Below are 288,358 nucleotides of genomic sequence, written 5' to 3' on the forward strand. Positions count from 1 at the left end.
GTTGCAGGTTTCATAGAGGAAACTATCTCTGTGAGGGTGAGTAGACTGATGGGCTGAAAGCAGGTCAGTGTAGATGAGCAGACCAGAGGGACAGCTACATTACGTGTGGGGGGTGAGATGTTCCTTCTGATATTTTCAACTTTGGTGGTGAAAAAATTTGAGAATTCCTCACACTTAGCTGGGGACACATCCAGGCAGGTGCTGGGGGGGGGCTAATGAGAGAGTTGATGGTAGTGAACAGGGTCCTGGGGTTGTGGGAGTTGTTGATGAGGTCAGAAAAATATGTGATTCTCGCCGCTTTAACCGCTAGCTGGTAGTTAATGCGACTGTCCCTAAGCATTTCAAGTGAAACTTGAAGTTTGTCACATTTCCACTTCCGCTCTGCCTTCCTATACTCTTTTCTCTGGGCTCTGGTGTTATCATTGAGCCAGGGCTGCCCTTTAGGCTTAGGTTTTTTCTGTCTAAGGGGGGCTACAGAGTCTAGAGTGGAGAGAGAGACGTGCAGGGGGAAGGGGTTTGGGTGTGGGGAGTAACAGAGATAAGGTAAACATAACAGCAAGATGATCAGATGAGCATGCATTTGTTGTGATTAAACTGGACACTGGAAAACCAGATGTTAACACTAGATCTAGTGTATGGCCCAACCTGTGGGTAGAGTCAGTGACGAGCTGGGAGAGACCAAGCGAGTCAATCAGATGTAAAAAGTCTGACACCATAGGCTTGGAAGGGCAGCATACATGAATGTTAAAGTCTCCAAGGATCAAAACTTTGTCATGCTTTGACATAATAGTAGAGATAAAATCCGAAAATTGTAAAATAAAGTTCTTACTACTTGGCGGTCGATACACAAGAACAATTAGGAGGGGAGAGTCCAAGTCTAGCATAATCAACTGTACCTCGAAGCTGGAGAAATTATCACAGTTGAGAGCGCGGCAGTTGAAGGTTTTTTTAAACAGCACGGCCAGACCTCCTCCTCGTCCGGAGGATCTGGGTGCGCTGAAGAAATTGCAGTCATTGGGGCATAATTCAACGAGAGGCGCAAACTCGCCAACGGTTAGCCAGGTTTCAGTTAGCAGTAGGAAGTCCAGTCCGTTTTTGATCACAAAGTAATTTAAGACGAATGTTTTGTTGGAGATGTGATTCGCGTTGATCAGAGCCATTTTCACTTCAACTGGGTCGGGGGCAGCAGTGGTGGTATGATCCGATGACGGGGGTATCCACACCAGCGGGCGGAGGTTGTCAGAGACTACCCCCCCCCCGCGTTTCGCGCGCGGCCTGGGGGGAATCCCCGCCGTCGGCAGCCCATCCAGGTTTACGTTAAGTGTAATCGCGCGAAGTGAGATGTATCTCGGCTCCAGGGAACGTCTGTGGATGTAGGAGGAGGAGCGCTGATCGGGTCCATCGTCGTAGAGCTGGAGGAGATGGATGTAGTAGGAGGAGCGCTGGGCGGGTCCATCGTCGTAGAGCTGGAGGAGATGGCTCGGTGGAGAAGGAGAACGGGAACCGGCAAGGCTTCTCAGCTTAACCGAGTTACCTGCACGTTTACCCCCGCCTTCTGAATCGCTTCCTCCGGTAACAGGGGCAGCGCGGAGCCCATACTCCCTCAGGAAGACGCGAGAACAGGCAGCGGTGAGTATTCCCGCCATTGGCGTCCGGGGTGCATATAGAGGGTCGAATGTTCAGTAGAGTTTGCCGATCATAGACAATAATGCCGTGTACAACACACACATGCGACGGTACAAACAGAGCGAGGACAAACGAACAAATTAGGAGCAACAGCAAGCGATGACAAGCAGCCAACAACACTGGCGCGGCCATTTTGGAATGCTTGGAATGTGACAGCGTGAGAACTCAGCTGAAGTATTCAAATATTAAAGCAGACTATCCAGAATAAGAGGGCACACAATACGAACTGTAATACCTTGATACATGAATCTTTATGTTTAACATATTAATCCTACCTGTTTACATTGCCTGGTCCTGACACAGGTAACGCACTTGTTATTGTTTACAAAGAAACTCTTACAGAGTATTGCACAACCATTCCTAATTTCAATTTTGTTCATAGCTTATTAAGCTTTCTCTAAAAGAAGGAGGATGTAATATTCATGCTTTGAATATATCTTTACTATATTATTCATGCTGTAAATATATCATTTACGACAGGCACGCCAGGCGCACCTTGCTTACCTGACCAGGGGTCCTCACAGGCAGTTGGCTGCCAGCCGTGAATGGAGTTACACTCATGCTGAACGATGCTTACCTTTGAATAAACATATAAATGTTATCTCCTCGTCCTGAAGATTATTCTATTTAATCGAATACGACAGGGGGGGGGGGGCTTTTTATGCTTTTTGGGGGTTTTTGGTGATCAAATATTGAATATTGAACTATAATAATCTATGTCTATAATCTATAATCTAATCCAACAGTGAACACATAGTTAAGTACGACTGACAGATGCATTGCAACTATGTGTTCACTGTTGTGTTACTGCTTCTCGGCATAAGCCCCATAATAAGACCATCTCTGGCTTCGTCCAGCGGACACCATGATGAGCTCAGCGATGCCGCTCACGGCAGCATACTCTCCCCGCTGTTGAAAGCCTTATTGGAGCATGGAGGGTCGTGGACCCGCAACGCAGCCGCGAAGCCGAGGATGAAGCCCGAGTTGCGCGATTTTTTATTGGTTTGTCATGACAAACCAATTACATAATCCAACATATGTGTAAAGAAACAACATATTCCAGTTAACGGTATATTTTTTTAATGATTCGTTACGGTATAAATTAGGTTAATTGGAGCTTAGTATTCCTGCCTGGCTGAGGGCCGTGTCGCGGCTCATGCGCGCGTTCGGCCAATCAGAGCAACGCGGAAGGGCTTGTTGCTTGCCGAAAGTATTCACTCATCCCGATTTGTATTGAGCCTCGACAACCAACAAGGGAAAAGAGAAATAATAAGTAGTCACCAACCAAACATTCCAAGCAATTAGCAGTGACAGCAAATTGACAGCACAGTGACAGCAACAGTGGAGAGTACCAATCAGTGACAACACAGGAATGTGGGCATGACAACCAAAATGCAAATACCAACCACCAGGTGAAAACATTCCAGACTGACAGCTGGGTTCCCAGGAGAGGAAACCCAGAACGTTACAGTACCTCCCCCCGACGAACGGCACCAGACGTTCACCTAGGGGCCTCGGGATGCAGCCGCCGGAAATCATCTATCAGCCTGGGGTCTAAAATATCCCTTTGAGGCACCCAAGAAAGCTCTTCTACCCCGTACCCCTCCCAATCCACCAAGAACTGAAACCCCCTACCCCTCCGCCTACAACTCAGGATCCTCTGCACCGTATAGACAGGCTGACCATCAATAATGCAAGGCGGAGGAACCGCGGGGAGTGGCAGGGACAAGGGCGATGAGAGGAATGGCTTCAACAGGGACACATGAAACGTCGGATGAACCCTCATAGAGGCCGGGAGGTCGGGTTCACCCGACGAACCACTTTAAAGGGGCATATGAAGCGAGGAGCCAGCTTCCTGGACTCCACCTGGAGAGGCACGGGTGGAAAGCCAAAACCACTGCCCAGGACGGAAAACCGGAGCCGGACGCCGCTTACAGTTAGGCTTTTTATGCTTTTTGGGGGGTTTTGGTGATCAAATATTGAATATTGAACTATAATAATCTATGTCTATAATCTATAATCTAATCCAACAGTGAACACATAGTTAAGTACGACTGACAGATGCATTGCAACTATGTGTTCACTGTTGTGTTACTGCTTCTCGGCATAAGCCCCATAATAAGACCATCTCTGGCTTCGTCCAGCGGACACCATGATGAGCTCAGCGATGCCGCTCACGGCAGCATACTCTCCCCGCTGTTGAAAGCCTTATTGGAGCATGGAGGGTCGTGGACCCGCAACGCAGCCGCGAAGCCGAGGATGAAGCCCGAGTCGCGCGATTTTTTATTGGTTTGTCATGACAAACCAATTACATAATCCAACATATGTGTAAAGAAACAACATATTCCAGTTAACGGTATATTTTTTTAATGATTCGTTACGGTATAAATTAGGTTAACTGGAGCTTAGTATTCCTGCCTGGCTGAGGGCCGTGTCGCGGCTTATGCGCGCGTTCGGCCAATCAGAGCAACGCGGAAGGGCTTGTTGCTTGCCGAAAGTATTCACTCATCCCGATTTGTATTTGAGATTCCCAAATCCCATCGGACTTGACTTCTTCGTGTCCCTCAATGAGTGTAATACCAGCATTCAATTGTATGCGCCACAGCGGTTTCTATCATCATCATCATCACCACCCATGCTATGCATAAAATATATAGGTCCGCAGACTTTTTTTTTCCTTTTTTTTATGGCACTTTTTTATGAGGCTCAAAAGGGCAGGTGCTCAAGCACCCCTTGGGCTCTATGTGTGCACATGCCTGGAGTTCAGGTGTGCTGGAGCCATAGGAGCAGCTGATTGACATCTGCTGGCTGACTGCTCCATCGATATAGCCCCGCCTCAGATGTCATCATGCTGCCAGATCGTAACTTCATGTTTACCATCCGCTACCTCGCTCTGCTTCCTGTTCTCGTGCTCTTGGACTCCGTGTCTGACCCCCGCCTGTCGGACTACTCTTCTCCTCGCTACCCCACTAAACTGTCTGAGTACTTGTTACATTCTATGACCCCCGCCTGTACGACTACCCCTCTGCTTGCCTACCCCACTGAACTGTCTGAGTACCTGTTACGTTCTACGACCCATGCCTGTTTGACTACCCTGCCCCACGTACGCCCCCGGACCTTATGAGAACCCCCTCTGTGTATGAACGATACCTGCCTGGATACAAGACTATTCTTTACAATAAACACACCCGCTTTTTGGGTTTTACCGAGACCTCTCTGCTTGTCTGTGTTCTGCATATTGGGTTCAATACAGAGATTGACTATATAAAGGTTCAAGAATCAAGAGGTTTATTTGTCACATACATACCAGGGCATACAGTGAAATGCGGGTGGTCATGCCTGCATTGATTGTGCAAAATACAATAATAAAATAGGCATTAAAAAAAATTAAATAGGTAAGACACAAGATATGCATGATAAGAAAAGACATGCTAAGTTCCTGAGAAACACTACTATACAATATACAATTTACAATTTTAACTCTTAATGTATCTAAACTATACTATACAGTACCTCCTAACTTTAAAGTGACTTTCCATTTTTAAAGTGACATTTTGTTTAAATTGATTGTTTTAGCGGTTGCCGCATTAGTGTTAGTGTGTGTGTGTGTGTGTGTGTGTGTGTGTGTGTGTGTGTGTGTGTGTGTGTGTGTGTGTGTGTGTGTGTGTGTGTGTGTGTGTGTGTGTGTGTGTGTGTGTGTGTGTGTGTGTGTGTGTGTGTGTGTGTGTGTGTGTGTGTGTGTGTGTGTGTGCTCATGTGTACTTGTGAGTGGAGAGTTCAGTGTTCAGTGTTCTGATGGCCTGGGGAAAGAAGCTGAGCCGGAGTCTCTCTGTTCTCGCAGCGTGTGACCGTAGGCGCTTGCCTGACCGCAGCAGCTTGAACAGGCTGTTGTTCGGGTGGTGGGGGTCTTTCATTATTCTGCAGGCTCTGGATTTGCACCTCCTGTTATATAAGTCCTGTGCCGTGCTGTTTCCAAACCAGGCAGTGATGTGTCCAGTCAGGATGCTCTCTACAGCCCCGGAATAGAAGGAGTGGAGTATCTTCCCCGATACTCTGAACTTCCTTAGCTGTCTCATTTTTGAGTTTGAGGATGTGTCTTTATTAAAACACACAGAGCAGCGATAATCCAGGAAAGACGGCGGGCGTCAACAGAGAGAACAGGCAAAAGTAAAACATCGCGAGTGGCTCCGCAAACTCTGACCAGCTCCTTCCCACACAAACGGTTTTCTGAAGCCTCGACAACCAACAAGGGAACAGAGAAATAATAAGTAGTCACCAACCAAACATTCCAAGCAATTAGCAGTGACAGCAAATTGACAGCACAGTGACAGCAACAGTGGAGAGTACCAATCAGTGACAACACAGGAATGTGGGCATGACAACCAAAATGCAAATACCAACCACCAGGTGAAAACATTCCAGACTGACAGCTGGGTTCCCGGGAGAGGAAACCCAGAACGTTACAGTACCTCCCCCCGACGAACGGCACCAGACGTTCACCTAGGGGCCTCGGGATGCAGCCGCCGGAAATCATCTATCAGCCTGGGGTCTAAAATATCCCTTTGAGGCACCCAAGAAAGCTCTTCTACCCCGTACCCCTCCCAATCCACCAAGAACTGAAACCCCCTACCCCTCCGCCTACAACTCAGGATCCTCTGCACCGTATAGACAGGCTGACCATCAATAATGCGAGGCGGAGGAACCGCGGGGAGTGACAGGGACAAGGGCGATGAGAGGAATGGCTTCAACAGGGACACATGAAACGTCAGATGAACCCTCATAGAGGCCGGGAGGTCGGGTTCACCCGACGAACCACTTTAAAGGGGCATATGAAGCGAGGAGCCAGCTTCCTGGACTCCACCTGGAGAGGGAGATCACGGGTGGAAAGCCAAACCCACTGCCCAGGACGGAAAACCGGAGCCGGACGCCGCTTACAGTTAGCCTGCCGGTGAGCCTTAACAGAGGCCTTCTGCAGCGCCGTCCGCACCCTGTTCCACGTCCACATGTGCCACAACTGGCGAGACAGTGCGTCCGGTTTGACGTTCTTGGAACCGGGTCGATAGGAGATGGAAAATCGAAATCAAGTGAAGAATAACGCCCACCTGGCCTGGCGAGCGTTAAGGCGTGTAGCCCCTTGGATGTAAGCCAAGTTTTTATGATCAGTCCAAACAATGCCCCCTCTAACCAATGTCTCCATTCCTCCAGTGCCAATTTGATCGCCAATAACTTCTGATTACCCACGTCGTAGTTACGCTCGGCTGGAGACAGACGGCGTGAAAAAAAAGCGCAAGGATGCACTTTACCATCCTTTAAACATCTCTGAGAGATCACCCCTCCCGCCGCGATGTCAGAGGCATCCACCTCCACAATGAACGGAGTCTCTGCATCGTGGCGGATCAGTACAGGGGCGGAGGTAAATCGACGTTTGAGGTCGCAGAAGGCCGACTCTGCCCTAGGCGACCATTCAAAGCCAGGGAGAGAGGGCTTAGTGAGAGCTGTTAATGGATTGGCTAAGGCGCTAAAATTGCTAATAAAGCGCCTATAAAAATGTGCAAAGCCCAAAAACCGTTGTAACTCCTTGAGCGAGACTGCACTCACCTTGGCTGGATCCATGCGAAGATCACCCTTCATCAACACAAAGCCCAGGAAGGAAACGGTGTCAGTGTGAAACACACACTTCTCTGCCTTACCAAATAGTTTATGCTTAAGGAGACGTTGAAGCACCTCACGAACGTGCAGTTGGTGTTGCACCATATCGCGGGAAGAAATTAGGATGTCATCTAAGTACACAAAAACTGACACCCCAATTAATTCCTGCAGCACGTCGTTAACCAGGGCTTGGAAAACTGCCGGAGCGTTAGCTAAACCAAAAGGCATGACTAAATACTCATAATGCCCGTTAGGCGTGTTAAATGCAGTTTTCCACTCGTCCCCCTCCCTAATCCTGACCAAATTGTATGCATTACGTAAGTCAAGTTTAGAGAAAACCTGTGCCCCCTGTAAGTACTCAAAGGCGGTGTCCATGAGAGGCAACGGGTATCGGTTCTTGATGGAAACGTTGTTCAATCCCCTATAATCAATGCACGGCCGCTGACTCCCATCCTTTTTAGCAACAAAAAAGAAGCCAGCGCCTGCAGGAGATGTGGACGGACGAATATGCCCCGCGGACAGTGCCTCTCCAATATAAGTGTTCATGGACACTGTCTCAAGGCGAGAGAGAGAAAACATCCGCCCACGGGGTGGAGAAGTACCAGGTAGAAGATTAATGGGGCAGTCGTAAGGTCTATGAGGCGGTAGTGCGTAAGCACGCGTTTTACTAAAAACGTCCGCCAGGTCAAAATAGACCGCAGGCAGTCCTGCTAAATCGGGGTTGGGAGATACGAAGGAGTCTGCAACGCTCACCGTCAACCTGGAGAGAGATAAAAGAGGGGAGGGAGGGGGGGGCTGGTGAACTCTCGCCAGCATCAGCCTTGACGCCGCTTCCCATGGAGAGTTGACCCGTAGCCCAATTAATACAGGGGTTATGTAATGCGAGCCAGGGGTGGCCTAATACAATCAGAGAACAGGGCGACATGACAACAAAAAATCTCAACATTTCCCACCCATTACCCGCCACCTGCACCCGTAGCTTTCTACTCAGTCCACCATGAAAGCCTATGCCCTAATTATGAAGAAATATGGAATCCCAGAGAAGATTGTCCAGATAGTGAAAATATTCTATGAAGACTTCCAATGTGCAGTAGAAGACCAAGGAGAAATATGCGAGTGGTTTAACATCAACAGCGGTGTCAAACAAGGATGCAACATGTCAGGTTTTTTATTCTTAATGATCATGGATTGGATAATGAGAAGAACAGTTGGACAAGGCGAGAATGGAATCAGATGGAAGTTGACATCAAAACTCGACGATCTGGATTTTGCAGATGATGTAGCATTACTCTCCTCTACCAAACACCAAATCCAGGAAAAAACTACAAGAATGGAGAGGGAAGCCAGACGAGTGGGACTCAAGATTAACACCGGAAAGACAAAAACCATGAGAATGAATGCAAGAAATCATGACAAAGAAGATGACAAAAGATCTGGCACTCCAACAGCATCTCAAGAAGAACAAAGCTGAGATTGTACAAAACACTGGTTGTGCCAGTCCTACTGTATGGATGTGAAACATGGAAGATGAACAAGGGAGACAACAAATCAGTCGACGTGTTCCATAACAGATGCCTCAGAAGAATCCTCAGAATCCAGTGGCAAGACCGCATCAGCACCGTAGAGCTACTAGAAAGAGCCGACATGAAGTGGCGAAGATGGAAGATGATAGGACACATACTGAGGCAAGACCACAACAACGACTGCAACATATCAATGACTTGGGCACCAGAAAAGAAAAGAAGAAAAGGAAGACCAAAGACTACCTGGAGACGCACAGTAGAGAAAGAAAGAAAAGAGGCAGGGTGGAGCTCATGGCCTGAAGCAAGAACAATGGCAGCTGACCGGGAGAAGTGGAAACGCTCTGTGAAGGCCTTATGTGCCACTAGTCACGAAGTGGATAGGTAACAGGTAACAGCACCCGTAGCTGCCCGGTGCGTTGCGTAATGAGGCCACATCCCAGGGGTTGCCCATCCAAAGATTGGACGGGAAGGGGTACCTCTAAAGTTTCTAAGGGGACCCCCCACTCGATAGCCAACCCCTCGTGCATAAGGTTCCCCGCCGCCCCAGAATCCATCAAAGCCCTGGTGATTTTAACAACATCCCCCCACCCCACAGAAATGTCAAATACCGTGCGATTGTCCTCAATGACTGGGAAAAAATGCCCACCTGCTATAAGCTTCCCTAAGCCTAGCGGGCCCCCCCGTTTCCCGACTGTCCCCGACAGGCGGAGAATCGATGCCCCGTGCGGCCACAGCGAAAACACCGCTTCTCATCAATGTACTTGTGTCTGTCCGCCTCGGACAGGCTGAGGGCACTGAGTTGCATGGGTTCGCCACCCAGGCTCTCTCTAGGGTGGGGAAGTGCGGGGGTTCGACACCGAAAGAGGGGCGGAAGAGTGCCTGCGACGACGCTCCCCTCTCGCGCTCCCTCTCCCGATGTCGGATATCGACCTTGATGGCCAAGGAAATGAGGTGGTCCAGGCGCTCGGGTAGCTCACGAGTTGCCAGCTCGTCCCGCATGCGCGCTGAGAGCCCCTGCCCTGCCGGCAGGACAGGAGTCGACTGCCGGCCTCGTAAATGGAAATCCCCCGGGAGGTATCAAATACATGACGCATCTCCCGGGTGAAGGCATCCACATTGTTGCAGATCAGCAACCCATTCTCCCATTCCGCAGTAGCCCAGGAGAGGGCCCGACCAGTAAGCAACGTGATTATGTAAGCTACCCAAGACACATGAGAGGGGAAAGTGCGGGGTTGCAGTTGGAAAATAAGAGAGCACTGAGTGACAAACTCCGGTCTTCCTCCGTAGCGGTCAGGGGGTGGCAGCCTTGGCTCCCGGATGATGTCCTCTCTCTGGTCGGAAAGTCCCAGCTCTCCTCCCCTGCTGGCCTGCGGCGCTCCAGTAGCAAGTCCCCTGGCTGCCTCCGTCTCGACAGCATTGGAACAGGCGTTGTTGACCGCCGCCAGCGCCGAGTTAGCCGTCTCCCGGGAGGATACCGACAGGTCTCCTAGCCTGCCCAACTCCACGCTGACGGCCGACTGGCGGCCGAGAAGAATCCGTAGCTGGTCCCGCTGCGAAACCATCTCCTCTCGTATCTCCTCCATGGTACTCATCGTTGGTCGAGGCTACTGGGGTGAGTAGTAGTGAGTCCAATGGTGGAGGAGACAAGGAGAGACGGCGATAGGTAGCTATTTCTAAGGATGTGTCTTTATTAAAGGGGAACTATCTTATAAATGGAATTTTTCAGTGTTTAGCATTGTTTCCTAGTGAACTTATATTAATAGGATCTATGTCTCTAATTCTCATATTGGCGCATTCTTCCAATTCTCCTCTCACAATATTCACCCTCACTGAACTGAGTCAACTGAAAATGTGCATATCTGTGATGTCAGAGATTTCTCAGCTGCATAATAATGTGGCAGTTGGTGTGGCAGTTGGCACCAGGCCACACAGTGGTTGGAGCCCAGCCTCAAAAAGTCAGATTTTGAGACGGTACCCATACTTTCACTTAAGTATAATTTCTGGGTACTTTTTACACCCCTGACTACCACAGACAGCCAAACCACAGCCCACTACCACAGACAGCCAAACCACAGCCCACTACCACAGACAGCCAAACCACAGCCCACTACCACAGACAGCCAAACCACAGCCCACTACCACAGACAGTCCCACACTGTCCCACAGCTCACTACCACAGACAGTCCCACACTGTCCCACAGCTCACTACCACAGACAGTCCCACACTGTCCCACAGCTCACTACCACAGACAGTCCCACACTGTCCCACAGCTCACTACCACAGACAGTCCCACACTGTCCCACAGCTCACTACCACAGACAGTCCCACACTGTCCCACAGCTCACTACCACAGACAGTCCCACACTGTCCCACAGCTCACTACCACAGACAGTCCCACACTGTCCCACAGCCCATAGATAAAACATGTGACCAACATTATGGGAAATGTGCTTACCGTCTTCTCCAGAGTCGGACGAAGAACATTGATACTAATTTCCTCTCTGTGTGTTCAGCAGGGGTGTAAAAAGTACCCAGAAATTATACTTAAGTGAAAGTATGGGTACTGTCTCGAAATCTGACTCAAGTAAAAGTCAAAGTATCTGGCTAAAAACACACTTGAGTAAAAGTAAAAAAGTCCTACTTTTAAATGTACTTAAGTACTAAAAAGTAAAAGTAATTTCTTTTAAAGGGATAGACCAGGGGTCTCAAACTCATTCCATCGTGGGCCAAGTTTTCATTTGAACTACACATTGCACCAGGTGAGTTAGTTGAAGAGGTGAGCCAATTAGTGAAATCATCAGCTGGTGTTTAGGCAAGGCTGGAATGAAACCAAGCATACACTCTGCCCGGCACAATGGAATGTGTTCTGTGATAGACAATGCTGAAATGAAAGAACAGAGGACACTTTTTTTGCATAAAAATTATTTAATGCACTTCTCCATTGAAGGTAAACTAACATGGGCGGCATTCACATCACAGCATGGATAATATCACAATATTAAAGACAGAATCCTGTAGTATCCTGAATAATATGACAATATTAAAAACAGAATGGTGTATCCTGAATAATATCACAATATTAACCACAGCATACTGGATTATCCTGAATAATATGACAATATTAAAGACAGAATACTGGAGTACCCTGAATAATATCACAATATTAAAGACAGAATACTGGACCCTGAATAATATCACAATATTAAAGACAGAATACTGGATTATCCTGAATAATATCACAATATTAAAGACAGAATACTGGAGTACCCTGAATAATATCACAATATTAAAGACAGAATACTGGAGTACCCTGAATAATATCACAATATTAAAGACAGAATACTGGAGTATACCCTGAATAATATCACAATATTAAAGACAGAATACTGGAGTACCCTGAATAATATCACAATATTAAAGACAGAATACGGGAGTATACCCTGAATAATATCACAATATTAAAGACAGAATACTGAGTACCCTGTCAGTGCGGGTACAGTCAGACAGAGTCTGTCTATTCTTCTGATAACAGGTGTTTAATCAAAGATCCCCGCTTTCTAGTCTTGCACAAGGACCAATCAGCATGGGTATGGGCGGGTTCATTTTCCATTGATGGGGATTTGATTGGCTGTGGTCGCAGGATTAATAACGTTAACGTTAGTTTGGCCAGATAAACAATTCAAATATACTAATTAAAATCATTAGACCTGTGAGAGTTGTACTTTGTACTTTGTAGGTCTGCATTTTAAATGTAAGGAGTAAAAAGTATGTTTTTTTTCTCTGAAATGTAATGGAGTAAAAGTACAAAGTATACAAACCTAATAATACTTGAGTAAAGTACAAATCCCCCAAAACAGTACTTAAGTATTGTAACGAAGTACAATTACTCAAGTACTTTACACCCCTGGTGTTCAGTAGAAAGCTATCCGGCTGCGAGCTAGTCTAGCTTAGCTCTAATAATGGAAGCGGATGCGGACCACTTGCCTAGCTTAAAACTCCGGGATAAGTGTTTCTGGCCAACAGCAAGGCTAGTTTCATCCAGCACAGCCTTGTAAATTGCCGTGATTAGCTCCGGATAAACAGACAAACAGACAGACAGACAGACAGACAGACAGACAGACAGACAGACAGACAGACAGACAGACAGACAGACAGACAGACAGACAGACAGACAGACAGACAGACAGACAGACAGACAGACAGACAGACAGACAGACAGACAGACAGACGCACGCACACACACGCACACACACGCACACACGCGCACACACGCGCACACACACACAACCAAATGCATAATCCCGTAGGCCTACCGCCTGGTGGAGACTGTTGACTACCAAAAATTATGTGATTCTTTCCACATTTGGTATTGATGGTGACTGAAGTAGCCAATAGCGGCGGGGGTCAAAGGGCATAACGTCACAACTTCCCAGACCTTCTGACATCACTCCTCCCACTTGGCTGCTCGCGCGCTACTTCCTGGCCGGAAACCTGTCTGTCCCGATGTACCCGACACCACATGGACATGGTGTGAAGCTCAGACGTTGTTCCGTGAGGCAACTCTGAGTTGTTTGTGTTAAACGAAAAGCTGAGGTCAAATACCTGAATCCTGACACCTGAACTAAGAGGGTCCAGATGTCCCAGGACGAGGTGGAGAGACCCGTCTTGATCGTATCCTCCACTCACTGATCTGCCCTGTAGGCAAATTGCAGGGAGTCAAGTGGATCTGTGGGTAAATTTTTTTTATTTGTATCCACTTTTTTCTCCCCATTTTCTATTTTTTTTTATCCCATCCCAATTTCGTATTTCCAATTCTTCCCTCCCCTGTCTTGAACGTTGCTAGACTATGCCTCCCACTGGTCGGCTGTAGTGAGGATAGAAGCCTTGCATCACGTGTCCTCTCCGGTACACGAGGAGGCAGCCTGTCGCATCTTTTCACCGCAACAGCTCGAACTCTCAGTGGCGAGGAGTAACGCGTGGGAGGCTCACGCTGCCCCCGATACTTCCTGTTTCCGCCACACCAGCGTCACCCAACCGACCTGTAGGAGTCGCTGTCCACAACGTCCAATCCCCACCCACCGGCTTTCCCACCCTCTAACACTGCCAATTGTGTTAGTATGACGGCCGGCCAAGCCGGTAGCAACGCCGAGAGCTGGGCTCGATACCAGCATCTCCTGCGTTAGTGGCGAGCGCCTCAGCCGCCTCTGTGGGTCCATTTAAACAGCCAATCCCAATCCCCCCTTGGCCTATACCCCTCTGTGTGTCACACTGCGTGTGACTGCGTAGGGTGGGTGTAAATGGTAAATGGACTGCATGTTCCTCACATTCACCCATTCACTCACACATTCACACACCAACAGCGGAGGCGACCATGCAGCGTCAATACTTTTACCAACTAACTTGCATTTTTCCGCGATCTGATTGACCACTGACGTTTCTGGTCATGTAACATCTGCGCCAATCGTGTGACGCCTGTTTCTATCACTGGTTAAGCTTAGGCACTCTTTCGAAGTTGGTTAAGGTTAGAGTTTGTCTTAGAGCAGGGCGATAGAACACCAGCCCTGATTCCAAACTCTAACCTTAACCAACTTCTAAAGAGTCGCCTAAGCTTAACCAGTGATATAACTAGGCGCAGAAACAGGTGTCACGCGATTGGCGCACATGTCACATGACCAGAAACGTCAGTGGCCAATCAGATCGCAGAACGCGAACGCGGAACTGGAAGTTTGTTGGTAAAAGTATAGACGTGACCATGCAAGGTGCCAACCTGCTCATCGGGAGCGGTTAAGGGTTAAGTGTCTTGCTCAAGGACACTTCGAAACACTCGTGGAACCTTCCGATCACCAGACAACCACTCTACCTCCTGAGTAGTGATGTGTCGTTCGCAAACGTGCCAGCTCTAAGAGCCGATTCTTTGTTGCAAACAAGAAGAGCCGACTCCCGTCAGGGAGAGCCGAATCTTCAGCCGCTCCTGCTCACTGCTCAGCTCTGCTGAGAACTAACGAAAACTAAACACGAAAGTACTGCTGCAGCAGCTGGGCATGAGAATCCAATGCAGGTAGGGGTGGGACTTTATTTTGACACCATGCGGCCAATCACATGCGAGGACAGACTATAGGATCATACCATTATGTCTCCAAAGACACTTACACTACACACTACTCACTAGTACTGACACCACTCACTACTAACACTACTCACTACTGACACTAGTTACTATTAACACTACTCACTACTAACACTACTCACTACTGACACTAGTTACTACTATTAACACTACTTGTTGTGAAGGATCAGATTAAACCGAATATATATATTTATTTATGGATATATATTTAATAGTATTTGTATATCGTTTGATATCCCCTGTATATTCCTTGTACAATATGCACTGAATATCCCTTTAGTCTACTAACAGCCCATAATAGTTTCATTCTACCATTGGACGAGAACCTGGCGCCAGCAGCCATGCCCCTTGGTTCAAGTTCAATCGTGCCGACCAACATGTCGTGGCAAGCCCGGTTCCGCGTAGGAATACGTCTGGCGAAATACGAATGGTACTATTTGTTCACAGCGCATATATATATGGCGCAAGTAAAGTAGAACTTTCTTTTAGTCCATTAGTTCTTTACCCTCCAACCTAGTAACAGACGCAAAGCCTCACCCACGACGCACGTGTGGTGTAGTAAGGCCTACTTGGCCTCAGAATAGGCATTGAGACATCGTGTGGATTAATAGTTGAATTGTCATAGTTTGGCACTATACCGTCGAGTTGGACGTATTTCTATTAAGTTAATAATAGTCTATTATGTATGGTGCATCGTTCGGTTAGAATTATAAAGTGAGCAGTACCCCCATCGTTCCTGACGTTATCTGGAGTCTTAACCAGGCTGGGCAGACCACGTGTGGTGCTTGCATCCGAGGAGCTCCGGGCCAGGACGAGTGGACCTGTACATTGGATTACTTTACCCGGACGACGGCGAGCCTTCCACGGCTTGGATTATCTACATGCTTTGGGTGCTTTGATTATTCCATGGATAACGGCCAACACTGCTGAGTGTTGGAACTACCCCCCGGAGAGGAGTCCAGGTGAGACGGCGCTCTACACCAAGTGAGGTCGCCTCACGTCTCTTCATCTGTGGACCGGCAGCTACCGTCCACCAGAGGGTCCAGCTGTATTCATCTGCGGACCGAGGTTCTGTGGGCATCGTGTTCAGGACTCTGAATTCTCCCAAGAAATCGTCGGCCAGATGGGATACCACCAGCGGCTCTTCTAACCCCCCCCCCCCTACTGTCTTACAACCAGCGGGACCCCCCCCTTAGTGTATCCAGCTATAATCATTTAAGTACCATCGCTATAGTTCCCTAAAGAACCAGGTTGTATATTTGCTCCCTGCGTAACCAGAGATTGGACATTCAATGTTGATTTACCTACGAATACTCATTTGCCATACAAGTGCATTTCAAATCATAAATGTCATTAAGTGAACGTTGTATATACCCTTTGCTATATAAAATATTCGATTTATACATTTGTGTGGACTTCGTTTCATCAGGTGGGAAAGTGTTCATCATATCTATATCATGTACTGGATGGCCAGAAGTTAAAGTACAAGCGGTAGTGGTTTAATAATACCATACTTATCAATACAGTCAGGGAATTGTACCCCTCAGTTACACTACTCACTACTAACACTACTCACTACTAACACTATTCACTACTGACACTACTCACTACTGACACTACTCACTACTAAAGCAAAGAACCTGGGGGTTATTATTGATTCTGAATTGAATTTCAATACACACATTAATCATGTTACGAAGATTGCCTTCTTTCATCTTAGAAATATTGCGCAAATCTGTCCCTGGATGATGCAAAAACGCTGATCCACGCTTTTGTTTTCTCTCGGCTTGATTATTGTAATGCACTTTTTTCTGGCCTGCCAAAGAAAACAACTGACAGATTACAACTTGTCCAAAATGCAGCAGCCAGAGTTTTAACTAGAACTAATAATAATAATAATACATTTATTTTATATAGCGCCTTACATAAGGCATCTCAAAGCGCTTTACATACATGGCATTATAGCATACGGACAAACACAGTACATGGACAAACACAGTACATGGACTTTCACAATGACGACATGGTGGGGATAATACAGAGAGAGGGAGACAGCTTAGAAACAAGACAGAGAGAAATTTTTTTTATAAATAATAATACTAAAATATAGGTGTGTACAGATGATGGAAGATATTACTCCAGTTTTAGCTTCACTGCATTGGCTCCCGGTTGTTTTTAGGATTGATTTTAAAATGTTCTTGCTTGTTTTTAAAGCTCTTAATGGTCTGGCACCATCCTACCTCTGCGACTGCCTACATAGATATGTTCCAAACCGCCCCCTCGGGTCCTCTAGTGCGGACCTGCTCGAGGTGCCTACAATGAAATATAAAAAATACGGCGAAGATAGGGCGACTGGGTGGTGTAGCGGAGATTACGCTCGTCACCAATGCAAGAGACTCCGGTCTCGAATCCGGGTGTCAGCATTGCCTCCGGCTTGGGCCAGCCGTCATACTAACTCAATTGGCAGAGTTAGAGGGTGGAAGTCGATGGGTGGGGATTTGGACGTTGTGGACAGCGACTCTTACAGGTCGGTTGGGGGACGCCTGCACAGCAGAGACAGGAAGTAGCGGGGGTAGTGTGAGCCTCCCATGCGTTACACCTCGCCACTGAGAGTCCGCGCTGGCAGGTGAAAAGATGTGACAAGCTGCCTCATCGTGTACCGGAGGGGACACGTGATGCAAGGCTTCTATCCTCCCTACAACCGACCAGTGGGGGGCATAGTCGAGCAATGTTCAAGACAGGGGAGGGGAGAATTGGAAACTCGAAATTGGGATGGGAGAAGAATTGAAAAATAAGGAGAAAAAGTGGATACAAAATAAAAAATACGGCGAAGCAGCTTTTTGTTTCTATGGGCTGACAGCTTGGAATAATCTCCCACTACCTATAAAACAGGCAGCCTCTGTGGATAGCTTTAAAACACAGCTCAAGACCTACTTTTATACTGACACTACTCACTACTGACACTACTCATTACTAACACTACTCACTACTGACACTACTCACTACTAACACTACTCACTACTAATACTACTCACTACTGACATTACTAACACTACTCACTACTGAAACTACTGACTACTCACTACTGACACTACTCACTACTGACACCACTCACTACTAACATGACTTACTCTACTCACTACTGACATTACTAACATTACTGACTACTGACACTATTCACTACTAACACTACTCACTACTAACACTACTCACTACTAACACTATTCACTACTGACACCACTCACTACTAACATTACTTACTCCACTCACTACTAACACTACTGACACTACTCACTACTCACTACTAACACTACTCACTACTGACACTACTCACTACTGACACTACTGACTACTAACACTACTCACTACTGACACTACTGACACTACTCACTACTGACACTACTCACTACTAACACTACTCACTACTAACACTACTGACACTACTCACTACTAACACTACTCACTACTGACACTACTCACTACTAACACTATTCACTACTGACACTACTGACACTACTCACTACTAACAGTACTCACTACTAACACTACTCACTACTAACACTACTCACTACTGACACTACTGACACTACTCACTACTAACACTACTCACTACTAACACTACTCACTACTGACACTACTCACTACTAACACTATTCACTACTGACACTACTGACTACTGACACTACTCACTACTAACACTACTGACATTACTCACTACTAACACTACTGACACTACTCACTACTAACACTACTCACTACTAGCACTACTCACTACTAACACTACTCACTACTAACACTAATCACTACTGACACTACTGACTACTAACACTACTGACACTACTCACTACTAACACTACTGACACTACTCACTACTAACACTACTGACACTATTCACTACTAACACTACTCACTACTAACACTACTCACTACTAACACTACTCACTACTGACACTACTGACTACTAACACTACTGACACTACTCACTACTAACACTACTGACACTACTAACTACTAATACTACTCACTACTGACACTACTCACTACTAACACTACTCACTACTGACACTACTCACTACTAACACTACTCACTACTGACACTACTCACTACTGACACTACTCACTACTAACACTACTCACTACTGACACTACTCACTACTAACACTACTCACTACTAACACTACTCACTACTAACACTACACACTACTGACACTACTCACTACTAACACTACACACCACTGACACTACTCACTACTAACACTACTCACTACTAACACTACTGACACTACTCACTACTCACTACTGACACTACTCACTACTAACACTACTCACTACTAACACTACTCACTACTAACACTACTCACTACTGACACTACTCACTACTAACACTACTAACACTATTCACTACTGACTACTGACACTACTCACTACTAACACTACTCACAACTAACACTACTCACTACTAACACTACTCACTACTGACACTACTCACTACTAACACTACTCACTACTGACACTACTCACTACTAACACTACTAACACTATTCACTACTGACTACTGACACTACTCACTACTAACACTACTCACAACTAACACTACTCACTACTAACACTACTCACTACTGACACTACTCACTACTAACACTACTCACTACTGACACTACTAACACTATTCACTACCGACTACTGACACTACTCACTACTAACACTACTCACTACTGACACTACTAACACTATTCACTACTGACTACTGACACTACTCACTACTGAAACTACTGACTACTAACACTACTGACACTACTCACTACTAACACTACTCACTACTAACACTACTCACTACTAACACTACTCACTACTGACACTACTCACTACTGACACTACTGACTACTAACACTACTCACTACTGACACTACTCACTACTAACACTATTCACTACTGACTACTGACACTACTCACTACTGAAACTACTGACTACTAACACTACTGACACTACTCACTACTAACACTACTCACTACTAACACTACTCACTACTAACACTACTCACTACTGACACTACTCACTACTGACACTACTGACTACTAACACTACTCACTACTGACACTACTCACTACTGACACTGCTCACTACTGACACTACTCACTACTGACACTACTCACCACTAACACTACTCACTACTAACACTACTCACTACTGACACTACTGACTACTAACACTACTGACACTACTCACTACTAACACTACTCACTACTGACACTACTCACTACTGACACTACTGACACTACTCACTACTAACACTACTCACTACTGACACTACTCACTACTGACACTACTGACACTACTCACTACTAACACTACTCACTACTAACACTACTCACTACTGACACTACTCACTACTCACTACTGACCCTACTCACTACTAACACTACTCACTACTGACACTACTCACTACTAACACTACTCACTACTGACACTACTCACTACTCACTACTAACACTACTCACTACTAACACTACTCACTACTAACACTACTCACTACTAACACTACTCACTACTGACACTACTCACTACTCACTACTAACACTACTCACTACTAACACTACTCACTACTGACACTACTCACTACTCACTACTGACCCTACTCACTACTAACACTACTCACTACTGACACTACTCACTACTAACACTACTCACTACTAACACTACTCACTACTAACACTACACACTACTGACACTACTCACTACTAACACTACACACCACTGACACTACTCACTACTAACACTACTGACACTACTCACTACTCACTACTGACACTACTCACTACTAACACTACTCACTACTCACTACTGACACTACTCACTACTAACACTACTCACTACTGACACTACTCACTACTAACACTACTCACTACTAACACTACTCACTACTAACACTACTCACTACTAACACTACTGACTACTGACACTACTAACACTACTCACTACTGACACTACTCACTACTAACACTATTCACTACTGACTACTGACACTACTCACTACTGAAACTACTGACTACTAACACTACTGACACTACTCACTACTAACACTACTCACTACTAACACTACTCACTACTGACACTGCTCACTACTGACACTACTCACTACTGACACTACTGACTACTAACACTAAATCAAATCAAATAAAATTTATTTGTAAGGCCCGACAGCACACGTTAATGTCCGCAGGGGCCGGACATGTCTTCTTTAAACAAGTTAAGAAGAAACATAACAATAAGTCAAGAACAAAACAAGAACACCATAAGGTCCAACAAATTTAAAATAAATGCAAATAAATTAATGAATGCAAGCACTCCCAGACATACCCCACGCGAAGGTAAGGAAAAACTCACTAAAACCTAACAATAGGGGAAAATGCACCACAGGCAGTGTGGAGGAGAGAAACCTTAGAAGGGCCATTCAAGGGGGGATCTCCCTTCTTAGATGTCAAGTTCAAGTTCAAGTTCAAGTTCTTTAATAGTTTCATACAGAAGTACAGAATACTTTCATACAAAATGCGTCTTACTGTTACGCTCCAGAGACTGTGCTAGACAAGATAGTATCAAATAACATAATAACATAATATAGCATGAATTTAGAAGAAGAAAATGAGGTCACAGTGTTCGGTATAGACATATGTACAATGTTCTGAGTTACCATATAATATACAATACACAATACTATGCAGTGTACTAATGTACAGTACTATCTAGTGCAAAGCAGAAATGGGATGAGGTACAATTTTAGGTACAATTTACAGTAAGGTGTACGAGTTGTAGTGCAATCCTTCATCCATAAATATAAAGTGTGGGGAGTGGGTGCTACAGTGTGTTTGTTTAAAGTGGGTGTGTGCTATAAAGTGTGTGGAGTGGGTGCTACAGTGTGTTTGTTTAAAGTGAGTGTGTGCGTGTGGATGTGTGTGCTATGTGCGTTTGGTGGTTGTTGTTGTGTAGTGTTCATTCATTGTTCGTTTAGCAGCCTGATGGCCTGGGGATAGAAGCTACTTCTGAGTCTTTCTGTGCTCGCCTTGAGACTCCTGTATCGCTTGCCTGACCGCAGCAGTTCGAAGAGGCAGTTGTTCGGGTGACTGGAGTCTTTGTCGGTGATACTACTCACTACTCACTACTGACACTACTCACTACTAACACTACTCACTACTGACACTACTCACTACTAACACTACTCACTACTGACACTACTCACTACTGACACTACTCACTACTAACACTACTCACTACTGACACTACTCACTATTGACACTTTTCAATACTAACACTACTCACTATTGACACTACCCACTACTTACAATCAGGCTCCTACCCGCTCTTCCTCTAGCCTTCTTTCTCTGCACAGCATTATATGGTATCCTTGACTGGGTTTGGCCTGTAAGCCACACTAGGAAAGTTTTCAAGTGTCCCTCCAAGGCATCCCTATAAAGAAAAGTCCTTGTCCTGAAGGTGCGGCATTTACTGACAAAGAAGTGACCTACATACTAACCATTTGACTTCCCCTCGGCTCGTGACTTCAGCCCTAGAAGATTGGACAAACCTTTAGAAATGTTTGCTCCTTCAAAACACTTGTGTAACTTGTGTATTGAGTCCAAATCAAATACCTATTCAGTCCCTTAGAGGGGGAGCAGCAGAGATAAATTATTATTTAATAAATAAACAAAAAAGTTAGAAATTATTGATCCAAGAAATGTTCTTACAGGCTACACAGTAACTTTCAGTATCTGTCCCATGTGCTACAGTGTATGGTCTACCAGCTAAAGTTTTTTAAAAGATGGATGCCAGATTTGGAGCATCAGAACTAATAGGACTCAATTCATCTGGTTGTGTGGTTTTAGAGCAAAGCATAGCATCTCAGCCACTACTCTAGTTGTGAATGATATAGTATTTGCTCTAGACATGACCTGCTGATAGTGATATTATGTGTCCCCCGGGGCTTGGTCCTTGGATCCCTCCTCTTCTCGCTCTAGTCTACACCAAATCTCTGGGTAACATTATCACTTCTCCAGATTTAGATTTAGTCATTTACCTGACGCTTTTATCCAAAGCGACTTACAAGTTATACCACTGTCGATGACACTCAACTTTCCCTATACTTTCCTCCCTCAGATGTTTTACTATTATGTACTAGTAGTCTATACTACTATATCTACTATGTACTATACTACTATCCCTATACTACTACCTACAGTACTATGCTAATATGTTTATACTACTATCGACAATGTATTATGCTACTATGCCTATACTACTACCTACCATGCTAATATGTCTATACTACTCAAATTTAACACTGTTAGACAAACAATACCACTTACCCTTAGCTGCCAGAGGTGTACCCCTCCTGCTGACTTGTTCACAATTTGTACAGTAAGTCACTTTGGATAAAAGCATCAACTAAATTACTAAATGTAAATGTTTATCTTTAAAGTGGCAATTTGTAAGATCCTCATTTTTGTTTATTTTGGCGACATCTATTGGTGATAAGTACTGTGTTTTGCACTGTATTGACTTACTTTCCATCTTGAAGATGCATGCTAACTACTGAGTTTGTCTTCTGTTCATTCCAAACAAACTGCTGTTGCTGCTGGTGATGTAAAACACATCACTTCCTGTGCGCTGTTTGATTTTGCCGGGAATGTCCTACCAGACACCAGTGTTTAGAAGAGGAATGTCCTACCAGACACCAGTGTTTATGTAGCAGGGTGGATTATCCCTGCTTCGTGGGAACGGTTGCTGGCAGTCAGCAGGTAGCTGGACACAGTAGAACTCTGTCTGACTGCACCCTCGTCTTTGGGGTTGGGGTGTCGACTGGAGGCTGGTAGTGTGAGTGGATGAGGCCCGGGATTTACCAACCTGGTCTGGTACTCTGGTCTTCCTTCCCTGCCGCAGGGCGGTCAGCAGTACTCCCCAACACGCTCCCACTCCTCCCAGTTGCTCCTTAGACCCTCCCACACCTCGTGACTGAATTGTAATCAAATACTCTGAGTTCCCACCGCAAGCAGTACCCTCCCTCAATGACCCTAGAAACCTTACAATGAAGAGGGAAAGGTGGAATAGGAAAGGGTTAATTATATTAACGTTACCCACACCAAAAGAGTTAATGCTGGGCACAGGAATGGACACGCACACCAAACCGCATTTAAGTCTTTATATTAATTGTACTGTTCAGTTACAATTATTTAATACTAGTGGCCAATTGGGCTGAAGTCCTACTATAGCTCCTGTGTGTAACTCAATACCTCATAACCACATATATTATACACCCACCTCTGGGTTAATATCAGGGATAATATACTTCACTGTATTTGAGTCATCACCCACGTCTGGGCTTTCACCCTGTATAATACCTCAAAAGGCTTTAATTATACGGCAAGAATAATACCTCAAAAGGCTTTAATTATAATGCACCAGGTCTGTAACTTCCCCACAGGGAAAAGGTAACTTAGATGGGAAAATATTATTACACACACATGTTATCACGCTCAAAGGAAAGGAAAGAAACCAAAAGTGTGGGCCCACCATTACCAAAACAAAAGCCCTATGCTAATGCCGGCATGTAATGTTTGGGGTCTGTAGTTAGCAACGTTAACTTCGCCCGCAGGCCGCACCACACTGTGTAACGTGCAATAGATCCTGGGCACCGAAGCCCTAATGTACTCTACCAAAATGGCGGCCGCGCCGCTCCACCACCGTCCGGGTGGCAAGATGGCGTCGAACACTCTCGTCGCAGGTGCTAGCAAGCGGGGCTGGAGCAGAGAGGCAGTGTTGGCCGATGACGACCTCTGCTGGTGGGGAAGAACTCCCGTGTCCTGCAGGCAGCCAGGTGCAGGTCTGGTCATAGGCTGGCGTAGCAGACTGGTTGCAACTTGCAGGCAGCCGGAGCAGACTGGTTGTAGAGCTGGTGCTGGGTCGACACGCGGATCTAACGTTCCCCCACTCACACTGCAGCTAAACTCTGGGTCCCAAACAGCCCTTCTGCTGGACGAGATATATCCTAACGCAGGGTACTCCTAAGCACCGTTCCTCTTCGCGCCACACTGGCGGGACGCCTTACTAGAGGAAATAACTTTAACTTTAAGCCCAACTCGGCTATACCGTTCTTATTCTAGGATAACCCGTGGTATATCACTAGGGAATTCAGGGAGAAACATGCAACACGCTACTACGTTTGCTGATAGAGGATAACCCGTAATATACTCAAGTTCAATACGGGGCTCCCCGAGGCACGTCTGTTCACAACAAAGGTCCCGACTCGAAGAGGCTCTCTTCCCGGTTTCCCCTCCCATATATGTCCTCGCATCTCTCTCTGTCTGCTACTGCCCCCTGCTGGTCCCGCCTGCCAGTCACACAAGAGAAGGATGGTGAATATAATCCAGAGTTATAATCCATATTCCAGCGAGAGAGAAAGAGGCGCTTGTGTCATTGTTCGTGCGAATCTCAATGAAACTAATTAAAATGTCTTGGTGTAGAAAGGGGAGACAAAAAGGCAAGTCAGCAGCTCTGAATAATAAGCAATACTTCAGGCTGCTACATTTCCCCCTACTTTAAACTTGCTAAGTCCTCTGCAAGTTAACAACAAAACACCAACCAACGCATGCATGAAAACGGTCCTGAGACCAACAGTTTCCCGCATAGATCGACAATCACACATTATGCTAACAGTTTTACACACTCCTTCATGAGTTGGACACACTGTTGAACAAACACACTCTTGAGCACGTAGTCCTGGCGATACCGAGCGGGTAGCCGACCTCTGGTGCTCCTCTGGGGGCGAGCGTGCTCCACTCTGGGGGGTTCCACCTCTCCCACCTCCGACTCCGTGTCCGATTCTTCAGTGTCCGTCGGTGGGTCATGGACCACAGCCGCGCCCTCTGGGGCCATCGGTGGACCGCCCACGACCTCCTCTTCGACTCCGTCTCCGCCGCCTTCCCCCTCCTCTCCTTAGGGGGTCGACTCCACCTCTGACTCGGCACTCGCGACCTCCTCAGGGGCGTCCCGCAGGGGCCCGGGGTGGTTACACGCCCTAGGATGCGGTTCCCGCCGGTGTCCGAAAGCACCTCCGATGTCTGATTCGGACGAGCTCCGCGGTGCCACCGGGATCTGTCGAGGGGCCCTCCCCCGCACTTCCGGGTCAGAAGCCGGGAAAGGACAGGTCTTGAGCTGGTCTCGATGCACGGTCCTTTCTGGACCCCCTGCTTCGGGCCTGACCGTGAACACGGGCGTCCCTTCGTGGCTCTGCCTAACCACCACATACGGCGTAGGCTCCCACTTGTCCTGTATCTTATTACGGCCCCGGATTCGGTGTTCGTGTATCAGGACCCGGTCTCCGGCCTGCAGGAGTGCACCTCTGCTCTTCCTGTCGTAAATTATCTTGCGTCGATGGGACGCCTGCTTCGCCGTGGCCTCAGCGGCCTCCGCAGCGGCCTTTAGTTGCTCATGGTGACTCTGCACCCACTCGTCTAGGTCCGCCGCCCCCTCCTCGATGACGTCTCTGCCCCCCAGGACATCCCGGGGCATCCTAGCGTCCCTCCCGAAGAGCAGGTAGAAGGGAGAATATCCCGTGGAGGAGTGCACGTGGCAGTTGTACGTAAGTACCAACTCGGGTAGGTGCTCCTTCCAGTCTCGCTTCTTCTCCGCGGGCAGACTACGCAGCATGTCGTGCATTGTCCGATTGAACCTCTCGCATTGCCCATTCCCCTGGGGATGGTAAGGCGTGGTACGGCTCTTTGAAATCCCGTACAGTCGGCAGAGCTCCTTGATGACGCTCGACTCGAAATTTCACCCCTTGATCGGCATGGAGTCTGGCAGGGCAACCGTAGTACACAAACCAGTACTTGATGATGGCAGCGGCGGTGGTCTTCGCAGTCTGGTCTTTGGTCGGTGTAACTGAGGGGTTACAAATCCCTGACTGTATTAAAGATTGTGATAGATTAAACCACTACTACTTATTATTATTATTACTTGCCAGACAGTACAGTTAAATATGGCAGACACTCAGAATAGACGGCACGGTGACAAGGAGATATCATTTATAGTATTTATTATTATGCAGCAATATACAAAATGGGAATTACTTGATCGCTCTTTTATGGCGAATAATATGAGAAAGTCAGTGAGTAGCAAAGTCAGTGGGAATGAATCATTCCTAAGCTGGGTATACTAGACCAAACGCCGCCTGGCGTGGGATGGCAATATAGGGGGGCAAACGAGGGTACCACTGGAGACAGGTGATATCCTCCCAGAGTTGTAAGCTCCAGGAGAAGGAAGAAGGTTCGGATACTCAGTCTGTTCACTTGAAGAAAAGGGGTTCTCATACGGATCGGGTCCTTATAATCCAAACGCTCAGTAGCAAGGTAATAGCTGTAATCCAATGCTCGATAGCAATGATGATAGCCAGCCAGCTTCGGTCCTCGAAGCTAGCCCGAGGTAAGATCTTCAAGGTAGTTAAATCCAAACGACAGTGGGTATTAACGATGCTCTTCTCCACGGTAGTACGTTCCACAATCACTATAATCCAACCAATACTGGTTCTACAATATCGCCGCGGTAGGTTCCAATATGCACATGTCCAATAGTTCTGCGACTAGGCCCTCCTCGTGTGCTGGCACTAATTACTAAGTCCACACACACTTGCTAAGGTTTTACACTAGTTACTAAACGAACGAACTGCTTGTTAATGTTGCACACCGAACGAACTGCTGTAATACGATTCACACTAAATGACGACTCTTTACTTCACATTAAGTCGAACTTAATGTTACTTAATACAACTGCTACTTAGATGTACACTGCTTGCTTAGACGAACTTCACGTTACTGCATTAGATCTGACACACTACTGTTTGCGCCTTCCACGATATATATACTTAAGGGGCTTTCTAGTGCCCAGCCTCAGCTCTTGTCTGGAATCAATGCGCCGGCACCAGGCATGTCCCAACTTGTTCAGACTCGCCTTTGAACCTGACTCAGGGGCGCGGTCCTTGGCGCCGCGAACGTCAAGGGCATTATCCAATGAGGAAAGCGAATATTACTATGATTCAAACGGAGGCTTAAAGGGATATAGCTTATATATATAAATAATATACAAGTTATATAAAACAATAAAACGTAGATTCCCAGTGTTAATCTGGCCCTTCACAACAGCCGCCTCCTAATTAGTCCGCACCTAATTAGTAAAGGGAGACAGATTAATATTAGGGTCCAGTCAACTTCTCCATACTTGTTGTGAGGAGTAGGGCAATCTACAAAGTCAGTGGGTCATGGTCGTCATCAGGGGAGTCAGGGATCTCAGGCAGCTCTATCAACTTCGCCACAGGTCGGGTGTAAGTCCGCCCTTGGACTATGACTTCTGCCGCTCTGACCTTCCCATCGGCACCAGTAATCACTCTGCTCACGCGGCCGGCCAGCCACGTAGCGCGGGGTAGTGACTGGTCTATTATCATGACGACTGTGTCCACCTTCAGGTTGTCCCTGTCCTTTACCCACTTCTGACGGGCTGGAAGGGATGGTAGGTAGCTTAGGAGGAAGCGGGCCCAAGACTGGTCGATCTGTGCTTGGTTGTGTCTCCACATCCTCCGTCCGTTCCTCTCGTTCTGTCTGTACACCGTCTGAGGAGGGGCCGGGTCCGGCCGCCCCATCAAGAGGTAGTTTGGGGTGCTGGGTTCGAGGTCAGCTACGTCGCTTGGAGCGTAGCTGAGGGGGGTGGAGTTCGGAACTCCCTCTTCTTGAGCCCACGGTTCTCTCATGGTCATCTTCGTCCACTTCAAGAGTGGGGTTGCGTGTCGGAACACTCCGTCGACCTTGACTCTCGTAGTCTTTGGCTCTAGTAGAGCTATGGCGTACTTGTCCTCCTTGGAGCGAACTAGTTTGCATTCGGCCTTGAATGGCATCGAGTCTAATGTCCATAGTCTCTCGACGTGCTGCAAGAGGGTAGTGTCTGTGTCGCTCACCTTTGTGTAAAGGCAGCGTGTGGACGTTGGTTGGCTGGCAGGTCCGTAGAGTGGGCCCTGGAGTGTCCATCCCAGTCGGGTCTTAACCGCGGCTGGGCATCCTCTGGGTCCGATGTGGACCGCGTCTGTTGGGACGATGAGGTCTGCGTGGTCGGAGCCTATGAGCAGGGTCGGTGTGGCGCCGTCGATGAGCGGTATAGGTAGTCGCCGTAGGTGCGCGTACTTCTCCATCAGCTGTGGGATGGGGTAGTTATAGCGTGACAGACCTATGTCATGGCTTGTAAATGCCTTAGTGATGCTGTACTGCTTCTCGGGCTGCTCGACCGCTGCTATTGTGAATGAGACGTTTTCGCCCTTTATGGTCTTTAGGTCTCGCCGAATAGTACGGATTGTCATTGTTTCTTCGGTACCCCGCAGGCCCAACTGGGCTGCGGCGGAAACGAGGAGGAGAGTCCTTTCTGACCCATCGTCGAGGACGGCGTAAGTGTCCAGGACCTTGTCCTCTTAGCTCAGGAGCACTCGGACCACCTTGATGAGCACTCTGGGGCTCCCACTATACGCGGGGTCGATGTGGAGCACTTCTGTTGGTGAGTTGCCTTGTAGATCTAGTCTTCTCTTGTGGGCCTCGCGCAGTGTATCGCAGTAAGCGTGGTCCTGTGTGTTAGTCTTACTCCACTGATCCATTTCGGCGGGGGTCAATTTCTGGTATGCGTCACACCGTAACTTGGAGTGTCCGCTGCGGCAGTAAGTACACCAGGGGGAGGGCCAATGGATCTTCTGTAGTGGTGGGGGGTAAATATTCCCTTCCTCTGTGGCGGGGGAGTTGTGACTCGTCTGTGATGACACCGCCTCGGCCTGGTACATCACTGTGACGGGCCTACTTTGGTTTCCTGGTGGGCGTTTATTGCTCTCATGCAGGACTTCTAGGTGGGCGCCGTCACACTTGCCGCACCTTCTCTTGAGGCGGCACTCGGCTGCCATGTGGCCGCGCGCGCAGCGGAAGCAGCGGCGTTTTTATCCTTAAGCCACTGACCTATTTCGGCTGTAGTTAGTTCTTTGAAGGCGTCGCACTGTGACAGCTGGTGTTCACTGTCACAGTACTGACAGGCAGCCTTCCAGTTCTCCTTGGCGTGGGGGTTGTGGCTCGTCTGCCGTGACACAGCCTCGGCCTGGTGCATCATGGTCACGGACCGGCGGTTGTCGTTGAACCTTCTCAGTCCATCTTTAGGGTTAGAACCACCCCACGCGAACGTGTCTAGTCGTAGACTGCTGACCTCCCTGGCTAGGAAGTCAGCAAGGTCTAGGAGGGATGGTTCTGGGCCATGGGTGTCACGGTGGTCTCTCTGCCGCCGAAAGCGCTCTTGACGGGCTGAGGGGAGCTTCTCTAGTATCCGCTCCACGTTGGAATTGGCATATAGTTCATATCTCCCCTTCTCCTTCTGTGACCCGAGCATCCCTACAAGGGATTGCACCTTTATAGAGAGGTCATCTAGTGCTCTATTGTCTTTAGCTGGGGGGAGGCGGTCGATATCCCGTATTTCTTGAATTACGTAATCCCATATGCGTCCATAGCGCGCGTCGAGGGCCACCAGAGCATCAGAATAGGGGGTTCTTGAGTTTGAATATGCCAGCGCTATGTTATGCGCTCTGGGTACTTTAAGGTGCTTGAGGAGGATGGCATATTTATAGGACTCGTCATGTACCTCAGACATAATAGTCTCTAAACACATGCGTAGTTCAGTATACTGTGCTCTGTCCTCACGCGTAAAGTCTGGGAATGTGGGTGTTCCAAGGTAAGATGCCATGGATGGCTGGGACACCGATGCGCGTAGGGGGAGAGGCCTCCGGGCGAGTCTCCCCGTACGGGTGGTCGTGGGTTAGTGCTGGGTGGGAACCAGAGGCCGGGCCCCCAGGTACTGCTCCTCGGTGCTGACTGTGTATTAAACTCACCCCTGGGTTGGGTCGGGGGTTCGTAACGCAGCGGCTCGGGGCTGAGGTCGGGGCTGTACTGTGCCTCCTGGTCCGAAATAGGTTTGTGCTGGTGGGCTTGATGTCCTCCCTCGTCCTCCGTTAGGCCTTGAAGTCTCTTAGTTAGTTTCTCGGCGACATAGGCGGGATCTTCCCGTTGGCTGGGTCCCGTATAGACTGGTCGCGGAGGGGAAGGTGCCCTCGACCCGTGTAGTGATGATCTCCGAGAGCTCCGGGTGGAGGAGTGGGGGGTCGCCCTCTGGAGCAATTGCTCCATCATCTGCGCCTGCAGGCGGTCCCGCTCTGCTTCGCGCTGTGCATTGGCGGCGTCGCGCTGTGCATCGCGTTGCGCATTGGTGCGGTCTCGCTGAATGTTTTCTTCAGCCTGGAGGCGCCTCTCTTCCAGTCTGATGGTCATCGCTGCGTCAGCCTGGAGGCGACTCTCTTCCAGTCGGATGCGTTTGCACTCGTTCTGTTGTTGCGCTTGGAGACGTTCTCTTTCCACTGCAGAATGTTCGCGCTCACTCTGTTGTTGCGCTTGGAGACGTTCTCTTTCCACTGCAGAATGTTCGCGCTCACTCTGTTGTTGCGCTTGGAGACGGTCTCTTTCGGTTGAAGCTGTCAGCGTGGCGATCAGGGCTTGCGCTAGTCTCTGGTCAGCCTCGCTGGGGGATGACGCTGATGAGGGTGATCTGGCGTTGACAGGACTTGGTGGTGACCTGTTCTCTTTACGCGCTCCGAGGTCCATCTCGAGGGCGCTGCTTCTTATTTTCTCCCGCGCTCCGAGGTCCATCTCTGAGACGCGGTACTCTTCTCTTTGGTGCGCGCCGAGGTCTATCTCGGGTCCGCGCTCTTTGGTCTCTTGCGTTCCGAGGTCCATCTTGGTGGCGCTATCTTTATCCTCTGGCGCTCCGAGGTCCATCTCGGTGGCGCTGTGGTCTTTGGGTATAGTCACGTCATGTCCCGCTTGTCCCCCCCCGTGAGCTAAGTCAGTTTCGTTTGAACCCGCTGGGTTCTCTACTAGTGGGGCCGACAAGTCGATAGGATTGGGCATGCTTAAACTATTAGTTTTATCCGTGCTTAACGTCTTTTTAGATAAGCTAGGAGGTAAAACGAAAGCGTAGTCCTCCAATTGTGGAGGGGGCTGACATTGGCGCCTAGGGCGCGATAGTTTGGGAGAGCCGTTTGGAGAGTGTCCGCCGCTGGTCATATCACTATTAATATGATTAAGATTACTGATACCCTCCGGCTCGAAGGACCAATTGTAACTGAGGGGTTACAAATCCCTGACTGTATTAAAGATTGTGATAGATTAAACCACTACTACTTATTATTATTATTACTTGCCAGACAGTACAGTTAAATATGGCAGACACTCAGAATAGACGGCACGGTGACAAGGAGATATCATTTATAGTATTTATTATTATGCAGCAATATACAAAATGGGAATTACTTGATCGCTCTTTTATGGCGAATAATATGAGAAAGTCAGTGAGTAGCAAAGTCAGTGGGAATGAATAATTCCTAAGCTGGGTATACTAGACCAAACGCCGCCTGGCGTGGGATGGCAATATAGGGGGGCAAACGAGGGTACCGCTGGAGACAGGTGATATCCTCCCAGAGTTGTAAGCTCCAGGAGAAGGAAGAAGGTTCGGATACTCAGTCTGTTCACTTGAAGAAAAGGGGTTCTCATACGGATCCGGTCCTTATAATCCAAACGCTCAGTAGCAAGGTAATAGCTGTAATCCAATGCTCGATAGCAATGATGATAGCCAGCCAGCTTCGGTCCTTGAAGCTAGCCCGAGGTAAGATCTTCAAGGTAGTTAAATCCAAACGACAGTGGGTATTAATGATGCTCTTCTCCACGGTAGTACGTTCCACAATCACTATAATCACGTCAAGGGCATTATCCAATGAGGAAAGCGAATATTACTATGATTCAAACGGAGGCTTAAAGGGATATAGCTTATATATATAAATAATATACAAGTTATATAAAACAATAAAATGTAGATTCCCAGTGTTAATCTGGCCCTTCACAACAGTCGGTACGGCAATAGTGAATCTGGTGAACATATCGGTCAACACCAGTACGTTCTCGTAGCCACCCGCCGACCTCTCCAATACGGTGAAGTCCATGGCCAGGACCTCCATGGGTGCCGTCACGTTAGTGCAGGTCATCTGGGCCTGGGCTTTAGGGAACACATCGCGGGCTAATGCACATCGTTTGCATTGCTGCACCCAGTTCTTCACCTCTTCTGCCATTCCGATCCAGTAATAACCTCGCCTCATCAGGTCCACCGTCCCCCGTCCCCCGTAGTGTCCCGCATCTTCGTGCTGGGTCTCGTAGATCCGCCGTCGCAGGGTGGTGGGCACCACCAGCTGGAGAACCTCCTCCCCGTCGCGGGGATCGCTGACGCGCCGAAACAGTACTTGTTGGTGCAGACGGAACCGCTCCCACTGCCCGTATAACTTGCGGAGTTTTGGGTCTCCTTCCTTCAGCTGTACCTTAGTGGGGGGGACCCCCTGTGTCACTGCCCGCCACACCGGACCCAACTCGGGGTCGTCTGCCTGGAGCTGCCGCATTTCCGCCCAGTCATATCCGCTGTTCCCCTTCTGTGCCACTATCCGTCGTGCACCGACACTCGAGACCTCCCGCGTCTCGGTCGGTCTCCCGGGGCACAGCAGGGCCCGTACTTCCTCCGCTGGGACCACGACGTAGCCCTCGCGGGCGACTGGGGCGGGGACGGACAATGGAGCGGCCCGTTCCTGGAGACCCTAACGGGTGTGGGGCCCGGCCGCGGGTATCATTAGGAAGTCCTTCTCAGTGTCCTCCACTTCAGGTTCCGATCGCATCGGCATGCGAGACAGAGCGTCTGCGTTCTGGTTGAGTCGACCAGGTTTGTAGTGCACCACGAAGTCGTACTCCGCAAGCTGAGCGTTCCACCGCTGCTCCACTGCTCCCAGGTTGGCCGTGCCGAGGTGCCTCAGCGGGTTGTGGTCGGTGATCACGGTGAACTTGGCGTACATCAAGAGGTCTCTGAACTTCTCAGTGACTGCCCACTTCAGGGCGAGGAGTTCCAGCTTGAACGCACTATAATTTTGGTCATTCCTTTCGGACCCACGCAGGCCTCGGCTCGCAAAGGCGATGACTCGCTCCACGCCCTCTTGTTGCTGACTTAGTACCGCTCCCAGTCCCAAGTAACTCCCGTCTGTGGTCACTATGAAGGGGAGCTGGAGGTCGGGTAGGCCAGCACCGGGGGTGTCAAGAGGCACTGCCGCAGATGATCAAAGGCCGTCTGACACTGCGGAGTCCACTTGAAGGCCTCGGGCCGGCCTTTGGCAAACCCCTTTTTTTCTTTCCCCATCAGGGCGTGCAGTGGCTGAGCCACCTGGGCGAAGCGGGGCACGAACCGCCGATAATAGGACAGGAACCTGACCACCTGCCTCACTTCCTTCGCTGAGCGTGGCGCCGGCCAGTCTTCCAACGCCTTCACTTTGTCGGTGTCGACCTGTATGCCTGCCGCGGAGACGACGTGTCCCAGGAACTTGACTTCGGTCTTCAGAAGGAAACACTTCCAGGGCTTGAGTTTGAGCCCATGCTCCCGAAGCCGTCCAAACACCAGGTCCAACTTCTGACAGTGGCTCTCGAAGTCCCTGGCGAACACCAAGACGTCGTCTAGATAGACGAGTAGGACGTCGAAGGCCAGGTCTCCCAGCACGGCGGTCATCAACCGCTGGAATGTCGCTGGTGCGTTACACAGCCCAAAGGGCATACGGGTCCACTGGTAGAGGCCGAAGGGCGTCGTGACTGCCGTCTTCTCTTGGTCTTCTTCTTTCACCGCCACCTGGAAGTAGCCGGCGGTGAGATTGAGCGAAGAGAAGATCTTGGCCTGCCCCAAGGCGTCTAGGGACTCCTCGATACGAGGTAGGGGGTACGCGTCCCGGTGCGTCACGTGATTTAGGCGGCGGTAGTCGCAGCAGAACCGCACGGAGCCATCCTTCTTTATGACGATCACGGCTGGTGACGCCCACGGACTGCAGGACACCCTGGTTCACCAGGTCTTGTACGTGTCTCTTCACTTCTTGGAACACGTGGGGCGGTATTCGGCGGTGTCGTTGCTTGACCGGGTGTGCGTCACCAGTGGGAACGTAGTGCGTGACCGTGGTTGTGTAACCATAGTCCCCGTCGTCGACGGAGAACACCGCCTTGTGTTTCTCCAGCACTTGATTTAGCCGGCTCACTTGGGCCGGTGTGAGATCCTGCAGGTTCGCCTGCACGGCCACGGCGAGCCCGCGGGTCTTCCCGTCCGGCTCCGCCTCTGGCGGGCTGGCTCGAGTCTCAATCGCCGTCACTCGGACGCCTCCGTCTACTTCCTCCACGGTCACCCTCTCCTGAGGCCGTACCTGACGGGGGCAGTGGAGCTCCGCTAGCCTGGACCGGGGTCGGAGCACCATCTCGACGTTGGTCGGGTTCAACACCCGCACAGGCACTCTCCCCTGTCGGGCGTATGCCACCACGTTCGCCACCAATAGTCCGGGAGGCAGGTTGGCACTCGGCGTATTCTCTAGCATCACGGGACGCCGCATCCCCGCTGTCGTCTCGCAGCGGCCTGAGACGACCACTTCGCTGTGCGGGGGAATGACCACAGACTCTCTGCCGACCACCTTGACGTACCCCATCCTCCCCGGGGCGGTACACTCTCTGGCTTCTTGGGCCAGGACGGCGACCACACGGCGGATGGCGATGCTTCTAGCGTCGACACGTCTTCGGTTCACCGGCCGCATCCCCTTGATCCCTGCGAACAGGCCGTCTACCCCGCCGAGCACGTTCATGCCCAGATGTCCCTGGACGGCGTCTCCTGGGTCCCCTCGGCCGGGGTCGTCTTTTAGTATGAATATGCATTTCCCCGTAAATGTCATATCCAGGCACTTCACTTCGGCGTAGAGACACCCCACCACTGGGATCTCCAACCCGTTGGCGGCGATGAGAGTGATCCAGTTGGCGGGGGTCAACCTCGACTCCGGGAAGTGTCTTCGAAAGTGGCTTTCGTACATGGTGGTGACTTCGGCGCCGGTGTCGAAGAGGCAGCGGGTCTCGACCCTGTCGATCTGGACGTCTAGTGTGAGGCATCCCCCTTGCACGTCTTGCGTCTTGGTGCCCTCCGCGGCCGAGTCGGCGACTCCGGTTACGACGGCGTCGACTGTCCTTCGTGTTCCGGGTCGGTACCCTGACGAGCCCGGAGTTTCGGGGTTGGGAGTAGAGGCGGGGCGTGGCTCGTCGGCCGAGCGGGGGCAGTCTCTGCTGATGTGGCCCGGCTGATTGCAGGCATAGCAGATCAGCCGGCCGTCTTCGTCTTGGCGGGGCTCTCGTGTGGCGGCGGTCACGTCGTCTCGGCGTCGCCGTCCGGTGGCGCCTCTCCGGGGCGCGTCACGTTCCTATGAGAAGGTCTGAGCTAGTTGCTCCTGGCGCGCACCTAGCCGCTCCATTCCCGCCTGGATCTGCTTAATAGTGTCCCGCAGCGTGTCCACGCTCAGCGGGGCCTCTCGTCCCTCCCCGGTCGCGGCGTGGACCAAGCCCCGGGGGGGACCCTTGTCGGCGGGGAGGACCAGCTCGTCTTCCGTCCAATCGATTGCCGCCTGCAGTACCTGGGGGAACGGCCGCGTCCCGTCCTCCCTCATGTACTTCCGCATTTCTCTCCTCAGGGCCTCGTCTCGGAGGCCCACCACGAACCGCTCTTGTAGCAGGGCCGTGGCGTCGGCCACCAGCGCAGGCGCCCGCCGTCGTAGGCGACGGATCCTCTCCTGCAGGTCATAGGCGAACTGGCGTACGGTCTCGCCGGCGGCCTGTCTTTGGTCGAAGAACTCCCCCAGTCGAACTCTGACCGGGACCTTGTCCCCATAGGTTTCCTCGAGGAGCGAGAACAAGCCTTTCGTGTCTGGGATAGTTCCCTCCGTCCGGAAGCGTACCATCTGCTTCGCTTCGCCTTTGAGGTGTAGCTGTACGACCTCCGCTTGTTCCTCCGCGGGCACTCGACTGGCACGAAGATGGGTCCTCATTGCCTGGATCCAGTCTTCCACAGGCAGTTCCCCTCTCTCCTTTTCACCCCCAAATTCGCTGCACTTCCGCTCTCGTTGGACGTACACCACCGGGAGGGGCGCTGGAGGGAGCTGTAGGATCATGGCCTGTGCCGCTGCAAGCGATTCTTGGCGCCTGGCCCGTTCCAGTTGTTCGGCCTGGTGGTCCAGGACGCCCGCCTGGTCTTGGAGTTGACCCTTTAGGAACTCCACTTCTGCGGCCAAAGCCTGCACCGTCTCGGCTTTCCCTCCTTCCTCTTTGAGAGGGGCCGGCGGGTCATCTCGTCGCTCCGCCCGGGACGGCCCGGCTTTGACCTCCGGCTTCGGGGTGTCGCTGTCCGACATCTTAGGTCTCTTGGTCGTCACTTACGAGGGAGTGGAGTAGGATGTAGATCCTGTTCGTGACGCCAAATGTAGCAGGGTGGATTATCCCTGCTTCGTGGGAACGGTTGCTGGCAGTCAGGAGGTAGCTGGACACAGTAGAACTCTGTCTGACTGCACCCTCGTCTTTGGGGTTGGGGCGTCGACTGGAGGCTGGTAGTGTGAGTGGATGAGGCCCGGGATTTACCAACCTGGTCTGGTACTCTGGTCTTCCTTCCCTGCCGCAGGGCGGTCAGCAGTACTCCCCAACACGCTCCCACTCCTCCCAGTTGCTCCTTAGACCCTCCCACACCTCGTGACTGAATTGTAATCAAATACTCTGAGTTCCCCCCGCAAGCAGTACCCTCCCTCAATGACCCTAGAAACCTTACAATGAAGAGGGAAAGGTGGAATAGGAAAGGGTTAATTATATTAACGTTACCCACACCAAAAGAGTTAATGCTGGGCACAGGAATGGACACGCACACCAAACCCCATTTAAGTCTTTATATTAATTGTACTGTTCAGTTACAATTATTTAATACTAGTGGCCAATTGGGCTGAAGTCCTACTATAGCTCCTGTGTGTAACTCAATACCTCATAACCACGTATATTATACACCCACCTCTGGGTTAATATCAGGGATAATATACTTCACTGTATTTGAGTCATCACCCACGTCTGGGCCTTCACCCTGTATAATACCTCAAAAGGCTTTAATTATACGGCAAGAATAATACCTCAAAAGGCTTTAATTATAATGCACCAGGTCTGTAACTTCCCCACAGGGAAAAGGTAACTTAGATGGGAAAATATTATTACACACACATGTTATCACGCTCAAAGGAAAGGAAAGAAACCAAAAGTGTGGGCCCACCATTACCAAAACAAAAGCCCTATGCTAATGCCGGCATGTAATGTTTGGGGTCTGTAGTTAGCAACGTTAACTTCGCCCGCAGGCCGCACCACACTGTGTAACGTGCAATAGATCCTGGGCACCGAAGCCCTAATGTACTCTACCAAGATGGCGGCCGCGCCGCTCCACCACCGTCCGGGTGGCAAGATGGCGTCGAACACTCTCGTCGCAGGTGCTAGCAAGCGGGGCTGGAGCAGAGAGGCAGTGTTGGCCGATGACGACCTCTGCTGGTGGGGAAGAACTCCCGTGTCCTGCAGGCAGCCAGGTGCAGGTCTGGTCGTAGGCTGGCGTAGCAGACTGGTTGCAACTTGCAGGCAGCCGGAGCAGACTGGTTGTAGAGCTGGTGCTGGGTCGACACGCGGATCTAACGTTCCCCCACTCACACTGCAGCTAAACTCTGGGTCCCAAACAGCCCTTCTGCTGGACGAGATATATCCTAACGCAGGGTACTCCTAAGCACCGTTCCTCTTCACGCCACACTGGCGGGACGCCTTACTAGAGGAAATAACTTTAACTTTAAGCCCAACTCGGCTATACCGTTCTTATTCTAGGATAACCCGTGGTATATCACTAGGGAATTCAGGGAGAAACATGCAACACGCTACTACGTTTGCTGATAGAGGATAACCCGTAATATACTCAAGTTCAATACGGGGCTCCCTGAGACACGTCTGTTCACAACAAAGGTCCCGACTCGAAGAGGCTCTCTTCCCGGTTTCCCCTCCCATATATGTCCTCGCATCTCTCTCTGTCTGCTACTGCCCCCTGCTGGTCCCGCCTGCCAGTCACACAAGAGAAGGATGGTGAATATAATCCAGAGTTATAATCCATATTCCAGCGAGAGAGAAAGAGGCGCTTGTGTCATTGTTCGTGCGAATCTCAATGAAACTAATTAAAATGTCTTGGTGTAGAAAGGGGAGACAAAAAGGCAAGTCAGCAGCTCTTAATAATAAGCAATACTTCAGGCTGCTACATTTCCCCCTACTTTAAACTTGCTAAGTCCTCTGCAAGTTAACAACAAAACACCAACCAACGCATGCATGAAAACGGTCCTGAGACCAACAGTTTCCCGCATAGATCGACAATCACACATTATGCTAACAGTTTTACACACTCCTTCATGAGTTGGACACACTGTTGAACAAACACACTCTTGAGCACGTAGTCCTGGCGATACCGAGCGGGTAGCCGACCTCTGGTGCTCCTCTGGGGGCGAGCGTGCTCCACTCTGGGGGGTTCCACCTCTCCCACCTCCGACTCCGTGTCCGATTCTTCAGTGTCCGTCGGCGGGTCATGGACCACAGCCGCGCCCTCTGGGGCCATCGGTGGACCGCCCACGACCTCCTCTTCGACTCCGTCTCCGCCGCCTTCCCCCTCCTCTCCTGAGGGGGTCGACTCCACCTCTGACTCGGCACTCGCGACCTCCTCAGGGGCGTCCCGCAGGGGCCCGGGGTGGTTACACGCCCTAGGATGCGGTTCCCGCCGGTGTCCGAAAGCACCTCCGATGTCTGATTCGGACGAGCTCCGCGGTGCCACCGGGATCTGTCGAGGGGCCCTCCCCCGCACTTCCGGGTCAGAAGCCGGGAAGGGACAGGTCTTGAGCTGGTCTCGATGCACGGTCCTTTCTGGACCCCCTGCTTCGGGCCTGACCGTGAACACGGGCGTCCCTTCGTGGCTCTGCCTAACCACCACATACGGCGTAGGCTCCCACTTGTCCTGTATCTTATTACGGCCCCGGATTCGGTGTTCGCGTATCAGGACCCGGTCTCCGGCCTGCAGGAGTGCACCTCTGCTCTTCCTGTCGTAAATTATCTTGCGTCGATGGGACGCCTGCTTCGCCGTGGCCTCAGCGGCCTCCGCAGCGGCCTTTAGTCGCTCATGGTGACTCTGCACCCACTCGTCTAGGTCCGCCGCCCCCTCCTCGATGACGTCTCTGCCCCCCAGGACATCCCGGGGCATCCTAGCGTCCCTCCCGAAGAGCAGGTAGAAGGGAGAATATCCCGTGGAGGAGTGCACGTGGCAGTTGTACGTAAGTACCAACTCGGGTAGGTGCTCCTTCCAGTCTCGCTTCTTCTCCGCGGGCAGACTACGCAGCATGTCGTGCATTGTCCGATTGAACCTCTCGCATTGCCCATTCCCCTGGGGATGGTAAGGCGTGGTACGGCTCTTTGAAATCCCGTACAGTCGGCAGAGCTCCTTGATGACGCTCGACTCGAAATTTCACCCCTTGATCGGCATGGAGTCTGGCAGGGCAACCGTAGTACACAAACCAGTACTTGATGATGGCAGCGGCGGTGGTCTTCGCAGTCTGGTCTTTGGTCGGTGTAACTGAGGGGTTACAAATCCCTGACTGTATTAAAGATTGTGATAGATTAAACCACTACTACTTATTATTATTATTACTTGCCAGACAGTACAGTTAAATATGGCAGACACTCAGAATAGACGGCACGGTGACAAGGAGATATCATTTATAGTATTTATTATTATGCAGCAATATACAAAATGGGAATTACTTGATCGCTCTTTTATGGCGAATAATATGAGAAAGTCAGTGAGTAGCAAAGTCAGTGGGAATGAATCATTCCTAAGCTGGGTATACTAGACCAAACGCCGCCTGGCGTGGGATGGCAATATAGGGGGGCAAACGAGGGTACCACTGGAGACAGGTGATATCCTCCCAGAGTTGTAAGCTCCAGGAGAAGGAAGAAGGTTCGGATACTCAGTCTGTTCACTTGAAGAAAAGGGGTTCTCATACGGATCGGGTCCTTATAATCCAAACGCTCAGTAGCAAGGTAATAGCTGTAATCCAATGCTCGATAGCAATGATGATAGCCAGCCAGCTTCGGTCCTCGAAGCTAGCCCGAGGTAAGATCTTCAAGGTAGTTAAATCCAAACGACAGTGGGTATTAACGATGCTCTTCTCCACGGTAGTACGTTCCACAATCACTATAATCCAACCAATACTGGTTCTACAATATCGCCGCGGTAGGTTCCAATATGCACATGTCCAATAGTTCTGCGACTAGGCCCTCCTCGTGTGCTGGCACTAATTACTAAGTCCACACACACTTGCTAAGGTTTTACACTAGTTACTAAACGAACGAACTGCTTGTTAATGTTGCACACCGAACGAACTGCTGTAATACGATTCACACTAAATGACGACTCTTTACTTCACATTAAGTCGAACTTAATGTTACTTAATACAACTGCTACTTAGATGTACACTGCTTGCTTAGACGAACTTCACGTTACTGCATTAGATCTGACACACTACTGTTTGCGCCTTCCACGATATATATACTTAAGGGGCTTTCTAGTGCCCAGCCTCAGCTCTTGTCTGGAATCAATGCGCCGGCACCAGGCATGTCCCAACTTGTTCAGACTCGCCTTTGAACCTGACTCAGGGGCGCGGTCCTTGGCGCCGCGAACGTCAAGGGCATTATCCAATGAGGAAAGCGAATATTACTATGATTCAAACGGAGGCTTAAAGGGATATAGCTTATATATATAAATAATATACAAGTTATATAAAACAATAAAACGTAGATTCCCAGTGTTAATCTGGCCCTTCACAACAGCCGCCTCCTAATTAGTCCGCACCTAATTAGTAAAGGGAGACAGATTAATATTAGGGTCCAGTCAACTTCTCTATACTTGTTGTGAGGAGTAGGGCAATCTACAAAGTCAGTGGGTCATGGTCGTCATCAGGGGAGTCAGGGATCTCAGGCAGCTCTATCAACTTCGCCACAGGTCGGGTGTAAGTCCGCCCTTGGACTATGACTTCTGCCGCTCTGACCTTCCCATCGGCACCAGTAATCACTCTGCTCACGCGGCCGGCCAGCCACGTAGCGCGGGGTAGTGACTGGTCTATTATCATGACGACTGTGTCCACCTTCAGGTTGTCCCTGTCCTTTACCCACTTCTGACGGGCTGGAAGGGATGGTAGGTAGCTTAGGAGGAAGCGGGCCCAAGACTGGTCGATCTGTGCTTGGTTGTGTCTCCACATCCTCCGTCCGTTCCTCTCGTTCTGTCTGTACACCGTCTGAGGAGGGGCCGGGTCCGGCCGCCCCATCAAGAGGTAGTTTGGGGTGCTGGGTTCGAGGTCAGCTACGTCGCTTGGAGCGTAGCTGAGGGGGGTGGAGTTCGGAACTCCCTCTTCTTGAGCCCACGGTTCTCTCATGGTCATCTTCGTCCACTTCAAGAGTGGGGTTGCGTGTCGGAACACTCCGTCGACCTTGACTCTCGTAGTCTTTGGCTCTAGTAGAGCTATGGCGTACTTGTCCTCCTTGGAGCGAACTAGTTTGCATTCGGCCTTGAATGGCATCGAGTCTAATGTCCATAGTCTCTCGACGTGCTGCAAGAGGGTAGTGTCTGTGTCGCTCACCTTTGTGTAAAGGCAGCGTGTGGACGTTGGTTGGCTGGCAGGTCCGTAGAGTGGGCCCTGGAGTGTCCATCCCAGTCGGGTCTTAACCGCGGCTGGGCATCCTCTGGGTCCGATGTGGACCGCGTCTGTTGGGACGATGAGGTCTGCGTGGTCGGAGCCTATGAGCAGGGTCGGTGTGGTGCCGTCGATGAGCGGTATAGGTAGTCGCCGTAGGTGCGCGTACTTCTCCATCAGCTGTGGGATGGGGTAGTTATAGCGTGACAGACCTATGTCATGGCTTGTAAATGCCTTAGTGATGCTGTACTGCTTCTCGGGCTCCTCGACCGCTGCTATTGTGAATGAGACGTTTTCGCCCTTTATGGTCTTTAGGTCTCGCCGAATAGTACGGATTGTCATTGTTTCTTCGGTACCCCGCAGGCCCAACTGGGCTGCGGCGGAAACGAGGAGGAGAGTCCTTTCTGACCCATCGTCGAGGACGGCGTAAGTGTCCAGGACCTTGTCCTCGTAGCTCAGGAGCACTCGGACCACCTTGATGAGCACTCTGGGGCTCCCACTATACGCGGGGTCGATGTGGAGCACTTCTGTTGGTGAGTTGCCTTGTAGATCTAGTCTTCTCTTGTGGGCCTCGCGCAGTGTATCGCAGTAAGCGTGGTCCTGTGTGTTAGTCTTACTCCACTGATCCATTTCGGCGGGGGTCAATTTCTGGTATGCGTCACACCGTAACTTGGAGTGTCCGCTGCGGCAGTAAGTACACCAGGGGGAGGGCCAATGGATCTTCTGTAGTGGTGGGGGGTAAATATTCCCTTCCTCTGTGGCGGGGGAGTTGTGACTCGTCTGTGATGACACCGCCTCGGCCTGGTACATCACTGTGACGGGCCTACTTTGGTTTCCTGGTGGGCGTTTATTGCTCTCATGCAGGACTTCTAGGTGGGCGCCGTCACACTTGCCGCACCTTCTCTTGAGGCGGCACTCGGCTGCCATGTGGCCACGCGCGCAGCGGAATCAGCGGCGTTTTTATCCTTAAGCCACTGACCTATTTCGGCTGTAGTTAGTTCTTTGAAGGCGTCGCACTGTGACAGCTGGTGTTCACTGTCACAGTACTGACAGGCAGCCTTCCAGTTCTCCTTGGCGTGGGGGTTGTGGCTCGTCTGCCGTGACACAGCCTCGGCCTGGTGCATCATGGTCACGGACCGGCGGTTGTCGTTGAACCTTCTCAGTCCATCTTTAGGGTTAGAACCACCCCACGCGAACGTGTCTAGTCGTAGACTGCTGACCTCCCTGGCTAGGAAGTCAGCAAGGTCTAGGAGGGATGGTTCTGGGCCATGGGTGTCACGGTGGTCTCTCTGCCGCCGAAAGCGCTCTTGACGGGCTGAGGGGAGCTTCTCTAGTATCCGCTCCACGTTGGAATTGGCATATAGTTCATATCTCCCCTTCTCCTTCTGTGACCCGAGCATCCCTACAAGGGATTGCACCTTTATAGAGAGGTCATCTAGTGCTCTATTGTCTTTAGCTGGGGGGAGGCGGTCGATATCCCGTATTTCTTGAATTACGTAATCCCATATGCGTCCATAGCGCGCGTCGAGGGCCACCAGAGCATCAGAATAGGGGGTTCTTGAGTTCGAATATGCCAGCGCTATGTTATGCGCTCTGGGTACTTTAAGGTGCTTGAGGAGGATGGCATATTTATAGGACTCGTCATGTACCTCAGACATAATAGTCTCTAAACACATGCGTAGTTCAGTATACTGTGCTCTGTCCTCACGCGTAAAGTCTGGGAATGTGGGTGTTCCAAGGTAAGATGCCATGGATGGCTGGGACACCGATGCGCGTAGGGGGAGAGGCCTCCGGGCGAGTCTCCCCGTACGGGTGGTCGTGGGTTAGTGCTGGGTGGGAACCAGAGGCCGGGCCCCCAGGTACTGCTCCTCGGTGCTGACTGTGTATTAAACTCACCCCTGGGTTGGGTCGGGGGTTCGTAACGCAGCGGCTCGGGGCTGAGGTCGGGGCTGTACTGTGCCTCCTGGTCCGAAATAGGTTTGTGCTGGTGGGCTTGATGTCCTCCCTCGTCCTCCGTTAGGCCTTGAAGTCTCTTAGTTAGTTTCTCGGCGACATAGGCGGGATCTTCCCGTTGGCTGGGTCCCGTATAGACTGGTCGCGGAGGGGAAGGTGCCCTCGACCCGTGTAGTGATGATCTCCGAGAGCTCCGGGTGGAGGAGTGGGGGGTCACCCTCTGGAGCAATTGCTCCATCATCTGCGCCTGCAGGCGGTCCCGCTCCGCTTCGCGCTGTGCATTGGCGGCGTCGCGCTGTGCATCGCGTTGCGCATTGGTGCGGTCTCGCTGAATGTTTTCTTCAGCCTGGAGGCGCCTCTCTTCCAGTCTGATGGTCATCGCTGCGTCAGCCTGGAGGCGACTCTCTTCCAGTCGGATGCGTTTGCGCTCGTTCTGTTGTTGCGCTTGGAGACGTTCTCTTTCCACTGCAGAATGTTCGCGCTCACTCTGTTGTTGCGCTTGGAGACGTTCTCTTTCCACTGCAGAATGTTCGCGCTCACTCTGTTGTTGCGCTTGGAGACGGTCTCTTTCGGTTGAAGCTGTCAGCGTGGCGATCAGGGCTTGCGCTAGTCTCTGGTCAGCCTCGCTGGGGGATGACGCTGATGAGGGTGATCTGGCGTTGACAGGACTTGGTGGTGACCTGTTCTCTTTACGCGCTCCGAGGTCCATCTCGAGGGCGCTGCTTCTTATTTTCTCCCGCGCTCCGAGGTCCATCTCTGAGACGCGGTACTCTTCTCTTTGGTGCGCGCCGAGGTCTATCTCGGGTCCGCGCTCTTTGGTCTCTTGCGTTCCGAGGTCCATCTTGGTGGCGCTATCTTTATCCTCTGGCGCTCCGAGGTCCATCTCGGTGGCGCTGTGGTCTTTGGGTATAGTCACGTCATGTCCCGCTTGTCCCCCCCCGTGAGCTAAGTCAGTTTCGTTTGAACCCGCTGGGTTCTCTACTAGTGGGGCCGACAAGTCGATAGGATTGGGCATGCTTAAACTATTAGTTTTATCCGTGCTTAACGTCTTTTTAGATAAGCTAGGAGGTAAAACGAAAGCGTAGTCCTCCAATTGTGGAGGGGGCTGACATTGGCGCCTAGGGCGCGATAGTTTGGGAGAGCCGTTTGGAGAGTGTCCGCCGCTGGTCATATCACTATTAATATGATTAAGATTACTGATACCCTCCGGCTCGAAGGACCAATTGTAACTGAGGGGTTACAAATCCCTGACTGTATTAAAGATTGTGATAGATTAAACCACTACTACTTATTATTATTATTACTTGCCAGACAGTACAGTTAAATATGGCAGACACTCAGAATAGACGGCACGGTGACAAGGAGATATCATTTATAGTATTTATTATTATGCAGCAATATACAAAATGGGAATTACTTGATCGCTCTTTTATGGCGAATAATATGAGAAAGTCAGTGAGTAGCAAAGTCAGTGGGAATGAATAATTCCTAAGCTGGGTATACTAGACCAAACGCCGCCTGGCGTGGGATGGCAATATAGGGGGGCAAACGAGGGTACCGCTGGAGACAGGTGATATCCTCCCAGAGTTGTAAGCTCCAGGAGAAGGAAGAAGGTTCGGATACTCAGTCTGTTCACTTGAAGAAAAGGGGTTCTCATACGGATCCGGTCCTTATAATCCAAACGCTCAGTAGCAAGGTAATAGCTGTAATCCAATGCTCGATAGCAATGATGATAGCCAGCCAGCTTCGGTCCTTGAAGCTAGCCCGAGGTAAGATCTTCAAGGTAGTTAAATCCAAACGACAGTGGGTATTAACGATGCTCTTCTCCACGGTAGTACGTTCCACAATCACTATAATCACGTCAAGGGCATTATCCAATGAGGAAAGCGAATATTACTATGATTCAAACGGAGGCTTAAAGGGATATAGCTTATATATATAAATAATATACAAGTTATATAAAACAATAAAATGTAGATTCCCAGTGTTAATCTGGCCCTTCACAACAGTCGGTACGGCAATAGTGAATCTGGTGAACATATCGGTCAACACCAGTACGTTCTCGTAGCCACCCGCCGACCACTCCAATACGGTGAAGTCCATGGCCAGGACCTCCATGGGTGCCGTCACGTTAGTGCAGGTCATCTGGGCCTGGGCTTTAGGGAACACATCGCGGGCTAATGCACATCGTTTGCATTGCTGCACCCAGTTCTTCACCTCTTCTGCCATTCCGATCCAGTAATAACCTCGCCTCATCAGGTCCACCGTCCCCCGTCCCCCGTAGTGTCCCGCATCTTCGTGCTGGGTCTCGTAGATCCGCCGTCGCAGGGTGGTGGGCACCACCAGCTGGAGAACCTCCTCCCCGTCGCGGGGATCGCTGACGCGCCGAAACAGTACTTGTTGGTGCAGACGGAACCGCTCCCACTGCCCGTATAACTTGCGGAGTTTTGGGTCTCCTTCCTTCAGCTGTACCTTAGTGGGGGGGACCCCCTGTGTCACTGCCCGCCACACCGGACCCAACTCGGGGTCGTCTGCCTGGAGCTGCCGCATTTCCGCCCAGTCATATCCGCTGTTCCCCTTCTGTGCCACTATCCGTCGTGCACCGACACTCGAGACCTCCCGCGTCTCGGTCGGTCTCCCGGGGCACAGCAGGGCCCGTACTTCCTCCGCTGGGACCACGACGTAGCCCTCGCGGGCGACTGGGGCGGGGACGGACAATGGAGCGGCCCGTTCCTGGAGACCCTAACGGGTGTGGGGCCCGGCCGCGGGTATCATTAGGAAGTCCTTCTCAGTGTCCTCCACTTCAGGTTCCGATCGCATCGGCATGCGAGACAGAGCGTCTGCGTTCTGGTTGAGTCGACCAGGTTTGTAGTGCACCACGAAGTCGTACTCCGCAAGCTGAGCGTTCCACCGCTGCTCCACTGCTCCCAGGTTGGCCGTGCCGAGGTGCCTCAGCGGGTTGTGGTCGGTGATCACGGTGAACTTGGCGTACATCAAGAGGTCTCTGAACTTCTCAGTGACTGCCCACTTCAGGGCGAGGAGTTCCAGCTTGAACGCACTATAATTTTGGTCATTCCTTTCGGACCCACGCAGGCCTCGGCTCGCAAAGGCGATGACTCGCTCCACGCCCTCTTGTTGCTGACTTAGTACCGCTCCCAGTCCCAAGTAACTCCCGTCTGTGGTCACTATGAAGGGGAGCTGGAGGTCGGGTAGGCCAGCACCGGGGGTGTCAAGAGGCACTGCCGCAGATGATCAAAGGCCGTCTGACACTGCGGAGTCCACTTGAAGGCCTCGGGCCGGCCTTTGGCGAACCCCTTTTTTTCTTTCCCCATCAGGGCGTGCAGTGGCTGAGCCACCTGGGCGAAGCGGGGCACGAACCGCCGATAATAGGACAGGAACCTGACCACCTGCCTCACTTCCTTCGCTGAGCGTGGCGCCGGCCAGTCTTCCAACGCCTTCACTTTGTCGGTGTCGACCTGTATGCCTGCCGCGGAGACGACGTGTCCCAGGAACTTGACTTCGGTCTTCAGAAGGAAACACTTCCAGGGCTTGAGTTTGAGCCCATGCTCCCGAAGCCGTCCAAATACCAGGTCCAACTTCTGACAGTGGCTCTCGAAGTCCCTGGCGAACACCAAGACGTCGTCTAGATAGACGAGTAGGACGTCGAAGGCCAGGTCTCCCAGCACGGCGGTCATCAACCGCTGGAATGTCGCTGGTGCGTTACACAGCCCAAAGGGCATACGGGTCCACTGGTAGAGGCCGAAGGGCGTCGTGACTGCCGTCTTCTCTTGGTCTTCTTCTTTCACCGCCACCTGGAAGTAGCCGGCGGTGAGATCGAGCGAAGAGAAGATCTTGGCCTGCCCCAAGGCGTCTAGGGACTCCTCGATACGAGGTAGGGGGTACGCGTCCCGGTGCGTCACGTGATTTAGGCGGCGGTAGTCGCAGCAGAACCGCACGGAGCCATCCTTCTTTATGACGATCACGGCTGGTGACGCCCACGGACTGCAGGACACCCTGGTTCACCAGGTCTTGTACGTGTCTCTTCACTTCTTGGAACACGTGGGGCGGTATTCGGCGGTGTCGTTGCTTGACCGGGTGTGCGTCACCAGTGGGAACGTAGTGCGTGACCGTGGTTGTGTAACCATAGTCCCCGTCGTCGACGGAGAACACCGCCTTGTGTTTCTCCAGCACTTGATTTAGCCGGCTCACTTGGGCCGGTGTGAGATCCTGCAGGTTCGCCTGCACGGCCACGGCGAGCCCGCGGGTCTTCCCGTCCGGCTCCGCCTCTGGCGGGCTGGCTCGAGTCTCAATCGCCGTCACTCGGACGCCTCCGTCTACTTCCTCCACGGTCACCCTCTCCTGAGGCCGTACCTGACGGGGGCAGTGGAGCTCCGCTAGCCTGGACCGGGGTCGGAGCACCATCTCGACGTTGGTCGGGTTCAACACCCGCACAGGCACTCTCCCCTGTCGGGCGTATGCCACCACGTTCGCCACCAATAGTCCGGGAGGCAGGTTGGCACTCGGCGTATTCTCTAGCATCACGGGACGCCGCATCCCCGCTGTCGTCTCGCAGCGGCCTGAGACGACCACTTCGCTGTGCGGGGGAATGACCACAGACTCTCTGCCGACCACCTTGACGTACCCCATCCTCCCCGGGGCGGTACACTCTCTGGCTTCTTGGGCCAGGACGGCGACCACACGGCGGATGGCGATGCTTCTAGCGTCGACACGTCTTCGGTTCACCGGCCGCATCCCCTTGATCCCTGCGAACAGGCCGTCTACCCCGCCGAGCACGTTCATGCCCAGATGTCCCTGGACGGCGTCTCCTGGGTCCCCTCGGCCGGGGTCGTCTTTTAGTATGAATATGCATTTCCCCGTAAATGTCATATCCAGGCACTTCACTTCGGCGTAGAGACACCCCACCACTGGGATCTCCAACCCGTTGGCGGCGATGAGAGTGATCCAGTTGGCGGGGGTCAACCTCGACTCCGGGAAGTGTCTTCGAAAGTGGCTTTCGTACATGGTGGTGACTTCGGCGCCGGTGTCGAAGAGGCAGCGGGTCTCGACCCTGTCGATCTGGACGTCTAGTGTGAGGCATCCCCCTTGCACGTCTTGCGTCTCGGTGCCCTCCGCGGCCGAGTCGGCGACTCCGGTTACGACGGCGTCGACTGTCCTTCGTGTTCCGGGTCGGTACCCTGACGAGCCCGGAGTTTCGGGGTTGGGAGTAGAGGCGGGGCGTGGCTCGTCGGCCGAGCGGGGGCAGTCTCTGCTGATGTGGCCCGGCTGATTGCAGGCATAGCAGATCAGCCGGCCGTCTTCGTCTTGGCGGGGCTCTCGTGTGGCGGCGGTCACGTCGTCTCGGCGTCGCCGTCCGGTGGCGCCTCTCCGGGGCGCGTCACGTTCCTATGAGAAGGTCTGAGCTAGTTGCTCCTGGCACGCACCTAGCCGCTCCATTCCCGCCTGGATCTGCTTAATAGTGTCCCGCAGCGTGTCCACGCTCAGCGGGGCCTCTCGTCCCTCCCCGGTCGCGGCGTGGACCAAGCCCCGGGGGGGACCCTTGTCGGCGGGGAGGACCAGCTCGTCTTCCGTCCAATCGATTGCCGCCTGCAGTACCTGGGGGAACGGCCGCGTCCCGTCCTCCCTCATGTACTTCCGCATTTCTCTCCTCAGGGCCTCGTCTCGGAGGCCCACCACGAACCGCTCTTGTAGCAGGGCCGTGGCGTCGGCCACCAGCGCAGGCGCCCGCCGTCGTAGGCGACGGATCCTCTCCTGCAGGTCATAGGCGAACTGGCGTACGGTCTCGCCGGCGGCCTGTCTTTGGTCGAAGAACTCCCCCAGTCGAACGCTGACCGGGACCTTGTCCCCATAGGTTTCCTCGAGGAGCGAGAACAAGCCTTTCGTGTCTGGGATAGTTCCCTCCGTCCGGAAGCGTACCATCTGCTTCGCTTCGCCTTTGAGGTGAAGCTGTACGACCTCCGCTTGTTCCTCCGCGGGCACTCGACTGGCACGAAGATGGGTCCTCATTGCCTGGATCCAGTCTTCCACAGGCAGTTCCCCTCTCTCCTTTTCACCCCCAAATTCGCTGCACTTCCGCTCTCGTTGGACGTACACCACCGGGAGGGGCGCTGGAGGGAGCTGTAGGATCATGGCCTGTGCCGCTGCAAGCGATTCTTGGCGCCTGGCCCGTTCCAGTTGTTCGGCCTGGTGGTCCAGGACGCCCGCCTGGTCTTGGAGTTGACCCTTTAGGAACTCCACTTCTGCGGCCAAAGCCTGCACCGTCTCGGCTTTCCCTCCTTCCTCTTTGAGAGGGGCCGGCGGGTCATCTCGTCGCTCCGCCCGGGACGGCCCGGCTTTGACCTCCGGCTTCGGGGTGTCGCTGTCCGACATCTTAGGTCTCTTGGTCGTCACTTACGAGGGAGTGGAGTAGGATGTAGATCCTGTTCGTGACGCCAAATGTAGCAGGGTGGATTATCCCTGCTTCGTGGGAACGGTTGCTGGCAGTCAGGAGGTAGCTGGACACAGTAGAACTCTGTCTGACAGGAATGGACACGCACACCAAACCCCATTTAAGTCTTTATATTAATTGTACTGTTCAGTTACAATTATTTAATACTAGTGGCCAATTGGGCTGAAGTCCTACTATAGCTCCTGTGTGTAACTCAATACCTCATAACCACGTATATTATACACCCACCTCTGGGTTAATATCAGGGATATTGTACCTTAGTGGGGGGGACCCCCTGTGTCACTGCCCGCCACACCGGACCCAACTCGGGGTCGTCTGCCTGGAGCTGCCGCATTTCCGCCCAGTCATATCCGCTGTTCCCCTTCTGTGCCACTATCCGTCGTGCATACTTCACTGTATTTGAGTCATCACCCACGTCTGGGCCTTCACCCTGTATAATACCTCAAAAGGCTTTAATTATACGGCAAGAATAATACCTCAAAAGGCTTTAATTATAATGCACCAGGTCTGTAACTTCCCCACAGGGAAAAGGTAACTTAGATGGGAAAATATTATTACACACACATGTTATCACGCTCAAAGGAAAGGAAAGAAACCAAAAGTGTGGGCCCACCATTACCAAAACAAAAGCCCTATGCTAATGCCGGCATGTAATGTTTGGGGTCTGTAGTTAGCAACGTTAACTTCGCCCGCAGGCCGCACCACACTGTGTAACGTGCAATAGATCCTGGGCACCGAAGCCCTAATGTACTCTACCAAGATGGCGGCCGCGCCGCTCCACCACCGTCCGGGTGGCAAGATGGCGTCGAACACTCTCGTCGCAGGTGCTAGCAAGCGGGGCTGGAGCAGAGAGGCAGTGTTGGCCGATGACGACCTCTGCTGGTGGGGAAGAACTCCCGTGTCCTGCAGGCAGCCAGGTGCAGGTCTGGTCATAGGCTGGCGTAGCAGACTGGTTGCAACTTGCAGGCAGCCGGAGCAGACTGGTTGTAGAGCTGGTGCTGGGTCGACACGCGGATCTAACGTTCCCCCACTCACACTGCAGCTAAACTCTGGGTCCCAAACAGCCCTTCTGCTGGACGAGATATATCCTAACGCAGGGTACTCCTAAGCACCGTTCCTCTTCGCGCCACACTGGCGGGACGCCTCACTAGAGGAAATAACTTTAACTTTAAGCCCAACTCGGCTATACCGTTCTTATTCTAGGATAACCCGTGGTATATCACTAGGGAATTCAGGGAGAAACATGCAACACGCTACTACGTTTGCTGATAGAGGATAACCCGTAGTCTACTCAAGTTCAATACGGGGGGCTCCCCGAGACACGTCTGTTCACAACAAAGGTCCCGACTCGAAGAGGCTCTCTTCCCGGTTTCCCCTTCCATATATGTCCTCGCATCTCTCTCTGTCTGCTACTGCCCCCTGCTGGTCCCGCCTGCCAGTCACACAAGAGAAGGATGGTGAATATAATCCAGAGTTATAATCCATATTCCAGCGAGAGAGAAAGAGGCGCTTGTGTCATTGTTCGTGCGAATCTCAATGAAACTAATTAAAATGTCTTGGTGTAGAAAGGGGAGACAAAAAGGCAAGTCAGCAGCTCTGAATAATAAGCAATACTTCAGGCTGCTACATTTAGTACAGGAATGTTCTACCAGACACCAGTGTTTAGAAGAGGAATGTCCTACCAGACACCAGTGTTTAGAAGAGGAATGTCCTACCAGACACCAGTGTTTAGAACAAGAATGTCCTACCAGACACCAGTGTTTAGAACAGGAATGTCCTACCAGACACCAGTGTTTAGAAGAGGAATATCCCTCCAGACACCAGTGTTTAGAACAGGAATGTCCTACCAGACACCAGTGTTTAGAACAGGAATGTCCTACCAGACACCAGTGTTTAGAACAGAGATGTCCTACCAGACACCAGTGTTTAGAACAGAGATATCCTACCAGACACAAGTGTTTAGAACAGGAATGTCCTACCAGACACCAGTGTTTAGAACAGAGATGTCCTACCAGACACCAGTGTTTAGAACAGGAATATCCCTCCAGACACCAGTATTTAGAACAGGAATGTCCTACCAGACACCAGTGTTTAGAACAGGAATGTCCTACCAGACACCAGTGTTTAGAACAGGAATGTCCTACCAGACACTAGTGTTTAGAACAGGAATGTCCTACCAGACACTAGTGTTTAGAACAGGAATGTCCTACCAGACACCAGTGTTTAGAATAGGAATGTCCTACCAGACACCAGTGTTTAGAACAGGAATGTACTACCAGACACCAGTGTTTAGAACAGGAATATCCCTCCAGACACCAGTGTTTAGAACAGGAATGTACTACCAGACACTAGTGTTTAGAACAGGAATGTCCTACCAGACACTAGTGTTTAGAACAGGAATGTCCTACCAGACACAAGTGTTTAGAACAAGAATGTCCTACCAGACACAAGTGTTTAGAACAGGAATGTCCTACCAGACACAAGTGTTTAGAACAAGAATGTCCTACCAGACACCAGTGTTTAGAACAGGAATGTTCTACCATGGCTCGCCGACAACAAACTATCATTACACATGGGCAAAACAGAGTCCATTATCTTCGGTTCAAATAACAAACTCAGCAAGACCGACGGCTTCTCAGTTACAGTGGGTGACAATATTGTCACAATGAAAGATGAAATTACCTACCTGGGTTCCATCCTAGAGGCTAATCTTTCCTGTGACAAAATGGCATCCAATGTAATAAAAAAAAGTCAACCAACGAACTCGATTCTTGTACCGGATCTCCTCTCTGGTAAACAAGAATACCCTGAAGACTCTGGCAGGAGCACTCATTCAAGGGTACTACGACTATGCTTGCACCTCATGGTACCAAAGCACCTCAAAGGCACTAAAAACCAAATTACAAACATCTCAAAACAAACTAGTCAGACTACTGCTTGACCTGACTCCTAGAACCCACCTCACCCCTGCCCACTTTGACAACCTAGGATGGCTTAGAGTAGACGACAGAGTACAGCAACTTGCAATGGGCCTGGTCTACAAGATACACTACACGACCAAGGTACCCATGTACATGTCAAAATACTTCCCAAAGGTCAGTGAATACCACAATCACAACACCAGAGGGAGCTCCACAAATCATGTTAAACCCAGATTCGGCTCAAACAAGGGACTAAACACGTTTCGCAATTATGCCACATCAATGTGGAACGCCCTACCCAAAGCTGTAAAGGAATGTGAATCACTACCCACTTTCAAAAACGCTCTCAAAGAACACCTACGGGAGACTGCATTTCGAAACTGGCCCCTACAAATGTCCTAACCCAGTTGTACAGTAAATGACCAAGTATGGCTTTGTCAGTATTCCAATGTACAGTGTACAGTGTCCCCCCCCCCTACCCACCCCCCCCCTCCAATGTACAGCCCCCCCCCCCCAACCCCACCCCACCCCACCTACCCAACCTCCTCCAATGTACAGTTTCTACGTCAAATGTATATACACTCTTTTTCTGGACACTTTTTGTATCACAAACAGTACTGTATTTGCAAATCTGGTATGTCATAAATGTATAGATGTAGCATTACTGTCTATCTGTATGTCGTGTGTGTCATATATGTTATGATGAATTAAAAATGGGGGACCCTGATGTAAACAAGACGAAAGTCTTTCTCTGGTCTGCATCCCCTTAACAATTGTATGTATTGAGCTGTACTGTACTGTACCCATTCTGCAATCTGTTAATAAACTTTTCAATCAATAAATCAAAAACCAGACACTAGTGTTTAGAACAGGAATGTCCACCAGACACTAGTGTTTAGAACAGGAATATCCTTCCAGACACCAGTGTTTAGAACAGCCAAGAAAGATCAAATGTAAAAGCATTCTTGAACTCGTTATAGGTAAAATCACTCTTGTGTGTGTTATATCAGTTGAACTGGTTATGAGACACAATGTGACAACCATCAAATACACTGAGACACAATGTGTCAACCATCAAAGACACTGTGATAATGTATCAACCGTCAACAAATGTGTTACTTGAAAACTGCTTCAACAAAAATGTATCAACCATCAATGACACTGTGACACAATATGTCAACCATCAAAGACACTAAGACACAATGTGTCAACCATCAAAGACACTGAGACACAACGTGTCAACCATCAAAGACACTGGGACACAACCTTGAGCTCAATGCTCTAAAGACAGTGGAGATGGTAGTGGACTTCCGGAGGAAAGTAGCCCCACCCCCTCCCATCATACTGGGAGGCACCCAGGTGGCCTCTGTGGAGTCATGCCGCTTCCTAGGCATGACAATCTCCCGGGATTTGAAGTGGGAGCTAAACATCATGGCCCTGCTTAAAAAGGCCCAGGGGAGGATGTTCTTCCTCCGGCAGTTGAAGAAATTCAAACTGCAGAGGACTATGATGGCCCAATTTTACACGGCCAATTTTACACGGCCATCACATTTTACACGGCCTGGTTCCCCGCTGCAGCGGCAAAAGATCTTGCCAAGCTGCAGCAGGTGATTCGCTCCGCGGAGAGGGTGATCGGCTGTCCCCTGCCCTCCCTCAGGTCCCTGCACGACTCCAGGGCACTGAAGAGGGCAAGAAAGATCATGGCCGACCCCTCCCACCCCGGACACAGCCTCTTCACCCTGCTCCCCTCTGGGAGAAGGCTGCAGATCCCAAAGGCTGTGAAAGCTTGTCATAGACTAAGGCCCAGGCCACACGATCACTGGTATTTATGACACCAGTTATTTTTTTATTATTCAAAACAAATAAACTCTGTCCACACGACGTGGTTTAAACTCTGCACCGAGTGATTTATATACATGTAGTACAATGCCAAAGCAGTAGGTGGCGATGTAGTTCAAACATGAAGGCCATTTCAACCAATCAGAAGGGTTTAGAGTTAATACCAGAAACTGAACTGAGGCCTGGAACAATAACATCCCTCCTTGCTCACAGCCAAATTAGCTACAGCTAGCAACGAATAATTTAAGTGCAATAAACAAAAAATTATACATTCACTGTGTTCTGCCTCATTTGTTGATGAAACAAAACCAACATCAACACAATTTACCACCAAGAGCGGAGTTTCACAAAAAGATCGTCGATTTTGTTAGCTTACGTGCTAACGTAATAATAAAGTAGTAACGTTAACGCTATAGAATGAATGGATGAAAACGTTATTTAACAGATTGCAGAATAGGTACAATACAATACGGCTCAATACAAACAATTGTTAAGGGGATGCAGACGGTTATAGTTTGGACTGGGTTCCATATAACAATAACTTGACAACACATGAGCTTAGTTTAGCCGCAGCTACAGGTTTACTCAGCGTCAGGTCAGGAATGCGACAACAGACATTATCAGTCGATCACAACACTCTTCAACACAGACGATACGTTTCGAACAAAAGTTTGTTACAATCATTTTCATATAATGCTACTTGGGACAGCTCTGCTGTAAACACTGGAAATAACCTCGGTTTCTATGTCCACACCGTACGCAACCACTGCAACCGGGATGCGCGCAAAACTCCACCCTGGACTCCGGTTGTAAAAGAACACGGTTGCAGTGTTCCAAAACCCCGGTTGCGTGTGGGCGAACAGTGTTACCCCCCCCCCCCCTCAGCCCACCCCCCCCTCCGCCCCCAAGTGACACTGGCACAATAACAATAACAATGACACTGGCAAGAATTCTGCATGGGACTGACCTGGAACTCTGCACTGCACTGCACTTTACACTTTATACACTTTGTGTGGGAGCTTAGAGGACTGTATACAAATTTCACCTTTGGTCGGATGCCTTAACTGCTAAACTAATTGTACCAAATTACACAACTGAGTAAATAACTTAAAATGGAGTCACCTAGACTAGAAAGAGCAAGGAAACTGTTTGAATCATAATGCCATTTTTTATATAAACAAAGGGGGGGAAAACATACATACAAATATTATTTATTACTTTATACAATTCCTAATTAAATACTATAGCTAAATTTAGATGGGCGCCCAGATGGTTCTATTAAAGTGTTCTGGCCAACGTTGCCGCGGTTACCAATGCAGCAGAGGAACAATTCCCTCTGCAGGACGAGAGAAGTGGAGAGAGTTAGTAATCCTGGTGGTGAGAAAGAACCCGGATGGGTTCTGTAGCGAGGAGTAGTCGACCGCTGCGTGGTGATGAGGGCGGGAAGACGCTGCCCGGTCCGATTGGCGCTACCAGTCTGCTCCTGCAAACCAGATGCACCGCTGTGGGTATCCGAGTGTCTCCTCCGCTCCGTAGTGAGCACGCAGACAGCCACTAAAGACACGCTGGTCGCCTCTGTTCAACAGGCTACTGCTAGTGGCTACTGTACTAGCAAATGACTGGTTGTGTGCCTTTTACAGAGTCCCTTCGGCACAGACCCTATCTAAATCGTCTGATATGTCCAGTAGTGCAGCTAGCAACGCATGAGCATCAGGCTACGTTAGATATTAGCTCCGAGCTAGCTAGCTTATGCTAACGGCTAACGATAATGGGAAATACTATAGTTAGCTGTAATCCGCTAATCCCTGACGTTTACTAAACATCGAATTAGCTGATTACTAAAACTCACTCTCTCTTGGTGGAATAATGTCCGCTTGGTAAGCAACTTTACATCCCTGGTCAAACTATACGTGACTCTAACGCTGGATGCATTTCTCCGGTCTCTCTACAAGTCCAGGCAAGTTCAACCTCGTGAGTTCAAAGTCTCCTACAGGAAGTGACACACTTGCGCTAAAACACTTCCACCTCTGGCCCACTAGATGGCAGCACTGTCATATAACATGAGTTGCCAGCAGTAGGCAGACGGTGTAAACATTATGTGGTAAATAATAACTTAGCTCCCACATATTAAACAGGTTGGTGAACTTAAAGGGGGGTAATCTTAGGTCTATTTTTACCTAAATGCAGACCCTTCAGCACAGCCGCCCCCTGATTTGCGGCGCTAATCAGTACTGAGGTCTGCTGAATGTCTAGTAGTCACTCAGGCTGGTCAGAGTCAGAGTACGGGGGTAGTCGGATCAGTCGAGCCACGGATCTGTCAGCGATGGGAGATACTCGGTGGTGAACCTCTTCCAGAATTGGTCGGCTAAAGCTTGACTATACCTCCATTGTCTTCTGCCGATGATCTCGGTGGAGGCGTAGACCGCAAAGGGAAGGGCCGCGTCTCGCCGCCCCATCAGAAGGCTGTTGGGTGTTATGGGGTCGAGATCGGCCGCGTCGCTACTGACGTACCCCAGTGGCTTGGAATTCAGAATGGCTTCAATCTCCACCAGCACGGTGTTGAAGACCTCTGCCTTAGGAACCTGTCCTCTGAGCGCGGCACCTAGAGCAGCCTTTATTGACTTGACCTCTCTCTCCCACGTTCCACCGAAGTGGGGTGCATTTGGAGGGTTGTAGGAGAAGGTGACCTGTTGGGAGGCCAGCTCGTCCCTCAACTCCTCACTCATCTGGTGGTAACTCTTGATGAGTTCAGCTTCTCCTCCCTTGAAGTTCGTCCCGTGATCAGACCAGAGGGTATGGGGTCGCCCTCTCCTTCCAGTAAATCGACGGAATGACTGGAGGAAGCTGTCTGTTGTCATTTCAGCCAGCACCTCGAGATGGACTGCTCTTGTGGTGAGGCACTTGAAGATGATTCCCCATCTCTTAGCAGTTGCTCTCCCGATCTCCGCCTTGATGGTGAAGGGCCCGAAGCAGTCCATGCCCGTGTTGTGGAAGGGCGCTTCTTGGAGATGGAGGCGGCAGGATGGGAGGTCAGCCATTCGTGGCATGATGGGTTGGGCTCTGAGCTTCTGGCAGGCTGTGCATGACCGTTGGTAACGCCGCACAGCCTCCCGGCCGCGAAGTATCCAGAACCTTCTCCTGAGCTCCGCGAAGAGCCGCTCCGCTCCAGGGTGATACAATTTGGTGTCATAGTGACGAATCACCAAGTTAGTCACCGGATGCTTCGAGGGGAGTAGGATGGGGTGTTTGCTGTCCTCGGTGAGGCCCTGAGCCCGTCGTAGGCGGCCTCCGACACGTATGAGGTCTTTCTCGTCCAGTTCGGGGGCCAGTAGCCTCAGCTTGCTGTCTCTTGGTAGCTCCATCTTCCGTCCCTAGCACGCCATCTCGATCTGGAAGACCTCCCGCTGCACCCTCTGCAGCAACATGATCTCAGCTGCGGCGTAGTCGTCGGCGCTGAGGGGGGTCGGGTCTCCGGGACCGGGGTTCCGGTGGTGGAAGTTACGTACTTGGAGCTCTTCTAGGGTCTGGCAATCCTCAACCTTGGGACCGTCGGTGGTTGAAGGGTCTTGGAGTCCGGTGAGGCCGCAGAAGATGGACTTCTTAAGTTCCACCTCCACCTCTGCATTCTCCAAGTTTGGAGGAGAAGGCCACTCTTCTTCTGGCTTGCGTAGGTAGTCGGGTCCTCGTGGTAGAGGTTGGGACGTGCCAATTCCTCGAGGGTCGCACCTCTGGTGATCACGTCCGCCGGGTTGACATCTGTTGAAACGTATTGCCAGCAGCTGATCCCCACAAGCTCTTGGATCTCTGTCACCCTTGTTCCCACGAAGACTTTATATCTGCACAAGTCGACTGGATCCACTGGATGACTGTTGTGGAGTCGGACCACATCGACACTGCGTAAAGGGGGAGGTGCAGTTCTTCCTTCAGCATCTTTCCCAACTGGGCTCCACTTAGAGCAGCGCAGAGCTCCAGCCGGGGAATGGATTGCTGCTTCTTGGGTGCAACTCTTGAGCGTGCAAGAATGAAGGAAACGTGGACTGTGTCGTCGGGCTCTACCGCGCGCAGGTACGCTACTGCACCATATGCCTTCCCAGATAGCAAAAGGTGTTAATTCAATGTTGATTTATGGTCAAAATGCTTGATTTTTGGTTAAGGTCGACGATTGATGGTGAATCACCCATTAACCGATGAAGCAATTGACCAATGTTGAAAACATGTCATTGAATCAATATTGTTTTGTGGTTGCATTTTAATGATTGAAATGCCAATATCTAATAAATGTTGAATCAACGTATGCTGTTCAACGTATGCTGTTTGTCGTCATTAAGTTGGACCGATCCGAATTCCCCCCCCCCAATTTAAACAGATATGGTACGTCCCAGCCACATATCCTAGCTTCCACTATCTAATGCAGCACTCTCTCAATGTGAACTGCATGGCAACAGAACAGCAACGTCTGGATCCCCCGGATTTGATTCTACTGAGTGCTTTACAGTAAGTTTTGGCTATATTACTTTTATCTTAACTGTGTTCTGTGAAAAATAACGTTATTGTGAGTGTGACCGGTGTACTCTTGACGGCGTTGTGCATGTGCTTATGCTGCAGTTTGGTAGGTAAATATATATATATGTCAACTAAGATAAATATTCATGAATATTCGTTAGCGTGTGCTTAATATAACTCTGGAGAGTGTGCAAGTGGAATCGTACGGTTGTTTAAGACCAGTTATTTATTATTTCGATGTAAATATATTCTAGCGCCAAACGAACAGAAATTGCGTGCTCCAATTGCGTGCGTTGGTACTGAATGACGTTGTGCGACTCAGCCAATCAAAAGCATGCTTATTGGGTGAACAGGAAGTAGTCAAGGAAGCACGCGCTAGCTGGCCTAGTAAACACGTGGATCCGTAAATGCAACGTTGCCTACCAGACAACGGGAACGTGTTTCTTTTTGTATTGCTCCTGGCTGTTCAAACTAATTTTACAGTTCTGCTAGCTACATGCAGTATTTAGCGAGCTGGGTTAGCCGGCTAGTTGGCTTTGAATCCCGGCTGCGGCTAGGTAGCCAGCTAGCTAAATGCACCGCGACGGTGATGTCACCAAACAAAATGGCGGCGCCCATGTTGATAAAGCGCTTCACATAACAAATCGTTTTTTCTTAGAAACTGCTTATTTTTATAACGTGATTTTTTTCTGTGGCTTATCTAAATACTAATTTGATGCTATGACTATGTTTATATCGCTATATGCTTCATCTCCCCTTTAAGCTTAGGCACTCTTTCTAAGTTGGTTAAGGTTAGAGTTTGTCTTAGAGCATGGCGATAGAACGCCAGGTAGTTTGCAGGCTGTTTGGCGTGCCACTGGTCCTGCTAATGTTGAATGAATGAATGAAAACTTTATTTAACAGATTGCAGAAGGGGTACAATACAATATGGCTCAATACACACAATTGTTAAGGGGATGCAGACCAGAGAAAGAAGTTTTTGTCTCGTTTACATCAGGGTCCCCCATTTTCAATTCATAGTGACATTTATGACATACACATGATGACATTTATGGCATAGGGAGGGACATGCATGACATACAGATAGTATATAGTTAGACGTTTGGTTATATGCACGGTATTTTCTAATGAACAATATAACAATAATATAATAATGAACTCTCTTGATATTGATCAAAATGTAGAATTATGCAAGCGTTTCACCCTGCACATTGCAATGCAGCACATTAATCAGGACCCTCCCCCCTTTTTTCTTTCTTTTTCCAGAATCACGTACCAGTTTCAAGAAGCCGCATGTTGCAGCAATTGAAGCAAAGACTTAATTGTTCTAGCCAAGTAAATACCACAATTTATGTACCATTACATTGACTATATAGTTAGACGTTTGGTTATATGCATGGTATTTTCTAATGAACAATATAACAATAATATAATAATGGACTCTCTTGATATTGATCAAAATGTAGAATTATGCAAGCGTTTCACCCTGCACATTGCAATGCAGCACATTAATCAGGACCCTCCCCCCTTTTTTCTTTCTTTTTCCAGAATCACGTACCAGTTTCAAGAAGCCGCACGTTGCAGCAATTGAAGCAAAGACCTGTTCTAGCCAAGTAAATAGCACAATGTATGTACCATTACATTGACTACAGCACCTCATCACTATGTCATCTTATTCTCGGGCTAAAAGACGTAGAGTCAACAAATTAGTGAGATAGACAGAGCAGGCTATCCTCACTGATTATAAGTTAATTGTTGCTGCTAATTCAAGGACAAACCATCACTCTTTAGAGAACACAGATCCTGTCACAGCCTCTACTGAGTGCCTGCTAGATTTACCAAAGACAGACTTGCCACTAGATTTAACAACTAGATCAGACTTGCCACTAGATTTATCAACTTCAGACTTGCCACTAAACAGACCACTAACTATCAGTGATCAAAGTGAAAATATTGACTCACCAGGTGAGTCAAATGCACATTTTGAAAGTATAGCTGGGGATGACGAAATTGAACCTGAACATGTCTTTGACAGTGATGAGCATAATGAAGATTTCCTCGTGACAAGTTTAAAATATTGGGCAACATCCTATTCAGTCTCTCTGGTTGCACTATCATCTTTGCTGTCCATTTTGAAGATGTTTCACCCCACCCTTCCTAAAGATGGAAGAACATTGCTAGGAACACAAAAACATGTGCCTACCACTAAGATTGAAGGGGGAGAATACTATCATTTTGGTTTAGTCAAAGGGGTGCTTTCACGGTTGGCATGTTTGATTTTACCGGCAACTCTGACAACTCTTAATTTACAGTTTAATATAGATGGTTTACCTTTATTCAAAAGTTCTGAACTTCAGTTTTGGCCCATACTTGGAAGTCTCAAATGTGACTACACAAAGTCCCCATTTGTTGTTGGCATTTTTTGTGGTCTAAGCAAGCCAAAGAGTGTTTTTGAGTACCTAGAGCAGTTTGTCAAAGATCTTCAGAATGTACTGTCTAATGGCATTATTTATAATGACAAGCAATTTGATGTACAGATTTCTTCTTTCATTTGTGATGCCCCGGCTAGAGCTTATATTAAGCAGACCAAGGCATTTAATGGCTATTCTGGTTGTGACAAGTGTTTTCAGGAGGGTGTATGGAGAAATAAAATGACATATCCTGAAACAAAAGTCAGACTTAGGACAGACTCCAGTTTCTCAGACATGGTTGATGAGGCACATCACAATGGGACGAGCCCTTTAACAGGTTTAGTTAAGATGGTTTCTATGTTTCCAACTGATTACATGCATCTCTGTTGTCTCGGAGTTACAAGGAAACTGCTTAATATATGGTTAAAGGGGAAGAATTTGGCAACAAGGGTCCCTTCCAAAACTGTACAAGCCATTTCAGGTAAACTGCTAAAGCTACGTCCCTACATGCCTTGTGAATTTAACCGTAAACCAAGGGAACTGTCAGAGTTAGATCGCTGGAAAGCTACTGAGTTGCGATCCTTCATGTTGTATTGGGGTCCTGTTGTTTTGAAGGATTCCCTCCCCAGTGAGCTGTATGACAACTTCATGTTGTTTTCTGTTGGAATGTACTTGTTGCTGTCCCCTAGTATTTCTGAGGAAATGTTGGCCTTTGCGCACAAGTTGATGGTTTCTTTTGTTGAACACTTTGGGACAGTGTATGGAAGAGGTGAAATTGTGTACAATGTACACCAGCTTATTCATTTGGCTGAGGAATACAGGAAGTTTGGCACTCTAGATAATATCTCAGGATTCCCTTTTGAGAACTATCTTGGACAAATTAAGCATCTTCTACGCAAGCCACATCAGCCTCTACAACAAGTAGTGAAAAGGTTGTCTGAAATTCCACATGTTGGATCCCCATGTCCCACAGATGATCCAATTTTGCGTAATATTCACACTGATGGGCCTGTCCCCCCACAGTTTACTTCTTCACAACAGTACAGGAAGGTCTCCACTCATCGGTTTACTTTGTCCACAAAGAAAGGAGACAATTGTATTGAGGTTGGAGATGGATTTGCATTAGTAGAGAATATTCTTAAATCAGAGGAAGAGGTATATATAATTTACAGAAAGTACAGACACAAACAGCCATACTACATGTATCCCTGTGAATCATCATACATTGGTACATACAAGGTCAGTGGCTTGCAAGAAGATATAGGGATAGGTAAACTTCGCTATATCAAGCGCAAATGTCTTCTCTCTCCAGACGGAGATGGTGCCATTGCAATACCACTACTTCATTTAACAGCATAACCATACTGCCCTACAAAGCTAAAGTGCAGTAACTATATTGACACACTGACTCTAACGTCGGATTTCGGGGCATAACTTACCTCATTAATAAATACACAATTAGTACAATATTACATGTACACAGATAACATGTTTGGCTGGCCAATTGAAACGCTTAAAGGAAAACTCCAACATTTTGTGAAATTAGCTTATTTAACATCTTCCCTGGAGTTGGACAAGAAGATGCATACCTTTTTCGTCTCTCTGCATGCTTTGGGCTTAGGGAACGCCTGGACCGTTAGCCTAGCTTAACTTCATCACTGGAAGTGGGGCAGACATCTAGCCTAGTTCACTACAGTCAGGAAATATACTCCAAATACAACTCCCAAACGTTCCTGTAAACATGTTGTGACCTGTGTGTTTACCCCGTCTCCCAGTCACACAAGTCACACGAGTCTCCCAGTCACATGAGTCTCGTGTGACTGGGAGACTTGTGTGACTTGGAGACTTGTGTGACTTGTGTGACTTGGAGACTTGTGTGACTTGTGTGACTTGTGTGACTTGGACTTGTGTGACTTGTGTGACTTGTGTGACTTGGAGACTTGTGTGACTTGGAGACTTGTGTGACTCATGTGACTTCGAGACTTGTGTGACTCGTGTGACTTGGAGACTTGTGTGACTTGTGTGACTTGTGTGACTTGGACTTGTTTGACTTGGAGACTTGTGTGACTCGTGTGACTCGTGTGACTTGGACTTGTGTGACTTGTGTGACTTGTGTGACTTGGAGACTTGTGTGACTTGGAGACTTGGACTTGTGTGACTTGTGTGACTTGGAGACTTGTGTGACTTGGAGACTTGTGTGACTCATGTGACTTGGAGACTTGTGTGACTGGGAGACTTGTGTGACTTGGAGACTTGTGTGACTCGTGTGACTTGGAGACTTGTGTGACTCGTGTGACTCATGTGACTTGGACTTGTGTGACTTGTGTGACTTGTGTGACTTGGAGACTTGTGTGACTTGGAGACTTGGACTTGTGTGACTTGTGTGACTTGGAGACTTGTGTGACTCATGTGACTTGGAGACTTGTGTGACTGGGAGACTTGTGTGACTTGGAGACTTGTGTGACTCGTGTGACTTGGAGACTTGTGTGACTCGTGTGACTCGTGTGACTTGGACTTGTGTGACTTGTGCGACTTGTGTGACTTGGAGACTTGTGTGACTTGGAGACTTGGACTTGTGTGACTTGTGTGACTTGGAGACTTGTGTGACTTGGAGACTTGTGTGACTCATGTGACTTGGAGACTTGTGTGACTGGGAGACTTGTGTGACTTGGAGACTTGTGTGACTCGTGTGACTTGGAGACTCGTGTGACTCGTGTGACTCGTGTGACTTGGACTTGTGTGACTTGTGTGACTTGGAGACTTGTGTGACTCGTGTGACTTGGAGACTTGGACTTGTGTGACTTGTGTGACTTGGAGACTTGTGTGACTTGGAGACTTGTGTGACTTGTGTGACTGGGAGACTTGTGTGACTTGTGTGACTGGGAGACGTGGTAAATACACAGGTCACAACATGTTTACGGGAACGTTTGGGAGTTGTATTTTGATTGTATTTGGAGTATATTTCCTGACTGTAGTGAACTAAGTTAGATGTCTGCCCCACTTCCAGTGATGAAGTTAAGCTAGGCTAACTGTCCAGGCGTTCCCTAAGCCCAATGCATGCAGAGAGACGAAAAAGGTATGTATCTTCTTATAACTCCAGGGAAGATGTCAAATAAGCTAATTTCACAAAATGTTGGAGTTTTCCTTTAAATGCTTCAAAAATATAATGTGTGCGGACTAATTAGGAGGCGGCTGTTACAAAGGGTCAAATTAAACCGAATATATATATTTATTACTTGAGATATATTGTATAGTATTTGTATATCGTCTGATATCCCTTGTATATTCTTTGTACATATACACGGAATATCCCTTTACCTAGTACAGGCCAGACCATAATATTCGTTCTCCTATTGGACAGCGACCCCCCTAGGCGCCACGGCCATACCCCCAATGTCTAGTTCAAAGTCACCGCTAAGACATGTCTCAACATGCCCAGGTTTGCGCAGTAATACGAGACAGAAATAAGGCTGGTACTAGATTATTCACCTTACGTATAAATACGTTGCAGGTGGATACAGCAGTTAGTTACCCCAATAAGTTGAAGCCTTCACCACGATACAACGTGCTGTGAAGTGGGCCCGTTTTTCCCCAAAATAGAGCCTTGAGACCGCGTGCGAATTGATAGCTGAAGTGTCAGAGTTTAACGCTGTATCGTCGAGTTCGACCTATTCTATTATTAAGTATTAGTCTATTATGTATAGTGTATCGTGCGGCTACCGTTCTAGAGTGACCAGCATTACCAACGTTTCATCGTACCGAGCTAGTGTGCTTATCCAGGCTGGGCGGCCTAACCTTGTGCCGCCATCCGAGGAGCTCTAGACGAGAACCGTGTGGATATGTACACTGGATAACCTACACCGACGACTACAGAGCCCTTTTCGGCTGGATTATATTGCTTTGGTCCTGTGGCTGGTTTAGGACGGTATGGGAATGGCTTGTAAGGAGAGATCATTATGAGTACCGTAAATTCTCATTTCAGCCCTTTGAAGATGAATGGTGAGGTGGTGCTGTGGTCAGTTGTACAGTTCCCAAATGGTGGGACAGCAGTAGTTCTAGAGAGCTGGTTTAATGCTAAAGACCAGACTGTGTTATGGCCCCCTAAACACATAAAGCTCACAAAAGCCCTTCGAGATGGACTGCAACCAGATGATAAATGGATCACCTATAAGGATGTACGTGAGCTTACTACGTGTGGTGAGTATTTCGTGCAACACATACACAAAAAGTGAGGACGCAAATTGTGACGATGCACATATGATAAGAGGTACATATATTTTTTCGTTAAACACTGGACTGCAGATATGTTAATTGTCATTTTCTCTCTGCTCTTTCCAGAGACCCATGATGAGGCCAAAAAACGAGAGACCAAGTACACCTCAACTATGTGTCCAACCTCTGAAATTGAATCTGAGGACGAAGGAGATCTCCGCCAGAAAAGAAGATCCAGGTACAGTGTTCACTTTGTTAAAGGGACAACTCTCCCTAGGGTGTTGTGAATAATGGCACTGCTGTTGTAGTTGCAAGTAGTGCTAAAAGGATAACACACAGTGGCCTGAGGGCCTATGTATTCAGACTTTAGCCTTGACTAATAAACGTAGTATCATAACTACATTTATTACATGTGTGTATATATATACTTTTTTTTTAGGCCAAATCAGCAGTATGTGCACTCGGACTCTGATGACCACTCGAGTGGCGACGCCAAAAGAAAACGTTTTGCCAAAGCACCTGATGTGGGTTTCCCAGGTATTGATGCAATGCATTTATTTTATATAGGCACTTTGGAAATGATCACTGCTACAGTTAATAATAATAATAATAATAATAATAATAATAATAATAATAATAATAATAATAATAATAATAATAATAATAATAATAATAATAATAATAATAATAATAATAATAATAATAATAATAATAATAATAATAATAATAATAATAATAATAATAATAATAATAATAATAATAATAATAATAATAATAATAATAATAATAATAATAAACAGTTAAACAAATTAGTCTGACCATGTACCGACAAATTGAGCATTTTAATTTGATTGGACTTCTGCATGTCTTGCAGTTATTCTATAGTTGGCCCAAAATATATACATTGTGAATAACATGCCAACTAAAATATGTTGTAGGACAGACTCCAAAATCGAGCCGGTCTCGTAAGGCGCTAAGATCCGGCAACCCTCCAGTTGTTGGCCAAGAGCCTACAATGAATGGTATGTTGCTATGAATGTTAAAATGCCAACTAGATGACTGTTTAAACATGATTTGTAGCATCTTCAATTCTCACCCTGGCTTACCTTTTTTAGATTCTTTGGATGGTGGCATGATCTACAGCTATTTAGATTCGTTGCAGACTCCTGATCCAAATAACAGTAAGTGAACCCATATCTGTGTTCTTGTGAGGAGCTTGCTGGCAGGTCGCTGGCATCATGCATGCAACAGAATACATGTTTACAATGTGCATGCCAGCCCACTACAAAAATTCAAAGCCTTCACAACTTGCAAGCAATGTCACAATAAAAATGTGTAGTTGTACATAATGCTTTTATATTGAGCACAATTTCCACCATGTTTGAGTCGCAACTTATTTTACATTTCCCCTTTGTAGATCTGGTTACTAGCAACTACCGGCAATCGCTAACTCAACATAATGGTGAGTTATCAAGCAATCTCATAACATAATATTCTGGCATGTTTAAAATATCTGTATTGTCTCGCATTGTCTTTGATATTTTTATTAAAGTAGTATTTGGCAGTGCACGTGAAATCAGCTGAATGGAAATCAAACATTTTCTCACATGGGGGATTACAATAGCGTCATTTGCTAATAACTTTGTGTATTTCCTACTGTGTTTCAGCCGAGATGCCAGGATTTGATATTGTACAGTACCACCAGCTCCAGCAGCAGGCCTCACATGTCCAGCAGCTGCAAGATCGACAAAGTGCAAGTAGTGGTATGATACTGTACTCTTTCAGTAACAGTGTTTTGAGAGACGGGGATACAACTCCTTACACCCCTTCCTGACATAGAGCGACGCGAGCGAGCGAGAAAAAGTGATTAAAATGTATTTGTTTCAATCAGACTATCCTGACCTGCCGCGAGCGACAGTGAACTGAGCAGCGATGTCGTTCACCCCTCAAATATTCGCTCGCTGTGTCTCTAGTTGAGCGATTACGCGGCCGAGTCCCGCCCCTAAACACTTTTTATTGGTCGAGAATCCAGGTAACACACACTCGGACACGCGCTGCGTCATATCAGGACAGTGTCGTGTGCGATTTCGTCTCCAGTTCGCTCGCTTGCTGCCTGTCAGGAACCGGTGTTAGTGATTATGACATGTATGTTAGTTTGACTGACAAGTCAGATTTTGTATTTTTAAATATAATGATTTGTTTCTACAGGGATGTCGGGATGCAGCTCGGGGCAATACAACAGTCCCCCTGGTCTCTCACAACATGCACAAAATGGTATGCCATTTTAGAGGGAACTACCACCAGTTTGATCCAATGCAGTCAAACTATAGTGAAATATATAACTATGATTTTGTTTCTACAGCGATGTCAGGATACAGCTCAGGGCACAACACCCCATCTGGTGTTTCACAGCGTAGACAGATGGCCGGCGATGACGGGCAGCTTATGAAAGGCAAGTCTATTGGACATGGTGTAATTCCTCGTGTGATTTGCTGCTTATTTTTATTTCTCACTTAATGATTTTAACTCTTCTTCTGAAGACCTTACCATCCAGAAGATGAATTCAATGCTTGCTGAATCACTTGTCGTGGTGAAGGATCTGTCCAGAGATGTGCAGTTCATCAAGACCGAGTTGGCTGAGGGCAACATATCTGGTGGGACCAGGGGACACGGGGTGGCCACCACAACCACTATGCTCCCCTTCCAGCTGCCAATCGCCAGTGAACAAGACTTCAATGAGGCAGAATCATTACTGATGGAGCAATCAGTCCGTCAAAAGATGGTAATTTATTGAACTGCATTCATTTATCAAATGTAGATCGTTTCAGTGTGGTCTTGTTCAGGGGAAAAATGTGTTTAGCACTTTCTAGTTCAAAACGTGTTAGAGCTTGTATATCTGCTATTTATGAAACGTTTTGAAATTGTTCAAATATACCGTTTACATATGGACAGGAGGGTTAATGTGGTTAAACCTAATGACTGGCATGGGCTGGAATATCAGTGCATGCATAAAGTGTGTGTATAAACAAGTTGGTTGCTCTGTGTTCATAAAATAAATGTTATGCTGTTTCTAACGCAGGGCCTTCATTTTCTTCTCTCTGATTTAGATTTCTCGCCTGGCTTTGGTAGGAGGCACCAATTCAGAGAACCTGATCAGACTGATGTTGAAAACTGCTATGACCAACGCCCTGGCCAGTGGGTTCAACTGGGCTGGAAAGAAAGACAAGCGTTGTTCAGAAAGCAAGAAGCCATTCAAGCACACCACACTACAAGCCTGCATGTTTGGTGAGCTTCCTCCCCTGCAAACTACTTCATAGGTTAAGTTTAGGTAGTGAGGTGGTGATGCTGGTGATTCAGAATATAATTTAAAAAACTTTAAAAAAAAGTGTTATGTTGGAATAAAGTGATGAAAGTGCAACCTATAAGAAATGGACAATGTAATTGGTGAGCTTTAGAGGTGCATGGATACACATTGTATTGCCTAGATCAGGGGTGGGCAACTTTGTATATGGTGAGGGCCACAAAATGTCCACAATCAATCTGGGGGGCCGCATTGTTTATCGGCAGTCCCGCCAGTAGTACCCCATCACTCAAATAGCCCTAATAGTCACAAGGTATATAAACAATTATAATTTGTTGTAACTTTGTTTTTATTCCATTTCAAATGCATTTAGTAATGCAATTTCAACTTTATGAATTTATAAACAGCTGAATTTAAAAGTATTGCTGTGTAACCCCAAATATATACAAAAATTATCAATTATAATTAAGGCTTCTAATAAAATAAATGTATGAACTTAAAGCCCACTGCTCAACAAACACAAAGCAGCATTCCTGCTGCATTTCACTACAACAGTAAATCAAAAGTGCAATAATAAATGATTTTGTTAAATGTATAAACTTTTATCCTGCTACTAAACAAAACATTATAACACTGAAATGCATGTTATGGATATGAAGCACTCAGGAATGTTTTGTTTAGTAGCAGGATAAAAGTGTATACATTTAACAAAATCATTTATTATTGCACTTTTGATTTACTGTTGTAGTGAAATGCAGCAGGAATGCTGCTTTGTGTTTGTGTTATTAGTGTTATCTGAACACTACAAAAGTAAACAAGTAAAGTGCAAGTAAAGTAAAGTGCAATACTACATGCCTCCCATTGACCCTTTATCAAACTGGCATGACATTCACCCTCGCCCCACAGTGGGTCAATAATGGTTATAATAATAATAATAATAATAATAATAATAATAATAATAATAATAATAATAATAATAATAATAATAATAATAATAATAATAATAATAATAATAATAATAATAATAATAATAATAATAATAATAATAATAATAATAATAATAATAATAATAATAATAATAATAATAATAATAATAATAATAATAATAATAATAATAAAAATAATAATAATAATAATAATAATAATAATAATAATAATAATAATAATGGTCCCCTCTCTACACCTCTCCATCATCTCCCCCCCTCTCTACATCTCTTCATCATCTCTTCCCCCCTCTCTACACCTCTTCATCATCTCCTTCCCCCCCTCTACACCTCTTCATCATCTCCTCCTCCCCCCTGTCTTTAATGAGACACTTGTGGTCTCTCCATTTGGCGCACAATAGCAGGAATGTCAACTTCAATGTTTGTGCATGCAATCTGCATCAGATGAAATAATGTTTCATCCGACAGCCTGTTTCTCTACTTTGACTTGATGTGCTTCATGTTTGAGAAATTGCTCTCACATATGTATGTGCTCCCAAACATACTGGCCATAGAGAGGGCAAAGTCCCTGAGGAGTGGGAAGCGGGGCTCAGGTAGCAGTTTCCAAAACGAAATTCCCCTCTCATTTCTCTTTGCTTGAAAAAAAGGATCTGACTGTGCTCTGACACCGTAGCGGTGAGGGGGCCGGCAAACAGCGCTATCCGTGACTGCATGCCGTTGAAATCTTCAAACCGATCATTGAATTGCATTTGCAGTGTTTCAATGTCGCTCCTGTACTTTCCGACGGCTCAGCCATCGGATTTCTGTGTGTAGCTGCAAGTCGCCATAATCAGTGTCCATCTCTTCCAAAAAGGAGACAAACTTTCTATGGTTTAGTGACCTGTTGCCTCCACGAATTAGATTGGTAACCTTGGTAACCAAATCCATAACATGGCTGTAGTAGTCAAGCTTCTTGGCACAGAGAGCCTCCTATATCAGATAAAAAAAAAGAAAAACGATTTAACGACTCTCGCATATAATTTGACTACACTCGACTCGCATTGGTCATTATAGTGACCCACAATAGATGGAAATTATGTTAGCGAACTTACCTGATGTATAATGCAGTGCAGCATTGGACACTCAACGCCACTCTGCCTTAGAAGCCCGGCGAATCCTGTGCGTTTTCCTTTCATTGCCGGTGCTCCATCGGTAACAACAGCCGACAGTTTATCAAAACCCCCATATTGCTGCACGGCACTTTCAACAGCGTTTCATATGTCCACACTAGGGCTGACCCCTATTAGTCAAATAGTCGACTAATCGATCGAAAGGAGCCATAGTCGACTGCCAACTCTTCTTAGTCGAATACAATACAAAAAAATAAAAAAAATAAAAAAATAAAAAAATATTATAATTTTTTTTTTTTTTATATATTGGCCTGGGGCCGCATGGAACGTCGGTGAGGGCCGCATGCGGCCCGCGGGCCGCCAGTTGCCCCTCCCTGGCCTAGATGGTGTCAGGCTAGGCGATTGCTTCTCTTTCCTGTCCAGTCTAACTGGATGCTGACTGTAGCTTGTTACTGTAGACCTACAGAGTGAGTAATTGAGTGATTAAAAAAAATCGCACTCGTGTGAAGTGAGGGGTGCTCTTATCATCGTACATCATCTCACCTCTCTTCCTCACTTTTTTATTTTTGTGTCTATCAGCTGCTGCTCGACAGTTTGACCCCAAGCTGACCGACCAGGACTACAGCGAAACTGTCAAGAAGTGGCTTCGTTATGCGCCAGACCGGGAGGGAGGCATCTCAAGGAACCGAAGTGACCCAAACTTAAGTCAAGCGAACCAGAGTCAAACTTAGGGTACCCCAGCACACACTGTTTCCCTGGTTCATACAGTACAAGGAATTACCCTCATGGACACTGTTCTTCCATGGACGGCATCTACTTGAATGACTTGCTGCTTCAGCCTGTTCTTGGAACCGAAGTGACCCAAACTTAATTGTCAAGCGAACCAGAGTCAAACTTAGAGTACCCCAGCACACTGTTTCCCTGGTTCATACAGTACAAGGAATTACCCTCATGGACACTGTTCTTCCATGGACGGCATCTACTTGAATGACTTGCTGCTTCAGCCTGTTCTTGCAGTGTTTATTTTTTTTATTTTTTATTTTAACCTTTATTTACCCAGGGTAGGTTCGCTGAGCACGGATGCTCTTTTTCAGCTACGCCCTGCTTCACATTCACAGAGTTCCATTCACACCTGGGAGCTGCCCAGGCCTAACAAAATTAATAGTTGGTTTCAGGTTGCCGACCGACCCTGCCGATTTAGGTGCGACCCAATATATTTTATGAGTTTTTAGAAAAAATTATAAAAAAAAAAAAAATCCGTTTTTTTTTTTTTTTTTTTAAGTTTCATAGAAATCTTAGTCAAACATTTAGTATTATGGATATTAAACATGCTGGCAGAGTACATGCATCCATGTTGTTGTGAACATTTTAATTAAATAAAGAAATTCCCTATCCATAGTCGCCGTGGGAAAGAATAAAATAAAAAAATAAAATAAAATAAATTCCCTACCTACCCATGGCCAAACTGACAACCAACCTGAAACCAACTATTAATTTTGTTAGGCCCCAGTACAACCACAGTCTGACACTGTTGGCCACTGAGCAACTCCACTGGAGCAGTTGGGGGTTTAGTGCCTTGCTCAAGGGCACTTCAGCGGTTGGTGTTAAGGGTATGGGAGAGAGTTATATGGGAGAGAGTTATAGAAACATTAGGGGTGTAACGGTACACAAAATCCACGGTTCGGTACGTACCTCGGTTTTGAAGACACGGTTCGGTATTATTTTCGGTACAGTGGGGGGGGGGGGGGGGGGGGGGGGTCAAAAAAAATTGCTTTTCATTTATCTATTTATTTAACTGTATTAAACAATATAAAACGAATTGGCCATAATTGACTGAGCAAACTAATGCTTACTGCTGTAACCTACTAATAACACTTAAGTAAATCTGAAGATTATTATATAGCAGATGCCTTGGAGGATAAGTCGTGGACAACTGTAGATCATCTAAGCTCCACTGTGTTTAAATTCAAATCCTCTGCCATTGTTATTTAACCCTTGTGTCTGAAAACTAAAGTATTATACTCTTATTAGGGGACTAAATTGAAAAACTCCATAAAAAGATTATGTTGAAATAATTTCCCACTTTCTTTTCCATAAATATTTTATTCAACTTCAGCCCTGATCATAACCATTTTTTATATTATTTTTGTAATGAAATACTCCCACTTTTCTGAAAAGAGTTGTTAAATATGACAAAAAAAACAATATGTGGTGGTTATGATCGGGCTGAAGTTGAATAAACAATTTATGAAGAGTAAAAAAAAAAATACAAGATAATTAAAAGATTATGCCACATATTATGTTGGCTACAAACATAATCACTGAAAGTTATCAAACAAATACGAATCTGATCAGACACAAGGGTTACGTTGTTGTTCCCTTTCTAATTTCCTCAAAAACATCTAGTCTAGTTAATGTGATCAATATTATTTGACAATTGATGCTTTTTGTTGGACATTTCAGTCAGTGAGCTCATACTTTGAGTTCATAAATTTATAGTTAAAATGATTGAGACAACGCAATCTTGTCTTCGTTGTGCATGAATGCGTGTGCTCACCACACACAATACGCGTGTCACTATTCTGGCAGTGGCTATATAGTATTGTTAATGAAAGCCTGTTATAAGGTCTGTTATTTTTTTTTTTGTAAAAGGTATGGTCACTGGAAGTATGATGAGACCCTAGAAAAAAAAATTCATATTAAAGCCATGTTGTCATTTTTGTTCACACATTTTTGGAAATATGGTCATATAAGAATTTTATTATTATTTATTTAACAATAGTGTGTTTAACAGCAGGTAAAAAACATGTAATGTTATGATGTATACATATCAGCAGCAATATTTTAATGTAAAATGTACATTAATCAGTATTGATTCCTTAACTTTACAAGTTACAAGTAGATGTACAAGTTACAAATGTACAAGTAGAGTACCATTTAGATTATGGTTGAATAAACATTGATGTCTAACATTGATTCAATATAAAATCAACTAAAATGTGCATGTAGATTACCATTTAGATTATGGTTGAATAAACATTGATGTCTAACATTGATTCAATATAAAATCAACTAAAATGTGCATGTAGATTACCATTTAGATGATGGTTGAATCAACATTGATATAGTATCAGTTATGGTTGACACCTAACGTTGATTCAACATGTAAGTCATAGACAACGATTTGTATAATTTCGATGTCAGGCTTCAACATAGATTCAATATTTCTGCCTAACCCTATTTCAACGTTGATTCACAAATTTTTTGCTATCTGGGTTCTCAGACGCGTCACAGAATACATGAAGGGAGAGCCGGCTGCCGGTCAGACTGACGCTCGAGGGAAAGTAGCTCCTGGGGAACTCGATCTGTTGGAGGGTGGGGAGCTCTTCTTCCCACTTCTTCCACTTCGCCCCGAGTGTCTCTGGTAGGGGGTCATCCCATCCCTTCGCCTCAGTCCACAGCTCGCTGACCAGAGCCTTGGCACGAGTCATGTAGGGGTTGATGTAACCCAACGGGTCATATTGACTCGCCAGAGTACTGTAGATCGACCTCCTGGTTACATAATGGCGAGTTTCGATCTTCTTTTGCCGGTAACACAGGGTGTCAGACTTAAAACGCCAGAGGAGATCCAGAGTCATTTCCTGAGCGTCCTCACTTGACTGGGAGAGCCAGGTCTCGCTCCTGTCAGCCTTCGCTTCGTCTGGGAGGTCTCGGATGACCTCAGGGTCGTTGGTGGCACACTGGCGGACATCAAAGCCAGCGGTGGCCAGGAAGGTGCGTATATCATGCACCAGCTTGTAGGCCTCTTCCGCGGTCTCCACGCTGTGGAGGCAGTTGTCCACATAAAAACTGTGGTGGACAGCATCGGAGACTCCGGGGGTGCGGCGCTGTCGTCGACATGACGCTGCAGGGCGTAGGTGGCGCAACACGGGCTGCAGGTCGTCCTGAAGGGCAGCACCTCCCACTGATAGATGGACGGTTCCGGGTCGTCTGGGTTTTTTTCTCCACAAGAACCTCATGAGTGGCTTATCTTCGTCGAGCAAACACACCTGGTGGAACATGCGTTTTATGTCGCCACTGATGGCAGTCTTCTGTCGTCGGAAGCGCACCATGACTCCGAGGAGAGGAGGGGTCAGAGTCGGACCGGGCAGGAGATAGCGGTTGAGGTTCTGCTGGCGCACTTGAAAGCTGCAATTAAACACCACTCTGTTCTTTCCGTTGTGCTTAACGTTATAAATTCAACATCCATACCTTGGCAGGATTACTGCAGAAACATGTTGAAACAATTAATAAAACCGTGACGAGTCCCGGTATCCTCTATTTTGTAATGATATTGTATTAATATTGTATAGATATTATATTGATATTGTATTGAAATTGTATTGATATTTGTCACACTCCCAGGTCAGGTCAGACCTGGGAGAGAGAACACCACAGCACTCCCAGGTCAGGTCAGACCTGAGAGAGAGAACACCACAGCACTCCCAGGTCAGGTCAGACCTGGGAGAGAGAACACCACGGACATGAGGTGAACAATGGTCTCCTACCACCCTCTAGTGGTCACAAACAATTGAGGCACGCTGTGATGATAGATATCCTTAACAGTATGCTGTCATTGCATTTATTGTTGATATTACAATTGTTATCTGTTTAGGTTGTTCTCTGTGTTGTATCTCTGATTCTGTTTGTTGTATAGCCTAGTCCTAGTTCCTGTTGTGTTGATTGTTGTATTAGTTCTTATGCCTTTCTTCCCCCAGCTGTCGTCCATTACTAATTAGCGTTAATTAGGGTCTGTATTTATTGCCTGTGGTTGTTGAGATGTTTGTGGCGTAATTTCCTCCAAGTCCTCGGTGTTCCCCTGCCCGCCGTGTCTCCTGTCGTCTTCCTTGCTTTGTTGTTTTGTATGGAGAAGTGTTTTGTAAGTAGTTCTAGTATTTAGTTTGTATTGCTGTGGATCTCAAGTAAACATCAATTTTTCAAGCTTCGCTCCTCGTCTCTGCCTCCGTTCCCTCTCTGCAAACTGTGTTCTCACCTTCATTTAGCAACCCCATCGTAACAGATATTGTATTGATATTGTATTGATATTGCATTGATATTGTATTGATATTATATTGATATTGTATTGATATTATATTGTTATTGGATTGATATTGTATTGATATTGTATTAATATTATATTGATATTGTATTGATATTATATTGATATTGTATTGATATTGTATTGATATTATATTGTATTGATATTGTATTGATATTGATATAATTTTGTATTGATATTATATTGAAATTGTATTGATATTGTATTGATATTATATTGAAATTGTATTGATATTGTATTGATATTATATTGATATTGCATTGCTATTGTATTGATATTGTATTGATATTATATTGATATTGTATTGATATTATATTGATATTGTATTGATATTGTATTGATATTATATTGTATTGATATTGATATAATTTTGTATTGATATTATATTGAAATTGTATTGATATTGTATTGATATTATATTGTTATTGTATTGATATTATATTGATATTGTTGATATTGTATTGATATTATATTGATATTGTATTGATATTGTATTGATATTATATTGTATTGATATTGATATAATTTTGTATTGATATTATATTGAAATTGTATTGATATTGTATTGATATTATATTGAAATTGTATTGATATTGTATTGATATTATATTGTTATTGGATTGATATTGTATTGATATTGTATTAATATTATAATGATATTGTATTGATATTATATTGATATTGTATTGATATTGTATTGATATTATATTGTATTGATATTGTATTGATATTGATATAATTTTGTATTGATATTATATTGAAATTGTATTGATATTGTATTGATATTATATTGAAATTGTATTGATATTGTATTGATATTATATTGATATTGCATTGATATTGTATTGATATTGTATTGATATTGTATTGATATTATATTGATATTGTATTGATATTATTGTTGAGGTTATGTGTTATATACGAATGCATGTAACTGCTTAACTGTTTCCACAAGAGGGCGCTATAGGCGCAAGGGGACGTAGCTATTGATGCTGACGTCAGGTAAGAGGTATAAAAGGAGTTGTTACCTCCCCCTCGATCTCTTCCTCCGTCGCCTCTCACGAGAGAAGGTCTCATGTGCATAATGATGTGTGAATAATAAACCACGGCAAAGGCTAAAGAGAGGAACCTTGTCGTCATGGCCAAATTATTGTCGCTCCCCAGGTGACTCTATCAACAGGTTATGGGCCCAGATCACGCAGGAGCGAAATAAGCTAGGGTAGCAAGTTTAGCTGAAAGTATAGGCTAGTTTAGCACCGGGAGCACCGCGTGGCTAAAGCTAGGCTAACGGGAGCTAAAGGTATGCCTACCATCAAAAGAGGATGGCAACCAAAGGAAGGAGCAAATGGCCGTGCAAGCCCTGGACACCAAGCAAAATGCCGACGCATACTACGAGTTAGCACTACTGCTAGACGACACAAGCTTGGGACTGATATTCCGCGACACGAAGGACAAAGGCCGAGAGAGCCTGAAAGTGTTAAGAGAACACTACATCGGAAGGGGAAGACCCCGGATCGTATCCCTCTACATAACTCTGACCGCACTGAAGAAAGCGCACACCGAGACTGTGACCGAATACGTCATCAGAGCTGAACAGATCATTACGGCGCTTAAGAGTGCAGGAGAAGCACAGAGCGATGGACTAATGATGGCAATGGTTATGAGAGGACTACCGGAGATGTACAAACTGTTCACTGTCAGGAATGGAGGTAGGTGAGTTCCAATGGGTGAAGGCAATCACAGAGACGGAGAGTGTTTACTCTTGAACAGGTTCGACTTTAATAGTAAGAACACAAGAGTAATTTCTAAGAGAGATAAATGCTAAGTAGCACAGGCAGGAAATAAGGTAAATAGGAGCTTATTGGAGGTCCAGAGTTGAACCGTCCGCGTTTTCCTTGAACGCAATTAGTGAAGACCTGACAATGAACAAGCAGAAGACAGGTAGGTTACATAGACACCAAATACCAACATTCCACACACACCCCCGTGACAGCCAATCAGGAACCACCCCTAAGTGACAGCACTAATTGACAGGGAAAGGACAGGTGACAAGCCCAGTGACATATGACAGGAATGTGGATGGTCACCGACCTCAGTCGGTGTCCAGAACGTAACAGTACCCTCCCCCGACGAACGGCACCAGACGTTCACCTAGGGGCCTCGGGATTCAGCCGCCGGAAATCAACGATCAGGCTGGGATCTAAAATATCCCTTTGAGGCACCCAAGAACGCTCTTCTATCCCGTACCCCTCCCAATCCACCAAGAACTGAAACCCCCTACCCCTCCGCCTACAACCCAGTATCCTCCGCACCGTGTAAATGGGTTGACCGCCAATAAACCGGGGCGGAGGAACCACAGGCAGTGGCAGGGCCAAGGGGGATGAGAGGAATGGCTTCAACAGGGACACATGAAACGTCGGATGAACCCTCATAGAGCTCGGAAGTCGTAGCTTGTAAGCCACTGGATTAACCCGATGAATCACTTTAAATGGTCCTATAAAGCGAGGAGCCAGCTTCTTGGATTCCACCCGGAGAGGGAGATCCCGGGTGGAAAGCCAAACCCGCTGCCCTGGACGGTAAACTGGAGCCGGACGACGCTTACGGTTAGCTTGCCATTGGGTACTAACCGAAACCTTCTGTAGCGCCTTCCGAACCTGTTTCCACGTCCTGCGACAGCGAGCCACATGTGCCTGGGCCGAGGGCACCTCCGCCTCCTGCTCCTGCTCGGGAAACAGAGGAGGTTGAAAACCATACTGGCACTGAAAGGGAGACATACCGGTAGAAGAGGAGAGAAGGGTATTATGCGCGTACTCAGCCCAAGCCAACCTCCTACTCCACGTTGCCGGACTACCGGCAACGTAACATCTCAAGACCCCCTCCAAATCCTGGTTGACCCGCTCCGTCTGCCCGTTCGACTGCGGATGGAACCCAGACGACAGACTGACAGAGGCGCCGAGGCCGGCGGCAAACGCCTTCCAGAACCTGGAGGCAAACTGAGGACCCCGGTCCGACACGATATCCACTGGCAGCCCGTGGACCCGAAAGACATGCTGTATAACTAAATCAGCAGTCTCCCGGGCCGATGGAAGCTTGGGGAGAGGGACAAAGTGAGCCGCCTTAGAGAACCGATCCACCACCACCAAAATGGTGGTGAACCCGTCCGAAAGGGGAAGACCAGAAATAAAGTCCAGAGATATGTGTGACCAGGGTCGTTTAGGAATAGGAAGTGGTCGGAGGAGACCCGCCGGTGCCCGTCGAGAGGTCTTACTACGTGCGCACACCGGACAGGCCGCCACAAAGGAACGCGTATCCCCCTCCACTGTCGGCCACCAGAACCTCTTACGGATAAATTCCAGGGTCCTGGTTGCCCCTGGGTGGCTGGTGAGGGATGACGCATGTGCCCACTGTAGCAAGCGTGAGCGCGCCGCCTTGGGAACATACGACCGTCCCGGAGGACCCCCACCCGGATCGGGCTCCCGCGTTAGCGCCGACCTTACCACCCTCTCTATGCCCCAAGACACGGGTGCCAAAATCAAGGCCGGTGGAATAATGGGATGGGGCTGCTCCTCCCGACCAGGAAGATCAAACTGCCGCGACAAAGCGTCAGGTTTGATATTCTTGGAGCCGGGTCTATAGGAGATGGTAAATCGAAATCGTGTGAAGAACAACGTCCACCTGGCCTGGCGAGCGTTAAGGCGTTTAGCCCCTTGGATGTAAGCCAAGTTCTTATGATCAGTCCAAACAATGAAAGGATGTGTCGCCCCCTCTAACCAATGTCTCCACTCCTCCAGTGCCAATTTGATCGCCAATAACTCCCGATTACCCACGTCGTAATTACGCTCGGCTGGTGACAGACGGCGAGAGAAAAAAGCACACGGGTGCACTTTCCCATCCTTTAAGCATCTCTGAGAGAGCACCCCCTCCCCCCCACCGTGATGTCATAGGCATCCACCTCCACAATGAACGAAACCTCTGCGTCATGGCGGATCAATACAGGAGCGGATGTAAATCGACGTTTAAGATCGCAGAAGGCCGACTCTGCCCTAGGCGACCATTCAAAGCCAGGGAGAGAGGACTTAGTGAGAGCTGTTAATGGATTGGCTAAGGCGCTAAAGTTGCGAATAAAGCGCCTGTAAAAATGTGCAAAGCCCAAAAACCGTTGTAACCCCTTGAGCAACGAAGGCCGTGGCCAGTCCAAAACTGCACTCACCTTGGCTGGATCCATGCGCAGATCGCCCTTTGTCAACACAAAGCCCAGGAAGGACACGGTGTCAGTGTGAAACACACACTTCTCAGCCTTAACGAATAGTTGATGCTTGAGGAGACGGTCTAGCACCTCCCGAACGTGCAGTTGGTGTTGCACCATATCGCGAGAAAAAATCAGAATATCATCTAAGTAAACAAACACCGACACCCCAATCAAGTCTCGCAGCACGTCGTTAACTAGGGCTTGGAAGACTGCCGGAGCATTAGCCAAACCAAAAGGCATGACCAAATACTCATAGTGCCCATTGGGTGTGTTAAATGCAGTCTTCCACTCGTCTCCTTCTCTAATCCTGACCAGATTGTATGCATTACGTAAGTCAAGTTTAGAAAAGACCTGTGCCCCCTGTAAGCACTCAAAGGCCGTGTCCATGAGAGGTAAAGGATATCGGTTCTTGATGGAAACGTCATTCAATCCCCTATAATCAATGCACGGGCGCTGATCCCCATCTTTCTTATCAACAAAGAAGAAGCCAGCGCCGGCAGGGGAAGTGGACGGGCGTATGTGCCCCGCAAGCAATGCCTCCTCTATGTAGGTGTTCATGGCCAAGGTTTCGGGGCGTGAGAGAGAGAACATTCGCCCGCGAGGCGGGGAGGTACCGGGTAGAAGATTAATGGGACAGCCATATGATCTATGAGGCGGAAGTGCTTTAGCACGCGTTTTGCTAAAAACGTCCGCCAGGTCCCAATAGATCTCAGGCACCCCTATCAAATCGGGATTAGAGGGTAGATCAGAATCTGCCACGCTCCCCACTATCCTGGAGAAAGAGGGAGGAGACAAAAGGGAAGAGGGGGGGGAAGACAAGGGTTTGGGCAAACTCCCGCTGACGATCGACTTGACGTCGGCCGCCGTTGAGAGTTCGCCCGTGCTCCAATTAATAATATGAACACGTGACGACAACCAGGGATGACCCAACACCATGACAGAATAGGGGGAAAAAATGACAAAAAATTGAACCCATTCCCACTCCCCACCCGCCACCCGGATGTGTAATGGAACCGTGCGCTGGGTGACGCTCCCACTGCCCAGGGGCCGACCGTCCAGGGCGTAAACCGGTAAGGGAACCCCTAAATCCTCCACTGGGGTTCCCCACTCCTTCACCAATCCCACGTGAATAAAATTGCCCGCCGCCCCTGAGTCAATGAGAGCCTTAGTTCCCCTAATGTCACCCCCACAGTTGATCGCCACCTCAAAAAATGTACGTGAATCAGTGGGCTTGGCAGAAATGAGCCCACCTGCTGGCGCTTTCTCGAAGCCTGACGGCGCACCTTCTATTCCCGACTGGCGCCGAGCTGATACAGCCTGGACCCGACAGCTGCCGAAGCGGTGACCGGTGCGACCGCACCGGAAACAGCGTCGCTCTTTGATGAAGCGCTGCCTCTCGTCGTCCGAGAGCGACAGCGCTCCAAGTTGCATGGATTCATCACCCAGTGGCCCACTCGTATAATGCATGGATGTATCAACACCAGGAGAAGAAGGAAAACATACCTGGGTGTTGTTGACACGCTCCTTCTCCCTCTCCTGGTGCCGATTGTCCATCTTGATGGCGGTGTTGATCAGCACTTCCAGCTGCTCGGGGATCTCACGCGCGGAGAGCGCATCTCGCATCCGCACTGAGAGTCCCCTGACGAACAGAACCACGCAGATGTTCTCCGACCAAGCTGTCTCCCGAGCCAAGATCCGAAAATTGATAGTGTAAGCTGCGACCGTGCGGAGGCCCTGCCGGCAGTCGAGAAGACGACCGCCAGCCTCGAAGATCGAGAGTACCCGGGAAGTATCGAATACTCTTCTCAACTCCCGGGTAAAGGCGTCCAGACTGTCGCAGATTATCGCTCCCGCCTCTAATTCCGCCGTAGCCCAGGAGAGAGCTTGACCGGTGAGTAGCGTGATAATATACGCTACCTGTGCTATCTCCGATCTCCGTCGCCGACTGAACTCCAGCCACTCCTTCTTGGGCTTGTCGGGCTGTGGCCAACGCCGACTGCGCCACCGCTTGGGATGAGCCGACGATCCTGTTGAGTCGGACTAACTCGGCGCTGACCAGCTGTTGATGTTCTTCCATCCGCTCCTGGGCCGCCCTCTGCGCCTGGAGCATCTCCATGATTGCCTCCATGGAACTCTGATGGTCAGGTCTTCTGTCAGGAATGGAGGTAGGTGAGTTCCAATGGGTGAAGGCAATCACAGAGACGGAGAGTGTTTACTCTTGAACAGGTTCGACTTTAATAGTAAGAACACAAGAGTAATTTCTAAGAGAGATAAATGCTAAGTAGCACAGGCAGGAAATAAGGTAAATAGGAGCTTATTGGAGGTCCAGAGTTGAACCGTCCGCGTTTTCCCCGAACGCAATTAGTGAAGACCTGACAATGAACAAGCAGAAGACAGGTAGGTTACATAGACACCAAATACCAACATTCCACACACACCCCCGTGACAGCCAATCAGGAACCACCCCTAAGTGACAGCACTAATTGACAGGGAAAGGACAGGTGACAAGCCCAGTGACATATGCCAGGAATGTGGGTGGTCACCGACCTCAGTCGGTGTCCAGAACGTAACAGTTCACACTACTGGTGACACGGTTCAGCGGACATGTCGCTGGGGAAGTTCAAGGCCAAGTTGCGACACTTTGAGGCCTCAGAAGACACACACCCAGTCGCCGCGGAGGCGGGAGAGAGGGTGCTGAAGGCCCGGGCGGCACCGAGAGAGAAGACCAGACCCCCGACGGAGCTGGCGTGTTGGCGATGCGGAGAAAAAGGGCACCGGAAAGATAACTGCACAAAGACTGGTGTAGCTTCTGTAAATCCACGGGGCACACAGACAAAGTGTGCAAAAAGAAACGTGACCAGAGCGCTCGGTACGCGCATGGACAAGATGGCGGCTGTGGACAAGATGGCGGCAACGGTGGACGTGAGACAAGTCGAGACGACGCCCGGAGAGCAGCGGGACGAGAGGACTTCATCTTCGGGGGGGCAGACAACGTACATCACCCAGTCAACGCAGCAGCAGCAGGTCCAAAGGAAGGGACTGATCGTGGACACAGGTGCGTCGTCCCACATCATTAACGACAGGAATCGATTCAAGAACTTTGACAACACCTTCAAGCCGGAGAGACACAGCATGGAGCTGGCAGACGGGAAGCGCACTTTCGGGTTGGCGCAGGGGAGAGGAGACACACAGGTATGCCTCATAGACAGTGAGGGGCGCCGGTGTACAGTGACGTTAAAGAACGCTCTCTACATACCATCGTTCCCACAAGAACTATTCTCTGTAAAATCTGCTACTGCGAACGGTGCCAAAGTGTTCTTCAATGAAGGTAAAGATGTTCTTGTAGAGCCTAACGGTACGCGATTTAACATAGTGGTGTACAAGAGAATGTATTATCTACAAACAGAGTGTAATGATAACGATATGTGTAATGTGACTGTCAGTCATGATATCATCAATGAGATCATGGGTCATTGTAATTACGAGGATTTAAAACTGCAAGCAGTGACAGAAGGCATGCACATTAACGGTGAAAAGCATAGACCGAACAATTTTTTTTAAGTGTGCATAAAGGGGAAGTTCACTCAATCGAGGAACAGACGTCCCACGGAAAAAGTAAAGGTACCACTTGAGCTAGTTAACACAGATCTAGCCGGTCCAGTAAGCAACGAGTCCATAAGTGGCTTTAAATATGTACAGTCTTTTACAGATGTGTGTACAGGGGCAGTGTTTGTTTACTTTCTCAAAGCAAAGAGTGACACATTCCAGGCCACGGAGAAATTCCTTGTAGATGTAGCCCCTTATGGCAACATAAGATGCTTGAGGTCCGACAACGGAACCGAGTTCACAAATAGAGAGTTCCAATCACTGTTGAGAAGGAACAAGATACGACACGAGACGTCATGTCCTTACTCCCCACACCAGAACGGGGTGGCAGAGAGGGAAGGACGTACTCTTTTCGAAATGGCTAGGTGTAAGCTAATAGATGGTAACTTACCTAAGAGTCTATGGCATTATGCGGTACAAGAAGCCGTTTACACCAGAAACAGGTGTTTTAATAAGCACACGGGCACCACCCCGTATACAGCACTGACAGGAAAGAAGTGTAATCTAGCCAGAATGCACAAATTTGGATCAGTGTGTTATGCTTACCAGCAGGACAGAGGAAAGCTTGAGTCCAGGTGTGAAAAATGACTCTTTGTAGGGCACGACAAAGGAAGCCCCGCTTTTCTAGTCTATTATCCCGGTAAAGGGAAAGTGCAAGAACACAGGCTAGTCAAATTTGTCACAAAGACAACATGTGAGAACGAGACACAGACAGAGGAGCCAGAGCTGGACTCCAGAGTAAGGTGTGAAGAAAGAGAGACACCTCAGCCTAGTGTACTGAGCACAGTCGTACAGACAGACAGTCAACAGCCCCCAGAGGATGATGACGAGGAGCACCCGATGGTGACGTCACGTGCCTCATGCAGTGGGAGGTATCCCTCACGGGAACACAAACCCCCAAAGTATCTGAAAGACTATGCCCAGAGAGAAAGTGACGAGGATGACAGTACACTTACGAGCATTGATTACTGCTACAGTGCTACAGAGTAGTGAGTGGAGTACCTCAGACCTTTAAAGAGGCCATGGTGTCCCCTGAGTCAAGAAAATGGGAGAGAGCAATGGATGAGGAGATGAGGTCCCTAGAGGACAACCATACCTTTACTCTAACCAAGTTACCAGAGGGCAGACAGACAGTGGGAGGAAAATGGGTGTACTCAATCAAGGAGGGTATTGAAGGCCACGACAAGTACAAAGCCAGGTTTGTAGCTAAAGGTTACAGTCAGAGGGAAGGTATAGACTACGGTGAGACATTCTCACCTACAGCCAATCTGACCAGTGTACGGGTAGTGATGCAGAAAGCAGCTGAGGACAATTTGATTTGACACCAGATGGATGTGAAGACAGCCTACCTGCACGCACCCATAGATAGGGAGATATATATGGAACAACCTGAAGGTTACGAGAAGAAAGGAGAGAAGCTTGTGTGTAAGCTAGAAAAATCCATTTACGGCCTGAAACAGTCTGGGCGAAATTGGAACGAGATGCTTCATACATGTCTCAGTGAAGATCACTTCCTACAGAACCCAGTAGACCCCTGTGTTTACTCAAGGGAGTCAAGAGAGTCAGGAAAAGTGATAATTGTGATTTGGGTGGATGATTTAATCATCGCAGCGGACAACACTAGAAACCTAGAGCAGGTGAAAAGTATGCTCTCCACCAGATTCAAAATGAAAGACCTAGGTAGGTTAAAGCATTTTCTAGGCATGGACTTCGAACAGTCTGCCAGTTGTGTAAAAATATCCCAGAAGAGATATGTGGAAAAGATCCTGAAACGTTTTGACATGCAAGAATGTAGAACAAGGGAAACACCATGTGATCAAAAACTAGACTACCAAGAAGATGCTCAGAAATTGACAGATGTAAAAATGTACAGAGAAGCTGTAGGTAGCCTCATTTATTTGACAACATGTACTCGCCCTGACCTATGTTTTGTAGTGAGTAAATTGTCACAGCATTTTGCTGATCCCACAGAGGAGCACTGGATTACAGCAAAACATGTTTTTCGTTATCTCAAAGGTACAGCAGATAAACAGCTTTGTTTCAGAAAGAGCAGCGAGGGCTTAGGGCTTAAAGCCTACAGTGATGCAGATTGGGTGGCAGACGCCACAGACAGAAGAAGTACCACAGGGTATTGTGTGAGTTTGAACACAGACAGCTCACTGGTTTCATGGAAAACAAAGAAACAGCCCACAGTGGCACTGTCAACTTGTGAAGCCGAATACATGGCTCTAGCTATGACAATACAGGAATGTATTTATCTAGAACAACTGCTCGAAGGAATGGATACCTATGTATATAAGAAAACTGTTGTTTATGAAGACAACCAGGAAACCATTGCAATTGCTAGAAACCCTGTGTGCCGACAGAGGTGTTAACATGTGGATATAAAATATCACTTCATCAGATCTGTCATCAGAGAAGAAAGGATGACACTTGTTTATTGTCCTATAGACGACATGGTAGCAGATGCTATGACAAAGTCTGTCTCCAAACTGAAATTGAGAAGATTTGCAGAGGTCATGTTTGGTGTGTAAATATTGCCTGTTATGTAATATTGACTGCCATATTCTTTTTGATGTTCTGAACTGTATTCTTTTCTTTGATAGATGTTTTTGAAAAAGTTGTACAGTATACACGACAGCCGTAAGTGGGAGTGTTGAGGTTATGTGTTATATACGATTGCATGTAACTGCTTAACTGTTTCCACAAGAGGGTGCTATAGGCGCAAGGGGACGTAGCTATTGATGCTGACGTCAGGTAAGAGGTATAAAAGGAGTTGTTACCTCCCCCTCGATCTCTTCCTCTGTCGCCTCTCACGAGAGAAGGTCTCATGTGCATAATGATGTGTGAATAATAAACCACGCCAAAGGCTAAAGAGAGGAACCTTGTCGTCGTGGCCAAATTATTGTCGCTCCCCAGGTGACTCTGTCAACAATTATAATGATTGATTGTCGGATCAGATCTTATCATGAGAACAATGTTGCCTCATTTGACGATGATATATTTAGTTGATAATTCTCCTTGTAGCTGTAATGCTAGAGACACCAAACCATTAGAATGTGTTAAATAACTTTCTCAATTAAATTACTCAAATGATTACTGATATCATAAAGGTTTTTGCTATTGCATTATAAGACTCAATATCCTCAATGTAAATCATCAAGTTGTCATTAAAGCGGGACATTATTGCAAATAATTTTACAGAACAGTTTCTCACATCCTGGCAAAACACAAACATGAAGCCCCAAGAATCACATGTTCTTCAGAAAGTATGTACCAGTCAAGCTGTAGTGTGTACTCATGTATTATAATGTAGAGCTGTAGTATGTACTCATGTATTATATGTACCAGTAGAGCTGTAGTGTGTACTCATGTATTATATGTACCAGTAGAGCTGTAGTGTGTACTCATGTATTATATGTACCAGTAGAGCTGTAGTGTGTACTCATGTATTATATGTACCAGTAGAGCTGTAGTGTGTACTCATGTATTATATGTACCAGTAGAGCTGTAGTGTGTACTCTTGTATTATATGTACCAGTAGAGCCGTAGTGTGTACTCATGTATTATATGTACCAGTAGAGCTGTAGTGTGTACTCATGTATTATATGTACCAGTAGAGCTGTAGTGTGTACTCATGTATTATATGTACCAGTCGAGCTGTAGTGTGTACTCATGTATTATATGTACCAGTAGAGCTGTAGTGTGTACTCATGTATTATATGTACCAGTCGAGCTGTAGTGTGTACTCATGTATTATATGTACCAGTAGAGCTGTAGTGTGTTCAATTGAAATTAATATTCAGTTGAAATTCTGAAGTCTGAGCAGCTGAAACTGTAATGTAAGATGGTGTAATATGGATTATTATTATTAATGTGTTAATTAATTAATTAATTAATTAATTAATTAATTAATTAATTAATTAATTAATTATTAATTAAGACACACACCCATTCCTAAATCAAAATGACTGCAGAAGGCAGGTGTGGTTTGTGGGGCTCAACACCTATCCTTCCTTCAGGTGTGGTTTGTGGGGCTCAACACCTATCCTCCCTTCAGGTGTGGTTTGTGGGGCTCAACACCTATCCTCCCTTTTAAAAAATGTCTTGAGTTCTTAGCAGCATTAGCTGAAGTTTTTCAACTAAAATGTTTCAACCCAAAGAAAGATGGGATTCCGAAATTAACAGGTGTATGGTTTTATAACATCTTGCCAAAATGACTACAGCTGGCTAAAACTGGCACATGTACAGTAATGTTGGTGTACTGTCCTTTTTAAATAAACTGAAACTGAAACTGAATCCCATTGTGGGATTGGCCACTAGGTGGCATGACACAAAAGAAAATGCATTCATTCCTTCCTTCAGCATCAGGGTAACATACAGTCCTGTGGTTAATACAGTTGATCCCAATAAAGGCGACCATGGCTCAAATCTCGCTAAGGAGAGAATAATAACCCACATTCTTTAATTATTACATGTAATTTTATAATAATTATATCTGATCAAAAACTGCCTCTATGGCCAAGAAAGCCCTTGTTTCACAATCCACGCTAATGTACTTTTAATGGTCAATTTATATTTGAAATTATTTTAATGAGATGCACAATGAAGCTAAGATTATTATCATATCAACAATAATCATAGACAGAATGTATTTTCTGTTCCCATGTCTTACTGTTGCCCCCATATGGCTTACAATTGCCCACAGATTGCACTGCGTGCAGGAATAACTTGTAACTCATATAATAATAACCTAGTTATGTTGAGTGGTGATTGAGTGTGAAAACCAAACGGTGTTAGTCTCATCCCCGATCGACCCCACATGGGAGCAACAAGCATTTCTTGTTGTTGAGGAGATATTTAGAAAAACAGCCTTTTGCTGCAACTTTTGTTCAAACTCAATTTGAAATTGTCTGACCAAACAGTTTATCACACCAGACTACATTTAAGATAAGATAAGATATTCCTTTATTGGTCCCCTTGGGGGAAATTCGGGTGTCATAGCAGCATGGGGGGGGGGGGTACAGTTATGGGCAGTGTAATAGTAAAAATAATATAGGCAATACAATTAGATCTGAATATAAAAATATGACAAAAATAAACAGTGCAAACAATTGGTGCAGATGCATGCCATATGGTTATATTATATGTTACAATAAATATAGGCAATACAAATAATTTGTAAAAAAGTAAACAGTACACAAGGTGAAGGTGCAGTATACAAGGTACCCTAACTTGCATGATATACGTCGTATACGTTTATTACGTTGTGGTCCGTGCAGGTTTTGGTGGCTAAGAGACAAATGCGTTTTCCATAGTCTTTGATTAACAAGTCGTTTCCGTCACACGCGCAGCGTGACACTTGTGGAACAGTGAGAGTTTGATGGAGATACAGCTGTATTGTATGGCAATATAATGTGTTCATTATTTATTGTTATAAGCGATGTCCTACCGTGTGACAAAAGCAGTCCGTTGGCTACAACGTCCTTCCTCTTCTAATGGACTAATACTTCCCTAAGGCCAGTTTCAGATACTCCTGGCTTTGCACTTGTCTTCATAATAACATACAGCTGTAACCAACGTTCCGCTGAAGAGGTCGCGCTTGGACTTCTGAAAGAGTTGAGTCTGTGTGTGTGTGTGTGTGTGTGTGTGTGTGTGTGTGTGTGTGTGTGTGTGTGTGTGTGTGCGCGCGCGTGCGTGCGTGCGTGCGTGCGTGCGTGTGAGGGAGCTTGATGTTGTGTGTTGTACGTGTGAGTTTGTGTGTGTGTGTGCGTGTGCGTGTTTGTGTGTGTGTGTGTGTGTGTGAGAGAGAGAGAGAGAGAGAGAGGAGCTGGATATTATCTGTGTGTGTGTGTGTGTGTGTGTGTGTGTGTGTGTGTGTGTGTGTGTGTGTGTGTGTGTGTGTGTGTGTGTGTGTGTGTGCGTGCGTGTGTGTGTATGTGTGTGTGTGAGTGCGTGTGTGTGTGCGTGTGTGTGTGTGTGAGGGAGCTTAGGTGTATATGTTGTACGTGTGTGTGCGTGCGTGTGTGTGTGCGTGTGTGTGTGTGCGTGCAGGTGTGTGTGTGTGTGTGCGTGTGTGTGTGTGTGTGTGTGTGTGTTGATGTTATGTGCGTTTCATTCAATGAAATGTTACACCCCGCTCAGCCTCGCGCCGAAGCCCCTTCGGAAACAGGATTGATTATATTTAAAAGCCTTGACCCGGGAGAGAAACCCAAACAACTGTCTGTTCTAATATTAGTACGGCTGGAGGCTACTATGAAAGCTATTATTGTCTGTGTACAGATATGGCTCATTCCAATATAGGCGAGTCTCATCAAAAGATGAACACTTTTTCGTATCTGCATGCGGTGAGAAAATGATCAGTTATCACTAAATAACGCACTCTTAACTTGAGGGTTGGTTGTAATGCCAGTTTGGAGAGTTATCAACGGCCGATTAGAATGAAACGAAGGCCTCGAAATATTTAATAGCAAGGGGAAATATTATATATATATATATTATAATTATAATTAACTATTTGGATTGCCTTTATAGGCGTACCAGGCAGAACATGCGCAAAAACGAGTTCCATATTTCACACTCAAAACATCACGGTCGATATATACCTTAAAACATTTTAATCGGGTTATGCAGTTGTTTTTCACCTTGAAAACCCCGTGCTGGAATTATCCATTGAGCTTTGGTTTGATTAGTTATTCATGCTACTGTGTTCCATCATTACATAACTAGCCAGGGACCGGAGCCCCTCCTAAAGTTCATAGTGGGGGCTCGTTTAGAATAAAACCCATCCATTTTTCATATCAATTTATTGTGTCGAGAGAGAAAAAAACTGCGTCAAAAACGATGTCACCTGATTGGGGACTGAAAGAACTTTGTTTAAAAAAATATATATATATATATATCACTCCCCACCCCCAACAGAACGGGAGACCGCCCACCAGAGATAGTCAACCCGAGACCCCTTATAGATTTAAAAAGAGAGGCTGCATTCCCAGACTGACGCTCATTCAACACACCGCCACCTTAAGCAGATTACTTTTTGCGCCGCCCGTGTTCAATACGTTCGTCCACTTCGCCTCTTCTTCATCTTCATCATCATCATCATGCTAAGGATGCTGAAACATCACCTCCACCCTGGTTTTATTCTATTGTTTATATGGCTTTGTCACTTCATGGAAGATCAGAAAGTTCAAGGTAAGCTCTTCATCGTTTTCTCATCTTTTTAGCGTTTTGGGGAAAACTTCCCGACTTGCTGCCCTCAAACACCCCTCATGAGGTGTCGGTTTGAGGACCTGGTTGTTGTTGTTGTTGTTGTTGTTGTTGTTGTTGTTGGGACCGTGGTGATCCATTCGTCTGAATCAGACAATGCGCGCCTGAAGTGCCCATAAAACAGGTGCCCATATGGGACACTTCAAAGTGATAGGCAGGTTTTGCAGCCTATATAAATTCCCAAACCGGGGCTGATTGCGATATCTGGTGTCTATCCATAACAGGTTAAAATGCTTCAGTGAGATTAAAGATTAAAACATTTAATCTTCAGTGTTATCTCTATGTGTATGTGGTTCTAGTTCAAACCTGTGACTAACCTGTAGATAATGTGGGCGACTTTTATTTATAAATTACGCACTACTATTGTTGCTATATTTCAAAATTGTAAAGACGTTATTCACTACGAGGTGGCGACTGTTTTATTTTTTACCCGATATTATACATTAGAACTGCGATATTTGACATCAGAATTGGACTCATACAGCAAAGTGTATCAAAGCATGTTCTGAGTTTCTCGTCCATATCTGTGTCTGTGGTCGCGTAGATGCTGTGTTATTATAATGCTATGAGACGTTTATTTTATTTTTTTATTATGATTGTAATTATTTTGATCAAAGTTTTGCTTAGTGTGTTGATGAGCAGCGACTAATAGGTGTGTATTCTTAGGAAATTAAACAGTGCTATGTTCAGTCATATATCACCCAAACACCGAGAGGGGCTCGGATATATGCTATAATTCAACACTTGTCTTCTACAGACGCTTTACCAGTAACAATGGAAATATACCAAGACAAAAACACCCAGAGATGTTGTTTTTTGTGTCGGTTGAATGAATCGTGCGGATGGTCTGGACGGACGGGAGGGAGACGATATTGCAGACTGCACGTGTGTAGCGCATCTGCATGGGTCAGCAGCGCCGCTTTGCAGACGTCGAATAATAAGACTCGTTTTTGTTGTTGTTTGTTTGTTTGTTTGTTGGTTGGTTTACAGCGGGCAACTGCTGGCTGCAGCAGGGGAAGAACGGGAGGTGCCAGGTGCTCTACATGCCGGGCATGAGCCGGGAGGAGTGTTGTCGGAGCGGAAGGCTCGGAACGTCCTGGACGGAGGAGGACGTGCCCAACAGCACTCTCTTTAGGTGGATGATCTTCAACGGCGGAGCTCCCAACTGCATACCTTGCAAAGGTGGAGGTGCTCTCAGTTTACCCCCATCGTTTTCAGAATAACAGCGAATGTCGCCGTTGCATGTCGGTCGCCTCTCCCCCACCAGCATGCGTACATTGATCCGTTTTGTTGAAGTGTTTGTTTTCATCGGTGTGCGTTTTACATACCCAAACCAACCCATATTCTCATCACGCACAATTAAAAAAAAAATATATATATATAACACAAACGCCTTTATTTTAGAAACCTGCGACAATGTGGACTGTGGACCAGGAAAGAGGTGCAAGATGAACAGACGGAGCAAGCCGCGCTGCGTGTGTGCCCCAGACTGCTCCAACGTCACCTGGAAGGGCCCTGTCTGCGGCTCGGACGGCAAGACCTACAAAGACGAGTGCGCACTGCTAAAGTCGAAATGTAAAGGGCACCCGGACCTCGAGGTCCAGTACCAAGGAAAATGCAAGAGTAAGTGAATGACTTGGCTAAATACTTTTGACCGCCGGTGCACTTGGTGCTTGGTTAGATTGATATTTCTTTCCAAACCGGACAGACCCTAAATTTGTTTTCACTTTGACAGAGACCTGCCGTGACGTCTTGTGCCCCGGAAGCTCCACGTGCGTAGTGGACCAGACAAATAACGCGTATTGTGTGACGTGTAATCGGATTTGCCCCGAAGTGACGTCGCCCGAGCAGTACCTCTGTGGAAACGATGGGATCATCTATGCCAGTGCCTGTCACCTGAGGAGGGCCACCTGTCTGCTGGGCAGGTCCATCGGAGTGGCCTACGAGGGCAAATGCATCAGTAAGTCCCCGCTAACGGAGTGTCGGAACGAAACGGCACGGGTGAAAAACAACAGGCTTTATAGTCGGAGCGCATTCCTTCTTGCCAACATCATACTAGAGGTCATTTTTTGCCAACATTCCTCTAAGAGTGTTGGGTCTCTTATAGGAGCTGTGAGCTGTTCCTGTTGGTTCAAGGCATGATGGACAAATGATTGTTTCCTGATGTTGGCAGCACTGTTGCATGCACTCGCCTGTACGCGTCTAGTTTTTTACCAACGGATTTTCAGTTCCGCGTTCGCGTTCTGCGTTCTGATTGGCCACTGACGTTTCTGGTGCGATCTGATTGGCCACTGACGTTTCTGGTCATGTAAGCTTAGGCGACTCTTTCGAAGTTGGTTAAGGTTAGAGTTTGGAATCAGGGCTGGTGTTCTATCGCCATGCTCTAAGACAAACTCTAACCTTAACCAACTTCGAAAGAGTGCCTAAGCTTAACCAGTGATAGAAACAGGCGTCACACGATTGGCGCAGATGTCACACGCCCAGAAACGTCAGTGGCCAATCAGATTGCAGAACGCGAACGCGGAACTGGAAATCCGTTGGTAAAAGTAATCAGGCCGCCTGCGTCCACACACGCGCACACACACACACACACACACACACACACACGCACACACACACACACACACACACACACACACACACCTTATACATAAAATAATGAAGTTAAACCACATAATACAAGATCTAACCTTGTATACATGAAGGATGACGTTTTTAATCACATATACGGTATAATACTAGAACTAACCTTATACATAAAATAACGAAGTTAAACAATACAAGATCTAACCTTATACATAAAAGAATGAAGTTAAACCTCATAATACAATATCTAACCATATACATAAAATAATGAATAAACCACATATAATACAAGATCTAACCTTATACATAAAATAATGAAGTTAAACCACATTATGTAATACACGATCTAACCTTATACATAAACGAATGAAGTTAAACCACATATGTAATACAAGATCTAATCTTATACATAAAATAATGAAGTTAAACCACATATGTAATACAAGATCTAATCTTATACATAAAATAATGAAGTTAAACCACATACAAGATCTAACCTTATACATAAAATGATGAAGTTAAATCACATAATACATGCAAGAACTAACCTTATACATAAAATAATGAATGAAGTTAAATCACATATAATACAATATCTAACCATATACATAAAATAATGAATAAACCACATAATACAAGATCTAACCTTATAAAAGAATGAAGTTAAACCACATTATGTAATACAAGATCTAACCTTATGAAGTTAAACCACATATGTAATACAATATCTAATCGTATACATAAAATAATGAAGTTAAACCACATGTAATACAAGATCTAATTTTATACATTCAAGGATGAAGTTAAATCACATACAAGATCTAACCTTATACATAAAATAATGAAGTTAAACCACATGTAATACAAGATCTAACCTTATACATAAAATAATGAAGTTAAACCACATGTAATACAAGATCTAATCTTATACATAAAATAATTAAGTTAAACCACATGTAATACAAGATCTAATCTTATACATAAAATAATTAAGTTAAACCACATGTAATACAAGATCTAACCTTATACATAAAATAATGAAGTTAAACCACATGTAATACAAGATCTAATCTTATACATAAAATAATGAAGTTAAACCACATGTAATACAAGATCTAATCTTATACATAAAAGGATGAAGTTAAATCACATACAAGATCTAACCTTATACATAAAATAATGAAGTTAAACCACATAATACAAGATCTAACCTTATACATAAAAGGATGAAGTTAAATCACATATATAATACAAGAACTAACCTTATACATAAAAGAATGAAGTTAAATCACATATATAATACAATATCTAATCATATACATAAAATAATGAATAAACCACATATATAATACAAGATCTAATCTTATACATAAAATAATGAAGTTAAACCACATTATGTAATACAAGATCTAACCTAATACATAAAAGGATGAAGTTAAATCACGTATATAATACAAGAACTAACCTTATACATAAACGAATGAAGTTAAACCGCATATGTAATACAATATCTAATCTTATACATAAAAATAATGAAGTTAAACCGCATATGTAATACAATATCTAATCTTATACATAAAAGAATGAAGTTAAACCGCATATGTAATACAAGATCTAATCTTATACATAAAAGAATGAAGTTAAACCACATATGTAATACAATATCTAATCTTATACATAAAATAATGAAGTTAAACCACATATTCAATACAATATCTAATCTTATACATAAAATAATGAAGTTAAACCACATATGTAATACAATATCTAATCTTATACATAAAATAATGAAGTTAAACCACATATGTAATACAATATCTAATCTTATACATAAAAGAATGAAGTTAAACCACATATGTAATACAATATCTAATCTTATACATAAAATAATGAAGTTAAACCACATATGTAATACAATATCTAATCTTATACATAAAATAATGAAGTTAAACCACATACAAGAAGAACACGAAGAACATGCACAGCGGTCCCGTTCGACATAGAGACACGCGGTGTACAATATCCTAATCAAGACCGCCACTCCCCGCGCCCCCACCACCCGTCCACCCACACTCTCTTTCTCTCTCTCTCTCTCTCTCTCTCTCTCTCTCTCTCTCTCTCTCTCTCTCTCTCTCTCTCTCTCTCTCTCTCTCTCTGTCTCTGTCTGTCCCCGCTGTCCCGTCCAGAGGCCAAGTCGTGCGAGGACATCCTGTGCAGCGCGGGGAAGCAGTGTCTCTGGGACGGCAGGATGAGTCGAGGACGCTGCTCGCTGTGTGACGAGACGTGTCCCGAGAGCAGGGCAGACGAGGCGGTGTGCGCCAGCGACAACACCACCTACCCCAGCGAGTGCGTCATGAAGCAGGCCGCCTGCTCTCTGGGGCTGCTGCTAGAAGTCAAGCACTCAGGATCTTGCAACTGTAAGTAACACAGACAAGAACCCCCCCCCCCCCCCAAGCAGAAGACAATAGCCATGTTGTTACCCCGGTCCCTCTCCTTCCTAATTGTCCCCCTCCCTCCTCCTGCCCCCCCCCCCACCCAAAAACATGACCGAGCAGAGAAGACTTGAGAGAAGAACTTTGCATGGTGTCGTCTTTGTTGCTGGCTTTTGTTGTTTGTTTTTTGTTTTTTTGTTGTTGTTAATTTTTTTTTTTTTTTTATTATTTTTCTTCTGCGAAGCAAAATAACAGAACCGTGAAAAAACAAAACGACATCCAGAGGTAAAGATATAGATATTACATGAAGTCACATGACTCTTTTAAAGGTAAAGTCACACGACTCTTTTAAAGATAAAGTCACATGACTATTTTAAAGATAAAGTCACATGACTATTTTAAAGGTAAAGTCACATGACTATTTTAAAGGTAAAGTCACATGACTATTTTAAAGATAAAGTCACATGACTATTTTAAAGGTAAAGTCGCATGACTATTTTAAAGATAAAGTTACGTGACTCTTTTAAAGGTAAAGTCACATGACTCTTTTAAAGATAAAGTCACATGACTATTTTAAAGATAAAGTCACGTGACTCTTTTAAAGGTAAAGTCACACGACTCTTTTAAAGGTAAAGTCACACAACTCTTTTAAAGATAAAGTCATGTGACTTTTTTTAAGCTAAAGTCACATGACTCTTTTAAAGATAAAGTCACATGACTCTTTTAAAGATGAAGTCACATGACTCTGTTCTTGGAGTCCGGGTGACACATAAGACTAACGTGGTATAAAGGAGACTAACATTTGTTTGCAGTAGAACAATCGTGACTTATGAAAGTCTAGTTTGAGTTCACGGTCATGCTAGTGGCCAGCCTGAGCAGGTTGCCTTACCTTTCATGCAGTTCTTTTTTGTCCTTAGTGTTTTTGTTTATGATAGTGGACATATCTTCACAGCTTGTAATTCCATGGTCACATTGCTAATGTCGTGGTAATGGTGTATTTATGTTTTTTGTTTTTTTTGTTCGTTTTGTTTTGGCTTTTGGCTGTCAATCAATCACTTCAAAATGCACTGCCTCTTGTGACCTACATCGCACTGCCAACAGACTACATCTGCATATAGTCATAGGATGGACATCAGGTGATTGTAACATTGGTGCTGTTATGATGATGATGATGATGATGATGATGATTATATACAGTAGTGATGATGATGATTATAGTGATGATCAATTTCGAAGTTGAAACATAAGATATAAACAACCTATTTGTCACCGGCTCACAAAGCTGTGGGCGATGCGTCAAATTTAACAATAGCCACAACAAGGAATTCTCAAATGTTTACATTCCAAGTCACTACGTCGAAGAATGTACCATGAAATCCTTGGTGTTTTTCATGATGAATTTATGTTTTATTTTTTTACCTTAACATGACGTGCCTTAAGGCCACTGAACCCCAGGGACCAATATGATCACCTCATGAGTCAAATCCAAACATGGCATTTTCCAGTATGCAGGATAAATGTTAAGAAGCTCAACAACGCTCTCTCAATGCAACACGGCCCCATCAAAATAATAAATAAAACACTAATCAACCACAGGAAAAAGGCACATAATGTATTTATAAGTAATATACTTACATTTCGTATCGCAAACAGGGCGACCAGGAGTCAAACCAACAATGTTGTGGTCGCGGGCAGGTGTTCTCACCACTAGACTAAGACACCCACCCACCTGATATAAATACAGCATACTATGATGATGATTCGTTCTAACGTTTAACAGTTATGGTTAAGATAGGGTTAGGGTTAGGGTTATGGTTAGTTTAAGGTAACAGTGTGGTTAAGGTTAGGGTTTGGAGTGTGTCTTGGTAGTCCTGAGGTAAAGGCACTATGCTAGCGACCCGGTTTGTTACCCAGCAGGGAAGCTCAAATGTTTTCTGAAAACATTTTTGAATATGTAATATATGTACTTATTTGTAAATACGTAAATATGTCACTATATTACTTATTTGTAATATCTACACATTTTCATAAATAAGCTATAACCTAACAATATGTACCTATTTCCTGTGGTCAATAAGTACTTTATTTACATATTTTAAGCGAGATCGAGCTTCTAAATAACACCCATTGTTTGTGCTGTTTTCCGACGGATGCTCTCTAGCTCAGTATCCGTCAACAGTAATCAATCCGTTTGGATCGATGAAGGACTTCCTGTTTTTTTGGTACTGTCACTCTCACTTGTGTGTTTTTTGTGTTCAATGTAAAAAAGAAAAAAAAGAAAGAAAAAAAAGAAAGAAAAAAAAGAACTCTTCTGTATAAAGAAAGAAAATACCTCAGAGCAGCGTTGGTGACCCCTGACCTGCTCACTCAGGACCAGGCTGAGGCACAGAGAGTCAGCCGTCCAGCCCCCTGACCTGCTCACTCAGGACCAGGCTGAGGCACAGAGAGTCAGCCGCCCAGCCCCCTGACCTGCTCACTCAGGACCAGGCTGAGGCACAGAGAGTCAGCCGTCCAGCCCCCTGACCTGCTCACTCAGGACCAGGCTGAGGCACAGAGAGTCAGCCGTCCAGCCCCTGACCTGCTCACTCAGGACCAGGCTGAGGCACAGAGAGTCAGCCGTCCAGCCCCCTGACCTGCTCACTCAGGACCAGGCTGAGGCACAGAGAGTCAGCCGTCCAGCCCCCTGACCTGCTCACTCAGGACCAGGCTGAGGCACAGAGAGTCAACCGTCCAGCCCCCTGACCTGCTCACTCAGGACCAGGCTGAGGCACAGAGAGTCAGCCGTCCAGCCCCCTGACCTGCTCACTCAGGACCAGGCTGAGGCACAGAGAGTCAACCGTCCAGCCCCAATACATTTTCAGTCTGACGCAAACAAAACAGGACACCTAGTAGAAACACAAGAGCACTTTTTGTGTCTTACGTGTGCGTGTCCACCTTCAGGAATTCTGTCCCCGCAAAAGAGACCTGAGCCATTCAGACTTCCAGACCCCCCCCCCCCCCCCCCACCTGAACCCCCCCCCCCCCCCCCCCCCCACCCTGCTCCACTCATCCCACCCTGTCTCCCTCTCCATCATACCAGGCTTCATTCTTGTCACAGGCTTGACTTGCTAGACTGTGTAACTGGAGTTGTGTGATTTTGGGGTTGGGGGGTCACTATCATTCTCCATCCCCACAATAACCCCCCCCCTCCCCATCCTACACACACACACACACACACACACACACACACACACACACACACACACACACACACACACACACACACACACACACACACACACACACACACACACACACACACACACACACACACACACACACACTCTTTTTAAAGAGTCACACAAAAGGGAAAAAAAGGAAGAGTACTTGTGGCTTTGCAGTAGTTATTTTCTTTCTCTCGTTCGGTGATGATATTCTGAGCTGTTGTGGTCCATGTTCATACAACAGCTATACCATATATTCTTTCATATAGCTATAACGGAGGACCAGGAGGAGGATGAGGATGATGATGAAGAGCCAGACTACATGTCATATGTCCATTTATCTTCTATACTGGATGGATAGGCGGGCCGTCGCTAGTGGGGACAGACCCAGTGTCCAAAACTGTACATGATGTGTATGCTTATTTATTTTTGAAAGAAATCAAGGAAGTATACATATAGTCCAGTCTGCTAGATGTTTATTTATACTGTTGTTTTGTTGTGTTTTATAATTTATACATTATAATGTCAGACATACTATCAACATGAGATATTGTTAAAGTCATCCCCGCTCCCCCCCTGTTCCCTTTCTTTTTTTTTATCATGAAGAAATATATTTGTCCAAAGAGAAGCAGTGTTATTTATTTGTCATGTACCGTGTAAAGTAGATGTCTTTCTGCAAGCTGTAAATTGCATTCCCTGAGCTGTAAAAAATCTGCTTCTTACTGTCAGATCTTTATCACAGATGTTTTATGTCACACCTACGTAAAAATGCATGTTTAGGCTGTGTGTTTATTTATTGGGAATATATCAATCATTTAATGTACAGAAGTGTTTCTGGTTTGTTTACAACTCATGATAATAACTGACCAAAGGGATTCTCTCAATGGTTCTGCAGAGGTACAGTGTCATGATAATAACTGACCAAAGGGATTCTCTCGATGGTTCTGCAGAGGTACAGTGTCATGATAATAACTGACCAAAGGGATTCTCTCAATGGTTCTGCAGAGGTACAGTGTCAGAGGTACAACATGGCGGTGGTGAAAAGAAAGAGAAAAAATAGCAATTTTTTCGTTTTGTTTTTGTTTTTGTTGCTCTTCGTGGGGTTTAGTCGTTTAGGTTTGTTTTCCAGTGGAGATGTCAGCTCTGGACATTATTCAATAACATTATTTTGTATTCGACACGTTAGAAAAGAGATGACTTGGATGATACTTGATTATTTTGAAGAAAAAAAAGAAATGTGCCATTAACCATTTGTGTGCTGTCTTCTTGCCAATGTTGTTTATTTTCTCTTCTCCGCACGCTCTTCCAGAGCTCTAGGATGACATACAGCAGTACTTAACACAATATCAGACCTTATCACGTCGCTTCTCTCACACAATTCTACTCTCAGAATGCATTTTTATTTTCAAATTTCACAAGAGAAATACAAAATTGAGTTCTGAATATATAGTTTTGTATTTTTTATGTAAATGTCATGTGTACATACAAAGTTTGATGGTATTTGTACAGATATGAAGAGTGACAATAAATTTTCTTTTTCCTTACATGTTTTGCCTTTATTGACTACACTGTTTATTGATGTGCAAACAATGCCATAGTGTATCTATCACCATGATTTAACAATACGATGAACAGATTCAGTTTTAATTCAAAACATTCTAATAAAATGACATGACGTACCATCACCTGGGAGATCTAGAAAGTTAATTTCAGTCTATGTTCATCTGCCCGACTGTGAATGGTCTACATACGTTTCAGAGTGAAAAAATGTTGATTGAATATACACACACTTTAACTGGTATCTAAGATATAACAGTACAAATGTACTGTAATTAACAATTCTATTGAAGGATAAGTACGTTTTACCAACTGCACAAAATCTCAATACTGAGATTTCCATGTTCATTCAAAAGTACCCAGATGACCTACGCAAATAATCAATTTAAATGGATAGTTCAGGTTTTAATCTGGTTAATTATTAAATTAGTTATTTAAAGGGATAGTTCAGGTTTGGTTAATAATTAACTGAGTTATTTAAATGGATAGATATGGGATGGGCTGTGGTACAGTTATGCTGCTCTGATTAAAGGTTAAAGTGGTACACAGTAAATTTTGCAGAGTTAAAGTTGCATGTTAAAGTGGTATGTGGTCCAGTTCTGCTGCTCTGATTAAAGGTTATGTTAAAGTGGTATGTGGTCCAGCTATGCTGCTCTGATTACATTTTCTTGAAGTTTACAGACTTCAAATTTGAAAGTACATAATTGTAATCGATTTTTGCCATGTTTTCAACAAAGTCACTAGTAACTGATGGGTTCAGATGAATGTAGCGCAGTGAAAGTACAATATTTAATTTGAAATGTAGTGGAGTAAAAGTACAAAGTTCCCTCAAATGAAAATACTAAAGTACAGTAAAAGTACTCAAGTACAGTACTTGAGTAAAACATGTCGTTTTTGCTTATTTTTTGGTGATGGGCTACCCACTACCCAACTTTAGAAAACTGATCGGGCCTTTAAGAAGATGATTCTGTAGATCAATGCGTGGCGTGAGTTAGACTTAAAAACCACAAACCATCATTTAAATGCCTAGTGTTATTGGGACTCATGCCCAGCTTACACTGTTGTTGAAATACATAATAACCCACTGATGGACACAATTGATCCCCAAAACTAATGAGGGAAAGATGCATAAACTCAAAGTAAAAAAAAAACGTGAGGAAGATATAATGCCAGTATCACATTTACATTTACATTTAGTCATTTAGCTGACGCTTTTATCCAAAGCGACTTACAAGTTCTGTACGACAAGCCATCAGGAAGGGCACAACTCTATCAGCTGAGCAACAATGTTCATCAAAGTGTTGAGTGCTACAGTGTAGGTTAGTTTATTAGGACAAGTGCATGACAGTACGGTTAGTTAGGGTTAGATTTTTTTTTTTTTTTTTTTTTTTTTTTCAGATAAAAAACCAGCTTTTTATTAAATATCTCAATTATTAAGTTAAATTAATAATAATATAAATAATAAATACTATAAATTATTTATACATGGTAAGAAAGAGAGAAAATTATGAACGTAAAAGTAAACACAAGAACGACATTCCAATGTAAAGCTCGTTCTCTTCAAGACCGTAGTTTTTGTCCCTCCTCAGACTCCGTACCTCGGTGTTGACAGTAAACATGGCGTCTTCAATGTCACTTCTCAGCTTGGGACGTATTTCTATCATAAATTCAGCTACCAAAGTGTTCCTGAACCCCGCCAGGTAACTGATAATTGATTTATTGATTTGAATATTCTCTTTTTTTTTTATCATTCTCTCTTTGCGGACTATTCAGAGTGACGTCAGGTGAGAGGAAGGCTGCCTGCTGCTAACCTGTCCTTTATGTTAGCCGGTCATCGATGTTAGCCGAAGCTAATTCAGCTCTGCAGTGGTGCTTTTCTGGGGCCAAATGGGCATAACGAGTCCGTTCTGTCTGCGATGCATAATGTGTCTGATTGTGATTATTATCCAGACTAGCGTGTGTTGTCATTGTGGCTAGTAGCTAACTGTGCGGGTCGGGACAACAGTTGTGTTATTGGGGTCGTGGGTTTTGAGGCCAAGTCAGAACCTGGTTGGGAGAGAAGTCCCAGTAACCTGTCCTGTAACCTGAATTATCGTTTGTTCATTATCACAAGTTAAAAGAGATATTTCACTTTAGTAGAACTTGTCATATTTCATCAGTGACCTCTTACACAGTATAAAGTCACCTACTAGTACGCTAGCGACCACTGTTGTTCCTGTCGTCTGCTGTCAACGTCACTATTGATTGATTGATTGATTGATTGAAAACTTTATTAACAGATTGCAGAATGGGTACAATACAGTACAGCTCAATACACACAATTGTTAGGGGGATGCAGACCAGAGAAAGACTTTCGTCTTGTTTATATCAGGGTCCCCCATTTTCCCCCATGGGCAGGAGGGGTGGGGGGGGGGGGGGGCACTGTACAACTGTACAAGCAAAACTGTATATTGGAATATTGACAACCATACTTGGTCATTTACTGTACATTGGAGGGGGTTGGGTTAGGACATTTACATGGGCCAGTTTCGAATTGCAGTCTCCCGTAGGTGTTCTTTGAGAGTGTTTTTGAAAGTGTGTAGTGATTCACATTCCTTTACAGCTTTGGGTAGGGCGTTCCACATTGATGTGGCATAATTGCGAAACGTGTTTAGTCCCTTGTTTGAGCCGAATCTGGGTTTAACATGATTTGTGGAGCTCCCTCTGGTGTTGTGATCATGGTATTCACTGACCTTTGGGAAGTATTTTGACATGTACATGGGTACCTTGGTCGTGTAGTGTATCTTGTAGACCAGGCCCATTGCAAGTTGCTGTACTCTGTCGTCTACTCTAAGCCATCCTAGGTTGTCAAAGTGGGCAGGGGTGAGGTGGGTTCTAGGAGTAAGGTCAAGCAGTAGTCTGACCAGTTAGTTTTGAGATGTTTGTAATTTTGTTTTTAGCGCCTTTGAGGTGTTTTGGTACCATGAGGTGCAAGCATAGTCGTAGTACCCTTGTATGAGTGCTCCTGCCAGAGTCTTCAGGGTGTTCTTGTTTACCAGAGAGGAGATCCGGTACAAGAATCGAGTTCGTTGGTTGACTTTTTTTTATTACATTGGATGCCATTTTGTCACAGGAAAGATTAGTCTCTAGGGTGGAGCCCAGGTAGGTAATTTCATCTTTCCTTGTGACAATATTGTCACCCACTGTAACTGAGAAGCCGTCGGTCTTGCTGAGTTTGTTATTTGAACCGAAGAGAATGGACTCTGTTTTGCCCATGTGTAATGATAGTTTGTTATCAGCGAGCCATATGCAGATTTTGCCTAGTTCCTCTCAGGTGTCACGGTCAGGCTCCTCAGTCACTTGAATCACTTCCATTCATTTTGAGTACCAAGTCTAAATATCATACTTCTGAAGTATAAACAAACTACTGCTGTGCAGATTTCAATAAAACAGACTATTCTAAGTCAAAGGTACGTGTTTGTTTTGGCATTTGATGTGTATAGATTTATTACAGTTGAAAAATAAAAGCAGATCTGGTCAGTTTGTTGTAGGGTTGAGTTTCAAGTTTCAAGTTTCTTTAATAGTTGTCATACAGAAGTACAGAATACTTTTATACAAAATGCTTCTTACTGTTTCGCTCCAGAGACTGTGTTAGACAAGATAAGTATGAAATAAAATAGTATAGCATGTAAAATAGAAGTAAAAGTAGAGGTCACAGTGTTCAGTATAGACATATGTACAATGTTCGATGCAGAATAGAAGTAACTGAGTTACCATACAATATACTATGCAATGTACTAATATTAGAGGTGGGCATAGATAAATTTTTTTAATCTAGATTAATCTATCTGCAATCCTGGATTTAATCTAGATTAAAATGGCTAAAAAAAAAAAAAAAAAACTGCTGAAGGCATTCAAAATATGTGTGTTCTACCCAAATAATGACCAGAAGTAAGTCCTTACTTTTTCTTTCCTCCTTATGTTTCTCAGGCCAGGTGGCCCATTACACCATGAGCCCATCTACCGTTTCCAAAATGCATTACAGACTGTTTGAAAAAGCTGTTTTGCTATGATAATTGGTAATGAAATATCAAAATAATGTTCAATAAGATGTACTTGTGTTTAATAAGTTGTTTTATTCAGAAGTTAACACAAATAAATAATATTACCAGTAGGGCTGCAACTAATGACTAATTTGGTAGTCGACTAATCTGCCGATTATTTTTTCGATTAGTCGACTAATCGAAAACCAATGTAAACAACAAAAAAAAAAAAAAGGATTTTTTTTTTTTTTTTTTAATTACCTATCTTTGTGAAAGTGGCTTCTCAGCTCTGGTCCAGCTGAAGACAGAGCAGAGGAACAGATTGGACATTGAGCATGACCTCAGAGTTGCTTGTCTACCATCACCCCAGACTTTGAGACTCTTGTCAGGACCAAACAACAACATCATAACATGATGATCCCATAGCAAATTAAAATAATGACTCATGAAACATTTGAATTTGGATCTTTAAGCCACTTTAAATGAAAATGTATTTGAAGAACAATACAGCAATCACTCATAACAAGATAAATAAATTAAATAATACAAATTAAAGTGGAAGTGTACTTTAAATAACTTTTGTTTGCTGTGTGTGAGAGGAGTCCGTGTGTGTGTGTATGTGTGTGTGTCTTACTCTGATCGCTGTGTGAGTGAGAGGAGTGTGTGTACTGTGTAATTTGTGTGTGTCTTACTCTGATCGCTGTGTGAGTGAGAGGTGTGTACTGTGTAATTTGTGTATGTGTGTGTGTCTTACTCTGATCGCTGTGTGTGAGTGAGAGGAGTGTGAATGTGTGTGTGTCTTACTCTGATCGCTGTGTGTGAGAGAGAGGAGTGTGAATGTGTGTGTGTGTGTGTATGTGTGTGTGTCTTACTCTGATCGCTGTGTGAGTGAGAGGAGTGTGTGTACTGTGTAATTTGTGTGTGTCTTACTCTGATCGCTGTGTGAGTGAGAGGTGTGTACTGTGTAATTTGTGTATGTGTGTGTGTCTTACTCTGATCGCTGTGTGTGAGTGAGAGGAGTGTGAATGTGTGTGTGTCTTACTCTGATCGCTGTGTGTGAGAGAGAGGAGTGTGAATGTGTGTGTGTCTTACTCTGATCGCTGTGTGTGAGTGAGAGGAGTGTGTATGTGTGTGTGTCTTACTCTGATCGCTGTGTGTGAGTGAGAGGAGTGTGTATGTGTGTGTCTTACTCTGATCGCTGTGTGTGAGTGAGAGGAGTGCGTGTGTAATGTATTGTGTGTCTAGTCTGATCATCATCTCCTGCAGGGGAACAATGTTTTCAATGTCCAAAATTTGCTATGGGATCATCATGTTATGATGTTGTCTGGAACCCTGAGAAGCCACTCTCACAAAGATAGGTAGTGCACAAAAAAAAAAAAAAATTTTTTTTTTTTTTTTTAAATGACTAATCGACGCAACAATTTCTCATCAACGATTTTTTATAATCGACGTCGTCGATTATGTCGACTAATCGTTGCAGCCCTAATTACCAGTACAGTACAGTATCTAGCACTCTCAGGAGCAAAACAGAAAGAATCATTTCAAACTTGAACTATGTGACATGGCTTGAATCAACTGCTCCAGTGGAGTTGCTCAGTGGCCAATGGTGTCAACTGTGGTTGTACTGGGCAGCTCCCAGGTGTGAATGGAACTGTGTGAATGTGAAGCAGGGCGTTCCTGAAAAAGAGCATCTGTGCTCAGCGAACATACCCTGGGTAAATAAAGGTAAAAAAAAAAAAAAACATTTTCTTTTTTTTTTAGATTAATGCGTTAATTATATTATCGCGCGATACTAGTATAGCGTTAACGCAGCACGTTAACGCCGTTAACGGCCCAGCTCTAACTAATATACAATACTATATAGTGCAGAGCAGAAATGGGATGAGGTACAATTTAGGTACAATTTACAGTAAGGTGTACGAGTTGTAGTTAGGGATGCACGATAATTATCGGGCCGATAATTATCGGGCCGATATCAGCAATTATGACGTCATCTCGATAACGTTATTGATAGCTCCGATAACATATAATAAATTTTTTGGTTAAAAGAAATCCGGTGTGGGTGGATTTGGATGACGGGCGCTTGTTTTTATTATAGCCTCCTCCCGTTTTGCCAGTACTGTGGTAAAACTGATGGCGTGTGGTTTAGGAACAGGGAGTTTTTCACAAATCCAGCGCTCCCCTTCTTGGCTGTGACGTAGTCATAGGGCTGGGCGATATGACCAAAAACGTTATCGCGATTAAAATTATAAATATTTTCATATAATTCGATATCGATAATTATCGTCGATATAATGTCTGTCAAGTTTAATTAACTTCTTATGCTGCTGCGAATGTCTCAAGTCGAGTTGATGTCAGTTAGCCGACAAGCGGAGTATCTCATGACAATAAATATGACACTAAAATACTCTCTTCCGCCACAATATATTGAAACGAACTGTATACCCCACACTACTATAAACGTGGCCTCAGAATTCAAAACACACACATACTCGGCACGTAAATATATAAAACAGTGCCGTGCAAGCTAGTTATACTAGCCAGCCTGTTTTATCTTAGCGGTGTATTCCATGACAATGTGCTAAATATGACACTAAAATACTCTCTTCCGCCACAATATATTGAAACAACGTCCACTGTATACCCCCACTACTATAAACGTGGCCTCAGAATTCACGCCACACACATACTCGGCACGTAAACAGGGCTCTACAGTGCGACCATATTGCTCGCATATGCCCCTAAAAATATGTGCGTGCGAACATGCAAAATCAAGTACTCGCACGGCGTGCGAGTGGGGCCAGCGAGTGCAGAGTACAGTCTCTCATTCGTCCTTTTTTTTCTCCGCTGTGAGAATCGTTAAAAAACTACAAGTCCCACAGTTCACAGCCGCATAAACGTTCCAATCACAGTAGTTTCCTGTGGTCACGCGACTGGAAACCGAAAGTAATGATCAGCGGCTGCGTCACTGTCTGAGTCAAACAATAATACAGCCATGTCGAAGCCCATTCATTTTTATTTTGCGCGAAAGATACCGGAGAATGAGAAGTCAGGCGAGGCAGCTCATGTTACAGAGGTGATGGTTAACGTTAACCAAGATACTGACGCTAGCCAGCATGCTAGCGAAGTTGGCCAAGCTAGCGAGGCTACACCCACTGTAGCACCCAATGTAGCCACTGTAGCTAGCGAAGCTACACCCACTGGAGCCGGAGGGAAGACATACAAATTTAACGTGAATTGGCTAAACATTTCCCCATGGCTAGAGTTCGAAAACAATGTCATGTTTTGTAAATATTGCAAAGTAGGATCGATGCATTGCGATGCATTGTTACACCCCTACAACTGGCCCACTGTGTATGTGTGTACAGCTAACCTGGCTAGCGTTATCAACCGCAGAGGTGGGCACTGGGTTCTTGCTGGAGCTGGAGGCCACACACAGACAGTGGAGCTGTTTGCAGACAGCGAGGTGGCGATGTCTCGCAGATAATACAACTAAAAGTATGATTATATAATATATATATTTTATTAAAAAAAATCTTTTTTTATATAAAATAATAATAAAAAAAAATGTATCAAAAAAAAGTTGGCAGGTAAGAAATCTGCTTGGCGGGTAGATTCTTCCCATCTACCCGCCACTGGCCGGTGAGTCAAAAAGTTAATTTCGCTCCCTGAAGACATACAAATATACGGTACTGTGTAAAGGCCTCTGCATGCTACAGCAAATTCAAAGCAACTTCGACACAACATCGACAAAGCAACGGTGTTGCAGACACTCTACCTTTATGCTTCTGCAAAATCAACGCGCAGCCTATGTAACATTGTACCCCGTATGTAGCTAGGTTCCCTAGATAGATGACGCTTCCCTTCTCAACCAACCCATTGATAAAAGCAGAAAAATAAGCATAATTTTTACTTCCGGGCGGGGGGTTTCAAAATAAAAGAGCGAGTCTAAAAGCACCGTAAATACGTTTATTTTTTTACAATATCTAACGTTACACGAACCTAAACTAATCTAAAGTTAGTTTAGGTTCGTGTTAACTTTGGATAATGTACAAAATAAACGTATTTCCGGTGATTTTAGACGTCGCTCTTTTATTTTGAAAACCCCCGACCGGAAGTGTTATAGTGTCTGTTGCTAGCAGCTTCACTTTCTGTGCTTTTCGAGCTAACGTTACCGTAACATCATTAGTTTCCAATGGAGAGGACCTCGGCTCACATGCAGCTCAAACTACCTATTGGAATAAATTACTTGATTGATGTTTAACTTGTCCCTGTGTGTGTCCAGTCATTTCGACTAGCAAACGTTGTATTTAACGTTACCTCAGGACGGATACCATTGTATTTACTTGGTTAGCTATGTAGCTAGCATTTTGAATAGACCCAATGCTAGCTGGCTGGCTACATCTTTATTTACTAAATTATGGAGGCTTTTTAATCGTCAAGGTAAGAGAGGATTTGTCATGATCAACTGAAGGCGTATGCTATGGAACAATATGTGCTTGGGTTTTCAGAAAAAGGCGAGCTATGTGACGCTGATTATTTAGCGTCAACGCTGGCTTCAACAATGGAGGATATTATTCTCTGCGGGACTAATATTATTCTATGACAGCCCCGCCCCCATTCGCTAACCAACCAATCACTGCTACGCAATATCAACGCAACGGTTGTTCAGATTAGATTCTGGGGACATGTACGCAACGTCCAAGCAACACAGTCTACAAGACCCTCTAAAACAACCGCGCTGAAATCGCGCCGATGTTGTGTTGCAGTTGCTTTGAAGTTGCTGTAGCATGTAGAGGCCTTAAGAAAGAAGAAAGGAAGAAATAGTTCCTTTACTGATAATTTGAAAGCAGCAACATTAGCTGAGTTCTCGCAGCAGGCTGACCAGTCATAATCAAGTTGAATTAGGAGCATGTTATGGTTGCAGGTTGATTCTTATTCTTATATAGGTTCACAATGATTGAAGTCATCCATTCATCCAGCGGGTATTTGATCCACTAATCAGTATCTAAATTAATCTTGTTATTCCTATGAATTCACAGTGAAATGGAGCTTTCATTGCAGCATTGTTGGCCAGACCCTGTAGAGCTGGCTGACTGGCTGGCTAACTGGCAGACTGACTGCTTGACTGAAATCCTTTGCAGTCGATGACAGCCTGAAGTCTGGAACCATAGACATCAGACACTGGGTTTATTACCTGGTGATGCTCTTCCAGGCCTCTACTGCAACTATCTTCAGTTCCTGCTTGTTCTTGGCGCATTTTCCCTTCAGTTTTGTCTTCAGCAAGTGAAATGCGTGCTCAATTGGATTCAGGTCAGGTGATTGACTTGGCCATTGCATTCCACTTCTTTGTCTTAACTCATTGAATGCCAAAAACTAGATTTCTCTTTTTTTCTCTCGTTATTTTTTTATTATTATTCTAAACAGTCACGTGGACCTTGGTGTGTGTTCCTGGGACCTCTGAGTAAATTCGAATTGAAATGACGATCAAATCCCGATAGGTGGCAGTATCGCCTACCTTTTGAACTGGGCTAGTTTAGTGTTGGGCCCCCCCACGCCGCAGTTGAGAGCACTCGAAAGGGAGCAGCAGTGAGTAGAGAGGTACCAATGGCGATCGCGACTTTTGGAGATTATTATGAAGAGGACAAAACGATCACACTTATGGATGATAACGTGCGTTTTCACCAGACTACATTGGACTCAGCACTTCTGGTATATCATAAAAATACTATAGTCAAACCGGCCGAGGAGGTAACATTATCTGTTGCCGAGTTGAGAGCACCCAGGGGGCGAAATTAACTTTTTGACTCACTGGCCAGTGGTGGGTAGATGGGAAGAATCTACCCGCCAAGCATATTTCTTACCTGCCAACTTTTTTTTGATTAAAAAATAATAATAATTATTTTATATAAATTTTTTTTAATAAAATATATATATATTATATAATCATACTTGTAGTTGTATTATCTGCGAGACATCGCCACCTCGCTGTCTGCAAACAGCTCCACTGTCTGTGTGTATACTCGAGTGGCCTCCAGCTCCAGCAAGGATTTTCCGGCGCTGCAGCTGGACCCTAAACTCTACATTCAGCATGAAAGGATTCTCCTGCGCTCCAGCTGGACCCTATTCAGCAGCCCTCATGCGATGTAAGCCAGGGGCTCGAATACGCATGTTGTAGGACATTGATGTCAGGAGCTATCTGTAGCTACTGCTGGATGGCGTTGGGACAACGCCTCTGAACTATTTAGTTTACTGGGACATTTCGTAGTGACTAGTGAGCTAACGTGGGCTAACATGAGCTACCTAGCCACTGCACTGGACACTTGCTGGAGCAGTTGTTGATGTCGGGAGCTATCAGTAGCTAGCCGGCTGGATAACGTTGCACAATGCCTCATGTATTAAACTAAAAGTGAATAGTTGACTGGGTCATTTTGTAACAGTAGCTAACATTAGCTCACGGAGGTCCCTCTGACTAGACTAACGTCACGGTGACTGTCCTCTGTTTACATGCAGCATACAGAAACAGGTGCGGGAGGGGTAGGAGGAGCAGTGCGCGGTGCGCTGCATGTCTGTGCTGAGACAGCGAGTGAGAACTCCGCTCAGAATTGGATCATGATTTTCGGTTTTCACATGACTATTTGATTGCCCGCCACACGGCAGGCAGACCTCTCAGTGGGAGGCACCAAACGTAAAAACTGCCCGCAAATGGCGGGTGGCGGGCTTTAATTTCGCCCCCTGACAGCACCCCAGACTAGAGCCAACTAACGTTCTGCAATGGCGATCGCCTAGAGCGAACTATTGGAGATTATTATGAAGAGGTCAAACGGTGACGACCCATCCATAACATATGCGTTTTCACCAGATGATGTTGGATTCTAGTATTTTCAAACAGGCTGTTTGGATGTAACATTACCCTGGCGCTGCTAACGGGTAGGGTTGGGCACTGAAAACCGGTTCTAATAGGAACCGGTTCCTAACTTCCGGTTCTGGAACATATTTGCATTTCGATTCTTAATTTCGATTCTTAATTTTTTTTTTTTTTTTTTACTTTGTTAATTAATACCCTAGTTACAGTACAGCAACCAAATTAAACTGTATCAAGTCAACTGAAAATGTGAATAGTATGAAATCTAGAATCGAGAATAGTTTAGAACAGGAATCGATATGGAGAATCGGAATCGGAACCGGAATCGTTCAAATCCAAACGATGCCCAACGCTACTAACGGGCCAACTAACGTTATATTTAGTGATGCACCGATGTGAAAATTGTGGCTGATACCGATAACCGATATTAATATTGCTGTTCTGGCCGATACCGATATTTACCGATGTCGATATCTCTGTATAGAAAACACTTTTTTATGATAATCAAACAAAGAGCTATTTTCCAAAACGCATAATTATTTTTACTTTTGTAACTTATTTTCAGAAATGACTGATATTTTGAAACTATTTAAGGCCAAAAAATGTCACTGTATATCGGCCGATATTATATCGGCGGCCGATATATCGTGCATCACTAGTTATATTTATTGATCCTGTTCTGACCCAAGACACTTGGAACAAGAATGGATGGGGTTTTGGTGGACCTGCTGACAAAAGTAACGTCTATCTTACCGAACCCCATCATAAAACATGCCTTTTTAATGATCCCAGTGTCGGAAAACTACCCCCCCTTCCCCCCTGGTGGCTTTGTGAATAGAAACATTCCATATATGGTTGTTAGGGGTGCACCGATATATCGGTCGGGTATCGGTATCGGCCGATAAGCTCAAATGTGCCGATGGTAGTAGCCGATAAATATCCATCAATTTGTGTCTCATCAATCTGGTCCACACATTCAAACTTTGAAAAAAGTTTCAGTCAAGCGACCTGCACAACGCCGTCCCCACACACACACGCGACTGCATCAAAGTTACTACTTATGATTAACAAAGGCATTCGTTTTGTGGCATTAACGTTATATAGTTACACATTCAATAACATCAGCGTATTTACCCGACCATAGCAAGCATTACTCATATCTCTCACGTCCTTCCTTTGCTCAGAGAGCCCGTACTGAATTGTACCCATTCTGCAATCTGTTAATAAAGTTTTCAATCAGACTAGGGATGGGTACCGAATTCGGTACTTTTGAGGTACCGAACCGAAACACGTCGGTACTACCGAGTATCGAATCAAGTGAGAAACCATTTTTTTTTTTTTTTTTTTTTTATTAAATCTTTTTTAATTATTTTTTATTTTTTTTTTAACTTTTTTTTTTTCATGTCAACGTTCACACGCACAATATATGCTTACCTAGGATTTGACTTGATTCAACAACAAAGCAGTCGGAGCAATGACAAGCCGAAAACTGTCGAAATTGTAGTTATTTGAAGTTTGGATTTTCTTTTTTTACGACTGAGGTAGGTAAATTACATTTCTTGAGACTAAAGTACAGAAAGAAGGTACCGTTGGGTACCGGTATCGATTCACAGGTACCGGTACCGGTTCAAATGTGAAAGGTACCCATCCCTAAATCAGACAAATGTATAGAAAGGCTTTTATTATAACATTCGTTGCAGTAAAATCATTATGCCTTGTTTAGTACTCCTGCGGAGCGCTGGTAATCTACTCGTGGGCCGCGGGGAGCTAACTTTATTAGCTTTGTTGTTGATCTCTCCTGAAAATCAATGGCGGACTTCCCGGAAGTAAAAAACGAATAAGCGCTTGCCGATTGGTGGTAAGAACAGCAGAGGCGGGTGCAAGTGGTGTGATGTAATTGGCAGAATCGACTGTCAATCAAAATTGTTCTGTTGCATTGCTTTGGTTGAGAGATAGTGCTCTCTTATTAAAACTAATAAACAAGTATTGAGCAAGACAAGTTAGTCTGTTATGAAAGCCAGTGAGTATTGTATGACTCAGACTAGGCTTGGGCGGTATCCTTTTTTTCACACCGGCAAACCTTTATGTTATAATACCCCGGTGCACGGTATTTGACGGTATGACTTTCATTTTCATCAGCAGGGGGGGGGGGGGGTTACGTGTTACCAAGTAAACAAATCATCGTCAGCTCTCAGAATGGTAGTCCCGCACCGGTAGAAGCCTGCACCGTTTTAGCGTTAGCATCTAGCCTATAGCCATGGCAGACTATTTGATTCCTTAAGGGCTAGAAATTGTCTGGGTTTTGGTGATATGCTCCCGAAATGCTCCCGTTGTTTGGCTACTTCTATGTGCAGTGAAAACTACTCGAATGCTTTATAACCTAGTCATTGATTTAGTTCAGAGTAATCTAAGATTAGCCGCAGAGCTAACGCTACTTAACGTGAGCTAACGCTAGTTATTCAAGCTCAGTAGCTCACAGAGAGAGATAAACAGCTGACAGCGGATAGTACAGGACGGTACAAATACAATAAAAAGGCAGGTGGGGGTAGGGCTGGGCGATATGGCCTAAATATGATATCACGATATTTTCTGACCTTTCGGCGATACACGATACGCATCACGATGTTTTTCTTTTTTTCCCCAAACAATTCATTATGAGGCTTACCAAGACAGTATTTGAGTTTGCAAGCTAACATTAAAGACAAAATAAAATACCCATGCATTTAGCATTTTTATATTATATATTAGATTTAGATTATTGGATTATTAGATTATATATTGCATATATTTAGCAATGAGATATTATATGATTTAGATATGAAATATGATGAATTGAAAATGGGGGACCCTGATGTAAACAAGACGAAAGTCTTTCGCTGGTCTGCATCCCCTTAACAATTGTATGTATTGAGCTGTACTGTACCCATTCTGCAATATGTTAATAAAGTTTTAAATCAATCAATAGGATTTTAGCATTTTTATGAAACTACTGTATATTTGTATGTCTCTAAATGTTTTGATGAATTGAAAATGGAGGACCCTTATGTAAAAAAGCCGAAAGTCTTTTTCTGGTCTTCATCCTCCAGTCAGTCCACTGTTGTTGTATTGAGCTGTACTGTATTGTACCCATTCTGCAATCGTTAATAACGTTTTCATTCATTCAATCATTCGCTTGTACCCGCCCTGCTGTTCTTAGCACCAATCGGCAAGCAGCGCTATTCTTTTTTTACTTCCTGAATGCCCTCCTTGATTTTAACGAGAGCTCAGCTCAACGACAACAACAACAGCTCACCGCAGCCGACGAGTGATTACTAGCGCACCGCAGCATGACAACGAGGCATAATGATTTTACTGCAACAAATGTTATAATAAAAGCCTTTCCATACATCTGTCTGATTGAAAACTTTATTAACAGACCGCAGAATGGGCACGCACAACTCGGCACGGACTGAGATATGAACAGTAACGCTTGCTATCTATGTCGTCATCGGACGTTGCTATGTTTGGGTAAATACGCTGATGTGTAACTATATAACGTGTAACTATATAATGTTGATGCCACAAAACGAATGCCTTTGTTAATCATAAGTACTAACTAACTTTGATGCAGTAGTGTGTGTGTGGGAGCGGCGTTGTTCAAAAGTTTGAACGGGGTGGACCAGATTGACGCGACACAATCCTCTTGGGCAAAACATCACGATATCCACGATACGTTAAAAAAGTGTATCGTTAATGAACTGTACCCGATATTTATATAATATCGTCATATCGCCCAGCCCTAGGTGGGGGCTGTTGTGTAAACCTTGTACTCTTTAGTTCACATATAATAAGAGACGGATTATTTGCTTGCTCCACCAGTGCACCACAACAACACTGCTCTCGTCACAACGCTTTACGGTATTTTCACAGCACTGTCGCAACATTACCGTAAAACGTGAACACCGTTGTGACCCACTCGCTCCACTAGAGCGGTCTCGCCCTCTGCTGGCGCGTGTGTGCACTACACTCAGTGTGTGCACTACACTCAAAACTCCGTTTCACTGTTATAGAAACTGAAGCGCATCTGTGATTTTGACGGTGACGGACGGTATTGAAAATCAATACCGTCGGTATTTCTAAATACCCCGCTATACCTTAATCCGTCATACCGCCCAAGCCTAACTCAGACTTCAGCAATAATCGACTCATGAGCATTATAAAATAAAAACACATGGAATTAATACCATAATTATATTTCTTGATGTTTCCTTTTTTAAGTAAGTAAAGAGGCCTATGTTCATATCGGTGAGCACAATTTGTAACACAAAAAGAGAGACGTGTAGCCTATTTATTTATTTAATATTTTATTTATTCATTTTATTATTATTATTTTATTTGTTGCCATGCCTAAAATAATAGTCAAGCATAGGGCTAAAACATTTTCATAAACAATAATATAATTTTTTGTTATATGGTTATAATAAAAGCTTTTCTATACATTTGTCTGATTGATTGATTGATTGAAAACTTTATTAACAGATTGCAGAATGGGTACAATACAGTACAGCTCAGTGGACTAGAGGATGAAGACCAGAAAAAGACTTTCGGCTTTTTTACATAAGGGTCCTCCATTTTCAATTCATCAAAACATTTAGAGACATACAAATATACAGTAGTTTCATAATAAAAAACAAAATATATATATATAAATTCTTTTTGCCACAAATATCGGTATCGGCCGATTGGCGATTGTGTTAGTTGAACAATCGGTATCGTTGGCAAATTTTCATATCGGTGCATCCCTAATGGTTGTGTTTTGACTGAAAATAATATAGGTCGCAGGCGAGCAACCCACACGAAAATGCGCATGCTGCACAACACACGTCATATCTCGCGTTCCAGAAAACGAGACTGGATTATTTTGAAACGGGATGATTTTTTGCATGGGATAGCGCACGAACGAAGGCATGTAGAATGTCTGCCTACTCTCTGTGTTGTTAGCATGTATCAAGACTAGGGATGGGTACCGAATTCGGTACTTTTGAGGTACCGAACCGAAACACGTCGGTACTACCGAGTATCGAATCAAGTGAGAAACCTAAAAAAAAATAAAAAAAAATATTTTTTATTAATTTTTTTTTTTTTTTTTTACTTTTTTTTTTTCATGTCAACGTTCACACGCACAATATATGCTTACCTAGGATTTGACTTGATTCAACAACAAAGCAGTCGGAGCAATGACAAGCCGAAAACTGTCGAAATTGTAGTTATTTGAAGTTTGGATTTTTTTTTACGACTGAGGTAGGTAAATTAAATTTCGACAGTTTTCGGCTTGTCATTGCTCCGACTGCTTTGTTGTTGAATCAAGTCAAATCCTAGGTAAGCATATTGTGCGTGTGAACGTTGACATGAAGAAAAAAAAAGTAAAAAAAAAAAAAAATTAATAAAAAATATTTTTTTTAATTTTTTTTTAATTTTTTTTTAAAGTACCGAAAAAAGGTACCGTTGGGTACCGGTATCGATTCACAGGTACCGGTACCGGTACCGGTATCTGTTCAAATGTGAAAGGTACCCATCCCTAATCAAGACTGCTCTGCCTACTCTGTGTTGTTAGCATGTACAGGGCTCTACAGTGCGACCATATTGCTCGCATATGCCCCTAGAAATATGTGTGTGCGAAACGGAAAAATCAATTACTCGCACGGTGTGCGAGTGAAGATTACAGCCTCAATCGTGCTTTTTTCTCCGTGATAATCGTTCAAAAACTACAAGTCCCACATTGCACTCAAGCCAACGGTCCAATCACAGTAGAGTGACGTGACTGGTTTCAAGAAAAAAAAAGAAATGACCAATCGGAAGCTCTCATTTTCTCTTTTACTTCCTGAAAGTCCGCCATTGCGATATGCGAGCGTTTTCCGAGACACAAGTAACATTAAGTTAATGTAAATTATTCTAGTCTTACCAATAGCAATAGATTTGAGAACACCTAGATTTATCGATAGCAATAGTAATATAACGTTAATGCAACAAAACGAATGCCTTGCGTTGTTAATCATAACGTTGATGCAGTAGCATATGTCGTTGTGTTGGCTGTAACTGACATGAGAATAGCAACACTGTGTACACATTAAAATTGCGATAATCGTTTCTAACATTTTCAAATCGATGCAGTTGAATTTTCCCCTTAGGATCGATGCATTGTGATGCATTGTTACACCCCTACACCAAAGTAACTGGCCCACTGTGTATGTGTGTACAGCTAACTTGGCTAGCGTTATCAACAGCAGAGGTGGGCAATAGGGTCCAGCTGCAGCGCCGGACGGCCGGAGTGCAAGCGGTGTGACGTAATTGGCAGAATCGACTGTCAATCAATGGTCTACCTGACACGCAAACTCATAAACAATGTTTCTGTACTGGAGGTGTACAGTATTTCAATAGGCAACCCTGAAAGGATTATTTTTCTAGAAGAGCAACACTAGCCAAAACATAGGCATTGTATGTAGGGATGCACGATAATTATCGGGCCGATATCAGCAATTATGACGTCATCCCGATAAACCCGATAACGTTATTGATAGCTCCGATAATATATAATATATTTGGTAAAAATAAATGCGGTGTGGGTGAATTGGGATGAAGGGCGTTTGTTTTTACTGTAGGCTCCTCCCGTTTTGCCAGTACAGTGGTACGACTGATAGCGTGTGGTTTAGGAAGAGGGCGTTTTACACAAATCCAGCACTCCCTTTCTTGGCTGTGAGGATGGCTTAGAGTAGACTACAGAGTACAGTAACTTGCAATGGGCCTGGTCTACAAGATACACTACGCGACCAAGGTACCCATGTACATGTCAAAATACTTCCCAAAGGTCAGTGAATACCACGATCACAACACCAGAGGGAGCTCCACAAATCATGTTAAACCCAGATTCGGCTCAAACAAGGGACTAAACACGTTTCGCAATTATGCCACATCAATGTGGAACACCCTACCCAAAGCTGTAAAGGAATGTGAATCATTACCCACTTTAAAAAAACACTCTCAAAGAACACCTACGGGAGACTGCAATTCGAAACTGGCCCCTACAAATGTCCTAACCCAGTTGTACAGTAAATTACCAAGTATGGCTTTGTCAGTATTCCAATGTACAGTGTCCCCCCCCCCCCCCTACCTAACCCCCCCCCCCCCCCCCACCTCCAATGTACAGCCCCCATCCACCCACCCAACCCCACCCCACCCACCCAACCTCCTCCAATGTACAGTTTCTACGTCAAATGTATATACACTCTTTTTCTGGACACTTTGTATCACAAACAGTACTGTATTTGCAAATCTGATATGTCATAAATGTATAGATGTAGCAGTACTGTCTATCTGTATGTCATGTATGTCATATATGTTATGATGAATTGAAAATGGGGGACCCTGATGTAAACAGGACGAAAGTCTTTCTCTGGTCTGCATCCCATTAACAATTGTATGTATTGAGCTGTACTGTACTGTACCCATTCTGCAATCTGTTAATAAACTTTTCAATCAATCACGTAGCCACGTAAGTTTCAGAGGCAGCGCGGATGTGAACAAAGATGGCGTCAGTAGTGTGGGAATAGTTTCAGAGGAAAAAAGTTTGCTTGCTATTTGTAACAAATGCAATGCAGAAGTTCCACGAGGAGGGAAAAGGGCAACAACTTATAATACATCCAACCTAACAAGTCACCTCAGGGCTGTACACTGCGACGAGATGGTCGCGAATTGCCCCTTTAATTGGCCGCTGCGATTGGTAAATATTATCTGGGGGCGGGCTTGCGAGTAGTGCTTTCAAGCCTTGCATTCGCATTTCACTCCTAAATTATCCAAGGCGTGTGATGACGCCACTCACGCGAGCTGAGCAGTGAGCACTAGGGATGGGTACCGAATTCGGTACTTTTGAGGTACCGAACCGAAACACGTCGGTACTACCAAGTATCGAATCAAGTGAGAAACTAAAAAAAAAAAAAATTGAATAAATTTTTTTTTTTTTATTTCTTTTATTTTTTTTACTTTTTTTTTTTCATGTCAACGTTCACACGCACAATATATGCTTACCTAGGATTTGACTTGATTCAACAACAAAGCAGTTGGAGCAATGACAAGCCAAAAACTGTCGAAATTGTAGTTATTTGAAGTTTGGATTTTTTTTTTACGACTGAGGTAGGTAAATTAAATTTCTTGAGACTAAAGTACCGAAAAAAGGTACCGTTGGGTACCGGTATCGATTCACAGGTACCGGTACCGGTATCGGTTCAAATGTGAAAGGTACCCATCCCTAGTGAGCACTCAGCAGGTATGATCAGCGGGAACAATCGACTGAGCACTCACTCTGATAGACTGGCTGTCTGATTTAGCTATGAAGAAAAGTAAAGTTAGTATTGCTTCATATTTTCGACGCGTTCGCCCTCCTATAGTGAGCCGAACTGAACTGAACTCAGACACACTGAGAGAGCTGCGGCGTCTGCTGCTCCTCCCGCACCCGTGGCTGTTGTAAACACTAGTCTCTAGTGGGACACTGGGACCTCGGTGAGCCTGCCAGCTGGCTAGCTACTGATATCAACAAATGCTCCAGTAAGTCTAGTAGTGCATGATAGCTCGCGTTAGCTTACTGTTCAAAACGAAACGTCCCATTAAACTAAATAGTTCAGATAGCTCCTGATATCAATGTCTTATAACACTGAGTCGATGCGTATTCGAGCTGAGGGCACGCTGAATATAGTCAATAGGGTCCAGCTGCAGGAGAATCCTGGCCGTAGCTGGAGGCTACAGTATAGGGTCCAGCTGCAGCTCCGGAGAATCCTGGCCGTAGCTGGAGGCTACTCGAGTACACACAGACAGTGGAGCTGGTTGGATATAGCGAGCATTTTAACTTGTTGCGTGGTGGCGATGTCTCGCAGATAATACAACTACAAGTATGATTATATAATATATATATTTTATTAAAAAAATATATATAAAATATTTTTTTTTCTTAAAAAAAAAAAAAAAAAAAAAAACGATATAAATAATCGTAAAATTGTTATTAAAAAATTTGCCCCTAAAACATTGCAAGTGTGCCCCTAGTGAAAAAGCTTAGCGTACAGCCCTGCACCTGCAACATCACCACGATGGTGTGTTAAAAGCCTACGACGACGCGCGAGCAGCTAAAGCTTATTGCTCTGTAGTAGCCAGGTTAATTTGCACCATCAAGTTCTGCTTAAAGGCTAGCGGCTTGAGCCCTTGGGTCATTTCTGTCAAACTTTTTTAATTTAGCAAACGCCTCGTCAATAGGTACAAACGCCGCGGGTTCCTTTGTAGCTGGCTTTGGATTCACAGCAGCTTTAGCTGCTCGCGCGTCGTCGTAGGCTTTTAACACACCATCGTAGCGGTGGTGATGTTGCAGGTGACTTGTTAGGTTGGATGTATTATAAATTGTTGACGGATTGTGAATTTTCTGATTCAAATTATATTTTTTTGGAAAAATAAATATGGTCACTTTATCAGTCAAAACTGTTGTCTTGGCTTTGTTTTGTTCATAGTAGTAACGCTCATGTCATGATAAATCTGGTTAGGTCAAAATTACAGGAATATACATTTAAAAAAAACTTTTATAATACAATAAATATCGGTTATCGGTATCGGCCTTGAGGAGCAGAAAGTTATCGGGTCAAAAAATCAACATCGTGCACCCCTAATTGTATGCATAAAAGGGGCAAAAGCTAAAGTTAAGTGACTGTTACTTTTGTAGCAGTAGTTCAATGTCACTGCCTTTTTTATTAGGCCTAGTTGTTGGCCTACAACTTTGCCACAGTAGGCATTAATCACTTAACACATTGGGGACGAAGCACGGATATATCCGGCTTTTGAATCCATACGTTGTGGGACAGAATCACGGAGATATCCGTGGGAAGTTGTTATTGCTTTTATTCCATTTGAATAACCTGTTCAAGGTCGCAGAGCGGCACTGCAGATTTTCCCTACTCTTATGAATTCGACAATGTGCAATACCGGCCATATCCTCTTAGGGGCGCTATCGCGCTACTGCAATGTGCCCTGTGGGCGACGGATCAGTCTCTTTGTTTTTTTTCAACGCAGATTTCAGTAGCACGATTCTGGATCTGCAGCCTGTAGCTTGGATTATGTTTCGATTTCACCATGCAATAAGGGGATTTATCATCAGCCAATGGACATATCGATCTACCAGTTGGCGATCGATAACGGGGAAATGCTCGGGGGGATCCCACCGGCTCATGGTAAGATCTTTTTCACGTAAATTACAGCCCGATCAGAGCTTGCTATGATACTCAACCAGCCGACCAGCGTATGTGGCTACTTAGACGAACATGGTTATTGGTAATCAATAATAATAAACGACGTCTCCCGCCCCCCCCCCCCCCCTTTCATGCATACATGCTTTGGGATCGTCCGGATCATATGCAGTTTGAGTTATTTCTGTAGCATCTGTAAAACGGAAATGCCATTGGATAAACGTTAGCAGCTATTAGCTCTATAACTAGCCTTCCAGAAAATATTCTAGACCAAATCCGCTATAAAGCTTATATTCACGGCGCTATAAAATGAGAACCTATTGATGCATTTTTTTTTCTTTAAGCCATTTTGAAGGGACGGTTTATGCACTCAATTGACAATGAGAATGGACAGATAGCAATAATATAAAGTATAGATTTACCTATACAAAAAGCCACACGTTTGTAGAGCCATATGAAATCAGTGTTCACGAATCGCGGACGGAATCGCGGAATTAACCAATAAAAATGGAATCAACTGCAAAACGTGGAATATTGCAGAATTTGGCCTAATCTGGACTGAAATTCCGTTTTTGGGTGGAACGTTTGGTGCACACGCGACCGGGGAGGCGGACGCTAGAGCGGGTTACACACAACACAGCAGTCTCCAAGCCTCTCGCTGCTTCGGTGTTAACATCGCCAAGAAGCTAAGAAATTCCCCAATAAGCCCTCAATTCAGAGCAGAGCAGTATCCGAATGACTTTTATGCCTCCGGCGATAAGGTGTTTTGCAAATTCTGTCAACGTTCCGTGGACTGGAGCCACAAAAACACTTGTGACACTATTGTGATTAAATAGCTATAACGTTAGGACATGATAGCTTCTTGCTAAATCTAGTGCACCCATCCATTTGTTTAATGCAAACGATTGTCATTATACACTGCCCTTTATAATCTAAATAAACTTAAATAGCTATGAAACATTACAGTACATAGGACTATAGATGGAAATGATAGCTTCTTGCTAAATCTGGTGCACTCATCCATTTGTTTAATGCAAACGATTGTCATTATACACTGCCCTATATAATCTAAATAAACTTAAATGGCTATGAAACGTTACAGTACATAGGACTATATTAGATGGAAATGATAGCTTCTTGCTAAATCTGGTGTACTCATCCATTTGTTTAATTTAAACGATTGTCATTATACACTGTCCTTTATAAACGAAATAAACTAAACTAAAGGTGCCTAAATTATGCATTACTATATTTCATCACAATATAATAGATATAGCTAGGCTACTGACATTGTCATTGTGATAATGTCAGTAGTAGCTAGCTGTATCTATTGTTTACACTTGAAATGTGTGTTTTTATTTTGTCACAATATTATTTGAAAAGTATTGTGTAAAATTGAACTGTATTTCTGAGTTGCAGCACTTAAAAACATTAAATGGACTGTTATATCATATTCAATTGTGGACATTTATTCATTCCCACTTATTAGACACTATTTCTGATGGTAAAATTAGCATAAAAAGCTAAATACAGAATTCTGAAATATTAAAACGGAAAAAACGGAATTTGGGAAAAAATAAAATGGAATTTGGAAAATAATCAAACGGATTTCATATGGCTCTACACGTTTGTTTACAAAAGCTGGCCCTCAACCATTATATTAGACGGGCCCCAGTAGCCGCGAAAGTGTTAATAGTTCAAATGTCTGTGTCCCATTTGCGTCAACATTTTAGGCAACCAACTTGCGTTCAGCGTTTCTCTGATTGGCCACGACGCCCATGTGACAGCGGCAGTGCGGAAATAGGCTGCATTCTATTGCCATGCTCTGCGACAAACTCTAACCATAACCAACTCCGAAACAATGCCTAAACTTAACCCTAACCTTAACCAACTCCGAAACAATGCCTAAACTTAACCCTAACCTTAACCAACTCCGAAACAATGCCTAAACTTAACCCTAACCTTAACCAACTCCGAAACAATGCCTAAACTTAAAGGAAAACTCCAACATTTTGGGAAATTAGCTTATTTAACATCTTCCCTGGAGTTAGACAAGAAGATACATACCTTTTTTGTCTCTGTGCATGCATTAGGCTTAGGGAACAGTCGCGCCGTTAGCATAGCTTAGCTTCATCACTGGAAGTTAATACGAACCTAAACTAATGTTACAACTAACCTAAAGTTAGTTTAGGTTCGTGTTAACGTTAGATAATGTACAAAATAAACGTTTTCCGCTGCTATAAACGTTGCACTTTTATTTTGACAACCCCAGAAAGGAAGTCATTATATATGCTTTACCATCCTGATCTGTGTTAGCTCCGGTTAGCTCAGAGCGTCCGGTATAACAATACCAGCCATTGGATTACTGTTTTCTAAATTGGGGAGGCTTTTAATCGTCAAGGTAAGAGGATTTCAAGTCATGGTATCCATAAACTTCAATCGGTTCGGATCCTTTGAATGAATGAGAATGTCAACAATCACGACGACACGTTGAAATCACTGGCTGCGCTCAGAGAGGAGTGGTTAGGCAAAAAATTCTTCCGAGTATATTTGCTTATAAAACGTAATTGTCTAATTCAATTATTTTTTATTTCTCCACGTGGTGAATACACAGGTCACAACATGTTTACATGAATGTTTTGGAGTTGTATTTGGAGTGTATTCTGCAATCTGTTAATAAACTTTTCAATCAATCAATCAAACTATACACTGTAAGGGAACGCCAGGCTCCGGCCCGCCTCACTTCCAGTGATGAAGCTAAGCTATGCTAACGGAGCGACTGTTCCCTAAGCCTAATGCATGCACAGAGACAAAAAAGGTATGTATCTTCTTGTCTAACTCCAGGGAAGATGTTAAATAAGCAAATTTCCCAAAATGTTGGAGTTTTCCTTTAACCGGCAAAAGAATGCACGTTAAAAAAAAAATTGAAGGGATTCGAACTTGTCACCAACGCACCGCAGGTTCCACAGCAAGGTGGCGAACGAGTTGAGCTAACCGTCGATGTTAAAAGAGGGGGGATTACGGCTGCATAATGCCGCGGCAGAGCTCCACGCAGCTCTGCCGCTGCCGAGGGGGCGTGGCTAGGCGCAAGTTGGTTGCCTAACATGTTGACGCGTCCCATTTCCGTTTGCACACGCAGATACACACACACACACACACACAGTGGGCCAGTGACTTTGGTGGTATGTGCTATTGCACAGATGTGTGTCCCGTTTGCACACGCACGCACAGTACAAATATACATTTATTAAAAAAAATAAAAACTCTGTTACTTGAAATATTTTCACTGTGCTCCTAAATTTCTTTGTGTGCTCCTAAATTTTTTCATTGTGTGCTCCTTGTGTGCTCCTTGGGAAAAAGGTTAGCGTAGAGCCCTGATGTATCAAGACTGCTCTGCCTACTCTCTGTGCTGCTGTTAGCATGTATCAAGACTGCTCTGCCTACTCTCTGTGCTGCTGTTAGCATGTATCAAGACTGCTCTGCCTACTCTATGTGCTGTTAGCATGTAATAAGACTTGGGGCTGTCGCGGTAACCGCATCACCGCAATCCCGTGGTGTGTCAAGTCACCCGCGGATGTAGAACAGACAACCACGTCAACCGTGGGAAAAAAAGGGGGAGTCATCATTTTTAACTCAGTTCATTAACACTTTGAGTGCCACGGACGCGTTTTGTCGTTAGTTCATGCCGCCAGTTGAATGCCAGCAACGCTATATAGCGTTTGTTTGTCGTATTTTTTTTATATTGGCGATTTGAATTCATATTTCATCAATCGAGCCTCACGCTAGTGCTGCAGACTCTCTCTGAGCTCCATTGGGAAAATACCGCCCCCTATCGTCTCTCCCTGTGTAACTGCACCCCATTGGATTAGACTGATGGGGGGGGGCGGGTCCAGCCTCCTCATTGTACTTCTCCGGCGAGGCATCTGAAGAGACCCAAGTGATCGCCGAGCCGGAAAACGCGTGGAATACATATTTACAGTACCCACCGCTGAATCAATAAACACGATCGATATTTGGAATGGCGATCAGGAATTGGAATAATCTTTTTGGAGAACATCTGATCTGAGGTAAGCAATTTATTTTACCAGTCTTGGGGTAATCGGATCTGTTTTGACCTATATATCGGCGTGTGCCCCATCCCCATGCGTGTGTGTGTGTGTGTGTGTGTGTGCGCTGATGAGGAAATGAGAGAATATATTTTTCAGATCGATTATATAGCGTGCATAAGTACACATACTATCGATAATCTAGCGTTTATTTGAAAACTATTCATAAATAGGCCGAAAAATTACAACGTTTTTTGTGTATGCCAGAATATTCCATTAAATGCTGTTTATCACGGAATCTGTATATTTTCCTGAAAAACGAGGGCTTTTCAAAATGCTATAACACGGAAATGAACCGATTATTAAAAATAAAAAAAAATAAATCCGTTTCGACAATGTTGACTGCAAACAAGTCATTGATAAACGACGGGCAGATTAGACACATAGCCATAATTTAAGGCGGAGATTATGCGTTCACAACGCTATCATTGGGGTGCTGGCATTCAACCACGTTTTACCATGTTAACAAGTGGCAAAGTGTTAATGACGAGATTGCCTCGTTCATCCGTTTTCCAGTAGCATGAGCTAACTTTACGTTTCCATACACTTTACAACTCACAGATGAAATCAGGATTTATTTTCATATCCCGTACTCGAGCCCCCAATGTATACCTTTTCCTGTATTAATCTGAACTGTAGTAGAGAGTACAGGGGAGCGTTCTCCTAACACTCTAGGGCCGAAGTGCTGGTCATGTAACGTGCTTGTTATAACTAGCCGGACTTCGGGGTAATTCCCTCTGTAAGGTGGTGACAGTAGACCAGACAACCGTTCTCAAGGACTGGACGTTTATTTCCGTTTGCAGCTCTCTATTCTTCATGTTAGTGACTAACGTTACACGCAGATTGGGTGCTGCCTCTCTCTGCCGTGGTCCCGACGTTAGCTATAGGCTAGCTCAAGTTCAAGTTTCAAGTTTCTTTAATAGTTGTCATACAGAAGTACAGAATACTTTCATACAAAATGCTTCTTACTGTTACGCTCCAGAGACTATGCTAGACAAGATAGTATCAAATAACATAGTATAGCATGTAAATTAGAAGTAGAAAATGAGGTCACAGTGTTCAGTATAGACATATATGTACAATGTTCGATGCAGAATAGACGTAACTGAGTTACCATATAATATACAATACTATGCAGTAGGGGTGTAACGGTACACAAAATCCACGGTTTGGTACGTACCTCGGTTTTGAAGTCACGGTTCGGTATTTTTTCGGTACCGTTTTTTTTTTTTTATATAAATTATATATATATTTTTTTATACAGCTACTGTTTTATATATACTGTTTTTTAGTAATAACTAGAAAGTAATGGTATTTATTCAACAGGTGATTGATTAATGATACTAATACAAATCTATACAATGAGTATGGGGCTGCAGCACTGCAGATATACCCTACTCCAATGATCCACACACAGACATTACACGGTGTTGCACTCGCTACCCAGTGGCTCAGCAGATATACCCTACTCGATCTACAAGGCTCCGTTGATGTAGCATATAGGATCTGTTGTGAATGATTTTTGCACAATAAATATTCAACATTCTCTTTTGAGACTCCGCCTCAGACTCTTATCATTTGGCACTAAAAGCTAAACATTGTCACCGATATGGCTGTCCGCAACATGTCATTAATTCTGTACGTGAGGTGGTTCAGTGACGACTACTCTAACGTGAGCTAGGTTAGCTAGCAGGAGCTACAGAGAGATGGAAAGACTAACGTTACTGGTGAAAATGTGATTTACGTTGGAATACTCCTTTGCCAACTTGCTGTACTTTGCTTGCAGGTCTGCAGCCATTATTGCTGGATTATGAATAGCCCCAACGTTAGCCAAGGTAACGTTATGGCTAAACCTTTAATGTTAGTTAATGCTAGCATTCGGTTAGCTGTTCAATGCTAAATAACACCAGCAAGCTCCCCGTCAAGTCAACACCCCTCTCTCGGGAGGATGGCATTTAAGAAAGTATCTGCTGTTAAAATGACAAACAGCATTGACACTTTAATTCACGGTCGGTTAAACACACGTTTGTTTTATAATGCTCACAGCAGACCGCAGTGTTGTTGATAAATTACGTGGGGCCGGGGGGATTTAAGTTCCGCAAAAAAAGGTTGACCATACCGTTGTAATAGTACGGTGCACAGCCCGTACTGTACCGGAGGATCACATTGACTCGGTACAGTACGTATCCGCGTTAGGGCTGGGCGATATAACGATAACGATAAATATCGCGATATATTTTAATAATCGATATCGAATATCGAAATTTAAAAAAAATCGAAAAATCGTTTTTTTTTTTTATATATTTTTTTTTTACCTGCAACAGGGCAGTTTTAAAGCCAGAGACAGTGGACAGACTTGTCTTTCTTGCCTGCAACTTAAAGTAATGGCTTTGCTTGTCCAAATGACAATACTGACCAAATTCAGATTTCTTTTTCTCTTGTCCATTTATTTTGTTTGCTTTCTAATTTAAAATACATTTTGAAACCGTCTGTACACAGTAGGCTATGTGTGCTAGCAGAACTAGACTCCAGTCACGAGTCACAGTGCACATGTGCGGTGGTTTGTCCACCAAAAAAGCGCCAAAAGATCGAAAATAAACTAGCAGAGCCAGAACTGTTCAACTCCCCTGGAGCCACAGCCAGCAGAGAAGCCGGTTTACTTTAGCTTTTAAACCAGCTGCAGCCTGAGAACTGGAGTGTGAGGGGATGTAACACTAAAGATGGCGGCAATGACAAAGAATTGCTGCAAAATAAACATACATCTGTTGTTAAAAAAAAAAAAAAAAAAATTATTTTTTTATTTTTATTTTTTTCTATACTTATAACAATTCGATAATTATCGATATCGAGAAATAAAATAAAATTATCATATCGTTATCGCGATATGATTTTTTTCCATATCGCCCAGCCCTAATCCGCGTACCGTTACACCCCTACTATGCAGTGTACTAATGTACAATACTATATAGTGCAAAGCAGAAATGGGATGAGGTACAATTTAGGTACAATTTACAGTAAGGTGTACGAGTTGTAGTGCAATCCTTCATCAATAAATATAAAGTGTGGGGAGTGGGTGCTACAGTGTGTTTGTTTAAAGTGAGTGTGTGCTATAAAGTGTGGGGAGTGGGTGCTACAGTGTGTTTGTTTAAAGTGAGTGTGTGCGTGTGGATGTGTGTGCTATGTGCGTTTGATGGTTGTTGTTGTGTAGTGTTCATTGTTCGTTGAGCAGCCTGATGGCCTGGGGATAGAAGCTTCTTCTGAGTCTTTCTGTGCTCACCTTGAGACTCCGGTATCGCTTGCCTGACCGCAGCAGTTCAAAGAGGCAGTTGTTCGGGTGACTGGAGTCTTTAATGATTCTCTTAGCCTTGCCCCTGCACCGCTTGTTGTAAATGTTCTGGAGGGTGGGGAGCAGGGGAGGAAACTAACTTTTTGGCTTACCAGCCAACTGGCGGGTATCTGATTTTTTTTACCAGCCAAATAGATTTTTTACCAGACAAAAAAAATCGCTAATTGTGATAATTACTTCTTTGTACGTCTTCGTCTAAATTGATTTTCAATCATAGTAAATTAATCACACTGTCTCTACTCTTCAAAATATTACATCATTAAATCACATATTAACATGAAAGAGGGAACTATTCTGGACTGGGTTGGGCTGAACTGGGCAGTGAAAGATGCTGGGTTGGGCTGGTCTAGGTTATACTGAATGATGAATTGAAAATGAATTGAAAATGGGGGACCATGATGTAAACAAGACGAAAGTCTTTCTCTGGTCTGCATCCCCTTAACAATTGCATGTATTGAGCCGTACTGTACTGTACCCATTCTGCAATCTGTTAAATAAAGTTTTCATTCATCACAGCTCAACTACTAGGAATGTGTGTCTGACTCTTAAGTGCAGGAAATATTCATCAGAAAGGGGGGACATGATGGAGGGAATGGAAAGAGCAGGTTTGACAGGAGCAGGGTTGAAGGGATTGATTGATTGAAAAGTTTATTAACAGATTGCAGAATGGGTACAGTACAGTTCAATACATACAATTGTTAAGGGGATGCAGACCAGAGAAAGACTTTCGTCTTGTTTACATCAGGGTCCCCCATTTTTAATTCATCATAACATATTGGAGTGTGGAGGAAGTGTACAAGGCATTAAGCAAACAGGACTGAAATGGGGGACCCTGATGTAAACAAGACTAAAGTCCTTCTCTGGTCTGCATCCCCTTAACAATTGTGTGTATTGAGCTGTACTGTATTGTACCCATTCTGCAATCTGTTAATAAAGTTTTCAATCAATCAATCAATACTGGGTTGGGCAGTGAAAGAACCAAGCATTTCACTGTAATGTAATAGCTAAATAAAACAACTTGAACTTGACTTGTTACATTTGCACTCTGGTTGTATGCCAAATGTATTCTGGTTGTACTGTACTTGTGCTGTAAGATGACAATACATTGGAACCGAATCGACAACGCTAGGGGTTCAGCAGGTGTGTTCTGAATGCCAAATATGACAACATCACCGTTGTGAAGGGCATATGGGCGAGTGGTGATATGCTGGGAAACCCGGTAATAATAAAATGTCACTCGGCTGCATTTAAGCAAAGCCGCTCAGTATAGTCGTCCACTATGTTGAACGCGCGTTATGGTAGCTTGTTACATGCTAGGTAGCTAGCCGGCTAATTCTGGTTGACTTGTCATTCTCATCCGACTCGAAGGAGACGCGTCGCGTGCTGTTGTTCGCCCCCATGTCAGACCGCACCGATATCCGAAAGCGACGACTCTACATGCAATTATTTTCATCCACTCATGTGTTTTTGTAAGTTTGTCTACGTTGTCAAGCCGGCTGCCGGTGGCAGGAGTTAGTAGGTCTGCGCGCAGTGGTATGTCCACTTCCCCTAGATGGGCGTCATCTTCTAGAAAACGAGTGTTCATTGGAGGAGCTTAGAGCGCATCTGTACAACGATGATGTTCATTGGTTATGGTCTGATTATTATGTGGCGCAAATGGGAGGAATCAAGGGGGGAGTCAGAGTTCGGTTTGTGTCAGTGAGCGAATCAGCAGATTGCAGAATGATTTTTTTGTTTTGTTTTGTAATTACTAGTACTCGCCAGACTGGCGAGTGCTCTTCATGAATTACTCGCCAAACGTAAAAAATACTCGCAATTGGCGAGTAAAGTGGCCTAATTTCCTCCCCTGGTGGGGAGCCCCCCTCCAATTGTGCGTTCGGCTGAACGTGTCACTCTTTGTAGTCTGCTTCGGTCTTGTGCAGTGCTATTCCCAAACCAGGAGGTGATGTTGCCAGTCAGGATGCTCTCTATTGTACATGAGTAGAAGTTCTTAAGGATCTTCTGACTGACTTGGAACTTCCTTAGGCGCCTGAGGAAGTAGAGGCGTTGTCGTGCCTTCTTCACAACACTGTCAATGTGTGTGGTCCATGTCAAGTCCTCGGATATGTAGGCTCCGAGGTACTTAAAGCTGTTGACTCTCTCAACCGGTGCCCCGTCGATGCTGAGGGGGCTGTAGTCCTTGACCCCCGACCTCCTGAAGTCCACAATCATCTCCTTTGTTTTGCTGACGTTCAGGGAGAGGCTGTTTTCCTGGCACCATCCCGCCAGGACCTTGACCTCTTCCAGGTAGGCCCCCTCGTCGTTGGCAGAGATCAGGCCCACCACCACTGTGTCGTCAGCAAATTTGATGATTGTGTTGCTACTCCGCTGAGCCACACAGTCGTGTGTGTACAGTAGGGATGCCCCGATCGATCGGCCACCGATCGTTATCGGCCGATAATTAGTATAAATATGCGATCGGGGAATTCCGATAATTAGTCATATTCGCCGATCGCGGAAACTGATCAAGTGGATATCTCACTCGCTTGTCTCAGACGCACAGGACCTGCAAACTGCTCCTCCTCCCTAGCCCCGCCCGTACCCGTGTAGAGTTTGTAAACACAGAGGAGGCGGACCTCCTCTGCTGAGTCTAGATAGTGCATTCGACCTGAGCTAACGTTAGCTACCTAGCTCTCGTTACTGTTTAAACAAAATTACCCAGTCAACTATTCACTTTTAGTAGGCATTGTCTAACGGTATTTAGCCGGCTAGCTACTGATAGCTCCGGATATCAACAAATGCCCCAGAAGTCTAGTGGTCCATGTTGATATCTCCGTTAGCTTGCGTTAGCTGACGTTAGTTCACCGTTCAAAACGAAATGTCCGATTGAACTAAATAGTTGTCTTAACGTCATCTAGCCGGCTAGCAGTAGCTACAGATAGCTCCTGATATCAATGTCTTATATCAATGTCTTATCAATGTCTTATAACATCTAGTCGGCCAGCTACCGATAGCTCCTGACATCAACAAACGCTCCACAAAGTCTAGTAGAGACGTGTATGCTACCCGTTAGCTCACGTTAGCGCAAGTTAGTTCACCGTTCAAAACGAAATGTCCCATTGAACTAAATAATTCACTGAGGCGTTGTATTAACGTTATATATCCGGCTAGCAGTAGCTACAGATAGCTCCTGATATCAATGTCTTATAACACTGATTCGATGCGTATTCGAGCTGAGGGCTTGCTGAGCACAGTTAAGTAACGTTATGCCAATAGGGTCCAGGTGCAGCGCCGGAGAATCCTGGCCGTAGCTCTGCTCGAGGCTACTCGAGTATAGGTCCAGGTGCAGCTCCGGAGAATCCTGGCCGTAGCTGGAGGCTACTAGAGTACACACAGACAGTGGAGCTTGTTGCGTGGTGGCGATGTCTCGCAGATAATACAAGTACAAGTCTAATTATATAATATATATATTTTATAAAAAAAAAAAAAAAAAAAACTTTTTATATAAAATAATTTTTAATTTCTTTTTAATCAAAAACAATCGGTATCGGATCGGTATCGGCCGATATGGCTCACGACGATCGGTGATCGGTATCGGTGGCAAAAAACATGATCGGGGCATCCCTAGTGTACAGGGAGTAGAGGAGGGGACTCAGAACACAGCCCTGGGGGGCCCCTATGTTGAGGGTGATGGATGAGGAGGTGCAGTTGCCTGCTCTCACCACCTGGGGTCTGCCCGTCAGGAAGTCCAAGACCCACTGGCAGAGGTCATAGTTCAAGCCCAGGTCCCTGAGCTTGGCTATGAGTTTGGAGGGGACTATGGTTAGAGTTGTTCCGATACCGATACCAGTATCGGAAATGCCGCCGATACTGCCTAAATTGGCAAAGGAGTATTCCAAGTTAAATCACAATGTCACCAGTAACGTTACAGTCTTCTATGGTCTTTCCATATACCGGTAACTTATGCTAGCTAACCTAGCTCACGTTAACGTAGTCATTGCACAATTGCACGTCGCGTACACAATTAATGAGATGTTGCGGACAGCCATATCGGCGACAATGTTTAGCTTTTAGTGCCAAATGATAAGAGTCTGAGGCGGAGTCTCAAAAGAGAATGTTGAATATTTATTGTGCAAAAATCACAACAGTTCCTCTGCTACTTCACCGGAGCCTTGACTGAGTAGGGTATATCTGCAGAGCCACTTGGTAACGAGTGCAAAGCGAGTGGATCTAGAGTAGGGTATATCTGCAGTCCTGCAGCCCCATACTCATTGATTAATGATACTAATACAAATCTATACAATCACCTGTTGAATAAATACCATTACTTTCTAGTTATTACTAAAAAACAGTATATATAAAACAGTATCTGTAAAAAAAAAAATATATATATATATATAATTTTTATACTTTTTTTTTTTTTTTTTTTTATGTTACTGGTATCGGATACGTATCGGTATCGGCCGATACCCAAAGCTTAGGTATCGGAATCGGATCGGAAAGGAAAAAATGGTATCGGAACATCTCTAACTATGGTATTGAATGCCGAGCTGTAGTCGATGAATAGCATTCTCACATAGTTCCCCTTCCTCTTGTCCAGGTGTGATGCTGCTGTGTGCAGCACATGGGCTATGGCGTCCTCCGTGGACCTGTTGGAGCGGTATGCAAATTGCAGGGGGTCCATGTTGATGGGGAGGGAGGAGCAGATGTAGCCCTTTACTAGCTTCTCAAAGCACTTCATGGCTATGGAGGTGAGAGCTACAGGGCGGTAGTCGTTGAGGCAAGCAGGCTTGGATTTTTTGGGTACAGGGATAATAGTGGACTTCTTCAGGCAGGTGGGGATGACAGCCTGTTCTAAGGACAGGTTAAATATGTCAGTGAATACCGGGTCGGCACAGACTTTTAGGACGCGGCCAGGGATGCCGTCCGGTCCTGCTGCCTTCCTGATATTCACTTTTTTAAAGGTCCGCCTCACCTCATGCTCTGTTACCCTGAACACTGAGTCTCCATCAGCAGCAGACCCCCCCCCCCCCCCCCCCCCCCCCATTGCCGTGGCTTGTGGGCTGGTGTTGTTATTACTAGGGATGCACGATAATTATCGGGCCGATATCAGCAATTATGACGTCATCCCGATAAACTCTATAACGTTATTGATAGCTCCGATAACATATAATAAATTTTTTGGTTAAAAGAAATCCGGTGTGGGTGGATTTGGATGAAGGGCGCTTGTTTTTATTATAGCCTCCTCCCGTTTTGCCAGTACTGTGGTAAAACTGATAGCGTGTGGTTTAGGAACAGGGAGTTTTTCACAAATCCAGCGCTCCCTTTCTTGGCTGTGACGTAGTCAGTCACGTTACATTCGGAGACAGACAGTCGATCTGCCAATTACGTCCCACGGCTTGCACCCACCTCTTCTTCTTACCACCAATCAGAAGCTCTCGTTCGTTTATTTACCTCCGGATTGTCAGCCATTACTCTACTCGGAGCTAACGTTATCTCCCCGCCAGCCACATTGACAAGTACCAGCGCTTATACATTTACTGGCAAATGTCTTGTTGCACTGTGGCAACGAGCGTTGTCAGCATCGACTTTAGTAAAATAGACCCAGACTTTTGAACATTTCGTTCTGTCCGGTCTGTCCGTCTGTGTGTGTGTGTGTGTGTGTGAGTGAGTGAGTGAGTGAGTGAGTGTGTGTGTGGGAGGGGAAGAGAGGAGAGAGCACAGCAGGCAGAGAGCACAGAGCTCCCCGCGCAGGCAGACACACAGGCAGGAGAGAAATAGACAACTGCCAACAAGATTAGTTTGCGACGTTTAAATTCCTCAAAAAAAAACTCCATAATTTCTCGAGTACCGATAGCAGTACCGATGACGTCGGAGCTTATAAATAATAATAAAAAAAAAGAAAAGATTTGATAAAAAAAAAATATATATATATACAGTTAAAAAAAATATTATAATACAATAAATATCGGTATCGGCTTGAGGAGCATAAAGTTATCGGTATCGGTGTCAAAAAATCAATATCGTGCATCCCTAGTTATTACCAGCATCAAACCTCGCATAGAAGGTATTGAGGTCATTTGCTAAGGAGATGTCACTGTTCAGTTTGAGGGAGGTGCCTTTGTAGTCTGTCATCGTTTTGAGCCCCTGCCACATGGCTCTGGAGTCAGCCTGTTCAAACTGGAGTTCAATTTTATCCCTGTAGCGCCGTTTTGCCTCTGTCACTGTCCTCCTTACGTTGTATCGCGCCACCTTGTGGTCATTCATGTTGCCTGCCACCAGGCCGTCGTTGTATGCTTTGGTGTGCGCTTTCAGAGCTTCACGGACGGATTTGTCTACCCAGGGTTTTTGATTTGGGTAAACTCTAATTGTGGTAGTGGGGATTGTTTCTTCCACCAAAGTACGAACAAAGTCCAGCATAGGGCTGGGCGATATAACGATAACTATCGCGATAAATTATTTCCTCGAAATAAACATGAAACGTGGTCGCAAAGTTTCGATATATCGATTTTCCAAGCTTGGATATGAGCACGCACTAACAACCAATCGGTGAAGGAGATGGCCGAGAGCGAAGGAGACCAGGAAGGAGACCCAGCGCTGCACCTCTGGGTAGAGAGGTAGGACTCACTCAACAACAAGGCTTGCTAGGCTAACTAGCTTGCACGGCAATGTTTTATATATTTACGTGCCGACTATGTGTGCGGCGTGAATTCTGAGGCCACGTTCATAGTAGTGTGTGGTATACAGTGGACGTCGTTTCAATATATTGTGGCGGAAGAGAGTATTTTAGTGTCATATTTATTACACTGCCATGAGATACTCCGCTTGTCGGCTAACTTCTAACGTGCGCGGACTGATGACGACATCAACTCGACTCGAGACATTCGCAGCAGCATAATAAGACAACAGGCTGGCTAGGCTAACTAGCTTGCACGCCGATGTTTTATATATTTACGTGCAGAGTATGTGTGCAGCGTGAATTCTGAGGCCACGTTCATAGTAGTGTGGGTATACAGTGGACGTCGTTTCAATATATTGTGGCGGAAGAGAGTATTTTAGTGTCATATTTATTACATTGCCATGAGATACTCCGCTTGTCGGCTAACTTCTAACGTGCGCGGACTGATGACGACATCAACTCGACTCGAGACATTCGCAGTCTCGCATTCGCAGCAGCATAATAAGTTAATTAAACTTGACATACATTATATCGACGATAATTATCGATATCGAATTATATGAAAATAATTTTATAATTTTATCGCGATAACGTTTTTGGTCATATCGCCCAGCCCTAGTCCAGCACTGTCTCCGTGTAGACATTAATGTTATCTGTGTCGCGGAACACGCTCCAGTCTGTGCACTCAAAACGCAGCCTGGAGCGTCTCCCCCGACTCCACATCCCATTTCTGCACCTCTCGTGAGACTACAGGAGTGCTCTTGATTCTTTGTTTATATTTTGGTGAAAGAAAGATGGCCGCGTGATCAGACTTACCAAAGCCACTAGCAGAATGAGCCTTGTAGCCACCCTTGAATTGCGTGTAACAGTGGTCTAAGATGTTACCGCCTCTGGTGTTACAAGTCACATGCTGTTAGAAGTCAGGCAAAACCTTTCTCAGATTGGCGCTAGGGCTGGGCGATGAAACGATAACGATAACTATCGCGATAAATTATTTCCTCGAAATAAACATGAAACGTGGTCGCAAAGTTTCGATATATCGATTTCCAAGCTTGGCTCCGTTCAGCCTCGGCTCAGCACACTCACTAACAACAACCAACGTTACGTGATGACGTGACGTGCATACGCACAACAGCTAACAACCAATCAGTGAAGGAGATGGCCGAGAGCGAACGAGATCCGGAAGGAGACCCAGAGTTACTAGGACTCACTCAACAACAAGGCTTGCTAGGCTAATTAGCTTGCACGGCGTTGTTTTATATATTTACGTGCCGAGTATGTGTGTTTTGAATTCTGAGGCCACGTTTAAGTAGTGTGGGGTATACAGTGGACGTCGTTTCAATATATTGTGGCGGAAGAGAGTATTTTAGTGTAATATTTAGCACATTGTCATGGAATACACCACTTATAAACAACAGGCTTGCTAGGCTAATTAGCTTGCACGGCGTTGTTTTATATATTTACGTGCCGAGTATGTGTGTGTTTTGAATTCTGAGGCCACGTTTAAGTAGTGTGGGGTATACAGTGGACGTCGTTTCAATATATTGTGGCGGAAGAGAGTTTTAGTGTCATATTTATTGTCATGAGATACTCCGCTTGTCGGCTACTGCTAACGTGCGCGGACTGATGACGACATCAACTCGACTTGAGACATTCGCAGCAGCATAAGAAGTTAATTAAACTTGACAGACATTATATCGACGATAATTATCGATATCGAATTATATGAAAATAATTTTATAATTTTATCGCGATAACGTTTTTGGTCATATCGCCCAGCCCTAATTGGCGCTATTGAAATCACCCACTACTACAATGGCGGCATTAACGTTCGCTGCTTGGATTCTATTTACCTCGTCGTGAAGTCTGGAGAGCGCGACACTATTGCTGGCTTGCGGTGGAATATACACTCCGACCAGGATGATCGCCGTTAACTCCCTCGGGAGGAAGAAAGGACGACACTTGATGGTTATATATTCCAGGTCGGGGCAGTAGTGGTTCGATAATTCCTTCACGTTGGCTGGATCGCTCCAATTGTTGTTAAACATGAAGGCGATACCTCCTCCACGCTGTTTGCCGGACTCTGCTGTTCTATCCTTGCGGTGGATGAAGAAGTGATCGGCCGGTTGGATGGCGTGATCTGGGGTTCCTGGCGACAGCCACATTTCAATGAAGCAGAGAACATTGCAGTCTCTAACGTCTCTCTGGAACATTGCTATCTATAACGTTGTTGTGCTCCCGTCCCGACGTTAGCTATAGGCTAGCTATCTATAACGTTGGTGTGGTCCCGACATTATCTATAGGTTCGCTATCTATAACGTTGGTGTGGTCCCGACGTTAGCTATAGGCTAGCTATCTATAACGTTGGTGTGGTCCCGATGTTAGCTATAGGCTAGCTATCTATAACGTTGGTGTGGTCCCGACGTTAGCTATAGGCTAGCTATCTATAACGTTGGTGTGGTCCAGACGTTAGCTATAGGCTAGCTATCTATAACGTTGGTGTGGTCCCGAGTGTGGCGGGGACGGCGGAGAGAGGCAGCACTTACTTTCCCCCAATGATGACGCAAGTTGTGATATTTAACTAGCTATGTATGTGCATTCAAATTCACTAACGTTAAAATAGTGTTATAATAACGTTAAATGTTCGCTCAAATAACGTTAGTTTTAAGTTGGAGAAGGGCATATATCCCACAACGCATCACTCTTAACACTTTGAGTGCCAGCCACGGCATAATATGTTATTTCATGCCAACCGTTGAGTGCCAGAAACGAGAGATGCCGTTTTTTAATCGTTATTTTTTTTATTAGCGATTTCCATTCATATTTCATCAATCTAGCCTCACGTTACCACTGGCACTCTCTCTGAGCTAGAATTGGGAAAATACCGCCCCCTATCGTCTCTCCGGATGGTATTGCAACCTTTGGATTGGACTGAATGAAAACGCATGGAGAAAAGAAAGTCCGGAATCCACATTTTACTTGTCAGGCATGTAATCCAAGCCGATTGCAGTCTTTGTGGTCCATCAGAACAGCGGAGAATATGTGTTTCGACCACCCAGCGTTGGATCAATAAATGCAGGGCTGTACGCTAAGCTTTTTCACTAGGGGCACACTTTTTAAATAACTATTTTACCATTATAGTAGGGCTGGGCGATATGGCCTCTAAATGATATCGCGATATTTTGACATTTCCTCTAAAGCACTTAAAAATGCTTGATTTAACCCTTTGATGCATACAGTCACGCCAATATGATGATTATAATAAGTCCCTGCAACATATGTTTGCATTATTAAACCATGAAGATGCTTTAAAAAATAATTTAATGAAAATGTACTAAGAGTAGTCTACTGACACACTAATAAAAAAAATTATTTACATCTAAGACAATTTATATAAAAACTCTTGGGTGCCTTTTACACAGTACTGTGTTTTCTATCCACTTTAGCCAAACACACACACATATATATATATACACACACACTACTGTGAGAAAATAATAATCACACAGACTTAATGATTTTAGAATATTTCAGATAATGAAATTAAATGTTTATATCATCAACTATCCAGTTAGTATTTATACTGTGTGTAACATTTGGCTACTTTAAATCATTGAATGTAGAGAGAGAGCGAGAGAGAGAGCGAGAACGAAAAAGAGAGCCAGCCCCCCCCCTTCGGGTTTTGTTCTAGGTTCGCGTTTTGATCGTCTAAGCCAGTGGTTCCCAAACCTCTCCTCGGGGCACCCCAGCCGTTCCATGTATTTGTTAAATTCCACCACCAGCACACCTGATTCGACTAATAAAGGGCTTGTTAAGTTGAATCAGGTGTGCTGGTGGTGGAAGTTAACAAATACATGGAACGGCTGGGGTGCTTCGAGGAGAGGATTGGGAAGCACTGGTCTAAGCTGCCGTAGGTGATGACGTCACACTCGAATGTAAACAGGAAGAGATGGAGATGCCTGGAGACACACGGAGATGGAAATTGAATGATATACAGAAATGAATAACCAATAAATATGAAGTTATGTTTAAACTTCTGTTGTCAAGCGTTGTCAATATAACCCACCCCCTTTCCTCACGAATGGAACTAGTCTTGTGGAGTCCGCTTTGACCGTTTTCCAGGGTTAGCAGAGATCGCTAGTTAGCTTAGCATAATCCTAATGGATACCTTGGTTAGCAGCTACCGTTAGCTCATTGCTCGTGTCAATTAAATTGCATGTTATTAAAGGTCCGCGCTGGTCTGTCTAATGAAATTACAACCGCAACATTATATTGCACTGTACAGCCCTGGTTGTAGGCTAATGTTTTACTACAATTTGTATGGATTAATTTAGGACTGAAATGCGAATGAAGGGTTGAAATCACCACTTGCAAGCTTGCCCCCAGATATTATTTTAAAGTCGCATGGACCAAATTAGGGGGCAATTTGCGATCATATCATCGCAATGTACAGCCCTGAAACGCGATCGAGATTTGGAATGGCGATCACCAGGAATTGGAATAATCTTTTTGGAGAACATCTGATCTGAGGTAAGGAATCTATTTTACCAGTCTTGGGATAATCAGAGCTATTTTCACCTATATATCAGCGTGTGCCATATGTGTGTGTGCTGATCAGGAAATGGATAATCGATTTTTCAGCCCGCTTCTATAGCGTGCATAAGTACACATATGTGTCACCTCACAGCGCTTTATGCCAGATCTCTACATTTTCATTTTTCAGATTATTCCAGATTGCTAAAGTACAGAATCTAAGCTTTCAAATGATGTGTCATATGTTGACATCTGAGAATGTTTTGAACACGATGTGCCCAATTATAACTTCTAAAACTGGCTGTGTTCTAGATTTCCTAAGAGGTGAAAAGGTGTCTCAAAGGAAGGCAACTTTTCACACTTCAGACAGTTTCAACTGGGCGTCAACAAACCCCCCTCCAGCAACGCCCCTCACCTGAATAACATTAACATAATTAAGTGCTGCTGAATCAGAGTTCTCTCTCCTCAGGACCCCTGTCTCTCCAGGACCCCCTATCTGGACTGTATAGGACTGTGAAGCTATGTACCCCCCCCCCCCCCCCCCATGCTGCTTTGACACCAGAATTATTGTTAAATCTATGTCACAACGAGAAAAAGCAACAAAGTCCTCACTCAGTGGCATGGGCCTAATGTTATGTAGCTCTGCAAGCTGCTTACACACTGCTTATCATATCACTCCTAGCTACACATACGCACGGTCCTCATGTCATGAGGTGATGAGCATCTTAAACTATCTGGACTCAGTGGTTAAGAGGTGATGCAGCATCTTAAACTAGCTGGACTCAGTGGTTAAGAGGTGATGCAGCATCTTAAACTAGCTGGACTCAGTGGTTAAGAGGTGACGCTTGGAGGTCAAATTCAAGAGATGAGAGAGAGATAGAGAGAGAGACAAGAGAAAGAGACAGAAGAGAGACAGGAGAAAGGAAGACAGAGAGCAGAGAGAGAGCATCACAGACTGATACATAGCCAATGAGCCGTTAGCCTAGAAGAAGACACATTTTGACCTTTGACCTATTTGAAATTAGTACAAGCATTTAACATTCAATCTGAAATGAATTATACCGTCAGATCTGATCTGGATGTATGAAGTTCTACTGATGGACACCTGTCTTCTCAAGTCAAAAGCCACGCTGGTTGGGCTGAGTTACAGAGCGCCCAGTCACAACGTGCTCCATGACTGCTCTCTGATTGTGGTGGAACAGAGAGTGTGTACTATTAGGATTCTTTAATACTGATGTTACCCATGTATCAGATTACTATCGACTTCATTTTAGTGTCTGACAAAGTCAACTTATCTCCTAAAGCTGTGATTAAAGCATTACTTTATCCATTGGGCAAGAAATGTTTACAGGAAGGGTTTTTTCACAAGATTATTAATGTCCGCTCTCTAAGAGCTATTCGGTGCTCACTCAGAGTTCACTTGGAAAAGTTGAATTGGTCTCAGGTCACTAATACCAGAGATGTACAGTAGATGAAGCAGAGGGTGTTTTTAAATATCTGTTTTTGCAGGTTGTGGATAAAGGCAAATCAGTATCAAACAGAAAACTAGACAATCCCAGTGATGAACCAAATGATAAACATGTCAGTAGCAGGTCAAGTCAAGATGTTAGCCAACACGGGTGCAACCGTGTCAATACTAAGCGTTTAAAACAAATAAAATGTTAAAGATTCAGGTAAATCAGTCACGACTATGAGATCGTTAGAAACTAGAGAAGGCTACAATTCCTGAATAAATTGTGTGGACTTGCAAGCTGAAAGGCATTATCAGAATACTTGAAGACAACATAAAGTAAAGATGAAGTCTGAAGTATGTATTTGAAGTAGAATGTATAATACAGTACATTTTAGAAAGTATCAAGTGTATTTCAAGTAGAATGTATAATACAGTACATTTTAGAAAGTATCAAGTGTATTTCAAGTAGAATGTACTTCAGGGTTGAAAGAAGAGAATACATAGTAAGGGTACTATGATAAGTAGTACTAGCAGTACAGAATCAGTACACAGTAGGAAGCATAGCAAGGATGTTAGAAAGCATAGGAAGCATGTTAAGATGCATAGGAAGCATGTTAAGATGCATAGGAAGCATGTTAAGATACATAGGAAGCATGTTAAGATACATAGGAAGCATGTTAAGATACATAGGAAGCATGTTAAGATGCATAGGAAGCATGTTAAGATACATAGGAAGCATGTTAAGATACATAGGAAGCATGTTAAGATGCATAGGAAGCATGTTAAGATACATAGGAAGCATGTTAAGATACATAGGAAGCAAGACAAGATACACTAGACGACTAAGGACGACTAAGCATCTTAAACTAGCTGGACTCAGTGGTTAAGAGGTGATGCAGCATCTTAAACTAGCTGGACTCAGTGGTTAAGAGGTGATGCAGCATCTTAAACTAGCTGGACTCAGTGGCTAAGCGGTGATGCAGCATCTTAAACTACACACACACACATGGACCCTGCATCCATACACTTTCGTCTTGTTTACAGCTCTCCGCCTTGCTATCTGAAACAATAGCTATCAATATAACGTTAGCAACTTTAACTTGCTAGCTAGCTAACGCTAACGTTAATGTAGCATGAGCTCGCCGTAATAACACAATAAACGTGACATGGTTGGACTTGTGGTCGGCAGAAAAACTTGGTGTAGTTTTATCAAAGATGCGGAATTGTAAACATGCTACTGTAAACATAAACAAACATTCTTAAACTTACCCATGCAGACGCATCTCGACCGATCTCAGTTAATTCCGTTGAATAGCGCGGTGTTTTCACCGGTGAGCAAGACTGAATCAACTGGTTTAACAACGTTCCTGTACTCGTTCATTAGATCCAATGCATTCATCTCTTTCTGATCCAGAGTGCTAATCCCATTGAAAGTGTAAACAGCCAGTGCGTCGCTTCAAACACTCCCCCAATGTAAATCTCTGCGGGCTGCAGGCTAGGTTTGATTCACATGCAAATACAGTAATTACGCCCCCGTTTCATTGAAATAAAGTCCGTGAACAACCTAAATTTAAACACAGGTTTGACACTATTTTAGATATTCTAACTGTTCGTTTTTATAGTAAACAAGTACTTATACATTCAATTTATAATAATGTGAAGAAAAGAAAAAAACACATAAAAAAAAAAGAGAAAACTCTACAAGGTCTAGCCGAGAAAGGGGCGGGCCGAGTTGTGGTCGCAAGCGCTGCTAGGTGACACATATACTATCGATAATCTAGCGTTTATTTGAAAACAATTCATAAATAGGCCGAAAAATGACAACGTGTTTTGTGTATTCCAGTAAAGGGCGATTCATGTGGAATCTTTATTTTTTTCTGAACGTTTCAAAAAACGAGCGTTTTTCAAAATGGTATAAAACGGAATAAAAATAAAAATACGTTTCGACAATGTTGACTGCAAACAAGTCATTGATAAGCGACGGTCGTATTAGACACATAGCCATAATTTAAGATATAGTTTATCCGTTCACAAATGTGAACGCTCTGTCATTGAATAGAGCGTTGGCACTCAACAGGGTATCTAGGGCACCCCCTGCTGGCAATCAAAGTGTTAAAGGTGCAGGCAACACCCTAATCTACTGTTGAGGGACAAATGGATAGATTATCAAACATGTTTAAAATAGTTTCGGGACTCCTACGACCTTCGAATTTTTTTCTAATCACGATCGCGGGTAAACTTGCATGTCTTAATAATAAAAAAATATATATACAGGTATATAAAAAAAATTTATAAAAAAAAATTAAAACCTTTTTATTTTTTTTAATAGAAGTGCGGTACCACCACATCCCGCGGTGATTAGCCACACACACAACCGCGGTATGAGAATGTCATACCGCGACAGCCCTATCAAGACTGCTTTGCCTTCTCTGTGCTGTTAGCATGTATCAAGACTGCTCAGGGCGGCTAGGTGGTGCAGTGGGCAAGGCGCTCACCACAAATGCAGGAGATGCTGGGTTCGAGCCCAGCTCTCCGCATTGCATTCAGCTTTGCTAGTCGTTCATACTAATACATTTGGCAGTATTAGGGGGTGGGAAGCTGATGGGTGGGGATCGGACGTTGTGGACAGCGACTCCTACAGGTCGGTTGGTGCGCCTGCGCAGTAGAATCAGGAAGCGACGGGGTCGGCGTCCCTCCAAAAGCGCAGACCCCCGACGCTGAAAGATCGCGCTGTGCAGGTGAAAAGATGCGACGGCTGCTACCTCGAGTACCGGAGGGGACTCGTGCAATGTATGGCTTCGTCCACATTACAGCCGGCTTGTGGGAGGCATGGCCAAACAGCGTTCGAGACAGGGGAGGGTAGAATTGGACGATACGAAATTGGGATGGGAGAAAAATAGAAAAATGGGAGAAAAAGTTGATAAAAAAAACAAAAGACTGCTCTGCCTACTCTGCTGTTAGCATGTATCAAGACTGCTCTGCCTACTCTCTGTGCTGCTAGCATTTACATCCATTTACAACACGTCTTCATTGGGCTGTAGCATAAATGTATTAATTTAATTCTATAAATCAGAAATCCAATGGGAATGACAAACTTTTTAAACTAAACTTTTATATGATGTATGTGTATACTAATTTGTCTTGAATAGCTGTCCTAAAGCCTGCTGTTAGTATTATAAACCAGACATATTAGCATAGTAGGTACGTAACTGTAGTAATATAGGCAAGGTAGATTACTTGGTAGCAAAGTGCATAATAGTAAAAGACAGTATGAAGGTTAGTATTTGACTATATTGAAGTATTTGATCAAATTTGCCGGGTTCTGTGCTGACTGGTGGGTAGTTTGTCCCACCATTGTAAAGTGAGGACCGAGAATTTGCCTGCTTCACTTTGCGAAGCACTTATGATGCACGGTTGCAATACATCCGATCGTGGTTTGCTAGTTCTTTTTTTCCGTATCACATTAACATCGTGTTAATTAGGGAAGGGACAGTTGGCCTTCGATAGCTTAGTTTAATATCTAAGCCCTCAGAATGTTCAGTTCATCAATTTTTCCAGCCACCCTTTTGGTCCATGGCTGAGCGGTCATGTGGGACTGCCCTGTCCCGTCCGGGGGCCTGCTGGCTCAGCACACGGCCATCTCTTGGCCCGGACTGGCCGATCTCTCTGCTGGTACTTGTTTCCCTGGCTGAGGCGTCATGGCACATCTCTGTCTTGTGACAGGCCTCTACTGTACCTCCACAAAGAAGCTCCCAGTGCAGCCTGCCACGGCCACTCAGCGAGGCTGACAGTTGGCCAGTGAGACGACATTAAGCGCAGCCTGTCGTTAGCGGGCGAGTGAGAGCCTGCCAGGAACCCACCAGACAGAACTAATGTCCCCTCTTTTTCACTCTCCACTCCCCGCTACCTTCTCCCAGACAGTCAATTTTGTCTGAATGCAACTTGTTTACGTCATTTCTCTTTCGCTGCCCGCCTGTGTTCGCCACGCCGTGCTTAGCTTGTAACGTGCGTTGAACTCTTGTTTTGCAGGTCCGTCGGCACGTCAGCGTGGAGGCTGGCAGAGAAACCGGTACAAGACACGCACCTTATCACCGTCGACGAGAAGCTGGTGAGGAATCCCTCCCTGTGAAACACGGGCCTGTTGTCTGTCTGATGTAGCATCGTCCAATTAGGCCGCTCTGCTCCGACGGCCGCTGCTGGGTCACAGTGTCTGGTCGAATTTCAGTTTGCTGAGCGAATTGTTAAAATTCCAACCACATCTTACCTTAACACTTTCAGCGCCAGCCGCTTTAGCCATCCTTGTACTCATTGCGCCACTGCTGTAAGAGATAGGGATTTTCACTGTGCCTTGCAGGGCTATATCTATATTCTATATTATAGCTATGAAGACAATACTATGGCTCATTTCACATTAACTATCCCTTGTTCAACATGTGAAAAATAATAATTTTTTTCATGTATACGTTTGCGTGTTATACCGTGGTGAATATTGTATAGTTTCAGAGTGATCCTGGCTAATTCCTGGTAACTGTTATGGAGCGATATGTGGATTTTGCTAAAAGGGTTCACGTTGCTCGCCTGGACACGCTACTATTTCCAAATCAAAGGTATATAATAGGTATTATGTTTCATCATGAATGCATGAAAGGGGGTGGGGGGGGTCGTTTTTTGATGCTTTGATCGTCAGCAACGGCATACGTTTTGGAGTAAGTTACATGATCGTTGTGATCGATGTGAAATCATTGTTGGATCAAAGTAGGATTGATGTCATATAGTCCTTACCTTTACTAGGAGGTATCCCAAAAAGAATATTCCAATTGTCTGATCGCGATTTCCAGTATTGATGTCGATCGGGTCCCTGACATGAAGTGGCACAAGATATGCCTCAAGTGTGCTGAACACGTTTCGAAGTGGTCGGATGAAGCGATTTACTTGGCTTGGTCTAAATTCTCCACCCGGACGAAATTAGATGTGACACACAGTGTGAAATAAGGTTTCAAAGGGTGGGCGATACTGCCACCTAGCAGGATGCGGCCGGTATTGCACTCTCTGGATCTCAGAATGATTTCCTATGGTAACACCGAGGTCCGTGAACCTGTAATGAATAAAAGAAAAAACTGCCAAAACCCGACTATACTCGCGTCTGGCGCCCATTGAGTTAATATGGGACATTAACACTTTGAGTGCCAGCCACGAGAATCTCGTTAGTTCATGCCATGCGTTGAGTGCCAACGACGAGAAATCTAATTTTTTAATCGTTATTTCTTTTATTAGCGATTTCCATTCATTTTTCATCAATCTAGCCTCACGTTACCACTGGGACTCTCTCTGAGCTCGAACAGGGAAAATACCGCCCCTATCGTCTCCCGGATGGTAATGCACCCTTTGGATTGGACTGAATGAAAACGCATGGGGAAAAGAAAATCCGGAATCCACATTTTACTTGTCAGGCATGCAGGGGGCGAAATTAAAGCCCACCACCCGCCATTGGCGCTCAGTTTTTACGCTTGGCGCCTCCCACTGAGAGGTCTGCCCGCCACACGGCGGGCAATGGTCATGTGAAAACCGAAAATCATGATCCAATTCTTAGCGCAGTTCTCACTCGCTGTCTCAGCACAGACATGCAGTGCACCGCGCACTGCTGCTCCTACCCCTCCCGCACCTGTTTCTGTATGCTGCATGTAAACAGAGGCTATTGCCTCGACAGTCACCGTGACATTAGTCTAGTCAGAGGGACCTCCGTGAGCTAATGTTAGCTACTGTTACAAAATGACCCAGTCAACTATTCACTTTTAGTTTAATACATGAGGCATTGTGTAGGGATGGGTACCTTTCACATTTGAACCGGTACCGGTACCGGTACCTGTGAATTGATTTTTGGTTTCTCACCTGTGAATTTTTTTTTGGTTTCTCACTTGATTCGATACTCGGTAGTACCGACGTGTTTCGGTTCGGTACCTCAAAAGTACCGAATTCGGTACCCATCCCTAGCATTGTGTAACGTTATCCAGCCGGCTAGCTACTGATAGCTCCCGACATCAACAACTGCTCCAGCAAGTGTCCAGTGCATAATACCTCCGTTGGCTAGGTAGCTCATGTTAGCCCACGTTAGCTCACTAGTCACTACGAAATGTCCCAGTAAACTAAATAGTTCAGAGGCGTTGTCCCAACCAGGGTTTCCGTTAGAAAAAATTGTTGCCGGCCTCAGTGTCCGGTAGATTTCAATCTACCGGTCAAATGAGAGAAATTCCGGTCAGAGTTTATTGAGCTTAAAAACAATTGATAGGCAAAATAATGACAACAAAACAAAAGAATGACATCATCAAGGCATGTAGATTTATAATATTTTTACTTAAAACTAGGCTACTTTTGCGTATAAAGTCATTATATTCCAAATAAAATAAGTCCCGAGACTCGTGCTGCTGCCGACTTTAAATCAAATAGGTGTCTGTGGGCAGTCGCCCGACATTAATAAACAACAGTCTGTTATAATCACATTTTTATGAGCTAACGAATTCCGTTATATTGGACATTTGTATTAATTATATCAAGCAAAGAACTGAGAAATTTGGCAGAGAGACGGCAACATTATCGTGGGTTTGCGTGACGACTCTCTCTCTCTCCACCTCCCAATGACTTATTTGTGAGAGTATGTCGATGCAGAGCAGCAGATTCAGCTGTTATTGGCTCTTTTCTGGGGACCGCACAGCAGCGCCCCCCACCCAACATTGAATTGAAAATGGCTGAATTGGAGTACTGCTGGAGTACTGCATTGTGCTGCTGCTTCTCCGGCTCTGCAGCTTCACAAAAGTTCGCACACCCAGCACTAAGCTCTCGCTGACAACGTCGTTGTCATTATTAGAAGCAACGATGAAACAAATGTAATGATTGTTTCGTTCATCGCATAGGCTATTTAATTTTAGCCTATTTTAATACAATTCAAATAATCAAATTGTGCTTAGACTCAGGGAATTATTTTCACCGGACATTAAGACCGGAGAGATTAAATATGTCGGACTTCAACAGATTTTGCCGGTCAAATACCGGTAATTACCGGCTAACGGAAACGCTGGTCCCAACGCCATCCAGCAGTAGCTACAGATAGCTCCTGACATCAATATCCTGTGTTTCAAGCACCCAGCGTTGGATCAATAAACACGATCGATATTTGGAATGGCGATCAGGAATTGGAATAATCTTTTTGGAGAACATCTGATCTGAGGTAAGGAATCTATTTTACCAGTCTTGGGATAATCAGAGCTTTTTTCACAGATATATCAACGTGTCTGTGTGTGTGTGTGTGTGTGTGCGTGTATGACGTTAGCGCTTGGGATGCTCGATATTGGCTTTTTTACCGATACCGATATACCGATATTGTCCAACACTTAATTTCCGATACCGATATCAACCGATACCGATATATGCAGGGTTTCCCCCCCCAAAAAACTGAATAATTTCAGGTAATTAACATGACATATCTCTTGTCGTGTAATTAACACAACATTATGCATACTTTGACAATAAATAAAATAATAATTTGTTCTTACTTGCTTGTCTGGGTAAATAAAGGTTAAATAAATGTAAAAAATTTAAATACATTTTTTTTAAAACCGATACGATATCTTCCGATATCACATTTTTATGCCTATATCTGCCGATAATATCGGTAGGCCGATAATATCGGACATCCCTAGTTAGCGCTGATCAGGAAATAAGATAATCGATTTTTCAGCCCGCTTCTCTAGTGTGCATAAAACACAATCATATACTATCGATAATCTAGCGTTTATTTGAAAACGATTCATAAATAGACAGAAAAATTACAACGCTTTTTGTGTATTCCAGTTAGGGCTGTCCCCGACTAAGGATTTGGATGGTCGACTATGATTGGCCAAAATTTGCCGTTAGTCGACAATTCTTTTTTTAATATATATATATATTTTTAATTCTATTTATTTATTTATTTTATCATTCCATTTGGGCTGTGGGGGGTGCTTAATGTCTGAAGGAGTCGACTGAAGGCTTCTTGTACTCTGCAAAAGCATGCAATTGGTCCACTGATGCAGGGCTGTACGTTAACTTTTTTTGCACATAGCACTGGTGCTACAGAGGTTGATAGTTTTGTAGCACAGGCCAAAATCTTGTAGCACAAGTATAAAACGTGTTATATTTGTAACAGTCACAAATGTGCCTATTGTATTTGTGTTATTTAGTTGCAGTGCCATGTTTGGCTGTCATTTAGTATATCGCCATGTGTTATTATTACTATAATAGTAATACTCTCATATGCTATTTTCAATTAATATCATAAACAACATAAGGAATATTAGCATAATTTTGAGTGGACTGAAGGAATGAGTCAGCGTTAATAGTTTTAAATGCAAATAATTTATTGAAACATAGAAGTGGGGTCGGTTGGGACACACACACACAATGGGGGACCCTGATGTAAACAAGACAAACGTCTTTCTCTGGTCTGCATCCCCTTAACAATTGTGTGTATTGAGCCGTACTGTACTGTACCCATTCTGCAATCTGTTAAATAAAGTTTACATTCATTCATTCACACACACTGTTTCAACTCACCACCCCCGCATCATATTGTAGTCTAGTCTTCAAACTTCCACTCCTCTCGAAATTTTGTATATTTGAATATCAACATTATCTGTCCATCCTCAGTTTACTATAATATACTCCTGTCCTGAGTCCTGACTAGTGACTTCATCGTCTTTCCAAACGCACGCACGCACACACACACACACAGGGAAGGGGAGAGAGTGCCCCCCATTTCCCTTTCCACACTGTGTCTGCTGGCTCTGCCTGATCAGGATTAGCTTGTTAGCTTGCTAACGTTGTAGTGATTGTAATGGTACATAAACGTTAATTTCGGGCGATGTGTGCATAAAGGAATGGCGACGGTGCAAAGCATGTAGATGCATTTGACCCGTTGCGAGAAAAAAAAAACACACCGGACTTATTTCGGGACGTGTAGGCGCACTGCTGTGTGCGCACCAACACGCTGCTCTGCTTGCAAGCACGGATAGGGCGGATATGACTCGTCGAGTTGTCACGGAGTTTTTTCAAAATAAGAGTATCATATGCACCTGAATGTTGCTAGCTGTCGATCCTAGTTATTATAGCTGGAGCTGCGCGTGGGCAGAAATGAGACCCGCTACAGGATTTTCAAAATAAGAGTATCTATATGAACCGAATCCCTATCGCACCAGTGCTAGTGAAGTAAATCCATCCATCGCACAGACAGCTGTTGCTGTAGCACGTGCGAGATATATATCGCACTGTACACCCCTGCGATGGATACATCTTGATATTTGTCTAGTCTAGTGTGTTCATTAGATGGGTGAAATCCTCTTTCAGTGCCTCTGTGCCTGTTTTCGTAGGCAGTTAGCCTCTGGTATGCGTGCTATTAGCGTTAGCCACGCTTCTAGGCCTCTTTTCTTTTGGAAAGAATGATAAAATTTAAAATTAAAATTAAAAAAATTATATATATATATATATATATTTTTTTTACTAAGAGGTTGGCCAGTCGACTACGGCTCCTTTCGACCGATTAGTCGACTAATCGACTAATAGGGGTCAGCCCTAATTCCAGTAAAGGGCGATTCCTGCAGAATCACTTTTCTTTTCTGGAAATTTCGAAAAACAAGCGTTTTTCAAAATGGTATAAAACGGAAATGTACCGATAAAAAAACAATCCGTTTCGACAATGTTGACTCACTGCAAGCAAGTCATTGATAAGCGACAGGCGTATTAGACACATAGCCATAATTTAAGATATAGTTTATGCGTTCACAAATGTGCTCGCCCTCTCATTGAATAGAGCGCTGGCACTCAAGCGCTAAATCCTGCGCCCCCTGCTGGCACTCAAGCTGTTAACACTTTGCATGCCACGCCCGAGATTTCTCGGGTTTACCCCCCGCGGGTTGAATGCCCACTCACGAGAATTCTCGTATTTTCTCTCTTTTTTTTTTTTTTTTTTTTTGCGATCTGAAATCATATTTCATCAACCAAGTCTACCGTTGCAAATTCAGCTACCTCAGGCACTCAGATGTGAAAAAAGCGCCCCCTATCATCTCCCAGGTGGTAATTCACCCTTTTGGATTGAACTCAATGTAAATGAATGAGAAAAAAAAACCCGCACTCCACATTTTACTTCTCACTCACGCAGCCGGCGTCTACCAGCTTCATGCTGGACTCTCAGATCAGCGGTGAATATGTGTTTACAGTATACACGGTGAATCAATAAAAAGATTGATTTTTTCGAATGGCGATCAGGAATTGGAATAATCCATTTGGATACCATCTGATCTCAGGTAAGGAATCTATGTTACAAGTCTAAGGATAATCAGACCCGTTTTCACGGATAAGCTTTTATGTGATTATGTGATATGGCTGTTTGACTATGCGCGCCGTCAGGAAATAGGAGAAGCGATTTTCAGCGCGCGCCACGAGCGTGCATGCGTACACATATACTATCGATAATCTAGCGTTTATTTTAAAACGATTCATAAATAGGCCAAACAATGACAACGTTCTAGAATATTCCAGTAAAAGGCGATTATCATGGAAACCTCTTTTTTCTCCGTGAAAACGATTTTTTTTTTTTTTTAAATCAAGTCAATAGTTTTATTTGTCACAGCATACAAGTATACAATTAAATGCGGGTGGTCTTGCCCGCAACGATGTGCAATACAGTAGTACAACAAATAATAGAATCCAATAAAACAACATTGTTCAATAAACAGGTAACATAGTAGGGCATATCGGTATTTGTACACAAGTTATTTACAGAGCATGGAGGACAGGTCTAGGTCCTTTGGTAGTGCAATACATTGTTACTGTTGCTATACTATTTTTAAAGTGACCTTTCCTTTGTGGCCATAAGTGTGGGCGTGTGCAGCATGAGTGTGTGCTTGCTCATGTTAAAGTGGCTGCTAGTGTGCGAGCGTGTACAGCGTGCGTGTCGTGTGTGTGCCCGTGTGTGCTTGTGTGTGGAGAGTTCAGTGTTCAAGGCTCTGATGGCCTGGGGGAAGAAGCTGAGCCGAAGCGCCTCTGTCCTAGTAGCTGGGGTTCGCAGGCGTCTGCCTGACCTCAGCAGCTGGAACAGGCTGTTGTTGGGGTGGTGAGGGTCTTTCATTATTCTGCAGGCTCTGGATTTGCACCTCTTGTTGTATAGAACCTGCAGGGGAGGTAGTGCAATACCCGTGGTACGCTCGGCTGAGCGCACCACTCTCTGTAGGGCCTTCTTGTCCTGTGCCGTGCTGTTTCCATACCAGGCAGTGATGTTTCCAGTCAAGATGCTCTCTGCAGCTCCGGAGTAGAAGGACTGGAGTATCTTCCCAGATACTCTGAACTTCCTTAACTGTCTCAGGTGGTAGAGGCGCTGCTTCGCCTTTTTTACGACTGAGTCTATGTGTGTTGACCATGTCAGATCCTCTGAGATGTGGACCCCCGCCCCAGGTACTTAAAGCTGCTCACCCTGTCCACGGTAGCCCCGTTTATCCTCAGTGGTGTGTGTGTCTCCTGCTGTCCTCTCCTATAATCCACGATCAGCTCCTTGGTTTTACCAATGTTCAGGAGCAGGCTGTTGTCCTGGCACCAGCGTTCCAGTACCTCAACCTCCTCCCGGTAGGCCTTCTCGTCGTTGTCCGAGATCAGCCCCACCACCACCGTGTCGTCCACCACAGTCTCACAAAATCCTGTAAAACACTTCTCTGATAGCCATTTTGAGCCAACAATTATTTTTAGATTTTTTAATTTTGGTACAATTGACCGCAACCTTGATACAGAGCCTCTGATAAACTATACGGCCACTGTCAACCCATGAACTTGAGTAAGTGCGTCTCTTGGCACACAATTTGCCTATAGGGGTGGGACGAAATATCCAAAACCACAGTGCCTTGAGCACAAAACAATGAGTATGGGTCTGTGGTTGAACATGGTCCTCATCTTGGCTAGCTCCTCATAGAGAGGGTTGGAGGTGTTCTCCAGGATAGCGGCCAGCTTCCTTCTCATCCTCTCTGCCACCACCTCTATTTTGACCAGCTCAGGAAGAACAGCCTGTGTTGTCTGATCAGTCTAATTTGTTGTTCAGGTGTACTCCAAGGAACTATGTCTCCACCATCTCCACCCCATCCCCATGGATGGTGATAGAAAATGGAAGTACAGGGCAAACAACAGCATTGTTATCTCTGCCAGGCAGAGGCCTCTTGGGGGCGCTATCATTAAAGGTCAAAATGTTGAGCTTTTACATTTACATTTAGTCATTTAGCTGACGCTTTTATTCAAAGCGACTTACAAGTTCTGTACGACAAGCCATCAGGAAGGGCACAACTCTATCAGCTGAGCAACAATGTTCATCAAAGTGTTGAGTGCTACAGTGTAGTAGGGGTGGACGGTATGGTCTAAAATTTATATCACGGTATAATTTGAAGCATAGACGGTAACGGTATATATCACGGTATCAGTGTTTCTGTTAGAATAATTTTTTTTGCCTGATAGGCAGGCTATATAAAGAATGACATCCTCAAGGCATGTAGATTTATAATATTTTAACTTAAAACTAGGCTACTTTTGCGTATAAAGTCATTATATTCCAAATAAAATAAGTCCCGAGTCGAGACTCCTGCTCCCATTGCAAACAGCGGGGCTGGATTTTGCTAGAAGCATATGTAGCTGCAGAGCCGCAGAGCGAATTGAATTGAATAAGAATTGAGACAAAGGTGCCACTCATCCTCAGCTTTAAGAATTGACAATTGTGTCAACAAATTGACACATGTGTCAACAAATTGACACATGTGTCAACAAATTGACACACAAAATGCTTAGCGACGATGGGGGTCAGAACGGCGCAAGGGTGGGGGGGCGCTGTTTGACGGGCCTGTGACCAGACCTGAAAGAGCCACTGGCTCTGCGGCTCTGCAGCTGCATGCTATTCGCAAATCCACTGCTGCACGCCTTCCTCCCGGCTCCCGCTGCTGCCGTCGTTATCATAACACTACACACATATCGTAATGTTTACAGCAAACTGTAGTTGATCACCAGGTACGTTTTATTAACGTAGAATAATTCATATAAGAAAAACGATAGGGAAATATCTTACCTTTCTCCACTGGTTAAAAATGGCAGGAACTGAAATTGAAACTTGCTGTGCGCCGCGGTGATATGTGTTTATTATGAAATGACAATTGCGCGTTGACACGCCCACTGCGCGAAGCCTCCTAAATAACTTTTTCCAGTTTGCACATATCTATTATCTATGACTAATTCTATCTATTTTTAGGGGCAAATGCGATTGAAATAGTCGCGCTGTGGTTACATGACGTCATTGCTATTTTAGAGCTGCTCTACCGGTTAAACGGTATAGTCAAAATCCATACCGTAGAGCAAATTAATACCGTTTATACCGTATACCGTTTATACCGTCCACCCCTACAGTGTAGGTTAGTTTATTAGGACAAGTGCATGACAGTACGGTTAGTTATGGTTAGATTTTTTAATTTTAATTTTTTTTATTCAGATAATGGTTGAAGAAGTGCGTCTTTAGGCGACGGCGAAAGATTGGACGTGTTTCGGCTGTCCTAACTGGGGTGGGTAGTAGGGCTGCACGATTAATCGTTTTTTAATCGAAATCGCGATTTGGAATGATGCAATTATCAAATCGCCAAGCCTGCAATTAAAAAAAAAAAAAAAACATTTTTTTTTTTTTTTTTTTTTTAACCAGGAAGTCCCATTGATATACAAGATCTCTTTTGCAAGGTAGACCTGGCCAAGATGACAGCAATAACATTTGCAATACATCACACAGCAATAAAATGTGCGATACATCACACAAGAACATAATAAATGTGCATGTATACAATACATCACATGTAAACACAAAGCAGAATAGTCTACATGATAGTAAAAGTGTATAATACAGGGTAATACAGTAATTTTGCAGTTGGGACCCGACTACAGAAAGCAGCAACATTCTTCTTGTAATTTTTTTTTATAAATATGTTATAATCGCATCGCAAATTGCAATCGCAATATCTGTCAGAATAATCGCAATTAGATTATTTCCCAAAATCGTGCAGCCCTAGTGGGTAGTTCATTCCACCATTGTGGGGCGAGGACTGAGAATAGGCGACTTCTCTTTGATGACCCTCCCGGAGCTTGGATAGGAGTAGGTCTGAGGCAGCCAGAAGATGCAGAGCGCGTAGGGGTCTTGAGGGTGTGTAGTTAGAGACCATTGACCAGAGGTAGGCGGGAGCGGTTCCCTTTGCCGCACGGTATGCTAGGTCGAGGGCCTTGAAGCGGATTCGTGCAGCAATGGGGAGCCAGTGCAGGTCCCTAAGAAGTGGGGTGACATGGGCCGACTTCGGTAGGTTTGAGATCAGGCGGGCCGCTGCGTTCTGAATGAGTTGAAGAGGCTTAGTAGCAGTGGCCGGGAGGCCAGCGAGCAGTGCGTTGCAGTAGTCGAGGCGGGAGATGACTGTTGATTGGACGAGGAGTTGGGTGGCTTCTTTTGTCAGGAAGGGGCGGATCCTTCTGACGTTGCTCAGGAGGAATCGGCAGGTTCTGGTTGTCGCTGCGATGTGAGCAGAGAAGTTCAACTGGTCGTCGAGGACAACACCAAGGTTCTTGGCGGTCGGGGACACGGTCACAGCTGCATTCTCGACTGTGATGGAAAGGTCGGTCAGGGGGGAGGATTTGGCCGGCAGATGGAGCAATTCTGTTTAGCTTAGGTTCAGTTTGAGGTGGTTGGTCGTCATCCAGGCGGAGATGTCGGACAGACAGGCCGAGATCCGCTCAGAGACGTGGATATCTGAGGGAGGGAAGGAGAGGAAGAGTTGAGTATCGTCGGCATAACAATGGTAGGAGAAGCCATGAGACGTGATAATGTTACCCAGTGATTTAGTGTAGAGGGAGAAGAGAAGGGGTCCTAAAACCGAGCCCTGGGGGACACCCGTCCACAGGGGGCGGGTGGCCGACAGGGTCCCTCTCCATGACACTTGGTAGGAGCGGTCATAGACCACTACACTTCTGCGTTACATTGAAATCGGGGAGGAGATTGCGGGGGGGTCAAATGAATGAATGTGGATGAGAGCCTTGACATTAAGTGATTGCAGATACGGCTGTGGGGGTGCTAGAGACATGATCGAATAGACTTGTATGCGCCTGACTCTCCTGAACATGGCGCGAGACATTCCTAATCGATCAGAACTAAATTGGCAGCGAAAAAGACCGTGCTGGTATAGACTAGTAATGTTGATTTTCAGTCATCTATGAAATTTTTTGCCTAGATATACCGTATATCTAGACCAGGGGTGTCAAACTCATTTTCACAGAGGGCCACATCATCATTATGGTTGCCCTCAAAGGGCCAAAGACCGTATAAATGTTAATGTAATGTAAAATAAATGTAGCTACTCATTTACATATTGTTAAACATGTTGTTTCTGTATTTATTACTTATTCAAGTTATACATATTGCATATGCATTTGCATAGATGTAAAAATATGTTAGCTTATGTTATTTTAACAAATAATTTTAGTTTATCAGAACCCCATATTACTCCATTAATCAATGATCAAACCATTCAAGTAAATAACAAAGAAGAAGATCATCAAATACAAGCTATGACATTAAGTTTGTTCAAAAACTTTTTGTCACAGTCAAGAGGGGCAGAACTAACAACTGAGCTGCAAAGAACACGTGGGACAGATGTAGCAGATGTTACAAAAACAAATGGCTGCACACAACCTTGCAGAGGCCATACATCCAACTAATGGAAGATAGTTTAATTAACTTTAATTAACAGATTGCAGAATGGGTACAGTACAGCTCAATACACACAATTGTTAAGGGGATGCAGACCAGAGAAAGACTTTCGACTTGTTTGCATCAGGGTCCACCATTTTCAATTCGTAATTAAATTGCTATTATGTGTCTGCATGAACACACAACTGTAACTGTACTAAAAAATAACAAAATAAGGGTTGTCTCAGTTCACAACTATATTGGTCAAGTTTTGGGTGGGACTTGTTTGTGTCCCTACAGCTTCTTATTCTTTGAATTGAGCGAGATGCTCGGTTATGTCACACAGCCAGTTTGCATCCGACAGTTCAGACAATATTTCTTCAACCCTTTGTTACCTATTCCGCCTGGATCTTTTTTGTATTTTGGGCTCTAAAATTGTCAAAGAATGTCTGAGGAGTAAGTGCTTTTGGCTTTTTTCCTTTGTTACTTCATCAATACCTCAGATGTTCAACATACATGTATGTGTAAGAATGTGTAATAACTAAGGCTGTCAAAGTTAAAGCTTTATTAACGCATTAACCCACAATTATTTTAACAGTTTTTTTTTTATTTTTTATTTTTTTTTGAGCTCTTGGGGGCCACATCAAATGACGTGGCGGGCCACATTTGGCCCGCGGGCCATGAGTTTGACACCTATGATCTAGACAAAAAATGTCATATATGTCATATATTATACATCTATACCAGCACCTGCTAGACTAGAATAGGCTGTTATTAGCCTACTATGTAGCCTAAGCTACTGATTATAAATGCACAACACTGTGCAATATTACACTTACTGTAGACTTCTGTATATTTGTACTGTATTCCTTTTACTGTATATTTAATTCTATCTTATCATTCTCACAACACAACACCCCCTCTAATGCCCCTCTAATGGAACATTCCAGGTGGATGTGCATTGCGTCACACTCCGTGGCCAATCTGCGCATGTGCATGGGGAAATCGATGCTTAAAAACGGTCTCTTTCGCTGCCAATTTAGTTCTGATCGATTAGGAATGTCTCGCGCCGTGTTCAGGAGAGTCAGGCGCATACAAGTCTATTCGATCATGTCTCTAGCACCCCCACAGCCGTATCTGCAATCACTTAATGTCAAGGCTCTCATCCACATTCATTCATTTGACCCCCCCGCAATCTCCTCCCCGATTCAGAATCCCGAAAGTGTTGCGGTGGTCTATTGAGGTATGATGACAGCCATGTCAGCGCAGAGCCAGCCACTCCCATTCCTGCGAGGGCCGCGAGGAGGATCTGGTGGTTGACTGTGTCGAAGGCTGCAGATAGATCTAGGAGAATCAGGACAGAGGAGAGGCCTTTCGCTTTTGCTAAGTGAAGTGCCTCTGTGACCGCAATGAGGGCTGTCTCTGTGGAGTGACCAGTCCTGAAGCCTGACTGATTAGGGTCTAGGACAGGGGTCAGGAACCTGTTTGACTGGGAGAGCCATAAAAGCCAAATATTTCTAAATATATTTCATTGAGAGCCATATAGTATTTTTAACATATAATAAATTAAATATGTCTTACTTTTAATGCGACTTCTGGTGCTGCATGGTTTTGCTGATGGCCTTGTAATCTGGTTCATACGTGGTGAGATTGAGCTTCATGCAGGCGTTGAGGCTTCCATCAGTTAAACGTGAGCGTAGGTTGGTCTTAATGTTCCTCATATGCGAGAATGACTGCCCACATGCATATGTAGAGCCAAACATGGTCAATACGGCAATACTCACGCTGCATTGTGTGGTATGTCACAGGAAGCTCGTTCCAAGTTTTAAGAATCAGCTGGTCTTCAGGTTGAAGATTTTAAATTTCTGTCCACTTGTGTTCCCTCGCCAGCTCTGCTCGCTATATCTTTAGCTACAGATACTATTAGCTGTATCTTCAAAACTAATTTCTGTTTACTTTTAAATGACACAGAAATATCACGAGTATTAAAAAAAAAAAAAAAAAAAAAATAAAAATTATTTTCTACTCAAAAATTTCTGGGAGCCATATGCTGTCACCAGAAGAGCCATATATGGCTCGCGAGCCATAGGTTCCCGACCCCTGGTCTAGGAGGTCATTCTGTAAGAGATAAGCAGTAAGTTGGTTGGATACAGCACGTTCAAGTGTTTTAGAAAGGAAGGAGAGAAGAGAGACAGGACGGTAGTTGCCTATGACGGTAGGGTTCAGGGATGGTTTTTTTATGAGGGGCGTGACTCTGGCTTGTTTTAGGGAGGTGGGGACCACCCCCGAGTTGAGTAAAGGTCATAACTAGGGTTGGGCATTGTTTGGATTTGAACGATTCCGGTTCTGATTCCGATTCTCCATTTCGATTCCTGTTCTAAACTATTCTCGATTCCGATTCTTTGAGGTGCAGGTCAAAACAGGTCACAGCTTATTTCGCAGGAGATTATTAATTTTTTTTTGAAAAATCTAAAAAAAATTTCATACTATTCACATCAGTTGACTTGATCCGGAAGTTAGGAACCGGTTCCTATTAGAACCGGTTCTCGGTGGCCAACCCTAGTCATAACTCATATGCCGTAATTCAGATTTACATGGAACCTGGTACAGTGCCATCTGTCTTCACTCTACAGATTTGGCTCAAGGACCCATAAAGTCTGCCATATTGGATTTGCCATTTCAAACAGTTATTTTTAAAACATATCTATCGTAGGTCTGGCAAATTTTCTGTGGATCATCACTGGAACAATCTTATAAAATGTGCATAAGGCTTGTTGATATCTAATTGTGTTTTGAAGATGTTGACCCACATACCTCTTAGGGGTGGAACGGTACACATTCGAACCGTACACTGTTCGGTACGACCTCCACGGTTCGGGGCATGTGTGTATTGTTCGGTTATAACGTTAGCCTCGAGCTAGGCTAACATTACGTTAGCCACGAGTAGGGATGGCAATCGAGAATCGGAATCGATTGGGAACCGGTTCCTAATTGTCAGATTCCTGGAATCGCATGCCTCCGTGACTATCGATTCCTCTTATCGATGCCATGTTTTTCCGACAGTTGCGCATTTAAAAACAATAACGTTAGCGCCACGCATGCAGCCATAGCAGACTATTTGATTCCTTGACTAGGAAAACCTAAAGGGCGCGATATTGCGACCGTTTTGTGTGTGCAGTGAAAACTGAAAGTGCTTTGCATCCTAGTCATTCATTTACATGGTAAAGTAACGTTAGCCGCTAGCTAGCTAAATAGCCATGCTCATTGCAGAGAGAGACAGAGAGAGAACACTGAGCTGGCCTTTATTTATACAGGTGGGTTATTGCTAACAAATTCTCTTTTGCAATAACGACCTGTTGAATGCAACTACAGTTCAATAGATTAAATTAGTTCTCAAATACATTATTTTATTTAAGTGTATAGTTAAATTTTTTTTTACAGTTTTTGTATTTTTCTGACATGGGGGCTCAACAATAAATGATAAATGACAATCAGAAATGTCAAGTTGCATGTTGTTATTCTAACCAGCTTTCCAATTTATTTATTTATAAAAAAAAAAAAAAAAGCATCAGGAATTGATAAGGGAAATCGATAAGGAATCTGATGGATAAGCAGAATCGATAATTGAATCGTATCGATAAAATCTTATCAATTCCCATCCCTATCCACAAGCTAACTAACGTTAGCGCGAGCTAACCGTGGAAACACCAATTCCATTAGTGGGGATGGGGGGGTATATTGACGAGGCTTGACAACAGAGGTTCAAAGATAAAGATGTGTTCAATAATGAGCCAGGAGACCAGGGGCGTCCATTTGGTATGGCAAGGTATGGCACTCGCCATACCTTGGCAAATAAAAATGTAAATTTTTTTTATTTTTATTTTTTACAATTTTTTATGTTGATTTAGAATTCGAATGTCAACATTATGAACGAAGCTTCGAACTATTCGGTACAGCCCTAGCATGTTTTGATATTGTCAATTATCTCACTTTTACTAGGTGACTTTTGCTGTGACTAACTGAAATATGCCCAAAAAAAAGGAAATGGACATAGGGCAGCAGAGACAAGTGATACAGGGACACGGGTAAGGTCTGGCTTAGTGATTATAATAGTGCAGTTCAGCATTCAGTAACCCATACTTTTTGTGAATGTGTTTTTGATACTACATTCTGTTGAACACACACCTCAAAACTGTACCTAAGGAAAATTGGCTCAATTGCAAGAAAAGTAATAGACAGTTATGATATTACATTCTGCATAATTCGTATGCAAAACATTGTGGTTCCCTGCTTTAGTCTGTTGACACATTTCTATACTAAAAATGCTTGTGTAGTCCTGTGTCATACCTAAATGTCATATAACTGAATTGTATAGAAACAACTCACCAAAAGTAACTATTGCACAACTGATTTGACAAAAAAAATCCACCAAGGGGGGGAAACCCCCCCTTTACCCCCCCCCCCCCACCCCATCCTTGCCATACCTTGCCTTTTACTCAAAGGACGCCACTGCAGGAGACTAGAGCGTGTGTGTCAACTGCGTCTGTATTGCCAACCCATAACACAACATCATAGTTTACATCCTGGTCCCTGCTGGGACGTACCAACTCCACACACCACTGTGGGGGGGTTTATATAACATTCCCCATTCCCTTGTAACATCTCCTTTTTTATTATTTTTTTAGATAACAGTTACAACATTCCTTAGTGCAAATTAACAAGAAACCCCATAAACGTCCTTATTTAAAACCCTAATAATCTTTTCTGTGACTTTTCCTTTTTGATAAGAAAGTCTAGTGCTGGTTGAGCATATGCATACTATGCAAATAGGGGACCCTGATGTAAACAAGACAAACGCCTTTCTCTGGTCTGCATCCCCTTAACAATTGTGTGTATTGAGCCGTACTGTATTGTACCCAATGTTCTCTCAAATTTTTTTCGGTCTTAGCAAACACTCAAACCTCCTGAGCAACATACGTCACCTGCCGATTAACCGGTTAGTTGATAAGCGGCGGTTTGTAAAAAATCTGAGAATCTTAATTTCCCTCAATGTCTAACATAAAAATCTATACATTTAGCTGATACACAGAAATAATACAAAAAGGCATATTATATTCCTTAATCAAATATTTATTTGACCATTGATTGATGATACAGAGCAAAGTCCTTACTTTGACTGGGTTGGCGGCGGTGGTGTGAGTCGTGTCACTAACTTTTGTCTTTTTAGGAGGCTGACTCGTCATTATTTTAGTGAATTATCATGCGACTTCAAGGGTGACCATATTGTGATTTTTTTTTTAAAGAGGACACTGCCTTCAGCCTCAAGATACTTAATGATACTCGAAGTTTACTCAAAGATGCCTTATCATTTTAATATATTTAAAGTATGCCTCCTCTGTATGGATATAAAATTATTGTTTATTTTATATAACAAAATAATATCTGGGCGGCTAAGTGGCCCAGTGGGCAAGGCGCTCGCCACTAACGCAGGATATGCTGGGTTCGAGCTCTCGGCGTTGCTTTCGGCTTGGCTGGTCGTTCATACTAATACAATTGGCAGTATTAGGGGGTGGGAAAGCCGGTGGGTGGGGATCAGACCTTGTGGACAGCGACTCCTACAGGTCGGTTGGTGCGCCTGTACAGCAGAATCAGGAAGTATCGGGGGCAGCGTGAGCCTCCCACGCGTTACTCCTCGCCACTGAGAGATCTCGCTGTGCAGGTGAAAAGATGCGACGGCTGCCTCCTCGTGTACCGGAGGGGACACGTGATGCAAGGCTTCGTCCACATTGCAGCCGACCAGTGGGAGGCATGGTCTAACAACGTTCGAGACAGGGGAGGGTAGAATTGGATAATACGAAATTGGGATGGGAGAAAAATAGAAAATGGGGAGAAAAAGTAGATAAAAAAAATCTTACTGGACAAAATAAATAACAAGAAAAATATGAAGTAATGTTCTAAATAATACCTCTTCTGTATTAGAAAATCCAGCTTTAAAAAATATATCTTTATCTTTTCAATGTAATGTAAATTATAAAACGGTAACCTCACAAAGATACTAATTTAAAAGTGCACTATGCAGTTTCGGATTTGTTAACATTAGCATAACTTGCAATTAGAGTACAAAACAAATTTATTACACACATAATCCTTAGAATGATTGTATCATAAGCATCTTATCAAACCAAAACATCATTTTGAGGCATCAAAATAGTTTTTAATTATTTTCTTTCTCTCTGTATACTCAACTCGGTCAACTTTGCCATCAAACTCTCGTCTCGCACAGCTTTATTTGTAATGTGTTTCTGTGTCCATGTGAGCTTTGAGATCGCCAGCACCTCCTTTATTAGACACAGAAACACATGGTCAAGCTTTGCACGTGTTGCACTCCGCTTCCAATTAGTCTCGACCGGGACGGTAAATTGGGAATTTTCTCTGCAGTTCATCTGTAATGTACATTTTCGCTTTGGCATTGTGAGCAGAATCAATGCTGGTCGGATCTGTCCGCTTCCTCATCTGTTGTGTGTGTGAGCGCAGTAGCGACGCCCACAAAACACTGAAAGCTGGCTTCTTTGGGTAACGTCACACGCAACAGGGTACCGTAGTATTCGGTGCAACGCGCCAGTCAATTTAACTACATGCATATTTTATACACGTTTCTGTGTGCGACATATTTCAGATGTGCGCGGGAGCGTTTTGCCATGTGCGCGCGCACGTTAGAGGGAACATTGATTGTACCCATTCTGCAATCTGTTAAATAAAGTTTTCATTCATACTTTATGTTGATGGCCTTTGTCTATAATGTGGCCACAAAAATGGAAAGGTTTAATTAATTAGTTTGTTTGCACTAAGTTAATACTTTGACAAATGTTGCCTATATTTTTCAGTCAGTTCGGGGTCTCTGTGTGCGGCTGCGCCAAACATTATTTAAGGCAAACCGCTGTAAACTTTTTTTTTTACCAAATAAATGAGAAGCATGTTTAAATCTGCAATCCTATCCTTCTTCCTGTACCAAAATCTCTCCTAGCTCTAACCCGGTCACTGTCAAAATGATGTGCCTGATGTCAAACTGCCTCATTCTTTCAGTTTTTGCATGACTACGTCCTTGAGAATAACTGAAAAGTTGGATTCTTTTTAGGCTATATATCTTATGCTGATGTATGGTATTTTTGGAGTGTTAAAAAAAAACAACACCAAGACCGTGATACGAACCGAACCGTCGATTTTGTGAACCGTTCCACCCCTAATACCTCTTTATCCATGAAGCATAGCTCGGAATGATGACTTTTTTATAGTCCACCACCATAAAATCCACATATGCAACACCCCCAGACTTTCCCCAATGAAAATGAGGAACGACTCACTAAAACCTAGCAATAGGAAAAGAAAAGCACCACATGCAGCGTGGAGGAGAGAAACCTCATATGGGCTGTACTAGTGCTGTCAATCGATTAAAATATTTAACTCGATTAATCGCATGATTGTCCATAGTTAACTTGTGATTAATCGCAAATTAATCACGTTCATTTTTTCTACCTTAAACAGATATTTTTCAAGTTCCAAGTTTTAATACTCTTATCAACAATGCGACTCAACAAATGCTTGCTTTATGCAGCCATTTAACACAAAAGGATGACCCTCATGCAATGCAAAAGGATGACCCATTGCAAATTTGCATCAAATTCAAAACGGAGTGATGCACAAAATAACTTAATAGAAAATAATAATTTAAAACAATGAATAAAGTGTGCATGAAATAATAGGGGAAAGAAAACGTTAGGAACTTGTTACATTCACCCACACAAGGGCTGAGTAATCACACACACCCCCTCTCTCTCTCACACACACTCTCCCAGCTCTCTTTCTCTCTTGCCCCGTCCTCATCTCTCTCACCCCCCTCTCTCTATATATATCTCACACACACACTTCAGAAACAAACATAGTATCAATGAGAGCAGCAACAATACACCTGAGTGAAGTCTAGTTAAAAAAAAATAAATAAAAAAAAAAATCTTAAAAGTTAATCGTGAGTTAAAAAAAATAGTGGCGTTAATAGAATCGGGCGATACCCCAAGGCAATGGCAGGGGAAACACTGATATAGCAATAGTATCAAAGTATATAAGAAATGTAATAAATGAATAGAACTCGGGCATTAAAGCGTTCCGTCTTGAGACGGAATTCCGTCCATTTGATTCAGAGTTCCGTCCATTTGATTGGGAGTCTGACGGATTTCCCGTCAATTGGCTACCTGGTATAATATGATTTGTAGATGCATACAGATTGAAACTAAATTAAGCCAATCGGGCGTCAAATATCATGAAAAAGGGAATTTTTTCCTACCGCGGCCACGCCAAGCAGTCATGGCGAGCAATAATGGCAGGACGCACGCAGCGACTCGAGAGACAGGATTACGCTAATAGTAGAAAATAGTTCCAGTCAAGCGACCTGCACAACCCCGCCCCCACACACACGCTACTGCATCAAAGTTACTATGATTAACAAAGGCATTCGTTTTGTGGCATTAACGTTATAGTTACACGTTCAATAACCTAAGCGTATTTACCCGAACATATAGCATTGTTGTTGGTCATTCATAGCTCAGTTCCTTCCTTTGCTCAGAGAGCCCGTACTGAATTGTACCCATTCTGCAATCTGTTAATAAAGTTTTCAATCAGACAAATGTATAGAAAAGCTTTTATTATAACATTCGTTGCAGTAAAATCATCATGCCTCGTTTGGTCATCCTGCGGAGCGCTGGTAGTCTACTCCGGTAAGTTTGTTATTGATTCTCTCGTCTAAATCAATGGCGGACTTCCCGGAAGTAAAAAATGAATAAGCGCTTGCCGATTGGTGGTAAGAACAGCAGAGGCGGGTGCAACCGGTGTGACGTAATTGGCAGAATCGACTGTCAATCAAAATTGTTCTGTTGCTTTGGTTGAGACTGAGAGATAGTGCTCTCTTATTAAAACTCATAAACAAGTCTTGAGCAAGACAAGTTAGTCTGTTAGGTTATGAAAGCCAGTGAGTATTGTATGACTCAGACTTCAGCAATAATCATGACTCATGAGCATTATGAAATAAAAACACACATGGCATGGTGGAATACCATAAAGTACCATAAGTAAGTAAAGAGGCCTATGTTCATATCGGTGAGCACAATTTGTAACACAAAAAGAGAGACGTGTAGCCTATTTATTTATTTAATATTTAATTTATACATTTTATTATTATTTTATTTGTTGCCATGCCTAAAATAATAGTCAAGCATAGGGCTAAAACATTTTCATAAACAATAATATAATTTTTTGTTATATGGTTATAGGGCTGACCCCTATTAGTCGACTAATCGGTCGAAAGGGGCCGTAGTCGACTGGCCAACCTCTTAGTCGAATATAATAAAAAAAAATATATATATATTAATTTCTTTTTTTTTTAATATTTTTTTAATATTTTTTTTTATTATTTTTTTCAAAAGAAAAGAGGCATAGAAGCGTGGCTAATGCTAATGGCACACATACCAGAGGCTAACTGCCTACGAAAACAGGCACAGAGGCACTGAAAGAGGATTTCACCCATTTAATGAACACTATACTAGACAAATATCAAGATGTATCCATCAGTGGACCAATTGCATGCTTTTGCAGAGGACAAGAAGCCTTCAGTCGACTCCTTCAGACATTAAGCACCCCCCACAGCCCAAATGGAATGATAAAAAAAATAAAAAATAATATATATATATATATTTTTTTTTCTTTTTTTTAATAAGTCGACCAATAGTCGACTAACGGCAAATTTTGGCCAATCCTAGTCGACCATCCAAATCCTTAGTCGGGGACAGCCCTATATGGTTATAATAAAAGCTTTTCTATACATTTGTCTGATTGATTGATTCAAAACTTTATTAACAGATTGCAGAATGGGTACAGTACAGTATGGCTCAATTTACACAATTGTTAAGGGGATGCAGACCAGAGAAAGACTTTCATCTTGTTTACATCAGGGTCCCCCATTTTCAATTCATAACATATATGACACACATGACATACAGATAGACAATACTGCTACATCTTTACATTTATGACATACCAGATTTACAAATACAGTATTGTTTGTGATACAATAAGAGAATATACATTTGACGAAGAAACTATATTGGAGGAGGTTGGGTTGGAGGGGGGGGGGGAACTGTACATTGGAGGTGGGGGGGGTAACTGTACATTGGATTATCGACGAAACCGAAACAAGTAGGCAACCTTAAAACACTAACGCTATTAAAAAAATAATACAGTGGGGGTATTACTTGGCCTGAAAAAAAGTTCAGTCAGGAGATTTTTTTGGCTTTAATCCCTGAGAACTAAGAACAAAAGCATAGGAATACAAGCTCTGGTATACAGGATGGAATACAAGATAAATAAGTATTTACGTTACTGTTATTTAAGTGTCAATGCACGCTAAGTATGTAAGTTACTAACATTCTGATCCGTGTTTATATTGTAGCTACTACTAGGGCTGTCTTAAATACTTCGAAGCTTCGGCGCTTCGTTCGATGGGCATGGGATTCGAATGGGAAAATAAAATTCGAATATATAAAAAAATAAATATCTATTTATTTATTTATTTATTTTTTTTTTTTGCAAAATCAACTCTGCCTCTCTTTGTTAACTACAACAAGCAATGCTGTTTGTTATTTAAGATGAGGTTGGACTCGGCACTGACAGATTTGTGTTCATTGCCTGGCCTTCCCTGACTCACTTTGACTCTTGCCGTACTTGTTGACGTGTTGTTCTGTTTTTCCTTTGTCTATCCGTTGATTTTATTTTATTTTTCAGTTTATTTTATACTTTTCTTTGTACTTAGCTTAGCTATGTGAAGCACTTTGGTTGACAAGCGTCATGTTTAAACGTGCAATATAAATAAATTTGATTGATTGATTGATTGATTGATTGTGCTGCTTTTATAAAGCCTCAAATGACGGCTTATAATATTTCATGAAAGCAAAGTGTTTCGTTTGTCTAAGATTTAAAAAGGTTTAAACTTTACAGCATTGACAAAGTTGAACAAAGTGCTGTACAAGTCCCACAACATAAAAAAATTCAAATACAATTTTTTTTTATCTCGAAGCTTCGAATTAAAATCGAATCTCGGCCCAGAAGCTTCGAATGCCAAAAAAAATTGAAGGTCAGCCCTAGTAGCTACGTTAGCTAAATATGTAAGTTACTGTTATTTAAGTGTCGATGCACGCTAAGTATGTAAGTTAATGACATTCTGATCTGTGTTTATACTGTAGCTACGTTAGCTAAGTATGTGAGTTACTGACATTCTGATCTGTGTTTATATTGTAGCTACGTTAGCTAAGTAATTAAGTTACTGACATTCTGATCTGTGTTCATACTGTAGCTACGTTAGCTAAGTATTTAAGTTACTGACATTCTGATCTGTGTTTATACTGTACGTTAGCTAAGTAATTAAGTTACTGACATTCTGATGCATGTTTATATTGTAGCTACCTGTACGTTAGCCAAGTATGTAAGTTACTGACATTCTGATCTGTTTATTGTAGCTACGATTGGCTAAGTAATTAAGTTACTGACATTCTGATCCATGTTTATATTGTAGCTACATTAGCTAAGTATTTAAGTTACTGACATTCTGTACTTTAGTTTTGTATATTTTGTATAGTGTTTGGTCTTTATTCTTTTAATCTTTTTTTTCGACATGAAGCACAATCTCAGGAGGCTCATTGATTGATTTGAGGGGCGGGGTGGGGGAAACTGTACAACTGTACAAGCAAAACTGTACATTGGAATATCGATGAAACCTTACTTGGTCCCAAGAAGAGTGTCTTGTGTATTATTGGGTTAGGACATTTACTGTACATTTACAGGGGCCAGTTTCTAATTGCAGTCTCCCGTCGGTGCTCGTTGAGAGTGGTTTTGAAAGTGGGTAGTGATTCACATTCCTTTACAGCTTTGGGTAGGGCGTTCCACATTGATGTGGCATAATTGCGAAACGTGTTTAGTCCCTTGTTTGAGCCGAATCTGGGTTTAACATGATTTGTAGAGCTCCCTCTGGTGTTGTGGTCGTGGTATTCACTGACCTTTGGGAAGTATTTTGACATGTACAATGGCTTTTCTGGTGGTGTCCGAGTTTTCTGCCAGCGGGGATTTTCGCTGTGATATGATTGGACAAATTCTATTTGGGGCTAGGGTGACCACCTGTCCCGCGAGTCGCGGGACAGTCCTGATATTTAAATTAAATTTTTTTTTAAATGTTGTTAATTTAATGCCTCGTTCCAATACCCTCTTATATTTAAAATAAAAAAATCGGGCGACGTCACAAACCAATGCATTGCGCAGCCGAGCAATAGTATCCATGTGCAGGACCACAGCACCGACACATTCAGGACCGCGACGCCTATTGCTTAATAACATGTCATGAGTGCTGCTTTTGCTTCCGCGTTTTCCCTGATTGGCTGCGCCATGCACCGCAGAGCAGAGCGGCAGAGCGAGCGGAGCGGCAGAGCGCGAGCGAAATTAGGTAACCGCCCAAGTAATACGCCATGATTTTCATTCGGCGCTTCAGCTCACCTGGCAGAGCAGCGGTCCTGCGGTCCTGCGGTTCGTTGTTGACGAGTTCGAATCCCATGACATTTTTTTTTTAACGTGGTTTTTTTTTTAACGTGTATTCTTTCGCCGGTTAAGGTTAGGCATGGTTAAGGTTAAGGTTAGGCATTGTTTCGGAGTTGGTTAAGGTTAGAACGGTTAAGTTTAGGCGCTGTTAAGGAGCTGGTTAAGGTTAGAGTTTGTCTTAGAGGATGGCAATATTCTTTCTATGGTTAAGGTTAGGCATGGTTAAGGTTAAGGTTAAGGTTAGGCATTGTTTCGGAGTTGGTTAAGGTTAGAACGGTTAAGTTTAGGCGCTGTTAAGGAGCTGGTTAAGGTTAGAGTTTGTCTTAGAGACAGCCTATTTCCGCACTGCCGCGGTCACATGGTCAAATTGTCACATTCTTGCACTCATGACATGTTAAAAAGCAACACGCGACCGCGACACTTTGCGGACCCACACTCTCCAGACCCTCGCTCCCATTGGCTGATTTGGGTCACGTGACCGTCCCACCCAATGGCTGAATTGGAGTGGGACGGTCACGTGACCCAAATCAGCCAATGGGAGCGAGGGTCTGGAGAGTGTGGGTCCGCAAAGTGTAAGGTCCTTAGTGTGTCGGTGCTGTGGTCCTGCAGCAGGATGCATCTCCAGCCGAGGCTGCTGAGCAGCTCACTCGAGTCGCGCTGCCTGTCACCTGTCCGAGCCGGTGTTCTGCGAAATTCTACTACTCTGCTGAGAACTGCTGCCGTAGCGCGAATCGCCTATATATATAATATGTTTGGACAGCTGGTTGACGTCACCCTATAGTTCACTCCGAATTCCAACAGGTGTACCGACATTTTATCATCTACAAATACATTCGGCTGCAAAGCCAATTACATGCAAATATTTACATGCATATACAGTTCAAAAGGTGCAATGAAAAACATATGTTTAAGATATTGTTTAAGATATATCAACAACAAGACTCAACAAGACGTTCGTCAGCAAGGTGGCAGGATATTGTAGTGTGAACGATTGTGGGTCATGCGCATTTCGCAGAACACCGTTTCAGATGATCCCCATCCCCACCGCTTCACCATCACCCATGGAGGAGAGGGAGACGTCACATAGTTGTTCAGAGGAGCGCCTCTTCAGCAAGTCTGGCCCGACTATTATTGAGAACTGAATCAGAGGGTCTGTTTGTTATAATAACAGAATACACGGGGAGTATCGCCGGGACACTGTCCAGAGGGAAGGGGGCAATAGAATCCGGAGGCTAATATCCCCAAAACCGGAGGTGAGTTTAATAAGATTAATAACAAAATTAGCTATATATAGCCTACCGTCTGCGTCGAATATGATATATAGGCATTTAAATAATAAATACATTTATTTAATTTTAATTAGCAATAACATTTTATTTTTATTTTTTTTTGTTGCCCCCCCCCCCCCCCCCCCCCCCCCCCCCCCCCCCTTACTACGTGTCCCGCACTGTCCCGCAAGAGCAGTGCTGCTGTCCTGCGACTGAACCATTTTGACCTGGTCACCCTATTTGGGGCGTGGTTTAGCGACAGGTCTATTGACTTAATTTCCAATACGGAAGTGTGTTCAGTATTGTATATCGATTACAAGAGCACCAAAAGTTGTGTCTATCTATCTGCGGCTAGTCTTGCAAACTGCATGGTCGATGTGGATGAAACATCATAAGCAGACAGCAGGACAAGGACCTGAATCCTCCAATATCAGGCAAGTATTTTACTTGAGATAATTTCCATAATTGTCCATTGACATATTACATTCACTATGAAGTGGCATGTTTTGCACAGCAGGGGGCGATACCTAGGGATGGGTACCGAATTCGGTACTTTTGAGGTACCGAACCGAAACACGTCGGTACTACCGAGTATCGAATCAAGTGAGAAACCGAAAAAAAAAAATTAATTTTTTTTTTTTTTTTTTTTTTTTTTTAAAGTACCGAAAAAAGGTACCGTTGGGTACCGGTATCGATTCACAGGTACCGGTACCGGTACCGGTATCGGTTCAAATGTGAAAGGTACCCATCCCTAGCGATACCACACATCTCTCTGGCACCTGTGTACAACCTGCCATAGTGAACCTATTGTCGTTGATATACTTATGCATAAAAAGCAATCTCTTAGTTACGTCTATATTGTGCTGTCAGAACAGTCTTATTTTTGCAGGTTAACAGGGTACGCACAAGGTCCTTGAAGTGCTTAAAGTACTTGATTTTTTACCAAAAAAAATAAGTCAAGGCCTGGAATTCCTTGAACCGAGCCCATTTTTAACAAGGTGCTTAAAAAGTCCTTTAAATTCGGGGCGGTCAGGTGGCGTAGCGGCGATTGCGTTCGTCACCAACCCCGGAGACGCTGGATTAGGGCTGGGCGATATAACGATAACGATAAATATCGCGATATATTTTAATAATCGATATCGAATATCGAAATATTTTTTTTTTTTTTTTTTTTTTTTTTGTGACCTGCAACAGGGCAGTTTTAAAACCAGAGACAGTGGACAGACTTGTCTTTCTTGACTGCAACTTAAAGTAATGGCTTTGCTTGTCCAAATGACAATACTGACCAAATTGAGATTTATTTTTCTCATTTATTTTGTTTGCTTTCTAATTTAAAATACAGTTTGAAACCGTCTGTACACAGTAGGCTATGTGTGCTAGCAGAACTAGACTCCAGTCACGAGTCACGGTGCACATTTGTCCACCAAAAAAGCGCCAAAAATCGAAAATAAACTAGCAGAGCCAGAACTGTTCAACTCCCCTGGAGCCACAGCCAGCAGAGAAGCCGGTTTACTTTCGCTTTTAAACCAGCTGCAGCCTGAGAACTGGAGTGTGAGGGGATGTAACACTAAAGATGGCGGCAACGACAAAGAATTGCTGCAAAATAAACATACATCTGTTGTTTAAAAAAATAAAAAAAATGTTTTATACTTACTTATAACAATTTCGATAATCATCGATATCGAGAAATATGATAACATTATCATATCGTTATCGCGATATGATTTTTTTTCCATATCGCCCAGCCCTACGCTGGATTCGCCTGTTCGAATCCAGCTCACAGCTCCGGGGTTGTCACCAGCTTGGCTGGCCGTTCACACTAATACAATTGGCAGTATTAGAGGGTGGGAGAAGCTGGCGGGGTGGGTCCGGGTCGTTGTAAACAGCGACTCCTACAGTTCGGTCGGGGCGCCTGCTAAGCGCGGATAGAATCTAAGGGCGGTAGTGTGATCCTTCCACACGTTACACGCTCTCAGTAAGAGTCCGCGCTGCCAGGTGAAAAGAAGCGGTTGATTGGCTAGACGTGTGTCGGAGGAAGCACGTGATAGCCTCCACTCTCCCAGACCGACTGTGGGGGGTAAGTGCGCAGCGACCAGGAAGGGAATTGGGAATTGGCATAACGACTAACATTGGGATGGGAGAAAATCGGAGGAAAAAGGAGGGGAAAAAAGATTAAAAAAAAAATCTCCAGATCTGTCACTCAATGACTTTTCCTAAAAGTACACGTTTTATCTGGCACGGTTTCTGAAATTTCAAAATGACTTCAGGAAAATGTAATTAGAACGTTATTCCACATATGGGCCGTTGGAACAGACGAAAGTCACGGCACTTTGTGAGCATCTAGTGCAGGGGTGGCCAACCCGTGGTTCGCGAGCCGCATGTGGCTCTTTGCCCGTCAATGTGTGACTCTTCCATCAAAAAAAAATATTTTAAAAAATAATAATATTTTTTTGTTTTAATAATTTTTTTACATTTTTTTTTATATCACTCAAACCTACATTTCATTGTGGTAAACCTCATATTTTTATATTCAGAGGTAATTATATAGTTTACACTGTTTATTTTTCTCATATTTCTCTTATAAGCTGTCGGGTCATCTGACCCGTTCCCGGTGGGAATCAGTAGCATTTTCTCCATGGCTGTGCTAGTGTTAACACTTTGGTTGCCTTGGGTTAAATTAATGATATACCATAGATTGCCAGCGCTATTTGTCTATGGAGAAAGTCCCCTTCTTTGCAGGGCTATAACTTTTTAAATTCTATTGCTACATTGCCATTATTAGGGCCCATTCAAAGTCCTATATGTATTGTTCATTGTGTAGCAACGTTAAACTTTTTCATTCACATATTCATAGTAAAGTATGGTCTAATGTATAAGTATGTTTTCATCTCTTTCTGCAACTTTCTCCAGAACGTGATATATAGCCCCAAATGCATTATATTGATGATGAAATACAGTTTGATGGCAATCAGCGCGATATAAAAAATTCCAACTAGACGTACTTCTAGAAGTTACTACACGTCATCTGATGTTGACCGGATGGGCGAGGGGGCGTTTATAATTCCGTGGGCAGCGTTATACCAATCATCTAATGTGGGTCAAATGTTGATAAAAGCAGTTAGTATCGAAGATGGTAACGTTACACGCTGAAACTCACCCCAGTCTCCGCGCGCCGTTGGGCGATCATCGTCGAGTAGAAATGTTATCATTATGGGATATATTATTACCCGGTCCATCTCCAGCTTGTATAATGGTATATACGTCCAAATCATGTTGTTTATCGAGTTATTGGCAATCGATCGCTATGTAGTGTGACGAGCTAGAGTGCCGGAATCTATACCGAGTGCCCGGAAGTAATGGGGCCGACCAGCAAAACCTCTACTGCGCTTCCTGTTAAGCGGTTGCGCCGATCGGCCACCAGATGGCGCTCCTGAACCGCCAGAGAGCTCAGTGGGTCCTGCTGGTGAATCTCAGGCCAGCGGAGGGGGAATATGAATCCGATTCCAGATTTTTGAAATATTGATATAAGGACGCTGTACAGCGTCCCCCGGCAACTTTAGCATGGCCAGCAATGACGCTGTAAAGCGTTTTTAGGCAGTCAAAGTGTTAAATGCCCTAAAGATATCGACATATCCAGTATGGGTGAATCAGCTCTCAAAAGCCACATGAAGTCTGCGAAACACCAGACTGTCCTCCACCATGCTATAGCCTCCGTCTCTTGAGTATTTTGGTCCTCATCCGAAAAACACAATGAACAGGTAAGAAAGTAGCCTAGTTATTATTAAACGTTAGTGGGGGTTATCCTAATGATGACTGGTGGATGTTGATGAAGCTAGTAGGCATAATGTTAGCTTGTTTAGATTAATGTTACTTGTTAGATCTGGCTGACACCCTGGCTAGGTTATAAGGCTGAGCCCGAACCCTGTTTTTAGGGTTTGAACGTTCGCCAGGGTTACCGAACGAACGTTCGAACGTTCGTTTTTTGTAAATTTTTGAATAAAAAAATTTTTTTATAAAAAAAATTGTTTATATAATTTATTTTTATTTTTTTATTATTATAGATCCTACGGAGGGCGGCATTGCATAATCTATTGGTGAAAAAACATGTTGTTTACAGTGGTGGCTGTTCATGTAAACATGTAATTAAACAAAGCACTCAGAAGAAAATAAACAAGCTACTGAGTACTGCATAAAGTTCCTACTTATGATAAACAATAGCCCTTGCACACCGCAGTCACGTAAGAGGCTAGATAAACAAATGCATTCGTTTTGTGGCATTAGCGTTATATAGTTAGTGTTACACATTCAATAACAGGTATTCACTCTTGGTCGACGGGAAGGAGAGAGGCGCGCGCCTCAGCTCCTTCCACCGTCTACCTAGGAACGGGGGACGACAGAGAGACACCGGCGGGGTGCCGCCGGGCTCCCAACACGCCTGCCGCCCGTCCACCCTCGGCCAGAGTTGTTTACAACGCAACCACCTCCCGCCATGAAGCTCGCGCTTCATTCATTCATTCATTTATTAATGATCCTTCCTCAGCGGGGAGCTACGGAGTCTGTTCACACTCTGTTGTGCTTCTCGGTCTCGCAAGCAGATAAATGTATTGCCGGAAGTAAAAAAATATATAAACGCTTGCCGATTGGTGGTAACAGCAGAGGCGGGTGCAAGCGGTGTGACGTAATTGGCAGAATCGATCAAAATGGTTCTATTGCATTGGTTGAGACAATAGTATCCAGCTACAGCCCGGCAGAGACCACACTGGTTGAGCCGAGCGCACTCGGGGGACGCGCCGCTTCACATCGCCTCAACGTCGCGCGCCTGCTTTTTTTTTTTTTTCACCGAACGTTCGAACCTATTAATTAAAGTCCGAATGTCAACGTAACGAACGAACGTTCGAACGTTCGAACGTTCGGGCTCAGCCTTACTAGGTTAATAGCCTACTAACGTGACCTAGCCTATTATAGCATACCTTTAGCAACATAGATTGTGTCGCAGGCAGTCTTGTGAGTGGTGAAATGTTGTAATTATCTGGGTCTTAACGTTACTACAGTAGTAATAGAGATGGGTACTGTGAATTCTAGTCTACGTATAATGCAATTCGTAGGTACTGGACTGGTAGTTGAATACATGATACAGGTCATAGAATTATAGTACAGTGGAGAAGTAAAAATTTAAATGGGCAGTGTAAATTAACTCTGGACATGTGCATATGGGCAAGTAGGCAGTGTAAATGGTCAAGGTGCAAGATGATATATATAATCTAAAAAGCGAAATGCTAAATATATGCTCTAATGAAGTAAGTATACAGTATACACATAAGGTGCAGTATGCATAAGGTATGTATGCCGTGATATACTTCATACGTTATATATTGTCCATATAGAAGTACCAGGAACCAATAGCGAGTCGAGTAGGTACCATGCAGTGGAAAAGCAGTAATTTTGACAGAAGCACGTGGGTTTTCGTTTCTCTCGCTCTTTCTTTCTTGATCCACTAGGAAATTGGTTTTAAGCCATAAATATTGGATCTGATTTTTAAAAGCATTTAAAAGTGAATTGTATCCTTCGAGTGACATCCTTGAAAATGAAAAATAGTGCTTGTAAAAGTACTTAAAAGTCCTTGAATTTCATTTAGCAATGTCTCTGGGAACCCTGGGTTAAGTATTTAATGTTCACTATTGCCTAATTACCAGGCCATCATCATCATCTTATCAACCAGGAAATCGTGTGAAACCTACAGTAGTATAAAAGTGATGCACAAAAACAATATTTTTTTCAGCTAATCTCTTCATTAGAACAACATTGTGTATCTAAGCAGGGTTGTGATTACAGGTGAATTTCTTAGTTACAACAACATTGTGTATCTAAGCAGGGTTGTACTTATAGGTGAATCTCTTGGTTACAACAACATTGTGTATCTAAGCAGGGTTGTGATTACAGGTGAATCTCTTAGTTACAACAACATTATGTATCTAAGCAGGGTTGTACTTATGTGAATCTCTTAGTTACAACAACATTGTGTTACTAAGCAGGGTTGTGATTACAGGTGAATCTCTTAGTTACAACATTGTGTATCTAAGCAGGGTTGTGATTACAGGTGAATCTCTTACAACATTGTGTATCTAATAGGGGTGGGAATCGCCAGAGACCTCACTATACGATACTATCGCGATACTTGCGTTACGACACGACAGTATCGCGATACTACTTTTTTCCCCCCACCCCTAGTATCTAAGCAGGGTTGTGATTACAGGTGAATCTCTTGGTTACAACATTGTGTATCTAAGCAGGGTTGTGATTATAGGTGAAGTATGTACAATGTTCAGTATTTGGTGAAACAAGACTGCTGCTCTGGTCAGAAATCATCCCTCAGGGCTCTACAGTGAGGCTGATGACTTAACGTTAGCAACTACTAAACTCTGTTGAAGTCAAAACACGATTCTCACTGCTGCTATGGTTTTCAAATGTAGACTGGCAAAAATTGGCTCTTTAGGGGCGTGATCAGATCACGCTTGATTGGCGCCTCCCTTTTTGCGGAAGTAGACTAATTTCTTTAGCGGAAGTAGCAATCATTTTATTTTCCAAAACGAAACAGGTTTGCTATAAACTACCATATCTATGACATGGACCCTACTTGATTAGAAATATTGACTAATCCCTAACTAACAAACTAGGTTAGACCACCCAAACCTGTGCTTTTATCTAACTATATCTCCCGGAGTATGGAGTGGTTAGCATTAGCTTTTGAGCTACTAATCAACTCTGTGATTAATACAGATATTTGGGTGATGTACCCAGTAGATTTCAAACCATGTACAGTAGAACTATAATTATCTCAAGGTTTCATAATGTTTCTCCTAATAATGTCACTGTTAAAACTAAAGGCCCATGATTAGCAGCACCTTCTGATTCAGGCTGATCATTTAATCAGCTGTTAAAACTCTGTCTAAACACCAATAACACAACATTTGAAATGGCCCACCATTAGCAGCGCCTTCTGATTCAGATTGATCATTAATCAGCTGTTGAAGTTCAGCCCTAAACACCAATAACACAATATTTGAAACGGCCCACAATTAGCATGTAGTCATCTATACAGGAACAGGAGTGGGATCTGATAGTGAAGGTCTTGTCACGGAGAGTGAAAGAGAGAGAAAGCAGATAGGAGATATGGGGAAAGGGAGACGTGTCGGGGAATGTGGGAGTCTGTTGTGGGGTTCGGGGGGGTGGGTGTGTGTGGGGGCTGGGGAGGGGGGGTACTGTGTGTGGGCAGCGTCAGTGTGCTTTTGTCTCAGACCAAAGCTGACCACACTGGCAGACAAACCTTTGGCTGGGCTGAGTGTCTGTCTCTCGGCTCACAGTAGGGGCCACTGAGAGGACCGGCAGAGAGGAGGAAAATAGGGCCTCACTGAAGAGAAGAAAAACAAGAAAAGAAAATGTGGGGGAAAAAGGGAAAGAAAAGGAGCTTGCGTGAAAAAAGCCTGTGAGACTCTGAGACTCCGAGACTCTCAGCGAAAAGACAGCGGCAACTTCAGTACCGCCGGCCACAGAGGTTCCTTTGTGGCGCGCTGTCGCTGGCTGGCGGCGAGAGGGTCCTCTAATGCTCGCCCAGACGGGAGGGAGAGAGGGAGAGCGAGAGAGAGAGAGAGAGAGAGAGGCCCTCAGCTGTTTACAGTACACAGCTCACACAGTCTCCCTCTCGCATGGAGGAGAGAAGGGAGAGAGGAGCCAGGGGGAAGGAGGGCGAGCGTGCTCCTCTTCTTTTCGGATTGGATCAGGAGATGTCCGCACGCCATTCGTTCAGCCGGGTTATCGATAGGTGTGAATTGTTTTTCCCCCTTCTCTACCGATTAAACGTGGGGTCTCTTGATCCAAAGCGAGGGTGTATATGCTCTGTCCTCATCGTGCAACCTCCACGTGAAAGAGGCCTGCTGCTACTACACTATTAAGTCTTACAGTCGAGCACTACTATAGTGAGGGTCTTGGTGATCTCTGGTTTGCTTGCGGTTAGGGACGTCCTCCTGAATATTTTTTGCTTCAAAGCTTCAGCACCAGTTATCATTGAATATCTGAAGCTTGGGATGTTATGTCTTCATCAAATGCTATCATTAGGCTTTATTATTATTTTTTTGATCTACTTTTTCTCCCCATTTTTCTATTTTTCTCCCGTCCCCAATTTCGCATTGTCCAATTCTACCCTCCCCTGTCTCGAACGTTGTTAGGCCATGCCTCCCACAAGCCGGCTGCGATGTGGACGAAGCCTTGCATCACGTGTCCCCTCCGGTACTCGAGGAGGCAGCCGTCACATCTTTTCACCTGCACAGCACGGTCTCTCAGCGGCGAGGGTCTGCGTGGGAGGGACACGCCGCCCTCGTCACTTCCTGATTCTACTGCGCAGGCGCACCAACTGACCTGTAGGAGTCGCTGTCCACAACGTCCGATCCCCACCCACCAGCTTCCCACCCCCTAATACTGCCAATTGTATTAGTATGAACGACCAGCCAAGCTGGTAGCAACGCCGAGAGCTTGGCTCAAACCCAGCATCTCCTGCGTTGGTGGCGAGCGCCTTGCCCACTGCGCCACCTAGCCGCCCCCATTAGGCTTTATTATTGTAATTATTATGCTATTCAATGCTATATTAATGTACGTGGGGTCGGGAACAAAGTAAAATACTGACGTAAAGCAATTCTGCTGCTGTTTGGTGACAATAATGATGGTGGGAAACGACAGACGAACATATCTACCGGTAGACATTTTTCGTCCCACAATGCATGCCGTCCTATCAAACAGCCCTAACCCCAGCGGTGATGGTTGTATCCTGTGTATCAGGTGTATTCATGCTAGCGAGGGTCATGGTTTTCAGGGAACAAACTTTTTGACTTACGAGCCATTTGGCTGGTAGATTTTTAAAAGTACCAGCCAGGCAGATTTTTTACTAGCCAAAAATTATAAATAGCTTTTTAGTATATCGCCATGTGTTATTATTACATATAATACTCTCATATGCTATTTTTTATTAATAAACAACATAAGGAATATTAGCATAATTTTGAGTGGACTGAAGGAATGAGTCACTGTTAATAGTTTTAAATGCAAATAATTTATTGAAACATAGAAGTGGGGTCGGGACACACATTTTATTTCTATTTTTTTAACTGTTTTAACCATGTAGTGTAGCACTTTGGGATCCCAGTGAACAAAAAGTGCATTACAAATCCAATCTATTATTATTATTATTATTATTATTATTATTATTATTATTATTATTATTATTATTATTATTATTATTATTATTATTATTATTATTATTATTATTATTATTATTATTATTATTATTATTATTATTATTATTATTATTATTATTATTATTATGTGTGGCTGCCGCCCTGGCGGACATCTGTGCTCTACTGAGTGCACCTTTCTAGTCTAGAGAGAGAGCGCTGATTCCCCGTAGCTGAACAGGGTTGCATTTTGTCAACACAAGTTGGAACCCTGGAGGAAGCGATATAAGGAAACGAATTGCTCCGCTAATCGCTCATGTTGACCCCGCCCCCAAGTTGCTCTCCGCTCTCCGCTCACCTTGAATCGAGCGCTCCCCGCGTCACATCGCTCGGCAGATTTTTTTATTTTTTTTGGAGCATGGTGTAAATTAGCTCAAACTACAACAGTCTACACCCCCTGGGCCCCTTAACAATTGTTTGTATTGAGCCGCATTGTAATTGTACCCATTCTGCAATGTTAAATAACGTTGTTTATCCATTCACTAGCTCTATTAAGCGATGATAGCTAGCCTAGCCACAATGCTATGGTCGCTGCTATTAACGTTAGCATGTAAGCTAACGACAACAACAATGGCGTCAAAACAGGATGTGAGTGACGAAGCCTGAACAGGATATCACAGGTTCACCCTTCTCATTGGTTGAAAATGGCCTTCATGTTTGTACATCGCCATCTGTTGCTTTGGCATTGTACTACATGTATATTACATCAGTGTTAAACCACTGTGAGCGCCCTGGAGGGAGTGGATTGCAGCGGAGGAGAAGCGGTAGATGCAGTGTATTTTGTTAGCCGCCAGGTGGCGGGCAGACCTTAAATTCTAATCGCCAAAGAATAAATCTACAAGCCAGTGGCGCTGGGCGTGTAACTATTTTGTACCCTGCCCAGGATCAAACATGCTGAAGACACTGTGCTTAGTAGGGGTCGCACGATACACCGATACTAGAAAGGTATCGCAATACATTACCCAGCCATTAAAAACGGTCCAATACTCCATATTATTAGTATCCATCCCCCGCCTCCCCTCTCTCTCTCTAACTCAACAGCTGTAACAGAATAATTGTATTATCTTTTATTATTTAAGTTTCAACAGCGTCAAAATATTCTATTTTATTAATGAAAAATTATTTTATAAAGAATGTTCCATGTTCTGTCGTATAATATCATATTCCGGTACTTTTCCAGATAGTTTAGGTTTTTGCCGTGGTATCGTTTTAGAACCGGTATCGTGATACTTAGGTTGGTATCGGTATCGAAGTAAAACATTTTGTATCATGACAACACTAGTGCTTAGCAGCATGACAGGCAGCAGTGGCGCTACCGCGTTGAGCTAAACCAAAAAGCCTGCTCTCGTTTTTAACTGAAGGTTGGTGTTTATTGAGTGAGTTTAACAGACTTCTCCAACTCCGTTACACTTGCATGATATCCATTAGCTCTTCTGGTTAGTTTGATTACTGCAGGAGGAAGGTTTGTGGAAAGCAAACCCCCTCTGAGGTAGAGTGTTGTTCTTTAACTGTGCTGTTTGACACCTTGTCCTTTAACGAGAAACAAATGTAGACTATTAAGGCTTACAGTCGAGCACTACTATAGTGAGGGTCTTACTGATCTCCTGTTTCCTTGCGGTTAGGGCCGTCCTCCTGAATACCTTTTTTTTGCTTCAAAGCTTCAGCACCAGTTATCATTGAATATCTGAAGCTTGGGATGTTATGTCTTCATCACATGCTATCATTAGGCTTTATTATTGTAATTATTATGCTATTGAGAGACTAAATCAAAGTGAAATAGTATCTTTATACAGGCCTAATCAAAGTGAAACAGTCTCTTTATACAGGCCTAATCAAAGTGAGATAGTATCTTTATACAGACCTAATCAAAGTGAGATAGTATCTTTATACAGGCCTAATCAAAGTGAAACAGTCTCTTTATACAGGCCTAATCAAAGTGAAACAGTCTCTTTATACAGGCCTAATCAAAGTGAGATAGTATCTTTATACAGACCTAATCAAAGTGAGATAGTATCTTTATACATACCTAATCAAAGTGAACTAGTCTCTTTGTACAGGCCTAATCAAAGTGAAATAGTCTCTTTATACAGGGCTAATCAAAGTGATCTAGTCTCTTTATACAGGCCTAATGAAAGTGAAATCAGTTGATCATGAAAGGAAAACGGAAATGAGGTCCAGTGGCTGTACCTGGTCAGCAGCTGATCTCACTGACTGTACCTGGTCAGCAGATCTCTTGAACTGGGCTTCAGCATCACCTCAAACGATGCACTTTGACAACTGCTGCTTTGTCGACACAGGCGTACAACAAACTAACGACTTCAAAAGCATTCTCTAAAATATTTCCATTTCTGTGAGCAGAACAATACCTGCATGTCGGCAATAAAAGACCTGCGTGATGGAGCCTTGGTGCCCGGAGCTGAAGAGACACAGAGATCTGCTTTTGTTAGTAATTACTGTTTGATTAGGCATGCTGGGCAGCTCCCAGGGCCTGGCTGGCTGGCCACTGATACACAGCTTGACACGGAATGTCTGCAGCCTCCTGAGTTCAGACCAGGAAGGAGTGTTGTCTGCTGCCCGTCTTTCTGCCATTGACAGTTTCTCAGTAACCATGAAGAGTTTCTGCCATTGACAGTTTCTCAGTAACCATGAAGAGTTTCTGCCATTGACAGTTTCTCAGTATGAAGAGTTTCTGCCATTGACAGTTTCTCAGTAACCAAGAAGAGTGTCTGCCATTGACAGTTTCTCAGTAACCATGAAGAGTTTCTGCCATTGACAGTTTCTCAGTAACCAAGAAGAGTGTCTGCCATTGAAAGTTTCTCAGTAACCATGAAGAGTTTCTGCCATTGACAGTTTCTCATAACCATTAAGAGTTTCTGCCATTGACAGTTTCTCATAACCATTAAGAGTTTCTGCCATTGACAGTTTCTCATAACCATGAAGAGTTTCTGCCATTGACAGTTTCTCAGTAACCATGAAGAGTTTCTGCCATTGACAGTTTGTCATTAACCATGAAGAGTTTCTGCCATTGAAAGTTTCTCATAACCATTAAGAGTTTCTGCCATTGACAGTTTCTCATAACCATTAAGAGTTTCTGCCATTGACAGTTTGTCATAACCATGAAGAGTTTCTGCCATTGAAAGTTTCTCAGTAACCATGAAGAGTTTCTGCCATTGACAGTTTGTCATTAACCATGAAGAGTTTCTGCCATTGACAGTTTGTCATTAACCATGAAGAGTTTCTGCCATTGACAGTTTGTCATAACCATGAAGAGTTTCTGCCATTGACAGTTTGTCATTAACCATGAAAAGCTTCTGCCATTGAAAGTTTCTCTGTAACCCTGAAGTAAATCTGAAGAGTTTCTGCCATTGAAAGTTTCTCAGTAACCATTAATAGTTTCTGCCATTGACAGTTTCTCAGTAACCATTAACACATTGAGTGCCAACAACGAGATTAGTCGTGTTAACTCGCCATGCGTTGAGTGCCAATGACGAGTTTTCTCGTCTTTTTCTCGTTTTTGCTTTTATTAGCAATATCCATTCATTTTTCATCCATCCAGCCTGACGTTATTATTGGGAATGGGTCTGAGCTCGAAAAGGGCAAATACCGCCGCCTATCGTCTTCCGGATGGTATGGCACATCATTGGATTGGATTGGGTGGGCATGTGCATCAGAAAAAAAGTCCGGTCCGGGGTTTTCCCGTCTCTGGCAAGCAGTATCTGTTACCACATTCACTGGGGAGGCTGGGAGCAGCTTTCGATTATGTGTTTTGGACAATAACGTTGGATCAATAAACGCGATCAATATTTGGAATGGTGATCAGGAATTGGATTCATCTTTTTGCAGAACATCTGATGTGATGTGAGTTAAGGACTCTATTTTACCAGTATTGGGTTAATCGGATGTTCTTTTCTCAGCCATCGCTGTGTGTGTGAGAGTGTGTGAGTGTGTGTGTGAGAGTGTGTGTGTGTGAGTATGACGTTAGCGCTGACCAGGTCATGGATAATAGATTTTTCAGCCCGCTTCTCTAGCGTGCATAAGTACACATATACTTCCTTACTGGCACTCTAGCCCATATATGGTCAAAGGGGTGTGGCACTCAATGTGTTAATAGTTTCTGCCATTGACAGTTTCTCAGTAAACATTAATAGTTTCTGCCATTGAAAGTTTCTCAGTAACCACGAAGAGTTTCTGCCATTGAAAGTGTCTCAGTAACCAAGAAGAGTTTCTGCCATTGAAGGTTTCTCAGTAACCATGAAGAGTTTCTGCCATTGAAAGTTTCTCAGTAACCATGAAGAGTTTCTGCCATTGAAGGTTTCTCAGTAAACCTGAAGTGTTTCTGCCATAGAAGCCATAGCTCATATCTTCTGGTCTGGTTTGGCTCAAACAAATCTGGTGTTTTGTCTCAAGTCTTCAGGTTAGTTTGAGAAGTGAAGCCAGAGCAGGAAGCCTAGTGTCTAGGGATGGGAATTGATAGGATTTTATCGATACGATTCCATTATCGATTCTGCTTATCGATTCGATTCTTTATCGATACCTGATCAATTTATAATTTACATAAATAAATTGGAAATGCAACAGAACTACATTTACATTTACATTTAGTCATTTAGCTGACGCTTTTATCCAAAGCGACTTACAAGTTATGTACGACAAGACAGCAAGAAGGGTACAACTCTATCAGCTGAGCAACAATGTTCATCAAAGTGTTGAGTGCTACAGTGTAGGTTAGTTTATTAGGACAAGTGCATGACAGTACGGTTAGTTAGGGTTAGATATATATTTTTTTATTCAGATAATGGTTGAAGAAGTGCGTCTTTAGTCGACGGCGAAAGATTGGACGTGATTCGGCTGTCCTAACTGGGGTGGGTAGTTCATTCCACCATTGTGGGGCAAGGACTGAGAATAGGCGACTTCTCTTTGATGACCCTCCCGGAGCTTGGATAGGAGTAGGTCTGAGGCGGCCAGAAGATGCAGAGCGTAGGGGTCTAAGCTGGTTAAAATAACAACATGCAACTTGACATTTCTGATTGTCATTTATTGTTGAGCCCCCATGTCAGAAAAATACAAAAACTGTAAAAAAATAAAACATTAACTATAGCCTACACTTAAATAAAATAATGTATTTGAGATTCTCTTAAAATGTATTTATTTTTTTATTCTTAAACTAATTTAATCTATTGAATAACAGGTCGTTATTCCTCCGACTTCTGTCTCACACACACACACACACACACACACACACACAGACAGAGACAGAGCTCCCTCCCCGGGCCCCTGTCCTATAAGGTATTGGCTTGTGTTGCTACACGGACACATTTGTATGTTGCACCACCATGGTACTTCATGGCTTACAGTGTAGACTTGTAAACAAACACTGCGGCTCTTATTATATGTGAACTAGAGTACAAGGTTTACACAACAGCCCCCACCTGCTGTTTTATTGTATTTGTACCTGTACTATCCGCTGTCAGCTGTTTATCTCTCTTTGTGAGCTTGATTAAATAGCGTTAGCTCACGTTAGCTAGCGATAGCTCCGCGGCTAATTTTAGCTCACCCTGACTTAAATCAATGACTAGGTTCTAAAGCATTCAAGTAGTTTTCACTGCACATAGAAGTAGCCAAACAGCGGGAGCATTTCGGGAGCATATTACCAAAATCCAGGCAATTTCGAGCCCTTAAGGAATCAAATAAGTCTGCCATGGCTACATGCTAACGCTAACGTTGTTTTGAAAACCTGGCAGCGATAAGGGAATCGAAAGTCACGGGAGGCACACGGTTCCAGGCATCGGCCAATTAGGAACCAACGGGAACCGGTTTTCGATTCCCATCCCTACTAGTGTCTCGTCTTTGCTTGGATCTGTAGCTATTTAGAGAATTAAAGTGACATCGGCGATGTATGGTCCCCGCTGGCCACGAGCGGTACCGTGTTTTCAATACATTTCCCATGAACCTCCTTGCTCAGTCTTTTACATGCAATTCTTGGAGTTTCTCTGCGGTCAAGGCGGCTGTGTATTGGTTTTTCTATCGTTGCAAAGAAACGGCTTGTGTGTGAAGAAACCATCGCTTCTCGTTCGCAAACTTTGCAAACTTGCGGCATCACGAGAAGGCAAGGGGATCTGGTCGCACCAGACCACTTGAGGCCAGGGCAGCGACGGCGAACGCTGTGTTTAAGCACCGGCGGTCTCAATTCACTCTGTACACGCTCCAGAGCTTTGTACACGTTGACGCTTTTAAATCTAGACCGTGGAGAGTTGCTTCCTTCCACATTTACACGAGACATGCAGAGAATCCCTGCTCTCCGCGGCCAAGCAGCCTTCCGCCTTCCACATAAAGACAACACCATCATCTTAAAGCGCTTGTGAAGCCTTGTTATAGAGTTGTCTAAAGGCAGTGGGGTTTTACGAGACAGAAGGGGACAGTTATGAGACGTCAGGGAATGGAGGGAGGTTAGGAAGCGAGGGAAAAGTGGGGAGGATTAAATAGGTGCCTTTTTTCCTAACTTGGCCTGTTAAATCATTTCCTCGCGTATTTTCAGTCAGGTGCTCATTAAGCACGATTATAACCCTTTCACTGCCACACTACCAAAACGGTTAACCCTTTCACTGCGACAATACACAGAAGGTTAACCCTTTCACTGCCACACGACGACAGCAGGTTAAGGAACATTTCACCCAAAAAAAGGGCAGATTTATTTTTCACATAATCACACACACGTCCAAAAACTCTTAACGGTTTTGCACACATTAATTTAGTCTGACAGTTATTGAGAGTAAATTATTTTGAATGCGGTCACCAGTGATGTCATCGGGGACGTTGAATCCTTGTTTTGTGTTAATTACAGCTCAATGAAATGATAAGGTAGGTCCCTATAAGACAAGTAAAGGTGTTGCTACGCAAGATTCGAAGGGAGAAAAATTATATATATTTTGTATTATAATAATAATATTATTATAAAAAAAACGGTCAGGTCATATAGGTGAGACTGTGCTGAAAAGAATGATACCAAACATACCATGGTAAAAAAAAAAGTTGCCAAAACTTAAACAAAAAAAAATAATTACACTGAAATTCGAATTCGAACTTGTCTACAATTCTGCAATGAATTCCGGATTAGATTTTTTGTTAACGTGACAGCCCTACTGTGTACTAGTCTGAAGTTGTCCTGTGTACTAGTCTGAAGTTGTCCTGTGTACTAGTCTCAAGTTGTTCTGTGTACTAGTCTCAAGTTGTTCTGTGTACTAGTCTCAAGTTGTTCTGTGTACTAGTCTCAAGTTATGTGTACTAGTCTCAAGTTGTCCTGTCTACTAGTCTGAAGTTGTTCTGTGTACTAGTCTGAAGTTCTGTGCACTAGTCTGAAGTTGTCCTGTCTATTAGTCTGAAGGGTCCTGTGTACTAGTCTGAAGTTTTGTGCACTAGTCTGAAGTTGTTCTGTGTACTAGTCTGAAGTTGTTCTGTGTACTAGTCTGAAGTTGTAATCAGAACAGGAACTTCAGGAAGCAGTCCCTCAAGCTGTGTGACATGGAGGGGCTGCTCGTCCGGGCCTGGGGGGCTGCTCGTCTGGGCCTGGAGGGGCTGCTCGTCCGGGCCTGGGGGGTGGCTGCTCGTCTGGGCCTGGGTGGGGGAGCGGCTGCTCGTCTGGGCCTGGGTGGGGGCTGCTCGTCTGGGCCTGGAGGGGGGGGCTGCTCGTCTGGGCCTGGGGGGGCTGCTAGTCCGGGCCTGGGGGGGGGGGGGGGGGGGGGGCTGCTCGTGTCTTTTTTTACGTGACGGACCTCGATTCCACAGTTGCCCCCCCCCCCCTCTGGAATCACATGTCCCGATCCTTCTGTGTGGGTCGATGAAGATCCAGTATCACAATTAAGACAGGAATGGCGACGAGGGGGTTATTTTTAGCGTGTGAGTTTTAAGTCTACGGTACAAGAGTGTTAATTCTCTGAGCTCCGCCCGGCCTCAGGCACAGAATGACCTACAATGGGACGGCTACGTTTTCACCCCCACCCCCTCCTCTCCTCGCCCATGACTCCCACCTTCTTACACAGACTTCTTAAGTGTCTGTTTTGTCTGGTGCTTGTGCAAAAAAAGAATCTCAAGGCTAGAGTTTGGAGTAGCGCGCCAGAGGACGTTGCTCTTTGAAGAGTCCCCAGACAAGAGGCTTTATTATGTATCATTCACTAAATGCTATTTCATTCATTACCCAGCCTCCCACAGAGCCTTCTGATCTGTCAGCCACAGCCTGTCGGACGTGACACAAGGCTCTCTGGTTCGCCGACACCTCCAGTGGCTTTATTATTTTTTTTATTTTACCTTTATTTTACCAGGCTGGTCAATTAAGAACAAATTGTTATGTACAATGACGGCCTGGCGAGAGGACAAAAGGGACTCTCGAAGGGTAACAAAAAAGATTAATTAAATAAAATGGAAAAGGATCCATACATCACAGAGGTAAGGGAAATAACTACAACACGCATCAAACAAACAACCAAATTAATTTGCACCTCGATCCAACTGCTGGTTGCAGCAAATTGGAAGGAGGTTGATCAAAGGAGAGATATGGTGAGTAGCTCCGGTGTTATAGGGAGTAGATGACAATTTTAACAGGTGTATAAAATAAGGAGGGGTCAGACCAAGAAGGGTTTTGTAAATGAGTGTAAGCCAATGGATTTCTCGTTGAGATTGTAACAATGGCCAATTTACAGATGTGTAAAGACCTGTTCGCTGCATATGTCAGACTCGGTGTGCACGCGCATCAAGGGGGCAAAAGGAACGTAGTCCTGGTCAGAACAACGGGGCAGACTACAATATATTTGCATTTGTTAGCCATGCTAGCGATCTAAACAATAAATCTATGCCAAAGCTAGATATGTAAATGGGGAAAGACTCACACTCACAGCCATTATTACATGCCATTACAGCGTATGAAACGTTTAGAAATTCATATTCCTCGGTATGGCAGACGTTTCTGTTTTCAAGACATGTTGTCCAAGCTGTTGCACCACACCACTAATGGCACACAGAACATACATTTTCAAGCTTGTTTTTGTGCATTCTTTCCAGTGGCAAGAGGGCATTTCGACAAAAGAGGGCATTTCGATGCCATGTCTCGCTAACAATGGTCCAGGCAGGCACGAATAAAAAAAGTGTTGCTGTGTCCATCATATTCATAGATGCCCACCCCCATAGTTATCCGCCACTATCGGCATGTGTAATGTGAGAATAAAGATGACCCTTAGCACCAGCTGCTTCTCGCCCTCCTGCGCTGGGCCACTCCCACACAGAAGCCAGCGGCATGATGTTTGTTTCCCTTAGAGACGCCCTCTACGTCCAGGCCAGTAATTGGTCTACTCTTTACACTTCAAAGCCAGTCTGAAGGTGGGAACAGTCCTGGGTGAGGAGTGAGGACTGCGGTCTGGCCGCAGGGTGGACACTGGAAGTTAGGGCTGGAGGTTAGGGCTGGACACTGGAGGTTAGGGATGGACACTGGAGGTTAGGGATGGACACTGGAGGTTAGGGCTGGAGGTTAGGGCTGGACACTGGAGGTTAGGGATGGACACTGGAAGTTAGGGCTGGAGGTTAGGGCTGGACACTGGAGGTTAGGGATGGACACTGGAAGTTAGGGCTGGGTTTATAACTTCTTCTGGAGGGAAACTCTTGCGAGCACGGGGAGAACATGGAAACTCCACACAGAAAGGCCCGGTAGATACCCCACCTGGGTACCTGGCAACCTGGTCCCCAAGCGGGAATCGAACCCAGGACCTTAGAGCCTCTCAGGCCCAGGTCTCTGTTGGAGCATTAGAAGCCTCTCAGTACTCTGTTGGAGCATTAGAAGCCCCTCATGACTCTGTTGGAGCATTCAAAGCCTCTCTGGTCTCTGTTGGAGCATTACAAGCCTATCAGGTCTCTGTTGGAGCATTAAAAGCCTCTCAGGTTTCTGTTGGAGCATTAGAAGCCTCTGTTGGAGCATTAGAAGCCTCTCTGTTGGAGCATTAGAAGCCTCTCTGTTGGAGCATTAGAAGCCTCTGTTGGAGCATTAGAAGCCTCTGTTGGAGCATTAGAAGCCTCTCTGTTGGAGCATTAGAAGCCTCTGTTGGAGCATTAGAAGCCTCTGTTGGATCATTAGAAGCCTCTCTGTTGGAGCATTAGAAGCCTCTCTGTTGGAGCATTAGAAGCCTCTGTTGGAGCATTAGAAGCCTCTCTGTTGGAGCATTAGAAGCCTCTCGGGTCTCTGTTGGAGCATTAGAAGCCTCTCGTGGCATTCAGGAGGTCCCTGCGGCCCCACAGCGACGGGCCCCCATGCTCTTTATTCGGCAAGGAGCCCGGAGGTGTCAGAAATATCGACACGCTTTCCCGTGACGGAGGCTCCGCCAGGCTCTTTCCCCCCTCTCTTAAGCCCGGCATTCTGTCTGCCCGGCCAGGTATTGTCGGGCCCTGTGAATAGTGTCAAACTTCATAGTTTTCATTCTGCTTCCTGTACGTGGCAGAAGAAAAAGTGCCTGTCGTGTGGGTTTTCCTTTTGTAACGGGCCTCTCTTGTCTCGCCTGGGAACACAGCGCATTCCAGCCACTGTCACTTTCTTTGTGGACTCGGGACGTTCTGGGGGCGTCTGTTGTGCCGACAGCCCTCCTAGCTTTCGGCCTAATGTATGCAAGTATATCATAAAAGTCTAGACTTTTTTTTTTCTTCTTTCCTTTCTTTTTCTTTTTCTTTTTCTTACAATGTAGGATAACGTGTTTTTCGATGCTACAGGGTTTTGCCTCTGTTTTGATTCACGAAGCATCTTCTGTGATCACGGGCACATCACTTGGCTAGGTCTGGAGAGATTGTGGCATGAGTTTTCCATTCATGTAATAATGCAGTATGCACGCATAAACATACTGTAGTCTCGCTTTGTTAATCCCAAAGGAATAATTTCTTGACCCTTGCTAATCCCAAAGGAATAATGTTTTAACCCTTGCTAATACCAAAGGAATACTGTCAATCCCTTGTTAATACCAAAGGAATAATTTCTTAACCATTTGCTAATCCCAAAGGAATAATGTCTTAACCCTAGCTAATCCCAAAGGAATAACGTTTTAACCCTAGCTAATTCCAAATAAATAATGTCTAACCCTTGCTAATCCCAAAGGAATAATGTCTAACCCTTGCATGTGTTTGGGAGAGAACTGGAGAGTTTTCCCATCTAATCACACTCTTTAATGATTTGTCTCAAGGCAACAATAAGGAATAACTAGTAGTATGGGTGTGAGTAATCGATTACTACAGTACTTGCTGTTTCAACTGAACTCTAGTGGCTTTTGAGGGTGCTCCGTTTTTTAAAATCCCCAAAATATCTTATTTGTGCCACTGAAACAGAAATCTTGCTCTGAAATTCTGCGAGGCGTGAGTTGTTACCGGAAGACAACACTGGTAGCTGTGGAGCATGGATAGTACTGCAAAAACCTTGTTGTGTTGAAAGCTAGCTTAGCGTTATCTGAAAGATAAAAACAGTGGTTCGTGTTTGCATTTCCAAATTGTGCCAACAACATGTTGCCCAATGTGCGTAGCGTTCATATACTATTGATACGGACATGCCATTCCAGTGGAGAGACCTGGTGCAGACAGAGTGGAGGTAATGTAATTATTACAAATTGTAACTTGACTGTTTTGACTTGACAATTGCTGTATATTACTATTAAGTATTGTATATTGCTATTTGGTAGTGCGTGCGTGTGTGACTCTGCGCAATATAGCGCAATTGCTGCGGTCATGTGTTTTAAGATGCGTTTTCCTAAACAATTACTTGAGTACTACTCGAGTAATTCATGCGAGTACTGGAACTGGGAAAACCTGAATTTCCCCAAGGGGATCAATAAAGGAATATCTTATCTTAAAACTAGGGATGTCCGATATTATCGGCCGACCGATATTATCGGCCGATATCGGCAGTAAAATGTGATATCGGAAAATATCGGTATCGGTTTAAAAAAAGAAAAAAACAATAACAATATTTGTTATATATATATCCAGTGAAATGATTAGTTACCTGAAATTATTCCGTTTTTTGGGGTGGGAAACCATGCATATATCGGTATCGGTTGATATCGGTTGATATCGGTATCGGAAATTAAGAGTTGGACAATATCGGAATATCGGTATCGGTAAAAAAGCCAATATCGAGCATCCCTACTTAAAACATTACTCATGCCCATCCCTACCTCTAAAATTAACATGAAGTCTGGCCTCCTTTGTCTTTCTGCTCTCAAAGTGTTCCGTAGATACTATAGGTTAAGTAGATATTGTTAAGGTTAAGTAGATATTGTTAAGGTTGGTAATTATTGTTCATTAAGGTTAAGTAGATACTATAGGTTAAGTAGATATTGTTAAGGTTAAGTAGATATTGTTAAGGTTAAGTGGATATTGTTTTTTTTTTTATCCACTTTTTCTCCCCATTTTCTATTTTTCTCCCATCCCAATTTCGTATTTCCAATTCTTCCCTGCCCTGTCTTGAACGTTGCTAGACTATGCCTTCCACTGGTCGGCTGTAGTGAGGATAGAAGCCTTGCATCACGTGTCCCCTCCGGTCCATGAGGAGGCAGCCTGTCGCATCTTTTCACCGCAGCAGCTCAAACTCTCAGTGGCGAGGAGTAACACGTGGGAGGCTCACGCTGGCCCCGGTACTTCCTGTTTCCGCCGCACCGGCGTCACCCAACCGACCTGTAGGAGTCGCTGTCCACAACGTCCAATCCCCACCCATCGACTTTCCCACCCTCTAACACTGCCAATTGTGTTAGTATGACGGCCGTCCAAGCCGGTAGCAATGCCGAGAGCTGGGCTCGATACCAGCATCTCCTGCGTTAGTGGCGAGCGCCTTGCCCACTGTGTCATAGAATGTATTATATGTATTTATATTTATGTGCACTATGCCTTTAGTAACTTGTTTTACGACATTAGCGTAAAGTGGACCTTTGACGTCTTTGACGTTTCACGTAATATTCAGTACTTACATGTATGTGTGACGTAACCTTTATGCTGTTGCTCATTGGCTCGTCAGAAGTAAACAAACTCGAACAGAACTCAGTGTGTGTGTGTGGAATGCTTTACTTTACATGGTGTCAGAAAGTGCTTGACGAACAAAAGTTTTTCTTTTGATCGTCCTGGAGAGTGGGCCGAATGGAAGCAGCGTTTCCAGCGATTTCGAGTGGCGACAAAACTAAACGGGGAGATCGGCGAGGTCCAGGTCAGTTCCTTGATTTATGCCATGGGCCATGAAGCCGAAAACATATTCAAGTCATTTTCCTTTTCCGGAGGAGGAGGATAAGGATAAGCTGGACGTTGTGTTAAAGAAATATGACGAGTACTTTTATCCCAAACGGAATGTAATTCACGAGCGCGCCTGTTTCCACCTGAGAGGACAGCGGCCCGGTGAGAAAGCTGAAATGTTTATTCAAGCTCTTTATGATTTGTCAGAACACTGTGACTTTGGAGTGAACAAAGATGAACATATTCGTGACCGTATAGTTGTGGGCATTATTGACAAGGAACTGTCACGTAGGCTGCAGCTAATGGCTGAGCTTACTTTAGCCCAAACTATTCAGACTGTCCGTCAGTCCGAGGAGGTTCAACTTCAAGTTCACCAGCAGGGAGAGCCGTGCGCTGCAGTGCAGGAGATTGCACGTGGAAAAACGCCATACAGGGGAAAACCCAGGGGGAATTCCAATAGGAGATAAAGTGAGGAGCAAAGAGAACCAAAGTGGGAGCAAAGAGAACCAAAGTGTGGAAGATGTGGAAAAAGTAAGCACAAAGACCAGGAAAGGTGCCCAGCCATGACATCAAGGTGTAACAGATGTAAAAAGGTGGGTCACTGGGGAATAAAATGTCAGAGCAAGTCAGTCAGAGAAGTGACAGAGACTGTTTCACAGACACCATACTTCCTGGGTGCAGTCATGAACAAACACTCTCCCAACAGAAAGGATGAACAGTGGACTGTACATGTTTTCATCGGAGCGACATCTGTCAAATTTAAAATGTACACGGGTGCCGATGAAAACATCATGTGTGAAGAGACATTCAACATGTTAACCCCTGAAAAGACATTAGAGCAGTCTAGTGTCAAACTGTGCAGTCCTGGGGGTCAGTTGGACTGTTTGGGGACATTTCAGGCCAACACGACTTACAAGGAGAAGCCGTACACATTTCCAGTGTATGTCGTCCGCAGCCAGAATGCAAATAACCTGTTAAGCCGAGACACAGCGACTGCGATGGGGCTGGTAAAGCGCATCAAAGAGGTCCACAATGCATTTGGTGAGCATGGAACACTCGATACAGAACCAGTTAAAATACGGTTAAGGGAGGATGCTCAGCCATATGCACTGTATACAGCGCGCAGAGTCCCCTTGCCTCTTGTGAGAAAAGTAGAGGAGGAGATAGAGCGCATGGAAAATAACGGTGTCATAGAACAGGTGACAGAGCCCACTGACTGATGTGCGCATCTGCGTGGACTTGAAGAGGTTAAATGAAGCTGTAAGGAGAGAGAGGTACGTCCTTCCTACTACAGAGGAAAGCACTGCAAAACTGAGTGGTGCAACCATGTTTACATCGTTGGATGCAGCCTCAGGGTTTTGGCAGATACCTCTACACCCAGAGAGCAGCAAGCTAACCACCTTCATAACACCTTTTGGGAGATACTGTTTCAAACGTCTCCCATTTGGAATCACAAGCGCTCCAGAGATTTTCCAACTGAAAATGGCTGAAACTAAATGGCCTGGAAGGAATAGCCGTTTACATGGATGATATACTGGTGTATGGAGACACTCCAGAACAGCATGACCAACGCCTTAGCAAGGTGTTGAAGAGGGTTGAGTCAGCCGGCTTGAAGTTAAACAGAGATAAGTGTGTTTTCAGAAAAGAACAACTTAATTTCCTAGGCCAAGTGATTGACAAATCAGGCGTGAGGCCTGACCCTGAAAAGGTCAGAGCAATCCGTGAGCTCCCATCGCCACAGGATGTGCAGGAGCTGAAACGTATCCTGGGCATGTTCAATTACCTGGGCAAGTACATCCCAAACCTGTCAACAGTGGGACAGCCACTGTATGAACTGTTGAGATCCAAAACTGTTTGGACTTGGGACCACGCACAGCAGGAGGCATTCCAGCGCATCAAGGACATTCTGTCTACCTCTCCAGTCCTGATGTTCTACAATGTGAATCGGCCTACTGCTGTTTCAGCTGATGCCAGCAGTTATGGCATAGGTGGCGTACTGCTGCATGCTGTTCACATCGTCTATCTGAGGCTGAAACCAGATACGCCCAGATCGAAAAAGAATGTCTTGCAAGTGTCTGGGCCTGCGAGAGGTTTGAAAAGTACCTGATTGGCCACATAAGTTGGTCACCGATCACAAGCCTTTAGTGCCACTCATGAACAAAAAGGACTTGGACAATGTGCCGATACGGTGCCAGAGACTCCTCATGAGACTGATGAGGTTCAAACCAAATGCAGAATATGCACCGGGCAAAACCTTGACCATAGCCGACACCCTCTCACGAAGTCCACTACTGTGCATGGTGCAGGAGATTGACACTCACTCAGATGTGGAGTGTTACATTGCAGCCGTTGTGGATAATATGCCTGCTGCCACACATATGCTGGACACCAGTATATCAAGTGTGGGTGGCCGGAGTATGTCGGTAATGTACCAGCAACAGTCTGTCAAAAGTGAACTGTCTGAATACACTGGAATTGTTACAAGGGGAAGCCGCATGATAATCCCGGATGACATTCTAGTCAGGATACATGATGGACACCAGGGTCTGACAAAATGCAGAGAGCGGGCTCACACATCTGTGTCGTGGCCTGGGATCTCATCTGACATCAAACGGAAAGTTCAGTCCTGTCTGCTCTGCTGTGAGATGAAACACACACAGCGAAAGGAACCTCATCTCAACTCCTCTACCTGAGCGGCCATGGAAAAGACTCGCTATTGACCTGTGCGAATATAACAGACACATGTACCTCGTTGTGTCAGACTACTCCAGGTTTCTCAAGATACCTCACATGCCAACAACCACAGCCTCACAGGTTGTATTAAAACTAAAGACAGTTTTCGCAAGATTTGGCTGTCCAGATGAGGTTGTGTCCGATAACGGGCCTCAGTTTGCAAGTCAGGAGTTTAAGGAGTTTGCTAGAGGATTTGACTTTCAGCACATTACCTCGAGTCCACACAACGCCCAAGGGAATGGGCATGCCGAGAGAGGAGTTCAAATTGCAAAGAGGATTTTAAAACAGAAGGATCCTCTACTCGCTCTCATGTGCTTCCGATCAACACCATGCACCACCACAGGTGTGAGCCCAGCTGAACTGCTTATGGGCCGGAAGATAAAGACAACACTTCCAACACTCGAGACGAACCTTCAGCCTAAATGGCATAATCTAGAGGACGTCAAGAGTAAGGATACAATGGAAAAACAGAAACAAGCTTTCTACTTTAATCATCGCCACGGAGCAAAGCCCTTGCCATTGCTGAAGCCTGCCGATTCTATCCTTGTGAAGCTAGACCATCGGAAAGCTTGGGGAACACCCGCTGTTATAACTGGAGAAAGTGTCACTCCACGGTCTTATGTCATCAAGACACAACAGGGAGCAGCACTGAGACGCAACCGTCGTCACCTGCAGCACGTCCCTGCACCAGCTGGAGAGACGCACCCTCTAGCTCCAGATGAACAACAACATGGAGTTGCTATACAGCAACCTGACCCTACAGTCACCACTGACACTGTCTCACCGACCGACTATGTCTGACCACCGGATCCACAGGGTTGACTATTATTATATACCCGGTCTGGCAGACTGAGCAAACCTGTGATTAAATTAAATCTGTGAGAGAGAAAAAAAGGAAAGAGAATGGACATTAATGGCATACTATATGTATATGTTCTGAATGTTTAGTAATGCTCGAGCAATATTTATTGGTTACAAGAAAGAACACAAAAACCCTGAAGAAGGGGAGATGTCATAGAATGTATTATATGTATTTATATTTATGTGCACTATGCCTTTAGTAACTTGTTTTACAACATTAGCACAAAGTGGACCTTTGACGTTTCACGTAATATTCAGTACTTATGTGTGACGTAACCTGTATGCTGTTGCTCATTGGCTCGTCAGAAGTAAACAAACTCGAACAGAACTCACAGTGTGTGTGTGTGTGTGGAATGCTTTACTTCACACACTGCGCCACTCAGCCACCCTTAAGTGGATATTGTTGAGGTTAAGTGGATATTGTTGAGGTTAAGTAGATATTGTTGAGGTTAAGTAGATATTTCTAAGGTTAAGTAGATATTGTTACGGTTAAGTAGATATTGTTACGGTTAAGTAATACTGAGGGGCAACTGGAAATAATTACCACATACCAAGTCCCCCCTCTTTAGTTTCTAGTCTTGAATGTTAGATGCTAGATCTGTTATCATCAGTATCTTGTGCCAGCGTGTTAGATGTTAAATCTGTTATCATCAGTATCTTGTGCCAGCGTGTTAGATGTTAAATCTGTTATCATCAGTATCTTGTGCCAGCGTGTTAGATGTTAAATCTGTTATCATCAGTATCTTGTGCCAGCGTGTTAGATGTTAAATCTGTTATCATCAGTATCTTGTGCCAGCGTGTTAGATGTTAAATCTGTTATCATCAGTATCTTGTGCCAGCGTGTTAGATGTTAAATCTGTTATCATCTGTATCTTGTTTCTTGTGCCAGCGTGTTGGATGTTAAATCTGTTATCATCAGTATCTTGTGCCAGCGTGTTAGATGTTAAATCTGTTATCATCAGTATCTTGTGCCAGCGTGTTGGATGTTAAATCTGTTATCATCAGTATCTTGTGCCAGTGTGTTAGATGTTAAATCTGTTATCAGCAGTATATTGTGCCAGTGTGATCGATGTTATCTCTGTTATCAGCAGTATATTGTGCCAGTGTGATGGATGTTATGAGCAGTATCTTATGCCAGTGTGATAGATGTTAGCTCTGTTATCAGCAGTATATTGTGCCAGTGTGATGGATGTTATGAGCAGTATCTTATGCCAGTGTGATAGATGTTAGCTCTGTTATCAGCAGTATATTTTGCCAGTGTGATCGATGTTAGCTCTGTTATCAGCAGTATATTGTGCCAGTGTGATGGATGTTATGACTAGGGCTGACCTTCAAAGCTTTTTTTGGCAATCGAAGCTTCGGGGCCGAGCTTCGATTTTAATTCGAAGCTTCGAGAAAGAAATTTAATTATAATTTATTATTATTATTTTTTTTATCTTATGTTGTGGGACTTGTACAGCACTTTTGTAAACTTTGTTGTTTTTAAATGTGCTCTATAAATAAAGTGGATTACATTTATAATTTATAATTATATCAGACGATGCACAATCTACAAAAGCAGATGATTACAATTAAATTAGCCAACTTGGTAACACATTAGTCATAGCAGCATAGGCATAGCCTTATTAATGTTTTGTGTGGCGTCGCCGTCGTGTACAACGATACTTACATTTTTTAGGTGATTTGACAAAGTTGTTGTAGAGTTGTGATATGCCATTTTCTTCTGGCATATCTGGCACTCTGCTTTTTGGGCATTGTCTTTGCATATTTTAAAGTGTAACCACACGTCTGATGACTTCTTCGTCGACATGTCTGCTGCACATGTCCTTGTTGTTTTCAACACAGATAATCTCCACGTGCTTGTTGTAGAGAGGTGGAGTCGAGGCGCCGCTTACTTTCATTTCATTGGAATGGAGGCGGGAAGGCGCCGCTTACTTTCGTTTCATTGGAATGGAGGCGCATGATTTTGGAGGCAAAAAAAAAAAAATTTTACTTCGATTTTCTTTTTTGATCGAAGCTCGTGCCATCGAACGAAGCTTCGAAGTATTTAAGACAGCCCTAGTTATGACCAGTATCTTATGCCAGTGTGATGGATGTTAGCTCGGTTATCACTCAGCAGTATATTGTGCCATTGTGATAGATGTTAGCTCTGTTATCAGCAGTATATTGTGCCAGGTGTGATCGATGTTATGAGCAGTATCTTATGCCAGTGTGATGGATGTTAGCTCTTATCAGCAGTATATTGTGCCAGTGTGATCGATGTTAGCTCTTATCAGCAGTATATTGTGCCAGTGTGATCGATGTTAGCTCTTATCAGCAGTATATTGTGCCAGTGTGATCGATGTTATGAGCAGTATCTTATGCCAGTGTGATAGATGTTAGCTCTGTTATCGGCAGTATATTGTGCCATTGTGATAGATGTTAGCTCTGTTATCGGCAGTATATTGTGCCATTGTGATAGATGTTAGCTCTGTTATCGGCAGTATATTATGCCAGTGTGATGGATGTTAGCTCTGTTATCTGCAGTATATTGTGCCAGTGTGATAGATGTTGGACCTTTATCCTGTTCCCTAGAACCACGTTCACACTGTTGGGGTTTTGTATCAAGTTATCATATAAACTGCAGTCAGTCTGATTCAGGTTTTATTCAACATTCCAGCAGGGTTTTGTGAAAGGATCACAAAACAGTTTGAATTGAACAGTAAATCAGCTTCCAGACGGTTCAATCACTATCTGTGAACATGAGCTACTCTCTCTCTCCAAGCCTGGAACCAGAGAAGTGACTATCACATTTGTGATGTCATCAGATATAAAGTCTGGAGCTTAATTTATAACAATAATTTTTTATATCTAAATAAGTAATACTAATATCCTAGTAGTGGTCTCTGTTCTGAAACAGAACATGTACCTAAGAACTAAGAACATGTTCCTGGCTGCTCTGTGCCATCTGTAACATCTTTCCCAATGCATTGTCTATGGAGCAGCTTCAGACTTTATACATGATGACATCACAAGTGTTGAGTTTGAGTTTTTGGAGTTGCTCATTTTCACAAATATGTGCGTACCGTCTTAGACCAGAGGATTAACATGTATGAGGCTTAATGTTCTACAGATCTCACTTCTGTTTTACCATATTATTGTTCATTCACCGACTACATACATTTGTCAGGGAGATTTCAGGCTGCTTCTTAGTCAGACCTCTCAGCCAAGGCAACATCCTGTACCCAGAATACTTCCTGTTTCCTGGTTGTGTGGTGTGAGAACGCGTGAGACCTGACTGAGCAAAGAGCGTTTCCATCCACTCAGATTCTCTGCCAGCTTAAAAATACTTACGTCAATAAATTCTCAAAATTATATGAATATTAACACTTTGATTGCCACGGGTCCGGTGCCCCGGAACCCTGTTGCGTGCCACCACCCACTTCAATGATAGAGCTCTCATATTTGCGAATGCATAAACTATATCTTAAATTATGGCTATGTGTATAATATGGCCGTCGCTTATCAATGACTTGTTTGCAGTCAACATTGTCGAAACGGATTGTTTTTTAATCCGTTCATTTCCGTTTTTATACCATTTTGAAAAACGCTCGTTTCTTGAAAGTTCCAGAAAATTTCAGAAGATTCTGTGATAATCGCCCCTTAACTGGAATACACTGGAATACACAAAACACGTTGTAATTTTTAGGCCTATTTATAAATAGTTTTCAAATAAACGCTAGATTATCGATAGTATATGTGTACTTATGCACGCTATAGAAGCGGGCTGAAAAATCGATTATCTATTGCCTGATCAGCACACACACACACACACACACACATATAGGGGACACGTTGAGATATATGTGAAAAAAACTCTGATTACTAGGTCAAAATTTTATAAATATGGTAAAAAATAATATTTTTTAATCCATCAGCCAGTGTTATAACCGGAAATATTTGTTCTCTTCCTTTCAAAATCACTCATGGAAGTAGGCAAGGGGATCCGATTTCTGCAAGCTTGTTTATTTTATCCCTTGAACCTTTAGCCCAAGCTATACGGCAATCAGAAAACATTAAGCCAATCTCTGTAAATTCTACTGATCATCATATTTCGCTCTATGCGGATGACATCTTGTTATGGAGAATGTATCTCAGTCTCTCTCAAGCCTCCTGAAATATTTTGAAAAATTCAGTTCAATTTCAAGTTATAAAATAAACTGGACCAAATCAGCACTAATGTACCTAAGAACCACTCCTAACTCTGTGCTTGACCATGACATCCTGGTTGTAACCCAATTTAAATATCTTGGTATTGATATATTTCCTTCAATTGAAAAAATTGTGTCTGTAAACTACAATAGTCCCATTAGGTCAATCATAAACTATCTCAATCGATGGTGTAATATACCCGTCTCCCTTTCCGGAAGAGTCTTATCAAAATGAACATATTACCTCGAGTAAACTTCTGTAGTTCCATGATTCCTATTGCCCCACCTGTTGCTCATTGGGAAAATTTACATAGAGCAGTCTCAAAATTTATATGGCGAGGCAAGCGAGCTCGGGTTAAACTTACTACCTTACAAAATGAGCGGCAATCTGGCGGTTTAACTGTACCAAATGTTAAATTATATTTTCAAGCGTTATCATTTCGTCCTCTGTTGAGTTGGTTTAATTTAAATTCTGAGGCCCCCTGGCTTAATATTGAAAAACATATTGTGGCACCGATTCGTTTACAAGACATTGTCTTCACAGATATTTCACTAAAGCAGTGTAGATTACGTTATGGTCCGATAATAGCGCATGCCATATCTTTATGGCGCAAATATGAAAAGTTACTTAAATGGGATACTAAGTGGCATGAACAGACTCCCTTATTCCATAACCCTTTTTTGCTTAGTGGAGGCCGCAGTTTTGTAGCTCAATCATGGTCCAATTGTGGCATTCATGTACTTGTCGATGTTATGGAGGACAATGGTTTAAGATCATTCTCAGATCTGAAAGAGTCATATAACTTACCTGGCACCTCCTTTTTTTATATTTACAGCTCCGTTCGGCTATCACAAAGATGTACTTCGTTAATACCTGTTATCCAATCGTGGAGCACAGAATTGGGATTAGAACACCATCAATCTATCAATTGGACCAGAGTTTGGGGAAATATTATTATGGCATCACGAAACCCAAATCATCAGCAGATTCATTTCAATTTTGTCCATAACACATATTTAACCCCCCAGAAAGCTCTTAGAATGAGACATGCTATTTCACCAAACTGTACACTTTGTTCTCTAAATACTACTGGTACTTTTACACATATGATGTGGGAATGCCTCACAGTCAAAAGTTTCTGGGAACAGATAACTAATTATCTATCTAAAGTATTACAAAAACATATTCCCTGTTGTCCCAAATTACTGCTCCTTAACACTTTCAGTGCCAGCAGGGGGCGCACGATTTAGTGCTTGAATGCCCACCATCCACTTCAATGTTAGTGTTAATCAGTGATGGGAATAACGGCGCTATAAGTAACGACGTTACTAACAGCGTTAGTTTTTTCAGTAACGAGTAATCTAACGGATTACTCTTCCAATCTCAATAACGCCGTTACTGCAAATAAATCCGGCGCGTTACTATGAATGAACCTGTTTCTTTCATCAGACAGATATCTGTCTGTGTAGTGTACGGTTTGAGCGGCTCTACTGCTGACAGGCTCAACCATACAGTATATATCTATGGGCTCAACATAGTGCTGCACTTCCTGGTTTAATAGCACAGTCTGGTGCGCAGAGATATATATCTGTATGTCATGCATGTCTTAAATGTCATGATTAGATTGGTTTAGAATGATTCGATTAGATTCTTATATCTGTATGTTGTGTATGTCAAGTTTCAAGTTCAAGTTTCTTTAATACAGAAGTACAGAATACTTTTATACAAAATGCTTCTTACTGTTACGCTCCAGAGACTGTGCAAGACAAGATAAGTATGAAATAAAATAACATAGTATAGCATGTAAATTAGAAGTAAAAAAAAATGAGGTCACAGTGTTCAGTATAGACATATGTACAATGTTCGATGCAGAATAGACGTAACTGAGTTACCATATAATATACAATACTGTGCAGTGTACTAATACAATACTATATAGTGCAAGGCAGAAATGGGATGAGGTGCAATTTAGGTACAATTTACAGTGGGTGTACGAGTTGTAGTGCAAATCCTTTATCAATAAATATAAAGTGTGTTTGTGTGGTTTAAGTGAGTGTGTGGGTGTGTGTGCTGTGTGCATTTGATGGTTGTTGCATAGTGTTTATTGTTCGTTTAGCAGCCTGATGGCCTGGGGATAGAAGCTTCTTCTGAGTCTTTCTGTGCTCGCCTTAAGACTCCGGTATCGCTTGCCTGACCGCAGCAGTTCAAAGAGGCAGTTGTTCGGGTGGCTCGAGTCCTTAATAATTCTCTTAGCCTTCCCCCTGCACCGCTTGTTGTAAATGTTCTGGAGGGTGGGAAGCCCCCCTCCAATTGTGCGTTCGGCTGAACGTGTCACTCTTTGTGGTCTGCTACGGTCTTGTGCAGTGCTATTCCCAAACCAGGAGGTGATGTTGCCAGTCAGGATGCTCTCTATTGTACATGAGTAGAAGTTCCTAAGTTTAGTTTCATGAATTGAAAATGGGGGACCCTGATGTAAACAAGACGAAAGTCTTTCTCTGATCTGCATCCCCTTAACAATTGTGTGTATTGAGCCGTAGTGCTATACCCATTCTGCAATCTGTTAATTAAAATGTTCAATCAATCAGTATATATTTGTTATTTATTTTTGGTATAGTGCTTAACAAGCATCATTTAATGTTGCCCAGTTGTGGCCTGTTGAGGGGCAATACATATCAAAAGTTCCAAAACATCTATTGTATTTGTATGATCCACTAATATATAAACATAGTAATTGTAATATCTACATACATGGCATTTGATTGGAGGCTAGTCTCACTTTGTCCCACAGCAACATTAAAATAGTTTAGATTTGTGTATGTTGTTTATGTAAAAAAATATATATATATTGAAAGTAACGCAATTACTTTCAATTATATATATTTATATATATATCAATTACTTTCTGAAGTAACTAGTTACTTTTATAATTTGTAACTGAGTAAGTAATTTAGTTACTTTTTGGAAGAAGTAACTGTAACTAGTTATTTTTTAAAAGTAACTTGCCCAACACTGGTGTTAATAACGCCTAATCTATGTTTTAAATTATGGCTATGTGTCTAATCTGCCCGTCGCTTATCAATGACTCGTTTTCCAGTCAACATTGTTGAAGCGGATTGTTTTTTTATCGGTTCATTTTCGTTTGATAGCATTTTGAAAAGCCATCGTTTTCAAGGAAAATAAAAAGATTCCATGATAAAAGACGTTTACTGGAATATTCTAGAATACACAAAAACTGTCATTTTTCGGCCTATTTATGAATCGTTTTCAAATAAACGCTAGATTATCGATAGTATATGTATGTACATATGCACGCTGGGGCCGCAAGCTGAAAATCGATTATCTGAGTTCCTCATCAGCGATCGCGCACACACACACACACAGACATAGGGGACACGTTGATATCTCAGCGAATACAACTCTGATTATCCCAAGACTGGTAAAATAGATTCCTTACCTCAGATCAGATGTTCTCCAAAAAGATCATTCCAATTCCTGATCGCCATTCCAAATATCGATCGTGTTTATTGATCCAACGCTGGGTGGTCAAAAGACATATTCCACACTGTTCTGGTGGTGGGCAATGACTTGGATCATCTCCAGTTACTTGCCTGACAAATGTGGATTCCGGCCAATTTTTTCCCCATGCGTTTCATTCAGTGCAATCCAATGGGGTGCAGTACCATCCGGAGAGACGATAGGGGGCGGTATTTTCCCTGTTCGAGCTCAGACGGATCCCCACTGGTAACGTGAGGCTAGATTGATGAAAAATGAATGGAAATCGATAATAAAAAAATAAAAACGATTTAAAAACTAGATTTCTCTACGGCTGGCACTCAACGGTTGGCATGAACTAACGAGAAATCTCATCGCTGGCACTCAAAGTGTTAACACATTGACCGCCAGCAGCAGGGATATAGTGGATATAGTTTTAGACTGCGACATTTGCGAGTGCTTAAAATATATCTTATATTATATCTATGGGTCTAATAACGCCGTCGACTGTCAGTGAGTTGCTTCCAGTCAACATGCCCAAAACAGATTGTTTTTTCATCTGTACATTTCCGTTTTATACCATTTTGAATAGAGTATGGTTTGGGTGCTTTTGAGTAATTCCAGGAAAAAAAACGAGAAAAAGGCATTTTACTGTAATCCAGTCATCACGTTGTAATTTTTCGGCTGATTATCTAATCATCCTGAAATCAATGCTAGATTATCATTATTATATTTCGTCGTGCATACATGAAATGACTGTCGTAGCGGGGCGCTCCCCCCCCCCCCCCCCCCCTCCCCCCCCACAGTCAACGGTAATAAGCACATACACTTACACACAGATAGCTGTGATCGCGGTAGAAATAAATATCAGATCAATGATCAAATTTATATATAGTGTTCTTACCTTGTATCTGATGTAGTGCAAAAGAAATAATCCAATTATCTGATCGCCATTCCAAATACTGCTCGTGGAGGTCCGTACCACACTACCAACCGTTGCATATGGGCGGGCGGGCAGGGTTACTGTTGGATGCCACCGTTGTATAGAACTGGCTCGTCTGAGTATTTAAACCCCACCCGCCCGGCTCAGATCGGCTCCTAAAACACACCAGCCTATTTCCAATGAGATGCAATAGCTCCGCATGGCAGTAGAGGGTGGTGTTGACTGACAGCGAGATAGCGAATAAGCGAAATAATGATCCCAAAAACGAGTTAACTCGGGGGGGCTGGCAGTGACGCTCCCTGATATCCATTGTTAATTTGAAAGGAATTCATGATGCGTCGTAGCTACTGACTCCCACAGGTTATCATGATGCATCATAGCCTAATCAATTCAATTCAAGTGGCTTTATTGGCATGACGCAGCTTGTACATGTTGCCAAAGCAAATGGTTGATAACATAAGCATGGATTACAAAACACATATTAATGTCATAGTATATACAAACATTTTCATCATAAAATAGAACATAAAATATTACGGCATAAACATGTCAGGTGACTGTCACTCACTGTCCCTCAGTTTGTGGCAGGCAGCAACATAGGCTGCTGCTAGCTCACAGCTTGTTGAGTCCTCCCCTAGTAGGACTGGTAGTTTTCCTGTATCTGGTAGTGCAAGAAAACCTTTTGTTATTAGTTCAAATTTTTTTAAATGCGTTTCTCTAATATCTTTTATATTTTTCACATTTGGTGAGGAAGTGCAACTCAGTTTCAGGCTCACTGAGGATGCAATGACAGCATAGCCTTTGCTCTGCAGGGAGCCAGGTTTTCCTGTGCCTCCCCTTTTCAACAGCGAGGCTGTGCTCACTCAGTCTGTATTTTGTCAAGGTTCTTTTTAGTTGTTGATCAGTCACCATGCTCAAGTAATCTGCTATGGTGTACTGTCGATTTAGAGCCAGATAGCACTGCATTTTGCTCTGTGCTTTTGTTTGTGTTTTCCAATAGGTGATGTAGTTTTGTTTTAGCTGTGTAGTAATTTGATTTATTCTGATTGGTGATGTGTTCTGTTCCTGAGGTGTGTTAAGAGAGCAGGTTTGTGGACTCAGCCTCAGGACCAGCTGGGTAAGGGGGTTCCTGATGCTCCTCAGCTCTTGGCACTGCAGGGCTTGATAATGGTACGAGAGGGGGTCACTTCGTTTTAGGTGTGTCCAAAAGTTAATTGCTCTTTTTTGTATTTTTAGTATTAGTGGGTAACGGCGGTGGAAGTGGGTAGATTCCAGGGTAAACCTGAGGAGGAGCGGTTGTGTGTTCTGTGTGATCTGGGAGTGGTGGAGGATGAATATCATTTTGTTTTTTATTGCCCTTTGTACACCACTTTGAGGAGGGCTTTATTTGAGAAAATTCAAATTGTAAACCCAGATTTGTTTTGGCAGTCTGAGAGTTGTATGTTGAATTGTTTTTTTGTGGAGGACATCTTCGGTTTTGCAGGATTTTTGGAGAAGGCATGACACCTGAGACAAAACACACTATCCTATATAATTGTTTTTGAATTCACCTTGTTTTTCTGTTTATTTACATTGAGTACAGCTTGTGTTATATTACATTTTATTGTATTTTCTTGTATTTTTTTTATGGCCATCTTGGTCTATGTCATTTGTTAAGTAATTGGTAAAGTATATTATTATATACTTATTGTTATGTGTCTTGTAAGCCCATATGGGCTGGGCATACATCTGTATGTAAGACACGAAAATAAAAAATATCAAATCAAATAAAAAATTAGTGGGTAACGGCCTAATTCTGCCCTGCATGCATTGTTTGTAGTTTTCCTCTGGACATGTAGGATAATCTTACAGAACTCTGCATGCAGGGTCTCAATGGGGTGTTTGTCCCATTGGGTAAAGTCTTGTTTTGTAAGTGGACCCCACACCTCACTGCCATAGAGTGCAATTGGTTCAATAACACATTCAATTAATTTTAACCAGATTCAAAATGGTATTTCTGTTTGTATATTTTTTTTTATGGCGTAGAAAGCCCGGCGTGCTTTCCCTCTCAGCTCATTGACTGCTTCCTTAAGATGTCCAGTTGAACTTAGTTTTAGGCCTAAATAGGTGTAATGTGTGCAGTACTCTACATGTTTTGTACCAATTGAGAACTTTGGTAGGACCGGACGTCCTGAGATCTGGATCTTTTTTGGAATATCATTATTTTGGTCTTTTTGGGGTTTACTGCCAGGGCCCAGGTCTGACAGTAATGCTCTAGCAGGTCCAGGCTCTGCTGTAGGCCGTCTGCTGTGGGGGACAACACAACCAGGTCATCTGCAAAGAGCAGGCATTTCACTTCCCGATTGTGGAGACTTACACCGGGGGCAGAGGACTTTTCTAGTATATTAGCCAATTCATTAATATAGATATTGAAGAGTCTACTCTATACTCTCTACTGTTTTATCTCTACTCTCTCTACTATCCTCTCTAAGCTCTACTCTCCTCTCTAAGCTCTCTCCTCTATACTCTCTATCCCCTCTTCTCTCTACACTCTTCTCTCTACTCCCTCTCCTCTCCCCTCTACTTTCTTCTTATTTACCTGTTTGACTGAGTCCTTTGTATCCAGAGTCAATCAACTAGAAAATAATAACACGTCTACATTCTTGTTCATTCTTTAGATCACTGATTTGGCCTTTAAACAAATGAAAAGTAATTGTTCCACAAGCCCTTGAAAGAGGTGGGATTTGAACTTGAAGCCCATCGAATGCTGAATGTTTGTTTCGTGTCTCTGCGCGTCCCTCAGGACATCAGCACTCTGAGTGGGGTTCCAGAGGAACACATCAGAACACGCAAGGCGCGCATCTTCGTGGCAACGAAAACAGCCATGCAGTCGGGCATCAACAGCACCAAGAAGTGGAAGATGGACTTTGACACTAGAGAGCGCTGGGAGAACCCTCTGATGGGCTGGTCGTCAACGTGAGTATGGATGAATGAATTAATGATTTTATTTCTGTCTTCTTTTATAAAGCAATGTACAAAAAAAAAATCAGAAAACGACCGAAAAGGTGTAGGATGAAGCCGAGGCTTATAATTGCCTACCCTTTTTACATTACATTATTAACAAACGAAAAAAAACATAATTCAGTACATAATTTTGCAAAAACAAAAGGTTACGAAAGTTTCATAGTTTCATTTTAGTGTTTAGTGTATACAAAATGTATACAATCATTTCTTTTTTTTTATTTAATTTTTTAAACATACACATAAACATAACAACATAAAATTAGATATACAAGCATTAATTAACAGTACACATCCAATGAAATCACCATTTAAATAAATGTATTATACGAGATATACACCTAATACTTGCTATCTAATACCCTACACTAGGCCTGCCACGATAACACATTTTGCTGGGCGATTAATTGCCCCCGAAAATATCGCGATAAGCGATATTATTGCGACCGGTTAGAGAATTTTTTTTTTGAAATTTATTTCCCCAAACTTTTATTTTGAAGCCCACCGCTCCGTCTTTTCCGGTGTTTAGACTTTTATTTTGAAGCCCACCGACCGGACCGGAAGTATTTTGTGATTATCCTAAGCAGAAACTATGAGCCGACAACTTGGGCTAATGATATGATGTTTTTGAGCTAATGATAAAACAAATTGTTGGTGAACAACTAACTTTAGGTTAGTTTTAACGTTAGCTACTAACGTTAGATGCAGCTACTACAGGCAATCAACGATGAGGAGGAAGCGTCAAAGCAGTATATAATATAATAGCTGTGGTGCGTAAGCACTGCAGCACGACTCGAAACTACCGGAGTGTTATAATAAATTAATTCATGTTTAACTTGTCCCCGTGTCCAGTCCTTTGACTAGCCCCACCCGTTAATTGTAAACAATGATGCATGTAATTGTATTAACGTTATTCTGTGTTGTACTTGTAGCTATGCTATACGTTGTATTTCGTTTGTAGCTAATGTTGTTAGCATTGAATGAGCATCAACGAACGCTAGATCTTTAATCTTTATTTAGCAGTCCAGTTTCTCCGGGCAGTAGCGAGTAACTACTTGGGTCTAAAAATAGCTAACGTTACACTACAAATAATGCTACTTGGTTAAAAGGAGCAACACTATTGAGAAATGTCTATGTGGCGTTGCCCCACGGAGCTCCCGTGCTGTACTCTAGTAACGTCAGCGGCCCGCCTCCCAACACGGACAGTGACTGAGGGGCACTGGTTCCGCCTCATTAAAACAAACGCGCAAATAGCAATTAATCGCGCCCGTCAAAATCATTGCATTCATTTTAATTATCGCAGCAATTAATCGATTTATTGCTTATCGCGGCAGGCCTACCCTACACACATATGCTCTCGCTCGCTCCCCCACCCCGGACCCCCACTTGGATAATCCATCTATTATCATTCGCTCCTAACCAGGCACTACAATTCATATGCTAGCTTTTATTCTCTCCACCACTTCTAACCACATTGCAATTTTGGATTCACTGACACCCAAAATTCTTGCTGTAGATATTTCTAGATAAATCACATCGAGATATGTAAGAATCCAAACCTTCCGACACATTTTTTCCGGTTGAAACCATCGTGATGCTATCAGCTTTTTAGCCGCTGTGATACCAGATAAAACTAATCTCTTTAGCTGTATAGGGACTGCAAACTCAAAAACATCATTCAACAGCAATACAGAGGTGTGTACAGGTATATTCAGAATTAAGAAATTTGATAATTGCTGGGACACTTCTTTCCAGAATATCTTAACTGGTGGGCAATCCCAGTACATGTGCATAAATGTACCCTCATCCCCATTTGTACATAAGGAGCATCTGGAGTCTTGTTTAAGTCCCATTCTGTTCAATCTTATAGGAGTCAGGTATGTCCTATGAATATACCGGTAGTTAAGATTGATTTGTTGATGGTCCGGGTTACGTGACGCAATTCGAACGTTTGCCCAGGCTTCTTGCCAATCAAAATTTATTTCCAGGTCTGGTATATCCCTCCTCCAGACTGAGTCTAGGGGGAGGATTCCATACGAGGACGTTAGTAATTGATGATAAAAATCTGATACAAAACCTCTCGATGTCTCTCTTTCATAGAAGAATTTGTGGTATCTGTGGTGTTCAATTGGTATCCTTAATGGGACTCCATGAGCCTTCAAACATACCAATAACTGTGCGTAAAAATAATATGTGGAACTGGTGAGATTACATTTTTTATGTATGTCTTCATATCTACAAAAACCCTGTTTGTTGAAAACATCTCCTAATGTGTGTATGCCCTGCTTTTCCCATTTAGGGTATCTTATAGGTCGTTTTCCAATCAGGAGTGCATTGTTATTGAATAGGGGAGTATGACTATGCCATTTATGTGGGTTAGAATATTTTTTGTGTTTCACGCATGAGTAATAATGGGGCCAAATTTCAATTCGCATTGCTTAATTGATCATTTGGTGTATACTATGTCCTGCAGTCTATGTGGTGCTACTATATTTACTTCTAAATTTCTCCAGGATACTGATGCTTGGGAATCAAACCAGGTTGTCAGTGGTCTTAAAGTGTACGCCTTAAAATAGTGGTAAAAATCTGGAAATGCCATACCTCCGTCAGCTTTGTTTCTCTGTACGGTGGATCTTTTTATACGTGGTGGTTTGTTATTCCAAATAAATGTGTATGCGGTATAGTGTAATTTTTTCCAGTAACCATCTGGAGGGGGTAACGGTAGCATTGAGCTAATGAAGTTGATTCTAGGTAGGACATCCATCTTAACTATTGATACCCGTGCCTGTACTGAGTTTTTAAGTTTTGACCGCCTGTCAAAGTTGTATTTGATCTTATTTTGGATTTTTATGTAATTGTACTTCACCGTTTGGCTTATAGTAGGGAATACTTCAACTCCCAAACATCTAAAGTGTTTAACCATTGGTATTTCTTCTGGAAGGAGTATATTTTTTGCAGGGGCATTAAGTGGAAGGAAAGCCGACTCCTAAATCCCGATAGATTGCCAAAGTCATCAATCAACTTGAGAAGATGAGGCATTGCGGTGTTAGGGTTTTGCATGAACAGTATTACTTCGTCCGCATATAAACTAATTTTATCTAGTGTGCCCTTGATTGCGATTGGTTCTATGGATTGGGATTGTCTAATATAATGTGCTAAAGGCGCTAATGATAAATCGAATAGTCCGGGACTAAGAGGGCAACCCTGTCTAGAAGAGCGTGATACCGGAAAGATTTCGGAGGTGATTATACCTGTTGTAATCATGGCCGATGGGTCTTTGTATAATACTTTAATCATATCAATGAATCCTTTTCCTAACCCCATCCTTTCTAATACTGCCCATAGATAAGACCATTCCAACCTATCAAAAGCTTTCATCGCATCCAGGGACAGCATCGCCTTAGGTGTGGTGTCATCCTTGCTGGCATCTAGTACGTGTAGTAATCGTCTTATATTATCCGTGATCAAGCGGCTTCTTATGAAGCCAGTCTGATCCGGATGAACTAAAGACGTCATATGCTTTTGAAGTCTGATGGCTAATACCTTAGAGTACAGCTTGATATCGGTTCCGAGGAGGCTTAAGGGTCTATAACTACCGCAATCGGTGGGGTTTTTGTCTTTTTTAAGGAGGACTGGTATGAGTGCAATATTGTCGTTCTTATGGAAGTTCCCCTCCTTGATTGAGTATAAAATCATATTAAGTAATAGGGGTCCAATTACGTCCCAACATGAGAGGTACATTTCTGGTGGGATACCGTCTCTTCCAGGAGCCCTACCACTTTGCATTTCAGATATGGCCTCCCTAAGTTCATCTAGTGTGATGGGTGTTTCTAACTGTTTAGCGTCATCCTCTGATAGTTTAGGGAGGTTAATTTGATTAAGATATGTGTCCATTTTGTTTTGATCGAAGGTCGTTTCTGATTTATACAAGTTGGAGTAGAACTCTTTGAATGTCTCGTTGATTTTTTTTGGGGTCTGTAACAAGTCCTTGTTGTGCTTTAATGGTAGTTATATCTGCAAATTTTGCGTTGACTCTTAACCGCATAGCTAGTAGGTGACTTGGTTTAGAACCATGAAAGTAGTGCTGTTGTCTTGTGCTACGTATTTGTACTTCAGATTGTTGTTTATAAATGGCATTAATCTCTTTTTTTAACACATTAATTTGAGTTTCCAGTCGAACCGAGTAGTTGTATTGTAAAGAAGAAAATAACGTAGAGTAAAGCGTTTCCAGCTCTGCCAGTTTTGAGCAACGATTCTTGCGTATTTTGGAGGAAAAGTACCCGGTAAAATCCTTGATCAATCCCTTTACCGACATCCATAATATTCTGGGGTCCTGTACCGAGTTCGCATTCTCCAGTAGGAATACAGAAAGAGCTTCTTTGAGTTGTGTAATGAATTCTTTGTTATTCAGCAATATCGAGTAATCGCCATCTTGGGGCTCGGGATGACGGTATACCAAATGATCCTTTTAGGAGTAAATAACAGTGATCTGATTGGGTACCATTTCCACGTCATAGTTATCAAATAGTCTCGGGGATGCAAAAACATAATCTATTCTGGAAAGTGTGTTATGTCTTGCAGATCGACAAGAGTACTTCCGGGTCGTGGGGTTGAGTGATCGCCATAGATCATTTACACCTGTATTCTTCGACCAATCCTTTAACGCATTAGATGAATTTTTCTGTTCGTTGGAAAAGGTGGGATAAGATTTATCCATCCCAGGATCCCAAATGGCATTAAAATCTGCACCAATTATAAATGAGTATTCAGGAAGGTTTAACATTGTTCTGGTAAGTGTAGTGTAGAAATGAGCTTTGTACAAATTTGGGGCATATACCGCTACCAACGCTATTTTCCTATTCCTGTATACAATTTTAGCTATGGTTATCCGACCATCTGCATCAGACCATACTCCCTTCAATTCAATATTCAACTTCCGTTTCACGACTATAGCAACTCCACAGGTTCTCGTTCCAAAGGAAGAGTGACTAATGTTATGGTATATGTTGTCCGCTAACGTAGCTTTGTCTTCCACTAAAATGTGCGTTTCGCTTAGAAGAGCCACGTCAACCTGTTTGTTTTTCATCAGTGTGAGCACGCTTTTGCGTTTATGTTGATTATTTATTCCCCCAGTATTCCAGATCATTATATTCAAACTAGCCATAATCTATACATGTTGTTTTGTAGTTGTTGGTAATGCTTCTGGAGTGCGAATTCACAATGGATATACATCCTACTATTGAGGTCCCGTTGAGAGCCGAGCATAAAAACATACATATATACAAATAAACCCCTGATCCCCCCTCCCTTAAAGAGCCGTAGGTACCTATTTGATGCCTCCTTCGCGTACAACTCCATCCCATCTTGCACCTCCGGTCAGCCCAGAATGAGCAATTTATCCTAAACGTTCCTATGTAAATTACCATAGAATCTAAACTTTTAATTCTAATTTAATAGAATGTCACCTGTGGCCAAGCCACTCTCCCGTTAATGTAATTAAACAAAATGAAAAATATACCTCGATTAGTATACTCATTTAATTTTTTTTTTTTTTTTTTTTTTTTTTATTATATAAACCTTCTACTAACATGTATTGGTTAGAACATTTCAGAAATAAAGAAAAAGAAAGAACGATGTTTAGAATTAGATTAGCGCGTCACTGCAGCGTCTACCGTTAGAGTGTCTGCTTCACGTCTCTTTGTAGTATCTTTCTTTGCTGGCATGTTGATTTTTCCTGTTGATATAGTTAGTTGAAGGTCTTAGTTAATATATACGTCGAGGTTTAAACACATTAGTGTTGTAAAAAGTAGGTTTTTTAACAAAAACGGGAGCGGAGCGTGTGACCAGTGCGACCGTCACATGCCGTTGTCAGACCGGAAGTCATACAATAATTTTTTTGTGACGATTTTAATACAGTTGTTATAATAAAATAGAATTAGGATTATAATAAGGTTTTATATTTATGTATCACCTTATATTTGAATAATTTCTTAAATGTATGTATCGAACTACAATTTTTTTATTCGTTGTCACAATTGTTCCATAGTTTTACCCCTTTAACAGATATACATTGACTTTTTATATTTGTCCTTGCCTTTGTGATATTGAAGACGAGTTCCCCTGAGTTTATACTGGATCTCTAGTTTGGAACAACTCCTGTTGTGGGGGGGGGGTCCTGTAAACAAGCCACAGTGGAACAGCAACATCAGTTTTCCAATGTTTTACCTACTCTGCCAATGCACAGAAATGCTCTTTGGAAAATGGTTACCAATGGTTACAGACAGCCATGTTGGATTTCAAATTCACAAACCCCTCTGTGAAAGCTGGACTCCTTCCTTTAAGCACATCGCAAATGTGTCTGTGTACGTCGGCCAGGAGGAAGATGTGGTTCCATGGCTCATGTTTATTCACGCATACAGTATTTGAGCTTTGATTTCTATTAGAAATATACTGTAGCTGCAAGAGGCAAGGGATGTGCAGGTTTAGAAGATTAGGAAGGATATTAGGAAGCATAGGAAGGATGTTAGGATGCATAGGAAGGATGTTAGGAAGCATAGGATGGATGTTAGGATGCATAGGAAGGATGTTAGGAAGCATAGGAAGGGTGTTAGGAAGCATAGGAAGGATGCTAGGATGCATAGGAAGGATGTTAGGATGCATAGGAAGGATGTTAGGAAGCATAGGATGGATGTTAGGAAGCATAGGAAGGGTGTTAGGAAGCATAGGAAGGATGCTAGGATGCATAGGAAGGATGTTAGGAAGCATAGGAAGGGTGTTACGAAGCATAGGAAGGATGTTAGGAAGCATAGGAAGGGTGTTAGGAAGCATAGGAAGGGTGTTAGGAAGCATAGGAAGGATATTAGGAAGCATAGGAAGGATGTTAGGATGCATAGGAAGGATGTTAGGAAGCATAGGATGGATGTTAGGATGCATAGGAAGGATGTTAGGAAGCATAGGATGGATGTTAGGATGCATAGGAAGGATGTTAGGAAGCATAGGAAGGATGTTAGGATGCATAGGAAGGGTGTTAGGAAGCATAGGAAGGGTGTTAGGATGATAGGAAGGATGTTAAGATGGATAGGAAGGATTTTAGGAAGTAGAGCTTGAAAAGTAGGACCACTAGTCTAGCTGGTCCAAATCCGCTCTCATTAATTTGTGCTAAACTAGGCTAGCTTGCAGCCGGATAGCTTTCTGGTCCAAATCCGCTCTCATTAATTTGTGCTAAACTAGGCTAGCTTGCAGCCGGATAGCTTTCTGGTCCAAATCCGCTCTCATTAATTTGTGCTAAACTAGGCTAGCTTGCAGCCGGATAGCTTTCTATTGAACGCACAGAGAGGATCTCTATCATCTTGGCTGTCTCTGGAGAAGATGGGTAAGCTGGGTTAGTGTGTTCATCACTAACATCTCTTTTCTTTCAGGGCTAGGGTTAGTGTGTTCATCACTAACAGATCTTCTTGTCTTTCAGGGGGGACCCCTTATCAAACATGGTGCTCACCTTCACCTCCAAGGAAGACGCCATCGCTTTTGCTGAGAAAAATGGTAAAATTCCAGACTTACTTGTCCATCCCTTCTGCCACATGTACACATCTACACGAGGAGCTTTTCACAAGGCCTGTCCCAGAACATGAACCAGGCAGAAGAGGTTGCCATACTGGCCATGCTCTGACATGAGTGAGTGAGTTGTTGTAGGAAGCTGGCAGCTGATGCTTTTATCCAAAGCGATTTACTAACAAGTCAGCAAGAGGGGTTCATCTCTGGCAGCTAAGGGTCGGTTGCATTGTTCGTCAAATAGTATCAAGCTTGAGTAATACACTTTTGAGTGCATAGTAGTATAGACATAATTAGCATGATAGGTAGTAGTAGAAGTATAGTAGTAGGGTACATAATAGTAAAAAGACGGTTCGGTTTTATTTCAATTACATTTAATTTATTTTATTATATTTAAATTTCAGATATTAACACTTTCAGAGCCCAAGCTTAATCTTGATTTACCGCTTGAATGCCCACCATCCACTTCAATGTTAGCGTTAATAACGCCTAATCTATGTTTTAAATGTGTCTAATCTGCCCGTCGCTTATCAATGACTCGTTTTCCAGTCAACATTGTTGAAGCCGATTGTTTTTTTATCGGTTCATTTTCGTTTTATAGCATTTTGAAAAGCCCTCGTTTTCAAGGAAAATATAAATATTCCATGATAATCGCCCTTTACCGGAATATTCTAGAATACACAAAAACGTTGTCATTTTTCGGCCTATTTATGAATAGTTTTCAAATAAACGCTAGATTATCGATAGTTTATGTGTACGTATGCACGCTATATAGGCGATCTGAAAAATCGATTCTCTGATTTCCTCAAAGCGATCGCGCACAAACAGACACATCACACATAGGGCAAACGCTGAGATCTCATCGAATACAACTCTGATTATCCCAAGACTTGTAAAATAGATTCCTTACCTCAGATCAGATGTTCTCCAAAAAGATCATTCCAATTCCTGATCGCCATTCCAAAAATCGATCGCTTTTATTGATCCAACGCTACATACTGCGCTATATAAAATAGATGTATTATTATTATTTATTATATGTATTCCACGCTGTTCTGAGGCTCCACAATGAATCCGATCGGCTCGGGTTACATGCCTGAGAAGTAAAATGTGGATTCCGGATTTTTCTTTTCTCATCCATTTTCATTGAGTCCATTCCAAAAGGGTGCATTACCATCTGGGAGACGATAGGGGGTGGTTTTTTCACATCTGAGCTCCTACAGGGGCTGCATACCAACGGGAGACTCGGTTGATGAAATATTAATTCATCGCTAATAAAAAAATAAAACGCTAATTGTCGTCGTGGGCATTCAGGCATTGGGCTGATAAAACGTCTTATCACGTTTTGGGCATTGAAAGTGTTAAGATAAAATATTCCGATATACAGGTAGTAAAAAGCAGTGTAAACAATATAACAAATCAATATGCTTAACATAACATAATTAACTCTGGACATGTGCATAATGGTCAACAAGGTACGAGATGAGATTGTTTGAAGAAGTGTGTTTTTTGTCGACGGCGGAAAATTGTCCGGGTTTCAGCTGTCCTGACTGGTGGGGAGTTTGTTCCACCATTGTGGAGCGTAGCCTGCTTCGCTTTGATGGCCCCCCAGGAGCACGGATAGGAGTGGGTCTGAGGCGGCCAGAAGATACAGAGCGCAGAGGTCTTGAGGGTGTGTAGTTAAGAGACCATTGACCGGAGGTAGGCAGGAGCCATTCCCCTCGCTGCATGGTATGCCAGGTCAAGGACCTTGGAGCAGATTTGTGCGGCGATGGGGAGCCAGTGCAGCTCTCTACGAAGTGGGGTAATGTGGGCTGACTTTGGTAGATTGGAGATCCAGCGGACCGTTGTGTTCTGAATGAGTTGAAGTGGCTTGGTGGTCGTAGCCGGTAAACCAGCTAGCAGTGCATTGCAGTAGTCGAGGCGAGACATGACTGGTGATTGCAGGAGGAGTTGGGTGGCTTCTTTTGTCAGGAAGGTGCGGATCCTTCTAACTTTACTCAAGAAGAATCTGCAGGTGCTGGTTGTTGAGACGATGTGAGCAGAGAAGTTCAGCCGGTCATCAAGGACCACACCTAGGTTCTTGATGGTTGGGGACGGAGCCACGGCTACGTTCTCCACTGTGATCAGGTCAGTCAGTGGGGAGGATTCATCTGGCAGGTGAAGTTAATCCGTTTAGCTTAGGTTCAGTTTGAGGTGATTAACACTTTAATCGCCGTTGACGCTGGAACACGTCATTCCCCGCCATGCTCATTCTGCCGAAGACGCTGGACAGCGTCTTTGATATCAATATTTAAAAAATCTGTGATCGAAATCATATTTCTCCCCCGGAGACATGAGATGTACTGGTGAGCCCCTATCAACTCTCTAACGGTTCAAGAGCGCCATCTGGTGGCCGATCGGCGGATCGCCCAGGGAAGAAACAGGAAGTGGAAGCTGGTGCTCATTTCAATTTGGTCCGATCACTCGGTAATAGTCCCAGGACTCGAGCTGATCACGACGGATAGTGATCCGTTACCAATAACTCTATAAACAACATGATTTGGACGTATATACTATTATACAACCTGGAAATGGATCGGATATTTCGACATCCCATAATAGAAAAAAATCTGTTCCACGCTCATCTCCCAACGGCGAGAGGAAGCTACAGTGAGTTTCAGCGTTATTTTGTAATGTCTTCTATACTAACTGCTCTAATGATCATATCACCCACACTAGATGAATGATATAACGTTGCCCACGGAATTATAAACGACCCCCCCCCCCCATCCAGTCATCATCAGATCATACGTAGTAACTTCTAGAAGTACGTCCATTTGCAATTTTTTATCTCGCACAGATTCCTACCAAACTGTATTTGATCATCAATATAATGCATTTAGGGCTATAAATCAAGTTCTGGAGAAATCTGCAGAAAACGATAAAAACATACTTATACTTTAGACCGTATTTTAGTATGAATATGTGAATGAAAAAGTATAACGTTGCTACACCCTGAACAATAGATATAAGACGTTGAATGGCCATAGTAATGTCAATTTAGCAATACAATTTTAAAAGTTATAGCCCTGCAAAGAAGGGGAACTTCTCCATGTTAAATAGGGCTGGCGAGGGATGGTAAATTATGAATTTAACCCCGGCGATCAAAGTGTTAATAACCATCCAGGCGGAAATGTCAGACAGGCAGGCCAATATCCGCAGGGTTAACACTGTTGCCTCACAGCACGGTGGTGTAGTGGTTAACACTGTCTCCTCACATGGGGGACCCTGATGGAAACAAGACAAACGTCTTTCTCAGGTCTGCATTCCCTTAACAATTGTATGTATTGAGCCGTACTGTATTGTACCCATTCTGCAATCTGTTAAATAAAGTTTTCATTCATTCATTCATTCACAGCGCGGTGGTGTAGTGGTTAACACTGTCTCCTCACAGCGCGGTGGTGTAGTGGTTAACACTGTCTCCTCACAGCACGGTGGTGTAGTGGTTAACACTGTCTCCTCACAGCGCGGTGGTGTAGTGGTTAACACTGTCTCCACAGTCACACAGCACGGTGGTGTAGTGGTTAACACTGTTGCCTCACAGCACGGTGGTGTAGTGGTTAACACTGTCTCCTCACAGCAGGGTGGTGTAGTGGTTAACACTGTCTCCTCACAGCAGGGCTCCAGACTAACTTTTTTCACCACCGTCCCAGAACCGTCCCGAAATACAGTTTTAACCGTCCCAAAGTGAATGTAAACCGTCCCAAAAATGTTTTACTATATATAATCTATCAACGTCGATTTGATCATATGGGGACATATTTTGTGCTGATAATGGCACAGAGGGTGAGACCAACTGTGTACCGTACCTTTTGATTATTATAAGCACAAAGATAATAAGCAGCTATAACTAGAACGTGTCGATAACTGTATACAGTTCCAATAATAATAATAATAATAGATCAAATTTATATAGCGCCTTTCATAGAACCTAGAATTCTGATATTTTCGCGGTTCTTGTATAGTGGTCTCGTGCGACTGTCAATTATAATAAATATGGGCTGTTTTAAATTGTGTGAATAGTTGTTGTGAGTACTTGCACTATGTTTCAATATAATCCATTTTACCATTCATTCATTATAAACACAGACGTAAGGTGTCCACCGTGCTCAGAAGGTCAAAATCTATCAACACTTTTTTTAAGCTCCGGCCAAAATGCATGGATGACGTCACGTGATGACCAATTTCGGACGGGGATCCCAATGATATACAGTATCAATAAAAACTTACCGTCAGTTCATGTCCAAGGGATTATGTTCATGCGCACAGCAAGTATCACCAGTTCCTGGCATTTTTAACCTCTTTCTTTTTCGATGTCGAGATAAATTTGGGGTGTGACGCTGCTGCAGCGCGAGCTGTGGTTTGCTGATCAGAATGGTGGGCGGGAGCTGCAGCTGGATTAGCGTATCGCTGCGTTGGGAGGCGGAGATGGTCATTGGATTCGGCAAATCACGCAACGTTTAGACTTCAGTGAACGCCACATGATAATGTTGCCGTCTCTCTGTCAACTAAGTCAGCACGAGACACGCACCGTTTGACAGCAATATATGGCGTTATTTTTAAACCTAGCCGCATTTCTGGCAAGACGCTCTCTGATTGGCCGACGCCTGTTTCTACACTGGTTAAGCTTAGGCACTCTTTCGAAGTTGGTTAAGGTTAGAGTTTGTCTTAGAGCGTGACGGCAAGTTCTTTCGACGGTTAAGCTTAGGCACTCTTTCGAAGTTGGTTAAGGTTAGAGTTTGTCTTAGAGCATGGCGATAGAACGCCAGGTAGTTTGCAGGCTGTTTGACGTGGAAATGGAAAAAGACACAGCTCGTCACGCGATTGGGCAAACGCGTCAGTGGCCAATCAGAGAGCGTCAGTCAGTCTACACCACAGAACGGTGGTGTAGCGGTTAACACTGTCGCCTCACAGCCCAGTGGTGTAGTGGTTAACACTGTCTCCTCACAGTGCGGTGGTGTAGTGGTTAACACTGTCTCCTCACAGCACGGTGGTGTAGTGGTTAACACTGTCTCCTCACAGCACGGTGGTGTAGTGGTTAACACTGTCTCCTCACAGTGCGGTGGTGTAGTGGTTAACACTGTCTCCTCACGGCGCGGTGGTGTAGTGGTTAACACTGTCTCCTCACAGCACGGTGGTGTAGTGGTTAACACTGTCTCCTCACAGTGCGGTGGTGTAGTGGTTAACACTGTCTCCTCACAGTGCGGTGGTGTAGTGGTTAACACTGTCTCCTCACAGCACGGTGGTGTAGTGGTTAACACTGTCTCCTCACAGCACGGTGGTGTAGTGGTTAACACTGTCTCCTCACAGTGCGGTGGTGTAGTGGTTAACACTGTCTCCTCACAGCACGGTGGTGTAGCCGTTTACACTGTCGCCTCACAGCACGTGGTGTAGTGGTTAACACTGTCTCCTCACAGCACGTGGTGTAGTGGTTAACACTGTCACCCCACAGCCCGGTGGTGTAGTGGTTAACACTGTCTCCTCACAGCACGTGGTGTAGTGGTTAACACTGTCACCTCACAGCACGTGGTGTAGTGGTTAACACTGTCTCCTCACAGCACGTGGTGTAGTGGTTAACACTGTCACCTCACAGCCCGGTGGTGTAGTGGTTAACACTGTCACCTCACAGCCCGTGATGTAGTGGTTAACACTGTCTCCTCACAGCACGGTGGTGTAGTGGTTAACACTGTCTCCTCTAGGGATGCTCCGATATTGGTATCGTTATCGGTAAAATAGCTGGATCGGGTATCGGTAAAAAAAAATATATATATATATATCGGATTTTTTTATAAATAATATAACCATTCAGTACATTTATATCTATGTGTTAATTTGTTACATTTAATTTCACTAAGTTAGGAAAGTAATGTTTTAAGTCAAGCCTGATGTTGCCTTGCACAAAAGAATGATCCCAGTCTCTTCCACACAGTGACAGTGAGGCATAGTTTATTAATTAAATGAATGAAGTTTATTTTCTGTCTTTGTTTACAACAAATCAAAAACACACTTGTGATCCTTTACAATTCTTAAAAACAAAATATATTTTAATATAAAAAATAAATAAAACGTGGATAAATTATAAATGTTCTAACTTTTTTGGGGGGGGGGGGGATTAATCTTGCATGTGTGTGTGTTAAATTTGCATGACAATTAAAGACGTCTTCTTCTTCTGTTAAAGGTTCTGTTGAAACTAAGAGGATGAAACCTTGTTAAAGCTTCTGTCAAAACCTAGAGGATGAAACTGATAAAGGTCCTGTTAAAACTAAGAGGATGGAACAGTGTTAAAGGTTTTGTTGAAACTGAGAAAGGGAAACTTTTTTTTTTTAATTCTTTTTACTTTGTTTATTGCAACAAGAAGATGTTGCGTTGTGTGTTTATTGCAACAGGAAAGCGATTAGGACAGTCCTGTCTACACACAGCCTGCTAACGTCTACCAAGCACTTCATTGTTGCTTGGAACCCGTCCAAGATGAACATACAAGACGTTCCTGCGGCCTCATCACTTATTTTTCACCGTTTCTTTTGTGTGTTTTTGTTTGTTTCGTTGTCCCCAGGTTGGAGCTACGACATCACAGAGAAAAGGACATCAAAGCCCCGGGTGAAGTCTTATGGCGCTAACTTCTCCTGGAACAAGAGGTCCAGAAGGTCCGCTAAGTAAACTGACGGCACCCATCTGGTGGCTCGTATGGCCTCCCATCTCCTGCCCTGTGGTAGATCTGTACATTCTCCCATTTATCAATAAATAGATTTGTGTAAACCCATATGTGTGTCTGCTGTCGGATGAATTGTTTGTTAACGTTTTTGTTACTTGCGTCTTTGGAGAGCTGGGCAACAGAAATAAGGAACGTTGTTGGGATTACAACCTTTTTCAGTTGGTGGACAAATATATCTTAAGCCAAATCCAATAACACTGTTCTTGTGCGTTTGTTGGTCTGCTGCTTCTCGTTACCTAAGATGCGTGTTTAATGAAAAAAAAAAGTGTTTGTTCTCCATCTCAAGAGAGCTGGTATTACAGGAAGGTGAATGTATTACATTTTACACAATATTGTCTTAAAGAAAGCTTTGTATAATCCATCCTCATTTCATTCCTTTATTTATACGGGTAAAAATCTCATTGAGACAGTCTTATTTACAAGAGCGACCTGATCCACCAAACAACAAGTTCCAGACAAGAACAAGACAAGTAACTCAACAAAAAATCGAAGAGAGGCTAGATACATTTAATTAAGAACAAGAACAGGCCCCCATGGATGCCCTCTCAATAGAAATAGAAAGAGAAAGAAATTTGCCAAAATCCCCTGCAATATTCTTCTGTTGGTATTCACTCTCGTTTTGAGTTGCTTGGTGGATTGGATTATTGCACTCTCCCACAGTAATAAGGAAAAAACAACACATATTGACAATTTTTACACTTTATTCATTTTACACTGTCAGGGACCTCAGTAGCGTGTGGAAGATCCATACACAGCCACAACAGCTTAGCACCTCCTCATGCTGGTCACCAGCCTTGTCACACACTGCTGTGGGATGGCATCCCATTCCTCAACCAGGATTTGTCGCAAGTCAGCCAACATGGTTGCGTTGATCACTCTGGCACGTACAGCACGCCCAAGCTGATCCCAAGTTTTCAATTGGGTTTGGTCCTGGCAGCCTTATATGCATGAAGACCGGCCATGTGCAGTCTGTTCCTCACAGTCTGATCAGAGATTAGTCTGTGGTACCGTTGTGCAAATCTTGCCTGTAAATCTCTGGAAGAAAGCTTACGGTTCCTCAGTGAAGCAAGGGGTGAGGAACTGGTCTTATTGAGGTGTTGTCTTCCTGGGACGGCCACTTCCCAGTCTGTCTTTGACTTCACCAGTCTCACAGAACTTGGTCCTAAGTTTGGAAATGGTACCAGGGCTGACACCAAATAATGCTGCCACTCTGCGTACCGGAACACCAGCTTCCCTATTGCATGGGCCTTATCCTGAAGGGACAAATGTGGCATGTTTATGCTTGGAGCACACACAAACTCAACAAAGTTGCAGGACCCATGCACACAAGTGCTGTCAATTAGGTGCCAATCAGGTGCCAGTCACACACCTGTGATTGGCATACACTCAAAACAAGAGTGAATACCAACAGAAGAATATTGCAGGGGATTTTGGCAAAACAATTTGGGACGCTACCCACACGGTTAGCTGTGTTGCTCATTCCACGAATGCACAATCCTTACAAGGTGTACCTCGTTGTAGAGGTGACTAATCAGCCTTTCCAAAGATGTAAAATACAATACCAATTGGTATTCTTAACTCATTCAGCGGCAGTCACGATGATAGTCGGGTTAACTCGCCATCGCTTGAGCGCCAGACCCGAGTATAGTCGGGTTTTAATCCTTATTTCTTTTATTAGCGATATCCATTAATTTTCATCCATCCAGCCTGATGTTATCTTTGGGAATGGGTCTGAGCTCGCAAAAGGGCAAATACCGCCGCCTACGCCTTCCAAGTGGTATTGCACTCCACTGGGAATGGTGTAGTTTCTTTTCTGGGACAATCCAAGCCGTGCAGGCGTGGTTTAAATACTCAGGCGAGGTAACCTGTTTCAATGATACATCTGCGAGGCTGCCCCCCCCCCCCCCCCCCCCCCCCAATATGCAATGCTGTTGAACGTGGCACGGACCTCCGCACCCAGTACTTCAAATGGCGATCAGATAATTGGATTATTTCTTTAGCAAGGTAAGAACACTATATATAAATTTGATCATTGATCTGATATGTCTTTCTACCACGATCGCGGCTGTGTGTGTGTGGCTGTGTGCCGTTGAGTTTGAGGAGGCTGCGGCGGAGCCCTGCGGTCCAATGCTCTTTTCATGTATGCACGAGGAAGGATAATGATAATCTAGCGTTGATTTCAGGAAGATTCGATAATCAGGCGAAAAATTACAACGTGTTTAGTGTATTCCACTAAAACGCTATTATCGCGTCTTTCTCTGGAATTACCTGGAAGCACCCAAAGTTATACTCGTATTCAAAAGGCTATAAAACGGAAATGTACTGATGAAAAAAAACAATCCGTTTTGTACATGTTGACTGGATGCAACTAACTGATAATCGACAGGTGTATTAGACCCATAGCTATAATTTAAGATATATTTTAAGGACTCGCAAATCTCGCAGTCCCCCCATTGACTTACAGCGGTAGCTCACTAGCGCCATCTCGTGGATTAAGCGATGGCGCTGAATGAGTTAAAGGGGAGCAATAATCTACCGAAATAACGTTTCCGAACTTATTTTGAGGAGTTTGTGTGTGTGTGCATTTTTGGCTAAAGTGGATAGAAAACACAGTACTGTGCAAAAGTCTTAGGGACCCAAGAGTTTTTATATAAATTGTCTTAGATGTTAATACACACTTTTCTGTATTAGTGTGTCAGTAGACTACTCTTAGCTTTTTTGAATCTTTTAATTTAATTATCTTTGAAAGCATCTTCATCGGTGCAGACATATGTTGCAGGGACTATTATAATCATCATATTGGCGTGACTATCCATCAAAGGGTTAAATCCAGCATTTTTAAGTGCTTTAGAGGAAATGTCAAAATATCGCGATATATATCGTGTATCGTGATAGAGCCAAACAATATTGTGATACAGTATCATTTAGAGGCCATATTGCCCATCCCTAGCCTCAGTTCCTTTTGCAAGAAGTTCCACGTAGATGGGGCAGAATAGGAAAAGGCTGTTTTTCCGAGTTCTGTGCAGGCAAATGGTACAGAGTTAAAAGATCCTGTGACCGCAGGCCAAAATCACTCTGTTTCTGCACCATGAGGGATGACAGGTAAGATGAAGCAGTACCAGTGGAGAGTCCGACGCAAGTGTAGAGATGTCCAACCTAGAAGTGAGTAGAGGACGTTTATGAAGATGATCTTTCATTTGATTGTGGGTTCCTCCTCATGTCACCTTCACCGCTTCAAGACGCGTCAACACATGTTTCTGTCTCCATCATGTCTTGTGTTGCTGTCAAGATGTCAGCATTCAGGCTTGGGTGACCATACTGAATAAAACCATGTTGGAAATCACCTTGATGGTTTTTGACAGTAGGTCACATCATCATGAAGGCAGGTTTTATTTTTTCATGGCTGTGGGAATTGGATCAAGTCTCCAACAGGTAAGACTGTGAATGTCCTTCAGTTAGCTTACTCAGTATGTGTTACTCAGTACTGTGCGAGTATGGAGTACTGTTTGAGGTACCTGCAAATTTACATTTTAGGGACATTTTCATGTTTATGCCAGTATGTTTCTCTCATTGACTGAGATTAATGTTTTTATGTACATGGTCCCTGACAAAATAAACACAATAAATAAATACTATATTTATCTGAACCCGGCAGTTAATAGTAACTTTTTTTTTATTACATTTTGTTTACTCTTTTTTTTATTGTGATTTTAAGAGTTAGTTACAAATATATAAAATAATAATAAACTAGAAAAACGTATTGTTGACATAATATAGACAGAGATAGATAAAACAAGTGCAACCCCCACAGGTGAATTATCATATATGTATGTGGAATCTATATATAGGTGTATTGAAAATGTGTTTGCAATACTTTAAAGGTGCTATAGAAAACCTCATGTAGAGTAATCATTTGACAGTTGTGATTTCAAGGTTCAAGCATTCACAACTGAACCAGACCACCAACCACATAAAAAAAAATTTAGTACACAATTACTTAACTTTCGTTTTTGTTATTAACTCTTTCAGTGCCACGCCTGGTTTTCCGTTTTACCGCTTGAATGCCACCATCGGCGCCAATGTTAACGTTAATATCGCCTAATCTATGTTTTAAATTATGGCTATGTGTCTAAATCTGCCCATCGCATTATCAAAGATTATTTTCCAGTCAGTGCTGTGAAGGCAGATTGTTTTTTTATCGCGTCGTTTCCGTTTCAGAGCAGTTAGAAAAGCCCCCGTTTTGATATAAAAAACAGCTCATTCTGGAGCATTCTATGAAAATCTTCTTTTAGTGGAATATTCCACAACGTTGATATTCGTCGGCCTTTTTATGAATCGTTTTCAAATAAACGCTAGATGATCAATATTATACATGCACGCAAGCACATTACGGCCGCGCACTGATAATCGCTCCGTTGATTTCCTCACAGACTTTTACAGTGAAACCGAAAGAAGACATTTCACAAAACAGCTTATAACTTCATCAAACTTACTCCGATTATCCTACCACTGATAACATAGAGTCCTTACCTGACATCAGATGGTATCCAACTGGTATATTCCAATTCCTGATCACCATTCGAAAAAATCGATACGTGTATGGATCCAACGCGACACTGTAGATCTCCATGATCCGCGGGGATCTGAGGCTCCAGAATGAACTGTGGTAACCCCGGCTGGATCAGTGAACTGGAAAATGTGGAGTACCGGATTTTTTTCCCCGTTCATTTTCATTGAGTCCATTCCAAAATCACTTATGTCATCTGGGAGACGACAGGGGGCGCTTTTTTCCACAGTGATCACCGGCGCAGCTCGGCTATACTTGGGTAGGCTCGGGTGATGCAATAATTTTTCAGATCGCAAAAAAATAATAATAATAATAATTCCGAGAAATCTCGTGAGTGGCACTGAAAGAGTTAACTGAGTACTATGCTATCAGGGTATTTCTACTTTTAAAGGAATACTCCAAACCTATTTGGAGTTATTGAGTTAAAGAGTTAAGATGTGTGATGTTATTCCAGGAAGTAATAAATACCATATCCATGTCCTATGTTACTTTATGTTTATAGTGTACTATATGTTACTTTATGTTTATATTAGATCTTGTTTTTTATATACACCGTGGGAAGGGGGAAACACAATTTCATGTCTCTGTATGTCTTGCACATTACGAGAGGTGACAATAAAGCTGACTTTGACTTTGAAATACTCCCAGCGAAATTATGAAAATGTAAATGATTAAGAATGAGTGATTGACAGCTCCTAGAAATATGTTTTAATTTCCATCATCTCACTGTCATTTTTTACAATAAAACACAAGATACTTGTGCCCTAATGATAAGGATAAGCACTCAATGAAGAAACGCAACATATATGCTACTCAGTCTTCAAATGTATATACTGTTAAAATTTGAGCTCCAGGTATTGTCGATGCCGATGCTACATACCCTACCACATGGCCCCCAATGGTCACCACAACCCAACGTGTAGATGGATAGATGCTACATACCCTACCACATGGCCCCCAATGGTCACCACAACCCAACGTGTAGATGGATAGATGCTACATACCCTACCACATGGCCCCCAATGGTCACCACAACCCAACTTGTAGATGGATAGATGCTACATACCCTATCTCATGGCCCCCAATGGTCACCACAACCCAACGTGTAGATGGATAGATGCTACATACCCTACCACATGGCCCCTAATGACCACCACAACCCAACGTGTAGATAGATAGATGCTACATACCCTACCACATGGCCCCCAATGGTCACCACAACCCAACGTGTAGATGGATAGATGCTACATACCCTACCACATGGCCCCCAATGGTCACCACAACCCAACGTGTAGATGGATAGATGCTACATACCCTACCACATGGCCCCCAATGGTCACCACAACCCAACATGTAGATGGATAGATGCTACATACCCTACCACATGGCCCCCAATGGTCACCACAACCCAACGTGTAGATGGATAGATGCTACATACCCTACCACATGGCCCCCAATGGTCACCACAACCCAACGTGTAGATGGATAGATGCTACATACCCTACCACATGGCCCCCAATGGTCACAACCCAAACTGCCTCCTGCACTGAATCCTCCCAAGGCCAATTCTATAAAATATACTAACCGCTGACTACGAGACCATAATACTAGGTCAGGCCTGAGGTTAGTGCTAACTATCTCTCGAGGAACAACAAATCTACCGGCTTCTCCCAATCAGTAGCTCCATTTAGGTGGCCTGACTCATGCCTGCCTAAAAACCTACCTCTACATTTCTCTCCCTCACGGACTAATTGAATGGCTGCACCCTCCATCCGATTACATCCTGAATTCACCTGTACTCTTTGATGGCAGCACATCATAAGTAGCTCCTATTAGGCATTTTATACAGTTTTCCTCCATACTTCCTCTTCTCTACACTTTCCCAGTTCATCCACTGTCCCTGCTTAGCCTGGGCCACAGCCTTTATACACCTCACTACTTCCTCTTGTCATTGTACCTAAAAGATTAAAGATTAAACTGGACTTTTAAGAAGTCTTTATTCATTGCACACATTGACAATGTCGTCACGCAGCGACACACACATGCGATGTGTGGCACACACAGGAACACGCATGCAATTTTTGGGTCGCCAATTTTGTCTCTGCACTTGACCCATCCCGTCGTCCTTTCCCCCAAGGGCAGCTGGGAGCAGACATGGGGTGCGGCGTGGGGACAGCGTTAGTGATCTGTTCTGCATGTTTTTCCATTGGGTCTTTATATTCTGGAGGGGAAACCCTTGCGAGCACGGGGAGAACATGCAAACTCCACACTGGGTACCTGGCAACGCGGAGACCTGGTCCCCGAGCGGGAATCGAACCCTGGACCTTCTCGCTGTGAGGCAACAGTGTTAACCATTACACCACTGTGCCGCCGTGGATTACGTACCTGCTCCACTACCAGCTTCCTCCTTTCTGTGGGACCTGCTTTACTCGACACTGGCTTCCCTGGACTGAGCCCCCCCCGGCCTTGTTGCACCTTACCTACAATGGTCCTCATTCTCCAACATGTTCGTAAGTACCTTTGTAAATATCTTGGTAATAAGTTTGTACCAACAAATTTACAAAAATCCTCCTCCGGTTTCCTGAACGCATGAAGCGGTCTTTGTAGTTTCAAGTTTCAAGCTCAAGTTTGTTTATTATTTGTCACAATAAAATACAGAATACTTACGATGAAATGCTTGTTTCTGTATGAGCCCCAGAGAGTGTGCTTCATACAGTAAAAAAAGTAAGTAAAGGAATGTTCAATAATCAATATACATATATACAATACACATTAAAAGTGAGGTACAAAGCGTAGGGTAAGGTATGTAATGAGGTATGAATGTAGTGCAAATAATATTATAAATATTATAATATAAATTATTATAATTATATATATTATTATAATATAAATAAATATTAAATATATTTAATAATAATAATTATTAAATAATAATTTAATAATAGATCAATATAATTGAGTGTTAAAGTGAGTAAAGTGGGTGTTAAGGTGAGTGTTTGTTTAAAGTGAGTGTGTACATGTGGATGTGTGTGCTGTGAGTGTAGATGATGGGTTGCATAGTGTCATATATTTTCCAAAAAGTTATCTTGGAAGACTTATCTTGGAACCTACTGAGACAGAATCAATGACAAGTTCACGAGTCCCCAATGTGCTGGGAATATGTTTTAAGTGGCTCAAACTATCTGAGCTGAGATAATCTGCGTTCGGGAATGGCACCAGTCTGAAACATGAACACGCGTTCCCGTCCAGGTCATTTGCATACAAAACAACGCCTCCAGAGCTCCTTATAAGGCAACTAATGATGCAGCCGTGTGAAAATGGATGCGGAAGCGTTTTGCGACCCATCGAAATTAGATTAATTGTATTGCCATCATATTATAGTACAGCTCGGGCACCTGCCGCAGCGCACGCGCACAGTACTGTATAGCCTACGCACGTAATGAATGAACGCAGTATAGGCTTCTTATTCCATTAATGACTTGTTTCATTAGGAGAGCAGCAAAGACACACTGCGCTGCCCGCCCGGTAGACCATATACAGTCAACCATGCAGTCCGCTCATGGTACGCCCGACTCTGGCTGTGTACAGTACTGTACACATATTAAGGCCGCCAGAGTCTTGTGTACGCCAGTATGGCCTACATGTCTAATGAATGAACAGTAGGCTTATATTATTCTAGTTACTTGTTTCATTAGGATTTAGTAGATACTATATATATGCTCTGCCCTACGTACAGTATAAGTACAATCTGTACTTATACTGTACGTAGGGCAGAGCATATAGTATAGAGGCTCCAACATATGGAATTCACTTCTCAACCAATTAAAATTACTACATGTTCTCTTTCTATAATCAAAACAACCATGTCAGACCAATCAGGGGTTAATACATTCTCTTTCTATAAAACTATCTAGTTAGAGATTACTACAATCCCTCTTGAAGTGCCCTTGAGCAAGGCACTGAACTCCAACGTGCAGCAGGGTGTCAGTTTGGCTTGCTTTTGTGTTCATGTGAGAGGAAGTTGTTCTCTCTACTTCAACAGTTTCTTTATAAGGCATCATGGTATTGAACACACACACACACACGCGCGTACTGTATAGCCTACGTGCGTAATGAATGAACAGAGAAATCAAACGCACTCCAAATAAGGCTATGCGGTACCGAACCAAACGCATTTGCCAGTTCTAAAAATACCACATGTAAATCTCTTTTCTCTATCTTGGCTGATTGACCCTGGGATTCCTGATTTCTGCACTGTGGTGTCTATTAAACAATTCCTTTCTAGGTAGTTTGCTAGCCTCTGTGCCACTATACTAAAGACAATCTTACCTTCTACATTCAGGAGGGATATGGTCCAAAACTGGCTTAACAGTGAGGACTCTTTCTCCTTTGGAATTAGGATTCCTCCTGCTCTACACCAAGATTTTGGTATAACCTGTTTATCCCATACTACTCTCAATAACATCCACAAGAATCTGAGTTCATCAGGCACACTTTTATAAACCCGGCATGGGATTCCATTCTGCCCTGGGGCTGAAGAAGCCTTTGCATGCCTTAAAACTTCCACTTCCTTCCACCTTGGTGGCCTAATATCCATCATATACTCTATCTCTCCTAATGGTGGTATATTTTTTGTGTGTGACATTGATTTTCTCTGCCAAGTTTGACCTATATTAACAAAGAAGTTGTTAAACCCATTAACCACATCATTCCTATTATTTAATGTCCTATCGTCAGTGTTGGGAAAGTTCACTTTCTATATGAACTAGTTCAGTTCACACATTTTTAAATGAACTAGTTCAGTTCATAGTTCATAATAAAAAATGTTGAACTAAAGTTCATGGTTTCAAAAATTAACTAATTTATAGTTTATAGTTATTTTTTCAATACGTTGCTGCAAGCTATTATTTGTCAAATTTATTGCCACAACCCAAAATACTGGCATTTCCATAACGCTTTGCTGCCGTGCATTCAGTCCACACTAGTAGCAGCTGCAGCTTTCATTTCTACAGTATATTTTCAAAAACATAAGGAAAAACGTAATCTAAATATACTTAAAGTACCAAAAGTGAAAGTAGTCATTGTGCAAACAATAAACATATAACATATAAACATGTGCCGACATAACTCTGTACTAACGCAACACGAGGTAGGAACCAGGCTGAGGTATGAAACTAAGGTTGTACCTCAAAGTTCAATATTCAAAGTGCAAAACATTTACTGACTTTAACTAAAACTCTTTTAAATGCTCATACTGTACGCCGACGCCGCGTAGAGTCTGACTCTGAGCGAGTGCAGAGCCTTCTAAAAGTGCGAGTGCTGCTGCTATACTACCCGACTCCCCGAAGCTCCGCCCAGAGCGGTTGCCAGATTGGGTGGTTTTCCGCATTATTTTGAAGTCTGTTTACGGTGTGTTTTAACTGGGTTTTCGGCTGAAAGGCATATGAAATCTGGCACACTTTTGAACGCCGTTATAATATAGTGCTGAGAATGAACGCACTTTTGAACGCCGTTATACAGCGCTGAGAATGAACACGTTCTCAATTACGCTCATTTAGCGGAAATACAGTACGTTCAGTTCACGTTCGCCCAAAATACGAACGTGTTCATGAACTATCGTTCATTGAACGCGTTCTGGTACATCACTGCCTATCGTCGTCAGTAAAATATTCAGGGTAACTTATAGTTTAGCCCCTTTCGTGACTGTGATGCAAGCCAAGGGGCTAGAATACGCAGACACTTATTCGACCGCATTTTCACGCAGGAGTGCTGTGATTGCTGGGCACACCAGGCACGTGACAAAGCAGCCAGCAATCACAGCGCTCCTGCGTGAAAATGCGGAAGCAGCCATTTTAGCCAAGTGATTTTTTACTCGTTTATAAAAATGATTTAAAATGTTTATTAGCAACGCCGAGCTTTCAAACCCCGCCACGTGTGTGTGTGAAACCCTAATGCAACGGTGAGTACCTTTGAAATGTATATCTGATATATTTTGGACCCACCGCTCGCTTTTAAGCAGTGCTTGATGGTGCACATTAACCTGGCTACTACGGTCGAATAAGTGACTGCGTATTCTAGCCCCTTGGCTTGCATCACAGTCACGAAAGGGGCTACTTGTAGTTGAACTATTTCTAATAATACTGTTTAATATCTTCCATATTCCTTTACCTGTTAAGCTGTAGCCCTATTTTCAGAAACTTCGCCTAAAGGTACATGCCTAAGTAAATGGAAGATTGCTCCACTTCTACAAGGTCAATTAGCATGTCCTTGGTATCTAGGAACCTGGGGGTATGTATTCCCAGTGTCAGAAATATTGTGTCTGTTACTAGGCTTGAGTAAAATGTAATATAAATGATGATATTTTTTTGCATCTGTGCCGGTGAATAACACCATGTTACAATTGTAACAGAGATTTCGCTCCATGAGCTCATTCACCACCTTATTGAGATCAAGTGTACAAAAAATCTAAGCAAATTAATAAAGGGAAGATTATTAAATAGAAGGATTTGTAGATACAGTAATAAATGATAATCGATTTTAATTATAAATTCATATTTGACCTTGAACTTGACCTTATTATGGCCAAATCATACATCTATGGATAGGGAAAATGCTCCTCTTTCCAATGGCAGGGCTAAATCTGGATTTGGTCATTTCCTCACGGTTTTACGATAAGAGATATAATTAGCATTTTTTCGATAAATTCTTATTTTCGGTAAATCTTACAAAACATCGGTAAAAATGAAAATATACACTTTGACTGCTGTTTTGATAGGGTTATGGTCTTTACTCTTGGCAAAAAAAACATTTGCGAAGCGCCACTTTGCCGACCTCTAGCGGCTCGTGTGTGCATTTCTTTTAATACAATATAGATCGAATTAAAGCCCTATTTGTTGCCTGTCAATTGCCCTTTCAGGTGACAAAATCCGCTCAGCGGTTCTCGAGTTACATGCCGATATGTGAGGCGTGTGCCAAAGTACACATTACCACCCCCGACCTCCGGAGGCTCTAGCTCCGTCAATCATTTGGCGATCTCGAGAATTTTTGGACAGGGTTGTAGCAAATGAATGTGGCTTTCCACATTTCTCTATTGATCGATTTATGATAAAGAAAAGCAGGGTCCCCCAATTGGGGGACCTTACGGCTTAACATTGTTTTTTCTATTCTCTAATAATTTGGTATAGTATTCCTTCTTGCTTATCCTCATAATACTAGTTCGTTTATTTTTCTATTCCTTATATTTATGTTCCGTCTCTATGGTTCTATGTTTTAAAAATTGTTTATATAGGGTGTTCTTTAAAAAAAATTATGATGATGTTAAGCATGGGGCAGTCCTTTTGTGATCCATGGCCTACTTGTATGGTTTTGGTTTTGCCTCCCATTGGATTTTTTTATTTGGCAGTTATAATGACTGAAATGTGTTAAGAAATGTTTCATACGCTTTATCAATATCCCGTTCTTCATAAAGGTTCCAGTTTTGTGCTGTCAAATCAATTCTGAATGCATTTATGGATTAATCTGTTCTTATTCTCCTGCAAGTGATTATATGGTCCTCTTTTTCCTTCCCACAGTTACAGTCAAAGATCACAAAAACTGGCAGGTGGTCACTGAGCAGTCCGCTCACCAAACAGTTTTCCATGTAATTTCTGAATATATTATCAATTAAAGTGGCACAATGTGCCGTTATCCTGCTTGGTTTTGTGAGCAATGGATATAAACTCAGACCATACATTGTGTTGATAAATTCATCTGTCATTCTGTGTTTGTTAGGATTTAATAAGTCAATATTAAAATCCCAGCAGATTAATGTAACCTTCGGAGTCTTGGCAAATAACACCTCCATGCAGTCCTCGAATGCTTCACTGCTGAAATCTGGAGCTCTGTATACACAACTGACAATCATCTTTATTGCTTTTCCATGCAGATCTCTACTGTGATACAATCCATCAAGTTGTCAATGGTAGCATTCTACAACCTTATATTTGAGGCTATTTCTTTTATAGGGCTACACCCCCACCTCTTTTCCCAATCCTGTTAATATAATTGCGTTCATATCCATTCAACTCAAAGTCAACTCCTTTCTCAGAGCTAAGCCAAGTTTCGGATATTGCTATGATATTGAAAGGTTTATGGAATTGCTCTAAATATTCTTTAATGTTTTGATGGTTAGCATAAGCTTCTGCTGTTGAAGTGAATAATAGACATGCAAAGATGAGAACAACCCTGGTTATTTATTTTAGTAGTAGATAGATAAATAGGTCATGTAGGTATGCATTTGGTTATGTGGGTGGGTAGGTTTGTAGGCAGGTGGGTGGGTGGTTATCTATCTAGGTCGTCCTCGGACGGGCCCTCCATCGGTGCTTCCAGACATCCCGATCCTCCATGCATCTGGCTAGCTCGCCGGTGCATTCTGTATTTATCCCGCATTTCTCCTGAGTACGTCCACGTAGGTTAATGTGGGACGTCCTTGTGATCGATGCCTGTGTGTTGGTTCCCACAGCACAAGTTTGCTGGTTGGCAGCTCATGGTGTCTCTGGCAGTGACCTGCCAGCCTCATTCTCCTGACTGCCACTTTATCGCTCACCTTTAGCACCCCCCCATACAAGTTTGCATTAGTGTTGATGTTGAGCACCACACGCATCATTCTGGTGTAGCACCCATCCAAGGACTTCTGCAGGGTGGGCTTCAAGGTCCAGCATTCACTGCCATACAAAAGGACAGACTCAACTGTTGCATGAAAGAAGTTGAGCTTGATTTGACGGGGGAGGTTGGATTTCCACACACTGGTCATGCCGTTCAGAGCCCTCCACGCAAGCGCCTTCCTCACTTTAAGGTCTTGCTCGGACGAGTTGACCCACGAGCCCAGGTATTTGAAATCACCGACTTCCTTTAGAGCAGAGCCTCCTGTTGTCCTTAGAGGTGGATGATCCGGGAGGATGTTATACATTATGACCTCGGTTTTCTTGGCATTTATGTATTATTATGTACGCAGTATACAGTATATGCATGTATGTACTGTGTGTATGTATGTTTGTATTAACACACATCTTTTGAATGTATTCTGGTATTTTATAACATGTATATTTTTGTATGTTTGATTTTACAAAACGGGGGAAGTTCTCGATAAGCCTAGGCTTCTAACTTCTCATTCACAATATGGTTATTTTTTGACTTTTGTTTAACTGTGTTAATAAATAAATAAATAAAAACTGGTTATTTTAAATGACAGCCTGCTAGATGAGAACACCCCTGGTCATTTTAAATGACAGCCTGCTAGATGAGAACAACCCTGGTCAGCCTGCTGAGTACAGCCACCTTGGTTTTTATTTTATTGAAAATATGACTATGGCAAAATCCCATTGAACTGAGTCCACTCTGGGTCCACCACGCTATAGGCTCCTGTGCTCCTGATTCTAGTCTGTTGTGTTAGTCCTGTCTTTCCATTGAACCTATCAAACCACTAATCATGCAAACAAACACCTCCAGTCACTGCCCTGGAGTGGAGATAATTCCTCCTGAAGTTGGAGGTTATTCCTCCCCTTGGAATGTAGCTGTTTTTTTTGTTTTTTTAATACATTTTTTGGGGTTACATTTTTTGTGGATATTGCTGCTTTATGGTGTAGTTTATTTTGTATTTGTATAATCTTTGTTTCTGTAAATGAGGGAAACCTCACATAAATAAAGGTTGAAATTAAATGTGAAACCAGCCATGAATCTCCTTTAAAAACACCCAGCTATTCACACTTGTCAGTTCCACTTGTTGCCAGCGGCTTTTTTACGGTCTGTGTGTTTCTGTAAACAAGTGTTTGGACTTAACTCTCCAGTGAGTTCCTAAACTGGCGTGACTGCTCTGATATTCGCACGGCGGACCTGCTCTGCCTAATTGGTTTATAGACACGTCATTAATTAACGCTGCGTTGCTCTCTTGTTTATGTCGCTCTGTCACTCATCAAAAGGACCGATCCGATATGGATGTCGTTCATAAAAGACTGCAATGTGTTGCTTTTCCTTTGAAATCCCAACAGACAGAGAGCGGGGGGAAACTCACTTGGCACAACTTGGACTGGAGGACGCAGAGTTGTTTTAACTCATCACTGGCCTGTGGAGTAGGGGAGAGCAGGGAGGAATGCAACACTGTGGAGTAGGGGAGAGCGGGAGGAATGCAACACTGTGGAGTAGGGGAGAGCGGGAGGAATGCAACACTGTGGAGTAGGGGAGAGCGGGAGGAATGCAACACTGTGGAGTAGGGGAGAGCAGGGAGGAATGCAACACAGTGGAGTAGGGGAGAGCAGGGAGGAATGCAACACAGTGGAGTAGGGGAGAGCAGGGAGGAATGCAACACAGTGGAGTAGGGGAGAGCAGGGAGGAATGCAACACAGTGGAGTAGGGGAGAGCAGGGAGGAATGCAACACAGTGGAGTAGGGGAGAGCGGGAGGAATGCAACACTGTGGAGTAGGGGAGAGCAGGGAGGAATGCAACACTGTGGAGTAGGGGAGAGCAGGGAGGAATGCAACACTGTGGAGTAGGGGAGAGCAGGGAGGAATGCAACACAGTGGAGTAGGGGAGAGCAGGGAGGAATGCAACACAGTGGAGTAGGGGAGAGCAGGGAGGAATGCAACACTGTGGAGTAGGGGAGAGCAGGGAGGAATGCAACACTGTGGAGTAGGGGAGAGCAGGGAGGAATGCAACACTGTGGAGTAGGGGAGAGCGGGAGGAATGCAACACAGTGGAGTAGGGGAGAGCGGGAGGAATGCAACACTGTGGAGTAGGGGAGAGCAGGGAGGAATGCAACACTGTGGAGTAGGGGAGAGCGGGAGGAATGCAACACTGTGGAGTAGGGGAGAGCAGGGAGGAATGCAACACAGTGGAGTAGGGGAGAGCGGGGAGGAATGCAACACAGTGGAGTAGGGGAGAGCAGGGAGGAATGCAACACAGTGGAGTAGGGGAGAGCAGGGAGGAATGCAACACAGTGGAGTAGGGGAGAGCAGGGAGGAATGCAACACAGTGGAGTAGGGGAGAGCGGGGAGGAATGCAACACAGTGGAGTAGGGGAGAGCAGGGAGGAATGCAACACAGTGGAGTAGGGGAGAGCAGGGAGGAATGCAACACAGTGGAGTAGGGGAGAGCAGGGAGGAATGCAACATGTTTTTTTCTGTGGGTAAAATGTTTTTGAATTTATTATTAATATCCTTATTTAATAATAGTCTTATACTAAAATACTAGGGTAGGTTACATGTTAAGACACATTAGAAATGTGTTTATTGGTTAAGTAGGTCCTACATCCATATATTTTGTTGTATGAAACATAGTTTTATATAGGGAAGCTAGGGACATGTCCCTACCAAAAATAATTGCAGAGTGAAAACTAGTTTTTGTATTATAATTCACAACATTGCAGTCTTGCAAAACAATGCCTTTTTATCTGTTGAAAGTGTAGGTTGATCAGCTGCATCAAGACATCAATCAGCAAGCTATCCTATCTGCAATATCCAATCAACAACCTGGACTTCCCTCGCTTCTGTCCCAGGTTTCCTAAACCCAATTTGTTATCATATATGCACATGTAGGCCATCTGGTGCTCTTTGTAGCTCAAAACATTTACATTTTGTCATTTAGCAGATGCTTTTATCCGAAGCAACTTACAAGTTCTGTACAAGTCAGCAGGAAGGGTACAACTCTGGCAGCTAAGGGTAAGTGGTATTGTTTGTCAAACAGTGTTAAACTTGAGTGTTACACTCTGATTGCATGCATAGTAGTATAGACATATTAGCATAGTAGGTAGTAATATAGGCACGGTAGATTACTTAGTAGCAACGTAGATAATCGTAAAAGACAGTATGGAGGTTAGTAGTTTTTTTATTCCGTGCGTGCCTCACAGGGAGGACTTTACTGTGACGCTTGCTGACATAGGCTATAGGTATGAGTAACGTTACAGAACCACACATAGTCCACAGTACACCACACAGGTCTGCATGCATGATGAAGACGCACATATTGAAATACCCATGCTCAGATTAACCCCTCTGATCCAACACTAAAATTCACACACGACAGTCCTATTTACACAAGCACACGGATGAACCAATACCGAACAACAAGTCCACGACCAAACACATCAAGTCTAACATTATTATAGTAGGCAAATGCAACATTATCACACCAGTCAGCAGTGGCACCCTGGTCAGTACTCAAAGAGTGACGCACCCAGGGAGCTCCAGTAGCTCACCACGTACCGCAAGTGCTATTTCAGCGCCGTGGACAACCGCGCTCGCGCGGATCTGGGGCTGAGCGCGTTCGAATCCCGGACGGCAGCCGTGCCTTTCCCAGAGTGTCTTTCCCCCCCATCTGAACCCTTTCAGCCTGCATCTGTCGGTCGAACTTGACCAAGTATGAATGCGAAGAAAAAGTGATAAACGCTAAAAGAACCAGGTGACTGGTCAAAGTAAAAAAAAAGAAAAGTGACGCACCCACACACGAGACAAGCGCAGCTGCGCATGTAACCAACGCACAACAATCATACCATAGACATTTTATAAATGAGCAATAATGATAATAATACAGTTACTGTAATTAGGAAAAGTAGGTCTTACCTTAACACAGAAGCGACCACAGCTGCCTGCGAGATGCGTCCTCACTTGCTGTTTTAAAGCAGGGTAGTTATTCCAGACTGCTTTTACAGTATTAAAATTACTCGCCACCCACCTGATGGTGAAGATCTGCCCAATTCTCAAAATCTGCATGTCACAGAAGTAGTCCCTGCAGCAGGCTGCTTTGCCTTCTTTGTAAAACCAAAATTGGTTAGAAGGCTTACTTCTTTGATATTTCGTTTAACTTTCGACATTATCCTGAATACCTGTATTTTTTTTCTTTTAAAACGGCGGGTGAAGTTGATTTGTGCCTGCAGGCTACAGCGCCGCCATGCTCCGAATGGTAAACGCAAGAATAGCATGCATGTTGCCATCTATTACGAGTAGGTTATATCTGCAGTGCCGCAACCCCATAGATTTATGCTATTGTCTATTACAGTGAATTAGTGCGCAAATCATTAATCATACATCAAAATAGCCCAATTTTATTATTATACACAATGATGACGATACAGAAAATTACAGAAAAATTTGAAATGCATGGCAAAAATAGCATTTATTGTCAGTATTTTAGAGACCCCCCAAAAATTCACAAATCATGTTTTCAGGGGAGCTGATGTCTGATCTAGGGGAGCCATGGCTCACCGAGCTCCCCCATGGTTCGCACCCTGGTTACACCTCGCCAATGAGAGTCCGCGCTGGCAGGTGAAAAGATGTGACAGGCTGCCTCCTCGTGTATCGGAGGGGACACGTGATGCAAGGCTTCTATCCTCCCTATGACCAGTGGGGGGCATATGCGAGCAACGTTCAAGACAGGGGAGGGGAGAATTGGCACAGTGAAATTGGGATGGGAGAAAAATAGAAAAAGGGGAGAAAAAGTGGATAAAAAAAGAAAAACGATCAACGATCAAATAACGTATATATACGTGGTTGGCGTTCAATGGTTGTCGGACAAACACGTATATAATCGTCGTTGGCGGCCAATGTGTTAAACATCAGAAAACAAACAAACAAAAACATAAACAAACCAAAGAAATGTGAGCCAAAGACTCATATGGTACCATATACGCAGTAATAAACTACTGGGCAGGGGAGCTCCCGTAGCTCACCGCATATCTCGGCGCTATTTCTGCGTCGGGGAAAACCGTGCTCGTCACGGATCTGGGGGACACGAGTTCGATTCCCGGACCCGCCGTAATTTCTCAGAATGTCTTCCCCTGCTCTACATCCCATTTCAACCTGTTTCTGTCGGTCATGCTTGACCAGAAAAGCGATAAACGCTAAAAAATAAAGTTTAAAAAAAAGAAGAAAAAAAAACGACTGGTCACCAATCTAAGGCCCCGTTTAGACGGAAACGCTAGCAGGTGAATCCCAAAAATATTTTTTCGGATGTGCCTTTCGTTTATACGGAAACAGCGTTTTTACGGGGTGAAACCGCAAAAAAGTGAGACTACCTTCCAGGGTGGAATTCCTAGAAACGCAAAAGCTTTGCGCTCTCGTCTAAACTGTAAAACCGTATAAATCTGTTAAAACGATGACGAAAGGGTTGTCACGGCTCTGGTCGCGCGTACTGCTTACGTCACAGGTAGCAGGTATGCGCCAGTAGCCGAGACGTAAACAAAGCAAGTATGTCTGACTATTATCAACGGAGATCACCTGAAGGCTACATTGGCAGTACTTTTAACCCTTTCACTGCCACACGACAGAAGGTTAACCCTTTACTATCACACAACCGGCTGTCGTGTGGCAGTGAAAGGGTTAAATACACAAGAATCTGTCCCGCGGCGTGAGTGGACCCACTGTCTGTGAGTGACTCTGCTTTGGTACAATCACATTCCCCATCCACAGTCTGCGAATCAGAGGCAGAGTAGGGCGGGTCTTCACAGCACGTCATGTGACATATGCGCCAATCGTGTGACAGCGGGGCTCCGTCGTTATAGCGTCGTCTGCACGGAGAATTCCACCCCAAAACGCTCGTCTAAACGTAAAATTAAAAGTGAAACCGCAAGATGACTTTTGCGGTTTCTGTTCACAAAACGCTTGTCTAAACGTAGCCTAAGGCTTCAACAACCCTCTTCCTGGTTTCAAGTTTGATTTTATTTGTCACGTATAAAGTACATTACAGTGAAATGCTTGGTTCTGTATGAGCCCCTGAGAATGTGCATACAGTAAAGAAAGGAAGGAAAAGAGGAATAAAGTCCCAACACTATACAATATACAAACTAAAGTACAACCTAAGTACAATGAAAGTACAATGAAGTAAAAGTGCAGACAATGAGGTAAAAAATATTAAAATTAGGTATGGATGTAGTGCAAATCTCTTTATTAAATAGATAAAATATGGTGTAGTGTTAAAGTGTCTAAAGTGAGTTTTTTTTAATAATTTTTTTTAATCTTTTTTCCCCCCACCTTTTTCCGATTTTCTCCCATCCCACTGTTAGTCGTTATGCCAATTCCCAACCCCCTTCCTGGTTGTTGCGCACTCCCCCTACTGTTGGTCCGGGAGGCCGGAGACTGTCGCATGCTTTCCTCCGACATATGTGCAGCCAGCCGGCAGCCAGCCTGGCAGCGCAGATTCTCACCGGGAGAGTGTAACGTGTGGAAGGTCACACTACCTCCCTCCAGATCCTACCCTCGCTGTGCAGGCGCCCCGACCGAACTGTAGGGGTCGCTGTCCACAACGCCCAGGACCCACCCATCAGCTTTCCCACCCCTAACACTGCCAATTGTGTTAGTATGAACGACCAGCCAAGCTGATAGCAACGCCGAGAGCTGGACTCGAACCCAGCGTCTCCAGCGTTGATGGCGAACGCCTTGCCCACTACACCACCTAGCCGCCCCTAAAGTGAGTGTTAAGGTGAGTGTTTGTTTAAAGTGAGTGTGTGCAATGAATGTAGATGGATGGGTTGATGTTACATAGAGTCATTGAGCATCCTGATGGGGATAGAAGCTCCTTCTGAGTTTTTCTGTACTGCCCATGAGACTCCGGTAGCGCTTGTGGTTGTAAGTAAGTATGTTTTATTTCTAAAGCACATTTAAAACAACTGTAGTTGCACCAAAATGCTGTACATATAAATTGCACTATAATAAAACACAGTAAGAACATGGTAAAGAAAGCAATACAAATATGACAAATATACCAACAAGTAAAAATAAGATATGTAAAAATACACAACATAAAACAGGGTAGGGGTTATTATTATTATTATTATTATTATTATTATTATTATTATTATTATTATTATTATTATTATTATTATTATTATTATTATTATTATTATTATTATTATTATTATTATAAAACAGGGTAGGTGTGAGATCAGACTATTCAGACTAAAATGCACAGTTTAAAAGCTCAAAGACCTGGTAAACAGGTAGGTTTTTAACCTGGATTTAAAGGCAGACGGAGAGGGAGTGCACCTTATGTTGGGGGGGGGGGGGGGGGGGGCATGTCACAGCTTTGGGGCAACTAAGCTACTTCTGTTTCTGAACAGGAAAACTATTTTTGTTGCTGCAGTTTGCAGACAAGATCATCTATGATATTTAAATGTGATTCTCACTGCTGTGGCTGCACTTCAGATCTGAAGCTTTTTACTCTGAATCTGCCGAGGATCCTCCTGTTCTACCGCACACTCTTTACTCACGCCAGCACTTTCTGACCAAACCATGAACCAGTGGTCATTGTTGTTTGTGGTCAGTCACTATTGTGCACTCCCTCACCCGAGCAGCGAGGCACGCAACCCTGCCTGGCTCCTCTGAAGCCAGAGCTCCACTCTCACCGTGTTCATGTGTGTTTGTTGTTACCATCGGTGTTACTATCGGTGTGTGTGTTTGTTTGTTACCATCGGTGTGTGTGTGTTTGTTACCATCGGTGTGTGTGTTTGTTTGTTACCATCGGTGTGTGTGTGTTTGTTACCATCGGTGTGTGTGTGTTTGTTACCATCGGTGTGTGTGTTTGTTTGTTACCATCGGTGTGTGTGTGTTTGTTACCATCGGTGTGTGTGTGTTTGTTACCATCGGTGTGTGTGTTTGTTTGTTACCATCGGTGTGTGTGTGTTTGTTTGTTACCATCGGTGTGTGTGTTTGTTACCATCGGTGTGTGTGTTTGTTTGTTACCATCGGTGTGTGTGTTTGTTACCGTCGGTGTATGTGTGTGTGTGTGTGTGTGTGTGTTTACCATCGGTGTGTGTGTGTTTGTTACCATCGGTGTGTGTGTGTGTGTTTGTTACCATCAGTGTGTGTGTGTGTGTTTGTTACCATCGGTTTGTTTGTTTGTTTGTTTGTTTGTTTGTTACCGTCAGTGTGTGTGCATTCCTCATCATATCGTATCACAGAGTTTGTTAGTCGGAGGGCTAGATTACAGATGGGGCGATGACATCACTATGACACGGTAATACAAGTACCGCTCTGAAAAGTACTGGTTTTCTACGTATACACTGCTCTTATACTGTGTTAGACAGTAGACACTCATGGGTTTTGTACACAAGAAGATTTGTCATGTTCCCCTCAGATCTAAGAAACACATGTTTTAACAACCTATTCTATCAACTCCACCACTATGCAAAAATGATCACAGCGATGGTTCAAACGCTGACCTTCTTACAGAAGTTGGGCCTGTACAAAAACAGCTGCCCCCCCCCCCCCCCCCCCCCCCCCCCCCAGCGGAGAGAGAGAAGGGGTTCTCACCGTGGCAGAGAGTATCCATGGCATGCTGCTTCGTTTCACTTTAGCGCTCGCTTCAAAGGACGGCTTTTAGCTGCCTCCACTTCCCGTTCTCAGGTCTCTGCCGGGGAGAGGCTGGGGTTAGCGAGGAGCTCTCCTGGGACTGAAGGCATGCCGCGGCATAACACCCTCACCTTCCACTATTTATCAGTCGCTGTATTAATCTTTTCTGTTTTCCCATTCACGTCGCTATCAGTCTGGATGTGTCGCCTCCCTTTATGGGGTCAGGACCCCCCCCCCCCCTTCAAAGAGATCAAAGATGCTATTGATTGGAAAATAAGCCAAAAGCCTGGGCTTCGCTGATAGAGGCCAGTTAACATGATGTCCTTAATGACCTTCATTCTCTGACACTGAAACTAAAGCGCATTCCTACATTGTTGGGACACTTCTTTTGTTTTGTTTAAACATATTATTGATGAATGATTGTAAAAAAAAAAATACCAACTCTTAAATTGTCACAGGATGTAGTTTACACACAAATGTTTAACTCAAATAACATTTCTGTGTAGGATTCAGTAAATATTTTTTAATAGTTACTTTCCAGGTTATCTTTGTAAATGAGCTGATGGCATATTGAGTTGTTTTTTATTCTTCTTGTTTACCAGTGTTTCTTTGAAGCTCTATGGCACATGGCGGGTGGCGATGAATTGTCCCCTAAAGAGTTAATTGATGGGAGAGGAGAAAAACAGTGGAGTTTTCTATCTCCTGTCCTGTTTGAAGGAGATGAGAGCTGGCAGCGCAGGAGAGCCTTGAAGATTAATGTTGCAGGGGGAGGGGGGGGTGGGGGGGGGTTGGGGGAGGCAGTGAGGCGGTGGGGGCGTCTCCTGGGTGGCCCGATTGGTCTTGCATGTCACTTTTGCTACTTAATCTTGTGTATGTGAAGCAGGCAGAGAGACTGTGGCCTGTCCACTAGGCCTCAGACAGGAGACAACAAAACAAAAAAAATATCAAGAATCCTGTCAACTTTAAACTACAGATTCTTTAAATATGTTTTATTTTTTATTTAACTTTTTTTTTATATATTTTTTTTTAGATATGTAGCAGCAGTAGGCCTGCATAATAATTACAGACAATATAATGGTCAACAATGCATAAAACAATACACAGAGACAGCTGTTCAGTCTGGCAGAAAACATGGCATCTCAAAAACACTCCTCAGTTACAGCAAAAGTTACAGACTTTTAAAATCACCCAGTGATATAAGATTCACTAACTTCAGGAGGGAAGGAGCCGGGATCATGGAGTAAGGTCGCAAATCGCATCTGCTCCCTAAACTTTTACAAACCAACTGTTGTAAATTCCCCATTATTTGTTATGCTGGGTATTGTTATTTCCAGTCAGGCACTTCTTTGATGGCCCAGGGGTCCTATTATTTATAGTCTGGCATCTCTCTGGACAACCCAGGGGTCCTAATGGGTTTAAATACAGCGGCCATCTTGCCGCCCAGGTGTTCCATTGCTGTCTGCTTTCCCAGTGAGAGAGTGCGTTCATGAACTAAAATACCACTCACTCAATCTTTGATTGCTCCATCCAGCCCTACGACCTGGATGGAAAGCACTCTTGAGATATTACTCAACAACAGAATCCTTAATAAAATACAAAAGGACTGTTCTGTGTCTGCGTCCGCTCTCTGACCGGGGTGTGCCGTTCTGGATGAAGTGGCTCCAGCAAACCTTGCAAACAAACATTAGATCTTCAATATTGGTCCTTCGAGCCGGAGAACTTTACCCACGACGGCGCCATGGACACACAGAGAACAGCAGCAGACGGAAATGGAAGACGAGGAGAAAGGCTGCGACAGCTTCCAGCACACCTGCAAGGCTATCTGGTTAGCTTACCACAGTGCCTCATGCCTAATACTGCACCGTCTCTACCAGATGACAACGAAGGTGCCACCGCACAGCAGCTGCGGTCACTCAGCCTGCAGACCGAGTTTGCAGCTACAGGTGACCAGCTCCACACTGCGCTCGGGCCCCCTCCCTGCCTCTCATTGCCGGGAGCAGTCGATCAGACGCGACACTGGGACCTATCACCGTATGCTAACACCCGGCCTGACCAGCGGGAAGTGTGTGTGGGGCTCACATCGCCATCCCCATCAGAGCAGAGCCACCACAGTCGGAGCCTAACAGGTGGCACCTCTGACGCAAGAGGACCTTGCTCTACCATGCCCCTACGCCTTCCACCACCATTGTCACATCATAGTCTGAGCGTCCCACCCAACCGCTCACCATGGTCGAGCTCGCTGCCACTAATACCGCTGCTGTGCCCAACAACTGCAACGTTACAGTCTCAAGCCACAACCTGTACACCGGGCCAGAGGCAGCAAGCCTACATGTCGACTCAGTCTCTACCGCCGACAGTAACCTCCGCACCGCTGTTCGGGGCTGCTCCGAGGCCCCCAGCCCCCACCGCGATGAGTCTGGTCATGCCACAGTCTGACTTCCAGGTGATGCAAGCAGTGGGTCACGTGGGCCAGCAAATGCCAACGGTACCAAGTTACCAGCCTACCTACCGGCTGTGCAGGACGGGGTCTAGCAATCCCTGATTTTTTATTATATTTCTGGTCTAGACCCCTGATAAACTGGTTTGATCCTGAAATTGCTGTGTCATCGCGTGCCTTAGCAGCAGTCCATCCACAAAGATTACAAGATATAATATATTCCAACACCCCGATTACAAAATGTCAATTGCAATTTGGTCCTATCATCTCCCATGTGATTCAAACATGGCGTAATGCACATAGGTCTTGTACTATCAAGTGCCCATGGCACCTCGACTCAACAATATTTCATAATCAACAATTACTTGTTGGGCATAAACCCATTAACAACCCTCAGTGGGAAAGGAAAGGAGTCCACACTCTGGGGGATGTTTATGATAAAACCCGGTCTTCACACATTTCAAGACCTAAGAGATTTGTATGACCTTCCCGGCGCATCATTTAAGGCCTAACAAAAATAATGGTTGGTTTCAGGTTGCCGACCGACCCTGCCGATTTAGGTGCGACCCAATATATTTTATGAGTTTAAAAAAAAAATTATATATTAAAAAAAAAAAAATCCTTTTTTTTTTTTTTTTTTTTTAATAAAGTTTCATAGAAATCTTAGTCAAACATTTAGTATTATGGATATTAAACATGCTGGCAGAGTACATGCATCCATGTTGTTGTGAACATTTTAACCCTTTCACTGCCACACGACAGCCGGTTAACCCTTTCACTGTGACAATACAGAAGGTTAGCCCTTTACTATCACACAACCGACGGCGATGCTCCATCATTAGCATCATTAGCTCCGCATCCGCGGAGCTAATGATGCTAATGATGGAGCATCGCCGTCGGTTGTGTGATAGTAAAGGGCTAACCTTCTGTCGTGTGGCAGTGAAAGGGTTAATTAAATAAAGAAATTCCCTATCCATAGTCGCCGTGGGAAAGAATAAAATAAAAAAAAAAAAAAAATTCCCTACCTACCCATGGCCAAACTGACAACCAACCTGAAACCAACTATTATTTTTGTTAGGCATAGTGTTCCGTGGGCTCAACCGCTGCATCCACACCCCTTTTTTAAACTCATCGGAGACGGAACAACCTCAAGGGGTTTTGTTTCAGATTTGATTCTATACACTCCTGCTCAAATCCACATACTGTACATTATTAGATATAGTTTGGCGAGAGGACATCCCAGAACTGGACCCTGAGTTTGATTGGGATGATGATGTCTGGACTAATGTCACATTGGCTTCCCGTAAAACCCTAATCACCAACAAATAAATTTTAATTATATTCATAGGATGTATCTCACACCTAGGAAACTGTGTACTGTGGATTTGGTGGCTGACTCTCAGTGCACCCTGTGCTCTCTTGAGGGCCACTGGCACCTATATGCACATGTTCTGGAAATGTCCACCGGTGGCTCGTTCTTGGAAATCCATAACCGTGTTGCTAACCATCTGCATTCTTCTACACTGGTATAACTGTGCTTCATAGTAACATCTGCATTCTTCTACACTGGTATAACTGTGCTTCATAGTAACATCTGCATTCTTCTACACTGGTATAACTGTGCTTCATAGTAACATCTGCATTCTTCTACACTGGTATAACTGTGCTTCATAGTAACATCTGCATTCTTCTACACTGGTATAACTGTGCTTCATAGTAACATCTGCATTCTTCTACACTGGTATAACTGTGCTTCATAGTAACATCTGCATTCTTCTACACTGGTATAACTGTGCTTCATAGTAACATCTGCATTCTTCTACACTGGTATAACTGTGCTTCATAGTAACATATGCAGTCTTCTACACTGGTATAACTGTGCTTCATAGTAACATCTGCATTCTTCTACACTGGTATAACTGTGCTTCATAGTAACATCTGCATTCTTCTACACTGGTATAACTGTGCTTCATAGTAACATCTGCATTCTTCTACACTGGTATAACTGTGCTTCATAGTAACATCTGCATTCTTCTACACTGGTATAACTGTGCTTCATAGTAACATCTGCATTCTTCTACACTGGTATAACTGTGCTTCATAGTAACATATGCAGTCTTCTACACTGGCATAACTGTGCTTCATAGTAACATATGCATTCTTCTACACTGGTATAACTGTGCTTCATAGTAACATATGCAGTCTTCTACACTGGTATAACTGTGCTTCATAGTAACATATGCAGTCTTCTACACTGGTATAACTGTGCTTCATAGTAACATATGCAGTCTTCTACACTGGTATAACTGTGCTTCATAGTAACATCTGCAGTCTTCTACACTGGTATAACTGTGCTTCATAGTAACATATGCAGTCTTCTACACTGGTATAACTGTGCTTCATAGTAACATATGCAGTCTTCTACACTAGCATAACAGTGTTTCACAGTAACCATCTGCATTCTTCTACACTAGCATAACCTTGCTCCTCAGTAAACTATGTTCAAAGTGGAACACATGTTTAACGTCATCTGTGAATCAGTTAATCCTGTTTCTCGGTGTGTCTGAACACAATTGATTATGGCAGTAAATACAATTACTAACCCTGCTCCTAACCAAAATGAAATCCTTCCCTTAGGTTTTCAGTTGACTTGACGTTTCCAAATCTCATTATCTAAATACAGCAGGTCCAAGAGTTCATTCTGTGTTTGTTCATTCATAGTTAAAAGGCAATACAAGTTATGCACTTTCAGGTGATGTATAACATTCACATTCCACATAAAATAACATGGATGGCTGTATGTCTGTTAGTGTTGACAACTAACTGTTTGAAGCAGACTAATGCTGAGGGAGTGGAGCCATGAGACAAAAGAACTCTACTACTTTAGGAATGGACTAAGTTAAGTAAATAACTATTTCTTTAGGCTCATAAAATACAATGGAATTGCATCAGAACAGACCAAATATTTTATCATTCAAATAGCCAGCCAACGATAATGTTATGAAGGGCCAAATCTGACCCATGGGCCCTAGTCGGTCAATGGTCTCTAACTACACACCCTCAAGACCCCTCCGCTCTACATCCTCTGGCCGCCTCAGACCCACTCCTATCCAAGCTCCAGGAGGATCATCAAAGAGAAGCCGCCTATTCACGGTCCTCGCTCCACAATGGTGGAATGAACTTCCCACCACAGTTAGGAGAGCCGAAACCCGACCAATCTTTCGCCGTCGACTAAAAACACACTTCTTCAATCAATATCTGAAATGAAGAAAAAAAATGTAAACACTAACATTCTTACTGTCTTTTACTATCATGCACTCTTCCTACTATAGTAATATGTCTCTACTACTATGCACTCAATACTGTAGCACCCAAGTCTCAGCACTGTTTGATGAACATTGTTACTCCGCTGTAAGAGTTGTACCCTTCCTGCTGACTTGTTGTACAGAACTTAGTTTGTGATAAAAGCGTCAGCTAAATGACTAAATGTAAATGTAGTTTACTACCCTGGTCTAAAAGCTTCAAATATGGTCCCAACATCCGTCAGACTGTTGATGTTTCACAGCCAAAAATAAACAAGTAACTCGCAGGTGTTCTCTTTCTGCAGGAATCATGTGTTTACTAGATGCTTCCTGTGAAGGAAACATTGTTTTTTCTTTCATGTGAAACATTGGTATGTTGAGAGCTGTAAGCTGTCGTCCCACGTAGTGTCGTCACCGCGGCTGTAAACTGTTTGGATTCAACAAACGAATCCACCTGCAGTGTTTGGCTTGAGGGCCAAGTGGCGCAGCAAACAGACCGCCCCGCTTTAACAGAGACACGTTTAAAGAGGGGCAACTCAATATTTACAACACATTAGCGATTGATGAAGCAACTGGCCTAGTCGCTGCCGCGCCTCGTTAGAGGAGTTACTGTGAAGTAGACACGGGCCGAGAGACGCTCATCTCATCTCTGAGCGGGCAAATGGCTCATAAAGATGAATATTGTAGATATTGCAGAATATTTCTCTTATGTGTTCGGGTCCTATGTTTTCAAATTCAGATTGATTTAAGGATGATGTCATGTGCCATGATCCACCAACAAATTAATCTGTGCTAACAATGACCTTTTCCCCGTGGACTGGACTTCCCTCCAAAACACTGTTCCGTCGTACACATGGTGATTGCGATACATGTTGATATACCAATTTAAGGTTGGAAACTGGATCATGGAAGCCTCATTATCACTCGGAGAGCAGCCAAGGAACAGCTGTCTTCCTCACATGTTTCCAAGGCTTGAAAGTCTGCCAGGTTTTATTCCATATCGTCCCATCAGAGAGGGAGGAACAGACATTTATCTGTGGTTTTATCCAATATCGTTCCCTGAGAGAGGGAGGAACAGACATTTATCTGTGGTTTTACCACATATCATTCCATCAGAGAGGGAGGAACAAAGATTTATCTGTGGTTTTACCTCCTATCATTCCATCAGAGAGGGAGGAACAGAGATTTATCTATGGTTTTACCTCCTATCATTCCATCAGAGAGGGAGGAACAGACATGTATCCGTGGTTATACCCCATATCATTCCCTTTTTTAAGGATCATAAAAGTAAATTGACCAGCGTGGAAATGGAAAGGCAGGCTATAGAGTTCTGCCCGCTTCCCGCTGTAGAAACGCGACAAGCGGAGTCACCAGTAAAACGCTTAAGAGTCTGAGAGCCATCAGTGGGGTTGGGGACACTAGTAAACAGAGAGCTGGGAGTCTAGACCACTAGGCTGCTCGAGACGGGCATGTTAAGGTCACACTCATAAAAGTCTCCCAGACACTGTGCTTCTCCTCGCGGGCCCTTGAGGGGAGAGAGAGAGAGAGACGGACAGACAGATAGAGAATCACCTGTGCCAGATGGAGGCCTGCTACCGTGCTGCCCCCCCCCCCCCCCCCCCCCCCATTGCAGGGCCCTCAGAGAGCAATAGGAATCATATGCTGCACGTCGTGAATCAGGGGCCACGTCAAATAACTCACGGTTGACTTAGAGTTGGTGTTGAGACTGAACTGTGTTGTGTGCGGTAGGGAGGGTGGGAGGGAGTTAGGGAGGGAGGGAAGGAGAGAGAGAGGGAGGGAGGGAAGGAGAGAGAGAGGGAGGTAGGTAGAGAGGGAGGGAGTTAGGTATGGAGGGAAGGCGAGGGAGGGAATTAGGGAGGGAGGGAGTTAGGTAGGGAGAGAGGGAGGGAATTAGGGAGGGGTATAGGTAGGGATCGGGAGGGAGGGAGGGAGGGAGGGAGGTATGTAGGTAGCTAGGGAGGGAGGGAGGGATGTAGGGAGAAAGGGAGGGAAGGAGAAAGGGAGGTAGGTAGATAGGTAGGTAGGTAGATAGGTAGGTACTAGGTAGGTAGGTAGGTAGGTAGGTAGGTAGGTAGGTAGGTAGGTAGGTAGGTAGGTAGGTAGGTAGGTAGGTACGTACGTGGGTTGGAAGGTGATGAGGGTGCGTCTGGGTCGTAATAGGATGAGAAAACAGCCTCCTGGCTGCATGTGTTTTCATCTGACTAGATGATCTGATGGGTTTGTATCATCAAGTCAATGTACAGCCCCACGTTTTCTGTCTTAAACTCAAGCTAAATACTCTCCAGTGACCACCAGTAATTGACCTTTTGAAGGAATGCGACACCCTTTTTTTTCTCCTCTCCTGACTGACGTTTGCTTTTAGCGGCTCCTGTGGGACAGGGCGCTGATGGGGCGGTGGAAGGTGATAGCGGGGAGGAGGGAGATCCTCCTGAGATAAACAGCCGTGCCCCTCTCCCTTCAGCCAACAAAGACAGTGAGTGATGTTTGTCTGAGAACCAAGAGCCAGGGGTCCCTATTGTTTTGATGTGTGGGCCACCTGGGATGCGGGTCTCCATCAGCGCGGAAGAGAAAGGAAGAGGACTCTGTCCGCCCGGGGAAAACACTGTGAGTGACGATCCGCTGGAAGCCGGCTGGAAGTCACCCGACAAGACGCTGAAAAACAACCACAGGCATTTAGTTTGAGGCCACAAAGGGCCAGAGAACAATCGCCTGGCATGGCTTCTCTTTGAGAGTGGACTTTTGAACCTTTTTATTGAGTGGTTTTAAAAACAACCAATGACTTAATACGTGGCTTTGATTCTACACTTCATGATTTACTAATAATTTCATACGTGGCTTTGATTCTATACTTTATGATTTACTAATCATTTCATACCGTGGCTTTGATTCTACATTTTATGATTTACTAATCATACCACAAAAGATGGCTTTGATTCTACATTTTATGATTTACTAATCATTTCATACGTGGCTTTGATTCTACACTTTATGATTTACTAATCATTTCATACGTGGCTTTGATTCTTTTGTGGTTTGGATTTTCTCTTCCTTTTCTCTTCTAACATGAGGGAGACTGAGGTCTGGTCTACAGAATGGAAACACACAGCAGGAGCAGGATTCAACCCAGACGTATGATTACAGTAAGTAAAGATGCAGGGAAGACTTAAAGATGTAGGGGCGACTTAAAGATGCAGGGAAGACTTAAAGATGCAGGGAAGACTTAAAGATGCAGGGAAGACTTAAAGATGCAGGGAACACTTAAAGATGTAGGGGCGACTTAAAGATGCAGGGAAGACTTAAAGATGCAGGGAAGACTTAAAGATGTAGGGGCGACTTAAAATGTAGGGATAACTTAAAGATGTAGGGAAGACTTAAAGATGTAGGGGTGACTTAAAGATGTAGGGGTGACTTAAAGATGTAGGGGTGACTTAAAGAAGACTTAAAGGTGTAGGGGTGACTTAAAGATGTAGGGGTGACTTAAGGAAGACTTAAAGGTGTAGGGGTGACTTAAAGATGTAGGGGTGACTTAAGGAAGACTTAAAGGTGTAGGGGTGACTTAAAGATGTAGGGGTGACTTAAAGAAGACTTAAAGGTGTAGGGGTGACTTAAAGATGTAGGGGCGACTTAACCCTCGAGTCAACCTTCAAGGTGACCGAAACAGTGATCTCAGTCAAAAACATATCTTTTTCATGTATTGTTCCAATTTTCTTTCATGAATATCATTATTAACTTCAGTCCTCACCAGGCCACGTGAGCGGATCGGCGCAGGCGAGAAATCCGCTCTTCGCTCTTTAAAGCTTGGTCCGCTCCGCTAATCGCTCATGTTGACCCCGCCCCCAAGTCGCTCTCCGCTCGCTCACCGCTCACCTTGAATCGAGCGCTCCCCGCTCCCCGCGCCACATCGCTCGGCAGATTCTTTATTTTTTTTTGGAGCATGGTGTAAATTTGCTCAAACTACAACAGTCTACACCCCCTGGGCCCCTTAACAATTGTTTGTATTGAGCCGCATTGTAATTGTACCCATTCTGCAATGTTAAATAACAACAACAATGGCGTCAAAACTTTTTCTAACAGGATGTGAGTGACAAAGCCTGAACAGGATATCACAGGTTCACCCTTTTCATTGGTTGAAAATGGCCTTCATGTTTGTTCATCGCCATCTGTTGCTTTGGCATTGTACTACATGTATATTACATCAGTGTTAAACCACTGTGAGCGGCCTGGAGTGGATTGGAGCGGAGGAGAACTCTCGCTCCGGACGTCGCGCCGACCCATTTTAAAACCCACTCCTCGCCGCTCACGTGCACTGGTCCTCACCATACATATAGAATATTTATTCATTTTCAGGATTTTAACCATTTCTTAAATTATGGTTAGTGTTGGGGTTAGGATTAGGGTTAGGGGGTTAGGGTAACCCTAGGGTAACTCTAACCCTAACCCTAACCCTAACCTGTCCAGTTCTGCGACTATGGTGAAAGGTGTGACACTTGTTGTTCACGCGCTTAAAAGTGATTGTTTAAAAAAAAAACATGGATTATTGTAATGTGAGTCCAAGATGTGATACTGAGCAACTTTTTTGGCATATACATAAAATCTAGCCAACGCTATCCACAAACACACGTGAAGAAAACCCTAACCCATTTGACCAGAACTGCGACAAGGGTTAAAGAAGACTTAAAGGTGTAGGGAAGACTTAAAAGATGTAGGAAAGACTTAAAGAGACAGGGAAGATTTAAATATGTAGGTAAGACTTAAAGATGCATGGAAGACTTAGGGGTGGGGCGCATGACCTTGCTCCGTGGGGTTTGGGGGTGGGGGCGTGGAGTTTGGGGGTGGGGTTCGCTGGTTTCGCTGGTGTTGAAGTGTCCTTGAGCAAGACAAGTTAACCCCGAACTGCTCCCTTTTTTTTGGATAAAAGCGCTATATAAATGTAGTCTGTTTACCATTTACTCGTAAGAGTAGGTAAGGGATATGTACAGATATAGTATCTACAGATATGTAAAAAGGATTATGCAGGTATGTACAGACATATCTGTATGTATATATATATACGGTACAGCATTGTACATGCTATCATACAGTTATATGGGTTATACAGATGTATAAGTAGGTATGTTCAGACAGATATGTTGTATATATATATATAACACTTTCAGCGGCAGCCGTTTTATCCATCCTTGTAGTCAATGGGCCACACTTTAAAAGATAGGGATTTTCACTGTGCGTCACGATGTGTGCAGGGCTATATCTATATTCTATATTATAGCTATGGAGACAATACTATGGCTCATTTGACAGTAACTATCCCTCGTCCAACATGAGAAAAAGAGTAAATTTTTTCATGTATACACTTGCACGTTATATAGCCTACCGTGGTGAATATTGTATAGTTTCAGAGTGATCCTGGCTAATTCCTGGAAACTGCGTTATGGAGCGATATGTGAATTTTGCTAAAGGTGTTCGCGTTGCTCGCCTGGACACATTACTATTTCCAAATCAAAGGTATATAATAGGTATTATGGTACCTTTACTAGGAGGTATCCCAAAAAGAATATTCCAATTGTCTGATCGCGATTTCCAGTATTGATGTCCATCGTGTCCCTGACATGAACTGGCACAAAATATGCATGTGTGCTGAACACGTTTCAAAGTGCTCGGATGAAGCGATTCACTTGGCTTGGTCTAAATTCTCCGCCCGGACCATATACAATGTAACACACAGTGTGAAATAAGGTTTCAAAGTGTAACTGAGGGGTACAATTCCCTGACTGTATTGTTAGATATGGTATTTAATACCACTACCTCTTGTACTTTAACTTCTGGCCATCCAGTACATGATATAAATATGATGAACACTTTCCCACCTGATGAAACGAAGTCCACACAAATGTACAAATCGAATATTTAATATAGCAAAAGGTATATACAACGTTCACTTGTTTACACTTATGATTTGAAATATGCACTTGTATGGCAAATGAGTATTCGTAGGTAAATCAACATTGAATGTCCAATCTCTGGTTATGCAGGGAGTAAGTATACAACCTGGATATTTAGGAACTATAGCGATGGTACTTAAATGATTATAGCTGGATACACTAAGGGGGGGGGGGGGTCCCGCTGGTTTTAAGACAGTAGGAGGGGGGGGTTAGAGAAGCCGCTGGCGGTATCCCATCTGGCCAACGATTTCTTGGGAGAATTCAAAGTCTTGAACACGGTGCCCACAGAACCTCGGTCCGCAGACGAATACAGCTGGACCCTCTGGTGGACGGTAGCTGCCGGTCCACAACGGAGAGACGTGAGGCGACCTCACTGGTGTAGAGCGCCGTCTCACCTGGAGTCCTCTCCGGGGGGTAGTTCCAACACTCCGCAGTGTTGGCCGTTATCCATGGAATAATCAAAGCACCCAAAGCATAATCCAAGCCGTGGAAGGCTCGCCGTCGTCCGGGTAGAGTAATCCAATATACAGGTCCAGTCGCCCTGGCCCGGAGCTCCTCGGATGCAAGCACCACTAGGGGTCTGCCCAGCCTGGTTAAGCGTCCAGATAACGTCAGGAACGATGGGGGTACTGATAACTTTATAACTCTAACCGAACGATGCACCATACATAAATAGACTATTATTAGCTTAATAGAATACGTCCAACTCGACGGTATAGTGCCAAACTATGACTATTCAACTATTAATCCACACGATATCTCAATGCCTATTCTGAGGCCAAGTAGGCCTTACTACACCACACGTGCGTCGTGGGTGAGGCTTCGCGTCTGTCACTCTGTTGGAGGGTAAAGAACTGGACTAAAAGAAAGTTCTACTTTACTTGCGCCATATATATATGCGCTATGAACAAATAGTACCATTCGTATTTCGCCAGACGTATTCCTACGCGGAACCGGGGCTTGCCACGACATGTTGGGCGGCACGATTGAACTTGAACCTAGGGGTATGGCAACCTGGCGCCAGGTTCTCGTCCAATGGTAGAATGAAACTATTATGGGCTGTTTAGTAGACTAAAGGGATATTCAGTGCATATTGTACAAGGAATATACAGGGGATATCAAACGATATACAAACACTATTTAAATATATATAAATAAATATATATATTCGGTTTAATCTGATCCTTCACAACAGCCGCCCCCTAATTAGTCCCACCTAATTAGCTAAGCAGAGACAGATTAACCGCACTGTCTACCACTCAAGGTCCGCTGTAAGGGTCAGTCAACTCACAAAGTCATGGGGTCATGGTCATCATCGATAGTATCTGGGAGTCGGGGCAGTTCTATGAGCCTCGCCACGGGTCGTGTGTAAGTGCGCCCTTGGACGAGTACTTCAGCTGCTCGGACCTTGCCATCGGCACCGGTGATCACTTTGCTTACGCGGCCAGCCGGCCACATAGCTCTGGGTAGTGACTGGTCGATAATCATGACGACTGTTCCTTCTGTCAAATTGTCTCTCTCTTTTACCCACTTCTGGCGGGTCTGTAGAGACGGTAGGTAGTGGAGTAGGAAGCTGCTCCAAAACTTGTCAGCTAGTACTTGACTGTACCTCCACATTCTTCGGCCGTTCGCTTCTTCAGGCCTGTACATTGTCTGGGGTAGCGCGGGGTCCAGCCGCACCATTAGGAGTGTGTTGGGGGTGACTGGGTCGACATCTGCTACATCACTGGAGACGTAACCGAGGGGCTTTGAGTTCAATACTCCCTCGATCTCCGTGAGGACTGTCATTAGGACTTCCTCCGCCACAGTCTGGGCCCCAAGCACGGCGTACAGGGCTGTCTTTATAGAACGTACTTCTCGTTCCCAGGTTCCACCGAAGTGGGGTGCGTTCGGGGGATTAAACTGGAAGTCAATCTGGGATGGAGCGAGGTGGGTCTTAAGTTCTGGGCTCATAGCTTGGAAGCTCTCTCTCAGCTCTCTGTTCTCAGCCTCCTCGTTACTTGCTTCCCGTGGGGTGGGCGTAGGCCACTCTCCTTCCGGGAGCTTGAGGAATTCTGGTCCGTCACTGTAGATGTTGCGACGGGTTAGGTCATCCAGAGACATTCCCCGGGTGATGACGTCAGCTGGGTTGTGTTTGGTGTCCACATACCGCCAGCTCGCTGCTTCTGTTAACTCTTGAATCTCGGTGACTCTGACTCCCACGAAGACTTTGTATCTGCATGAATCAGACTTGATCCATGTGAGTACTGTCGTGGAATCTGACCACAAGATTGTTCTGTGCACCGGAATGGTGAGTTCACGTTGGATTAACGTGGCTAGATGCGCTCCTGCTAGGGCTGCGCAGAGCTCTAGACGTGGGATAGATTGTTGCTTACGTGGGGCTATTCTTGAGCGGGCCAGGATGAAAGCAGTGTGTATCTTTCCTCCCTTCTCTTGGGCACGCAAGTAGGCCACCGATCCATAGGCTACTTTGGAGGCGTCGCTGAAGACGTGTAGATCAATCTCGCATGTCTCTGGCCTCACTGTGGATGGGAAGTAGCTGCGGCGTATATTGACGCCTGGGAGTGAGCGGAGTTCCGTCTCCCACTCTCTCCATGTTGAGGCAAGGTGTGCGGGTATTGGGTCGTCCCAGCCCTGGTCCTTGTCCCATAGTGCTCGTACAATCATCTTTGCCCTGGTGGTGTAAGGTAGAATACATCCCAACGGGTCATATTGTCTGGCGAGTGTTCTGTACACACTCCGTCTGGTGGTCGGTATCGCAATGTATGACGCCGTGGATGGCGGATACATCGGCGAGCGTTGGGGGAGAGACCTCCTAAGCGAGTCCCCTCTTGCGCCTCTCTGTGGGCTGGTACCGACAGGGTACCATGGCCCGCTGGTCCAGGTGCTATTCCTCGGGGCTGGTCGTGCGTCATGCTCACCCGTGAATAGAGTCGGGGGTCTGTAGCGCAGCGCCGCGGGGGTATAGCCTGGGCTGTACTGGACCTCCTGGTCCGGTGGAGTACTGTGCTGTCGTCGGGCTTGGTTCTCCTCCTCTCCCTCTTCTTCCTCTATCAGGTCTTCCAGATCCTGTAGTCGTTGATTTAGCTTCTCCGCAGTGTATGCCGCTCCTTCCTTGTAGCTGGGTCTCGCTTGGACCGGTCTGGGAAGGGGGTCTGCGGGGGGTAGAGGCTTGGTCTGTTGGTCAAGTTCAGGGTCGCTTGCTCGGTTAGGAGGCGCTGCCCTTGACTGTTGTCTCGACGAGTTCCTTGAACCCCTGGCGGAGGGAGAGGGTGTTGCCCTGGGGATCATCAGCCGCTTCATTAGCCGCGCCCGTAACTTGTCGCGCTCGGCTTGTAGTCTGTCGCGCTCGGCTTGGCGCTGGATGAGATCGATGTTGCGCTCTGCTTCTCTTTGGGCATAGTCCGCGGCGCGCTGGGCTTCGGCGGCGGCGCGCTCTGCTTCTCTTTGGGCATAGTCAGCGACGCGCTGGGCTTCGGCAGCGGCGCGCTCTGCTTCTCTTTGGGCACCGTCAGTGGCGCGCTGGGCTGCGGCGGCGGCGCGCTCTGCTGCGGCCCGGTCTCTTACCATATTAATTTCCGTCTGAATGAATGAATGAATGAAAACTTTATTTAACAGATTGCAGAATGGGTACAATACAGTACGGCTCAATACATACAATTGTTAAGGGGATGCAGACCTGAGAAAGACGTTTGTCTTGTTTCCATCAGGGTCCCCCATTTTCAATTCATATAGACATATATGACATACATGACATACAGATAGTCAGTACTGCTACATCTATACATTTATGACATACCAGATTTGCAAATACAGTACTGTTTGTGATACAGAAGGAGTCAAGAAAAGGGAGTATATACATTTGACGTAGAAACTGTACATTGGAGGTTGGGTGGGGGGGGTTGGGTACATTGGGATATTGACAACCATACTGGGTAATTTACATTGGAGGTGGTTGGGGGGGGGGGGGGCGGGGGGCATACTGTATAAACAAGTAACACTGTACATTGAGGGGGGGGGGGGAGGAGACACTGTCCAAACAAACACAATTGTACATTGAACTATTGACAAAACCATACTAGGTAAATGACTGTACATTGGAGGGGGTTGGAATGATTGGGTTAGGATATTTACAGGGGCCAGTGTTGAATTGCAGTCTCCCGTAGGTGTCCCTTGAGAGAGGTTTTGAAAGTGGGTAGTGAAGGCGTCTCATCTCCAGGCGTGTGCGCTCTTCTTCGCTCCGTTGTTGCGCTTGGAGTTGTTCGCGCTCGCTAAGCGCCTGTGCTTGGAGTTGTTCGCGCTCGCTAAGCGCCTGTGCTTGGAGATGATCGCGTTCACCCTGAAGTCGATCGCGTTCGGTAGAGGCTGTCAGGCTGACGAGGAACGCCTGTTGTAGCATCCTCTCCGCTTCGCTGGGGGAAGGCGGTTGTGGAGGTGAGCCGCTCCTGCGTGAGCCGCTCCTGGGTGTACTCGTTGGGGAGTCCTGGAGCTCTATTTCCTCGGCGCTCTCCTCCTCTTCTTCCGTGCAGAGTTCTCTCTCTGTAGGGTTGTCTTCCTCCCGGGGCTGGTTGGGGACTACTTCTTCGGTAGTGGCGGGGGGTAAAGGCATGTCAGCTCCCTCCTGGTCCCCACCGTGAGCTTGGTCAGTTACATTAGGACCTACTAGGGCCTCTGTGGTCGGGGAAACCTGGTCGTTAAGGTCAGACATAATTTTACTTTCTACTTTTACCGCGTTTACCGTTTGTCGAAGGCTAGGTAGTTGACTGACAGTGTAATCCTCTAAGTACTGAGGTGGCTGTCGTCTGCGCCGCGGGCGTTCTAGGTTAGGAGGACCGTTTCGTGGAGTGTTCATCATAGGCCATTTCAATATTAATAACACTATATTAATATTACACTAGTTACCATCCGGCTCGAAGGACCAATTGTAACTGAGGGGTACAATTCCCTGACTGTATTGTTAGATATGGTATTTAATACCACTACCTCTTGTACTTTAACTTCTGGCCATCCAGTACATGATATAAATATGATGAACACTTTCCCACCTGATGAAACGAAGTCCACACAAATGTACAAATCGAATATTTAATATAGCAAAAGGTATATACAACGTTCACTTGTTTACACTTATGATTTGAAATATGCACTTGTATGGCAAATGAGTATTCGTAGGTAAATCAACATTGAATGTCCAATCTCTGGTTACGCAGGGAGTAAGTATACAACCTGGATATTTAGGAACTATAGCGATGGTACTTAAATGATTATAGCTGGATACACTAAGGGGGGGGGGGGGGTCCCGCTGGTTGTAAGACAGTAGGAGGGGGGGGTTAGAGAAGCCGCTGGCGGTATCCCATCTGGCCGACGATTTCTTGGGAGAATTCAAAGTCTTGAACACGGTGCCCACAGAACCTCGGTCCGCAGACGAATACAGCTGGACCCTCTGGTGGACGGTAGCTGCCGGTCCACAACGGAGAGACGTGAGGCGACCTCACTGGTGTAGAGCGCCGTCTCACCTGGAGTCCTCTCCGGGGGGTAGTTCCAACACTCCGCAGTGTTGGCCGTTATCCATGGAATAATCAAAGCACCCAAAGCATAATCCAAGCCGTGGAAGGCTCGCCGTCGTCCGGGTAGAGTAATCCAATATACAGGTCCAGTCGCCCTGGCCCGGAGCTCCTCGGATGCAAGCACCACTAGGGGTCTGCCCAGCCTGGTTAAGCGTCCAGATAACGTCAGGAACGATGGGGGTACTGATAACTTTATAACTCTAACCGAACGATGCACCATACATAAATAGACTATTATTAGCTTAATAGAATACGTCCAACTCGACGGTATAGTGCCAAACTATGACTATTCAACTATTAATCCACACGATATCTCAATGCCTATTCTGAGGCCAAGTAGGCCTTACTACACCACACGTGCGTCGTGGGTGAGGCTTCGCGTCTGTCACTCTGTTGGAGGGTAAAGAACTGGACTAAAAGAAAGTTCTACTTTACTTGCGCCATATATATATGCGCTATGAACAAATAGTACCATTCGTATTTCGCCAGACGTATTCCTACGCGGAACCGGGGCTTGCCACGACATGTTGGGCGGCACGATTGAACTTGAACCTAGGGGTATGGCAACCTGGCGCCAGGTTCTCGTCCAATGGTAGAATGAAACTATTATGGGCTGTTTAGTAGACTAAAGGGATATTCAGTGCATATTGTACAAGGAATATACAGGGGATATCAAACGATATACAAACACTATTTAAATATATATATATAAATAAATATATATATTCGGTTTAATCTGATCCTTCACAACACAAAGGGTAGGTGATACTGCCACCTAGCAGGATTTGGCCGGTATTGCACTCTCAGGGTCTCAGAATGAGTTCCAATGGTAACACGAAGGTCCGTGAGACTGTATAGAATAAAAAAATCAAATAAAAGAAAAAATTATAAACGATTGAAAACCCGACTATACTCAGGTTTTGGTGCTCAACGGTTGGTGAGATAACCCGACTGTAGTCGTGGTTGGCCGTGAATGAGTTAAGGCTGTCAATCGATAAAAATATTTAATCTGATTAATTGCATGATTGTCCATAGTTAAATTAATATTTTTCAAGTTTTAATACGCTTATCAACATGAGAGTCAACAAATGCTTGCTTTATGCAGCCATTTAACACAAAAGAATCAAATTCAAAACAGAGTGATGCACAAAATAACTTAAAAGAAAATAATAATTTAAAACAATGAATAAAGTGTGCATGAAATAATAGGGGAAAGAAAACATTAGGAACTTGTTACATTCACCCACACAAGGGCTGAGGACTCATACCCCCGCCCCCCTCTCTCTCTCACACACTCTCCCAGCTCTCTTTCTCTCTTGCCCCTTCCTCATCTCTCACCCCCCCCTCTCTCTCTCTCTCTCTCTCTCTCTCTCTCTCTCTCTCTCTCTCTCTCTCTCTCTCTCTCTCTCTCTCTCTCTCTCTCTCTCTCTCTCTCTCTCTCTCTCACACACACACTTTGAGTCAGAAACAAACATAGTATCAATGAGAGTATCAATAATACACCTGAGTGAAGTCTAGTAAAAATATTTTTTTTAAAGAAAGCAAAAAAAAAGAATAATAATTTCTTTGTTAAAATATATATATTTTTAAACGTTAATCTTGTGTTAAAAATAGTGGCGTTAAAATAATTAATAATAATAATAATTATGTGCTGTAACTGAGGGGTACAATTCCCTGACTGTATTATATAAGTATGGTATCATTAAACCACTACTGTCTTATGTACATTACTACTGGCCATACAGTACACCGGTATATCAGATGAACACTTCCCACAATGACACGGTTCCACACAAAACTGGGTTATAATAATATTTATTAGCAGCAATGATAGTATATAACAATACTTTACATAGGGTCGCGCTTATAAGGCGAAAGAATGTGCGTGAGTAAATCAATAACGTAAGTCCATTATCATATTACGCAGGAGATAATGAATACCACCTGTATCTTAGGAATTATATCTATGGTACACTAGTAAGGCAGCGAGAGATACTGGTAGGGTCCCTCCGGTTGTAGGCCAGCAAGGGGAGAGGATTTGTCGGTAGTAGAGTCTGGGTCAACGAAGAATAGGGAGACTCCAAGTACAGGAGACGGTGCAATAATCTCTTGATCCGCAGACGAATAACAGCTGTTCTCCGGCATGCAGCTCCGCATGGAAGAAAGCTAGCCAGCCTCAGGCTTCTGAGCGGCGGGCTCGACGTTGCTCCTCACAGGGTAAATCCCACACAATTGTGGGTGTAGACGATTCTCCGCTCCATCAATTACAGGACCAAAGCAAATATAATCCAGCCGAAAAGAGCTATGTAGTCGTCGGGTAGGTTATCCAGTGTACATGTCCACACGGTCCTCGTCTAGGGCTCCTCGGGTAAAGGCGCCAGGGTAAGCTGCCCAGCCTGGATAAGCACACTAGCTGGTACGAGGAAACGTTGGTGATGCTGGTCACTGTAGAACGGTAGCCGCACGATACACTATACATAAATAGACTATTACTGAATTAATAGAATAGGTCGAACTCGACGGTACAGCGTTAAACTCTGATACTTCAGTTATTAATTCGCACGCGGTCTCAATGCTCTATTTGGGGCCAAACAGGCCATACTTCACCGCACGTTGTATCGTGGGTGAGGCTTCAACTTATTGGGTAACTTAACTTCTGTATTCACCTGCGCCGTATTTATACGTTAGGTGAACAAACTAGTACCAGCTTTATTCCTGTCTCGTATCCTTGCGCAGAGCCGTTCATGTCCAGGCAAGTCTATGGCGGTGACTTTGAACTAGACCTTGGGGGTATGGCAGTGGCGCCTAAGGGACCGCTGTCCAATAAGAGAACGAAATATTATGGTCTGTACTAGGTTAAAGGGATATTCCGTGTATATGTACAAGGAATACACAAGGGATATCAAACGATATACAAATATTATGCAATATATATCAATTAATAAATATATATATTCGGTTTAATCTGATCCTTCGTAACAGGTGCGGTTACACCTTTCGTTTCATTTTCGTATCATTGTCATATGCGTTTCGCCGCGACGTCGTGCGCCTCGAGTCACACTTTCGTTTTTTTTCCGTTTTTGTCACCCGAGCACACTGATGTAGTACACTGCCAAAGCAGTAGGTGGCAGTAGGTGGCAAACATGAAGGCAATTTCAACCAATCAGAACTTGAATGTGCCTGCAAAGCAAATGTCAACAAGGCGGCCACCATCTTTTGCCTAGTTACCCAATGCAGAAATTCTTTTTCAGCAAAGCCTAATAAAAACGGACAAAACGGATACATTCACTGTGTGTTCTGCCTGTCATTTGTTGATGAAACAAAACTAACATCAACACAAGTGACCACCAAGAGCGGATAGTTTAGTCTAAAAAAAGATCGGTAGCATTGTTAGCTGCATGCTAACGTCAATGGAGTATGCCATTATAACAATATAGCATTGTGGCTAGAAGCTAACGTTAGCTCACGCTACTTAGCCAGCACCAAACTGATGATATCGCGAGCTATCAGTAGTTAGATAACATTAGAGACAACGCTGTGTGTATTAAACAAAGGTGAATAGATGACTGGGCCATTTTGTTTAATGCTTGTTAAGTTGAAAGAGGAGCTCTGAGCTAACAGGGTCTGAATCCTGATAGCTCACGTTAGCCAGCTGCTCATGCAATCGGTAATGCTAGCAGAATGAATGGATGTAAACTTTATTTAACATATTGCATATGGGTACAATACAATACGGCTCAATACAAACAATTGTTAAGGGAATGCAGACTGTTGTAGCTTGGACTGGGGTCCTTATAACAATAACTTGACAACACATGGTAGCTGAAGCTATTTGGGACACGGAGCTATGTCCCAAACACACACACTGTTGTCACCGGAAGGGCACGCAGATGGTATCTACTGCGCATGGGCGTTTTCGCAACAACGGCTCCGTGCAGACTACACGCTGTTGACGGCGTGTATTTTAGCGTTTCTCCAAAACGCAAACACAATTTAGCGTTTCAGCCGTATCCACAAAAAAACGCCAAAAAATGCATTTCTGTGTAATAGGGACATGAAACGTATTCAAAAACGTATAAAAAAACACCACAAATACACTAGTCTAACCATGGCCTAAGAAAAACAAGAAACAAAAGGAACATAAGACCACGGGGGACACAGGGAAAACAGCATGATACACAGAAACATAAAGCCACAGTAACAGGTTGGGGGGGGGGGGGGGGGTTAAGGTTGGGGAAGACGCGTTAACTTTGACAGCCTTAATATATATATATATGCTGTAAATATAAATATATAAATGTATATATACGGTATATACAGCCTTATTGCAAATGCTATCATACAGAGTTCTGTATCACACTAGCTCCCGCTCTGCGTCTGTTGCATATATCTCGCTTCAGCATATATACACTGAATAATTTCACAAATGTACCTTTAAATGCCAGCATTCATCTGGCCACACCCCCATCCGCTTACCTATATAAGCAGGGATGGTGCCACACACTCATCTCCTTCTCAAATTTCATCACAAGCAACGTGTTGCTCATATGCCCACTTGACGTGGAGAAAAATATTGGCTGGAAAAGCAATGGTTACGAGGAAAGGAAGAATAAGGAGATACGTTGACATCATATCTTTATTTTCTCTCTCACTATTTTCGAGAAAATACGGCGATGTTGTCTTCGTCACTGGAGTGTCTGGAAGATGGTGATCATTCTAAAAACCCTCCACCAGTTTTCGTATTGGGAGCACGCCGCTGCATGCTTCTCAACTGCAGTTCCTTGCTGTGTTGGTTGGGGTGAAACCTTTCAGGCCACAGCTGAACTGTAGGACGCGCCGCTGTTGTGAGAAGCGGTGGGTTTCAGGTTGGGTGAGTACTGTTGCTGGCAGGCTTCACTTGTCTGTTAGTGCTATGGGGGCTAATTGACAATGTTTATGAAAACCGGCCCCAGGCTAGGGTCCTTTGTTCAGCCTCCTAGGCGACAGAAAACCTTGGTCTGAAGCCCATTGTAGTTTTAACTAGTGGGCCGCGACCATTAACACTGGTGATCCCTGTGTTTTCTGGACGAGTGGGTATCTCTCTGTCACCGTGTAGCCCCTTCTTTCATATCCAAATGAGAGTATTCCTTCACGAGGAGATATGGGCATAGATGTTCGATAGCGGAAGATCTATGTTCAAGTCAGCTACACAGGCCTGTTTGGGTATTGGGCTGGCTCCGTCGGGTGTTGGTAAAATCACCGTTGTAAAGCTGTGTTGACATCTTGTTTCTCTTTTCTCTTAAAAAGTGAGGAGGGGTTCAAAACGGCGGCCTGTCTGGGTGAGTGTTATATCATTGTGTACAAGTTCAGGTGATAGCTGCTTAGCTTACGGCGTTAGCTGCGGCGTTAGCCTGCTGGGATCACTGCATGGCCTACATAGGTTGGGCCTACTGTTAGCCAGTCAGCTGTTAGCTGCGGCGCTAGCCTGTTGTGATCACTAGGAAACGTTAGCTTGCTGCTATCGGCCAAGGCCTGGCGCGGGGTAGCTCCGGCTCCTCGCGCGCCGCCGCGAGCTCCCCTCTGGTCGCGTGCGCCGTTCGCTCGGCGTCTCGCGAGCAGGGGCAGTAGCGCCCGAACGGTTGGAGCGGCCGTTAGCTTAATGCTACTCTGTTGAACGTGCTTTGATTATAACATGTTTTAAACACTCTTGACTACGACGTCATCTTTGACAGGGGATGTTCGTCGACCCTGCCCTGAGCCAGGACGGCAAGGATTGCGTCAACAAAGAGGACTGTAGCGACGGGTTGGAGCGGCGACGCTGCCCAGTTCGAACAACACAGGACGGCTGTGTTGTCTACGGGGTCTTGAGACTGCACTTCGCTGATCTACGCTCCGGGTAGGACAAAGGTTTGGCCAGACCTTATACGCGTCTTCTGGCTTTACCTTCTACATGTTTTGTAAATAACGCTGTTTTCCAAAAACGTGTGTTGCTGCAATACATTTAGGATACGACGCGAGTTTTGTGTGAATTGTCTTGTCACTGGTATTAGCTTCTCCGGGCAAATCGGGTTGTTGTTACAGATGTGAAAATGATCTGGTTGTTGTGTGAGAAACATCATGTGTGTTTATATGTACCGTGTACTCACAACTAAGGTAACTAACCTATGAAGCTATGCTTAGTGACAAATGAGTGAAAGAATATTCTTTTCTCAGCCTGTGATGACAATGAACAGTGTGTTCACATATTAACAGGTTTTCCTGTTTTAACTGGCCGTATTAAGGGTAAAGTAGGAGGATTGTGTTTTCCCCCGGTTCCCTGGGGACTTTTTCATCCTCCTATCAGACATGTTGTTGCACTACATTGTGTCTTTGTGTGGTAGGGATGCGATGTAACCCTTAGCTTGATTGCTGAGGTTGTGCTAAGACTGCTGGAGAAACTTTATTTTCCTAAAAGAAAAGATTGTTTGGTTGCTGTCGTGTGTGCTTAGCAAGGCCTGTGGCCGATACTAATCGAGAATTATGTATTCTCCCATTATGAAAAACGGCGTTCCTCTGTAGAGTGTTTTTGCCATTTTTTGTAGGTGATGATGGGTTGTGTGTGTCATGTGACCTACAACTGGGTTGGACTGGCCACAGAAGCACATGTGTATGTTGGATCGGGGCTCTTAGAGAGCCCTCTCCATTCTGTGTTTTTTCCTTAGTAAAAATCAGATAGCAGGTTAGCTCATGCGTTGTGTGAAGCTGTCAAACGCTTCATAGAGCTGACTATGACTGTGTCATATTCTCTTTTTGTCATTACATCGTATCATGGGTGTGGGGTCGTAAAGGGGTGAACTGGTAACCTTTCCTCTCCCCCTTGTTTCTGTTGGTCAGGGGTACACCCCCTGTCCTTCAAGGTTCCTGTCACGTTGCGGTTCGGCACGTTACGGGGTGAGGGGGGGAGTTTCCTGGTCCCACGGCCTGGAATATTGGGCGTGTGCACAGCAGAAATTCCCCCGCCATAGAGTACGTCACTGTGCGCGTCTCTGTTGGTAGGACTTCCGTGTGCTGTTCAGGTCCATGTGATGGATCTGTTTCGGGGGGGTGGTCAGGGCTCCTCCTCACCAAGCGCCTATTCGGGCCTTCTGTGAGTTCGGACTCCTCCTTCCATGTGAGGGAGCCTCCATCAGAGTACAGAGCCTTCCTCCTCAGATTGTCAAAGTGAGTGGACCCTCTAGAAGGTGTCCTATTCTATTGTGTATGTATTCGATTCAATTCGATTATTGAGTGTGTATGGGTTCAGTGCCTCTTCCCCGGAGAGCCCTAAAAACCAATTTTTTACATGGCTCAAGGTGCAATATATTCTTTTCAATCTGTACAGCTCGCGTGGGAAGTCTCTCTGGGGATTCCCGTCTCCTTCCTATGGGAGGGTGGTGGGATGTAAAAATGTGAACAATTTTTACCCCCGGCTGTGTAGACTGGGATACATACTGTTGGTGCTTCCTTCTTTTCTATTAAAAAAAGAGTTGGAGTTAGGAAGTGTCACACCCCTCTTGTCGTTCCCCTGGGCGCCTTGGGGATTCAATGACAGGTCTAAATAGCCTGTTCATTGATGTGGGTGTGTCCCGACGCACGTATAGTGCTAGCTCGCTATAAACAGGCGACTGACTGGCACGCCTTGGTTGCTTGAGGTTAAAACGGCGTTTTTATAGAGCAACTGAGATGGAGGTTTTTCCTCTTCCGACGACCACATCCCACGACCTGGGTTGGTTATCGACGGATTCTCGTTCATGTCTGGGGGATAATGACGGAATGGATCTGAACATATGTAGAGGGGTCTCACGCCCTGGGGGTGGGCCACCGGGCGCGGTTCGCCCGAACGTCTGGGTGGCGCCTTCTTTTCATGTTAAGATCAACACGCATATCTGCCCTTTCTCCTGGAGTAGGCATGTCGGCGTGGTTAGGGCACGGGACTGGTTCTGGTCACGCTGGTCCGGATCAGTTGAACCCGTTGTCCGCCAGGGATGCAGATCTGCTGTTCTGGTACCCTGAGGGACTTGGGCTTTTTTCAGGGGGAAAAATGCCAGGTCGGTCCGGGTGTCACAGGGTTAAGCGCTATGGAGACCCTGGTTGGGTACGTTTTTTCTCAGCACTGTCGTAATGGCTTACGGCCATGCCAACCTGTACACGCTCGATCTTGTCAGATCTCGGCCGCTACACAGGTTGGTCCTGGTTAGTACTTGGTTGGGAGACCGCCTGGGAATACCAAGTACGGTGTGCTTAGGGGCGGGTTCTCCATTCTTTTTCGCTCCTCTCTCACGCATGGCGAAGAGGGGCCTGTTGGGGTGGTCTTTGACCTCCTCTGGTGACCCTGTGCTTCCCGTATCGCCAGGCCCGGTCCGAAGTAATGTTTCGTCGACCCGTAGGCCTGGGTTAACCCTTTTTTGAAAACTGAAACACTTGTACTGCGGTATAGCCGGTGTATACCCGCAGGTGTGTTTTGGAGTTTTTTCTTGAGGGGTTATAGGAACAACCACCGCATTGGGTAACACCAAGGTGGTTGATTCCCTGGTGTGTTGGAGCAGTGTCAACTCCCGGGTTCACCGGTTGAGGGTGCCCCTGCACGTTCATGACGTCTGCCAATCGTGTCAGCCTTCTCTGCCTCAACCCCTCTGGGTGGGGTTTTTTAAATGGAGGCTTGGTCATGCAACAACGCCAGCATACGCCCCTTCCGCCGGGGCGGCTGTGTTCAGCTGTCCCCTCTGGCGCCTGTCTCGTCCGCAGTCTCCAGGCTAGGGTTAACAGCCTGTTGCCTGGTTTTTCCCCGGTGCGCTGCCTGCTTCCGTTGGTTGACCTTTTTGTGTGCTTACGGCCATGCTGACTGCCTGTTCTGCAGGGTCAGTGTGCCAGGCGGTGTACTATTGGGGGGACAGGGCCCGCTCGGCTGAGGGGCCTTTGTCCGAATACGCTGGCGATGTGGGGGGCGGGGTCACTAAGTGCCCACCTGGTGGGGTCTTGATGCTGGCATCATGGACTTCTCCGGGCCCCCGTTCCAGGGGGTCCAGTCCCTTTGGTGGGTCTGGGTCTTCCTTCGCGCTCCGCTGCTGCGGCCTTGCCACGGGTTGGGTTTGCCCTTGACCCCGTGATTCTGGGGGCAGTAACGAGGTTGTTTCCTCCGTTCGTTCCTGGGTGGCATGCGGGTTGTGCGTGTGTGTAGTCGTGGGGTCAAGCCACGGTCTGCTCACCCTGTGCGTTGAGTTGCTTGAGTGCCTCTTCGCACGGTCGGGTCCGTCGCCCTCCCGTGAAGCCACCAATAGGGGGGGTGCCCTCCATTAGGGTGGGTCGGGGGGGGCTCGGCCCTCCCTGATCTGATGGCTGTGGGGGGCCTCAGCGGGGTGTATTTGTCGAGCTTCTAGCTCCCGCTCAGCTCCTATTATGCAACAGACGCAGAGCGGGAGCTAGTGTGATACAGAACGTTAGGTTATGAATATAACCAAGTTCTGTTAACACTAGTGGACGCTCTGCGTCTAGACGCCGCTGCGGCCCTTGATTTTTCATTGTGGTGAAATTTGTTGGGAAGGAGATGAGTGTGTGGCACCATCCCTGCTTATATAGGTAAGCGGATGGGGGTGTGGCCAGATGAATGCTGGCATTTAAAGGTACATTTGTGAAATTATTCAGTGTATATATGCTGAAGCGAGATATATGCAACAGACGCAGAGCGTCCACTATTGTTAACAGAACTTGGTTATATTCATAACCTAACGTTATATGGGTAGACTATAGTATGAGGTAGGTAGATCAAGTCAAGCCGTGATGACATCACTGCGGTTGGGTGCAGCACATTATTAGTCGGATTGTTTGGCTCGTCGCTTCAAAGTGTGCTCACTGCTTTGGCAAGAGGTGTTTGTCATTAAGATCATATCAGATTAGATCACACCTTGACACAAGCTGACTTTCAGGAGAACTGATCTGGCATCAGTGACGTCGGGTTAAAACACATCTAAAGACACAGAGTCACCAGGGATCCTGCAGTGAATTATTTCACATGTGGAGGCAAGGCAACACATACCGGACATTCTTGGATCTTCCACAAATGTATAACTATTTGGTTGCATTGAGTTTCGCATTACAGCATAGATCAGAATATTGGGGGTAGGATTCTGGGTAAATGCTCTTCATTACTGGTGATGTTTTTGTTTTGGATCAGAGTAGATGGATAGATAGATACTTTATTCATCCCCTTGGGGAAATTCAGGTATCCGGTAGCTGTTGACAGACAATAAAAAGCGATAAAAAAGGACAACCAATACAACAAACAAACAATAAAAGTCAGCGCTGAAGTAAAAAAGTTCCAATGAATAAATAAATACTAGTGAAGCACTATATTGCACAGTGTTAAGTTCAAATATAAAATTGCAGAGAGAGAGGACAAGTTGTATTTGACTTGTATGGAACTTGTTGATGGAACTGAAGATGTTGTTCTATTCTTCACTTTTTATCTAGTTATTTGTAATTACTTGTATTGTTTATATACTATATTTGCATTGTAATTACTAGTAGTATTGTATGGTGTTCACCATACAGGGAAGTGTCACGTCACAATGCAGACTGTGGCTACACAAAGATGTCTCACAATGCAGACTGGCTACACAAAGATGTGTCACAATGCAGACTGTGGCTACACAAAGATGTGTCACAATGCAGACTGTGGCTACACAAAGATGTCTCACAATGCAGACTGGCTACACAAAGATGTGTCACAATGCAGACTGTGGCTACACAAAGATGTCTCACAATGCAGACTGGCTACACAAAGATGTGTCACAATGCAGACTGTGGCTACACAAAGATGGCTCACAATGCAGACTGTTTTTCACAAAGATGTCTCACGCTGATTTTATTTAGTTTCAAACTGTTCCGATGATTTCCCGGAACAATCATGATACAGTTCCTCCTGGGTGTCTTTCTCTCCTGAGCTCACAATGACTCCAAGCGGAGCTTCCTTCCCACTGTGTTTGTTTTCTCAAAGGTGGGAGAGAGTGTGTGTTTGTGTACTGGGGGGGGGGGGGTGACATACATAAATAAGAGGAAACACCTCAAATTAAGTCCAGGCTGTTAATCTCCCAGTATCACCCCACACAAGACAACATGACTGATAGGCTCTCTGTTTGTCTTCAATTCTTCAATTGCACAATGTCTTGTTGGTTGTTTGTTTTGAGGTGTGTGTGTGTGTGTGTGTGTGTGTGTGTGTGTGTGTGTGTGTGTGTGTGTGTGTGTGTGTGTGTGTGTGTGTGTGTGTGTGTGTGCGTGTGTGCGTGTGTGTGTGTGTGTGTGTGTGTGTGTGTGTGTGTGTGTGTGTGTGTGTGTCGGGGGGGGGGGGGCTGGGGAATGCAGGGTGTCCCTGCTCACTGGGGGAAGTCAGGGCAGGGGTACAGGGCCAGGATGGATGTCAGGGGTACAGGGCCAGGATGGATGTCAGGGGTACAGAGCCAGGATGGATGTCAGGGGTACAGAGCCAGGGTGGATGTCAGGGGTACAGGGCCAGGGTGGATGTCAGGGGTACAGGGCCAGGGTGGATGTCAGGGGTACAGGGCCAGGGTGGATGTCAGGGGTACAGAGCCAGGATGGATGTCAGGGGTACAGAGCCAGGGTGGATGTCAGGGGTACAGGGCCAGGGTGGATGTCAGTGGTACAGGGCCAGGGTGGATGTCAGGGGTACAGGGCCAGGGTGGATGTCAGGGGTACAGAGCCAGGATGGATGTCAGGGGTACAGAGCCAGGGTGGATGTCAGGGGTACAGAGCCAGGGTGGATGTCAGGGGTACAGAGCCAGGATGGATGTCAGGGGTACAGGGCCAGGGTGGATGTCAGGGGTACAGGGCCAGGGTGGATGTCAGGGGTACAGAGCCAGGGTGGATGTCAGGGGTACAGAGCCAGGATGGATGTCAGGGGTACAGAGCCAGGGTGGATGTCAGCTAAAAGCAATTGGTTTTGATAGCTTATCAGTGAGCTGGATGCAATCCTACCTGGAGGGGAGAGAACAGATGGTAGAGGTAAACGGTACTCTATCCCCCCCCCCTCACAGTGAGCTGTGGTGTTCCACAAGGAAGCATACTAGGACCGCTACTCTTCCTAATTTATGCAAATGACATGTCGTCAGCCTGTGCTGGTCTCTGACAAGAACAAGTTGCAGGTTGAAAAAACCCTCAGCTCGGAACTAGGCAAAATCTGCATATGGCTCGCTGATAACAAACTATCATTACACATGGGCAAAACAGAGTCCATTCTCTTCGGTTCAAATAACAAACTCAGCAAGACCGACGGCTTCTCAGTTACAATGGGTGACAATATTGTCACAAGGAAAGACGAAATTACCTACCTGGGTTCCATCCTAGAGGCAAATCTTTCCTGTGACAAAATGGCATCCAATGTAGTAAAAAAAGTCAACCAACGAACTAGATTCTTGTACCGGATCTCCTCTCTGGTAAACAAGAATACCCTGAAGACTCTGGCAGGAGCACTCATTCAAGGGTACTACGACTATGCGTGCACCTCATGGTACCAAAGCACCTCAAAGGCGCTTAAAACAAAATTACAAACATCACAAAACAAACTGGTCAGACTACTACTTGACCTGAACCCCAGAACCCACCTCACCCCTGCCCACTTTGACAACCTAGGATGGCTTAGAGTAGACGACAGAGTACAGCAACTTGCAATGGGCCTGGTCTACAAGATACACTATACGACCGGGGTACCCATGTACATGTCAAAATACTTCCCAAAGGTCAGTGAATACCACAACCACTACACCAGAGGAAGCTCAACAAATCATGTTAAAGGGGAACTATCTTATAAATGGCCTTTTTGAGTGTTTAGCATTGTTTCCTAGCTATGTGAACTTATATTAATATGATCTATGTCTCAAAATTCTCATATTGGCGCATTCTTCCAATTCTCCTCTCACAATATTCACCCTCACTGAACTGAGTCGTTTGAAAATGTGCCTATATGTGATGTCATATAGTCACTGCTGCATGTTAATGTTCAGGCGGGGCCGACGGTGCACAGTGGTTTAGGAGGCACCTGCAGCTGCGGCTGCAAAACAGCTCGAAATCTTGAGGTAGAAAAATGCTGTTTTTGAGGACTTGATTAGAAATACAAAACAATGAATAAAAAAAATATATATATTACAGAGGTGTTCCATAGACTCACAGGAATTGTGTAAAAGTGCCCAAATAGTGAAAGAAATAGTAAAATAGTTCCCCTTTAAACCCAGATTCGGCTCAAACAAGGAAGCTTCTATCCCCACGCCATCAGGCTGCTAAACGAACAATAAACACTATGCAACAACCATCAAATGCACACAGCACACACACCCACACTCACTTAAACAAACAACACACTGCAGCACCCACTCTCCACACTTTAGATCACACAAACACACTTTATATTTATTGATAAAGGATTTGCACTACAACTCGTACACCTACTGTAAATTGTACCTAAATTGCACCTCATCCCATTTCTGCCTTGCACTATATAGTATTGTATATTAGTACACTGCATAGTATTGTATATTATATGGTAACTCAGTTACGTCTATTCTGCATCGAACATTGTACATATGTCTATACTGAACACTGTGACCTCATTTTTACTTCTAATTTACATGCTATACTATGTTATTTTATTTCATACTTATCTTGTCTTGCACAGTCTCTGGAGCGTAACAGTAAGAAGCATTTTGTATAAAAGTATTCTGTACTTCTGTATGACAACTATTAAAGAAACTTGAAACTTGGGACTAAACACGTTTCGCAATTATGCCACAACAATGTGGAACGCCCTACCCAAAGCTGTAAAGGAATGTGAATCCCTACCCACATTCAAAACCGCTCTTAAAGAGCACCTACGGGAGGCTGCAATTAGAAACTGGCCACCGTAAATGCCCAAAACCCCCACCACCTCCTAATAGACAGTCTCCTCCCCACTGCATGTATATATTCCCTCCCCGCCGTATGTATATTTCTCTCCCACCCACCCACCCCCTCCTAATGTACAGTCCCCTCCCCATCATATGTATATACTCTGTCAGGATCTAGGGGTAACATTACTGTATATTTGAATACCGTTTATGTCACAAATGTATCAGTACTAAATACCTATATGTCCCTATGCCATAAATGTCATGTATGTTGTGTATGTCATAAATGTCTATATGAATTGAAAATGGGGGACCCTGATGGAAAGAAGACAAACGTCTTTCTCAGGTCTGCATCCCCTTAACAATTGTATGTATTGAGCCGTACTGTATTGTACCCATTCTGCAATCTGTTAAATAAAGTTTTCATTCATTCATTCATTCAGGGGTACAGGGCCAGGATGGATGTCAAGGGTACAGAGCCAGGATGGATGTCAGGGGTACAGAGCCAGGGTGGATGTCAAGGGTACAGGGCCAGGGTGGATGTCAGGGGTACAGAGCCAGGGTGGATGTCAGGGGTACAGAGCCAGGGTGGATGTCAGGGGTACAGGGCCAGGGTGGATGTCAGGGGTACAGGGCCAGGGTGGATGTCTTAATGTATGACTACAGTATGTGATTAATGTATGACTACAGTATGTGATTAATGTATGACTACAGTATGATTAATGTATGACTACAGTATGTGATTAATGTATGACTACAGTATGATTAATGTATGACTACAGTATGTGATTAATGTATGACTACAGTATGTGATATGTATGACTACAGTATGTGATTAATGTATGACTACAGTATGTGATTCGTGTATGACTACAGTATGTGATTAATGTATGACTACAGTATGTGATTAATGTATGACTACAGTATGTGATTAATGTATGATTACAGTATGTGATTAATGTATGATTACAGTATGTGATTCATGTATGACTACAGTATGTGATTAATGTATGACTACAGTATGTGATTAATGTATGATTACAGTATGTGATTAATGTATGTCTACAGTATGTGATTTGTGTATGACTACAGTATGTGATTAATAATATGACTACAGTATGTGATTAATGTATGACTACAGTATGTGATTAATAATATGACTACAGTATGATTAATGTATGACTAGTTTGTGATTAATCTATGACTACAGTATGCGATTAATGTATGATTACAGTATGTGATTAATGTATGACTACAGTATGTGATTAATGTATGATTACAGACAGTATGTGATTAATGTATGACTACAGTATGTGATTAATGTATGACTACAGTATGTGATTAATGTATGACTACAGTATGTGATTAATGTATGACTACAGTATGTGATTAATGTATGACTACAGTATGTGATTAATGTATGACTACAGTATGATTAATGTATGACTACAGTATGTGATTAATGTATGACTACAGTATGATTAATGTATGACTACAGTATGATTAATGTATGACTACAGTATGTGATTAATGTATGACTACAGTATGTGATTCGTGTATGACTACAGTATGTGATTAATGTATGACTACAGTATGTGATTAATGTATGACTACAGTATGATTAATGTATGACTACAGTATGTGATTAATGTATGACTACAGTATGTGATTCGTGTATGACTACAGTATGTGATTAATAATATGACTACAGTATGTGATTAATGTATGACTACAGTATGATTAATGTATGACTACAGTATGACTAGTTTGTGATTAATCTATGACTACAGTATGTGATTAATGTATGATTACAGTATGTGATTAATGTATGACTACAGTATGTGATTAATGTATGATTACAGACGGTATGTGATTAATGTATGACTACAGTATGTGATTAATGTATGATTACAGACAGTATGTGATTAATGTATGACTACAGTATGACTAGTTTGTGATTCATCTGACTATAGTATGTGATTAATATATGACTACAGTATGACCGCAGTACATGATTAACGTATGACTACAGTATGTGATTAATGTACAACATTAGTAAAAGTTCAAATATATTTTACGTAGTATAAGTACGTAGTTTTATCCTGATGTTCAATGTTATAATGATTAGTTCTGCTGTATAGAGGTCTATATAGTAAACTATGAAACAACAACAACAACAACAACAACAACAACAACAACAACAACAACAACAACAACAACAACAACAACAACAACACTACTGTCAGCCTGATATAAGAACATAATGACACAATAATCAGCTATTAGTTGTTGCATATCAGGGATTCCCAACTCGCCCTCGTTGTCAGGGGTGTAAAAAGTACCCAGAAATTATACTTAAGTGAAAGTATGGGTACCGTCTCAAAATCTTACTCAAGTAAAAGTCAGAGTATCTGGCTAAAAACACACTTGAGTAAAAGTTTCTACTTTTAAATGTTTTTTTTCTCTGAAATGTAATTGAGTAAAAGTACAAGTATACAAACCTAATAATACTTGATTAAAAGTACAAATCCCCCAAAACAGTACAATTACTCAATTACTTTACACCCCTGCTCGTTGTTGTCTGTGATGTAACCGTGAAGATGGAGGAGTCTTCAGGGAACTTCTGTAGGTGGTCGTGTACTGGAGTTATAGCAGAGGTCAGAGGTGAACAGGGAGGGTGACAGCACAGTTCCTCTGGGGCGTCGGTGTTGCTCAGTGGCGTGCACAGATAGGGCCGAAGGGGGGCTTGAGCCTCTGCCCTTTTGCCCGAAGTGCCCTGCCAAAAAAGATGAATCCTTCAATCCAAATATGAAGACGAAAATGTATACTACTATCCACGAAAAAAGCTACCTTATCAACTTAGAAAATACCACGCATGCCCCCCAAACCCCTGTTGCTCACCAGCATGTCTGATGAACTGTCCTGCAGTCTGACGTCTTGTGGGCACTTGGTAGTAGTTAGGTCGTCAGGTAGTCAGTGATCCAGGCCTAGGTCTTCAGCTGGGTTTTATAATATAGTTATTCACTTTTTTAATCATTCAAACTTGGCAGGGTGGTTAATAAGACATGGGTCTGTGGTGTGAGAAACACATATGTATTGTTGCTTTAGACTTTAATCACTGGCTGAGGAGGGAACTACATCACTGGTGGGGGATAACATAATAATAATAATAATAATAATAATAATAATAATAATAATAATAATAATAATAATAATAATAATAATAATAATAATAATAATAATAATAATAATAATAATAATAATAATAATAATAATAATAATAATAATAATAATAATATAATAATAATTATAATAATTATAATTATATTATAATTATATTATAATTATATTATAATTATATAATTATAATATATAATATAATAATAATATTCTGTGTTTGTACAGTATTTTTCATACACAAATTGCAGCCCAAAGTGCTTCACAGCAGTACAAATAGACAAACATTTAAATAAAATGCAGACATAAAATTCAGTAAAAATAGACATACAATTAGCATAAAATAGACTAAAATGTAGAATAGAATAAAATCAGTGCAATAAAATAGCTCTCATTTACAGTACAATACATTTGTTAGTAGTATAGTTTTAGCTTTATTTCGAGTCTCATTGATCAGTGTAGCAGCAGTGAGTCTCATTGATCAGTGTATCAGCAGTGAGTCTCATTGATCAGTGTATCAGCAGTGAGTTTCATTGATCAGTGTATCAGCAGTGAGTCATTGATCAGTGTATCAGCAGTGAGTCATTGATCAGTGTAGCAGCAGTGAGTTTCATTGATCAGTGTAGCAGCAGTGAGTCATTGATCAGTGTAGCAGCAGTGAGTCTCATTGATCAGTGGAACAGCAGTGAGTTTCATTGATCAGTGTAGCAGCAATGAGTCATTGATCAGTGTAGCAGCAGTGAGTCTCATTGATCAGTGTAGCAGCAGTGAGTTTCATTGATCAGTGTATCAGCAGTGAGTTTCATTGATCAGTGTAGCAGCAGTGAGTCATTGATCAGTGTAGCAGCAATGAGTCTCATTGATCAGTGTAGCAGCAGTGAGTTTCATTGATCAGTGTATCAGCAGTGAGTTTCATTGATCAGTGTAGCAGCAGTGAGTCTCATTGATCAGTGTAGCAGCAGTGAGTCTCATTGATCAGTGTATCAGCAGTGAGTTTCATTGATCAGTGTAGCAGCAGTGAGTTTCATTGATCAGTGTAGCAGCAGTGAGTCTCATTGATCAGTGTATCAGCAGTGAGTTTCATTGATCAGTGTAGCAGCAGTGAGTTTCATTGATCAGTGTAGCAGTAGTACAGAGATAATCCCTTCTAAAACTCGCCCTTCTAACCAATCAGAGGGAATGTCATTGGAATAAGCACTTTTAGTGAGCTGAGCTTACATAGCTAAACCCACTTTATAGTTCATGTCCATATCTCCTGCCTCCTCCTTGTCACCACGTTACAAGTAGGCTAAACTGAACCTGTCTAGACAGAACAACCGGCCAAATCATCAACTGTGTTCAGAAATCCTAATGACATTCTCCTCTGTGGTTAAATATAGCACCACCAGATTCCAGACAGAGAGAGGGGGCGTGGGGGGGGGTCGGCTTGTGTCGGTCCGGGCCACTGAAGAGTGGTGGTACATGTAGACGACACAACCTGCAGCGACCAGGGCCCTCATTTATCAATGCTGCATACGCACAGATATGTGTGTAAACCGTGCGTACAATCATTTCTAAGCAAAGTGTGGGACTTATCAAAATGAACGTGTGCTTGAGATTGTGCGTACATCTACGCACAGCTCCGACCGTGCGCACCAAGCGGTAGAATAGGAAAACTGCAACAGACGGAAATAAGCTTCATGCATTAGTTTCAACACGTGTTCGGTATGAGCCGTAATTAAGTATAGTTGATTGTAAAATAGCGACATTAGTGTAATTATTGTCAAACCCTATAAATAGCATTTGGAATAGGTCTTTCCGAATGAATGCATCATGGTTTATCGTTGCATTTGGCTGATAAGTCGTTTCCAGTGGCCAGGAGGAACGCACGACCCAGGCCTAATTTTATTTAATTAAATTGTAATGTTATTACTGGGGTATCTGTAATGGAAATATCACTTAAATGCAGGGGGTCGGGGCTATCCACTGAAGCCATGGCTGATGCCTCCTCTGACCAACCCCACCACCCAACAGGAGCCCATCTACAACCGGGCACACTCGCGCACAAGAGTCACAGTGGAGCGTGCAATTGGCCTACTGAAGGGTCGATGGCTCTGCCTGTCTGGCACAGGGGGCACACTGCAGTACCACATCATCATGGCTTGCAGTGTGCTCCATAATCTGGCCTTCAGAAAAGGCATGCCCGCTGCTGGAACGCCCAAGACCTGACGGCCCCATGCATGTCAGACATGGAACACCCACCGCCAAACGCCTCAGCAATGCAGACAAGGATCAGAATATAGGATCATAGAGCAGTTTTAAGTAAGTCTATGCATGCAAGGTATTAATCGAACTAAGAACGAAATGAAAAAAGGCATTCATATTCCAGCATGGTTATTAATGACACCAATGCCAAACAGTGGTTAACAGTCTTTATTAGTATTTTGCGCTGCCCAGGCAGCAATGGTCTTTACGCTCCCTGCTCCTCCTGGGTGTCCACGAGACTGGACAACTCAGAGTTGTCTGTGGAATAGGCAATTTAATTAAGTTTTATTTATTTGCTAGAAAGGTTTGAAATCATACGGTTAAATATTGTTTCAAATACAAATCAAAATATTCTTTGTCATGTTCTCTAATAAAATCGTTAACAACGATTTGCTATACAAATGAAGTGTATATTATATTATATTATTACCTTCCATCTCTTGGCTGGATGGCCCAGCCGCTTCTTCGTTCTTTTGGCCATTATCCAATCCTCGTGGAATTTAAAGGGGAGGCCTGTTACCTATATGGTTAATTGGGGGCGGTTCTGTATGCAAAAATCATGCACGAGCGAGGAGCGTAAGCACAAGTGGTATTTATCAACACGGAGTACTTGCAGGCGTGTGTACGACCTGTGCACGCACGTTTGATAAATCTAAATGTTTCTGTGTGTAGAGACATTCAAAATTCCGCGCGTATGAACAGAAATAGAACACTTACTACGCATTATTGATAAATGAGGGCCCAGGAGCAACCAGGAGCAGTGATGGTTTGTGTACATTTTGTGTTTCTGGTTATTCTGTAATTCTGTAAAATAAAAATGATATATACCAGGGGAATGGAAGCCACTCTGCAAAAAGGACATTCTAAACCAATAGGAATGAACATTCAAAACAAACAGGAATCAACATTCTAAACCAATAGGAATCGACATTCTAAACAAATAGAAATCGAGGGGTTGTCACCACTCTTCCCTCCTCTTAAACTAGCACAGCCGACAAGGGGTCTAATGACCCCTAGGCATTTTCAATAAATGTATCCTCGTCACTCGGTCGAGCTCCAGCTCTGTCACTCAATGACTTTTCCTAAAAGTACCCGTTTTATCTGGCACAGATTCTGAAATTTCAAAATGACTTCAGGAACATTTTATTAGAACGTTATTCCACATATATATGGAATATATATGTGGAAAGTCACAGCACTTTGCGAGCGTCTAGCGCAGGGGTGGCCAACCCATGGCTCGCAAGCCGCATGTGGCTCTTTGCCGTCCATCCAATTTTGAATTTTTTTTATTATAATATTTTTATTTATTATTATTATTATTTTTTACTTAAACCTGTGGTAAACCTCATATTTCTATATTAAGAGGTAATTATATAGTTTACACTGTTTATTTTTCTCATATTTCTCATATAAGCTGTGGGGTCATCTGACCCCTTCCGGCGGGAATCAGTGACATTTTCTCCATGGCTGTTCTAGTGTTAACCGTTTCAATGCTGAAGGTCAATCGGTGTCTAATGTTGGGGGTTTAGCTGAGGCTTATTTACCCTTTACACGGGTGGATGGGCTGACGACGGGGCCCAGGACAGGTGTGCCGTGCTTAGAGGAGCAGGTAGCATCGGTCCTTTGCCCTGGCATGGTTGAACGGTATCCCACCCGGAAGCCGACGCCGGAGGGCGAGTCGGCCCGGCAGGTGGCTGAGTGGGCTGATGAAGCTTATACCGCCGCGGGACAGAATTTAGCAGCAACCAATAACATTGCTCAATTGGCTGCTTTTCTGTCCAAAATGGTGTTGGGTGGTGGGGCCTTAGGGCCAGCCGACGTCAAAAACATCGCACAGGTTTTTGAAGTTATTCAGTTTTTGACCCAGCCGCAAGCTATAACCGCAGGGAGGGCTAGGATGCTGTCAACGCTTGTTCACAGGCATCTTTGTTTGGAGCAATCTCCCCTTGAGGAGGAGCGGAGACTTCCCCTCCTCAGGGCTCCCCTCTCCGCAGATGGATTTTTGGTCTGTCCGCAGCGACCTGGGCTCCACACCGCCCCACACCGCGCAGCCAGAGGTGAGAGCACGGCCTCACCAGCGGCTGCGGCGAGGCCCCCGGCCAGCGGCCATGTTTCCCCCGCCTGAGATACCCTGGGCACAAAGAAAACAGGTGATCACAAGGCCGACAGCCTCGGCGGCCGAGGGATCGGCTACATTAGATGGGCACGCCCTAAAAAAACGTTGCCATCTAGCTGTGTCTAGCACGCTCTCCGGTTACTCCCCCCCGCTACGCTACGGGACACAGGACTCTGATTTGTCCCCTTTGGCTGCGGGCCACGTTCTTCCAGTGAAGCGCAAGCGGCCCCACATTTCGCTTCTCATGGAGACGGGCTGACACCCAGTTGCTAGCTAGGCCTGGGTCTGTCTATGAGAATGCTGTGCTGTCAAGCAGCTCAAACACCACACGTCCTGCGTCTGTGTTTGGTGGGCCTGGTGTTGTGTCTGTCGACGGAGCAGGGTTCCCTGTATCAAATTTTTTTTGTCAGAAGGGGAACTCTAGGCCCAGGAGGTCGCAGCGTGGGTTCCCCCAGCCCCGCCCTCGCCAGGCCGGGTATTACGTTAGTGCCTCCCCCGACCGGAAGACCGGCGGTGGTCAGTCAGGCACGCGTGATTTGGGTGGTAGTAATATCACTACAGGGACCACACACCTTGCATGTCCAGCTGCAGAGCAGGCTGTCCTCAGCAGTTTATGCCGGGAAGATGCTCAGCGGGGGAGCCTATGTCACAAGGGGTGATGGTCGCTCTCCCCGTATCAGGCCGGCCCTTTCTGTCGGGGTCCCCCCTTGGGTGCGATTGCCTCGTTGGTAGAGTCAGGGTGCGATATCCCGGCTCCGCGAGACACTCTGCCCGCGCGGTTGGCGAGTCCAGGGTTGGCAACGCACAGCGGGAGGGACCGGGCCACCTATCTACGGTTCCTGGCGAACCAGCGCCAGTTGGCTGCGGGTGCGCTTTGGGATTATCATCACGTATGGTTACAGGAGTGCCATATGTCGAGGTGGATGGAGAGAACGCTGAGGATGGGGCTTGTGTTACAGTTTGCACAACCCCACCCTCCGTTTTTGGGTTTGGTACAGACCCTTTTGTCAGGGTCCGCAGCAGTGAGAGCCCTGGCCGACGAGATCCAATCTCTGTTGGCGAAGCAGGACATCATCGTGGCCCCAAGGGAGGATGCGATGTGTGGCGTTTACTCCCGGTATTTTCTGGTGCCCAAGAAATCGGGAGGTGTCAGACCTATACTGGACCTGTCTGCGTTCAATCGGCTGATTGTGGCGAGAAGGTTCAGAATGTTGACCGTCAAACACCTGTTAAGCTATGTCAGAGTGGGAGACTGGTTCACCTCCATAGACCTGAAGGATGCGTATTTTCACATCCCGATCTTCCCTCCTCACATGAAATTCCTACGCTTCCTGTTTCAGGGCATAGCGTACGAGTACCAGAGGCTGCCGTTCGGCTACTCTCTGGCTCCTCGCACATTCACCAAGTGCGTGGAGACCGTGCTGGGACCTCTGCGTTGTCAGGGGATACAAATTTTATTCTACCTCGACGACATTGTGGTCCTCAGCCGGTCAGAGGAGATCGCCAGGTCTCATACCAGGCTGGTGGTGGAATTCCTCACCAGTCTGGGTTTTGCTGTAAACTGGGAGAAGAGTACTCCTCTTCCCAGTCAACAGGTGGAGTACTTGGGCTTGGTTCTAAGGCCCATGAGGGCAACCCTCTCAGAGCGGCGGCGAGAGGATATTCTCGGCGCGCTCAGAAGGTTCCGTCCTGGCAGGACGGTTACGGCGCTGTCCCTGATGCACCTGCTCGGTACGATGGCATCTGCTCACCCTGTGGTCCCTCTTGGCCTCCTCTTCATGAGGAGGATACAGAGGTGGTTTTTCAGTATGAAAATAGACCCGGTGAGAGACAAGTGGAAGCGGCTGAAGGTTCCTGTGTCTGTACTGGGGGATCTCGACCACTGGGGGGGGGCCTCAGGCCCGCTCCAGCGGGGTCCCCATGGGCAGCAGGCTATCACACGTCACGGTCTTCACCAACGCCTCCCTCACGGGATGGGGGGGATGTGTCGGGCCGACGCAGTAGGGGGCAGCTGGCAGGACCATGCTCCCCGGTCTGCACTATATATCAATGTGTTGGAATTGAAGGCAGTCCTTCTGGTCCTCAAGCGGCTCGGCCACCTTGTGGTGGGCAAGCATGTTTTGATCAGGACGGACAACGCGACGTCAGCGTCGTATATCAACAGATAGGGAGGCGTACGCTCCCCCCGTCTGCACCGGGCGGCGGTCGAGCTCTGGCTATGGGCGTCTCTCAATCTGCGCAGCCTGAGGGCTCTCCGCATCCCCGGCAGGGAGAATGTGGGTGCAGATGTGATGTCGCGGGGCGGTCCTCACTCCAACGAGTGGGGACTACGTCCAGACATAGTCAGACAGGTCTGGGACCGATTCGGGGAGGCCACGGTGGACCCGTTTGCGAGCAGACAGTCCCACCAGTGCCCCTTGTGGTTCTCGGTCAGTCGGAAGGACAACCCCTCTCT

The 288,358-nt window shown here is 44.3% G+C and overlaps 2 protein-coding genes across 2 annotated transcripts; both read left to right on the forward strand.

The window, feature by feature from the left end:
* Nucleotides 1-92,441: 92,441 nt before the first annotated feature.
* Nucleotides 92,442-102,321, forward strand: fsta (follistatin a). Its single transcript, XM_084307290.1, has 6 exons — nt 92,442-92,553; nt 93,619-93,810; nt 94,033-94,251; nt 94,364-94,588; nt 97,401-97,631; nt 101,119-102,321. The coding sequence occupies exons 1-6, from the start codon at nt 92,463-92,465 to the stop codon at nt 101,208-101,210; spliced, it is 1,050 nt and encodes a 349-aa protein (XP_084163416.1). The 5' UTR covers nt 92,442-92,462; the 3' UTR covers nt 101,211-102,321.
* A 1,679-nt stretch (nt 102,322-104,000) lies between these two features.
* Nucleotides 104,001-225,384, forward strand: ndufs4 (NADH:ubiquinone oxidoreductase subunit S4). The gene is made up of 5 exons (XM_084308075.1): nt 104,001-104,106; nt 147,672-147,750; nt 210,817-210,989; nt 218,500-218,573; nt 225,178-225,384. The coding sequence occupies exons 1-5, from the start codon at nt 104,024-104,026 to the stop codon at nt 225,279-225,281; spliced, it is 513 nt and encodes a 170-aa protein (XP_084164201.1). The 5' UTR covers nt 104,001-104,023; the 3' UTR covers nt 225,282-225,384.
* The last annotated feature ends 62,974 nt before the right edge of the window (nt 225,385-288,358 follow it).

This window comes from Notolepis coatsorum (genome assembly GCF_963971535.1).
Source record: "Notolepis coatsorum genome assembly, chromosome: 2".
In the NCBI taxonomy this organism is placed as follows: domain Eukaryota; kingdom Metazoa; phylum Chordata; class Actinopteri; order Aulopiformes; family Paralepididae; genus Notolepis; species Notolepis coatsorum.

Bases quoted from the DNA above. Each gene is read 5' to 3' on its own strand.
- fsta (XM_084307290.1), top strand. From the start codon at position 92,463: ATGCTAAGGATGCTGAAACATCACCTCCACCCTGGTTTTATTCTATTG. The intron at 94,252-94,363 runs GTAAGTGAATGA...TCACTTTGACAG, and splicing joins GTACCAAGGAAAATGCAAGA to AGACCTGCCGTGACGTCTTG. The intron at 94,589-97,400 runs GTAAGTCCCCGC...TGTCCCGTCCAG, and splicing joins CTACGAGGGCAAATGCATCA to AGGCCAAGTCGTGCGAGGAC.
- ndufs4 (XM_084308075.1), top strand. From the start codon at position 104,024: ATGGCGTCTTCAATGTCACTTCTCAGCTTGGGACGTATTTCTATCATA. The intron at 147,751-210,816 runs GTGAGGAATCCC...CGCGTCCCTCAG, and splicing joins TCACCGTCGACGAGAAGCTG to GACATCAGCACTCTGAGTGG. The intron at 218,574-225,177 runs GTAAAATTCCAG...CGTTGTCCCCAG, and splicing joins CGCTTTTGCTGAGAAAAATG to GTTGGAGCTACGACATCACA.